This window comes from Hyla sarda, chromosome 7 (genome assembly GCF_029499605.1).
Source record: "Hyla sarda isolate aHylSar1 chromosome 7, aHylSar1.hap1, whole genome shotgun sequence".
NCBI classification, from domain to species: Eukaryota; Metazoa; Chordata; class Amphibia; order Anura; family Hylidae; genus Hyla; species Hyla sarda.
Genome location: NC_079195.1, coordinates 142,401,630 through 142,689,987, shown reverse-complemented (window position 1 = coordinate 142,689,987; position 288,358 = coordinate 142,401,630). Strand labels below are relative to the sequence as shown.

At 42.2% G+C, this 288,358-nt stretch overlaps 2 protein-coding genes and 4 non-coding genes across 8 annotated transcripts; 5 read left to right on the top strand and 1 right to left on the bottom strand.

Moving 5' to 3' along the window:
• Positions 1–59,473: 59,473 nt before the first annotated feature.
• Positions 59,474–233,359, bottom strand: PARG (poly(ADP-ribose) glycohydrolase). 3 transcript variants are annotated; one of them, XM_056530918.1, is made up of 19 exons: positions 233,065–233,359; positions 229,694–229,760; positions 221,825–221,969; positions 203,270–203,385; positions 198,744–198,852; positions 197,314–197,436; positions 197,156–197,236; positions 195,929–196,003; positions 160,225–160,317; positions 149,518–149,672; positions 133,135–133,214; positions 129,686–129,746; positions 123,298–123,373; positions 108,077–108,224; positions 107,196–107,274; positions 102,272–102,380; positions 84,062–84,167; positions 61,237–61,365; positions 59,474–60,285 (listed from the first exon to the last, which is right to left on the bottom strand). In XM_056530918.1, the coding sequence occupies exons 1-19, from the start codon at positions 233,210–233,212 to the stop codon at positions 60,173–60,175; spliced, it is 2,013 nt and encodes a 670-aa protein (XP_056386893.1). In that variant the 5' UTR covers positions 233,213–233,359; the 3' UTR covers positions 59,474–60,172. The 3 variants fall into 3 exon arrangements, with proteins under 3 accessions (XP_056386893.1, XP_056386892.1, XP_056386894.1); XM_056530917.1 differs by lacking the exons at positions 203,270–203,385; positions 221,825–221,969 and adding an exon at positions 216,141–216,773 and having other exon boundaries at positions 233,065–233,356; XM_056530919.1 differs by lacking the exons at positions 203,270–203,385; positions 221,825–221,969 and having other exon boundaries at positions 233,065–233,355.
• Positions 233,360–233,445: 86 nt separating this feature from the next.
• Positions 233,446–275,295, top strand: LOC130282558 (mitochondrial import inner membrane translocase subunit Tim23). Its single transcript, XM_056530920.1, has 7 exons — positions 233,446–233,686; positions 239,046–239,104; positions 245,566–245,659; positions 251,301–251,385; positions 253,678–253,736; positions 256,078–256,188; positions 274,755–275,295. Exons 1-7 carry the CDS (start codon positions 233,590–233,592, stop codon positions 274,868–274,870), a joined length of 621 nt encoding a protein of 206 aa, XP_056386895.1. The 5' UTR covers positions 233,446–233,589; the 3' UTR covers positions 274,871–275,295.
• On the top strand, positions 251,019–251,219 carry LOC130283671 (small nucleolar RNA SNORA74). The gene has a single exon (XR_008846785.1). It is a non-coding gene; the product is annotated as a small nucleolar RNA SNORA74 (small nucleolar RNA).
• LOC130283669 (small nucleolar RNA SNORA74) lies at positions 252,400–252,602 on the top strand. Its single transcript, XR_008846782.1, has one exon. It is a non-coding gene; the product is annotated as a small nucleolar RNA SNORA74 (small nucleolar RNA).
• On the top strand, positions 253,762–253,959 carry LOC130283668 (small nucleolar RNA SNORA74). Its single transcript, XR_008846781.1, has one exon. It is a non-coding gene; the product is annotated as a small nucleolar RNA SNORA74 (small nucleolar RNA).
• Positions 265,075–265,277, top strand: LOC130283670 (small nucleolar RNA SNORA74). The gene has a single exon (XR_008846784.1). It is a non-coding gene; the product is annotated as a small nucleolar RNA SNORA74 (small nucleolar RNA).
• Positions 275,296–288,358: the final 13,063 nt, after the last annotated feature.

Genomic DNA, 288,358 nt, shown 5'->3' with positions numbered 1-288,358 from the left:
TTTTCACTAAAATGCTGTTTTTTCCCCAAATTTTACATTTTTACAAGGGGTAATAGGAGAAAATTACCCCCAAAATGTGTAACCCCATTTCTTCTGAGTATGGAAATACCCCATGTGTGGACATCAAGTGCTCTGCTGGCGCACTACAATGCTCAGAAGAGAAGGAGCGCCATTGAGCTTTTGGAGAGAGAATTTGTTTGTAATGGAAGTCAGGGGCCATGTGCGTTTTGATTACAAAGCCCCCCGTGGTGCCAGAACAGTGGACCCCCCTACATTTGACTCCATTTTGGAAACTACACCCCTCACAGAATTTTAAAAGTAGTGCAGTGAGCAATTACACCCCACTGGCGTTTGACAGAGGGCTGTGCAAATGAAAATAATTTTTTTTTTATTTTCATGGCCACTGTTCCAAAAATCTGTTAGACACCTGTGGGGCGTAAATGCTCACTGTACCCCTTAGTACATTATGTGAGGGGTGTAGTTTCCAAAATGGGGTCACATGTGGGGGGGTGCATTGTTCTGGCACCATGGGGGCTTTGTAAACACACGTGGCCTTCAATTCCGTACAAATTTTCTCTCCAAAAGCCCAATGGCGCTCCTTCTCTTTTGAGCATTGTAGTTCGCCTGCAGAGCACTTTACATCCACATATGGGGTATGTTCTTGTTGTGCGTCCGCAGAGCATTTTACGCTCCACATATGGGGTATTTCCGTACTCAGGAGAAATTGCGTTACAAATTTTGGGGGTCTTTTTTTCCTTTTACCTTTTGTGAAAATAAAAAGTATGGGGCCACACCAGGATGTTAGTGTAAAAATGTTTGTGCAACAGGCTGGTGTAGACCCCAACTTTTCCTTTTCATAAAGGCTAAAAGGAGAAAAGGGCCCCTAAAATTTGTAAAGCAATTGCTCCCAAGTACGGAAATACCCCATATGTGGCCCTCAACTGTTTCCTTGAAATACGACAGCGCTCCGAAGTGAGAGAGTGCCATGCGCATTTGACGACTAAATTAGGGATTGCATAGGGGTGGACATTGGGGTTGTCTATGCCAGTGATTCCCATACAGGGTGCTTCCAGCTGTTGCTAAACTCCCAACATGCCTGGACAGTCAATGGCTGTCCAGAAATGCAGGGAGTTGTTGGTTTGCAACAGCTGGAGGCTCCATTTTGGAAACACTGCTTTACGATACCTTTTTCATTTTTATTGGGGGGGAAGGGGACACAGTGTAAGGGGGTGTATATGTAGTGTTTTACCCTTTATTATGTGTTAGTATAGTGTTTTTAGGGTACATTCGCATGGGGGGGGTGTACGGTGAGTTTCCCGCTAGGAGTTTGCGCTGCGGCGGAAAATTTGCCGCAGCTCAAGCTTGAAGCAGGAAACTCACGGTAAACCCACCCATGGGAGGGGGGGGAGCAAACCTCCAGCTGTTACAAGACTACAACTCCCAGCATGCACTGACAGACCGTGCATGCTGTGAGTTTAACTTTTGCAACAGCTGGAGGCACACTGGTTGGAAAACTTTCAGTTAGGTTCTGTTACTTAACTCAGCATTTTCCAACCATTGTCCTCCAGCTGTTGCAAAACTACAACTACCAGCCTATACTAACCGCCGTAGGGCATGCTGGGAGATGTAGTTATGCAACAACTGGAGGTACGCAACTACAACTCCCAGCATGGCGAGACAGCCGTTTGCTGTTCATGCATGCTGGGAGTTGTAGGTTTGCAAGATCTAAAGGGTCACAGTTAAGAGACCACTGCACAGTGATCTCCAAACTGTGGCGCTCCAGATGTTGCAAAACAACAATTCCCAGCTGCCCAGACAGCAAACTGTCTGGGCATGCTGGGAGTTGTAGTTTTGCAACATCTGGAGGGCTACAATTTAGAGACCACTGTATTGTGTATCGCTTCTGACCCCCTTATTTTCCGGGTCACCAGAGATCTGCCATGGGGGGGTTTGCTTGGGGTGCCTGCTGAATGATTTCAGCAGGCAATCCGGTCCGGTCCCCGCTCGGTAAGCGGCAGGGAACGAAATTCCCACAGGCATACAGGTACACCGTTGGTCCTAAAATGGGTACTCCGGTGGAAATGTGTTTTTTTTTTTTTAAATCAACTGGTGCCAGAAAGATAAACAGATTTGTAAATTACTTCTATTAAAAATGTTTAATCCTTCCAGTACTTATTAGCTGCTGAGTACTACAGAGGAAATTATTTTCTTTTTGGAACACAGTGCTCTCTGCTGACATCATGAGCACAGTGCTCTCTGCTGACATCTCTGTCCATTTTAGGAACTGTCCAGAGGAGCATATGTTTGCTATGGGGATTTTCTCCTGCTCTGAACAGTTCTCAAAATGGACAGAGATGTCAGCAGAGAGCACTGTGCTTGCGATGTCAGCAGAGAGCTCTGTGTTCCAAAAAGAAAAGAATTTCCTCTGTAGTATTCAGCAGCTAATAAGTACTGGAAGGATTAGAATTAATTTAAAAATCTGTTTACATTTCTGGCACCAGTTGAAAAATAAGTTTTCCACCGGAGTACCCCTTTAAGTACCAGGGCTTCAGGGCGTACATGTACGCTCTTGGTCCCTAAGTGGTTAACAGACATGAGCATAAGAGAAAAATTTGATTCCGTTTGTTTAGTTTCTCATAAATAAGCGCATTTTTTGTTCCACCACTTTCATTTTTTGACCTTGTTTATTGTAATAAAGTATTCGTTATTCTGGAGTAAAATTATTGTTTCGGTCCTATAAGGCATTGATGAAATTATTTTGGTAAAGTTAAAATGGGGGAGACTCATCAAAACTTGTACAGAGGAAAAGTAGAGCAGTTAACCATAGTAACCAATCAGATTGCTTCTATATGTTTTTTAAAAGGCCTCTGAAAAATAAAAGAAGTAATGTGATTGGTTGCTGTGGGCAACTGTACTACTATTTCTCTGCACAGGTTTTCATAAATCTCTCCCCCCCCCCCCCCCCCCCCCTTTTCTCTTAGTTACAAGATCTGCTCTGCCTCCTAATACAGCATAAACAACCTGTCTGCAGTCTGACTTAACTGGTAAGCGACCAGTTAACATGGTATGGCGCAGGCTTACGACTCAATGGCTCAATTGAGTGCAGAGCACACAGATCAATGTGGTTCTATGGAATGTGATGCTCCGCAGGCTCTCTTATGTCTGTGGCAGCTCTGGAGTACAATACAGGATATAATTTAAGATCAGTAAAAGATAAGTAATGTAATGTATGTACACAATGACCCCACCAGCAGAATAGTGAGTGCAGCTCTGGAGTACAATACAGAATATAACTCAGGATGAGTACAGGATAAGTAATGTAATGTAAGTACACAATGACCCCACCAGCAGAATAGTGAGTGCAGCTCTGGAGTACAATACAGGATATAACTCAGGATGAGTACAGGATAAGACATGTAATGTATGTACACAGTGACTGTCACGCACTGCGCTCCGGCCACAAGCTCCGGCCGTGAGCGCAGTGTCCTGGGGTCCCCATCTGTCGGTGGGGCTGGGATTTGCATCGCGGGGCGCGCCCGCATGGAATCCCAGACCATCACTTACCACGCTCTGCTGCCACTGTAACGCAGCTCTGCCACGCTCGTCCCTGTCTCCTAGGGCGCGCGCGCCTGGCTGAGCTCTGAAATTTAAAGGGCCATAATTAGTCTTGCACCTGAACACCACATTATAAGTTCCTGCACCTCCCACACCCCCCTGCCAGATCTTCAGTGCCTATTGCCTGAGAGAAAGTGTACCCTATTGCCTGTTTGCCATACCCGTGTACCCAGACCTTCCCGCTATGTTTTTGACTACGAACCTTTGCCGCCTGCCTTGACCTTCTGCTACGTTGAATACGCCTTCTCTAAAACCTTCTCACCTGTGGAGAGAAACTATACAATAGGAGATCGTGAGCTCTTGGCTATTAAGTTGGCTTTGGAAGAATGGCGCCATCTTCTGGAGGGCTCTATTCATCCACTTACCATTTATACTGACCACAAGAACTTGCTACATCTACAGACTGCTCATCGTCTCAACCCTCGACGGTTGAGTCACTGTTTTTCTCCAGATTTGACTTTTTTTATTCATTTCCGGCCAGCAGAGAAGAATCGTCGTGCTAGATCCTCTGAAATACTAGATCAAGAGTCACTTCCTCAGCATATTATACCTCCTGATCGTCTCATTACTGCAGCTCCAGCAACTCTTCAGCACCTGCTTCCTGGGAAGACCTACGTTACTCCCCGCCTAAGACTCCGAATCTTGAAATGGGGTCATTCCTCTCTTTTGGCCGGCTATGCCGGTATATGTAAGTCCTTGCAACTCATCTCCCAACACTATTGGTGGCCAACTCTGAGAAAAGATGTTGTTTACTTCGTCCGCTCTTGTTCGATCTGTGCCCGGGACAAGACCCCTCGTGCCAAGGCTGCTGGTCTACTACAACCTTTGCCAGTTCCTGAGTTGCCCTGGACCAACATAGCAATGGACTTCATCACTGACCTTCCATCTTCCAGCGGCAACACGGTCATCTGGGTTGTGGTTGACCGGTTTTCTAAAATGGTTCATTTTGTGCCCTTGCCAGGTTTGCCATCTGCACCGCAGCTTGCCAAGCTATTCTTCGCTCACATCTTCCGTCTCCATGGATTACCAACCCATATTGTCTCCGATCGGGGAGTCCAATTCATCTCCAAGTTCTGGAGGGCCCTCCGCTCCCGTCTCAAAGTAAAATTGGACTTCTCCTCGGCTTACCACCTTCAATCCAATGGTCAAGTCGAAAGGGTGAATCAGGTCCTGGGGGACTATCTTCACCATTTTATCTCCACCCGTCAAGACCACTGGACCGATTTACTACCCTGGGCCGAATTTTCTTATAACCATAGGAATTCTGAATCCACTGGAACTTCCCCCTTCTTTGTGGTCTTCGGCCTTCATCCTCGTCCACCTCTTCCCTTGTCTTCCTCCGGAGTACCTATGGCTGACAAACTGTTTCGGAATTTCACCTCCATTTGGCAGAAGACTTGTCACTCCCTGGATTCCCTGCCCTGTAAAGACGTCCTCCTCCCGAGTTCTCTCCTGGGAACAAGGTGTGGTTGTCCTCCAAGTACATCCATTTTAAGGTACCCTCTTATAAACTAGGTCCCCGTTTTCTGTGTCCCTATAAAGTCAAAAAACGATTTAATCCCATGGCTTATTCCCTCCATCTGCCCGCCTCTCTCCAGATTCCAAATTCATTCCATGTCTCCCTATTGAAACCTGTCATTCACAACAGTTTTTCTCAAAAAGACATCACACCTTCCTCCATCTCTAGTACCTCTGATGTCTTTGCTGTAAAGGAAATTCTTGGCTCCAAGCTGATCAGAGGGAAACGCTAATTCCTTGTGGATTGGGAAGGATTCGGTCCTGAGGAGAAGTCTTGGGAGCCTCAAGACAATATTCTGGACCAAGATCTTCTTAAAAGGTTTCTGAGCCCTAAGAAGAGGGGTAGACCAAAATGGAGGTGTACTGTCACGCGCTGCGCTCCGGCCATGAGTGCAGTGTCCTGGGGTCCCCGTCTGTCGGAGAGGCTGGGATTCGCATTGCAGGACGCACCCGCATACGAATCCCAGCCCGTCACTTACCCCGCTCTGCTGCCACTGTAACGCAGCTCCGCCGTGCTCGTCCCCATCTCCTAGGGCACGTGCGCGGCGGAGCTCTGTAATTTAAAGGGCCTCCCACACCCCCTGCCGGATCTTCAGTGCCTATTGCCTGAGAGAAAGGGTACCCTATTGCCTGTTTGCCATACCCGTGTACCCAGACCTTCCCGCTACATTTTTGACTACGAACCTTTGCCGCCTGCCTTGACCTTCTGCTACGTTATCTACGCCTCTGCCTCATCCTCCTGTAACTCGCCTTGCCCAGTTACCTGTGTGGTCGAGCCGTATTGGGGGTGGGTGTTGCCTGCCACAGCAAATCCATCCTGCTTTGCGACGGGCTCTGGTGAAGACCAGCGGCACCTTAGACTCCGCTCCCCGATACGGTCCGAATCATCAGCCACACAGGTAGAGGATCCACATCCTATTCCAGACCGCCTGCATCCAGGTGCGTGACAGTGACCCCACCAGCAGAATAGTGAGTGCAGCTCTGGAGTATAATACAGGATCTGTACAGGATTAGTAAAGTTATATATGTACACAGTGACCTCACCTGCAGAACAGTGAGTACAGCTCTAGAGCATAACTCAGGATCAGTACAGGATAATAAAGTAATGTATGTACAGGGTGACCCCACCAACAGAATAGTGAGTGCAGATCTGGAGCATAATACATGATATAACTCAGGATCAGCACAGGATAAGTAATGTAATGTATGCACACAGTGACCCCAGCAGTTACATTAATTACCCTGAACATGGATATATATTGTATATAGCAGAGCAGTGACTGCAGCCCTGGAAGTATTATATACAAAGCTCTCAACATGTTCTCTTCTCTCCCCATGGCTCCTCACAGGTCCTTCAGCCAGAATCATTCCTCTTCTGTTGAGCCCCGCCCACTCCTGACACATGATCCTCCTACCAGTCACCATACCCTCTCCCCTGTTGACCTCTGACACCCGCCCCCCCCCCACACACACACACACACACACTCACTGGTCACATGATTATGACATCACCCCAGGTCCTTCACCTTCAGCTTACCAGCTTACTGCAGATACAGAGCAGGTCCTGGTCGGGCAGTCACTGCCGTTGAAATGTGTGTGTCGGGATCTCTGCTCCTTAGTGACATGTCTGACCAGGACCAGCCTTAATCCTTTTTTTTATTTAACTTTTTTTTTTTTTTAATTACCACCACATATTACAAAAAAAAGAATAATACAATATTTTATACAAATTTTAATACTACCTTAAAACTACCTTTTACTATTTCTACTTTCTTCCCCTTATCTACCGTATCTTTTACTATACCTCAATCTCATATATTCAAACCATGTCCCAACCCTAACTTCTCTACCCTTTTTTAACTCTTCCCATGTTTTAATCTTCCCTTCCTTATATATATCCCCTATTTTATTCACCCCCCATTGTGCTAGTGTTCGAAATTCTGATCTATTTATTTCCTCTACTGTGTTTTTATTATTCCAAATGAGGGCTATATCCAATATCCCAGTTATTCCCATCACCCTTTTTACCATTTTCCACATTCTTTTCAAGGCAGCTATTGTTATACAGTTTTTCCATCCTTTCTCTTCTAATTGCCCTGACTCCAGTAACTGGTAAATATCATCATATGATCCTCTACATCGTTCCATCAAATACTCAATCATATGAGATCTCCTCCAGTCCCTAATAAAGTATAATTGGGCGGCTAAAAAATATTTTTTAACGTCCGGAAACGCCATTCCACCTTCTCTTCTGGGTAGACATAAATATTCTATCTTAATCCTCACCCTTCTTCGGCCCCATATCAAAGCATTGAAGATTGACAGCATTCTTTAAAAAAAAATTTCTTCACACCAAATGGGTGAAGCGCTAAATACGTATAATATTTTCGGCAACATAATCGTTTTAATTAATATCATTCTGTCTGCTTTAGAAATTTTGAAGTCGCTCCATATTTTAATTTTCTTTTCCATGTTCTTTATTAAGGGTTCTAGGTTTAATTTATAATGATCTTCTAATTTACCTGAGATTTGTTTACCTAAGTATTTAAAGTGCCCATCTTTTTTTTAATATTTTTATTTCGTTTTCTATGAATATATTATTATCCCCCAATGGAAGGAGTACTGATTTGGACCAGAGAAACTCCCATATTCCTTGATAATCTCCATCACTCTGGTCAGATCCAACTGTTTTTCCAAAAAAAGCAGGATATCGTCTGCATATAAGGATATTTTGTCTCTTGAGAGCGAAAATTGTCTCTTGAGAGCGAAAATTGCTCCGATAATTTCCCATTAATCGACACTCTTGCTTTAGGCTCGGAGTATAACAGTCGGATCATGTCTATATATGTTTTTCCAAAGCCGCATTTTTCTAATACTGCCCACAAGAACTCCCACTCCACCCTGTCGAAAGCCTTAGTGGCATCTAAAGACAGGATGGAGTGGGATTCCCCGCCCTGTAATTTTCCCATATCTATATTCATAAGGACTCTATATATATTGTGTCGGGCCATTCTTCCCGGGATAAACCCGCACTGATCTTCCTGAATTAACTCTGTGATATTACTTTGTAATCTAATGGCTAATGCTTTGGCGAAAATCTTGATATCCGTATTTATTAACGATATGGGTCTATACGACCCCATATCCTCTTTTCCATCTTTCAGGATCAATATTATAACCACTTCCCGCATTGAGTCCGGTAATTTCCCGGTCACCATGCTGGTCTCAATCACTCTATGTAATGTCGGGATCAAAATTCCGCCAAACCTTCTATATACCTCAAAGGGTAGTCCATCGCTTCCAGGTGTTGTATTACCCCTAATCTGATCTAGCGCTTTATTCAGTTTTATTCTAGTTAATGGAGCATCTAAGGTTTGTTTTTCCATTTCGGGGAGTCTAGGGAGTTCCATTTGGTCCAAATAATTTAGCGTTTCCTTTCTTTCCTTGTTATATTCAGATCTATATAATAACTCATAATATTCTCTAAATTCCCTTATTATTTCCTTTTTTTCTATACACCAATCTCCTTCTTTATTCCTTATCCCAGAAATTCTTTGCTTAGTGTGTTGATTTGAGACAATTGCCATTAAATACTTGTTAGGCTTCCCTGCCTGTACAAATCTTTGCTGGCCCTGAAAAATCTATTTATTTTTACTCTTTTCCAACATATATTCATTAAATTCATTTTGTAGCTTATTTAATTTTTCCTTACTCTCTTCTGATGAATTTTGTGTATATTCCTTCTCTGTATCCCTAAAATTACTTATTAAGCCCTCCTCTTTTGATTTAACCCGATAACGACCATGGACGTCTATACTCGTCCAATGGCCGTTACCGGGGTATGACGCGGGCTTCCGACTCGAGCCCGCGTCATACCGGCCAGCCCCCAGCTGATTCCTGTAGCTGGGGGCCGGCGTTAATAGCCGACATGCGGCGATCACCACGGCCGGCTATTAACCCTTTAGATCGCCGCTGTCAAAGTTGACAGCGGCGTCTAAAGGTGCCTGTATCCCGTCCCTGGTGGTCCAGTGGGGTGGATCGCCCCCCTGCAGCGCGATCGTGGGGGAGCGATCCACTACTGAGGTAGCCTGAGGGCTTACCTCTCCTGTTGCGGCGGATCCGGGGCTCTGAATGATAAAGCCTGGCAGGGCCAGGCTTTATCAATCGAGCGCAGAGCACACAGATCATTGTGGTTTTATGAAACCACAATGATCTGTATGAGGAATCTAATGATTCCTCCTAAAAGTCCCCTAAGGGGACTAAAAGTGTAAAAAAAAAAAAAGTTTAAAAAAAAGTTTAAAAACACACATTAACCCCTTCCTTATTAAAAGTTTAAATCACCCCCCTTTTCCCAAATTCCATATTAAAAATATGTAACCATAATAAAAATAAACATATGTGGTATCGCCGCGTGCGTAAATGTCTTAACTATAAAAATATATCATTAATTAAACCGCACGGTCAATGGCGTACACGAAAAAAAATTCCAAAGTCCAAAATAGCGTATTTTTGGTCACTTTTCATACCATAAAAAAAGGAATAAAAAGCGATCAAGAAGTCCAATCAAAATAAAAATGGTACCAATTAAAACTTCAGATCACGGCGCAAAAAAATAGCTCTCAAACCACCCTGTACGTGGAAAAATAAAAAAGTTATAGGGGTCAGAAAAGGACAATTTTAAATGTATAAATTTTCCTGCATGTAGTTATGATTTTTTCCAGAAGTACGATGAAATCAAACCTATATAAGTAGGGGATCATTTTAATCGTATGGACCTACAGAATAAAGATAAAGTGTAATTTTTACCGAAAAATGTACTGCCTAGAAACAGAAGCCCCCAAAATTTACAAAATGGTGTTTTTTCTTCAATTTTGTCGCACAATGATTTTTTTTTCTGTTTCGCCATAAATGTTTGTGTAAAATGACTGATGTCATTCCAAAGTAAAATTGGTGGCGCAAAAAATAAGCCCTCATATGGATTTTTAGGTGCAAAATTGAAAGGGTTATGATTTTTAAAAGGTAAGGAGGAAAAAACGAAAGTGTAAAAACAGAAAAAGGCTTGGTCCTTAAGGGGTTAAACTCTTTTTTTTCCCCCCCACTTTATTGCTCTTATTATTTCCCCTCTTAGGTAAGCTTTACAGGTCTCCCAGACAACCGGGTTTTTTTCTATTGTGGCATTCTCTATCAAATTTAACCAGTGAGGGTTAATTTTCTGGAACCCATCTCTTACCTCTTCCTCTGTTTTTATCAGTACTTCTAGAGCTGCGTGGTCCGACAGACATCTAACCCAATAATGTATTTTTATCACTTATTTAAACTAGAGTCATTTCCCAGACATATCTCTATTCTGGACATAGTCTGACAGGTCTTGTTCAAACAGGAATATTCTTTCTTTTGAGGGTTGTAAATCCTCCAAATATTCCCAGTTCATTACATACTTTCGCCAGGGGGGTCCAAGCCACCTCTCCTTTACTCCCGCTTGCCCTCCATCTATCTAACCTCTCATCTAGGACGCAGTTCATATCCCCCATGGCAAACACAGGGCATTCTCCGCAGCTCACACAAAAATCTAATAATTTAAAAAGGACTGCGGATGAGAAAGGCGGGGGTATATATACAAATGCTAATACACATTTTTAATTTTCCAGTCTCCTATATAAAAAAAACAAACCTCCCCTCATCATCTACCCTTTTTCTAATTAATTCCCAATTTAAGTTTCTACGGATTAACACCGAAACCCCCCGTGAACATGCTGTATGAAGAGAATGGTAATAATGTCCCCAAACATTACGTTTCAAAACCATTACTGTTTCTCCCGTTAAATGTGTCTCAACTAACCCGACTATACCTCGTGCGTGCTTCATAATAACTCCCATTACCGCTGATCTTTTAATTTTATCCCCAAGTCCTCGTACATTCCATACCACGCCATCCGCGGTATTCTCTTACAGTCCAGTTGAACACAATAAACACCATAGTGAGAAGGAAGAGAAAAGAAAAAAAATAATATAAATAAATAAAAATAAACAAATAAAATAAAAATTTTGAGAAAAGGAAAAAAATATATATATATAGAAAAATTTTTTTTTTGAAGAAAAACAACTTCCCAAGGGTTCCCCAAAACCCCCGCCCCCCCCCCCCCCACCCGGTGACCTGCCATCTCAGGCAAATCTCTAGCCTTACGTGATTTCCACATCTGACCACTGTCACTTTAAGCATTAATAACTCTTTGATGCTTTTACTTTTTATTCTGATTCCGAGATATTCTTCTTTATGTTAATGTCCAATTTTTCACAAAATTTTCAAAATCAGAATTTTTCATGGACCGGTTCAGTTTTGAAATGGATTTGAAGGGCCTTCATATTGGAAATCCCCCATAAATGACCCCATTATAAAAACAGCACCCCTCAAAGTATTCAAAATGACATTTAAAAAGTTTGTTAACCCTTTAGGTGTTTCACAGGAATAGCAGCAAAGTGAAGGAGAAAATTCAAAATCTTCATTTTTTCACTCGCATGTTCTTGTAGACCCAGTTTTTTAATTTTTACAAGAGGTAGAAGGAGAGAAATCACCCGAAAATTTGTAACCCAATTTCTTTCGAGTAAGGAAATACCTCATATGTGCCAAGTGCTCTGTGGGTGCACTACAAGGCTCAGAAGGGAAGGAGCGACAATGGGATTTTGGAGAGTGAGTTTTTCTGAAATGGTTTTTGGGGGGCATATGACAATTAGGAAGATCCTATGGTGCCAGAAAAGCAACAAAAAAAAACAACCCACATGGCATACCATTTTGGAAACTACACCCCTCAAGGAATGTAACAAGGGGTACAGTGAGCCTTAACACCCCACAGGTGCTGACGACTTTTCGTTAAAGTTGGATGTGTAAATTATTATTTTTTTTCACTAAAATGCTGGTTTTCCCCCAAATTTTACATTTTACAAGGGTTGATAGGAGAAAATGCCCCCCAAAAATTGTAACCCCATCTCTTCTGAGTATGGAAATACCCCATATGTAGACATCAAGTGCAGTGCGGGCACACTATAATGCTCAGAAGACAAGTAGTCACATTTGCAAATTTTGCTGAAATGGGGGGTTGGGGCATGTCGCATTTAGTGGTGCCAGAACAGCAAAAAAAAAAAAAAAAAACACATGGCATACTATTTTGGAAACTACACCCCTCAAGGAATGTAACAAGCAGTACAGTGAGCCTTAACACCCCAGAGGTGTTTGATAAATGTTCATTAAAGTGGGATGTGAAAAGGAAAAATTAGATTTTTTTACACTAAAATGCTGGTTACTCCAAATTTTTCATTTTCACAAGTGGTAACAGGAGAAAATGTCCCCGTAGATTTGTAAATACATTTCTTTGGAGTAAGGACATACCTCATATCTGGACGTAAACAGCTCTGCGGGTGCACACCAGGTCTCAGAAGAGCAGGAGCGCAGTCAGGGGCATTGAGCATTTACATAGCTGCCTATGGAGCCAGAACAGCGGGACCCCCCTCAAGGAGCATTACATGGGGTACACTAAGTTACTTAGTGTGGTACAGTGGGACGTAAAATGATAAAACAGGTTATGTTCCCAGAATGATGACCCAGAGCATAGCCCAAACTAAAAAATATGCCCACCCCAAACCCTATGCTCTGAATCATCATTCAAGAAATGTGATGTGTGTGGCTGTCCCTAACCTGTTGCTTCAAATGCGCACCCCGCTCAGGTGGGGAGAGAGCACTGCGCATTTGAGGCAACAGAAAAAAGCCCCCGATGATAGTGACTCAGTGACCCATGACCCATTTTTAGAAAAAATACCTCCAGAGGTCTTATCAGGTTTTTATTTTATTTTTTTATGAAAATTTTTTGGGCAATTTAGTGGTTTATGGGGTTTAAACTTGGAATGTACTCTGGACTTGGTACATTGGGGTAAAATTATCGGAAATTAAAATGAAAAGGGAAAATTTAGTACTTCATGAAAGTGTGATACTGCCTGAAGCAGTTTTTAATGCAGAGGCCCGGATGATCTGCATTTTTTCTGGGATCGTCCCTTCTTTCCAGTGGGGGGGGGGGGGGGTGGTCACACGATTGTGGCACCTATAACTTCAGTTCCTTGGGAACTCGGGCATGCTTTTTCCCGGTCGCCAAAGATCAGGGCCTTTAGGACTTCTTCTTGGAACTGGATGCCTGTCCCTGTGTTGCCAGCATGCTGGGACAGTACAAAAGAGTTGTACATGGCAACATGTACCAAGTAGACCGCAACTTTTTTGTACCATACCCGTGTTTTGCACATGGCGTTATATGGCTTGAGGATTTGATAAGAGAGATCAACTCCCCCCATATACTGATTGTAGTCCAGAATACAATCAGGACCATTGTTGTGGTACCTCACATAGGTGGCTGCTGTTACCATGAATTGTGGTCAGCATAAGGACATCCCTCTTATGCTTATACCTGACAGCAACAGGTTTTCATGGGTAAGGGCACAGGACTCACCCTTGGGCATAGATGTCTTAACAAAATTTAGAGGAAGGCCTCTCTGGTTCTTCCAAACAGTCCCACAAGCAGACATCGATCTGAACAGAGGGATGCTGGTATAAAAGTTATCCACATAAAGGTGGTAACCCTTATCCAGCAATGGGTGCACAAGGTCCTAAACGGTTTTCCTGCTAACACCCAGAGTGGGGGGATATTCTGGGGGTTCAATACGGGAATCTCGTCCCTCATATACTCTAAACTTGTAAGTGTACCCGGAGGTACTCTCACAAAGTTTGTAGAGTTTCAAGCCATACCGCGCCCGCTTCGAGGGAATATACTGGCAGAAGATGAGTCTCCCCTTAAAACTGATAAGAGACTCATCTACCGAGAGCTCCCTGAGCGGTATGTAGGCCTCCAAAATTTTTTTTTTTTTGGGGGGGGGGGGGGGGACATGCCGCATTATCAGTGTAATGGAGGCATTTCCGAAAAGCCTCGAACCGCTTCCGTTTAATGACCATACTATACTACACCGCCGATCACCATCTAACTCCTGTATGACCGAAATCGCCGGTGTGAATACACCTGCGATCTGTGGCGATTGCCGACATGGGGGGGGGGTGTCCAGTGGAGGGACCCCCTGGGCATTGTCACGGGATGCCTGCTGAATGATTTCAGCAGGCATCCCGGTCCCCGCCCAGCACGCGGCGGGGACAGAAATTCCCACGGGCGTACAGGTACGCCCTGGGTCCTTAAGTACCAGGGTGTCGGGGCATACCTGTACGCCCTGGGTCCCTAAGTGGTTAAGATTTCTATGACCTGTTTGTAGGCTCCCGGCCCTAGCTTAAAGGCAAGTAGCTGCCAAGATGCACCATTGCGGAACTACATAGAGGGAATTAGCACTTTTTATTGCATTTCTTAAAGCATAACCCCTGTGAGCCAACCAGGAACATTTATAAACCATCTCAGGGAAGCAACATACATCAACATCTCTTCTTAAACACATGTAGCTTGTTTCACAGCCAGCAGTTTTGGAAGTAAAAGAGCCAATTGTACCTCCTTGCTGTCTGGTATTTCTGTACTCTTACCATTTTGGATGCTCAACTTCCACCAGCCAGCAACAGTGCCAAGGTTTGCTCCAGGAGACCTGCTTCACACTAATACTGAATGCAGGCCCTTCATTAAGAATGAAGCAAAAATGAGGAAAATCTGGCTCCCAGGACTGGATAAAAAATATTGGCTTTAATGAATCATATTAAAATCCAAAATAGAAAAAAAGGGATAAGGTAAAAGCACAAACGAAACGCACCAACGCGTTTCGACTTGTTAACAAGTCTTAATCCTGACCATGATTAAGACTTGTTAACAAGTCGAAACGCGTTGGTGCGTTTCGTTTGTGCTTTTACCTTATCCCTTTTTTTCTATTTTGGATTTTAATATGATTCATTAAAGCCAATATTTTTTATCCAGTCCTGGGAGCCGGATTTTCCTCATTTTTGCTTCATCCTTACACCTGGGAACACGGCCCTTGCTCATTCCGTGGCTTCCGCTGGAAGGTGTGCTGAGTTCATTGCGATCTGGGTCTGCATGCTGCTTATGGTGAGCTGAACCTTTACCTATACTTTTTTGGACCTTCATTAAGAAACAATGTGAAAGTCTAGGGCGTACATTTGGGACTATACAGCCACTTAGAGCCATGTATGACATAACTGTGCCCTCTCTAGTGGCGAGAGGACAACCACAAGTACCCATAAACCCGGCACAACACTGCATTGCACCTTTCCAACTGACCACAACTGTTTAAATAATTTTGTTAAAATTATTGATTTTAGGATTATTTTTTACAGATTAAATACATTTCATTGAATGCCTGTTGTTAGAATACCATACACTTTTCATGACCTGTAGTACATATCTTAGGAGCATGCAATGCATAACATCAATTTAGAAATCCTAGAATATACAAATATGGATTTGTCTGTTGCTGTGATTATCTAAACGCCACATTTTTTAAAGTTACGAAGACTTTTTATAGAATCTAGTTCACTTCTCTTATCAGTTCTGGGTAAAATAAATGCTTAGCTGATGCCATAATAGGGTTAATTGGAAATCCTGTGCTCACTTTAACAATTTAGGGCCTCTCCTATCAATCAAATGTCTAGAAGAAGTAATTGTGCATCAACATCAAATCCATTAATTCATCAAGTTGATTGGATTAGAAAATCATTTATGGTGACATGCTCAATAAATCGCCTCCCATTTCCTTTACACTAGCAGTTTTCAGAAATGGCAGGATACACTACCTTACTCAGTAACTGTCTATCTTGGTACCAACAAGAAGGAAATCCAATAATTTATGAGCTTCTAATTATCTTAAGTAAATAGATCCTAGAAGAGTCATCTCCTTAGAGATCACCATGGACCCCTAATATAGAGATACAGTGGAACTTGCAACTCTCCCAAACAAATTCAGTAGGTCAGAATATTCTGGAGATGTTTTATAGTGGAGGTGTGCAGTAAGTCTTGGAAGGATTGACTCTAGATCTCCTATTATATTGTAGATCTTTTGTATGCAGTGAAAGAATCATCACATCCATTAGATGTTTTGCACATTTCTTAACCAGAACAGCTACAGGTTATAAAAGGCTTTACCCCTTAAGGACCCATCCAATTTTCACTGTAGGACCAAAGCATTTTTTGCACATCTGACCACTGTCACTTTAAGCATGAATAACTCTGGAATGCTTTTACTTTTCATTCTGATTCCAAGATTGTTTTTTGTGACACGTTCTACTTTATGTTAGTGGTAAAATTTTGTCGATACTTGCATCATTTCAAAATTTGATGAAAAAATTGAACATTTAGCATTTTTCTAACTTTGAAGCTCTCTGCTTGTAAGGAAAATAGTCATTCCAAATAAATTATATTTTGATTCACAAATACAATGGGGGAGATTTATCAAAATCAGTGCAAAGGAGAAGTTGCCCAGTTGCCAATAGCAACCAATCAGATCACTTCTTTCATTTTGCAGAGGCCTTGTTAAAAATGAAAGAAGTGATCTGACTGGTTGCTATGGGCGACTGGGCAACTTTTCCTCTGGACAGGTTTTGATAAATCTCCCCCAATATGTCTACTTTATGTTTGCATCATAAAGTTGACATGTTTTTACTTTTTGGAAGACATCAGAGGGCTTCAAAGTTCAGCTGCAATTTTCCAATTTTTCACAAAATTTTCTAAATCGGACTTTTTCATGGACCAGTTGAGGTTTGAAGTGGATTTGAAGGGCCTTCATATTAGAAACACACCATAAATGACCCCATTATAAAAACTGCACCCCTCAAAGTATTCAAAATGACATTCAGTAAGTATGTTAACCCTTTAGGTGTTCCGCAGCAAAGAGAAGGAGAAAATTCAAAATCTTCATTTTTACACTCGCATGTTCTTGTAGACCCAGTTTTTGAATTTTTACAAGGGGTAAAAGGAGAGAAATCACCCTAAAATGTGTAACCCAATTTCTTTTGAGTAAGGAAATACCTCATATGTGTATGTCAAGTGCTCTGTGGGTGCACTACAAGGCTCAGAAGGGAAGGAGCAACAATGGAATTTTGGAGAGTGAGTTTTTCTGAAATGGTTTTTGGTGGGCCTGTCACATTTAGGAAGCCCCTATTGTGCCAGAACAGCAGAAAAAAAACCATATGGCATACCATTTTGGAAACTACACCACTCAAGGCATGTAATAACAGGTATAGTGAGCCTTAACACCCCACAGGTGTTTGACGACTTTTCGTTAAATTCGGATGTGTAAATGAAAAAAAAATTTTTTTCCACTTGAGTGCAGTTTTTTACCCAAATTTACCATTTTTACAAAGGGTAATGGGAGAAAATGCCCCCCAAAATTTGTAACCCCATTTCTTCTAGTACCGAAATACCCCATGTTAGGATGGATGTAATGCTCTGCAGGTGAACTACATTGCTCAGAAGAGAAGGAGTCACATTTGGCTTTTGGAAAGCAAATTTTGCTGAAATGGTTTTTGGGGGGCATGTCGCATTTAGGAAGCCCCTATGGTGCCAGAACAGCAAAAAAAAAAAAAAAAAAAAAAAAACACATATGGCATACTATTTTGGAAACTACACCCCTCAAGGAACGTAACAAGGGGTACAGGGAGCCTTAACACCTCACAGGTGTTTGACGACTTTTTGTTAAAGTTGGATGTGTAAATAAAAAAAAAACACTATTTTTCACTAAAATGCTGTTTTTTTCCCTAATTTTACATTTTTACAAGGGGTAATAGGAGAAAATGACCCCCCAAATTTGTAACCTCATTTCTTCTGAGTATGGAAATGCCCCATGTGTGGACGTCAAGTGCTCTGCTGGGGCACTACAATGCTCAGAAGAGGAGGAGCGCCATTGAGCTTTTGGAGAGAGAATTTTTTTGGAATGGGGGCCAAGTCAGGGGCCATGTGCGTTTACAAAGCCCAACCCCCCCCCCACCCCCCGTGGTGCTAGCAGAGTGGACCCCCCCCCCCCATATGTGACCCCATTTTCTAAAGTACACCCCCTCACAGAATTTAATAAGGGGAGCAGTGAACATTTACACACCCCTGGCTTTTGACAGATCTTTGGAACAGTGGGCTGTGCAAATGAAAAATAAAATCTGTCAGACACCTGTGGGGTGTAAATGCTCACTGTACCCCTTATTACATTACATGAGAGGTATAGTTTCCAAAATGGGGTCACATGTGGGGGGGGTCCATTGTTTTGGCACTATGGGGGCTTTGTAAACACCTTCAATTCCGGACACATTTTCTCTCCAAAAGCCCAATGGCGCTCCTTCTCATCTGACCATTGTAGCACGCCATCAGAGCACTTTACATCCACATATGGGGTATGTTCTTACTCTTACTATTTTCCCTTGTGAAAATAAAAAATTTAGGGTAACATTTTCATTTTCCCATCCAACTTTAATGAAAATACTTCAAACACCTTTGGGATGTTAAGGCTCACTATACCCCTTGTTACATTCTGTGAGGGGTTTTAGTTTCCAAAATGGGGTCACATGTGGGTATTTATTTTTTTGCGTTTATGTCAGAACCGCTGTAAAATTAGCAACCCCTGTGCAAATCACCAATTTAGGCCTCAAATGTACATGGTGCGCTCTCACTCCTGGGCCTTGTTGTGCACCCGCAGAGCATTTTACGCAACATATGGGGTATTTCCGTACTAAGGAGAAATTGCATTACAAATTTTGGGGGACTTTTTTTCTTTTACCGCTTGTGAAAATAAAAAGTATGGGGCAAAACCAGCATGTTAGTGTAAACATTTTTTTTACACTAACAGGCTGGTGTAGCCTCCAACTTTTCCTTTTCAAAAGGGGTAAAAGGAGAAAAAGCCCCCCAAAATATGTAGTGCAATTTCTCTCGAGCATGGAAATACCTCATATGTGGCCCTAAACTGTTTCCTTGAAATACGACAGGGCTCCGAAGTGAGAGAGTGCCATGCGCATTTGAGGACTAAATTAGGGATTGCATAGGGGTGGACATAGGGGTATTCTATGCCAGTGATTCCCAAACAGGGTGCCTCCAGCTGTTGCTAAACTCCCTATTATGTGTTAGTGTAGTGTAGTGTTTTTAGGGTACAATCGTACTGGCAGAGGTTAACAGTGAGTTTCCCGCTAGGAGTTTGCGCTGCGGAAAAAAAATTGCCGCAGCTCTAACTTCAAGCAGGAAACTTACTGTAAACCCACCCGTGTGAATGTACCCTGTACATTCAAATGGGGGGGAAAACCTCCAGCTGTTTCAAAACTACAACTCCCAGCATGTACTGACAGACCGTGCATGATGGGAGTTGTACTTTTGCAACAGCTGGAGGCACACTGGTTTGGAAAACCTTCAGTTAGGTTCTGTTACGTAACTCAGTATTTTCCAACCAGTGTGCCTCCAGCTGTTGCAAAACTACAACTCCCAGCATGTATGGATCGCCGAAGGGCATGCTGGGAGATGTAATTATGCAACAGCTGGAGGTATGCAACTACAACTCCCAGCATGCCGAGACAGCTGTTTGCTGTTTGGGCATTCTGGGATTTGAAGTTTTGCAACATCTGGAGGGCTACAGTTTAGAGACCACTGCACAGTGATCTCCAAACTGTGGCCCTCCAGATGTTGCAAAACTACAAATCCCAGCATGCCCAGACAGCAAACTGCTGTGTGGGCATGCTAGGAGTTGTAGTTTTGCAAGATCTAGAGGGCCACAGTTTAGAGATCACTGCACAATGATCTCCAAACTGTGGCCCTCCAGCTGTTGCAAAACTGCAAATCCCAGCATGCCCAAACAGCTGTCTGGGCACGCTGGGAGTTGTAGTTTTGCAACATCTGGAGGGCTACAGTTTAGAGACCACTGTATAATGGTCTCAAACTGTAGCCCTCCAGATGTTGCTAGGCAACTCACTGGCTTCCGTAGGATCCAGGGAGCCGCATCACCATCCTCTTCTACCGCCGATCGCGGTCCTCGTCGGTTTCCCCATTCTGCCCGGCCTACTGTGGGTGGGCAGAACGGGGAAACCGAAAGTTAATCTTTCCGCCCCCGATCTGCTATTGGTCGTTGCTTCTTGATGACCGATAGCAGGGATAGGAGGGGTGGCACCCCTGCCACCTCACTCCTATTCCTTCAGGGGGATCGTGGGTGTCTTGCACAACCCCGATCCCCCTTATTTTCTGGGTTACCGGATCACCGCGTGACCCGGAGTCGCCGCAAATCGCCATTCTGATGACCCCCCTGGGCATTTGCATGGGGTGCCTGCTGATAGATATCAGCAGTCCCCCCGGTCCGGTCCTCGCCCATTGCGCAGCAGGGACTGAAATTCCCACGGACGTTCACGTACGTCCTTGGTCCTTAACTACCGGGTAGATAGGACGTACGCGTACGTCCTTGGTCCCTAAGGGGTTAAAGGGGTACTCCGTTGGAAAACATTATTATTATTTTTTTTTTTAAATCAACTGGTGCCAGAAAGTTAAACAGATTTGTAAATGACTTCTATAAAAAAATCTTTACCCTTCCAGTGCTTTTTAGCAGCTGTATGCTACAGAGGAAATTCTTTTCTTTTTGAATTTTTTTGTCCTGTCCACAGTGCTTTCTGCTGACACCTATGTCTGTGTCAGGAACTGTCCAGAGCAGCATAGGTTTGCAATGGGGATTTTCTCCTGCTCTGGACAGTTCCTGATGACGGGCATCATGTGTCTGCAGAGAGCACTGTGGACAAGACAAAAAAGAATTTCCTGTAGCATACAGCTGCTAAAAAGTACTTGAAGGGTAAAGATTTTTTAATAAAAGTCATTTGCAAATCTGCTAAACTTTCTAGCACCAGTTGATTTAAAAAAAATATTCCACCGGAGTACCCCTTTAAGCTATTTTCAAATGCCTATTAGTAAGGCTGTGGGTAAACAAATTAAATAAAAAAATATATAAGAACCTCTATGAATAACCAATGAAAACTGAAAATAAATTGTCTTGCATTCAAAGCCAAGTTAATTATTATTATCACAAAAAGGAGGATAAAGGAATAGTGGCACCGGTACCTGTATATGCAGCTACACGAGATGGACAGTATAAACACTCGAGCTTCTAACCAGATCAACTCAGCTGGCGGCGGTGCTAGGACAAGGGAAACCCAGTAAATACAAGAATGCAACAAAGAAAAACAGGCATCCTGCACTCACCGTCCAGATACTGAGATATCGGCTCCCATCTGGGGCTGCTCAATCCGGCAAGACAAGAGTGGCGTGGGGCGCTCAGAGGCGACTTCCGGCGGTTTCACGCATACAGGTGCACTTCTTCCAGCCTCGATAACGTCATTGCGCCGTGCAATTATATAGTGCAGGTGTGCGGTCATGTGATCAACAGTGCATTGCCACGAAGAACATAAGAAGGAGAAAAAATACAACAAAAATGAATTAAACCTATGCTCTAAGGTAAGCATATCTCTTACATAAATAGAACAGCAAGGGAAAAAAAGAAACTATAAGAAAACCACATGTCATAGAAAAGGGGATAGGTCTAACCTATCATTCAGACCTAACGGGCCCTGCGCCTCAGTGTGCAATATCCAATGGGCTTCAGCTTGTAGAAGAAGCTGCCGTCGGTCCCTTCCTTCTACATTTCTATTGACCTGTTCCAGACCTCCAAATTTCAGGCATGAACAATCACTTTTGTGAAACTCCTGCATATGGCTAACGAAGCGAGGGGCCCCACCTCCTTTCCTTACGGAGTACATATGCTCCCTTATTCTGATTCTGAGTTGTCTTTCCATCTTGCCAACATAGAAAAATTTACAACTGCAGCATATAAAATACACCACAAATGTACTGCGGCAGGTAATGAGGGTGTTAACTGTGAAGTGGTAACCTTCCAGGGTCTCTATGGATGAATTGATATTAAAGGGACATTGAGGGCAAAAACCACATTTCTTATTCCCCTTAGGGGCCGACGAGGCAATCCAACAGGTACTGAATGTATTATTCTTTGATTTTTTTGTGTCTTTTGATGTAATCACCAACAGTTCCATTTTTTCTGAAAGTCACAATTGGTGAGGTACTACATGGTACCTCAGTGAGGTACCATATAGTACTGGCCCTTTGGGATTCATTCCTGTGAAGGGATTTAGCACCAATGATATGGGTTTCACCAGATTGTTAGCCGATTTGGCCACTGGTGAAGTTTCCCAGGATGGAGATTTAGGTTGGAGTGCTAATCGATTCACAGGTGGGGTCCCCTCCACTTTCAATCCCCCACTGATACCGGGTAGCCCCATTGACTTATTCTTGAGGCTGTTAGAAATTACATGAAAGCTCTTGTGTATCCCCAGGTTGCTACTAATTTATCCAGTGAGGAGACTAAGGGCTTGGATTGGATAGCAAAAAGAGAGGACCTTGTTGTCTCCAGGGCTGATAAGGGAGGCAGTATTGTGGTGTGGCCCAAAGTCCAATATGATTTAGAGGCTGAACGACATCTTTCGGATGTGAACACATATGAAAAGCTAAGTTGCAACCCCACCTTGCGTATTATAGAGAAATTTAGGTCCTTTCTCAGACAATATGTGGAGTTGGGTGCAATAGACCTTAAGCTAGCGGGGCGTCTTTTACCTCCGTTTCCAAGGGACCCCAAGTGGTATCTACTTCCGAAGGTGCATAAGTCCCGCACTTAACCCCCCCCCCCCCCAGTAGACCTATTGTTGCGGGGGTGGGTTCGGTGACTGAGCACCTTTCAAAGTATGTGGATTGGTCCTTACGGCCACTGCTTTCAGCCATTCCTACATATATTAAAGACACTGGAGATGTACTTAGGCTAGTCGAGGACTTTCAATGGCAGGATACTTATGCTTTAGCATCCATTGATGTGGAGGCCTTGTACACCCGTATTCCACACGGGACAGGTGTACAGGCCATCCACAAGGTGTTAGACCGCACAGATATGTCTCCCATTTTTATTCAGTTCATATGTGATGCTCTTTGTTTTATCCTCCAGAATAACACGTTTCAGCACAATAAACAGTGATATCGGCAATGTGAGGGGACTGCCATGGGGAGTCCCACCTCATGCTCTTACGCAAACCTATATCTTTCAGTTTTGGAGCAGGAATATGTGTTTAGCGTTTCAAATCCTTTTATTGCCAACATCCGTGCTTTCTGGAGGTACATGGATGATGTACTGGTAATCTGGGATGGTACACAGTATAGCTTTCAGAAATTTGTCATCTATTTAAATACAGTTAATACTATGAATATGGCCTTTACAAGTGTGTTCGGGGGCTTAAGTCTAGAATTCTTGGATCTGCGTTTATATGTGGAGGGGAGCCAGTTAAAATCCCAAGGCTGTCGCAAAAGTATAGCAAGAAATGCATTGCTTCACTACAGGAGTTCTCATCCAACGCATATGAAAAACTCTATTCCCTATAGCCAATTCCTGCTCTTAAATAGGAACAATAGTAAGGATTCAGATTTTATGATCCAAGCAGAAGATCTTTTTCAAAGATTTAAACAGCGTCAGTACCCGGAAATCATCCTATCCCAGGCATATGAGAGAGCATGTAAAAGAGAAAGATCCAGCCTGTTGATAGAAAAAAAGAAGGTTGCTAAAGGGATGACAGCAACAAGAGACTTGTTTTTGCCTTCAAAAATAGCCCTTTAAATAATACTATTAGAGCGATTTCAAGAAACTGGCACTTACTTTCAGCTGATTCAGATATTGCCATTGCCGTTAGCAACCGACCGATTGTGACTTTCAGAAAAAATGGAACTGTTGCTGATTACATCAAAAGACACAAAGAAATCAAAGAATAATACATTCAGTACCTGTTGGATTGCCTCGTCGGCCCCTAAGGGGAATAAGAAATGTGGTTTTTGCCCTCAATGTCCCTTTAATATCAATTCATCCATAGAGACCCTGGGAGGTTACCACAGTTAATACCCTCATTACCTGCCACAGTACATTTGTGGTGTATTTTATATGCTGCAGTTTTTTCTATGTTGGCAAGACGGAAAGACAACTCAGAATCAGAATAAGGGAGCATATGTACTCCGTAAGGAAAGGAGGTGGGGCCCCTCGCTTCGTTAGCCATATGCAGGAGTTTCACAAAAGTGATTGTTCATGCCTGATATTTGGAGGTCTGGAACAGGTCAATAGAAATGTAGAAGGAAGGGACCGACGGCAGCTTCTTCTACAAGCTAAAGCCCGTTGGATATTTCACACTGAGGCGCAGGGCCCGTTAGGTCTGAATGATAGGTTAGACCTATCCCCTTTTCTATGACATGTGGTTTTCTTATAGTTTCTTTTTTTTCCCTTGCTGTTCTATTTATGTAAGAGATATGCTTACCTTAGAGCATAGGGTTAATTCATTTTTGTTGTATTTTTTCTCCTTCCTATGTTCTTCATGGCAATGCACTGTTGATCACATGACCGCACATCTGCACTATATCATTGCACGGCGCAAAGACGTTATCGAGGCCGGAAGAAGCTCACCTGTATGTGTGAAATCGCCGGCAGTTGCCTCTGAGCGCCCCACGCTACTCTTATCTTCCTTGCCGGATTTAGCAGCCCGAGATGGGAGCCGATATCTCAGTATCTGGACGGTGAGTGCAGGATGCCTGTTTTTCTTTGTTGCATTAATTATTATTATTATTTAATTTATATGGCTCATTACAGACCAGTAGAGGTCAGCTCCTACACACCTGCAAGGGTAGACAGTCCCTTTTCTGATCTCACACCCCTTTTAAACAGCTGATCATGTTGAGGGATAGTTATTGACAGCTATATGTTTCCCCTGTAGTGAATAGCTGTCAATATAATAGATCACCTTTTACACTGGACAATGGGTAACAAACAAGGAACCCAATCCTGCTGATCACTGCTTGTTTACTAAGCCTTTACAAGGCTCTTTCAATCATGTGGCCCATTAAATCTATCTCTTTTGGCCACACATTTCCTGATAATTGGCCCAAATAAATGGGCCATAAGACATATGTGAACATTGACTATATAGACTATTTTGGACTGCTTAATGGCTATATTTACTATACTGCACATATAAACATCAGTGTCATAGCACAAAGTAAAATTATTAAAATAGTGTAAGTTGTATAAACTTAGAAATCATCTCCCATATTAATGCAGAATATAACTGTGTTCAAATGGTAAAATAATACCAATACTCATTCTATTAAAATGTGAGTAAAATTTAGATAGTATAGTTGTTTCAATAGTGAACGAGGTGAAGCAATTATGGAAGAAAATGTCATTTTAGTTGTGTAACTCCTATTTTATGACTGAGATGAAGTTAAAAACATTCTGTTTCTGGCATCTTATTAATTCTACTCTTTTTGTAGGCCCCTGAGGCAACCACAAGAGAAATGGCACAAAACTTCAGCATAATTACTTTAGTGCATAAACAGTTAGCTGATAAACAAGCTCTGCTAATGGAATTTGTTGGTCGAGTTGTTTGCCTCTGCCAACAAGCTTATAAAACAAATTGATTCTCATGAGAGTCCACTTGTTTTCTTTTTGGCAAAAACTCCAAGAAAAATGCCAAATCTGCGTGCAGATGTTAGCTGAAAGTCAATAGAAAAATGCAAAATGCCTTTTCCACTTTGTGTTTTTGGTGTTTTGGTGTTTTTTTTTAACTCCTTAACAACAATGGACGTAAATGTATGTCATGGTGCCCCAGTACTTAACGCACCATGACCTACATTTACGCGCCACTATGACTTGTCATGCGCTGCAGGTCCCGGCTGCTATCAGCAGCCAGGGACCCGCCGATAATGGCTTACATCCGCGATCGCACGGATGTCTGCCATTAACGCCTCAGATGCCATGATCAATACAGATCACGGCATCTGCTGCAGTGCGGTACTTTGAATGGATGATCGGATCGCCCGCAGCGCTGCCTCGGGGATCCGATCATCCAGCATGGCAGCCGGAGGTCCCCTCACCTGGCTCCAGCTGTCTTCTGGGGTCTTCTGCTCTGGTCTGAGTTCAAGCAGACCAGAGCAGAAGATCACCGATAACACTGATCAGTGCTGTGTCCAATGCATAGCACTGAACAGTATTAACATTCAAATGATTGGTATAAATAGTCCACTATGGGGACTATTAAAGTGTAAAAAACAATTTAAAAAAATGTAAAATAAAAAAGTAAAAAAATTAGAAAAATCCCCTCCCTTAATAAAAAAGTAAAACATCAATTTTTCCCATTTTACCCCCCAAAAAGCGTAAAAAAAATAATTAATACGCATATTTGGTATCGCCGCGTGCGTAAAAGTCTGAACCATTAAAATATATTGTTAATTATCCCGTTTTGTGAACAGCGTAAACGTAAAAATAAAAGTCAAAATTTACTGCTTTTTTGTCACATTTTATTCAAAAAAATAATAATAAAAAATGTATAAAAAGTGGTACTGAAAAAAACTATAGATCATGGCGCAAAAAATTTGCCCCCATACCGCCCTATATAGGGAAAATTTAGAAAGTTATAGGTGGTCAAAATAGGGCCATCATTTCAAACATACTAATTTTGTTAAAATGGCTTGAGATTTTTTTTAAGTGGTAATTATAGAAAAGCATATATCATGGGTATAATTTTAATTGTATTGACCCACAGAATAAAGAAAACATGTAATTTTACTGGAAAGTTTACAGCGTGAAAACAAAACCTTCCAAAATTTGCTAAATTGCGGTTTTCTTTTCAATTTTCCCACATACATAATATTTGTTTGGTTGCGCCATACATTTTATGGTTAAATTAAGTGATGTAATTACAAAGCACAATTGGTGATGCAAAAAACAATCCCTCATATGGGTATGTGGATGGAAATATAAGAGAGTTATGATTTTTAGAAAGCGAGGTGGAAAAAACGAAAATGCTAAAATAAAATTGGTCTGGTCCTTAAGGCCAAATTGGGCTTGGTCCTTAAGGGGTTACTCCTTTTAACACTTTTAAGCTCCTTGGCAATTTTTCAAAATCGCAGCATGCCGAGTTTATGGCATGTTTTTCACTGAAATCGTGGCGTTTTTCTCCCATGGGAGTCTATGGGAGTGAAAAAACGCCAAGAAAAACGCCATGTGGGTTTCAACTTTGGCATTTTTGCAGGTTCTTATTATTTTTGGGACTTTAGTGATCCAAAGAAGGGATGGAAATACCTTTTTTAATAACATTTTGTAAGGTACAATAAAAAAAATACAAAAAAAGAGATACAGTAGGGATGGAAAAATTGTATTTATCGAAATGTATATGTTTTTTAATAACAACATTTTTATTACGAAATTTTAAACAGGGACCAATTTATGTGGGCGGACAGGGACCGACAAATGTAGCCGGCAATATTAAAAATGTAGAAAGGGGCCATTTAAATGTAAAAATAATATATTTTTTATAATTAATTTTGTTAAACTTTTTATTAGTAATGTATTTTAATTATGTTTTTAAGTAAAGTATATGTGTGTTTTTAGGCTCCTTTCACACTAGTGCGTGCAGTAATTTTTCTGCCACGATGTCCCGTCACTGTATCACGTCCGTAATGAATTACGGGCATATACGGGTGCAAACGGGCAGTTACAAAATCCCATAGGCTGCAATGCGATTTATACAATAAAAACAACCTTTAAATAATATTGTGCATAAAATGTGAATAACAAGAATTAACCCCTTAAGGACCCAGCCATTTTACACCTCAGGACCCGGGCATTTTTTGCAATTCTGACCACTGTCACTTTAAACATTAATAACTCTGGAATGCTTTTAGTTATCAATCTGATTCCGAGATTGTTTTTTCTTGACATATTCTACTTTAACATAGTGGTAAAATTTTGTGGTAACTTGCATCCTTCCTTGGTGAAAAATCCCCAAATTTGATGAAAAATTTGAAAATTTTGCATTTTTTTTAACTTTGAAGCTCTCTGCTTGTAAGGAAAATGGATATTCCAAATAATTTTTTTTTTTATTCACATATACAATATGTCTATTTTATGTTTGCATCATAAAATTTACGTGTTTTTACTTTTGGAAGACACCAGAGGGCTTCAAAGTTCAGCAGCAATTTTCCAATTTTTCACAAAATTTCCAAACTCACAATTTTTCATGGACCAGTTCAGGTTTGAAGTGGATTTGAAGGGCCTTCATATTAGAAATACCCCACAAATGACCCCATTATAAAAACTGCACCCCCCAAAGTATTCAAAATGACATTCAGTCCGCGTTTTAACCCTTTAGGTGTTTCACAGGAATAACAGCAAAGTGAAGGAGAAAATTCACAATCTTCATTTTTTACACTTGCATGTTCTTGTAGACCCAATTTTTGAATTTTTACAAGGGGAAAAAGGAGAAAATGTATACTTATATTTGTAGCCCAATTTCTCTCGAGTAAGCACATACCTTATATGTCTATGTAAAGTGTTCGGCGGGCGCAGTCGAGGGCTCAGAAGCGAAGGAGCGACAAGGGGATTTTGGAGAGTACGTTTTTTTTAAATGGTTTTTGGGGGGCATGCTGCATTTAGGAAGCCCCTATGGTGCCAGAACAGCAAAAATCCCCCACATGGCATACCATTTTGGAAACTAGACCCCTTGAGGTACGTAACAAGGAATAAAGTGAGCCTTAATACCCCACAGGGGTTTCACGACTTTTGCATATGTAAAAAAATAAAAATAAAATTTCACTAAAATGTGTGTTTCCCCCCAAATTTCAAATTTTTGCAAGGGTTAATAGCAGAAAATACCCCCCAAAATTTGTAACCACATCTCTTCTGAGTATGGAGGTACCCCATAAGTTGACCTGAGGTGTACTATGGGTGAACTACAATGCTCAGAAGAGAAGGAGTCATATTTGGCTTTTTGAGAGCAAATTTTGCTCGGGGGGCATGTCGCATTTAGGAAGCCCCTATCACTAGTGTGAAAGGGGCCTTAACTTTTTTCCCTTTTTTCCTTTATTTTTTAAAGTTTTTTAGATAGTACTACTACTGGGAGTAGTAGTACCTGCAATAACCCTTCTGACACCCATTGCGATCCTCCTATATAATCTATAGGAAGGGGGTGGCATGGCTGCTTCTGTACTCCCCTGCACTGTATTCTCTGTGATGTGAAGTTATCTTCACATCACAGATTCATATTTCCCGCTGAGAGCTGTGACTGGCCGGATGGTTCGAGCCAATCACAACTCTCAGCAGCATATACGAATCTCTGATGTGAAGAGATTTTCACAAAACAGATTACAGTGCCGAGCAGGGGACCAGAAAAGTGCGGCCGCTTCTATAGCTTATACAGGACAATTGCATATGGCCAATCACAGCTCTCAGCGGGAAATATAATTCTGTGATGTGAAGATAACTTCACATCAGACAGAATACAGTGCAGGGGAGTGGAGAAGCAGTCGTGCCGGGGCAATCTGTCTATTAGTACAGGTACTACTACTCCCAGCATGGAACAGTCTGTTCCATGCTGGGAGTGGTAGTACTACCTAAAAATAAAGAAAAAAAAGGGAAAAAAGTTAAAAAACACACATACATTTTATTAAACACATTATTAAAATACATTACTAATAAAAATGTTAACAAAATTTATTATAAAAATTATATTATTTTTACATTTAAATGGCCCCTTTCTACATTTTTTATATTGCTGGCTACATTTTTAGGTCCCTGCCCGCCTACGTAAATTGGTCCCTGTTAAAAAAAAATTTATAAAAATGTTGTTATAAAAAATATTCATTTCTTTAAATAATTTTTTTTCCATCCAGACTGCATCTTTTGGTACCCAACAAATTCTTTAAAAAAAATGCCAAAGGGGCCAAAAATGAATTTTCCACTCAAAGGCAAAAATTACAGAAAAAACATCAAACGCTCGAAAATGCTGTGGTGTTTTTTCTTGAGTTTTTTTTTTTTGGGTCAGAAAAAAAAAACAAGTGGAAACTTAGCCTTAGTGTTACTGATTTGTCTTCGAATGTTGAGGAAAACTTGTACTCACATGTATTACTACTAAACACATAGAGCTATTTATACCTTATAAAGTTATTCACAACATAAGCTTCAGAGGAGGTCCCTTGTTCTGTCTTTGTTCTTGCGTTTAAGCAGAAGGTCTCATCGAGATTTATTCCACCTGATTAGAGCTAGATACTGATAAGTAGATGGTTTTCTAATCTGTTCTTATTTTCTGATTTTAGTTTTTTCTAGTAGCAGTTTTTAACAGCAGTTAGAGATGCTTTACCGCAAGCCCCATGGACACAATAGACAGAAGTGGAGAGTTTTCTAGGCGTGCTCAGTCATCTGTATAGAGGTCATTGTGCAGGCAGGGGAAGGTCGAGCTCTATACATCTCCTATCGTGAATGGCATAGCTACATCTTATATATAACTGGTATCACCTTTCACTGTACTCCTGTATGTAATGATAAGGAGGAAACTGTTGAAAGGTAATCTTTACAGAACAGGAAGCATCAGCTTATTATAAGGCCTAGTAGTCAGAGAGGAAGCTGCATGATTTTTGAATAACTTAAATTATACCTGTCATTTAAAAAACTTTTGATATTTCATAGAGACATATCAAAAGAGGTCAGAGCTTGACGGATCAGGAGAACATACCGGTTAACACATTCTCTCCTAACTCACATGATCATGACTGATTGACAATGTGTGGGGCCATCACATTAAGCTCTCTCCCCACTTATTCTCATTATCATTGAGGGTTTGAACAATCAGACCCCGACCAATAAAAATTGTTGACATGTCCCTTGGATATGTCAAAAGTTGTTAATAATTGACAGGTATGCTTTAACCCCTTAAGGACTGAGCCCTTTTTCACCTTAAGGACAGAGCACTTTTTTGCAATTCTGACCACTGTCATTTTATGCATTAATAACTCTGGGACGCTTTTACCGTTTATACTGATTCCGATATAGTTTTTTAGTGACATATTATACTTTAACATAGTGGTATATTACTTGCATCCTTTCTTGTAGAAAAATCCCTATATTTCATGAAAATTTTTAAAAATTTACATTTTTCTAGCTTTGAAACTCTTTGCTTGTAAGGAAAATGGATATTCCAAATAAATGATATATTGATTCACTTATACAATATGTCAAATTTATGTTGGAATCATAAAAATGACATGTTTTTACTTTTGGAAGACATTAGAGGGCTTCAAAGTTCTGCAGCAATTTTCCAATTTTACAAGAAAATTTCAAAATCTGAATATTTCAAGGACCAGTTCAGTTTTGAAGTAGATTTGAGGGGCTTTCTTGTTAGAAATACCCCATAAATTATCCCATTATAAAAACTGCACCCCTCAAAGTATTCAAAATGACATTCAGAAAGTGTGTTAACCCTTTAGGTGTTTCACAGGAATAGCAGCAAAGTGAAGGAGAAAATTCAAAATCTTCATTTTTTTACACTAGCATGTTCTTGTAGACCCAGTTTTTGAATTTTTACAAGGGGTAAAAGGAGAGAAATCCCCCCAAAATGTGTAACCCAATTTCTCTCGAGCAAGGAAATACCTCATATGTGGATGTAAAGTGCTCCGTGGGTGCATTAGAGCGCTCAGAAGGGAAAGAGCGACAATAGGATTTTGGAGAGTGAATTTTGCTGAAATGGTTTTTGGGGGGCATGTCGCATTAAGGAAGCCCCTATGGTGCCAGGACAGAAAAATAAAAAACCCACATGGTACACTATTTTGGAAACTACACCCCTCGAGGAACGTAACAAGGGGTACAGTGAGCCTTAACACCCCACAGGTGTTTGACGACTTTTCGTTAAAGTCGGATGTGTAAATGAAAAAAAAATTTTTCACTAAAATGTTATTTTTCCCCCCCAAAATTTTACATTTTTACAAGGGGTAATAGGAGAAAATGCCCCCCAAATTTGTAACCCCACTTCTTCTGAGTATGGAAATACCCCATGTGTGGACTTCAAGTGCTCTGCTGCCGCACTACAATGCTCAGAGAAGGAGCACCATTGGACTTTTGGAGAGAGAATTTGTTTGGAATGCGGGCCATGAGCATTTACAAAGCCGCCCGTGGTGCCAAAACAGTGGAACCCCCCCACATGTGACCCCATTTTGGAAACTACACCCCTCACAGAATTTGATAAGGGCTGCAGTGAGCATTTACACCCCACTGGCGTTTGACAGATCTTTGGGACAGTGGGCTGTGCAAATGAAAAATTATATTTTTCATTTTCACAGACCACTGTTCCAAAATCTGTCAGATACCTGTGGGGCGTAAATGCTCACTGCACCACTTCTTACATTCTGTGAGGGGTGTAGTTTCCAAAATGGTTGTCATATGTGGGGGGGGGGGGGTGGGTCCATTACTCTGGGGGTTTTGCAAACACACATGGCCTTCAATTCCAGACAAATTTTCTCTCCAAAAGCCCAATGGCGATCTTTCTCTTCTGTGCATTGTAGTTCGCCCACAGAGCACTTTACATCCACACATGGGGTATGTTCTTACTCAGAAGAAATGGGGTTACAAATTTTGGGGGAAATTTTTTTTAAATTTTCTCATCCAACTTTAACGAAAATTTGTCAAACACCTGTGGGGTGTTAAGGCACACTAATATATATATATATATATATATATATATATATTATATGTGAGGGGTGTAGTTTCCAAAATGGGGTCACACGTGGGTATTTTTTTTTGCGTTTATGTCAGAACCACTGTAAAATCAGCCACCCCTGTGCAAATCACCAATTTAGGCCTCAAATGTGCATTGTGCGCTCTCACTCCAGAGCCTTGTTGTGCGTCCGCAGATCATTTTATGCCCACATATTGGGTATTTCCGTACTCAGAAGAAATTGCGTTACAAATTTTGGGGGCCTTTTTTTTCCTTTTACCTCTTGTGAAAATAAAAAGTATGGGGCAACACCAGCATGTTAGTATACATTTTTTTATTTTTTTACACTAACAGGCTGGTGTAGACCCACCATTTCCTTTTCATAAGGGGTAAAAGGGAGAAAAAGCCCCCCAAAATTTGTAACTCAATTGCTCCCGAGTACGGAAATACCCCATATGTGGCCCTAAACTGTTTCCTTGAAATACGACAGGGCTCCAAAGTGAGGGAGCGCCATGCGCATTTGAGGACTAAATTAGGGATTGCATAGGGGTGGACATAGGGGTATTCCTCATCAGTGATTCCCAAACAGGGTGCCTCCAGTGGCTGTCCAAAAATGCTGGGAGTTGTTGTTTTGCAACAGCTGGAGGCTCAGTTTTGGAAACACTGCCGTACGATACGTTTTTCATTTTCATTGGTGGGGACAGTGTAAGAGGGTGTATATGTAGTGTTTTACCCTTTATTTTGTGTTAGTGTAGTGTTGTTAGGGTACATTTGCACTAGCGGGGGTTTACAGTGAGTTTCCCGCCAGGAGTTTGAGCTGCGGCGGAAAATTTGCTGCAGCTCAAACTTGAAGCAGGAAACTCACTGTAAACCCCTGCCCGTGTGAATGTACCCTGTACAGTGGTCCCTCAACATACGATGGTAATCCGTTCCAAATGAACCATCGTTTGTTGAAACCACCGTATGTTGAGGGATCCGTGCAATGTAAAGTATAGGAAGTTGTACTCATCTGTCCCCTCTGCTCCGGACTGTCACCGCTGCCCTGGATGTCGCCCTCCATCGCTGTCGCCGCATCCCCGTGATGTCCCCGCCACTCCAGAAAGTCTCTGCTGCCCGGGATCATCGCTCTCACGTCGCCTTCATCACGTCACTACACACGCCGGGGCACACGGGGCACCGTAAACGGCTATCTGGCGGCAGCTGAAGCAGTCAGTGCTGCCGGATAGCCATTTATGCAATGGCCCCGACATACAAAAGCATTGTACTGACTGGCTTCCATAGGATTGCCGCACCAGGCAGCCACGTCATCGCCGCCCATCGGGATCGGCACTGGTAAGTGACTTCCGGCATCGGTCACCGCTGGCTCCCCCATTGTGCCCTGACTACAGTGGGTGGGCAGAATGGGGGAACCGAACTTTAACCCCCCCGCCCCAGATCTGCTATTGGTCAATCGCTTCTGACCGACCAATAGCAGGGATAAGAGGGGTGGCACCCCTGCCACCTCACTCCTATTCCTTCAGGGGGATCCTGGGTGTCTTGGACAGCCCCGATCCCCCTTATTTTCATGTCACCGTAGACCCGTAATCGTAACAGATCTCCGGTCTTAATTGACCGGCGATGTGCGGCGCCGACATGGGGGGGGGGGCTCAGCCATCTTCTCCCCAAGCACAGCTGCACCCTTCCCATTGAGGTGCAGCCGTCCCTACGGTAGAGCTGGTATCCGACAGAGGTCGGCCCAGTTCTGCATGAACCCAAACCCCTCCTTCTTACACTAGCTTCTGAGCCACTTGTTTACTTCCCTAATCTCCCACTGCCTCTCTGGTGTGGCTCGTGGTACAGGTAATATTTCTGAAAATATTACCTAGTAAGTCCTTGCCTTAAGCTTTCGCCCTAAGTCCCTGAAATCATTTTTAAGGACACTACACCTACCTCTTACTTTGTTATTGGTGCCAATATGTATCATGACTGCTAGGTCCTCTCCAGCCCCACCCAGCAACCTGTCAACCCAATCCGCAATGTGCCAAACTCGAGCACCAGGAAGATAACACACTGTTCAGCGATCCTGGTCTTTGTGACAGATCACCCTGTCTATCCCCCTAATAATTTAGTTCCCCACTACGAGTACCTGTCTGGCCTGCCCTGCACTCCTCTCTCCCTCCTTACTGGAGCAGACACTCCCTCGGCGGTCAGAGGCAGAGTCCTGCTGCAGTACTGCTAGCTCTGAAATGGCATCCCCCTCATCTGCTAACCGGGCAAACTTGTTGGGGTGTGCCAGTTCAGGACTAGCCTCCCTGACACTTTTCCCTCTACCCCGTTTTATAACTGTAACCCAGCTAACTGCCTGGCTGTCCTGCACCTCCGTCCCACTATCCTCCCCCACCTCTACCCCAGAGAGTACCTGCTCAGTGAGCAGGAGACTCCTCTCCAGGTTGTCAATGTGTCTCAGTGATGCCAGTTGCTCCTCTAGATCCAGAATCTTGGCTTCCAAATGAACAACTTGCACACACCCTGCACAACAATATGCACCCTGAAACTGCTGCACATTGTGCAAGATGTACACTGGACAGTAAAAAATAAAAAAAAACATGACACTCACTTTGTATGCTGTTATTAATCACAGAAGAATTGAAATACCACAATGAAACACAGGTACAGACACTATATTATATGAACTACACTAACTTTACAGCCCTTATAGCATAGTCAAAAAAAATGGAATACCCCTTTAACCCCTTAAGGACGCAGGACGTAAATGTACATCCTGGTGAGGTGGTACTTAACGCACCAGGACGTACATTTACGTCCTAAGCATAACCGCGGGCATCGGAGCGATGCCCGTGTCATGCGCGGCTGATCCCGGCTGCTGATCGCAGCCAGGGACCCGCCGGCAATGGCCGACGCCCGCGATCTCGCGGGCGTCCGCCATTAACCCCTCAGGTGCCGGGATCAATACAGATCCCGGCATCTGCGGCAGTTCGCGATTTAAATGAACGATTGGATCGCCCGCAGCGCTGCTGCGGGGATCCGATCATTCATAACGCCGCACGGAGGTCCCCTCACCTTCCTCCGTGCGGCTCCCGGCGTCTACTGCTCTGGTCTGTGATCGAGCAGACCAGAGCAGGAGATGACCGATAATACTGATCTGTTCTATGTCCTATACATAGAACAGATCAGTATTAGCAATCATGGTATTGCTATGAATAGTCCCCTATGGGGACTATTCAAGTGTAAAAAAAAATGTAAAAAAATGTAAAAGTAAAAGTAAAAAAAAAGGGAAAAATCCCCTCCCCCAATAAAAAAGTAAAACGTCCGTGTTTTCCTATTTTACCCCCAAAAAGCGTAAAAAACATTTTTTATAGACATATTTGGTATCGCCGCGTGCGTAAATGTCCGAACTATTAAAATAAAATGTTAATGATCGCGTACGGTGAACGGCGTGAACGAAAAAAAATAAAAAAAGTCCAAAATTCCTACTTTTTTAATACATTTTATTAAAAAAAAAATTATAAAAATTATATTAAAAGTTTTTTTATATGCAAATGTGGTATCAAAAAAAAGTACAGATCATGGCGCAAAAAATGAGCCCCCATACCGCCACTTATACGGACAAATAAAAAAGTTAGAGGACATCAAAATAAAGGGATTATAAACGTACTAATTTGGTTAAAAAGTTTGTGATTTTTTTTAAGCGCAACAAGAATATAAAAGTATGTAATAATGGGTATCATTTTAATCGTATTGACCCTCAGAATAAAGAACACATGTCATTTTTACCATAAATTGTACGGCGTGAAAACAAAACCTTCCAAAATTAGCAAAATTGCGTTTTTCGTTTTAATTTCCCCACAAAAATAGTGTTTTTTGGTTGCGCCATACATTTTATGATATAATGAGTGATGTCATTACAAAGGACAACTGGTCGCGCAAAAAACAAGCCCTCATACTAGTCTGTGGATGAAAATATAAAAGAGTTATGATTTTTAGAAGGCGAGGAGGAAAAAATGAAAACTTAAAAATTAAATTGTCTGAGTCCTTAAGGGGTTAAACACATATGTCTAACAAAAAAAAACTTAATTCTAGTAATATGTAGTTTTTTTTAAATAACACATTCCTTTTAAATCTAAATTTGTTCTCTACTTGACCTACCATTTAAGTATACAGGACTTGTGCACATCCAATTATTTATGGATAAATCTTTACAAATTAGACCCTATTGAGAAATGGATGACTTTCAAGTCACCTACAAATAGATACCTGGTATGAGTCACGTCATCAAGTATTTTTGTTTGTCTAGTTCTCAACTCTTTGTTTGTTCTAATTCCTCCTATGCATGTTCCTTTGTATTAGAAAATCTAATTAAAAAATTTGGCTTGTCTGACATGCACTTTATTTGTTTTACTTGTCATATTGTAGATTGTCTGTAACTTCATTTGCATTTGTGGTCAAGCAAACCTGCAACTTGCAAGCTAGCAAACAGGCAAGTCTTTTTTTTTTCCGTTTAGGGAATCAAGGTAAAAACAAGCTAGTACAAAGAATCTGTAAATTTGCAGAACCTACTTATATCACTATGTAATTTTTTTTTTTTACACAGTATGTAAAACGTGGAACACTCTTTTTTAATAAGTCTGTTTCTATTGAGCACAAAGTCAACGTAACAATCATGGAGAACACTTGATATGTGAAGTAAGAAATATGAAAATCTCTTAAGATAGGTCTGCCCCATCTATGAGGCAAAGTGAAAGCCCTGCCTCCGACGGCTTCTCGTGGCCTGCAAGGTGTGGTAGTTAGCGCTCCCTAAGCCAAAGAATGAGGTTGCCACCAACACTGATCTGATCAAGATCTTCAGCACTAACAGGTGAGAGGATTACTTTTTTACTGGTAGAGCAGAAGTGCAGGATAGCTGAACTAACTTCTTGTACTGCTGACCTAAAGTCCTGTTCTTCTGAGATCACAGATTATAATAAGGTTAACTCCCTCCCCTCTTCCCCTTTGTTGACCCATAACCCTGCTCTGGCCTCTGTAAACCTTATGTTATGTGGCAATCTGCAGGAGTCGAGTCAAGGGAAGAGAGGAAGGGGAAGAAGAACTTGTACAGTCTGCACAGTTTTTATATGTCGCGCCGCAGCCGGTCATGTTGGCCACGGTCGCACTCTTGCTGCACTCATGCAGTTCCGCGGCTCGCATGTCAGGCTGCAGGCGCACTGTTTCACCCTGCAGTTACTTACCTCTCCATGCTCCTAGCTCCTCTGCTTCCTCTGACAGCAGGTGTGCGCATAATTGTCTCCTAGGGCGCGGGTGCGTCGGCTCTCTGAAATTTAAATGGTAATTGGTCCTTGCCAGGTGCTGACCCTATATAGTGTCTGCACTTCCTCTTGACCTCTGCCCGATCGCTGTACCTTGTAGCCATTAAGAAAACGTTCCTTGCTGTGTCGTCTATACCGTGTACCAGTTCCATTCCCTATGTTTCCTGACCACGTACCTAGCCAACTGCCTTGAGCTTCCTGCCTGACCCTGACTCTTAGTTTCCTTATTAAATTGTATCACATCTCACCTCGGCCACCACTGTGGGTTAGTTGTACCAGGGGTAGCGACCTGGGAGTTCGCCTGCAGCAGCAAGTCCATCCTGCTTTGCGATGGGCTCTGGTGAAAACCAGCAGCTCCTTAGACTCCGCTCCCTGTTGCTGCTTTCTCCAGTGGTACAGCAGATCCACCACTCAGACCGTTACAGTAAGATCCGGCCATAGATCCCGCCAAGGTGCTTCTGCCGAGTATTGCTGATTTCACCACCATCTTTCTGCTATGATGCAGCAACTGCTCTCCGCCCAGCAGCAGCAGCCGCAACCTGCCTCTGTACCTTCTCTGATGTCTGCAGCTTCCGGGGCATCCATTGGTCCCAAGCTTTGATTGTCCCTGCCCTCGAAGTACGAAGGGGACCCAAAATTGTGCAGGAGGTTCGTGACCCAGTGCACCATGCATGTGGAACTGATGGCTGACCAATTTCCGACTGAGCGTGCCAAGGTGGCATTTCTGGTCAGTCTTCTCTCATGGAAGGCTCTAGCCTGGGCAACTCCACTCTGGGACAGAAGTGATCGAGAGACAACCAACTTGCAAGCTTTCCTCTTGGAGTTCCGCAGCATCTTCAAAGAGCCTGCACGGGCCTCCTCGCCAAAACCGCACTTCTGAACCTCCGCCAAGGGGATTCTTCAGTTGGTGATTACGCGGTCCAGTTCCGCACTTTAGCCACTGAGCTGAACTGGAATGATTCGGCCCTAGGTGCCACCTTTAAAAACTGTATTTTTAGCAGGGTCAAGGATGCACTGGCCGCACAGGGCCTCTGTTGGCCACCCGCATGTGCGATTCGCTGAGAGGCAGGAAGTACTCCGTCAGGAACGCGAACCAGCCCGGAAGCATCATCTTGCCCGACTGGCCCCGATGTTCCACCGGCCGCCTCAACCCCCTATGTTGCCAGTAGCCGAGGAACCAATGCAGGTGGATCAAGCCCACTTGACCCAGCAGGAGAGATCTCGCCGACGCGGAGAAAATCGGAGTCTTTTTTGTGCCAGTCCGGAGCATTTCCTCAGTAATTGCCTCATCGTCCGGGAAACGCACACACCTAGGGAACGTGGGAGAGGTGTCTCTAGATGTGAATACTCCCTCTCCTTGGTTGACCATACCGGTTCAACTCTCCACCTCTACTGACATCTCGTTCCGCACTTCGGCCTTTGTGGACTCGGGTTCTGCTAGGAATTTCATTAATGCCTCCCTGGTACATAAATACCATCTCCCAGTCACACAGCTCGCTAAGCCACTGTAAATTTCCTCTGTCAATGGGGAGTTCCTGAACATCGCAGAGCAATTTCTCAGTGAACCACTAATGTTGCAAGTGGGAGTCTTGCACAAGGAGAGCATCAAGTTCTATGTGCTTCCCCAGTGGTCCTCCTCAGTTATTCTCGGTCTTCCCTGGCTGCAACTTCACTCCCCGGTTCTTGACTGGCATTCATGCAAAGTCTCTTGCTGGGGACAAGACTGTCTTAGTCGCTGTCTGGCGACTCCTCAACCGAAGAGTTCCATGCTTCTTCCTTCTCTACTGGGTCTGCCTCTTCCATGCCAGGACTTTGCAGATGTATTCTGCGAAAAACAGGCTGAGAGTCTTCCTGCTCATCGCCCCTATGATTGCAAAGTCTCTTGCTGGGGACAAGACTGTCTTAGTCGCTGTCTGGCGACTCCTCAACCGAAGAGTTCCATGCTTCTTCCTTCTCTACTGGGTCTGCCTCTTCCATGCCAGGACTTTGCAGATGTATTCTGCGAAAAACAGGCTGAGAGTCTTCCTGCTCATCGCCCCTATGATTGTCTGATCAATCTTCTGCCTGGTCTTTTGCCTCTGCGCGGAAGAATCTACCCTTTGTCGGCTCCTGAAACTAAAGCCATGGCATAGTATATCAAAGAGAATCTCCAGAAGGGATTCACCCAGAAATCTTCCTCCCCTGTGGGTGCATGATTTTTCTTTGTGGAGAAGAAGGATGGGTCTCTTCGGCCATGTATTGATTACCAGGGGCTCAATAAAATCACGATCAAGAACCGATACTCTCTTCCGTTGATTTAAGAACTTTTTGATCGTCTGCGGGGTGCCAAGGTCTTCTCCAAACTGGATCTATGAGAACCATATCATTTGATCAGAATACGGGAAGGAGACGAATGGAAGACGACGTTTAATACCCGTAACGGGCATTTTGAGTACTTAGTGATGCCGTTGGGCTCTGTAACGCCCCGGCCATCTTCCATGAATTCGTCAATGACATGTCGTGGTCTATTTGGACGACATCCTAATCTTCTCCCCTAACTTGGAACTCCACAGAATTCATGTGTTCCAGGTCCTCCAAAGCCTACGGAGTAATAGATTCTATGCCAAACTCGAAAAATGCCTCTTTGAGAAGACTAGTCTGCTGTTTCTTGGCTATATTGTTTCCAACCAAGGCCTCCAGATGGACCCTGACAAGTAATCTTCTGTTCTTAATTGGCCACGACCTTCTGGCTTGGGGGCTATACAATGCTTCATTGGATTTGCCAAATATTATCGACAGTTTATACCACACTTCTCTATGTTGGTTGCGCCAATTGTGGCACTTACCAAGAAGAGTGGTAATCCCAATTCCTGGCCAGCTAAAGCTGAAGAAGCATTCTCCTGACTGAAGTCGGCTTTTGCTTCAGCTCCTATTCTGACAAGACCCAACCCAGAAAAAACATTCTCTCTCGAGGTTGATACTTCCTCTGTAGGTGCCGGTGCGGTCCTGACCCAGAAGACTTCCAGGGAAAAAACTGTGACTTGCGGGTTCTTTTCCAAGACGTTTTTGCCAGCCGAGAGGAATTACACCATAGGAGATCTGGAACTCTTGGCCATTAAGCTCGCCCTGGAAGAATGGTGTCACCTTCTGGAAGGATCTTCTCATCCTGTCAGTATTTACTTTGATCATAAAAATCTCCTTTTCGACCAGCGGATAAGAACGTTAAAGCTGATGCTCTTTCTCGGTCCTCTGATGTCGTGGGCCTAAATTCCTCCCCATGGCATATTGTGCCACCAGATCAATTGATTGAGGTTGCACCAGTCAACCTCCAGCACTTCCTCCCCGAGAAGTCTTTTGTGCCTCCCCGCCTTGTATTAAAGGTGTTGAATTGGGGATGTTATTCTTTGCTGGCCGGGCATCCTGGAGTACGGAAGTCCTTTCTGCTCATCTCCCGTCATTACTGGTGGCCAAACCTGGAGCATGATGTTTCTGATTTTGTTCGTTCCTGTACTGCTTGTGCCCATGACAAGACTCCTCGTCTTAAGCCTCGTCCTTTACAACCCTTGCCCATCCCGGAAAGGCCATGAACACATATTGCAATGGACTTCATCACGGATCTGCCGTCCTCCTGTAACAACTCGGTCATTTGGGTGGTCACGGATCGATTCTCCAAAATGGCCCATTTTTTACCACTGCCTGGACTTCCCACTGCCCCACAGCTGGCGGATCAATTCTTCCAGGATATTTTTCGCCTTCATGGCTCTCTGCTCTAGGCTCAAAGTCAAGTTGAACTTCTCTTCGACTTATCACCCTCAGACCAACAGCCAGGTAGAGAGGGTGAACTTAATTCTAGGGGATTATCTCCGCCATTTTGTTTCTGCACAGCAGGACGATTGGGCCAATCTGTTACCTTGGGCGGAATTTTCCTATAACCACCGGGACTCTGAGGCTACTAGAACATCTCCATTCTTCATTGTCTATGGTCGCAAACCTCATCCACCTCTTTCTTTGTCCACTGCTTCTGGGATACCTGCTGTTGATGATCAAGTTTGAGACTTCATGGCTATTTGGCAGGAAACCCAATGCTCTCTACTTCTTGCCTCCAACTGCATGAAGTCACAAGCTGATAAGAAGAGAAGGCCACCCCGGTCTTCTCTTCTGGAGACAGAGTCTGGCTGTCTGCCAAATATACTCCAAAAACCATCCTGTGGGGTAACAAAGCCTCAAAGGGAAAAGAAAGACTAGTAGTGCACTAGAAATATAAACACCAAAAGAAAATTACTAGAACCAATAATGTAATTAGGAAAAATGTACTATTATCTATCTCTTATTTATTATATTCTCACCTTACTTGACTGTTATTTATATATATATATATATATATATATATATATATCACAGCCTACCTGGTTGTTCTGTTATCCATGGTGTTATCTACTGTGCCATCTTTTTAATATATATGTCATATTCAGTTGGTTAATATGTTTTTAAATGTCCATTTTTTTCAATAAAGATTATCGTATTATTTCCTAATTACATTATTGGTACTAGTAATGTTCTTTTGGTGTTTATATGTCTGCCAAATATGTTTATCTGAAGATCCCCAGTTACAAACTGGGTCCTCTTAAGATCTTTCACCGTATTAACCCGGAGTCGTAGAAGCTCCACTTGCCACCATCTCTTCGCATCCTAAACTCCTTCCACATTTCCCTCCTTAAGCCGCTAGTCTTCAACCGTTTCTCCCAGGGGAATGTCTCTCCTACTCCTGTGTCCGGTGCTTCTGATGTTTTTTAGGTAAAAGAGATTCTGGCCATCAAAACTGTCAGGGGGAAACGATTCTTCTTGGTGGACTGAAAATGGTTCGGGCCTGAGGATAGGTCCTGGGAACCAGAGGAGAACATTCTGGATCGGGATCTGGTGCTGAGATTCCTGTGGCCAAAGAAGAGGGGGAGACCTAAGGTGGAGGTACTGTTATATGTCACGCCGCAGCTGGTCATGCTGGCCACAGGCGCACTCTCAGCCCGACTCCCTGTCCTGTTTCAGGGACGGGCAGCGCCGCGGCTCACATGTCAGGCTGTGGGTGCACTGTTTCACCCGGCAGTTTCTTACCTCTTCGAGCTCCTGGCTCCTCTGCTTTCATTGACAGCCGGCGTGCACATACCCATCTCCTAGGCCGCGCGCGCCGGCTCTCTGAAATTTAAAGGCCAGAACACCGGTAATTGGTCCTTGCCAGATGCTGACCCTATAGAGTGTCTGCACTTCCTCTTGACCTTTTCTGGATCTTTGTGCCTTGTAGCCATTAAAAAAGCGTTCCTTACCGTTTCCAGTCTATACCGTGTACCAGTTCCATTTTTCTGAGTTTCCTGACCATGTACCTAGCCGTCTGCCCTGACCTTTCTGCCTGACCCTGACTCTGAGTTTCCTTATTAAATTGTATCACGTCTCACCATGGTGGGTTAATTTACCAGGGGTTAATTTACCTGGGAGTTCGCCTGCCGCAGCAAGTCCATCCTGCTTTGCAGATGGCTCTGGTGAAAACCAGCGGCTCCTAAGACTGCGCTCCCTGGTGAGGCTTTCTCCAGTAGTACAGCGGAACCACTACTCAGACCTTTACAACAGTTCTGGCCAGGCAGCCTGTGCCCATCCCCAGGGCCGTCTTTACATACTGATGGGACCAATGCTAGGTTTTCATGTGTATCCCTCCCCCCCCCACAAAAAAAGGTAATATTTTAGAAACAGTACTGTGGTATTACACAATGTGTTTTAAGCCCAATATAACACATTTGGAAAGCTGCTAAGAAATGCATGGTCTTGAAAACGCATGTGTGTTACATTTAAATTATATTAATAATAATGATAAATAATAATGATTAGCTTTGTTCAAGAAAACTTTTTTGAAAATGCACACATTTTTACATGTACACTGCGAAAATGTTCTATTACATGTATTAGCACTCACATTGGGGAAGGTTTGGAGATTTATTCAAACCTGTGCAGAGGAAAAGTTGACTAGTTGGCCATAGCAACCAATCAGATTTCGTCTTTCATTTTTCAGAGGCATTTTTTTATTTTTTATTGGATTTTCTCTGATCGGAGTCGTTCCCTTTTCTTTTCCATATGGTTTAGACTGCTATGATCATAGTAACATACACTGCTCAAAAAAAATAATGGGAACACTAAGATAACACATCCTAGATCTGAATGAATGAACTAATCGTATGAAATACTTTCATCTTTACATCTTTGAATGTGCTGACAACAAAATCACACAAACATTTTCAATGAAAAATTATCAATGGAAATCAAATTTATCAACCCATGGAGGTCTGGATATGGAGTCACACTCAAAATGGAAAACAACACTACAGGCTGATCCAACTTTGATGTAATGTCCTTAAAACAAGTCAAAATGAGGCTCAGTATTGTGTGCCCTCCACGTGCCCGTATGACCTCCCTACAATGCCTGGGCATGCTCCTGATGAGGTGGCGGATGGTCTCCTGAGGGATGTCCTCCCAGATCTGGACTAAAGCATCTGCCAACTCCTGGACAATCTGTGGTGCAACGTGGCATTGGTGGATGGAGTGAGACATGATGTCCCAGATGTGCTCAATCGGATTCAGGTCTGGGGAACGGGCGGGCCAGTCCATAGCATCAATGTCTTCCTCTTGCAGGAACTACTGACACACTCCAGCCACATGAGGTCTAGCATTGTCTTGCATTAGGAGGAACCCAGGGCCACCCGCACCAGCATATGGTCTCACAAGGGGTCTGAGGATCTAATCTCGGTACCTAATGGCAATATGGCTACCTCTGGAAAGCACATGGAGGGCTGTGTGGCCCCCCAAAGAAATGCCACCCCACACCATTACTGACCCACCGCCAAACCGGTTATGCTGGAGGATGTTGCAGGCAGAAGAACATTCTCCACGGTGTTTCAAGACTCTGTCACGTCTGTCACATGTGCTTATGTGTGAACCTGCTTTAATCTGTGAAGAGCACAGGACGCCAGTGGTGAATTTGCCAATCTTGGTGTTCTCTGGCAAATGCCAAACATCCTGCACGGTGTTGGGCTGTAAGCACAACCCATACCTGTGGACGTCGGGCATTCATACCACCCTCATGGAGTCTGATTCTGATTCCATTTGAGTGGACAAATGAGTCCGTTTGAGTGGACACATGCACATTTGTGGCCTGCTGGAGGTAATTTTGCAGGTCTCTGGTAGTGCTCCTCCTTGCACAAAGGCCGTCTCCACATCTCCTGATGTACTGGCATGTCTCCTGGTAGCACCTCCATGCTCTGGACACTACGCTAACAGACACAGCAAACCTTCTTCCTGCCAGCATTCCAAAGTGACCAAAACTTCAGCCAGGAAGCATAGGAACTGAGAAGTTGTCTGTGGTCACCACCTTCACAACCACTCCATTATTGAGGGTGTCTTGCTAATTGCCTACGTTTTCCACCGGAGTACCCCTTTAACGATGTGGCCTTGCATCATAGCGGGTCGGGCCGGCTGTGACTATTGATTGCAGTGCCACATGCTATTAACCCTATCAACTTCGAACGCCGCATCTAAAGTGAAAGTAAAGCACTGCCGGTTGGCTCTGGATGCTGTTCGGGATGTTCACGGTGAAATCGCGGCATCTCGAACAGCTGTAAAGACAGCAGGAGGGTCCCTACCTGCCTCCATGCTGTCTGATCGCCGAATGACTGCTCAGTGCCTGAGATCCAGGCATGAGCAGTCAAGCGGCAGAATCATTGATCAATGGTTTCCCATGAGAAACCATTGATCAATGTAAAAGATCAGTGTGTGCAGTGTTATAGCGCCCCTATGGGAGCTATAACATTGCAAAAAAAAAAAAAGTGGAAAAAAAAAAGTGAATAAAGATCATTTAACCCCTTCTCTAATAAAAGTTTGAATCACCCCCCCTTTGCCCAATAAAAAAATGCTGTATAAATAAAAATATGTGGTATCGCCGTGTGCGTAAATGTCCGAATTAAAAATATATATCGTTAATTAAACTGCACGGTTTAATTAAACTCCAAAGTCTAAAATAGTGTATTTTTGGTCACTTTTTACATCATAAAAAATGAATAAAAAGTGATCAAGTGGTCCGATCAATACATTAATGGTACCACTAAAACTATAGATCACGGCGCCAAAAAATTGGCCCTCATACTGCCCCATATGCAGAAAAATAAAAAAGTTATAGGGTAAGAAGATGACAGTCAAAAGATGACAATTTTAAACGTATACATTTTCCTGCATGTAGTTATAATTTTTTCCAGAAGTACAACAAAATCAAACCTATATAAGTAGGGTATCATTTTAATCGTATGGACCTACAGAATAAAGCGGAGGTGTCATTTTTACCAAAAAATGTCCAGCGTAGAAATGGAAGCCCCAAAAGATACAAAATGGCATTTTTTCTTCAATTTTGTCGCACGATTTTTTTTTCCGTTTCGCCGTCAATTTTTGGGTAAAATTACTTTTGTCATAACAAAGTAGAATTGGTGGTGCAAAAAATAAGCCATCATATGGATTTTTAGCTGCAAAATTGAAAGGGTTATGATTTTTAAAAGATAAGGAGGAAAAAATTGCAAAAACTGGAAAACCCTCTGTCCCCAAGAGGTTAAGTGTCCAGCTACTGATAACAGTCATTCACCGCTATACGCTTGCTTCATAGTCATATAACGCTCTTGATCATACGATCTTGTGCCCTGGTGGATTAAGTCCCAGACAGAAAGGGCATACATGCATGTCCTGCATCACCTAGGTGCTTTAAACAAAACACAAAAGAAAGAAACAGGCCCAAATTCACTATGGCTGATCCTGTGCCACCACATGTTCCAAAACTGTGGGCCACTGGATGGCTGACACATATTATTATGTTTGCTAGAAGGAATAGTTAAAGTCACCGCACTTGGAACTTTACATTTTCTGACATCAAAATGGGTGTGGCTAAGGTTTGCCTATGTTTACACCACATTTACATAGCTCACTTTAGCGCATAAAAGTAACGACTTATAAGCCATGATAGAATGAATGTATTAACTTTTAGAAGCTTTAGAGTTAAATTTATTAAAACATGTGTAGAGGAAGAGTGGAGCAGGTTGCCCATAGCAACCAATCATATTGGTTTACCCCCCCCCCCTTTGGTTGCTATGGGCAACAGCCCTGCTATTCGTCTACACAGGTTTTAATAAATCTCCCTTTATGTTGTTTGAAAAAGTACATTGACACAAAATGGATCTGTGAATGAAAGATCAGCTCCTTCCATTTGCATCGAACTGTTCCTGGAGCATGGGGGGATATTTATCAAACTTGTGCAGAGAAAAACTTGCCCAGTTGCCCATAGCAACCAATCAGCGCGCTTCTTTCATTTTTAACCCCTTAAGGCCCGGGGTTTTTTCCGTTTTTTCATTTTCGTTTTTTGCTCCTTGCCTTTAAAAAATCATAACTCTTTCAATTTTGCACCTAAAAATCCATATGATGGCTTATTTTTTGCGCCACCAATTCTACTTTGTAATGACATCAGTCATTTTACCCAAAAATCTACGGTGAAATGGAAAAAAAATCATTGTGAGACAAAATTGAAAAAAAAAAACACGCAGTTTTGTGACTTTTGGGGGCTTCCGTTTCTACGTAGTACATTTTTCGGTAAAAATGACACTTTATCTTAATTCTGTAGGTTAATACGATTAAAATGATACCCTACTTATATAGGTTTGATTTTGTCATACTTCTGGAAATAATCATAACTTCATGCAGGAAAATTAATACGTTTAAAATTGTCATTTCTGACCCCTATAACTTTTTATTTTTCCGTGTATGGGGCGGTATGAGGGCTCATTTTTTGCGCCGTGATCTGAAGTTTTTAACTGTACCATTTTTGTATTGATGGGACTTATTGATCGCTTTTTATTAATTTTTTCATGATATAAAAAGTGAACAAAAATGCACTATTTTGGACTTAGAATTTTTTTTGCGCGCACGCCATTGACCGTGCGGTTTAATTAATGATATATTTTTATAGTTCGGACATTTCCGCACGCGGCGATACCATATATGTTTATTTTTATTTACACTGTTTTTTTTTATGGGAAAAGGGAGGTGATTCAAACTTTTAATAGGGAAGAGGTTAAATGATATTTATTCACTTTTTTTTTGCAGTGTTATAGCTCCCATAGGGACCTATAACACTGCACACACTGATCTTTTACATTGATCACTGGTTTCTCATAAGAAACCAGTGATCGATGATTCTGCTGCTTGACTGCTCATGCCTGGATCTCAGGCACTGAGCAGTCATTCTGCGATCGGACAGCGAGGAGGCAGGTAGGGACCCTCCCGCTGTCCTGTAAGCTGTTCGGGATGCTGCGATTTCGCCGCGGCTATCCCGAAAAGCCCACTGAGCTAACCGGCGTGGTTTCAGTTTCACTTTAGACGCGGCATTCAACTTTGAACGGCGCGTCTAAAGGGTTAATAGCGCGCGGCACAGCGATCAATGCCGCGCTATTAGCCACGGCCGGGCCCGACCCGCTATGACGATTATAGATCGGGAGCGGACACATGACGTTCCAGTACATCATGTGTCCGTAACGGGTTAAAAGGCCTGTAAAAAATGAAAAAAGCTATCTGATTGGTTGCTATGGGCAACTGGAGAAGTTTTTCCCTGCTCAGGTTTTGATAAATCTCCCCCAGTAGGGTGTGTAAATTTTGGCTAGAGACCATTCAATAAACAAGCTGCAATAAATTTGTGTAACAAATCTGCTGCATGTAAACACAGATATTAGACCAGTTCCAGACAGGAAGTAATATGGACACATTTCTGTATCAATATTATGGCCACAACTGAATGTAAGTCTAATGGTCCAAAACAACATCATCCTAGTGATCCGGTCAGACTGGTGCGTCTCTTCATCGTGTCATCACGTCGCTGCATACGCCGCTCCTATTGGATGACGGGACTGCTTGTGCGATGACGTGATGACGATGATGGAGAGCGCCGGCGATGCAGAGGATCCCAACGAGGATGGTCCGGAGCGGCGGGGACAGGTGAGTGACACCCACCGGACCACACGGGGCCCCTTAAACGGCTATCCGGCAGCAGCTGAAGCAGTCTGCACTGCCGGATAGCCATTCATGCGATGGCCCCGAAATAAAAAAGCATCGTATGTTGATGCTGCCTTAAACATGCGATGGCCATCGTATGTTGAAATGATCGTATGTCGGGGCCACCGTAGGTCGGGGGGGGGGGGGGTCACTGTAGTTCGGCCACATTACACCAGTTCAAAACTGGTTTTAATGTGTAAACCTCTGATTACGTGAATATATGAACAGTTTCTAGAACACATGCACATTTTCAGATGAATAGTGGAAGCTCTTTTATAGCCTAGGGACAGCCCCGGTTTACTGAGAATTGATGGCACAATAGTGAAATAATGGAGCCATCACGCAGAGTTGCCTCTGGTCTGTCTTTTAGGTCATACTCACTTAAGTCATGACATATAAATGGGCGAATAAATAAGAGAGTGAAGCATGAAGGCTGTAAGGTATTTTAAATTATGGGGGCCTATTCTCTCCATGACTGGGAATTGCATTGTATAGCACATGTATATATAGCCAGATAAGTGTTTAGATTTTTTAAGTCCCAACAATAATTAGTTCCATGTTTCCAAATATGAATATATTGTCCTTAGGAAAGATCCCAGGAGCCAGGCTGAGATTTACACTCGGTGTTCCTAGTGACAGGGTCGGAGATATTTTACCAGCAGTTATTGCAGAATGACATCAGCTATTGGAGTGAAATGACTTATTGCAGAACAGTCTATCTGCAAGTGGAACAGATTGATTGGAAGTGGTTGTGCTAAATGCTGCAATATCTGGACAGCAGCAATGTTATACTGGGACCTTGAACTATATCTGGGAGTTGATTAAATGTTGAAATGTATCTTGAATAGCCTAAGAATGTGGCAAATGAAAAGACTGTCAGAAAAGAAACAAATGGATTAAAGGTCCTTCCTTTAAGGTTATTTTAAAGCAACTCTCTTCAATACCATTACAATATATTGCTAGTGAACATGACTACAGGAAATCAATAGGGGGATGACCAGATAACTGGATGCGGCATTTAGTAATGAAATTATACTGCCACATTGTTAAATTAGGCTATGTCCTCGTGTGATTAATAGATGCTACTGCACCTGAGTCCTTGTAAGGAAGCAGCAGGTGCAAAGAGCAACATTACTGCACATAATGGGATGCATGTACACAGAACGGGCATAGGCAAAAACACAGCATGCCATTTTGTCATGGTAAAACCACAGATTAAATTTATTTAACCCCTTAAGGACTCAGCGTTTTTCCATTTTCCTTTTTTCCTCATCACCTTCTAAAAATCATAACGCTTTAAATTTTGCACATAAAATTCCATATTATGGCATATTTTTTGCACCACCAATTCTACTTTGCAGTGACATTAGTCATTTTACCAAAAAATCCATGGCGAAACAGAAAAAATAATTCATTGTGCAACAAAATTGAAGAAAAAATGCAATTTTATGGGCTTCCGTTTCTATGCAGTGCATTTTTCAGTAAAAATGACACCTTATCATTATTCTGTAGGTCCATAGGATTAAAATGATACCCTACTTATATAGGTTTGATTTTGTCGTACTTCTGAAAAAAATTCATAACTACATGCAGGAAAATTTAAATTTAAAATTGTCATCTTCTGACCACTATAAACGTTTACATTTTTCCGCGTACGGGCCGGTATGAGGAATCAAGTTTTTATCGGTACCATTTTTGTTTTGATCGGACTTTTTGATCGCATTTTATAAATTTTTTTATGATATAAAAAGTGACCAAAAATACGCTATTTTGGACTTTGGAATTTTTTTGGCGCGTACGCCATTGACCGTGCGGTTTAATTAACAATATATTTTTATAGTTCGGACATTTACGCACGCGGCAATACCACATATGTTTATTTACACAGTTTTTTTTATGGAAAAAGGGGGGTGATTCAAACTTTTATTAGGGAAGGGGTTAAATGACCTTTATTAACCTTTTTTTCCACTTTTTTTGCAGTGTTATAGCTCCCATAGGGACCTATAACACTGCACACACTGATCTTTTACACTGATCCTTGCAAAGCCATAGCTTTGCATGGATCAGCGTTCTAGGGGCTCGATTGCTCAATCCTGTAGCTCAGGCTTGGCGCAATCAAATGCCGATCAGACGCGATGGAGACAGGTGAGGGGACCTCCGGTAGCGTCCTAGCTGATCGGGACATCGCGATTTTATCACGATAGTCCCGATCAGCCCGATTGAGCTGCCGGGAAGCTTTTACTTTCGTTTTTGGACGCGGCAATCAACTTTGATCGCCGCATCTGAAGGGTAAATAGCATGCGTCACAACGATCTGTGCCGCACACTATTAGCCCAGGGTCCCGGCTATCATTAGCAGCCGGGACCGACCTGGTGTGATGTGGGTTCACGACGGGAACGGGTGCAGGGCGTACAGGTACGCCCTTGGTCCTTAAGAGGTTAATTTTAAATTTAGGCACAAAATAGTCCATCATTTAAAAGTTAGCAGGAATATTACATTTCAAAATTGTTTACAAATTAAAATCTGCATATGTATTAACCCCATTATTGTGAGACCCACAACAAAGATCTGGGGCAACTAATTGGCTTTTCAAGTGAAAAAGGGGACACCTGTATGCAATTTAATCTCAGTACCTGTTCTGTAAAGTCCTCAGAGCATTACTGAATAAAGAGCAGCATGAAAACCAAGGAGCTCTCCAAACAGGTCAGTGATAAAGTTGTGGAGAGGTCCAAACCATAACCACAAACCTACCAAGACTAAGCCGTCCACTCAGCACTTTCCACCTGTTCAACTGAACGCACTATTACCACAGTGAAAGATGATAGTGGTAGCATCATGACGGTGGGGTGTTTCTCTTCGGAAGGTACAGGGAAACTGGTCAGAATTAATGGAAAGATGGATGGAGCCAAATACAGGGCAAAAGACCTGAGACTGGGAGGTTCATCTTTCAGCAGGACAATGGGGGAGATTTATCAAAACCTGTCCAGAGGAAAAGTTGCTGAGTTGCCCATAGCAACCAATCAGATGGCTCCTTTCATTTTTCACAGGAATTTGAAAAAATGAAAGAAGCCATCTGATTTGTTGCTATGGGAAAATCTGCAACTTTTCCTCTGGACAGGTTTTGATACATCTCCCCCCAATGACCCTAAACATACAGCCAGTGATGCAATGTAATAGTTTAGATATAAGCATGTAAACATGCTAAATGGCCCAGTCAAAGCCCAGACCTGAATTTTACTGAAAATCTATGGCAAAACTTGAAAATTGCTGTTTACAGATGGTCTACAAAATTATTGTATTCAGGGCACAGTTTAAAACTATCACATAATGCAGCTAAGGATATCTGCCTGGCCCAGCCTGCACAGGTGGTTTTCAGCAGAGGACAGGGCTGCTCAGCAGGGAAATGGGAACAGGTGAGTTGTTTTTATAAGACTTCGACCCTAAGACTATGTCCACCTGGCAGAATTTTTGTGCGGAATTCCGCACAGAAATTCCACATGGAATGGAAGTCCCATTGATTTCAATAGGATTGTGCTGCACTGTACACTAGGCGGAATTTCTGCAGCAGAAATCCCGATTCCAGAGTCTGCATCAAAATGTATTGCCGTCTATGAGATGCTGCAATTCCGAGCGGTCGTAGCTGCGGCATGTTCTGCTAGCACTCCACTGTCAGGGGAATGTCTACACTGAAATCTTCCATGCAGAAATTCTCGCGTGTGAACATACCCTAAAGCGACAAAGCTCATATATGCTAAGAAATCACCCAGCAATTTACTATGTCTGGACTATTAGAGTGAATAACATTTTCACTTTCCTAAAAAAAAAAAAAAAAAATGGTTATTAATTCACATTAACAATATCAATATAAATAAATTAACAATATGTCTAGTTTATGACTGACATGATTTATTAAGCATTTCTGTTTTATTTTAGGAAGATAGAGAGGTAGTAAATTTGTAAAGAAAATTTCAGGAACCAGTACAAATCTGAAGTGTTGATAAAAGGCCAGTATGTTAGACCCCCCCCCCCCCCATAAATCACAGTATTTTAAATACTACCCTTCAAATTATTCAACATTACGTGAAATGGGCACTATCAGATAAAAAAAACTTTTTATATGTTGCTACTGATGAAAATGTTGTATTTGTTAAATGGTACTGTAATATGGTTATTTACATTTTTTTTTTATATTTATTAAAGAAAACGGCTCCTGAAAATCCTACCACTAGGGGTGCCCATATCTACTGGGACACTAACCAGTCCTGCAGCAGCATCAGGCTTGTCCATGAGTCATGGACAAGTGATGACTCATGGACAAGGCTGCACAAGCAGACACACCAATCACCTCCCACCACCACAAGGGAGGGACACACCCCTTTCCCTGAGAGCATTTCTAACACAGTGAGCTAATGGAGAGGTATTTTTATAATAAATATAGGTGATAGAAGAATAAAAATTTGATGTACATGGTCAGGATTAGGTACAGAGTAAAATGTTTTTGTGGACTCTGACAGGTATGCATTAAGGTAGTTTATTAACTTTTTAGGTGTTACATAAAAATTAAAACAAAGTAGAGGCAGATTGTCTAGATAAATGCAACTATATTTATTCTCCTAATTCTGAAGATTTTAGAAATATTTTGTATGGGGCCCTAGAGCGCTATTTGACTCAAGTACAGGCTTCAGACATGAAGAAAGACATAGGGAATTTTTGGGGCTTACTTTAACTTAAGATATTTTGTAGACATCACATCAAGTTGCCAAAATATTTTTGTATGACCAGTTGATATTTTCATATGCACCATTCTTGTGGCATGTGACACTTATCACTATTCATTAAAGGGGTACTCCAGTGGAAAACAAATGGTTTTCAAATCACCTGGTGCCAGAAAGTTAAACAGATTTTTAAATTACTTCTATTTAAAAATCTTAATCCCTCCAGGATTTATCATCTGCTGTATGCTCCACAGGAAGTTGTATTTCTTTCTGGAATTATTTTCAGTCTGACCACAGTGCTCTCTGCTGACACCTCTGTCTATGTCAGGAACTGTCCAGAGTACAAGCAAATCCCCATAGCAAACCTCTACTGCTCTGGACAGTTCCTGATACGGACAGAGGTGTCAGCAGAGAGCACTGTGGTCAGACAGAAAAAAAAACTCCAGAAAGAAATACAACTTCCTGTGGAAAATACAGCAGCTGATAAGTACTGGAAGGATTAAGATTTTTAAATAAAAGTAATTTACAAATCTATTTAACTTTGTAGCAGCAGTTGATTTAAAAAAAAAAAATTTGCTTTCCACCGGAGTACCCCTTTAAAGGGTTTATCCAGGATTACAAAATAGAGCTGGTTTCTTCCAAAAACAGCTCCACGTCTGTCCACAGGTTGTGTGTGGTATCACAACCTAGCTCCCTTCACTTTAATGGAACTGAGCTGCAATACCACACACAACCTGGGGACAAACATGGCATTATTTTTGGAAGAAATACGGTCTGTTTTTCTAATCCTGGATAAACCCTTTAATTTTTTTAATGGTAAAACTAATAAAAAAATTCTGCCATATTTATTAGTTTATTTTTAACACAATTCTTTATGTAGTATAAATCATATTTAAATCATATTTGTGTGTTGCCATATTTTGAGAGCCGTAACTTTTTTTTCCTATTCAACACTTTTTAAAATGGGCACTGTCACTTATCAAAACATTTACCAAGTATGTATATATTTTTTTTTATAAATACTAACCCTTCTGTCTCCGGCCGCAAGGGGGCATTGTTTCTTCAGGAGGCTTTCAGCTTGCATTGCAGTCTGTGTCTCAGCCGTGCAGTGCGCTGGGACCCAAAGCTAAAGGTACGGGCTCTCTGCACTCCAAGTTGTCAATGCTCAGAATGTGCAGCACAGATCCTTGCTTCTCCTGCACTGAGGAGGAAGGCGAAAATTCCTTGACAAAGGGCACACATCATTCTTCCAGAAGAAACTACATCTCCTTCTCAGTGAAATCCAAGTGAGCACCAGAATGGAGGGGATACCAGAAGAAAGGAGAAAATAGTTCAAGCATAGGGAGCAGACCTGGAGGCAAGATTAAGTAAGCATGCCAGTTTAGTTTTTTTCTAACAAGTATGCTTTAATCAAAGAAAAAAGTGTAAGGTTAAAGGGGTTATCCACCATAAGGTGATTTTAGTACGTACCTGCCAGACAGTAATGGACATGCTTAGGATCTGCGCTTGTCTTGAGGCTAAATGGCTTTGTCATGAGATTACCATAATACTGTGGCTAGCTTTTTGTGAACTAGTATTTCCTGTCTGACTTCTCTTTTTTTTTTTTACTACAAATCCCACAATTCCATTTTCCGCCCACCCACACATCAGCCATCCCACCCATTGAAACATAAATGAGCTACATCCATTCATAAGACCTGTGGTTTTCAATCAGGGTGCCTACAGCTGTTGCATTAGTTGCAGATTGATCTCTCTCCCACCAAGCGATCCCTCCAACCATTGAAGCAGACAAGCTCCCTGTCATCAGCTGACTAATGAGTCAGGTCTCGGCCGCAGTGCAACTTGGGAAAAATCTGAGACAACAGTAATTTTGCATGCTGGTAAAAATAAATATTGGAGTGAAAATCACAGAAGAATTGTGAGAAAACCGTCATACGTAGGTACAGACACTATATTATGAACTACACTAACTTTACAGCCCCTGTAGACTAGTCAAATAAAAAAAAAATCCTGGAATACCCCTTTAAGAAAGCAAACAGGAGTAAGAGGAGCCAAAATATCATAGAATCTTCAGCACAAATGAGAAATAGTTTACAGTCTAAATACAATCAACTTATAGAAAAATGATTTACCATATAAAAAGCTATAAAAGCCTAGTAGGACCACAAAAAATGCATTAATGAGCATAAGTTGTTAGAAAGCACTACTAAAAGAACAACAATGGGGAGAATCTGCCAGCACAGTCCAAAAGGGAAGAGAGAAGAAAAATCGAGTACTTGAGGAAGGAGTAGCAACTGTGGCAGGTTTGTTAAGAGAGAAAGTAATTTTGTGGTGACCCAGTACAGAATCATGTGTTCTTCTGTACTCTTGCCCATCCTGTGTGGGAGATGTTGCTTCAATGTCCGTCATGGGCCCACTCTCCTTAGAACTCTCCATAATGCACTAAATAATGTAATGTTACATTACAGGGTTACTGTATTGTATTTTCTATGAACTTGTTGCCTTAAATATCCCGTTGTTGAGGACCTTGTTGTTAAGGGGAGTATGCAGTGGTGAACATGTGACTTATCCGGCCAATGAGAAGGCTGTAAATTGTCCCCTTATAAACTGTAGCTAGAGTTTAGGGTTAGGTTGAAGCTGAGGTATAGTTTGGTGAGGAGTGAAGTCTGTCTGTGAGGTGGATCTGAAAGGAGGCCTGAGGACTAATCCAGCAACCACGCATCTACTACCAGTTAACCCCACTACCCAGGTGAAAGTCAAAGCCTTGCGGTAAGCCTACAGTTTTGGGGAATTTAATACAAGTAAAGTCCAGCAAGTTAGACAAGCTCAAGTCACTAAAGTCTAGCGTGGGCTGCAACACAAGTCAAGTCAGTCATATATAGCACAATCAACCATAAGTTCCAGCAAGCCAATAAGCTTCCCTAAATTCACCCTGCATCTCCTTCACGCTAATCTGAGCTGTAATGGATTGTGCCATCTTTCCAACCTCAGTAAAGCAAGCCAGTTAACCGTAACCTTGTGTCGGAGTGATTATTTGTCCCATGCCTGCCACAGATGAAGCTGGCCTACCTCGGGTGGTGTATAGGTCTACCACCTACAGACTCATATGAGGGTTTTTTTTTTTTTTGCACCACCAATTTTACTTTGTAATGAAATCAATAATTTCACCACAAAATCTACAGCAAAACCCCAAAAAAATATTTGTGGGGCCAAATTGGAAAAAAACAAATGCCATTTTGTAAGTTTTGGGGGCTCCCGCTTCTACGCAGTGCACTCTTAGGTAAAATGACACCTTATGTTAATTCTGTAGGTCCATACGGTTACAAGGATACTCAACTTATATAGGTTTGATTTTGTTTTACTTATTTTTAAAAATAACTTTTTGAATGAAAATTAGTATGTTTAAAATTGTCCTCTTCTGACCCCTATAACTTTTAAAATTTTTCCGAATACGAGAATGTGATTTTTTTTCTGTACCATTTTTGCTTTGATGGGAGTTTTTGATCTCTTTTTATAAATTTTTTTTAGGTTATGCAAAGTGACCGGAAATACGCAATTCTGGACTTTTGTATTCGTTTACGAATACACCATTGTCCGTGCGAATAAATTAACATTATATTTTTATAGTTCGGAAAATTTTGAATTTTTTTTTTTTTAATGGGTAAGGGGGGGGGGGGGGGGTGATTCACACTTTTATTAGGGAAGGGGTTAAGTCACATTTATTAGTCCCAAAGGGGACTATTACATGCAATCATTAAATTGCATACACTGAACAATGATATGCCATTGCATAGCATTAATTAGTGTTATCGATGCTCCATTGCTCCAGCCTTCCATGGATGACTGGAGCCTTGGAGAACCGAATGGATGGCAAAGAGGCAGGTAAGGGCCCTCCTGCCGTCTTCTCAGCTGAGCAGCTGGGAGTGTTTTTATTTGTATTTTTCTATTTTAGACGCCGCAATCAACTTTGATCGTGGTGTCTAAGGGGTTAATGTAGGGCGTCACCGCTGATAGGCGCCGGGACCACCCGCTATTACGCGAGAATTAAAGAGCTATTCCAATCACAATCTCACAAGGCCCCTAAATTTCCTTTGCTGACAGCTTGTTGCCTAGATAACAGATTTGCACTGATTGTGATAAACACAGTAACTTGTTGGTCTTGTACAGTAGCAAGTAGCACCAATTTTTAACTGAGACTTAAAATCTAAATTTTATTATTAGTATCATTTACAAATTACCAAAAAAGTGAGTACAAAAAATGTGCTTACAAAAACATATACACAACCCTACTCGGCTGCCATCACTCACTGAGGCCACTAGGAGTAAACTGCCACGTAATAGTACCATAGATCGGTCATATCGACTTTGGGGGTGATTTATCAAAACCTGTCAAGAGGAATAGTTGCCCATAGCAACCAATCAGATTGCTTCTTTCATTTTTCAGAGGCCTTTTCAAAAATGAAAGAAGCTATCTAATTGGTTGCTATCTGCAACTCAGTAACTTTTTCTCTAGACAGGTTTTGATAAATCTCTCTCTATGTCCATACAGTTGGGGAATAACTTACAGGTATCTTTGAAGCACGCACTTCCTATTGTCCCAGCGATTTGCCACATGTGTGCATGTAATATACAAATACTACAGTCCACTCCGTTGCCTCTTGATTTATGTTGTGATACTCAGTAATACTAGTGCTCCAACCTTGTCACAGTTGAAGCTTGGCGTGTAGCCTAGGTGGTGAACTTGGAGTAAAATGGGGCAGGTGTGGTGATCTAATCTTGGATTTCATCAATGTGGTGGGAAATAAGTATACCAAACAATTTCGTGTCAACTCAAAGAAGCCATTGTATCACTAAAATATGTATTTAATTCCTTTAGTTTTTGCAGGGTCACAGAAAGTACCAATCATAGTTTTAAGAGAGCCAGGCTGCTTTGCACTATGATCTGCTGTTGTGGAAAAAGCTACTGCTTCTAAAACCTTTTCCATAATTTCTTGTCCACTAATGGTCAACCTTCTATCCTCTGATCACATTAGGGCCCTTCTTTATAGGGCTATATTGACCACTAACATATGTATGTGCATGGTATCCAGATCACCTCAGTCTTTTCTTCAAATTAAATCACTACATTTTCCTTTTCATTCTTCACTTTGTGTGGAGAAACCCATAGGCCCCCATTAAAGTCAAAGAGTTTCCTTAGATGCAGTTCATGTCCAGCATGCATCTAGTCGCGCTATTTTCATTGTTCGGCTCATGACAGTCCAGAACTATGGAAATTATAACATAAGTGTGAAACTGACCAAGAAAAGTACCTCATTTGAAACGCTTTCAGTTATCATACACTGGGTCTCCAATTTTTACACCATATTCCTTGTGTGATCTGATTAGAGATTTATATAAGGGTAAAACTAGGTTTTCATGATGTAAATCTACACTCACAGCACCCTACTATCTCCGAAGCCTAGCATGGTTTACTACATTTCATCTTATTATCCACTAGAACGTCCCAAATCCTCTCCTGTGTCTAGGTTACTTAATAGTAATCTGTTGTCTGAATATTCAGTTTTATGCATGAAACAGTACACAAGCACCTTCTGGACATATTATTCAATAAGACCCCATTTGTATGCACTTTTCAGATCTTTCCAACCCAAATAAACACAGACTCTGTATTGTTCTTCTTATGTTTTATTAATTGTCAAGACTGATTACTTGGAATCAACTGCAATATTCTGTTTTCATTAAACTCAACAACATGTGCAGTTCCAACCGTAATTTGCTTCCCAGGTGAATGTTGTAAATTCTTGCACTTGAGAGGTTAGCCATGTGCACTGTAGTGCTGCACCGGTCTATCCAGAAGATTGTACAGAAAGGAAGAAGTCCTGAGGCACTACTGGTGAGGTACCACTCCCACGATATTAGCAGCCAACAAAGATTTGGGGAGTGGTTAAAACACACAGCTGCCATCCTTAAACCGTCCGTTCAGGACTAGAAAACCCAGATCTTAACCCACTGTAGCATTATCAAATGGATGAAGCAGTGTCAGTTTCTACAATCACACATATAATATGGACATCCAGTGGTTGGCATAGCACAATAATGTATTGTAAGAATCTAATAAAATAATTATGAAATTTCAAATAAGAAAAATCAATGGAATAAATCTTCCAATCAAGCATAACACGTCTTAAAAACTTAACAAATAGAAACACAGCCCTAAAAGGATTTTGTGTCAAAAAGCACAGAAGACTAAAATTGCGTTGTTATATACACTGGTTATACTAGTCCGTATATTACACCCAGCAGTTCAAACAGGTTATTGTAGTGGAAGAGAGCAAAGCAATGATTTTGCTGAAAGAGTCTTTTGCCACCATATCTCAGGATTGCAAGGTGTTGTAAATAAATGTATACAGCTTTGTCTCTGGTCTTGGCGTAAAGCAGTTCTTGCATACTTCTATGTAATAGTTATGCAGCAGCTTGTAAATGTCACCTGCAAAAGCAAATCATAACACCAGCATGGTTAAAACATAACCAAATAATACAGACACATCACCAAAAATCAGCTCAGTGCAGGTACCCATCAAATGTATTACTGTTGTGATACTTGGCTGTGATTCTATAGACAAGAGCTTAAAATGCAGCCCCTAAAATCTCTCAAGGTTCCTGCTAGTGAGGGGATGGACTGCTGTCTTCTAGATGCCACTTCTACACTCATAGTAAAGTCTGTACATGCAATGGGGCATTTCCTATTTGATTCCTTAGTAGGTCAACCACTGTACAGAACATTAGTATACAGGCCTGTTAAAAGAGTGGCCTGCAAAAAAACATGTCCGGGTGAAGCTCTGAGGCTGGGCGGTTGTATTCCTTGCTAATAGCTTTTTGTTAAATTTTCTTGAAGAATTACTTCAAACATGCCAGTTACTGCATCTACACACACGGAAACGAAGTTGGCATGATGCTCTTGTAGCACTGTAGCCCATATAGTGGGAGATTTTTCAAAACCTGTCCAGGAGAAAAGTTGCCCAGTTGCCCATAGCAACCAATCAGAACGCTTCTTTCATTTTGCAGAGGCTTTGTTAAAAGTAGAAGAAGCAAGCTGATTGGTTGCTATGGGCACTAGGCAACTTTTCCTCTGGACAGGTTTTGATAAATCTCCCCCATACTGTTTTTTTCTGCACAGTGGCACACCATAAAAGTTGCTGTGCAGGACAGTACAGCATTTGAAAGGGACCGACTACTGTTCCCTGCACAGCCAGGTTACCGGGAGCATCGCTGCACAGGGAAAAGAAGTGAAAGAAGCATCACACCAGCACTATATAGCTCCTTCATTCTCAGGATCGGTAAGAGTCCAACCATAAAGTGACAGAATATATCCAGCCATATGCCATCGCTTTATTAAATAAAAACACTCTTGTAAATGGTCAGTATAAGAAGTACTTACCAACGGTTTTATTGTTCTCAACAAGGAAGCTGTGCATTTTGTGAACCTCGTGCATTAACTCCTTGTCACCGAAAGTGAAGTAGACAACATCTCGTCCAGTCTCTGCAGCTGCCAGAAGCTGAATTAAGGCTGTTAAGTAAAAAACAAAACTTATCAATCTATACATTACAGTTAATAGATCTAGTTTGTTTCAGGGAGAAGCTTCAGAAAAAGGCCCTTCATTTTGGACTCTCTAATCATTGTAGTCCAATAGAATTTCTGAAAACAGAGCCTCTTTTGAATGGGACACAGCTGCAATACGCAGCACATCCACTAGTTGAGTGTACAGTATGCAGGAGTATCGATTCATTAAAAACAAAAAGGGGCCAAAGTGCTCACCCAAAGCACATGGCCACTTGAAATATAATCAGCGAGTGTGCTGAAAATCAGCTTATTTGAACAATCCCTACCCTTCTGCGACCCCTGTGTGCAGCTACAATCTATCAGGTAACCTGGCAGTAAATGTGCTGTACCACCAAGGAAAAATTAAGCATTACACAGTAACCACTTGGGTCTATAGGTTGTCTGTGTAATTTGGGAGAGCTTAGGTCCCCAGAATGAGACTGTCCTTAAAACTGATCTCCAATACGGCAAAATGATGAGGACCCTCAAAGGGGAACCTCCATCTTTCAACTCAATAATAGTGTAGTAAATCCACACCAATGCAATTAAAGGATGCACTACTGCATCCACTGTCCTGGATGTCATGTGATCACTGGGATGCCCACAGTAGGGGGAACCTGCTGAGTCTAAGTAGAACCAGCACTGCTCTAACAGTGATAACAGTCAAGGAAATAGGAATGTGCAGTCCCAGTAACAGAGGAAAAGTGTTGCGTTATTAAAAGGGGTACTCCACTCTGTTTTCGCGCTGCGGGGGTCAGCCACGCACCTCGTGACATCACGGCCATGCCCCTCAATTCAAGTCTATGGGAGGGGGCGTGACAGTCGTCACGCCCCCTCCCACTGACTTGCATTGAAGGGGCGTGACCATGACATTACAAGGGGCGAGGCCGACCCCCGCAGCCCGAAAACAATATTCAGAACATTTAGTTCCGAATGCTGGCCAGTGGAGTACCCCTTTAAGTACATACAGTATATAAAATAATAAAGTCCACCAATGGTCTTTGTTTACCTATAATGGACAGACCATAAAATAATCATCACCTGTCCAACATTAGAGTAAGGTTAGCGCCTGACCCCAAAAAAATGTAAAATAGCATTGCAATACAGGAGAAACTCCAAAAATTTGAATATCGTGCAAAAGTCCATAGTGTTTCATTAATGCAACTTTAAAAGGAAAGGAAGCATGAAGTGCTCCAAAATCTCCTGGTAGATGGATGCGTTGACCCTGAACTTAACTTCTTGGGGACTCCGGGCATACTGGTACGTCCTGGTCCCGCTCCCATGATCTAACACAGGGTCAAGCGGAGACCCCCTGTTTCATATCGGGTATGTCCCAGCATCTAACGGTAACAGGGACTAATAGTGCACATCACTGGTCGCGGTGATGGGTGCTATTAACCCTTTAGAAGTGGCATTCAAAGTTGATCACTGCGTCGAAACTGTAAAAAAAAAAAAAAAAACAGCATTCCCGGCAGCTCAGTCGGGCTGATCGGGACCACCACAGTGAAACCATGGTGTCCAGATCAGCTAGGACGAGAGCAGAGGGTCCGTTACCTGCCTCTGACGCGTCCGATCAGTGATTGATTGCTCCAAGCCTGAGATCCAGAATTGAGCAATTGACCGCCGATAACAATGATCAATGTAATGAACTTTGCTTTGCATTGAACAGTGCTGGCAATCAATGTACTGCATGTTATAGCCCCTATCGGGTTTTCATGAGCTGTAAGATATAATCATCACAATTATGACAAATCACGGCTTGAACAATCTTGCTTTTCATGTAATGAGTCTCTCTCACATATTAGTTTCACCTTTTAGGGTGCATTCACACGTACAGGATCCTGAGCAGAGTTGATGTGGAAGATTTGTAACTGCCGATTTGAAGCTGTGCTCAGTCATTTAAAACAGTAGATTTATCAAGCTCTGTAGTCGATTTTTTTGCATATAAAAGTCGCACGTATGACTTTTGTATACATGCTGCAACTTTTCGATTTTTGCTTATTCCAAAGCACATTTCTGAAATCTGCTCACGTAATTTTTTTTTTCTTACTTTGCAGTGGTCATGTATTTATCAAATGTGATAGTCGCTATTTATGAAGAAAAAAAGTCTCATCTCCATATAAAAGTCGCATATGTATTCCAGGTCCAACCTGGCTTACAGAAAGTGCATATGTCCGCATAAAAAGAAATTAACACCCACTATAACAACTGTTCTTGTTCTCCATTATGAAACAAAGCTACTACACTAATGTTAATTATAGATTTTTTTTTTATTATATATGTAATATGTATTAATTTTAAGGTTGAAAATACACACTGCACACCTTGTACATTTTAGGACACGTACATGCTGGCGTACCCACAAAATTTGTAAATGAATGCGGTGTTAAAATAGAATAAGGCACAAAATAATTGTGTAAGAATTTTTACAGACTACGTAAATAACCTATATGTGGCACTAAAAAAAAAATAAAAGAAAAAAATAAAAGAAACATCCATAGTAATACAGCTTCATGCACATTTTAGGGTGGGTAACGTACCGAGACGTTTTTTTTATTTTTTGTGGCGACACTATTGTTTACGTGCCTGTTGGTGCTGCGCTGTCTTTCTTCCTGGCATAAACTCTGGCCTCAGCGCAGCGATGCAAGACTCCGCCCACCAACATCACAAAATCCGGTCTCATAATTAAACAAAAAAGCCTCCAGAGTACGGATATATTAATGGTGCAGCATAGTATGTTTTTAATATTTTTTAATTTCTGAGGAGGGTGGATGGGTTGTTGTGGGATAGTTGGAGTGGAGCTATTTAGTGCCAGGCAGGCCAGTCAGGGTGTCACCTGATGTGGTACGCCCCCCCCTCCCTGTCACTCTCTAGCAACGCTACTGGTAATAAAGGGTAGATAAAGAACTTTGGCTATTAAAATAAGGGGAAACTTTTCTGCTTGAAAAAATGCTTTTGTAAGCAGGTTTGCCGGGTTTTGCTTACATGCGATTTATTTATCAAGGTTGTGCGACCATTTCATAAATAGGTTGCATGTAAGCAAAAGTAAGTTAAAAAAAATTGTTATATAAAAACCATACGTTTGAAAAGAATCATAAATCTCCTTCTTAGTTTACATTGAAATCTGCAGCAGCAAATCCGGTGCATCAAATCTACGTATGTGTGAACGAACCCTTAAGTTGCATTACTAAAATAAATTAACTTTGCAAAATATTCAAATTTTTCGAGTTTCACCTGTATATCACACTGAATGGTAGAAGATGCTAAATAAAAAAAAGTTATTATCACAATGGCCCCTCAGTTTCAATATTTTGAACATACAATGGTCTTTTCTGGACCATTGTAGCTTAAAACCATACGCAACATACATGGGCAGTCCAGATCTGCGAAACGTATCAATGGCTGGGAGAACTAACATTTTACATGTAAAACACCTGTATTACTTAAGTCTATGTACTGACTGGCTGTCTGATAGCACCACCCTACAGTACAGGGAGGTACTACTGTTCTGTACTACTCTTTACCTGTGCAAGGGTTAGCTGCTCCTTTGGATCTTCCTTTATTTTATATGTAAAAACTTGCTTTATCTGTATTCGTTATCTACTTAGTTTTTTATTTTATTTAAATGGTCTCTGTCAGATACAAACACTTTTGATATGTTGTAAAGCATGCAAAACCCATAGGTTTTGCAATTGCTTTCATTAGAAAATTTTCAGTATTTCATATTGAAAAAGCCAGTCAAACAACTGCCCCCTTGCCTGCTTGGACACATACTAGTCCTGCTGTGTCCATGCGTCATCACCTATGTCATGGACACACTTCCTTGATTGACAGCTGTGAGTGCAGGGCTGTGAGTCGAGGAAAAATCCTCCCACTGTCAGCTTGTGTCCCGCTACTGTCAGTGAGGACAAGCTGGGAGTTGTAGTTTTGCTAATGCTAGGGGAGATGTGAGCAGACAGCATACTGAGGGAGGGGGCGGAGACCTGCACAGTGAGGCCACGCCCGCTCCAATTGAGAGGAATTCAGACTAGTGAGCTAAATTAAAAGTGTAATAAAAAAATAAATAAAGGTGCTAGACACAAAAATTATATGTACATGGTCAGGATTAGGTACTGAGTGATACATTAAAAAAAAATGTTTTTGTTGGATCTGACGGGTATGCTTTAATCCTCACTTTTTCCTATTTTTAGATGGCATTTTGGTGACTTTAGGAACAATTACTAGATTTCCAAAGAGCAATGGTCTCAACATCCAATGATTATAACATGCAATGGTCTTCCTGGAACCAAATAATCTTGTAACTTGAGGGACCACTAGAGGGACCAATTTAGAGAGGTTGACAGGAGTCAATTCTATAACTGTAAATATCTTAAAGAAAAGAAGATTTTAAAATAAAAAACATTTTTCAAGTATTTCTTCCAAGTATTGCAAATACATTTTTTAAGATCAGATGAAATGGGCATGAAGTAAATCATTAAAAAAAAAAACTAAAATACTCAGATATAACAAGCCACTGTGTTGGCTCTTATAAAAGCAGAAACCCTGGATCAAGGCTGCAGTGAAATCACATCCCACAACTTGATTTGTTTTGTCTACACTTCGTTAGTTTGAGCCACGTTCTACAAGGTGTCACTGCATTCTATAATCATCTCGATACAACTTCCCCGGGACGGCTTGTTGAACAGCTTTTACCTGAAGGGCAAATCAATCATCGGTTTCCTTCCTCTGAGAAAGATGATTTACAGCCCGGAGTAGAAAATGTATTTGTAGGAAAACATTATTGTGCCCATCTTATTGTGTCAGAGCTTTTCATGTGTATTTTGTGTTCCTTTATATATGTTAAACATATTCAAAAAAGGTAGTTCTTGTTTTCCACATAACCTTAAAAAGGCAGAATGAGCCTAAAAAGGCCTTTCAGTATCATCTACATAGAGCATTATTGCAACATGAAGTGCCTTATGGCATTTCACCAATAGGCTGGACTGTTCACAGGGCCGGTTGGTCTGGGACGCATTTAAAGATGATGTCCAATGCTAACAAATGTATCCCCTATCTGCTGCATGCGCTCAAAACATGTCCGACTAGTCTGACGTTTGTGAAGCAATGTGGTGTGAGGTCTTACATGTACATTGATTTTATAGAATACAATAAAGACTAGTGTTTTAGCAGTGCCAACAGGACTTCCCCCTACTATCTAGATGTTGCGGTCGCTATTAATCCTGGCATCTAGTAAGTTTATTGACTGGCATCGTGGTGATCTCAAGTGACAGTCAATAACAGAAGGTAGCAACAGGCACCCACTTGATATCAAGCTGCTCCTCTCCTGAACATGCTTCATACATTCCCCACCCCACATATGCCATACATGTACATTGCATGTTGGAAAGGGTCTGAAGGGAGTCTGTTAATGGTATTTCATATTACTTATGGTTTGGGTAGCATAAATCTGACAGGCACCCCTCTTACAAACAGCTATGTTTTACTTTGAAACGCCTCATAAATGGCTTGAATAGCACCACTTATGGAATTAGGTCCATGTACTGTGCAGTTGTGCAAATGACATATCATTTATCACAGATATTGTTAGGACGACAAAGAATTTTTTCTATTTGTAACTGTTTAGGATTTAGATAAATGGCATCTCATCATCAGCGAGATTGATATGTCATGATCGCCATAAACACTGGGTGAAAGGCTCTATTTAAATCAGGTAATCATTTAGCCAAGCTTCATCACCTTCATTTTATTGCCAATTATAATGAACTCCATATGAATGGGCGGGAAAGGTTTGTCTACAATTTATCTTGATCAGATTAGACTATAACATTGTGAAATGCTAAAATAAAGACTTCATAAAACAGAATCTGCAATTACACTTAACATCTGTATGCTGAAAATTTTAGGAATAAATATCAAATAGTTTTTCCAACTTATTAAATATGACAGTATTATTATGAATAAAAATAACAATTAAAACTCAACTTATGTTTAAAGAATAAATACTTCTGCATTATACAATGCAGCCTATGTTTTTAACCCAGCAATATGGTTACCTAAGGATTCTACTCAACCAAACGAAGATCACCATAGAACCCTGCGGCGATACAAGACGTAATAAAAAAAAAACATAAATAGTAGGAGACAAATTTTACGATTGTCTCCAGGTGGTAGAGTCACCTAGCTTTTGCACAAGTTTTCCTTGCAGTTACAAATAAGTCCTGAAGGTGCTACTCGGACCGGCCAGACACCATTATTATGTATCATAATATACCATTTTTCATGTTTGGTTGGAGTGCCTGGTCTTGTGGTACTTCTGGTTGAAGGTCTTTGGACAGATTGAAGGATCTGAAAAAAGAGGATTGGTGTGTTCCCTGCTTGCTAGGTAATTCAGTAAATCTGTCGATCTGCCGATGTTAACAGACTGGTTTTGATTCACATAACATTTTATTTTTCTTGTGTATTTCCGTGATACTTTTTTTTCACGTACCGTAGTTTCATTTCTGCTGTTAGATATTATCAATGTGTCTGGACAAGACTACTTGGGGTAGTCCTCTGTGCTTACTTTCTTGACTCCCATTTCCAGTTTTTTGCATTCTGTACCCCTTTTGATTGTTTTGAAGTCTTAAATATGTAAAAAAAATGTTTATGTATAGTAAATGGAGTATGATAGGATTATGACCTATCAATAACTTAGTTTTCATGAGCCTGCCATGACAGCACCACTACAGAGATTGCCCTATGATCCTGCAAAGCAACAGGAACACTGAAAGGTTAAAACTGTTCCAGATTCACTTCTGTGGTTACAAATAACTGCACACACAAGACAAAATAAGGGAGGGAAATATAAGGGTGCTATCATGTGGGGGCTCATGAAAACGAAATTATCAGTAATTCTTTCTTTATATATCACCCTCCATGGCAGCACCCTTGGAGAAATACCAAATGAAGAACTAGGGTGGGACAATAGCCTGTAAAACTTTGTGTCTAAAAGCCAGTTTCTAACATGCTGCCACATTCAGTTTATAATGTCTGAAGGTGGTGTGTAACGTAAACCAGGTGGCTGCCCTGCTAAGGCAGATGATCTTTCAGTCCAGGAGGTAGCCATTGCACAGGCAGAGTAAGCCTTCGAGTGCAGGAATTGACCAAGATTTTATAGGCTTTACCAATCACCAACTTGAACCACCTTACAACGGAGCTTTTGACTGCTTTCCTTACTTTTGTTTGGCTTGTGAAACTGAAGAAGTAGGTTGGTGTCCTTTTACCATGGCTTGGTGACTTCAATGTAGAAGAGAAATGCTCTTCTGACATGCAATGAATGAAAGGATCTCTCATTGATATTGGAAGGATTAGAACAGAAAGCGATACAAATAATACCCAGAGATCTGTGAAAATCTGATACAACCTTTGGTGAAAAGGCTGGAATAAGTTTGAAAATGAATCTATCTTTAAGGATGGTAAAATACAGTTGTTGGATAGAAAGAGCATGCAGTTCACTTATTGTACGGGCAGATGGAGGTCTTATTTAAGGGATCAAAGGTTTCTGAGTAAGTCTTGTCAAGACCCAGTTGAGATCCCTTGCAAAGTCCTGAAAATAATCTTTTAAACAAATGATGCTGAGAATTATAGCTGCTACCTGGACCTTTAAATGGGTAATCTCAGATTCAAAAATGTTTTATATGTTGCTACAGATTAACATTAAATACCTTTTGTAATATGGATGGTTAAAATTCTCCTAAAAATCCCACCACTATGGGTCCCCATACCTTCTAGAACACCAACCAGTCTTGCAGCAGCATCAGTCTTGTCCATGAAACATGGACAAGAGATTACTCATGGACAAGGCTGCATGAGAAGATTCACCAATCACCTCCCACCACCACAAGGGAGGGACACGCCCCCTTCCTCTGAGAGGATTTCTAACACTGTGAGCCATTGAAAAGAGGTATTTTTTTTATAATAAATATAGGTGATAGTTGCATAGAAATTAGATGTACATGGCCAGAATCAGGTACTGAGTAATATTTATGTATGTTTTTTTTTTGTTTTGTTTTTCGGCATCTGACAGGAACGCTTTAAGGTACTGGCAGAGGCATAACTTGCAGCTTTGGGCCCCAATGCAAAATCTTTAACGGGGCCCCATAGCTATTGTGTGGCCTTGATAATACTGGTGTTTTCTTATGAGGCAGAGGTGCCTTTGGTCCTCCTTAGGCTCCCCTATAGTTAGGCTCCTGGGTACTGACAGAAAGTCTCTTTTCTAAACCATCCTGTAGAAAATCCATGATATAAGTAATGTGAGGAATATTTGGATCTGGATGTGAATATCCACATCATTGTATTTATTTAATATATTAAGATAAATGTGAGATATAGAGTGCTTTCTATTGAGAGAGAAGATCAGTCCCACCACTTAAAAATTTGAAGTTGAAGAGAGCGAAAGTGGAACTGGCTCCAGAAAACTGGGAGATACATGATGTCATTATTGCTAGGATGGATAAGTCTTTCCTAAAATAGTATGTTTTCCTGAAAAAGAAAATCCATCTGACTTGAATTTGACATTTCACCAAAGAATCTTTTTTCTTGAGATGTCACAAGGTCTGATGTTTCAAAAACCAAGTACTGAATAGTCTGGATGGAGTTATTGTTATCCCATATCTAATCTCAGAAATGCCACCACTTTCGCCATGATCTTTGTAAAAATCATGGCAGCAGAGGACAGATCAAATGGGAAAGCAACAAATTAGAAGCGAAGAACCTGTTCTCCCATCTGAATATCAAGGAATTTGTAATGGTCTGGGTGTACGGTGCGAAAGTACACTTTTTTTTAGATCCATACACATCCGGTGCAACTCTTGTGTTCCAGCACCTTACAATAGTGGCTGCGTATACTGGATGTTCCAGTATCATTATGGCCTATGGATCCACAGTCCTGGTGCCTGACTCTAGAGGATAACCATGCAGAGCCAACCACATTGCATAAAGCCAGAAGCCACAACAGATAGAGGGGAAAAGGCCAGGGGGCTGGTATAAGGACACCTGACATGGTCCAAAGAGGGGGGGGGGGAAAGGTGCCTGACCCCAGACTGGTGAGTTCACAACTATGCCCCCACCCCCGCAGGATCCCTCACCAGAACAAGATCCTTAGAGATCTCTCTGTGTCTTGTTCCTGCAAAGAAACACAGAGGTTAATCTGGAGAAGGGTTATTTAAAAGTTGCTATTGTAGGGTCATCAGGCAATCTCTCCAGTGGTGCCATCATGGTAGCAATATGTACAAGAAAGGGCCATTGCAAAACAGCTTTGGCTTCAGCTTATCTCCCTAAGAACCAAAGGGCAGGGCAGTTGAAATCCAACACGCCTGACCTTTGTCTTCCCCAACATCATTTGTCGGGGGAAAGTAGACAGGCCCCCATACAGTTTAGACAGCTGACATGTTCAGCTGACTATTTACTATCCCAAAAATGCCAACTTATCAGCTATTCACATGATAGACAAGTATCTGATTGGTGTGGATCTGACTACTGGCACCCAACTGGTCATGAGAATGCGGATCCAAAGTTCCCATATGAATGATGTGGCAGTGGAATATGCACACTGCAGCTTCATTTAAACATTATGGGACTCTAAGGAATAAAGATAGCAGAGCCCATTCCTTTACTTGGCCATCTTTGGCAGTCCTGTAGAGTTTGAATGGAACAGCAATGGGCATTTTGACAATCAGTCAATTTAAACAGTAATAATCACAAATCTGCTGGATGTTAATATGCCTAAGCTTTGTCTCAATGTCATACCTTACTTAGGTTCTGCTTATGAGCACATAATTTCCATCCCAAGCAGCACCCAGGCTATCAATCAAATGCAGAAAGAGAAGAAAAGAAGCAATAAGAGATGGAAATACTGGGCACCTGTGGGCACATGCATGCCTGTTAAGGGGATTTTAACCTCTACCTGGTGCTGTGATGAGTTAAAGTATGTGAAACTATCCAACAGATTCTCTATACATTCTCTATAATTATAAAGAATTTCCTTCTATGTATTTTCCAAGACAAAGCTGCAAAGAAAAAAATATGCAATATGTGAAGACATCCTGAGAGGCTTTATAGATATTTATTTTCCTGTAGGCCCCAATAAGACCCAATGGTCGACTTTTCCTCAGCACAGGCAAAATCAATAACAAACTGCCACACAGTGGAAAGTCAAGATTTGCTTGTGTAATGGTTCAATATTACAGAATTTTATTAAAAGACGGAGGTTCATATTATGCTTTTCTTTCTTTCAATATACCTCACAGCAGCGAGGGTTAACCCCTTAAGGACCGTGCGTTTTTCGTTTTTTTGCTCTTTCGTTTTTTCCTCCTTACCTTTAAAAAATCATAACTCTTAAAATTTTGCACCTAAAAATCTGTATTATGGCTTATTTTTTGCGCCACCAATTCTACTTTGTAATTATATCAGTCATTTTACCCAAAAATCTACGGCGAAACGGGGAAAAAAATCATTGTGCGACAAAATTGAAAACAATACAGCCATTTTGTAACTTTTGGGGGCTTCAGTTTCTACTTAGTAAATTTTTTTGGTAAAAATGACACCTTATCTCTATTCTCTAGGTCCATACGGTTAAAATGATACCCTACTTGTATAGGTTTGATTTCGTATTACTTCAGAAAAAAAGCATAACTACATGCAGGAAAATTTATACGTATAAAATTGTCATCTTCTGACCCCATTAACTTTTTTATTTTTCCGTGTTCAGGGCGCTAGGAGCGTTCATTTTTTGTGCCGCGATCTGAAGTTTTTGTCGGTACCATTTTTGCATTGATCTGACTTTTTGATAGCTTTTTATTCATCTTTTCATGATATAAAAAGTGACCAAAAATACGCTATTTTGGACTTTGGAATTTTTTTGCGCGTACGCCATTGACCGTGCGGTTTAATTAGTGGTATATTTTTTTAATTCGGACATTTCTGCACGCGGCGATACCACATGTTTATTTTTATTTACACTGTTTTTTTTTATTATTGGAAATGCCGGGGGATTCAAACTTTTATTAGGGGAAGGGATAATTCAAAGGGTTAATGATTTTTTTACACTTTTCTTTTGCAATATTATTGCCCCCATAGGGGGCTATAACATTTCATTTACTGATCTTTAACAGTGTTCAATGCATCTCCATAGGGATGCATTAATCAGGGTTTTCGGTGATGGATTGCTCAAGCCTGGATCTCAGGCTTGAAGCATTCAATCGGCGATCGGACTGCAGGAAGGAAGGTAAGAGACATTTCACCGCGGCGATCCCGAACAGCTCCCTGAGCTAACCGGCAATTTTTACTTTCACTTTTAGCCACGTGGCTCAGCTTTGAGCGCACGGCTAAAGGGTTAATAGCGCGTGGCACCGCGATCAGTGCCTCGCGCTATTAGCGGCGGGTCCCGGCTTGACTATGACGCCAGGCCCGCCGCGATATGATGCGGGGTCACCGTGGGACCCCGCGTTATATCACGGGAGCGGGACCAAGGACGTACTCATACGTCCTTGGTCCTTAAGGGGTTAAAATACAGAAAAAAAGTGAAGAAAACTTTAGGGTAACCAAACGTATGGCAGTCCAGTAAGGCTGCTTTCACACTATCAAAAGTACCCGTTATATAACAGCGGGCGATGGCGGGGTTAAACGGCCACAAAAAAGTCCCTAACGGACGTTAGAAAATCCCATTATAGTCTCTGGGATTTTTCTAATAGCCGTTTTAACTAGTTATCGCCCGTTATTAATAACGGACGTTATTTTGTAACGGAAGATAGTTACGGGAGAAATAGTGCATGCACTATTTCTTCCGTTCAATCGCCTGTCAGAAAATAGCGGGTTAAAACAGCTATTAGAAAAATCCCATAGACTATAATGGGATTTTCTAACGTCCGTTAGGGATTTTCTAATAGTTGTTTAACACCGCGATCGCTGGCTATTTTATAACGGCCGTTATATAACGAGTACTTTTCATGGTGTGAAAGCAGCCTAACAACCAATCAGTCTAGATCATAGGTCATAAAACCCGCAAAGTCCAACTGTCAATCCTCTTTCTTGCTGCTCACAGCTGAAGATAAGTATTCTCAATTTTTTCTCTGCATTATTTACATAAAAAAAATTCTATATATATATATATTCATTAATTTATATATTTCTATTTACATACCTATTGTTTATATTTCCATATATATATCTATAGCTATAGATTGATTTTATATATACCCCTTATGTCAATTCATATTTTTCTTTTTCTATTTCCGTTTTTCTTTCCCCCTTTTTACCGATAAAATCCCCCCTTTTTTCCTTGATATATTTTCCTTTTGTTATTTCCCCTTCTTTCCCAATTTTTTTCTTATTACTTCTTTATTTAAAGGGGTACTCCGGTGAAAACCTTTTTTCTTTTAAATCAACTGGTGGCAGAAAGTTAAACATATTTGTAAATTACTTCTATTAAAAAATCTTAATCCTTCCAGTACTTATTAGCTGCTGAATGCTACAGAGGAAACTCCTTTCTTTTTGGAACACTGATGACATCACAAACACAGTGCTCTCTGCTGACATCTCTGTCCATTTTAGCAACCATGCATAGCAGATGTATGCTAAGGGCAGCATGGTGGCTCAGTGGTTAGCACTGCTGCCTTGCGGTGCTGGGGACTTGGGTTCAAATCCCACTAAGGACAACAATAAATAAAGCATTATTATAATAACGTCAGCAGAGAGAACTGTGCTCGTGATGTCATCAGAGAGCATTGCAAAAAGAAAAGAATTTCCTCTGTAGAATTCAGCAGCTAATAAGTAAAGGAAGGATTAAGATTTTTTAAAGTGATTTACAAATATGTTTAACTTTCTGCCACCAGTTGATTTAAAAGAAAAAAGGTTTTCACCGGAGTACCCCCGATATTTCTGATATTCTCTTACCACTGTTGTTTGTACTGTTATACCTACCGATAATCGCATCCCTCTTGGTCTCCGCGGCTCTCACCGTCAGCTACCGGAGTCGCCGAGACCATCCATTAACACTCCGCGTCCTCTTCTTCCCTTTGGCGCACTTCTTTTTCACCCGTTAGCCATCTTTGATTCTCGCGCATGCGCATTACTGTCTTTTCTCCGTGTCTTCTCGTTCATCGCAAGATTTGCGGCGCAACTGGTTCTCAGTTGCTTTTTCACGCCCATTCTTCTCTTCACAGATCTACTCACCATCGGACATCATGCCTTTGACGCTCATTACAGTTATACCTACTATATTGGGTTTATTGATTTGATATTGGCATATCTCATATAAATTTATATAAATGAATTGATATTGGCATATCGTATATAAATAATTTATACAACATTTTCAGATTTACCTCACATTTATTCTCATATTACCCACATAATCTTTAATATGAATACTGAGGAAAATGTTATTCCCTCTTCAGAGGTTATATACCTTTATCAAGCACGTGTATTAAATATTGTTTCTGAATCCGTTAATAAAACTGTCCATTCGGCCAATAAAGGTGCTATATCCTCTCTGCATGAGTCCATCTCTAAGACAGTAACATTAGTCTCCCAGGCCATTCCCACTCGCCAGGGTCCTTCCACGCCTTCTGAACTTTTCTGGTCAGCTGAGGACTCATCCTCTCATTTGGCCAGAGGTTTTAAATCGGGTAAGGTATACAAGAAGAGGCATCATTGCCATGATGAGCCCACATCTTCTAAACCTAAAAAGGTTTTTTATTAAGGGTCAAGCTGACAAAAATTCTGACAGCCTGCAATATAAGTGCGGCAAAAAATTAGGTGGTAAATCATCCCACCCCAAACCCTCAGTTCGTGAGGAAGTTTCACAAAAAGGACATTGAAACCCTCCTTCAGAAGTAAACCTGATTCTCTTTATGAGGACATATCGGATTCTGATAATGTAGATGCCTTATTACATGACACCTCTGAGGACACATTTTTATCCGGGTCAAATTTCTCACCCACGATCAGGAGATTGGGTACCACATCCCAATGTAGCCAAATACATCCAATCCTGCTTTAATAAATCAATGGATAAAAAAGCCAGGAATAAGCTCAGGGCCGAATGCCCTAGACCTACCCTACCTGACATTACCACAACGACCCCCGATATTGACCTTACTCTAGTAAAGTTTTTATCTTAATCTGGGAATAATCCCAGAAAAGGCCTGGACCGCTCACTGAAGTCCTGCCAGGATAAACTAATTGATATTTTGGGCCCTTTAACTAAAATTATGGACCTCTCTGAGGAGGCCCTCGCCTCTAATACTCCAATTGATTCTCATATCCTTCACGGCTGGATTCAAAGGGCATTCTGCTTTTTTGGCAACTCCAATTCAGCTCTATTTTCGGAACGGAGACGTTCCATTTTACTTAAGCTAGATCCCCAACTCACCCACCTGGCTCCTAATGAACCTGCCCCCTCTAATGAGGGATTGTTATTTGGAGATTCCTTCATTAAGGAACTCAAATATGCGGGATTGTTTTCTAGCCTTGACAAGGCCCAGACCTCACTTAAGAAGGTCTCTCAATCAAAGGGTTTCTCCAAGGCTGGGATAGGTCAGGGCCACTTTCTCAGCCGCAACTACAAAGAACAACAACAGTTTTGAGGTCCCCCCTCAACCCAGGACATCTCAATCATCAGGTTCCTACACTTCAACACTGTTTCTCCCCTAACGTGGAAGGCCATAGCAATCCAGAGGTTCCAGAGGATTCCAAAAATCACAACATACTTCAGGTAAGATTGACTCTTGCTTCTTTTCCCCATATACCTCTAAGTGGCAGACTAACACATTTTTTCCAGATTTGGTCTACTATAACATGCGATTCCTGGGTCCTAAATACAATAAAAGGTTATCAAATAGAGTTAATGTCTCCTCCCTTGCAAACTCATCTCCCTCATCCTATGATTTTTTCAGATCAGGATTGAATCCTTATAGATTCCGAAATTCGAGAACTTCATTCAAAAAATGCCATCATTCCAGTAGATTACTCTCCTCAAGGTTTCCTCAGCAATCTATTTCTGGTCAAAAAGAAAGGCCTGTAATAAATCTCAAATCTCTCAATGCCTTCGTCGGATACCAACATTTCAAAATGGAGGGCATTCATCCCTTGAGAGATCTTCTTCACGGACATTGGCTTATCAAGATAGATCTCAAAGATGCCTACCTCACGGTTCCCGTTCATCCCTCTTTCCAACCTTACCTCCAGTTCTCATGGAAAGATCTAATTTGGCAATTTACTTGCCTTCCATTCGGCCTGGCATTCGCTCCCTGGTGTTTCACCAAATTGATGAAACCAGTAATTTCTATACTGAGAAGTCGAAGTGTTCGTTTAATCATATACCTAGACGATATTCTAATTATGGCTCAATCTCTTCATCTTATCAATCTTCATATGCAATGGACTGTCATTACTTATAGGCCTAAGGTTTATTATAAATTTCAAAAAGTCTGTATTGACCCCTTCAAGGGAAGTGGAATTTCTGAGATTCATGGTAAACACCAATCTAGACACCTTGAGTCTTCCATCAAGATGATTAAAAACAATTAGTCGGGAAATTCGCTCTGTTCTGAACAAGAATCTAATTTCTTTGAGGAATATTGCGCGCATCGTAGGCCATCTATCTGCCTCCATTCAGGCAATATTTCCTGCCCCTCTTCATTACAGAGCCTTACAACGCCTCAAAATCCAACATCTACAAAACAGTCTGAGTTATTCGGATTTGATATCTCTTACACCAGAGACGAAGGAAGAATTACTTTGGTGGCTTCATCACATAGAATCTTGGAATGGGAAAGCTATTTTTCAATAGAATCAGATGAGAGCCTTTTAGGTTGGGGCGCTCGCTGTGGACACCTTTCCACTGGAGGAAAATGGTCCTCAGACGAATCCCTCCTTCACATCAATTGTCTGGAACTCCTAGCTGTTTTTTTTTGCACTCAAGAGCTTTGCGAAGGACAAATCCGATTGTTGCATTCTTCTTCGGGTGGACAACATTTCGGCTGTTCAATATGTCAACCACCTAGCGTGTACGAAATCGAAACTTTTAGCAGATATCACCAAAGATTTCTGCCATTTTGTCTAGACAGGAACATTGGGAGAGATTTATCAAAACCTGTCCAGAGGAAAAGCTGCTGTGTTGCCCATAGCAACCAATCAGATCACTTCTTTCATTTTGTAGAGGCCTTGTCAAATATTAAAGAAGCGATCTGATTGGTTGCTATGGGCAACTCAGCAACTTTTCCTCTGGACAGGTTTTGATAAATCTCCCCTCTTATCCTCAAAGCGGAATATCTTCCTGGTCTTTCGAACAATATAGCAGATTGGAATTCTCGCTTCCTCGTGGATGCCAGCGATTGGCATTTAGACCCTTCCATATTTTCTCAGCTCAATTTTCTTTGGGGTCTTCTTTATCTAGATATTTTCGCTTCTTGTCTAAATCGTCAACTCCCTCTATTCTTCAGTTGGCGCCACAATTCAGAAGCATTAGGCGTAGATGCTCTACTTCAATCTTGGCCTTCGGGAACCCTGTACACTTCTCCTCCCTTCTCTTTGATCCCCAGAGTTCTCCTCCAAATTCTCTCTCAGAAATCGACGGTGGTTTTGATAACACCCTGGTGGCCATCACAGGCGTGGTTGCCTAAACTTCTGGGAATGACCGTGGATTTTCCTCAAATTATTCCCATGTCTCCTTCAATACTTCTAGATCCGTCAGGGAACCCCCATCCTCTGGTTCTTTCAGAAACTCTGTCTCTGGTAGCCTGACTTGTATCCGGGAACTTACCGTGCCATTAAAGGGAACCAATCATCAGATTTTACCCTATATAACGCTTGTTAAAGAGTTATATAGGGTAAAATCTTTATTTTCACCATTCCCGGGGGATGCTCCTGCCCCCAGAGATGGTGAAGATATGAAGTTATAAACCAGTCACCACCGCCGCCGCAAGTAGTCACCTGGGCGGGGAGCTGTTCTCATCTACTCCCGTTCTTCGGCCGGCAGCGTCGCCCCCTCTGCTTAATTGACGGGCCGCGTCATCACTCTGCTCCGTCTGTTCAGTGAGCGGAACGATGACGCGGCCCATCAATCAAGCGGAGGGGGCGTTGCTGCCGGCCGAAGAACGGGAGTAGATGAGAAGAGCTCCCTGCCCAGGTGACTACTTATGGCGGCGGCGGTGACTAGTTTATAACTTCATATCTTCACCATCCCTGGGGGCAGCAGCATCCCCCGGGAATGGCGAAAATAAAGATTTTACCCTATATAACGCTTTGCCAAGCGATATATAGGGCAAAATCTGATGATTGGTTGCTTTAAGGTTTATCGTTCTGCTATTTCCTCAAATCATTTACCTATTGATTCTATGCCCGTGGACAAACATCCTTTGGTTTGCAGACTTTTGAAAGGAATTTGTTTTCAGAGACGTCCTCTTCCCAAATATAACTCTATCTGGGATGTTAACTTATTCTTATCCTTCCTTGACTCTTTAGGTTCTAACAACTCTTTATGTTTAAAACTTCTTTCCCTTAAACTATCTATGCTTTTATGCTTGATTTCCTGTAAAAGAGTTTCTTATGTTAAAACTTTGGATATTTCTGATAGATCTTTTTCTCCTTAAGCAGTGCTATTTAATGTCTATAAACATACTAAAACCAATTTACATTCTGTGTTTTACCCTTTTCCTCACAACATCAATCTTTGTGTACGCTGTTTACAATCTTACGAACGTAAAACGAATCCTTTACTTAGACCTTCTTCTTTTCAATTATTAATTTCTTATTGTAGACCTCATCTTCCGGTCTCTTCTAGCACCATTGCCAGATGGATCAAACAAACTATGCATCTGGCAGGTGTTGACATCTCTGTTTTCGTTGCTCATTCCACCAGAGGCGCTATGTCCACTAAAGTCATTCAATCTGGAGGTTCACTTTCAGATCTTCTGAAAGCTGCAAATTGGTCTTCAGAATCTACCTTCAAAACTTTTTATTTCAGAACTTCCTCTCATGTTTCTATGTCATTATTTTAAGTATATTGTATTATAGCTTTAAACATGCATAATATGAGCCTCCGTCTTTCAATAAAATTGGAGATTTTCCTAGTCTTGATGACGGAAAATATGGATTTTTATTAAAGACAGGAGGCGAATATTATCCCTCCCTTTAACCCTCCCTATTAATTATTGTTTTTTCTTATTATAATTTTTCAGCCTAAATTGAAGATATGTGAGTCTCCACGTGGTCAAGCCTTCAATGCCATATTCTACGTTCTAACTTCTGAAATCCAGTTCTACGTTTAAAATTGTGTTGTTTTCTTCTTCTACTTCTCCTCCTCGCAACAAGAAAGAGGATTGACAGTTACGCTAAAGTTTTCTTCACTTTTTTCTGTATTTTAACCCTTGGTGCTGTGAGCTATATTAAAAGAAAGAATAGCATAATATTCGCCTCCTGTCTCTAATAAAATCCATATTTTCCGTCATCAAGACTAGGAAAATCTCCAATTACAACAGGTTTATTAAAAAACAAAACAAAAAAAAAAAACACAGACATCTTTCAGGCTCTAATATAAGAGAACTGCATGTGGATAACATTAGGGATGCTCTTTAACCTGGGATTCCAACAATGGTGACAACAGATAGTAGGGGAATGAATCACACATCCCCACTGAAGTTTATTTCTTGCATGTATCAATGCCATTAGGATCTGTCACCATCTCATATTACTTTACTGAGGGGCTCAAGTCCTGCAGGAATGGTGTTCCTGCACTTTTTTTCAAAACAGGAGCGCCGTTCCCATTACAGCAGTCCTGCAGGACAGGCTCTGTCATGCTTACTCTCCCTCCACACGCAGAGGGGAGCGCCTCCCCTGACCCAACCTGCTAGATGCTGGAGGTGTAGAACCTGTTATCGGAACCTGTCACCATTGCGTATCCAATAACTCACTAGAAGTTGTCACTGCTGTTGTGTTGTGTGTAGAGATCACTGCTCAACAGTGTTACCCCAGTAGAAAGGTAATGACATGAGGAGGAGGAGGTTTCTGTTACAGTGTATTATCAGGATGTTAGTTCCATGATGAGGGTTTATTACAGTGTGTTAACAGAAAGGTAATTCCATGAGGGGAGTTTGTTACAGTGTGTACTTTTGATTGACAGTCGTCCCCGCACTAAGAATGGAGCCGCTCTACCACTTTAACAGAGCAATGGCTGCTGGGAGCAGACGTGCCAGGTACAGGCAGAACAACTAGACACCGAGCAGTGATGTTGGCCAATCACAATGTCCCTCTCCTTGTCCACCAAAGAGCAGTACAGTCGACGCTGTGGTGTCAGACTGTGGTGGTAACTAACTTCGGTAGAGGGCTAATGCTATATAGGGGCAATACAGGGGGGCTTGTAATCCCTACAGAAGGCATTATTACTGCATCAGGGCACTATAGTTGTTGGAAAAGTGCAGATCCTAAAATGTTTGTGTTGCATGTTCTATGGTGAAGAGTTGTGGCTGGAAGAAGTCATCATGAGGATCTGAGCTGGATGATACCTCCCACTATATCAGGGTTCTCAAACTGGCGGCCCTCCATATGTTGCAAAACTTTAACTCCCATTATGCCCAGACAGCTGTTAGCTGCAGCCAACAGCTGCCCGGGCATGTCCAAGCCTGCTTGGAGTGAAAATTTTGCAACAACTGAAGGGCCACCAGTTTGAGACCCTTGCTGGCTATATGGTCACTGTATTTGGGGGTTGGGTGCAATTTGTAGTCATGAGGGTGAGGGGGGAGGTAGTCTGCTTTGTTTTCTCCTTCTCCGGCTACTACGGTCTCCATTTTAGAGATATGTATTGCAGCAGTCACTAGATTTAACCCTTACTTACACTGCCCACCTGCAGCTAGAAATGAGCCCTATATAAAGGGAGTGTTCACATCATGGTTTAATCTTCTGCCAAGGTATGAGGTAAACATTGAGATTCTCTCAAAAAGAGATGCCAACATATACTGCAGCATACTGGCAGTGGCCCCATTCACTTTAATGGCCCAAACATAATCAACCAGGGCCTACGTTTAGTCTATTTTCTACATGTATATTTTTACTTGGTGCAACTCAAAAGTGTAGTCTGCTGTGCTTTAGAGTTCTACAAAATATACATGTGAAGGAAATGGATCAAGGGCAGTCACCAATTGATTAAGTTTGGGCCATTGAAGTGAATTAGGCCACTGTCAGTACACCACAGTATGTGTTGACAACCCTTATTGTATACCCTGAGCGTAATGTGCAATCATGATGTGAAGAACCCCCCCAGTAGGATAGCACAGATCGTTAACCTGCCATAAAGATGTGTATATAGTTGAAATTTGTGAAGGAGCTATGAGTTATTCCCTATAAGTTAGCTACTTTAGACCGTAGGCAGCTGTATGCATGTGGCGTGTAAGAAGCCAGCAACCGTGCAAGATGTCAAGGGAAGCTTTAACGTGGGCTGTTTCCCTCACAAACAGGGGGAAGAGGGCTGTATTAGGAATCTTCCCACTTTTTTTCCCCCAGAACTTGATCCCTGATTTACTGTAATTAAAACATAACCAGATTGATACCGGTCAGCCTAAAAACCTTGTCAGCAATAGTCTGTGACCTGTTTATAATGCACCTTGTGTTCATATCTTGTGACCTTATTGACTCCTCTGATCAGTCTTCAAGTTAATGCCTCATAAATATAATCTCCATTTTAAATTTACTTCCATCTCTTAAAAGGCACAATTTCATTAGAAAAACACTGAACATTCAATACAGTTTTACATAATGTATTTACATGACTTATAACCCTTTATTTATTCACTCCCTCTCCCCCATCAGTCCTCAATCATAAAGAATGCAATTGGCATCTAAAAAAGTTTATAAAAAAAAAAAAAAACACCCAAACATATTTATATAATTTTAATTGTTCTAAATAGCAACGAGAAATGTTTTCCAGTTTCATGGGACAGAACTAATCCCATTAGAAAAAATATATATACAGCATTCGCAAAGAGTGTTGTGGGAGTGTATTAATCCTAGCTAGCAGACATCTGTACTTTACTCCATGTATAACAGTTCAGATTCTCTAACTTTAAATTGATAAGTACTGTTGGCAATCCCTCCTTGTATTACTACGCTATAGTAGTAGGCCTTGATTTGCATGACATGCAAATGAGCTGTTGACTGACACAGTTAATCTTGTGTTTGGAAGGACGTTCATATTTTATAAGGCATTTAAAAGGTCAGAGTCAACACTGGAAAACACCACGGGTCCTTCCTTAACTGCTACATTCTGGTCTGTCAATCAACAATCGTAAAGAAAAACAAGAAAATACTATGCAGATATTTTCTATATACAGGTAAATATCACATTAGATAACAAGCAGCAAATATCATTACAAATTAACAAAAAGACTTAGCCAGTTTTATAATACAGTTATGAGAAAAAGAAAGTGCAACCTCTTTGAATTGATAAAAGAAGTTGTCCAGTGAAAAACAACTTCTCTTTTTATTAAGAGCCAAGTAACGTGCTCTCAGGTCACCTAAGTGCATGCAAAAAGTGCGAAACATGTTCATACAAAAACCGTGCACGAGGATGCGGTCCATCACAAGCCCTTCTCTAAAAGGAGAGAGGCCCCCCAATAAACCAAACCATTCGCCTCCGGGACAAAAGGCACCTGCAGGGTTCCAGGTGCAATGTTTCCTTTTGCCGAAGCTACTCAGGGACTGAAAGTGCTCCTTACAAACAAACGGGCGAAAACCAAGTTGTCACCGTGGAGCCAGTAAAACCAGCTTGGCATCCCTGCTGAAGCAAGGATGTCGGGCAAAGCAGGGAGGTGAGGAACCTAATGGCCACACACCCCTTCCCCTGGATCAGCAGGTGGAACACCCAGAAGGGCTGACGATGTCAATTCCGGGCCTGAGGAAACGCCCAGAGGGCGTGAAATGGCACCGTCGCTCTGGATGGGGCTCCATAACATCTACTGCCCTGCCGATTCATCTGTACAGCCACTGTTATCTTTGAATAAAGTGCACAGCACTGAAGTTGTGGTGAGTGATCCGCTCTGTTCATTATTGCTATTTTGGGTGATCACAGCACCCTGACCAATCCTAGTGACGTATAATGAACCCAAAATGTGGACACAGTGACAAAAATGAATAAATAAATGAATGTGCGCCGTGTAATACTGCCCGGACTTATCCCCTATTTCAGGATGAAGTTCCAGAACGGTGCCCCGGCTCTCTGAAAGGAGCGCATGGCTGCAGACGTTCCAGAATGCACTCCATTAATTTGGGAGTGTCAAAGATGCCCAAAAGCTGTTTGCAGGACATGCCCTCTGAGAGCCGGCACCCAATTCTGGAGATCACAGGGTGTCCCAGCAGTCGGAGCCTCTACAACCATGCACTGTGGATCAGGGATAAGTTGTCTTTCACCGGACAACCCGTTTAATTTTATAAATCAGGACGAGCGACCTCCACTTCGTGCAAGGATTACTGATGACCACCGCGAAGAGCAGTGGCCGACACGCCCTCTCCATGTATCCCTATGGGAAAGCCAAAGATAGACGAATGCTTGACTCCCATCTAGTGTCCCTTTTGGAAGTAAAAAAATAAAATCATGACTTTACCTTATAATTATATTATTATTATATGATTATACCTTTTAATCTATTATCTCCACCAAAAGCTCCACAGCCCCAGTTTCCTGTCGCGACTGCCGAAATATTCTCTGGTGGGATTCCGTCTCTGAAAAAACCACAATAAGCCTGCCAAAAAAAAAAAAGATTTTTTTTTAACATTTTCATCATTACTATCTACAACAAATACTGCTGTATGTACTTATTTTCCACAGTGACTGTGGTTAACCCCTTAAGGACCCAGACCATTTTCACCTTAAGGACCCGGGCATTTTTTGCCCATCTGACCACTGTCACTTTAAGCATTAATAACTCTGGAATACTTTTAATTTTCATTCCGATTCCGATAAAGTTTTTTCGGGACATATTCTACTTTATCTCAGTGGTAAATTTTTGTCGATACTTGCATCATTTCAAAAATTCCAAAATTGAGCATTTTTTTTTTTTTTTTACTTTGAAACCCTCTGCTTATAAAGGAAAATGGATATCCCAAATAAAATTATATATTGATTCACATATACAATATGTCTACTTTATATTTTCATCATGAAGTTGACATGTTTTTACTTTTGGAAAACATCAGAGGACTTCAAAGTTCAGCAGCAATTTTCCAATTTTTCTCAAAATTTTCTAAATCGGAATTTTTTAGGGACCAGTTCAGTTTTGAATTGGATTTGAAGGGCCTTCATATTAGAAATACCCCATAAATTACCCAATTATAAAAAACTGCACCTCTCAAAGTATTCAATATGACATTCAGAAAGTGAATTTAGGGGTTTCACAGGAATAGCAGCAAAGTGAAGGAGAAAATTCATTTTTTAAACTCGCATGTTCTTGTAGACCCAGTTATTTAAATCTTACAAGGGGTAAATGGAGAAAAGGCCCCCCCCAAAATTTGTAACCCAATTTATCTCGAGTAAAGAAATACCTCATACGTGTATGTGAAGTGTTTGGTGGGCGCAGTAGAGGGCTCAGAAGGGAAGGAGCGACAATGGGATTTTGGAGAGGGAGTTTTTCTAAAATGGTTTTTGAGGGGCATATCACATTTAGGAAGCCCCTATGGTGCCAGAACAGCAAAAAACAACCCAACATGGCATACTATTTTGGAAACTACACCCCTCAAGGAACGTAAAAAAGGTTCAGTGAGCCTTAACACCCCACAGGTATTTGACGACTTTTCGTTAAAGTCAGATGTGTAAATAATTTATTTTTTTCACTAAAATGCTGTTTTTCCCCCCAAATTTTAAATTTTTTACATGGGGTAATAGGATAAAATGCCCCCCAAAATTTGTAACCCTATCTCTTCTGAGTATGGAAATACCCCATGTGTGGACATCAAGTGTACTACGGGCGCACTACAATGCTTAGAAGAGAAGGAGTCACATTTGGCTTTTGGAAAGCAAATTTTGCTGAAATGGTTTTTGGGGGGCATGTCGCATTTAGGCAATGGTGCCAGAACAGCAAAAAAAAAAAAAAAACACATGGCATACTATTTTGGAAACTACACCCCTCAAGGAACGTAACAAGGGGTACAGTGAGCCTTAACACCCCCACAGTTGTTTGACAAATTGAAAAGTTGGACGTGAAAATGAAAATTTTTATTTTTTTCACTAAAATGCTGGTGTTACCCCAAATTTTTAATTTTCACAAGGGGTAATAGGAGAAAAAGCCTCCCAAAATTTGTAACCCCATTTCTTCTGAGTATGGAAATATCCCATATGTGGATGTAAAGTGCTCTGTGGGCAGACTACAGGGTGGGCCATTTATATGGATACACCTTAATTAAATGGGAATGGTTGGTGATATTAACTTCCTGTTAGTGGCACATTAGTATATGTGAGGGGGAAACTTTTCAAGATGGGTGGTGACCATGGCGGCCATTTTGAATCCAACTTTTGTTTTTTTCAATAGGAAGAGGGTCATGTGACACATCAAACTTATTGGGAATTTCACAAGAAAAATCAATGATGTCCTTGGTTTTAACGTAACTATATTCTTTCATTAGTTATTTACAAGTTTCTCTTTGTTTACAGTCATTGACATGTCATCGAGGTTAAACATGTGAGGAGCGGATAGAAATTGTGTTGCTGTCTGGTGAACGCAGTAAGCGGGCCATTGCAGCAGATTTCAATGCAAGACACCCTACGAGACCACCCATCTCCCATGCTACAGTTAGCAAACTGCTTGCTAAGTTTTGTGAAACTGGTTCAGTGTTGGATTTGCCAAAATGTGGATGCATGAAATCTGTCACTAATGAAGAAACATTAGTGGCTGTCCTAGCTTCATTCAGCAAGAGTTCACAGCGTAGCACTCGCCGCATGTCACTGGAGAGTGGCATTAGACAAACATCCCTTCGGCGGATATTAGCTACTCACAAATGGCACCCTTACAAACTCCAGCTACTGCAGCATCTCAACGAGGATGACCCAGATCGGCGCACTGAATTTGCAGAACGGGCAAAACAAAAATTGGAACAGGACGCTCAGTTTACGCAGAAGATTTTGTTCAGTGATGAGGCAAACTTTTATGTGAATGGTGAAGTTAACAAACAAAACCACCACTATTGGTCTGACACTAACCCACATTGGATGGATCCCTCCAAGACTGTTGGAACACAAAAATTGATGGTATGGTATGGTATATGGGGTACAAAGATAGTGGGGCCATTCTTAATCAATGGAAACCTCAAGGCCACTGGATATGTGAAATTGCTACATGATAATGTGTTTCCCTCTTTATGCACTGAAACTGGCACGTTCCCTGAGTTTTTCCAGCAAGATGGTGCACCACCACATTATGGGTGTCAGGTCCGAGCATTCCTAGATGAACAGTTTCCTGGAAAGTGGATTGGTCGTCGTGGGCCAGATGAATGGCCCCCAAGGTCTCCCGATCTGACCCCCTTAGACTTTTATGTTTGGGGTCATCTGAAAGCAAATGTCTATGCTGTGAAGATACGAGATGTGCAGCACTTGAAACTACGGATACTGGAAGCCTGTGCTAGCATTTCTCCTGCGGTGTTGCTATCAGTGTGTGAAGAGTGGAATAAAAGGGTTGTATTGACAATCCAACACAATGGGCAGCACATTGAACACATTTTAAGTGGTCAGAAACTTGTAAATAACTCATGAAAGAATAAAGTTACATTAGAACCAAGCACGTCATTGTTTTTCTTGTGAAATTCACAATAAGTTTGATGTGTCACATGACCCTCTTCCTATTGATAAAACAAAAGTTGGATTCAAAATGTCCGACTTCAAAATGGCCACCATGGTCACCACCCATCTTGAAAGTTTCCCCCCTCACATATACTACTGTGCCACAAACAGGAAGTTAATATCACCAAACAATCCCATTTTATTAAGGTGTATCCATATAAATGGCCCACCCTGTACACAACATTTTTCACATCCAAATTTAACGAAAATTTGTCAAACACCTGTGGAGTGTTAAGGCTCACTATACCTTGTTACATTCCGTGAGGGGTGTAGTTTCCAAAATGGGGTCACACATGGGTATTTATTGTTTTGCGTTTATGTCCGAACCGCTGTAAAATCAGCCACCCGTGTGCAAATCACCAATTTAGACCTCAAATGTACATGGTGCGCTCTCACTCCTGAGCCTTGTTGTGCGTCCGCAGATCACTTTACACCCAAATATTTTGAGTCTTTTTTTCCCTTTTAACGCTTGTAAAAAACCCAAACAGGATCCCTCCAGCTGTTGCAAAACTCCCAGCATGCCTTGACAGTCAGTGGCTGTCCGGCAATACTGGGAGTTGTTGTTTTTCAACAGCTGGAGGCTCCGTTTTGGAAATTGGGGGGGGGGGGGGGGGGGATGACTGTGTAAGGGTGTGTATATGTAGTGTTTAACTTTTGTGTAGTGTTTTTAGGGTACATTTACATGGGCGGGGGTTTACAGCGAGTTTCTATTTGGGAATTTGAGCTGCGGTGGAAAATTTGCCACATCTTAAACTTGCAGCAGCAAACTCGTTACCGTTAAATACCGTGAAACCGCCATAACTTACAAAAATACTGCAATACACATTTTTGGTCATAACGCCCAGCTCTACTCCAAATACATCCGTAATGTCTCTGGCTTTAAAAAGGCAAAGGGGTGGAGTTTCATCACTGCCCATGCTGCAATCCAAGTGCAGCACATGATAGATAAGTGACATAGATAAGTGACATACAACTTCTGTCCCCTGAATCAAACTATAGAGTCTCAGTGTATTCTCCAATGAGATGCAGCTCAGTCTGTTTCCTCCTGATCGATTTCTCCTTGTTATTTACCCACAGTAGGCAGAAAGCTGCACTTCATAGGACATGCTAGAGAGTTAAAGGAGAACTCCGGAATATAAAAATTGTCCCCCATACTGCCGGCAGTAAAAAAATAAAGATGTACGGTACATACCTTCCTCCGCTCCCCCGGGGCCTCGGCAATGATCCTCTTCCTGGTTGCCGGTGGTCGGAGAGTCTTACTGCGCTCAGCCAATCACCAGCCGCAGTGAAGCCCCGACTCGGCCGGCGATAGGCTGAGCGGCAGTGTGAGGTTTTCGGCCCCGGCAGCAGGTGCCCGTGTAGTGAAGAATTTTGTGTCCTGAAGCCTTCTCACACTGCCGGTCAGCCTATCGACGGCCGAGTCGGACTTTGCTGCGGCTGGTGATTGGCTGAGCGCAGTATGATTCTCCGACCACCGGCAACCAGGAAGAGGATCACGGCGGAGACCGGAGCCGGTTACCGGAGGCCCCGGTGGGAGCTGAGGAAGGTATGTACATCTTTATTTTTTTACTGCCGGCAGTATGGGGGACAATTTTTATATTCCGGAGTTCTCCTTTAATGAACTAAAATAAAAAACTAACACACAACCATACATACAAACAGACAAAAGTTACATACACAGGAGTAACATGCATTTGAATAGAATAATAAGCACATATTATAGGATGAATCAGAGCTCATAACCCTGATAGTTAGATTTGCAATAATACAGCTGACAGCTATAAGGCTAGGTTTCCACAAATTTTTTTTTTCAGTTCATTTCTTCTTTTTACGTTTTTATTTTTTATTTTTTTAAGTGGAAATTGAATGTTTGGCCCCTTTGGTGTTTATTTCAAAATTTGTTTGGTACCAAAAAATAAATAAATAAATAAAAAATTGGATGAATAAGTATATAAAATAAAAAATAAAAGGATGCAGTAGAGATGGAAAAAATGTATTTAACGAAATATTTAGTTTTTTAACAACATTTTTATTAGTTTTTAAACAGGGACCAATTTATGTGGGTTGGCAGGGACCTAAAAATGTAGAAAGGGGCCATTTAAATGTAAAAATAATATATTTTTTATAATGATTTTTTTTATTAGTAATGTATTTTAATAATGTGTGATAAAGTTTGTGTGTGTGTGTGTTTTACTTTTTTCTCTATATTTTTTTTTAGGTAGTACCTGTACTAAGAGACAGATCGCCCCGGGTGTCACTCCTGACACCTGATGTGATTGTCCTATCTATTGCAGAGATGCGAGGACAGAAACCATCCCGTGGAGCAGAAGGGCCAAAGCTCTATACAGCTCTTGCATATCTGCTCTACACAACGGCCGGCCAATGATGTGAATAGAATTCGTAATTCCCTCTGAGAGTGGTGATTGGCTGGATGGTGGCAGCCAATCATCGCCAAAGTCTCAACAAGTGGTTGTTTTTGAAAAGACTACGTCGGCGTACCACGACCTTCGGGGCCAATCTGGAGCTACCAGAATGGCGGGGACGGCCTCTGCTTTGAGCTTCCTCAGAGCCCTGGGAAGGAGCGGAAGGGGAGGGAACAGATAGGGTAGGGCAACCTCGCCCAAGGAAACACTAGGGCGCCACGGCAGAGCCTGAGGGTCCCGGGACTTACTTTCCGCCCAGAGGAGAATCCTGGTCACCTCGGCAATGGCTGCCGAGCAGCGAGTGCCGCCTTGCCGATTTATGTACGTAGCGTTGTCCGACTGGATGCGGACAGGGCAGGACTGAAGCCGGGACTCCCAATGAAGAAGACGAAGAAGAATCGCCCGTAATTCCAATATGTTCATCGGAAAAAGGGTCTCTCGGGGAGACCAGAGTCCCTGAACTGTCCAATCCCTGACATGCTGCCCCAGCCCGACAGGCTGGCATCTGTTGTAACTACCTTCCAGTGAAGGGGAAGAAATGACCGCCCTGCCAGTGAAGGGAAATAAATGATCGCCCTTGGAGAAGAAGGGGGGGGGGGGGGCGGAGCCACCAGAGCAGAGACTGACGGACCCAGCGAGGGAGAACAATCTGACGATCGAGGGACAGAGGAGACCTGTCCCATCGAGAGAGAATAGCCAGTTGAAGGGGGCGGTAGAGAAACTGGCCAAGGGGTACGGCCTCCATAGTTGCCACCATCTGACCCAGGACTTCCATACAAGTGCAGATGGGGACTGACCTGGGTCCAAAAGGAGCGGACCCCGACAGAAGCGCCAGACGTTTGTCTGGCGGGAGGCAAATTCGGCAGAGGCCGTGTCGAGGCGAAGTCCCAAGAAGGTTATAGACTAGGTAGGACAGAGGACTGACTTGTCCCGATTGACCATCCACCCGTAGCGATCCAGAGTGTGGAGAGTGACATCCACATTCTCCAGAGTCTGGGCTGTGGTTGGAGCATTGATGAGAAAGTCGTCCAGATAAGGTATCACCGAGCCTCCCCTCGACCATAACAGGCCCATCACTGGCGCAAGGATCTTGGAAAATACCCGAGGAGCCGAGGCCAGACTGAAGGGGAGGGCCATGAAATGAAAATGCCCCTCCGGAACCGCAAAGCGGAGGTACCGATGATGGCCTGGAAATATTGGCACATGGAGGTAGGTATCCTTGAAGTCCACCGATGAAAGAAACTCCCCTTGTTCTAGGGACGCCACCACTGAACGGAGAGATTTCATTCAGAAGTGATGGAAGAGAAGATGACGGTTGAGACGCTTGAGGTCTAGGATTGGTCGCACAGAACCGTCCTTCTTGGGAACCACAAAAAGATTGGAATAGAAACCTCGGAACCGTTCCCCTGAAGGAATGGGAATGATAACCCCCTGGAGAAGCAGAGACTGGAGCGCTTCTCAAAATTGTTTCGCCAGAGAAGGCGACCGGGGGCCCCGGGATCGAAAAAAAGCGATCTCCCGGAAGGGAGGCAAATTCGATTCGGTAACCGTTGGACACCACATCCCTGATCCAAGGTCCAGATGTCTCGAAAAAGTAAGAGACGACCTCCCACCCGAGAAAAAATGACTATATGAAGACTCAATGGAAGAGTCAGACAAGGCACCCCTAATACGCTTGTGAGAGCGTGAAGTATGTGGAGACGAGGAGCGGGCCCTCTCAGAGGCCCTGCGCAGGGTAGACCCCTTCAAGGCAGACACCACTTCCCGGGAGGCCTCAGCCACCGAACGGGAAACTTGGGTCAAGTGAGCCATATACCGGGCCAGGGAAGAAACCCAGGCTGGTGGAGCGGCTGAATCCACCGGAACCGAAAGGGCACCAGGGGGTACTAGGGGATCTGGGAGAGCAGTGGAGCAGGCAGGGCAAGTGGGCTCAGCAGAGCCAGGCATCTAGGTATTACAGTGCCTACAGGCAAAATAAGTCACTGACATTCCAGGATGATGTTTAGAGGGAGGAAAAGCTCTGGGTACTGACATGATGAGAAAAAAAGACAGGGACTTTCTCACCCTAGTCTGTGACCCTAGGCAGCTGCAGAGAGGAGAGCTCGGCTCCGTGCAGCTAGTGTCAGCCAATAGGGAGAGAGGGGCGTGCCTGAAGCAGAGGCACTAACTAATAGGCCCCTGCTAACTGAAATTCGCACCCACGGCGCTGATTGGAGGCTGCTTCGCGCCTCTGAAGAGCTCCAACCGCGCTGTGGGCGGAGCTATGAACTGCCGAGAAGAAGCAGTAATGGCGCCTGCTCCTTGTCCCGAGCGCACATGTCAGCCGCATATGCGCTCGGGGGAACAGAGCGGGCGGCCTGTACGCTGGCAGAGACTGCCGGAGAAAATGAAAGTAAGCCGGCGGTGAAAGCGCCCGGCTCGTACCAGCGCCGCGGCTGTCAGCCACATATAAGGCACTGCATGAGAAGTGAAAATGAGCCGGCGCTGAGAGCGTCCGGCCCGAACCAGCGCCGCGGCTGTTAGGCCGCATATAAGGCGCTGGCGTAGAAGAGAGAGTAAGCTGGCGCTGAGAGAGCCCGGCCCATACCAGCGCCGCGGCTGACAGCCGCATATAAAGCGCTGCACACACACACACACATACAGTGAAAAGCACACACACATACATACAGAGAAGTGCCCCATAAAATTACAATCCCCCTGAAATGCCACTGCTCCACATGAACCCTGAAATGCCACTGCTCCTCAGAATAAAAATCCAGCCCCTGTATAAGCCATCCCCCTAACCTGAAAGGTGGGCCGAAAACAGGGGGTCTCCAGAGGTTGTAAGTCCGTACCTAAGGAGAAAAGGGGGAAAGTACTTACCTCAGTCAGAAGAACTTACCTAATGGAGTCTTCAGTGAAGTGTTCAGTCAGCTTTAGTTACCTGCATCACGCCTGGCTGCTATGCGCGAGCGAGGCGAGCAGGGAAATAGGGGGACCCAGACCCATGAGGTACCAACCCAGGCGCTGACCATTGGCGAGGGGGGGTGAACATTGCATATACGCAATGTCTGTGCCCCCTTACTCGCAATGGGGAAACAGGGAACCGGAGTCCCTGAGTCCCCACCTGAAAACAGAAAAGAAAAAGGAATAAAAAACTAACACGTCCCTATACTAGGAAAACAAAAAAATCTGAATACCTGGTCTGGAGAATTCCAGACCATGTCCACCTCCTTCAGACACTAAGCTTAAAACTGATTACCTCAGGGCCTGAAGGCGGGTATATCCTGCTGGGAGGAGCCGACTTTTTTTTTTATTAACATAGTGTCACACCTCCTAGAGACAGCAGCATACACCCACGGTCTGTGTCCCCCAATGGAGCCGATAGAGAAATCGTGGTCACAGGGGGTGAGACCGCTATCCTGCCTGCTGGTGAAGTAGGGCACATCCAGGGATTCGGGTTATAAGTCCCAGGTTCTTGTGCAAGCATGGCTTTCAACTGTGTGTGCGTCTTTAACCCCTTAAGGACCAAGGACGTACTGGTACATCCTTGGTCCTGCTCCCGTGATATAACGCGGGGTTATACGGTAACCCCGCATCATATCACGGCGGGCCCGGCGTCATAGTGAAGCCGGGACCCGCCGCTAATAGCGAGCAGCGCCGATCGCGGCGCCGCGCGCTATTAACCCTTTAGCCGCGCGCTCAGAGCTGAGCGGCTAAAACCGAAAGTGAAAGCTGCCGGTTAACTCAGCGGGCTGTTCGTGATAGCCGCGGCGAAATCGCGGCATCCCGAACAGCTTACAGGACAGCGGGAGGGCCCCTACCTGCCTCCACGCTGTCCGATCGCCGAATGACTGCTCAGTGCCTGATATCCAGGCATGAGCAGTCATGCGGCAGAATCGTCGATCACTGGTTTCCTATGAGAAACCAGTGATCAATGATGAAGATCAGTGTGTGCAGTGTTATAGGTCCCTATGGGAGCTATAACACTGCAAAAAAAAAAGTGAAAAAAAAAAAGTGAATAAAGATCATTTAACCCCTCCCCTATTAAAAGTTTGAATCACCCCCTTTTTCCCATAAAAAACCCCCCCAAAAATAAAAAAGTTATAGGGGTCAGAAGATGACAATTTTAAACATATTCATTTTCCTGCATGTAGTTATGATTTTTTCCAGAAGTACGACAAAATCAAACCTATATAAGTAGGGTATCATTTTAATCGTATGGACCTACAGAATAAAGATAAGGTGTCATTTTTACCAAAAAATGTACTACGTAGAAACGGAAGCCCCCTAAATTTACAAAATGGCAGTTTTTTTTCAATTTTGTCGCACAATGATTTTTTTTTCCGTTTCACCGTAGATTTTTGGGCAAAATGACTGACGTCATTACAAAGTAGAATGGGTGGCGCAAAAAATAAGCCATCATATGGATTTTAGGTGCAAAATTGAAAGAGTTATGATTTTTTAAAGGCAAGGAGCAAAAAACGAAAATGCAAAAACAGAAAACTCCCCGGTCCTTAAGGGGTTAAGATGCACACACTGCTGGAACATACAACTTCACAGAGAGGCAGCGACCCCCCTGTTCTGTTGCATGAGAAGAGGCAGCTGACACTTCTAGTGCAGGCAGCATTACTGTGCAATGCTGCCAGCACCAGGACTTGAGAGAGAAAAGGAGCTGTGACAGGTAAGTAATTGTTTTTAACATTGGACCTGACTGTTATAAAGGGGACAGAGTGCAGACATAGAGGGTCCGTCACTACTATATGGGGACCTCAACTTGTATATGTGGACACACAGAGGGGGCCAATAACTCTATGGGGACACAAAGGGGCCTTACTACTATATAGTGGCACAAAGTGTGCCTAACTTCTTTATGGCAGGTTCAAAAGGGTTTATTTTCATTATGGTGGCAATGATGGGGCATAACTAGTATATATGACACAGTGGACACCGTTACTGTGTGAGGCAAAACAGATAGGGAGTTACTATAGAGGTGAGGGGGTGCCGGAACGAGAAGCCGAAATAGTCGTCTTCATGATGACCTGGGCTGTATACAGAAGAAAAAGACAAGAAAGACTTTTAGTCACTGGATGTAACTGGACTTCAATCACTTATACAGCCCGCAGAGCCTGTTCAAAGGTGGTATCTACACTGCTCAATAAAAATTAAGGGAACACTTAAACAACACAATGTAACTCAGGTCAATCACACTTGTGCAAATGGAACAGACAACAGGTGGAAATTATAGGCAATGAACAAGACATACTCAATAAAGGAGTGGTTCTGCAGGTGGTGACCACAGACCACTTCTCAGTTCCTATGCTTCCTGGCTGATGTTTTGATCACTTTTGAATGCTGGCGGCACTTTCACTCTAGTGGTAGCATGAGACGGAGTCTACAACTCACACAAGTGGCTCTGGTAGTGCAGCTCATCCAGGATGGCATATCAATGCGAGCTGTGGCAATAAGGTTTGCTGTGTCTGTCAGCATAGTGTCCAGAGCATGGAGGCACTACCAGAAGACAGGCCAGTACATCAGGAGACATGGAGGAGGCCAACAACCCAACAGCAGGACCTCTTCCTCTGCCTTTGTGCAAGGAGGAGGAGGAGCACTGCCAGAGTCCTGTAAAATAACCTCCAGCAGGCCACAAATGTGAATGTGCCCACTCAAATAGTCAGAAACAGACTGCATGAGAGTGGTATGAGAACCCAACGTCCACAGGTGGGGGTTGTGCTTACAGCCCAATACCAAGCAGGACGTTTGGCATTTGCCAGAGAATACAAAGATTGGCAAATTCGCCACTGGCGCACTGTGCTCTTCACAGATGAAAGCAGGTTCACATTAAGCGCATGTGACAGTCGTGACAGAGTCTGGAGATGACATGGAGAACATTCTGCTGCCTGCATCTTCCTCCAGCATGACCTGTTTGGCGGTGGGTCAGTAATGTTGTGGGGTGGCATTCTTTGGGGGGGGGGGGGGGCACACAGCCCTCCATGTGCTTGCCAGAGGTAGCCTGACTGCAATTAGGTACTGAGATGAGATCCTCAGACCCCTTGTGAGACTATATGCTGGTGCGGTTGGCCCTGGGTTCCTCCTAATGCAAGACAATGCTAGACCTTGTGTGGCTGGAGTGTGTCATCAGTTCTTGCAAGAGGAAGGCTTTGATGCTATGGACTGGCCCGCCCGTTCCCCAGACCAGAATCCGATTGAGCACATTTGGGACATCATGTCTCGCTCCATCCACCAACGCCACATTGCACCACAGACTGTCCAGGAGTTGGCAGATGCTTTAGTCCAGGTCTGGGAGGACATCCCTCAGGAGACCATCCGTCACCTCATCAGGAGCATGCCCAGGCATTGTAGGGAGGTCATACGAGCAAGTGGAGGCCACACACACTACTGAGCCTCATTTTGACTTGTTTTAAGGACATTACATCAAAGTTGGATCAGCCTGTAGTGTGGTTTTACATTTTGATTTTGAGTGTGACTCCATATCCAGACCTCCATGGGTTGATAAATTAGATTTTCATTGATAATTATTGTGTGATTTTGTTGTCAGCACATTCAACTATGTAAAGACGAAAGTATTTCAAACGATTAGTTCATTCATTCAGATCTAGGTTGTGTTATCTTAGTGTTCCCTAAGGAACCAGTTTACTGAAGGTGGGGAGGTTGTTATTGGTCTGAATAGTTTCTATTCATTAACAGTATGGTGGTATTGGTGTTTAAAGCTCTGGTCATGTCTTGTAAAATAATGTTTAACTGTTCAACCTGAGATCAATGTTCAATAGCTGTGGACACTTACAACCATCACATAGTCACTAAAAGACAAGAAAGCCTCCACAGAGATTTACATCAGCATGTTTCTAATGAAGCTACAGGACTCACTTAGTTAAAGTCTCTATTACAGAAATGTGGAGTCAGCCCTGACAACTAACCTGCACTCATCATCTTAAAAAGACTCTTGATACAAAAAGAGTAAACTCTAGTACAATATGTACAAAGATGTCATGGACAGTTGTCTATGTATGATTGTTAATGATAGGCAGTGATGGTAGTACTATCTATTCAGTAGCATCAGGCACAGGAGTCTTGAATTTCCTCAGTAATCCATGCCCGATTCATTTTAACAAACATGAGTTTTTCCATGTTGCTGGCAGACAATCGTGTTCGCTTAGGGGTGACTAATCTTGTAACGCAGAACACGCTCTCCGATTTTACACTGGAGGGTGGACATCTAGTGACCCAGAAGTTTATGGTGTCCGCCAGAGAAAGGCCACAGCTTAGATATGCATTAACCTGGTTGTTCAGGCAGTGATGTACATCTCTTTGGTGATAATTCATGTCAAGTTGGAATACTGGATGTAAACATTTAGTCATAATATACTCCAATGTGAAGATACTGATGCTTTTGCCACTTGGAGGGGTAGCGCTGCACTTGAAAAAGGGAGTACTAGCTCCCGAAATGCGTCTTGCCAGATTTGCACCTTTAATTTTTTTTTTTTTTATATGATGTGTCAATAAAATTTGTTGATACTCTAAATCTTCAAGTCTGATCCATGATGGTTGCACCACCACAGTGCTTTTTTCTTTTGAGAACCATTGCTACTATACTAGCAACCTAGGATCCCCACTGTACCAGATATATAGGGGTGATACACACAAACCAAGTCCTACTCAACGTGAGAGACGTTACTTAAGGGAGTCTCTAAGAGACACCTTCTCAAACGGAATTACACAGTCTTCCCCTTTTTTCTTCCTTGCAGAGGTTATCTGGTGTTCTTCACTGCTGATAATACCACTACCCTCCTGCTCTGAACAATTCACCTCCTCACCACCTGGTTCCCACATCCAGACCACAGCTACATCGTCATCATCAAACTTCCCCGATCATCCCCGCCACTCCTCTCAGCTTGAACTTCTGATATCTGTTCATAAGCTTCTTACTATCCCTTAGCATATCCACAAGAGTTATGTCAGTTTTCTTATGTACTGCTACTGCATTGCTGTGAACAATGGAGGCAGAGAAATGGCTTGCTGAGCTCCCCTGCCTCCTCAATATTTAGCACCAACCCTGGTGATAAATATTCAAATGTCTTCACTCTTCCATTACTAGGACTTGAGAGCCTGACAGCGCATGAGCCCTCTGCTCAGGTGGTGCTACCCCGCTACACATGCTGATAGGCTCACACGTCCAAGTAACAAGAGAGTGAAGACATTTTAAATATTCATCATGGAGGCAGACTGGGTGTTGAATATTGAGAAGGCAGAGGAGCTCAACAAGCAGGCTCCCTGCCTCTATAGAGCACAGCAGTGCAATAGCAATAGATGAGGAAACGGACATAACTCTGCAACTACTCCAACAATTGACCGCACTTTTTTAATGCTGTTCACCTGCACCCAGAATACTGGGTTTAGTGCAGGTGAACAGGCTGTCAGTTTCTCTTTAATAAAGACCATTTAAATAGTTACTTCATTTAGTGTTCAGAAAACAAATCAACAATAAAAAAATAAGTGCAAAGGTCAGGCCAGCCCAAAGCAACAGGCTTTAACTACTTCCATAACAGCAAAGCAGCTATTAGTTCTTATAAGGAGTAATGGTTCTTTGCCCCAAATAATTAGTGTGAACCTGAAGTATTCTGGCTTTGTCAATGTATAAACCAAGGGAAAATAATTTATCCTCCAAACAACATGGAACTTAATGATTGACTATATTGGGATGGTTTCTTCATGCTCACACTACAATTTACACTTTGTTTAAACAAAGGCTTCGTGTTCCTTCTGGCATCCATTCTCTGACCAGTCTTGAATAATGCCCACTTGGTGCAGAAATTTTTCAGATGTTATCATTTTCCTGGTCTCACTAGAAAAGTAAGCACTATTTGTGCCTCTATTCTGCCAATTAAGCTGTCAGCAGCACTCTTAAAATGGATAAGTTGCCCAAGTACAGCCTGTCTCTTCCAGTTTCTTTTTAGGGCCATTTTTTGGATGATCGATGTGTTGTTATTAAAAGCATGCAGGATCTGAAAACAAAATTTATCTTAACCAAAGCAGCAGCAAGAAAATGGAAATGTACTCCTCATTTAGAATTGCTGACTGATTACAAGGGGGTTTCTACATTTTACACAGGCTAATATTTTACCTGCGGAAAGAAGTAATGAAAATCAATGTTTCAGTGTGCCACGCACCAAAGCTAGATGACTGATTAAAAGGAGTCTTCAATGCCGACATAAAAGTAGAGGGGGAAGGATGCCCTGGAGTGCAGCAATGAGATTTCTCGTCTTGAAGTTATTTAAAATAGTAATTAAGGCCCATAAGTTGGAGAGAAAACCATTTAGTTTCTTGTGCTGATCCACTGGCACAATAACACATTCAGAGGAGATATTATGTTGCTGTATGCCAACGCCATCATTTTTATTAAAGTACCATAAGTCCTCTGGATGCAAAATAAATTTAATACATGAGCCTTATATAGAGGAATTTCTCAAACTCCTTTTTGACCTGGGCAGAATCATGAATCCAGATTTCTATTTTAATTCTAATGGAAGAGCAAGAATTTTGCGAAAGCAGCATGAATCAATCAATTTTTCTCTCTGGGAGACATCTTCTATATAGCTACTGAGGAAGGGACAAGAAAGTCCGGAAAAGCATCTAGAAAAGTGAATTCTTAAAAGTATAAAACATCACAATACTGCTATTCAGTGACTGTATAAAACAGATTTTAATATTGATTTCTATAATTTTTTTGAGTACCGCATATTACATCTGTGTAGAATTCCATCTGAAAAAGTTGTGATATCACTGCTCTAATATTTACTCTTATTATTTATATTTTATTATTGACATTGTTTTACAGTGAAGCATTTGATCTATGCATGCGTGAGGATCTTGAGGTCTGATACTATTGCTTCTGTCAGTAACATAGTTCATTATATTGAGCAATTTATGACAAGCTGTAAACCATAAGGCCCTGACTATTCATGCTTCTATTTAAGTTTCATATATATATTTAGTGTTTTAGCCTAGGAGAATATTTTCTACAGAACTTTTATTATCCTAATAAACTCTCTTACTTTTAATGCTTTCAATTTCCCCCTTAAGTCCCCTTCTTATATTCACTGAATTTCCATCCCCAGTTATATAAAGCACATCTATCTGGATAAATACTATTGGTTGTAAACTGCACTAACTCACTGCAAACTTATATAGTATATAGATTTTTTAAGTTACTGTCTAGTCATCAGTTTCTTTGCCCTCATATATTGTTATGAGAGCGAAACTATAAGCCTAGTGAACTAATAAAATTTACTTACTTTGTATTTACTGGCTAAATTATCATTCATCTATGGGTATAGGTGATAGTGGGGAAGAAAAATCCAATAAAAGTATTTATTCCAAAGAGCTGCACAACAATTATAAGTGGGAAGACATTGCCTGGGCACATAAACCCAGCTATCTGTTTATTCACACTACGGGGAGAGTCAGATTTTTACCAGTTTTTTTCATTTTTTGCACTTTCGTATTTTCCACCTCACCTTCTAAAAATCAGAACGCTTTCAATCTTGCACTTACAGACCCATATGAGTACTTCTTTATTGCGCCACCAAATGTACTTTGTAATGACAATCATTTCACCCCAAAAGTTACGGCAAAACAAGAAAAAAAAATATTTGTGGGGCAAAATTAGAAAAAAAAACCCGCCAAGTAAATTTTGGGAGCTTCAAATTCTAAGCAGTGCACTTATCAGTAAAAATTACACCATATAGTTATTATGTAGGTCCATATGGTTACAAGGATACCTAATTTATATAGGTTTTATTTTATTTTACTACATACACCAAAATTAGTATGTTTAAAATTGTCATCTTCTGACCCCAATAACTTTTTTATTTTTCCATATAGAGGGATGTTTGAGGGCTAATTTTTTGTGCAGTGATCTGAAGTTTTTGTCGGTACCATATTTTTTTTTGCTGGGACTTGATCGCTTTTTATACATTTTTTGGGGGTATACAAAGTGACCAAAAATATGCAATTTTGGACTTTGGAATATTTTTTTTAAGTGTATGCCATTGACCGTGCAGTTTAAATAACATATTTTTATAGTTTGGACATTTATGCACACGGCGATACCACATGTATATTTTTATTTCTGTTTACATATATAATTTTTTTTTTTATGGGAAAAGGGGGGGGGGGGGGTTTCAAACTTTTATTACTGAAGGGGTTAAATCACATTTACTAACTTTGAATTTTTTTACCTTTTTTTTGTCCCCATAGGGGACTATTACATACACTGATCAATGCTATGCCATAGCATAGCACCGATCAGTGCTCTGCTGCTCCAGCCTGCATGACAGGATTGGAGCAATAGAACACCGATCGGACGGCGATGAGGAAGGCAAGCGCCCTCGTGCTGTCCTTTCAGCTGTTCGGGATGCCGCGATTTCACAGTGGCAGTCCCTAACAGCCTGCTGAGCTACCCGACAAGTGTTTTCTCCCATTTTAGAAGCTGCAATCAACTTTGATCATGGCGTCTAAAGGGTTAATACTGGACATCAGCCCGATCGGCGATGTCCGGTGTTAGCTGCAGTTCCTGGTTGCTGATAGCAACCGGGACCTACCAGGTATGAAGAGTGCTTCACATAATGGGAGCCGGCCATGGACGTAAACATTAGTCCGCAGTCATTAAGGGGTTAATGAACCCCTTGTGGAGGTGGGGTAATGGGAAGCTCTGGGTACACCCTGGGTCCTTTGATACCTATAGATGCACATTTGGACAGTAGGGATTTTCTATGCATTGTAACAAGTTTATCCCTTCATGGCAGTTGTTTTCCCTTTGGTAGGAGGACACTTTCTTGCAGCACAACGCCTCTTGACAAAAGAGTTGTATTGTCACAGATAATTCCAGGAAAACTATAGGGAGTTTTCCTTGCTTCCCTGGCCTTCACAGTTCCCACATCTCAAAGACCAAAGGAGGTCCAAGGTGCTACTTCATGGGTGCCACCAATAACATGACCAATAAATACAGAATGACATTCTTTAGTGAAGGCAATATAACATGACATGAATATAGCATTTACACTGGCAACTTAATGTTCAGATGCATAAAGAGCAGGTCTATCTTTGAAGACTATTTTATGCAGAAAAATCACAATTCTCAAAGCATTCCTTGTTCGCTGAATGTCTGCACAGCTTATGATTTAGTGACATGTATAATGAAAAGCACAGAAAACATCAGCCACTTCACAATAGTCTAAAGTGGAAAAAAGGTTACAGTCTACCGGTCATAATAAAGATCTGCTCATTGGCCCAGAGAAACAACCAGATGAAGTGATTCCTACATGGGAATATACTTGCTGATGTTTTCCTTGCCATAAGGGGGCAGTGGATATCCCGGGAGAGAATGAACTTAAGCCTCTGAACTTAATAGATGTCCATTGGTTTCATGGACCTCAGCAGTTCTTAAAGGCTGAGAGCTTAGCTAACTTTGGTTTTTTGCTTTAGCTAAATCCATTTTTAACAAAAATGACAAATGTTCTGTATAATTCTATGTGACACATTTTGTTTGTACAATACTTTAAAAAACAGAAGATATACAAGAAGAGTAAACACAGACCTTGTTTAACTCTCTTTTGATCTTGTCTGGGGTAAACTGATCAATATAACTTCGGAAGTGGAAAGCATCAATTGCCACGATTTCTGTTGTGCGTCTCTGCCAATTGTCTCTGTGTAAGAGAAAGGCGCATTCAATATGGACTGGACACAAGTGCAAACAACAGGTAACATTTCCCACAAATGCATAAAGTGCGCACGCACATACACACACACACATATATATATATATATATATATATATATACACACAGACACACCGTTTATATCTAATATTCCTTTTAAAAAGCTGAACATCTTTGAAACATTATTTAATCTTTGAAACAGTATTTAAAGAAATGAATCCATCTTAGTGACTTCAAAATACCTGGAGCCCCTGTCCCCAATCCCAGGAAGAATCCATACACTTCTAAAGACTCACATGAGCATTCAGTAAAACACCCATGAATGCCGGACCGGACAAACCAAAAGTTGGAGAGGAAGAGAATTCCATGGGAAAAACAACATTTATTGACTTGAGTATTGTTGAAATGTTTTTTTGTTAAAGTCTAAAAATGGATTTAAAACCATACTAAAAATGGTATATTTTTTATCTATTTATTTCTATACGTGTTGATTGATCTTGAGAGACAATATCATACATATGTTTCTTATTAATTTAATTGTAATATATAATATTAATTGTAATATTTACGGTCTGTTTTTGTCGGTCAATCTGTGAAATCCCCATAACTAGATGGCCTCCATGTTGGAAAAGGCAGTCCAGTGTGCATCTTGCACAATGTATGCAATCCTTGAACAGCAGTTTGAGGGTGCATATTGTTGTGCGAGATGTGTGCGATTTGTTCATTTGGAAGCGCAGATCCTGGATCTAGAGGAGCAACTGGCAACACTGAGACGCATTGACAACCTGAAGAGGAGTCTCCTGCTCACTGAGCAGATACTCTCTGGGGTAGAGGTGGGGGAGGATAGTGGGACAGAGGTGCAGGACAGTCAGGCAGTTAGCTGGGTTACAGTTAGAAAATGGGGTAGAGGGAAAAGTGTCAGGGAGGCTAGTCCTGAACTGGCACACCAGAACAAGTTTGCCCGGTTGGCAGATGAGGGGGATGCCATTTCAGAGCTAGCAGTACTGCAGCAAGATACTGCCTCTGACCACAAGGCGGGTGACTGCTCTAGTAAGGAGGGAGGAGTGCAGGGCAGGCCAGACAAGTACTGGTAGTGGGGGACTCTATTATTAGGGGGACAGACAGGGCGATCAGTCACAAAGACCGAGATCGTCGAACAGTGTGTTGTCTTCCTGGCGCTCGAGTTCGGCACATCGCGGATCGGGTTGACAGGTTGCTGGTTGGGCTGGAGAGGATCCAGCAGTCATGGTACATATTGGCACCAATGACAAAGTAAGAGGTAGGTGGAGTGTCCTTAAAAATGATTTCAAGGACTTAGGCCGCAAGCTTAAAGCAGGGACCACCAAGGTAATATTTTCTGAAAAATTACCTGTACCAAGAGCCACACCAGAGAGGCAGCGGGAGATCAGGCAGGTAAACAAGTGGCTCCGAAGCTGGTGTAGGAAGGAGGAGTTTGGGTTCATGGAGAACTGGGCTGATTTCTCTGTCGGATACCGGCTCTACCATAGGGATGGGCTGTGCTCAATGGGGAGGGTGCAGCTGTGCTTGGGGAGAAGATGGCTAGAAGGGTGGAGGAGTGTTTAAACTAGGGACTGGGGGGGGGGGGGGGAAAGGAACCTACAACATAGAGGGGGAAGGTAGTGTAGATAGAGAGGTGGGACTTATTAATGTACCTGGTGGTGGAGCGGAGGGAGAGGTTAGAATAGTTAATAGGGATAGGCTTCATAGGAAAAAAAAAAAAATACATACACCATTGAATTGCATGTTGACTAATGCCAGAAGTCTGACCAATAAAACTGAAGAACTGGAGTTGATAATGTCTGAGGAGAATTATGTCATAATGAGTATAACAGACTTGGTTGGACGATAGCTAAGACTGGGCTGTCAACATACAGGGTTATAGTCTATTCAGGAAGGACCGGACAAAACGAAAATGGGGAGGAGTTTGTCTTTATGTAAAGTCCAGTCTGAAGGCTGCACTGCGGGAGGATATACAGAAAGGAACCGATAATGTGGAGTCATTGAGTAGAAATATATGGAGATAAATATAAAAATAAATTGATAGTGGTTTGCTATAAGCCACCAAACATAATGGAAGAGCCAGAAGATCAGTTACTGAGGCAAATAAACAAGGCAGCAAATCAGAATGAGGTGATAATAATGGAAGACTTTAACTATCCTGATATAAACTGGGAGACTGAGATCTGTGAAACAAAATAGACAAATCACCTGGTCCAGATGGCATTCACCCCCGTGAATTAAGTAATGTAATAGACAGATCCCTATTTTTAATATTCAAGGACTCTATAGTGACAGGGAAGGTTCCCCAGGACTGGCGCATGGCAAATGCGGTGCCAATATTTAAAAAGGTAGGATTAGCGTAGGTCCCGCGCCATTTTGAGACACCTTTGCGTTGGTGTGCGGGCTCTGGTGTGTCCTTCATATAAGGATACACTGGCGAATGTCTCAATTTTAACATCAGTGTTGAGGGATAGCCAATGTCACTGTATACATCTACCACAGTAGTGCACCCATATTCCTGTATTGTATTATTCTAATTGTTACACATCCACACCATCTATCTGGTGTAGGATTCAATTGTGGCACTTGTAGTCCGCTGCAGGCATCCTCCATTGTATGCATTTTTATGCTGGGGATCACCCTTAGCAATGGACTACAAGGGCAGGATCTGCTCCCCCAGTATAAATGCACAACCGCATTTGGGGTTGAGCACCTCCAGCCATCTGAGACCACGTTTTTTGTTGTTTGTTTAAATTTTATACTTGGAGGTGTGTAAACTCCATAATTAATGCGCCCTGAATATCTTCAAGGCAGCATTAAGGTAGCACCTGTGAGGCCATGCACCCACATTAGCCAACTCAGGTGGGGCTTGCAACTTGCCTCCCTCCTCCCATTGCATGTGTGCTCAGTCACGCTGGTGGGTATCTGGGAGGAGGTTGTGAGTCGACCGAATGCTGCCGTAATTGCCCACTGGCCCCTGTTTTGCTCATCACGCACAGGTAGGATTAGCGTAGGTCCCGTGCCATTTTGAGAAACCTTGGCGTTGGTGTGCGGGCTCTGGTGTGTCCTTCATATAAGGGTACACTCTCGAATGTCTCAATTTTAACATCAGTGTTGAGGGATAGCCAATGTCACTGCATACATCCACCACAGAAGTGCACCCATATTCCTGTATTGCAATATTTAAAAAGGGGTCAAAAAAATGACCCCGGGAATTACAGACCTGTTAGTTTACCCTCCATTGTATGTAAATGGTTTGAGGGTTTTCTAAGGGATGCTATTTTGGAGTATCTTTATAAAAATAAATATATGACCCCATATCAGCATGGCTGTATGAGGGATCGGTCCTGTCAAACTAACCTGATCAGCTATTATGAGGAGGTGAGCTCCAGACTGGACCAGGGGGAAACGCTGGATGTCATATATCTAGATTTTTCCAAAGCATTTGATATGGTACATAAACTTAGAAGGATTGGGCTAGGGGAGAATGTGTGTAAGTGGGTAAGTAACTGGCTCAGTGATAGGAACAGAGGGTGATTATTAATGGTAATTATTCTGATTGGGTGACTGTTACTAGTGGGGTACCACAGGGGTTAGTCTTGGGTCCTGTTCTATTTAATATATTTATTAATGATCTTGTAGAGGGGATGATAGTAAAGTAGCAATCTTTGCAGACGATACTAAACTCTATAAAGTAGTAAACGCAATAGAGGACTATGCGTTACAAATGGATCTGGATAGGTTGGAGGTTTGGGCTGGGAAGGGGCAGATGAGGTTCAACACTGATAAATGTAAGGTAATGCACATGGGGAAGAAAAATCCGGGCTGGGGTTATGTATTAAATGGGAGCACACTTAGGACGACTGACATGGAAAGTTGCTGCCAAGGCAAATAAAATCATAGGGTGCATCAATAGGGGCATAGATGCCCACGACAAGGAAATAATTCTACCGCTGTACAAATCACTAGTCAGACCACACATAGAATACTGGGCACAGTACTGGGCACCAGTGTACAAGAAAGATATAGTGGATCTGGAGAGGGTTCAAAGATGGGCAACCAGAGTAATACGGGGAATGGGAGGACTACAGTACCCAGAAAGATTATCAGAATTAGGGTTATTTAGTTTAGAAAAAAGAAGGCTTAGGGGAGACCTAATAACTATGTATAAATATATCAGGGGACCTTACAGAGATCTCTCCCATAATCTATTTATACCCAGGACTATATCTATACACGGGGGCATCCTCCAAGTCTTGAGGAAAGAAGGTTTCTACACCAGCACAGACAGGGGTTCTTTACTGTAAGAACAGTGAGACTATGGAACTCTTTGCCAGAGGAGGTGGTCATGGTGAATTCTGTAAAAGAGTTTAAAGGGGTCTGGATGCCTAACTAGTAATAACATTTCTGGTTATGTATACTAGATTTATAGGGACAGAACGTTGATCCAGGGATTTATTCTGACTGCCAAATTTGGAGTCTGGAAGGAATTTTTACCTCTAGTATGAGTTTTTTTTTGCCTTCCTCTGGATCAACTCAGTAGGGACTGATTAGGGTTATAGTTTGGACTTGATGGACTCTGGTCTTTTTTCAACTTTATGAACTATGTTACTATGTTGTTGTTGCAACTAACGGTTCGCAAACTATCAGAGCTCGGACACAAATTTATAGATGAGCCCCTCATTTTCCCCGTTCTACAGAGATGTTTATCATAATGTTGTCGGTCATGAGACAAAATACAGTCCAAATATTAGGATGATCAATGAACTATTAAAAACCTACCGTGGAGCTTCATCTTCATGAGCACGATCCCATTTGTAAGTTTCAGCATAACCTTTGTACTCACTGTACTGCTCTGCACCTATAGTGAGAAAGAAAAAAAATATGGTGAAAATATGGTGGAATAACAGACACAATAAAGAAATATTAACACATAGTAATAAAAGTATAAGCTTTAGTTGCATAAGCCAAAATATATAATCTGATCGGTATTCAAGTTAGGAGACTAAACAGGGCACTTCCTCAGTCATCCTATGACTGAATAACGTTAAGAGACTGACACAGCTAATAACCATTACTAAGCTGATGCTGAGCAGATGCAGTAAAGAAATCACAGTAAATTTAATTTCTTTCCAATTTCTCAAGCTCTTGTACAAATTAAAGCTGCATAGTTACATCCATTAAACTTGAGTCACGAAGCCTCAGTCGCAAGGAATGTAATTTATCGGGAAGAGAAAGTGTGGCAGAAGGAGAGGACTGGCCAGAGAAAAGAGATGGAAGGCAGCCAGCCACATAACAAGAATGATGAAATGGCCATTTCCATTAATAGGATGGAACATTGTATCACTGTAATACATTAACAGACACTGTAATAAACTAAAGTGGATTGGAAAAAAGTACTTTAAAGCAAGTACATAGATCCATCCAAAATAGAAAATTAAAATGTAACCAAGGCAGCAATGTCCCCTATGACAAGGTAATACTGAATGCAAGGAATTCTCAGAAGTATACACTAACAATGATGTGGTGGTGCATTTGTTGAGGGTAAGTCTATTGCAGCTCTGATACTAATAAGAAGATACGTCTGTCATCCAAATGGATTTCAGGGATATTGGACAATAACTATTCATATTTCTTTTTAGAAAGGAATTCAATAAACAGACCTGTTACAATAAGGCACTCATTGGGATCCAATTCCTCTGTAAAGAGGCGTGATGCTATCAGTTCGGGATTAATAATAAACCGGATCTCTTCCTGTACAAGACCTGAGCTAGTCACACCTCCACCAACATAACGATTAGCAAAGTCCACCTATCCATAGGGAAGAAAAAAGGAAAGTTTTTTTTTTCTTTATTAGTCAAAATACTTTGAACTATTAGAAGCCATTAAAGAAAGAAGCATTACCTCTATATAGAGTTCAAAGTCAGGGCTACACAATAATGTCACCAGCATCACTGCCAGTCTATTTGGTTCATGTGATAAAACACAATAAATACGTGTAATTTACAAATCAAGTGGTTGAGGACTGATTTAGTTTCTAAAGGAAAAAATATTAAACCAGAAAAGTAGGCATTACTGTAGAATACAATTCAAGAAAAGGTGTGTAAAACAATACAGATGGGGAGGGGGAAGGAAAAGAGGAGATGAGGAGAAAAACAAATAAATGGGGCCAGGGTAGGGTCACTTTAGCAATACAAGTAGTCCATAAACAGTGTACCAACAGCCTACCAGGAGAATACAAAATCAAACGGTACAATACAAAAATGAATACCCAGAGAAATCAAACACAAACATTTACAAGGTAAGATAATACAATATATCAGGAGAGTGGAACGAGGATATTCATGGTTGCCAAACCTTAGCAAACAACTTCATAGTCAATTAGACAACAGGATTTTAGAGAGGGAGGTATGAGAAGATCTCCATTTGCATGAAATGGGGATCCTGGCTAACAGTAGTATACAGTGGGAGAGCTTAAAGGAGTACTCCGCTGCCCTGTGTCAGAAGCTCCGCTCCCCAGCGTCCGGAAGTTTATTGTTCCGAACGCTGTGTGCGGGCTTCCGTGTTCAGGGCCGCCCCTCGCGACGTCACGCCCGCCCCCTCAGCGAAAGTCTATGCGAAGGGGGCGCGATGGCCGTCACACCCCCTTCCCATAGACTTTCGTTGAGGGGGCGGGCGTGACGTCATGAAGGGGGCGGGCGTGACGTTACAAGGGGCAGCCCTGAACACGGAAGCCCGCACACAGCGTCCGGAACAATAAACTTCCGGACGCTGGGGAGCGGAGCTTCCGATACAGGGCAGCGGAGTACCCCTTTAAATGGGCACTGTCAGATACAAAAACTTTTGATATGTTGTAAAGCATGCAAAACCAATAGGTTTTGCAATTGCTTTAATTAGAAAATGTTCAGTACAGTGGTGCCTCAACATACGATGGTAATCCGTTCCAAATGAACCATCGTTTGTTGAAACCATCGTATGTTGAGGGATCAGTGATATGGAAAGAATAGGAAGTTATACTCACCTGTCCCCGCCGCTCCGGACCGTCACCGCTGCCCTGGATGTCGCCCTCCATCGCGGTCACCGTGTCCCCAATGCTCCGGACGCCTCTGCTTCCCCGGGATCCGCGCTCTCCGTCGCCGCCATCACGTCACTACGCACACCGCTCCTATTGAATGACGGAACAGCGTGCGCGGCGAAGTGATGACGATGAAGGAGAGAGCCGGCGATGCAGGGGATCCCGAAGAGGATGCTCCGGAGCCCCGAGGACAGGTGAGTGATCATCACCGCAGCACATGGGGCATCGTAAACTGCTATCCAGCCGCAGCTGAAGCAGTCTGTGCTGCCGGATAGCCGTTTATGCGATGGCCCCGACATACAAAAGCATCATATGTTGATGCTGCCTTCAACATGCGATGGCCTCTGAGAGGCCATCGCATGTTGAAATTATCGTATGTCGGTATCGTATGTATTTCATACTGAAAAATCCAGTCAAACAACTGCCCCCCTAGCCTGCTTAGACACATAGTAGTCTGGCTGTGTCCATGCTTCATCACCTACGTCATGGACCCACTTTTGATTGACAGATGTGAGCGAAGGCTCACAGCTGGAGGACAAATCCTCCCACTGTCAGCTTGTGTCCCACTACTGTCAGTGAGGACAAGCTGGGAGTTGTAGTTTTGCTAATGCTAGGGGAGATGTGAGCAGACAGCATACTGAGGGAGGGGGCGGAGACCTGCACAGTAAGGTCACGCCCCCTCCCTTTGAGAGGAATTCAGACTAGTGAGCAAAATTAAAAGTATAATTAAAAAAAAAATAAAAGGTGCTAGACACAAAAATTAGATGTACATGGTCAGGATTAGGTACTGAGTGATATATTTAAAAAAAAAATGTTTTTTGTTGGATCTGACGGGTATGCTTTAAAGTTTACCTGACGTTTTAAAAAAATAAAAATAAAACTTTTTTCATGTCCTAGAGACATGTTTATTAAAGTTTTGATCAGTTGGGGTCTGAGTGTTTAGACTCCACCAATTTTTAGAACAAGTGAGGAGAAAACGGCTGACCGATGATTATTCAATTCTCCTCTGTCACTAGGATGCAAGAGTCAAGAAAATTGAATATTGATATGATGGGCAGGTATTGCGCAAAGAGCTAGTGATATTTGAATGGTATCAGGGACTCGTTTAATGTTCCCGATACCATGTCCAATACCTGGTGCTGCCCCGTTCTCCCATCCTCCCGTCCGCATCGTAGTATTCCATGGAGGAGCATGTGACACACACGTCACTCCTCCTTCTCCCCTATGTCACATGCTTCTCCATAGGATGCCATGATGCGGACGGGAGAACAGGGCAGTGGAGCAGCAGCTCCAGACAGAGGACATCCGCAGGTGAGCTGTCTGCAAGGAGGGGGACTGCTGCTGTCTAAAGGGGGCCCTGCTGTCTAAATGGGGGGCCCTGCTGCTGTCTAAATGTGGGGGGGAGGGGCTGCTGCTGTCTAAATGTGGGGGGGGGGGCTGCTGCTGCTGTCTAAAGGGGGGCCTGCTGCTGCTGTCTAAAATGGGGGTCTGCTGCTGTTTAAATGGGGGCCCACGGCCTAAATGGGGCTGTGGCCTACAGGGGGGCTTCTACTAATGTCTATCAGACAAGACACACATTAGTAGAAGTCCTATCAGACCTGAGAGAGCACATAGGAGTCCTATCAGACAGGAGAGAGCACACAGGAGTCCTATCAGACAGGAGAGAGCACACAGGAGTCCTATCAGACAGGAGAGAGCACACAGGAGTCCTATCAGACAGGATAGAGCACAGAGGAGTCCTATCAGACAGGAGAGAGCACCGAGGAGTGCTATCAGACAGGAGAGAGCACCGAGGAGTGCTATCAGACAGGAGAGAGCACAGAGGAGTCCTATGAGAAAGGAGTGAGCACAGAGGAGTACTATCAGACAGAAGACAGCACTGAGGAGTCCTATCAGACAGGAGAGAGCACCAAGGATTCCTATCAGACAGGAGAGAGCACAGAGGAGTGCTATCAGACAGGAGAGTGCACAGAGGATTCCTATCTGGCAGGAGAGAGCACAGAGGAGTCCTATCAGACAGGAGAGTGCACAGAGGAGTCCTATCAGACAGGAGAGTGCACAGAGGAATGCTGACAGGAGAGAGCACTGAGGAGTGCTATCAGACAGGAGAGAGCACTGAGGAGTGCTATCAGACAGGAGAGAGCACTGAGGAGTGCTATCAGACAGGAGAGAGCACTGAGGAGTGCTATCAGACAGGAGAGAGCACAGAGGAGTCGTATCAGACAGGAGAGAGCACAGAGGAGTGCTATCAGGCAGAAGAGAGCACAGAGGAGTGCTATCAGACAGGAGAGAGCACTGAGGAGTGCTATCAGACAGGAGAGAGCACTGAGGAGTGCTATCAGACAGGAGAGAGCACAGAGGAGTCCTATCAGACAGGAGAGAGCACAGAGGAGTGATATCAGACAGGAGAGAGCATAGAGGAGTGATATCAGACAGGAGAGAGCACTGAGGAGTGCTATCAGACAGGAGAGAGCACAGAGGAGTCCTATCAGACAGGAGAGAGCATAGAGGAGTGCTAACAGACAGGAGAGAGCACAGAGGAGTGCTATCAGACAGGAGAGAGCACAGAGGAGTGCTATCAGACAGGAGAGAGCACAGAGGAGTGCTATCAGACAGGAGAGAGCACAGAGGAGTGCTATCAGACAGGAGAGAGCATAGAGGAGTGCTATCAGACAGGAGAGAGCATTTAAGTAAATGGGGTCAGTTGTTCATGACTGGTGTTTGGCACATAAGACCTTGTTCACACAGCAAATTAAACAGAAGGAAAAAAGCGGTCTCAAAATCTGCATGTGAAATCTGTAAGGATTTTGATAAGGATATACATGTTATTTTTTAAACAAGTTCCTATAGATTTTAATGGTACAATCGTGTTACTTTTTTCTTGTTCTAAAAAAAAACAGCGATGTGGTTATTGAAAACCATGCTTATTTTTCCGTGTGGTGTGGAAACAAGCCCTTTATGTTTCAGCACAGTCATTATTTTTGCTGCTCTGCTCCTATGGCAAAACAGAACATGATGATCCAGACGTAACAGAACATAACAAATACTGTTTAAGAGTCTATTCACGTGTACAGTATTCTGCGCAGATTGGATCAGCAGGATTTGAAACTGTGTTCAGTCATTTAGTTTACGTCGAAATCTGCAACAGAAAATCATGTGCATCAAATCTGGCAGAATACTGTACGTGTGAATAAACCCAAAGGGTACGTTCACATGTAATCAGATTTGATGCGCAGGATTTCATGCACAGGATTTTCTGTTGCAGATTTCAATGTAAATTAAATGACTGAGCACAGCTTCTTATCTTCAGTTACAAATCCTGCACAGGATCCTGTACGTGTGAACATACCCTAAGAGTCTATTCACACATACAGTATTTTGCACAGATTTGATGCGCAGGATTTTAAACTGTGTTTAGTCATTTAGTTTACATTGAAATCTGCAGCAGAAAATCCTGCACATTAAATCTGCACAGAATTCTGTACGTGTGAATAGACCATAAAGGAGAACTGTGGCGCAACCCTTCCCTTGTGCCTGGGCTGCAAAACAGAAACTTTAACTCACCTTCCTACGTTCCCCCGTTGCGCCAATATCGGTGTCTGGTTCCTCCGGTGCTGCGGGATTCATGCTTCTTCGGCTTGGAATGTCACACTGCAGGCAGCGTATCGCCGGCCGCAGCGGTGTCCAAACTTGGCCGGTGGTAGGCTGAGCGCACTGTCACGTTAAGAGTCTGGGCTACGCCTTCTCCCTGCTGCTGGGCTCCTTACATGACAGTGCCCTCAACCTATAACCGGCAGAGGCGGGACCCACGCTGCGGCCGGCGATATACGCTGACTGCAGTGTGACTTCCGAGCCCAAGAAACATGAAGCAGAGCAGCATCGGAGGAATGGGACGCCAATATCGGCGCAACGGGGGAACGTAAGAAGGGGAGTTAAAGTTTGCTTTTTAAGTTTTTGCAGCCCGGGCACAAAGAAAGGGAAAAGTGTTGTGCCACAGTTCTACTTTAAGGGAATATATTAGCTCTATTTGCTGCTAAAAGCTGCAGGCAGCTGTTTGGGTGTAAAAGCAAACTGTACTTTTCCTGCAGCTGATGGGGGTTGCAATACTTATCAAATTGCCTTTTTATTCCTCAGCCAGCGATGTCCAAACTTGGTCGGTGATAGGCTGAGCGCACTGTCATGTTAAGAGCCTGGGCCACGCCTTCTCCCTACTGCCGGGCTCCTATCACTGGTCGAGGCGGGACATCGCTGCGGCCGGCGATACACTGCAGTGTTACGTTCCGAGCCCAAGAAGCATGAAGCAGAGCAGCATTGGGACACCAATAACGGCGCAACGGGGGAATGTAGGAAGGGGAGGTAAAGTTTTTTTGTTTGTTTTTGCGGCTTGGGCACAAGGGAAAGTGTTGTGCCGGAGTTCTCCTTTAAGGGAATATATTAGCTCTATTAGAGCTGCTTAGAGCTGCAGGAAGCTGTTTGGGTGGTTGCAATACTTATCACATTGCCTTTTTATTCCTCAGCCAAGTTTTAAGAAGGCTGCATCAATCTGCACAAGTGCCACCGCCTGGAACAGCTCCATGCTCACCCTCACCTTCTACAGATCCTCCTTGACAGAGTCCCAGTGCACTTGGCTGAGAAATAAAAAGGCAGTTTTATAGGTTTGGAAACCACTATCAGATACAAAATAAGGAACAATTTTTCTTTATACCCCAAAAGTGTCTTAGCTCTTACTGATTAAGTCTGGAAACACCTGATGAAACTGGTTGGATACTGTGACTGTGGTAGTTGATATCCAATAGATTTTCCCTGTGAGTGCAATAAAAATAAATCCTGTGGGTTTTACCACACAAGTTTTTTTTTCTTTCATTCTCTATTTTTATTCATGATATCGCAAGTGCTTCAGGTATACCCCTGCAGATCGAAGTAGTTCTCGACAGAAGGCGGAATATTGGTTTGAGAGCACTGTGAATGATTGCATCACAGGGAGAACATCAAACATCAAGTGAAGTCAATGTGAGCATTTTTGGGCAAAAACAGTAAGGAGCTTTACAAGGGGGAGAGGGGATGATGCTCCTTAAAGGTGTTATCCAGGAATAGAAAAACAGAGCTAATTTTTTACAAAAACAGCACACCCCTATCCTCAGGTTGTGTGTGATATTTATAACTGGGCTCCATTCACTTCAATGAAACAGCTGCAATATGACATACAATCCGAGGACAGGGGTGATGCTGTTTTTGGAAGAAATTAGCTACATTTTTCTAATCCCAGATAACCTCTTTATCACCTATTTTGCACACTGCTCAAAAAAATTAAAGGGAACACTAAGATAACACATCCTAGATCTGAATGACTGAAGTAATCATATTAAATATTTTCATCTTTACATAGTTGAATGTGCTGACAACAAAATCACACAAAAATTATCAATGGAAATCAAATTTATCAACCCATGGATGTCTGGATATCACACTCAAAATCAAAGTGGAAAACCACACTATAGGCTGATCCAACTTTGATGTAATGTCTTGAAAACAGGTCAAAATGAGGCTCAGTAATATGTGTAGCCTCCACGTGCCCGTGTGAGCTACAACGTCTGGGAATGCTCCTCATGAGGTGGCGGATGGTCTCCTAAGGGATGTCCTCCCAGACCTGGACTAAAGCATCCGCCAACTCCTGGAAAGTCTATGGTAGATGGAGCGAGACATTATGTCCCAGATGTGCTTAAACGAATTCAGGTCTGGGGAACGGGCGGGCCAGTCCATAGCATCAATGCCTTCCTCTTGAAGGAACTGCTGACACACTCCAGCCACACGAGGTCTAGCATTGTCTTGCATTAGGAGGAACCCAGGGCCAACCGCACCAGCATATGGTCTCACAAGGGGTCTGAGGATCTCATCTTGGTACCTAATGGCAGTCAGGCTACCTCTGGCAAGCACATGGAGGGCTGTGCGGCCCCCCAAAGAAATGCCACCCCACACAATTACTACCCACCGCCAAACCGGTCATGCTGGAGGATGGTGCAGGCAGCAGAATGTTCTCCACTGCAACTCCAGACTCTCACATCTGTCACGTGCTCTGTGTGAACCTGCTTTAATCTGTGAAGAGCACAGGATGCCAGTGGCGAATTTGCCAATCTTGGTGTTCTCTGGCAAATGCCAAATGTCCTGCATGGTATTGGGCTGTAAGTACAAGCCCCACCTGTGGACATTGGGCCATCATACCACCCTCATGGAGTCTGTTTCTGACCGTTTGAGTGGACACATGCCCATTTGTGGCCTACTGGAGGTCATTTTTGCAGGGCTCTGGCAGTGCTCCTCCTGCTCCTCCTTGCACAAAGGCAGAGGTAGCGGTCCTAATGCCAAGTTGTTGCCCTCCTACGGCCTCCTTTACATCTCCTGATGTACTGGCCTGTCTCCTGGTAGAGCCTCTGGACACAGCAAACCTTCTTGCCACAGCTCGCATTGATGTGCCATCCTGGATGAGCTGCACTACCTGAGCCACTTATGTGGGTTGTAGACTCTGTCTCAAGCTACCACTAGAGTGAAAGCACTGCCAGCATTCAAAAGGGACCAAAACATCAGCCAGGAAGCATAGGAACTGAGAAGTGGTCTGTGGTCACACCTAAAGAACCACTCCTTTATTGGGGGTGTCTTGCTAATTGCCTATAATTTCCACCTGTTGTCTGTTCCATTTGCACAACAGCATGTGAAATTGATTGTCAATCAGTGTTGCTTCCTGAGTGGACAGTGTGATGTCACAGAAGTGTGATTGACTTGGAGTTACATTGTGTTGTTTAAGTGTTCCCTTCATTTTTTTTGAGCAGTGTATGCTGAACTTTCGTGGGAGCACTCCATAACTTTGACTGTTCTGCAACACAGAGTTTATATTGTAAGAGAGATTTTTCTTCAACGAGAAACTATCACTGCAGCACTTCAGGGATACACCATGTTTTGAATTTCCTGACCCCTTTCTGACCCAGGACATACTTTCAAGCAGAGTGCTGATAACATAGATCAATGCAATATATTGACCTATGTAAGCAATTGAATATTTGGTCATAAAAATGCCCCAAGAGGGATAAAGGACTTAAAGAATATACATATACACATATATATATATATATATATATATATATATATATATATATATATATATATATATATAGTAAATTTAAGTAGCCGTATTAGTCCAATGATGCAGATGCAAATCAAAAAATGTTGCAGTATCTTGTAATACCTTTTTTATTGGACTAACAGAATTTTGGAGAGACAAGCTTTCGGGATTCCTCCCTTTTTCAAGTCCAAAGCAAATCTAAGCTCACAAGCAGAAGACACAGGTTACATCTCACAAATATGCAGGGGTTAACCTGTGTCTTCTGCTTGTGAGCTTAGATTTGCTTTGGACTTGAAAAAGGGAGGAATCCCGAAAGCTTGTCTCTCCAAAATTCTGTTAGTCCAATAAAAAAGGTATTACAAGATACTGCAACATTTTTTGACTTGCATATATATATATATATATATATATATATATATATATATATATATAAAAATATACTCCCACCCCCCATAAAAAATGTAAATCACCAACCATTTTCCTATTTTCCAGGTAAAAAAAAAATGTAAAAACAAAAAGTTCACATATTTGTTATCGCAGCTTGTGGAATTGTGTGAACTATCATATCACATTCCTATTCCTATCATATTATCACATTCACAGTGAATGGCATAAATGCTAAATTCCAAATGCCAAAATTGCAGATATTTGATCACATCGCATTCCAGAATAATTGAATAAAAAGTATTCAGAAAGTCAATACTACACAAAAACTGCTGCCTCCTGGATTGAAAACAAATGCATTAAGCCCTGGCTTGTTCCAGATAAAATGCATCAGCATATGTAATCATCACTAACTTAGATACAACAGAACCCTCTCCTGTTATCAATTCATAGAGGGAGATTTATCAAAACCTGCCAAGAGGAAAAGTTGCTGAGTTGCCCATAGCAACCAATCAGATCGCTTCTTTCATTTTTCAGAGGCCTTTCAAAAATGAAAGAAGCTATCTGATTGGTTGCTATGGGCAACTCAGCAGCTTTTCCTCTGGACAGGTTTTGATAATAAAGCTTATCTAAGCTGATGCCACACACTAAAAAATTACAGCTGAGGGAGAATATATATATTTAACAGGGATAGCTGGGATACATGGCTAAAACACTAGAACACTATGAGGAAGATTTATCAAAACCTGTGTAGAGCAAAAGTAGTGCAGCTAAGAATGGCAACCAATCAGATTGCTTCTTTTATTTTCACAGGTCTCTCTAAAAATGAAAGCAGCAATCTGATTGGTTGCCATGGGCAACTGCATCACTCTTCCTCTACACATGTTTTGATAAATATCCCCCTATATCTAAAATACAATTACATTTTAATGGGCTGATCCATGTCAAAACCTATCCACACCTAATATTAACCCCTTAAGGACGCAGGACGTAAATGTACGTCCTGGTGAGGTGGTACTTAACGCACCAGGACGTACATTTACGTCCTAAGCATAACCGCGGGCATCGGAGCGATGCCCGTGTCATGCGCGGCTGATCCCGGCTGCTGATCGCAGCCAGGGACCCGCCGGCAATGGCCGACGCCCGCGATCTCGCGGGCGTCCGCCATTAACCCCTCAGGTGCCGGGATCAATACAGATCCCGGCATCTGCGGGAGTTCGCTATTAAAATGAACGATCGGATCGCCCGCAGCGCTGCTGCGGGGATCCGATCATTCATAACGCCGCACGGAGGTCCCCTCACCTTCCTCCGTGCGGCTCCCGGCGTCTCCTGCTCTGGTCTGTGATCGAGCAGACCAGAGCAGGAGATGACCGATAATACTGATCTGTTCTATGTCCTATACATAGAACAGATCAGTATTAGCAATCATGGTATTGCTATGAATAGTCCCCTATGGGGACTATTCAAGTGTAAAAAAAAATGTAAAAAAATGTAAAAGTAAAAGTAAAAAAAAAGTGAAAAATCCCCTCCCCCAATAAAAAAGTAAAACGTCCGTTTTTTCCTATTTTACCCCCAAAAAGCGTAAAAAACATTTTTTATAGACATATTTGGTATCGCCGCGTGCGTAAATGTCCGAACTATTAAAATAAAATGTTAATGATCCCGTACGGTGAACGGCGTGAACGAAAAAAAATTAAAAAAGTCCAAAATTCCTACTTTTTTAATACATTTTATTTAAAAAAAAATTATAAAAAATGTATTAAAAGTTTTTTATATACAAATGTGGTATCAAAAAAAAGTACAGATCATGGCGCAAAAAATGAGCCCCCATACCGCCGCTTATACGGAAAAATAAAAAAGTTATAGGTCATCAAAATAAAGGGATTATAAACGTACTAATTTGGTTAAAAAGTTTGTGATTTTTTTTAAGCGCAACAATAATATAAAAGTATATAATAATGGGTATCATTTTTATCGTATTGACCCTCAGAATAAAGAACACATGTCATTTTTACCAGAAATTGTACGGCGTGAAAACAAAACCTTCCAAAATTAGCAAAATTGCGTTTTTCGTTTTAATTTCCCCACAAAAATAGTGTTTTTTGGTTGCGCCATACATTTTATGATATAATGAGTGATGTCATTACAAAGGACAACTGGTCGCGCAAAAAACAAGCCCTCATACTACTCTGTGGATGAAAATATAAAAGAGTTATGATTTTTAGAAGGCGAGGAGGAAAAAATGAAAACGTAAAAATTAAATTGTCTGAGTCCTTAAGGCCAAAATGGGCTGAGTCCTTAAGGGGTTAATGTAATGCCAAGGTGCCCTATCAAACAAAGGGTTCTGCACTGTTCCATGCAAATACCCTTCAAATTAAAGGGTTTATCCAGTATCAGAAGAACAGTCTTCCAAAAACAGTGCTACAACTATTGAAGGGTTGTGTCTGGAATCCAGTCAATCCAATTTACTTAAATTTGTCTGGTCTGCAAAACTAGACAAACCCGTGGATATAAGCAATGCTGTATTTGGAAGAAAGCATCCATGTTTTTCGAACTATGGAAATCCTTTTAAAAGGGAACCTGTTATTTTGCCCATTGGGGCAGTCCCTGCCAGCTTCTCACAGGTTCCCTTTTATTAGTAGTAAAGTTTCACTCGGTTGATTGAACAGTTCAGAAACAATCGCTACATCCTGAAAGAACATCCAGGACTACAGTTACACTCCTGGTACCAAATATACCTCTATATTAGAGCATTTAGGTTATATACATTGCCATTGATAAAACATTTTGAAGTAGATGTTCAAACTGGATTAACACGTCGCTTCTACGGTTAAAAATGTCCCTTTTATAAATCTACTTAATTCATGAGGGAGCATCACAGCTAAACATTTAAGATGGAACGATAAGTAAAGTGAATGAAAAGGAAGCGGGGAAGAGAAAGCGCTTTATCTAAGCGACAGCCTAGTCTTTAAATTTCATATCACATATCTATGCCCGGATAAACACAGTTTGGCAAGACAGATCCATCAATCTCACATCAGCAACCAAACCTCTTGACCTTTAGCTGTCCATGGCATATAATTCCATGTCATTTATCAGCAAAGGATCACTGGCCTACAACACACGGTGGGAAAACAGGTCCTAGGGACCATTCTGCTTCTGTCAAAGCACTGCAAATGGGAATGCATTATCCGCTGTTGATAGAATTTAGTAATGCTTTTCTCAGAAGAAGCTTCCAAAGTAAAGCCTGCTGCCAACTCAGACACTTAAGATGTTGTGGGTATGGATACATCAAAAACAAGTAAACTCATTGCTGTAAAAAGGCAGTAGTCCAGAATGTATTTAGTTCACGTTGTTCTACAGATATTGTCATTGTGGACAATCTAATCCTTATCTGAATCACAATATACATTTTCTTTCTTTTTTTTTTTTTTTTTTTAGAAAGCTATGTTTTTGCAGGATGGAAAGATGCAGTACCAGAGATGATTCAAGTACATATAAATATCATCCAGCTGTTATACTTGGTAAGATCATCTCATATACTGCCACATATATGACAGGAGGCTGTTTAATGTTTTCTGGGTCGACTGTTGAAGGGAAAACAATCTAACGGCCAGTGAGTTTCGTACCCCAGCTATCAAGAAAATAGTCCCTAAGCCTGGGTTTACACTGCATTTCAACCACATGTCTGAGGTAACATTGGCATCCTGTCAAATATGTATGCCAATGTAAAATGTCTCATATTGGCAGGGTGCCTTCTAATGGACCAAATATAGAAAACTAGTGACTACATTCACTTTATATACCTAACACATACTTTTATTTTGTAGGGCTCAAAAGCCTGCTCTGCTGCATTTTGAAGTCCTGCAAAATAAATGTATATGTTTAGGAAATGGACTGAACGCAGTCATTAGTTGACTAGGTTTGGTCCATAAACTCATTGGGCCCACTGCCAATATGCTGCAGTATAAGATGGCATACCTTTTTGACAGGATACCGGCATATTGCGCCAACACAGTGTGAACCCAGCCTAATGTTTACCAGTGACTACAATGTTAAGATGGCAGAGCTGTGCAGAGAACGTTTCATCCATTTAGCAAGACTGTTAACATGAGATGTAGTTGTAAGAGAAGTGAGATAGTAAATAGTAGTTGTAATAACAGTATTATAGTAAATAGTAGTTGTAATAGTATTAGTTGTAGAGTGACAAAATTAGCAAAAATAAATGTTGGTCATGCATGGGATTGTAAGGGTGGCTGAATAAGGGCCCTATTACACAAGTGGTTATTGGTATCGAGGACAATTTTGCTTTGTGTCATAGGGCCAGTGACTGCCCTGCCTAAAAATCATCTTTTGTTGGCCACACATCTCCCTGTGTGATGGAAATGAAAACAAAAGGGCGCTTGTTCATGCGTCCCTCCCACCATTATAGTCAAGCCTTGTGCGTCCCTCCCACCATTATAGTCAAGCCTTGTGCATCCCTCCCACCATTATAGTCATGCCTTGTGCGCCCCTCCCACCATTATAGTCAAGCCTTGTAATAATCTTAGTAAATGAGCATCAATATACATGATCAGGGTTTGTTTACGGAGAAGGGCCCTTAAAAGAAACTGCATCTTTGTAGAGAATTGCATTGCTTCTACTTCCTCTTGTATTTCCCAGACTGACGGCCATCAAAGAGAGTCAAGTGCATAATACATCATAGCAAACTAAAGAAACTTAGTCATCATAGTATAATCACAAGAGGAAGCCAGAAGTCTCAGCTCCGTACTTAGTTTGTAGTGGCGGCACTGGGTTACTACTAAAAACAAGGTACATAGCTGAGGCTTCTGGCTCTTGTACATTGTTTATTTCTGGCTCTAAGGCAATCAACTGATTGGCGGGGGTGCCAGGTCAGCACCCTACTGGTCAACTATTGATTGTATATAATTTTTGCCTGGGAAACCACTTTACCTACAGTGACCCCTCAACTTACAATGGCCTAAACATACAATAGTTTCAAATATTCGTAGACAGAAAGAATACAGGGAGGGAGCACACCTACTCGGATATTCAAATACCACTACTGGGAGGGACACCGGCCGTCATACTCAGGGATTAAACTGAACAAAAGATGACACCTGCGGGGTGCACGCAATCAAGGTATAGAATCAATAAATCACAACAAAGAAATGATAGCATGCACTCACCGCTCAAACAGTGTCTAGATGCCCGAAGGTCCGGAGTCAGGGGACAGCATACTGGGATATATAGAAGCACTCAAGAGGCAATGCCGGTCGTTTCACGCGACTATGCGCGCTTCTTCCGGCCGGAATGAGTGCATGCTATAGTTTCTTTGTTGTGATACAATAGTTTCAACATACAATGGTCTTTTCTGGACCATTGTAACTTGAAACCATACAACATACAATGCTACGGACAGTCCAGATCTGCGAAACATATCAATGGCTGGAAGAAATGACCAATTAGAATGGGCATTCACTGGTAAAACACCTGTATTACTGAAGTGCATGCACTTTCTGGCTGTCTGATAGCGCCTCCCTACAGTACAGGGAGGTATTACATGTTCTGTACTCTTAACCTATACCACAGTTAGCTGCTCCTTTGGACACCAGGTAAGGGCGGCTCCATTTTACTTTTTTAGGACATTGCGTGTACTGTACAGGACCCTGAAGATGCTCCTGTCCTCTACATAGATAGTGATTTACAGCTCGGAGCAGCTCTTTCTTAATTTTCTATGTAAGGAATTGCTTTATCTATATTAGTTATCTACTGTCTATTGTCCATTTATAAATCTAGTGCATGTTACACACAGGTGCCAGTTTTCTTTGGTGCTTTTTGCATATGCAAAAAATGTAAATAGAACCTGTCATCAGTATCCCATAATGCCTTATCCCCTGTGCTGAGCCTCTGCAAAGTGGAGCTCCATTTTGCAGCAGAGGAGGCATTACCATGAAGATGCTGTCTGCGCACCACTGTGCACCAGGGGCTTGGGAATGCACCTCTGTGCACCAAGCTCCATATACCAAACACTACAAGCCTGTACCAACATATTAGTGCAGGTGATACTGATGACAGATTCCCTTCAAGTACATTTAGCTCATGCACCAAAAAAAAGTGTTTGAAAGTTTTTACACCTATTCTTATTATGAGCCAAAGTGTCTAGTCTGGCTGTGTAAACTTGGCTTAAACAAAGACATTTTCTTTCCCCCCTCAAACTTCATTCTAAATGTATCAGGCAGTTAATGTACCACACTCACACTGGTTGAGAAATGCTAAACCATTATTATCATGAGATCTGAGGCAGTCCTTACCTGCAGCATTCCATGTCCATTACCCTCAATTGTACCCTCGCATGTTATATGGAGCTTTCTCAGCTTTTTTGTTGATCTAAATAAAACAAGGTAAAAACGATATGTTAAATAGGAGAGAGTGATTGCCTAGCTTTTCAACAAACCAGTCTTTACTTCAAGACCTCAAAATATAGCAACATTATGAAGTTGACGCTCTCAATTTCTTACCAGGTACCAGCCAACAGGAAAAAGAACTGATCATTTTAGCAACCCAGCCAAAAAAACTGGGAGGCAAAGGATTAGTGTTAACAATCAAAGTGATTGCCAACAAGTAGGCTGTACATGACAAATTGGTTTCTTGTCTACTTGTCACATCCAGCCTATGAAAAACTACAGTCTGCAAGGTGTTAGGGTGCAGCTATGAAACACCTCAGTGGCATTTAAGCCATTAAAGGGGTATTACCATCCCTTAATTATCTGTAGAGCAGTTTAGAATAAACATGTTTGCAATTGACGTTATTTAGAAAACTAGTCTGATTCTGTAGATATCGGGAGAGATTCATCAAAACTTGTGCGGGGGAAAATTCGACCAGTTATTTTTATTAATATTAATTAATAATTAATTGTTTTACAATATTACAATACTATATTAATTTTCAACCAATTAGATTGCATCTTTTATTTTTTTTAAAGGCCTCTAAAAAATAAATGATCTGATTGGTTGCTATAGGCATCTGGTCAACATTTCCGCAGCACAGGTCTTGATTACTCTCCCCTTTTGGTGACAGCTGGTAGTCATGGCTCCTATCCAAAGAGAGAGAAACAGAAAAAGAGAGAGAAGAGAGAGGAGAGAAGAAGAGAGAGAGAGAGAGAGAGAGAAAGAGAGCAAAAGAGAGAAATAGAAAGGGAGAGAAATAGAAAGAAATAGAGAGAGAAATAGAAAGAGATAGAGAAATAGAGAGAGAGCGAAAAATAGAGAGCGAGAGAGAGAGCGCGAAAGAGAGAGAGAGCGCGAAAGAGAGAGAGAAAGAGAGAGAGAGCGCGCGAAAGAGAGAGAAAGAGAGAGAAAGAGAAAGAGAGAGAAAGAGAGAGATAGCTAGATAGAAATAGAGAGAGAGGAGAGAGAAAGAGACAGAGGAGTATTCAGCCAGATTAGGAAACCCCTTTAAGTTGGAAAAACTACATGTATTTGCAACTAGCTTTACCAAGTCATTAAACACCTACCTATTATTTTAAGGCATGTTAACAAACATGTAGATGTAAAATACACATTGGTTGTCTCTTGTTTAAGGGATACTCCACAAGTATTTTTTTCTAGCTGAAAAGTTGAAAGTCCCCAGTGTGTATTTGTGTGATATATTACTTTGGTATTTAAAGAATGTGCCGTTTGTTCTTTATATAGGTATAGAGGAGTGTTGGTTTACTGCAGTTTTAAAGGAATTATCCAACATTAGTTAACAACAGAGCTAAGTCTTCAAAAAACTGCACCACATTAGACTTCCGGTTGGGTAAGATTTTGCAGCTCCGTTACATAAAAGGAAACGAAGCCAAGTTGTAATACTACAGACAACCTGCAGACATGCTTAGCACTGTTTTTGGAAGAAATTAGCTTTGGTTTTCTAATGCTGGATAACCCCTTTAGGGTCTATTCACACGTACAGTATTCTGCGCAGATTCGATGCGCAGATTTGATGTGCAGGATTTTCTGCTGCAGATTTCAGTATAAACTGAATGACAGAAAACTGTACGTGTGAATAGACCCTTAAAGGGTATATTTTTGCATATCTGCAGACATGGGCTAACAAATAATTAGGCAATAAACTAAACTGTCCAACAAAGAAAAAAAAAGAGAGATGCACTATGGAGCACCACGCTCAAGTCACACTCTGAACAACAAACGGATCGGATAGGGAAAGCACAAGGAAATCGGTCCTTATACAACAGCTTACAGGTGCTCAACTTTTTTTTAACAACAGTCATATAGATAGAATCTTCTCAAAGACAATGTAAGATGGAACACTCACTGTAATGTTCAATCTTCTTTTATTGTGTAAAAAACTTACATATGGACACAGTGGGGAGACATTGAAGAGGTTCGGGGATCGTGGTCTGGCAACAGTTTCGCACCAGCAGGAGCTTCGTCTGGCCTCCACCGACATTAAAGGGGTATTACAAGAATTTTTTTTTAATTTGACAATGCTAGAGGGGTTGTAAAGTCTCACAATTCTTCTGTGATTTTCATCCCAATATTTTTTTTTTTACCAGCATACAAAATTACTGTTGTCTCAGATTTTTCCCAGGTTGCAATGCGACCGAGACCTGACTCACTAGTCAGCTGATGACAGGGAGCCTGTCTGCTTCAATGGGTGGATGGATCACTTGGTAGGAGAGAGATCAATCTTTAACTAATGCAACAGCTGTAGGCACCCTGATTGAAAACCACAGGTCTTTTGAATGGATGCAGCTCATTTATGTTTCAATGGGTGGGGTGGCTGATGTGTGGGAGGGAGGAAAATGGAATTGTGGGATTTTTAGTAAAAAAAAAAAAAAAGAGTCAAACAGGAAATACCAGTTCACAAAAAGCTAGCCACAGTGTTATGGTAATCTCATGACATAGCCATTTAGCCCCAAGACATGTGCAGATCCTTCCTAAGCATGTCAATTACTGTCTGCCAGGTACGTACTAAAATCACCTTATGGTGGATAACCCCTTTAACTACGTCTTCAGGTGCAATACAATATGTAACCAAATCAAGTTTATTGTGGCAAGATGATAGCAAAACAGTGTGACAAAAGTACTGGGACGCAGACCAGAGCAAAATATGGATTAGAAGTATACAATAAAATGAAACAACAACAGGTCAGGCATACAACATATGTCACCAAAACCCCAAAAAACTAAAACTGTGAGGTGTGGTCAATATGGGGAAAGTGAGTAACGAATATCAGGACAGTGGGACGATGTCAGTCAGGGATCCCAGACCACAGTAAATCACTCCATAGAGTCATCTCTCATCGCATTAAGCTTTTCAGACTGCATGATCAGGTTAACCCTAGCTATCACTGTCTACGTTTAGTGAATTCTGCTTCCAGTTAGTAGCAATATGAATTCGGGCAGCCAATAACACAAAATGAACCAGATTGAAAACCCTGTTGGACATTTTAGGGGGACAAGCAAGGAGGAGGCAGAAAGTAGGTTTGAGAGGACAAGCATGGGATGAGATGTCCCTCAATACAGTCAAGACAAGAGGCCCAGAAAGTGCAAACTTTGGGGCAGTCCACCAAATATAATGCATGGTGCCCAGGTGGCCACAACCTCTAAAGCAGTACAGAAAAGTGGAGGGAAAACTGTGTGGAGCCGCGTGGGAAACTTGAGAGCTGCCCTTACTAAGAGTTTCGCAACACTCTTGCCACTGTATGGGGGAAAGCGTGGTGCTGAAATCAGATTCCCACAGTAACGCAAAAGGTAATTTACAATCAGGTGGTTGGGAATTAAGGTAGCAATAAAGAATGGAGAGGAGGCCCTGGCGCTCCGGGGAATATAGAGCCAAGGACTCAAAGGGACAGGGAAATTTCCCGGGTAGGGGAGGTTAAGGAGGACAAGAAGGAAAATACCTGGCATGTTCTCAGACGTTCCTACCCCGGAGGAGCGAAACGTTGTGAAAAAGTCTCCACTGTAAACAACCGCTTGTTAGAAACAAAATCATAAATTCTATACAATTTGTGCGACTGCCACCAAGAGAAAAGGCGGTGGTTCAGTCCAGGGAGAAATAAAGGATTACAGTACAGTGGGGTGAGAGGTGAGGCTCTTGACTGGAGGGAATTTTGAACCGGATCATTCGCCATTAAGGAAGAGAATAGAGAGTGAGTAAGGCAGAGGAGGGAACGAGATGAGTAACGGGTGGAAGGGACCAGAAAAGAGCAGAAAGAGAATGAGGGAACAGCAGACCAGATTAAAGTCAAAACCAGAGAGGGGTGCAAGAAGAAGCATGAAATAAGGTAAATTGAGAAAGCCAAGCAGCATAATAATATTTAGAGAAGTTGGCGACTGAGATGCCTAGGCGTTTGTGTAAATGCATGATTCTACGGGGAACGCGGGTAGGTTTAGGTCTCCAGATAAATTGGAAGACATCAGGCTGTAGGGACTTAAGGTCCGAGGAAGGGACCGGGATGGGAAGGGTATGAAAGAGATATAAAAGATGTGGCAGCACCACCATCTTGACTGCATGGACCCGACCCTCCCAGGAGAGATGAGGGAAATCCCATTTGCAAAGATCAGCACAGATAGACCGGAAGAGTTTGGTGTAATTATCAGCATAGAGAGAGGGAATAGAGGGGGTAAGAGTGATCCCTAAATATGAAAGCATAGAGCTAGAGGCCAGAAAACCAAACTTGAGGTTGATTAATTTCTGAGTGTGGGCAGGAAGCCCACAATAAATGGTTTCAGACTTCGAGTTGTTAACCCTCAGCGCAGACATAGATGAAACATCCGACATAATGCGGAACAAATTTGGCAGGGAACCCAGTGGTTTCGTCAAGGTTAACAGCAGGTCGTCGGCAAATAGGGTAAGCTTATATTCAGTCTGACCGATTAGAGGACCTGTAACATACGGACAGTTCCGGAGGAGAGACGCCAGGGGCTCCATTGCTAAAGCAAAGAGAGCTGGTGAAAGGGGACATCCCTGTTGAGTCCCCAGGGATATATGGATTGGTACTGTATTATCAGTAGGGAGCTTCAAGTATGCCGAGGGCTGAGAGTACAACAAGCGAAGCAGATGGACAAAGGGGCAGGAAAAACCCATGCTAGATAGGACACCAAAGAGATAAGACCAAGAAATGCTGTTGAAAGCCTTTTCTATATCAAGGGCGAGGCCATAAGGGGGGTGGAGGAGATGGTACACCATTGCATAACATTTAGCACTTTCCGGACATTGTCGGGTGCTTGAGGACCAGGAATAAACCCCACCTGGTCGGCGTGGATGAGGCGGGGGAGAAGATAATTAAGTCTACGTGCTAGGATAGAGGTAAGAATCTTGGTGTCCAGATTAATCAGAGAGATGGGTCTATAGTTAGCGACTAGTTGGGGGTCCTTGTTAGGTTTAGGTATAACTGTAATAAGGGCATCTAAATATTCTGTAGGTAGAGAAGGGGCTTAAAAGAGACGATTACATAATGTCGTGAGGTGAGGCAGATTAAGGTGGGAGAAATTTTTATAGTATTGTGCTGACAGCCCACCCGGGCCCGGGCCTTACCAAACTTGAGGTGGTAGAGACATCATCGGTAGTAACGGGTGCCTTAAGAACATCACAGTCAGAAGGAGAGAGGGGAGGGAAGAGAGATAGACCGAAGGACGGAAGAGAGACTAGCAGAAAAATCAGGTGAATGAGCCGGTTCAGCATAAAGGCGGGAGTAGGTCCCAGGTGCAATTTAACAGGAAATTGTGAATAAGGGGCAGGGACATCAACACATATGCATAATAAACATATACTACCAGTAAAACATGTATTAAAAACAAGTTACAGAAATTAGCTATAGTCTACCCTACCCTAAAGCATTTAGTTTCAGTATCAACCTCGCTTCATGTTGCAGTAGAAGGTTATCACAGCCACTCTAGATATTTAGAAATGTTTTCCAATTTTTTTTTATTTTTTTAAATATCTAGAATAGTTGCTGCGTCCCTTGCTTCCCGAAATATGATTTGTGCATATGTGTTATTGTCCCTCCCCCTTCTTCACATCTCCCTGTTAAATTGCACCTGAGATGTAGTTAACGTCAGTGGAGGCCGGACAAAGCTCCTGCTGGTGTGAATCTGTTGCCGGACCACAATCCCCGCTGTGTCCATATGTAAGTTTTTTACACAATAAAAGAAGATTGAACATTACGGTGGGTGCTCCATCTTAGATTGTCTTTGAGAAGAATAAATCAAACTGTACCTTTTAGAAATCTATTGGCCTTTGCAAAATTGATACTTTTTTTTATTCCAAGCTAAAGAGTGAGAGAGTCGGGGCTAAGCTGCTGAAGTGTCACAGCATCACCCGTCCTCTCTTATTGTTCTGCCCATGAATGGCAGAAGAGGTGATGCAGGGGGACAGGCAGCGAAGGCAGGCACCTGGTTTGTATTCAGGGCTTGGTGGTGCTATGAGCCAAGTCCGGTATGTCAGTCATTCTCAGGGCAATGAATGAGGTGAAGCCAGGAGATGGTCCTGGATACTTGGCCTCGCCTCTCTGATTTTACAGCTGGGAATAAAAACCTTATTTTATCCCTTACGATAATGCAAACAAATTTATAAAAAGATACAAAAAGTTTGCTTTATTTTCCGCACATTCTGTCAGCACATGTCTGCGAAGCATAGCATAGCATAAGTCAACAGATTCCCTTAAAGCATGACAAAATAGGAATTAAACATACTTCTCCCATTCTGGAAACCGCTCAATGCACTGCCGTGTAAAAGTTACCAAACCGGTGGGCCCTAAAAGAAAAAAAAAAAATCAGGCTAATCTTTAAACATTCAGTTAAGGAAGAAAAATAAAAAAATCTATTATACAGTAAAATCTCCCTTAGCGGACACCTCCCAATAGGGGACAAAACACTCCCATTAGGGGACAACCGGGCTTATGTGCAGGCCCTACCTTGTACATCAGGGGGTACAGCCAATACCCCAGTAAGGGGCCCAGGCTCCCAAGCCACCGCTGCACCCCCCTGCAGAAGCCCGAGCACAGTGGTCTCCTGCTTCTGTACATCCGGCGACCACATCATTCACCCCCCTGCTTCCCTGATCCCCACGTGCCAAATTATCCCTCCATTTTATTCTCCCCTGTGCCATATCATTTCCTCTTGATCCCCCCTGTGCTATTTCATTCCCCCTTTATTACCCTCTGTGCAAATTCATCACCCCTTTTTACCACCCTTGTGCCATTTCATTCCCCCTTCATTCCACTGTGCTACCTTATAAAGAGGGGGGTGATGAATTTACACAGAGAATAATAAAGGGGGAATGTAATGGCACAAGGGTAGGGGGGGGGGGGGGTAATTTGGCACAAAGCACTGGGGAATAAGGTGGCACAGAGTATAAAGGGGGATGAACTGATACAGGGGAGGGATAAGGGGTGATTAAACGTCACTGGGAGATTCTACTGTAATATTGCTCTTTATCATGTTTTACAGGTAATTACACTCTGGAGTGAGTACAGAACAGTATTCGGTTATTTAGAAATAATTTTGATCCTGATAGGGGACATCTCTCAATAGCAGACACTTTTTTATTCCCCGAGAGTGTCCCCTATTGGGAGATTCTAATGTAATACATGAATATATTTTATATATATATATATATATATATATATATATATATATATATATTTTTTTTTTTATATATATATATTAGAGGTGCACCGAAATGGAAATTTCAGAACCGAAACGAAACCGAAATTAAAAAAAATGTCCGTCTGAAACCGAAAATGACTTTTCCCCGTCTTTTGGTAAAATGCAGCGCTCCGCTCATTAGATTCCCCCACATTACGTAGGGAGTTCCCCCACATTAATAGGCAGCTCCCCCACAATAGGTCAGCATTTCCCCCACATTAGGTCAGCAGTTCCCCCACAATAGTAGGCAGTTCCCCCACAATAGTAGGCAGTTCCCCCACAATAGTAGGCAGTTCCCCCACAACAATATTAGGCAGCTCCCCTCAACAATATTAGGCAGCTCCCCCCACATTTGTAGGCAGCTCCCCCCCCCCCCACAATATTAGGCAGCTCCCCTCCCAACAATATTAGGCAGCTCCCCCCCAACAATATTAGGCAGCTCCCCCCAACAATATTAGGCAGCTCCCCCCCAACAATATTAGGCAGCTCCCCCCCACATTAGGTCAGCAGTTCCCCCACAATAGTAGGCAGTTCCCCCACAATATTAGGCAGCTCCCCCCCCACAATATTAGGCAGCTCCCCCCCACAATATTAGACAGCTCCCCCCACAACAATATTAGGCAGCTCCCCCCCAACAATATTAGGCAGCTCCCCCCCAACAATATTAGGCAGCTTCCCCCCAACAATATTAGGCAGCTCCCCCCCAACAATATTAGGCAGTTCCCCTACAATATCAGGCAGCTCCCCCCACATTTGTAGGCAGCTCCCCCATCAATATTAGGCAGTTCCCCCACAATATTAGGCAGCTCCCCCACAATAGTAGGCAGCTCCCCCACAATAGTAGGCAGCTCCCCCCCCACATTAGGTCAGCAGTTCCCCCACAATAGTAGGCAGTTCCCCCACAATATTAGGCAGCTCCCCACAACAATATTAGGCAGCTCCCTACAACAATATTAGGCAGCCCCCCCCCCACATTTGTAGGCAGCTTCCCCCCCCCACAATATTAGGCAGCTCCCCCCCCCCACAATATTAGGCAGCTCCCCCCACAATATTAGGCAGCTCCCCCCACAATATTAGGCAGCTCCTCCCCCACAATATTAGGCAGCTCCCCCCCAACAATATTAGGCAGCTCCCCCCCCCAACAATATTAGGCAGCTCCCCCCCCCACAATATTAGGCAGCTCCCCCCCCCCAACAATATTAGGCAGCTCCCCCCCCCCAACAATATTAGGCAGCTCCCCCCCCCCAACAATATTAGGCAGCTCCCCCCCCAACAATATTAGGCAGCTCCCCCCCCCCCCACATTTGTAGGCAGCTGCCCCCCAACAATATTAGGCAGCTCCCCCACAATAGTAGGCAGCTTCCCCCCACCCCACAGACATACAGCTTCCAGCCATATACAGTGTGTGGCTGGAGGCTGTATGTCTGTACTGCTGCCCCCACAGTGTTCCGGTCACCGCTCCTCAGGCCCGGGGTCACCATCTACTGCTATGGCCTATGGACCATAGCAGTAGGTGCCGGGACCGGGGGAGCGGTGACCGGAACTCTGAAGAAGATGACGCGGTCACTTACCAGGCCCCGGCCGGCGTGCGTTCTCCTGCGACGATCCTGCGGTCCTCCTGCGTCTCTATAGTTGTACGCACGGGACGTCAGTGACGTCCCGTGCGTACGACCATAGAGGCGGAGAAGCGAAGGACCGAAGGAGGATCGCAGGAGGACGCTGGGGAATGGTGAGTTACCGGCAGACATCCTTATGTCCCGAAAAGATTTTTCTGGACACAGGGATGTCCGGGATAGGAATACTTCTTTTTATGTGCCCGGGCCGGCTCCCGTGCGTGGCTGCAGGCGGGGGCCGACCAGAGCATATAAAACCTAATACTGTATACTAAAAACCAGGGGGCATCCAGCTGTTGTGAAACTACAACTCCCAGCATGCCCGGACAGACTTTGCCGGTCCGGGCATGCTGGGAGTTGTAGTTTCACAACAGCTGGAGGCCCCCTGGTTTTTAGTATACAGTATTAGGTTTTATATGCTCTGGCCGGCCCCCGCCTGCAGCCACACACGGGAGCCGGCCCGGGCACATAAAAAGAAGTATTCCTATCCCGGAGAGCGCGACACCCCCCCCCACCCCAGATGTTGCGGCCGGCCCCCCCTGCACCGCCCACGAGTGCCTCTGCCACTGGCAGTGTTTGCAACTTGTGCTGTGGGCGGACAGGGGAGGTGGGTCATTATCGGCACATTTTTTGTTGTTTCGGCATTTCCCCGAAACAGCTATTTTCGGCCGATATGTATCGGCCATCGATATATTGGTGCATCCCTTTTATATTATATATATATATATATATATATATATATATATATATATATATATATATATATATATATATATATACACACACACACACACACACACACACATATATATACACACACACACACACACACACGCACATACAAACAAACACACACATACAAGATGATTATTCCAAACTTACGTTTTTCTGTAACTCTTCTGAAATAGCAGAACAATGTTTTCAGCTTTTCAGCTTTCCTCGGATTTTTGCCTTCAAATAATCTGAAACAACATTTGATCAATTACTACATTTCTCAAAGAAACTAAGGAAGCAACAACTAAAAAATGCCTAAAAATAAAACAAAGCAGTTTTTTTTAATAGCAAATTGTTGAGAATTCTGGCATAATTTGTGCCAAAAAGCACACAACTTGTGCCACATTTATCATGAGTTTTAGAAACTTTTGCACAGTTTTGTATGCAACACTGTATGCCAAAAATGTGCCAGCGTTCTGGTGCAAGATTCTGGCACAGCTTAAAGACCTGCAGTCAGTCCAAAAGAGTTAGAGTGTCTTTATCATACTGTTTTTTTTTTTTATCATCTTGTAGCCAGTCTTGAGTACCCCAATTCAAACAGTGGTACTACTTTCTTGTTACATGCCCCTGTTTCTGAGATTATATGGGTTTTATCTGGTTGACTATACTGTACTTTTTACTGAATAGTCAAATTGGTGGGAACTTTATTGACAAATGGTGCGTGTATGCTAGGCTGGTACAGAAGCTAAAAAATTTAAACCCTTCTTGAGTATGATTCACACCTCCTCAGGCTCCTAATCAAACCCACAGAGTCAAGCAGTTTTTATAAGATTTACCCCTTTGTGGACCATGGTGGTTCTAATCCATCATGATGCCTCTAAGAGTTTGAGGAGCGGGCTGCTGACTCCAGCCTGCTCCATAACAAGCAAACCCCAGCCAGTTATTAACATTGTAAATGCCCCTGTCAAAGCTGACAGCTGCATTTTAATGCACGTTAAAGTAATTATTGGTGGTGCAGTGGGTCGGATCTCATGGCTGTGGTTCTTGTGGAAACCCCCATTAAAAATTTATATTTAAATCACTCCCTTTTCATGTTTTAAATAAAATGTAAACGAAAACATATTTGGAATCGACTCGTGCAAAAATGTCCAAACTACTTAAAGGGGTACTCCGCCCCTAGACATCTTATCCCCTATTCAACGGCGGGACCTATCCTATCCAGCAGCAGGACCCAGGATCGCTGGGGTCCTGCCGCTGGGAACCCCCACGATCTCTCCTGCTGCACGAAGCAAACTTTGCTCCCTGCCTGATGTCGAGCAATACAGGGGCCGGAGTATCGTGACGTCACAGCCCCGTCTCCTTATAAAAAAAATTCTGGCTTTGTTATACATTACCCACAAAATTGTGCAATTCCAAATTTGTTTTCAATCTTGCCCTACATATTTTTTTTCTGGCTTTTATTATACATTGTATGATAAAATAAAGTGGACCAATGAAAAGTACAACTTGTCATGCAAAAAAATAAGCCCTAATACAACTTTGTCAGTGGAAAAATAAAAGTCATGGGTCTTAGAAGGTAAAGAGGAAAAAAAAACGTGATCCATAAATCAAAATTTGCTGCGTCATGAAGGGGTTAAACAAAATATGCATACGTCCTAAAGAATCAGGATAACATGTCGGTTTGACTACACAGTGAACAACAGAATTAATTTGCAAAGTTGATTTTTTTCTTCTCTCTTTTTTCCAGTTTAACCTCACAAATATTTTTTCCCAGTTATGTAATAGGGGGATGTGCAGCTGACAAGTGATTGCAGCAAAGAGCAGCAAGCACTCTAGCGTTCACTTGTGCGGCCCTCTCTGCGTGATAGTCGAGCTTTGTAGACTGTTAACAAGCACCGATTTGCGAGATCTTCGTTCATTTACTGCACTTTTTGGCCCGTGATATTGGGCACTAGATTTACACTGTGAAAAAATGACAGTTTTAGTACACTGAGCCAATGAGCGTACTGACCATGTATTGATAAGGCTAAATTCTGTGGCAAACATTTGGTAAATATTAGGGATGTCCCGATACCGATACTAGTATCGGTGTCGGGGCCGATACTGGCCATTTCCATGGTATCGGGGACTCGTTCAATGTCCCCTGCCCCGTTTCCCCGTCTGCGTCATGGCATGGCATTCTATGGAGGAGCATGTGACATACACGTCACTCCTCCTCCCCTGCGCAACGCTACGGAGGAAGCAGAGTGGCGTGTATGTCACAAGCTCCTCCATAGAACGCAATGATGCGGACGGGGAGCGGAGCGGCAGCACCCGACAGAGGACAGCCGCAGGTGAGCTGTCTACAAGGGTGGTAGCTGCGGTCTACAGGGGGCCTGCTGTCTAAAGGGGGCCCTGCTGTCTAAAGAAGGGTCCTGCTAATGTCTAAAGGGGGGGGGCTGCTAATGTCTAAAGGGGGGCCCTACTAATGTCTAAAGGGGGGGCCTGCAAATGTCTAAAGGGGGCCCCTGCTAATGTCTAAAGGGGGGGCCCTGCGAATGTCTAAAGGGGGGGCCCTGCGAATGTCTAAAGGGGGGGCCCTGTGAATGTCTCAAGGGGGGGCCCTGTGAATGTCTCAAGGGGGGGCCCTGCGAATGTCTAAAGGGGGGGCCCTGCGAATGTCTAAAGGGGGGGGCTCTGCGAATGTCTAAAGGGGGGGCCATGCTAATGTCTAAAGGGGGATACTCCCTACTATTATAGGCAATCTTACAGCAGAGTCACCTGCACTAACTTGAATTTATATGTAGCTAGTGCAGGTGACCCAGATTCTACCGCTGCTCACCATGTGAACATCAGCGCAATCGCTCCAGAGACTTCGGTTTTGCCGCCAATGCAAATTCCCTGTTCTGTCCAATGGAGAAGAGAGAAATCTTTGCTCATACTACAGCAGCCACCTCCATTGTACACAACAAGGACCAACATATCAGCACGGTAGGCAGCGCCAGAAATCGGGTCACCCTGGTGTCAGATTCCCTTTAAAAGTGCTCGTACTTGGTATCGGCGAGTACTAGAATTAAAGTATCGGTACTCAAACACTGTCTTAAAAAATGGTATCGGGACATCCCTAGTAAATATGGCAGGAAAATCTAACATATATTCTGACGTGACCACAGACTTGTTTACCCTAATGTATTCAAATATAAAGTCCTTTGGTCAAACAATGGGTTCCCACAACCCCAACAGCATTGCAACACTTAGTCCCCTATGACAAAGGGATTTCTAGGTGTATTGGTTCCATCCTATTATCACAACTACTGTCACTTTCTTAGTTCTGAGAACCTCAAGTAAGAATCATATTGATTTTTTGTAAATAGTTATATAAGTCTGCACAAAAGCTATGGCAATAAAAAACTATGCGGTTGTGTCAATGTACATTGATGATGGAATGTGAATGAAAGGATACTAACACAACACTGCACAATCTGAAAAGATGAGCACAGTAAAATAAAAAAAATAGTACTTTATGACCTGCAGCCATTTCAAAGTACAATCTGGAGCACTCTTGGTAAAAAAAAACATGTAGAGTCCATTATTTTTTGTATGCCTACAGCAAGACTGAACTACTACATATGAAATGTCCTACCATTAGGAAATGTTTGCCCCAGGAAACTAGAGGGAAACAAAAGAAACTCAGCAAGCACAAATACAATACAGAAGAAAAGCAAAGATGCATGTTTACTAGCTTTAAATAATCGCAGATCCTTAAAGTCAAAATGCCCGAGGTGTAGTAATAACCCTGCATACTTTATCTGGATATTTAATTTTTCATGGAAACATATCTGAATGATAGAATTGTGATTTAAAAAAAATACTATTCAATTCAGTTGTTTTCCCTTCTCTTAGAGGGGTCATCACCGATCCAACAGGAATATTCACTGAGGATTCCCAGAAACTTGAAAGGCAAGCCTGACGCAATCTGAAGCAATGACTGTACTCACATGTTTGGTTACCATTTGATGCAAAAATAAAATCTACTAAAAGCAAAAGCCAGACCAATGTAAACTTACCCTAAAGGGCAGGGTCACACATGCCGTATTTTGCTGCTGCGTATTTTGACTTCAATGGGTAGGAAAATATGCAGCAGTATATACGCAGCTAAATACGGCATGTGTGACCCTACCCTTCCAGTACACTCACACTGCGACTCACTCAAGGGCCAAATTTATTCACAAAGATTTGATACGGAGTGGGATTCTTACTTGTGCCCCTATCCGGAGGGAGTGCCATACTGATTTGTTTTCATGCAACTCTAAAAAGCCACATTGCAGGTCAATTTGCATGCATGTTGAAACTCATCTCTTTTTTTTTTACTATACTTTTTCTGGTGCACAGGTTCTAAAATTAGCATTTTTATTCCTTTTTAACATAATTACTGCATTATAAAAAATTAAAAAAAAACACAAATGCACCATGTATTAAAGAGTGCCTGTCATCAATCCAAACCAGATTATATTCCCTAACTACTCCTAACACTCCTCCTGCCAAACTACCAAACTAATTGTTTGACTTGCGCAGGGAACAGAACTGAGCCACCTAGTGGCCATTTTTTCAATCACATTAAAAACATTTAAAGGTTGAGAATTTTAACAGCAGGTAAATAGAAAAGTGTCTAATTACATAAGGAACAATTAATTAAAAGTTTAGTTTGGTGACAGGTATACTCTTTAAAGACAACAGTCCAAAGAGAAGAAACATTGGCACCGCTATCAATACAGTAACATCCACAACAAGTTGTAAGCCATCAAAAAATGTCTCCCATAGTTGCTGTGTGTAAAAAGGTGGTGCTCACTTCAAAAGAATCAATCCTGCCTTGGAACATCTGCCACCCGTCCGTGTTGTCCCAGAGTCCTCCAGGTCATTGCAACCAAAGTTCTGCTAATTAAGCTGCATGTTCTTCTCAAGGTGGGTGTTCTGTTTTTGTTCTTTAATAGCTACTCTTTAAATACAGTATGTGCGCTAGGTCTTGTATCAAATTGGCAGATTGGGTAATAATAGTACTCCTGTTTTCAAGTACGTTTCAGTTTAAAAACAAGCAAAAAAAAACAAAAAACAAAACTTTTGATATATCAAAAGTTTTGATCAGCTGGGGTCTAGGTGTTCAGACCCCTACTGATCACTAGAATAGGCTGGGAGAATCACACATCTTCACATTCTGTCTGGCTTGCCGCCTCTTCTGTGTTGCAGTAGGAGACCTGCTACGTCGAGCATCTCCTGCAGCGAGCTAAAGATTACAGCAAGATGGGGAGAGAAGCGCTCGGTTGAACACTTCTTCCGGCTCTATATAATGATCAGTGGGGGGTCTAAACACCCAGACCCCAACCGATCAAAACATCTGACACGTCTGTGTGACAAGAAAAAATTATTATTTTGTACAGAACCACATATAACTAACTCACTGAAGTATTTCTTGTAAGCTTAAATATAGAAGAACCTATTCATTGAGTAGGAGTATTTTTCAGCCCAGTTTCCTGGTGATGTGCGACTTGTGTGGAAACTGAGAAATTGCTTTTATTGCAACTAAAGCATATAGGGTCTTCAGTGGCTGTACACATTTCTATAGATTTTTCTTAAATAACCTTTATGGAACATTATTAGATCTCAAAGGAGTTGGAGAAGACACTTGATGGGTACAGGGGGCAACCAATTACTTAAATGGGCACTATTGTTTCAAACAACTTTCCTCCTTATTTCCAGTCTGTGATTTATATCCTGTCATTTACCAAAAATGATTCCTTTAAAGGGGTGTTCCCATCTTGTAAAGTTATCCACTATCCACAGACATAACTATTTGATTGCAGGGAGTCCCCCGCAATCTTGATAACAGGGATCCATGCCTCCCATGACACACAGTCCACCCCATTCATTCTCTATGGGAGGTGCAGAGATGGCTGAATGATGTATTCAGCTATCTCAAGCAGCTCCTATATAGAATCAATGGCGCGTGCGCGTGCCCAACCCACAGCTCCATACTTATGACATGGGTCCTTGTTCTTGAGATCACTGGGGACCCCATGATAGGGGATAACTTTACAAGATAGGAAAACACCTTTAACCCAGAAAAATGCCCTAAAGTAGTAGCCATTAGGTGTCGCCCCCTCTGCCATCAGCTGTTCACTGTCTGTAGTAAAAGAAAATCTCTTTAGTAACAGACATAGCAAGACAAAACACAGGAAGTGGGGTGGGGCTTAACATGTGCACCTACAAGCCTGTCTCCATTCTCCAGAAGATCTATACTGCTCAAAAGGTAAAAACTTTCCTCACATCTCAGACTTGCCATTAAGCTTAGGGGAGTTGTCTCTTGTGTAAATACCAGTGTACCTACTGCTGTATGTCCACAGTAGCTTCTCCTATATCCTACCTTTTGTCTGCAGGCTTATCATCATTAGCAGCATCAGCAGCTCAGCGCTTAGAGTAACTCCTTCATTGCCATACTGCTTCTTTCCTTTCTACTCACATAGCATATTGCAAAGCTACTGAATCTCCCTCCACATGCTATCCAGAGTAGTGTACTGTGTAAACCAACAGCTAAGCACAATGGCAGAGGTGGTGAAAGTGCACTGGACTTAATCATCTGGGTCATGGCATAACAGAGAGAACTGCTGCCTGAAATGGGGAGAATGAGAAATACCTGTGCACTATGAAGGGGGACTTTCAAGGACTCAAGTTACCACTCTCAAGGGTTAATGTAACCAAACCAGGCAGTTTTTTTTAAACTCTTTTAAAACAACAGTATCACTTTAAAGAATCTGTTAGACGAAATAAGCTAAAGGAGGATGTCTTACCTAGAGACAGAATCCCTAAAAACAAAGTAAACACATTACAGGAGAAAAAAACTGAAAGCAGAAATGTATAAAAAAAAATAAAGTACAAAAAAGTTAGCCATAAAGTTAGTTCAGACAGTTGTACCAAACTGCAGACCTAAAAGTGTTATTTGACAATTCCACAGTCCCAATTAGCCATAGACATCTTATAGATGTGTATTATAACAGAGGCACTTAAAAGGTATATAACATGTAAATGCCCACAACTTTGTTTGACTGTACAAAATTGTAGGCTCCACTGGGTGACATACATGTGCATGACAATTTCTGCTGCCTATCAATTTGGGCTAGAGGTAAGAAGGGAAGAATAAGCCAGAATGAACACAGCTATAAAACCATAGCATTTATCTTTGTGCTTGGGTTACTGCTACGGCACTTGAGATAGTCAAAAATTAATAAATTTCCTATCGCAAACTACAAGGTGAACGGGTAAACTGCTGCCTCTACGCCCATTACATATGAGAGACGAGTCAAAGGCAGCCTGCAAAGTCTATTAGCAATTAGGTCATTGCTGTACTGCACGCCTCCCAACATCCATCTCTACAAACTGGAAAGCATCTGTAATATAGAGTTGATTCAACCTCATTACACCAATTTAAAGCTATCACTGGAGAATGTGTTTTTTCTCCTGGGTAATTGGTATCAATGTCCTTATCTGAATACTGGTAAGAGCAGTCTTTAGACTACAGAAACAAGAAGCCAATGTTCTGAATGTATATATGATCGGCCCATCCCTGGACAACTAAAGGGAAACTCCAGCAGAGGACCTTCCCACAGCAAATAATCATTAAGAAATCCTTTAGACTATATAATAATTATTTGAATCTCTACTTTGCTTATATAGATGTAGTATAAAGGTGAATTTTGCAGCACAACCTGAAGCAAAAGTATACAATGCAGCAAAATTGTAACATTCACATTTCAGAAGACAGGAACTCCGGTAGATGTGGATCCGCTGGACCTGTGTGGCAGATGACTCGGACTGTACCAGGGAGCCGAGTCTAAGGTGCCGCTGGTTTTCACCAGAGCCCGCCGCAAAGTGGCATGGACTTGCTGCGGCAGGCGGCACCCAGGTCGCTACCCCTGGCACGGCTCGACCACACAGGCGGCTGAGGAGATGCGAGGCAAAGGAGGGATAAGGCAGCTCATAGTCAGGATAGCAGAAGGTCAAGGCAGGCGGCAAAGTAGCGTAGTCAGGACGTAGCAGGAGGTCAGTAGGCAGGCTGCAGAGGAGCAAGGTCAAGTCACAGAGCAAAGGATCAGATGCACGGTAAGGCAACTCTCAGGAATGCTTTTTCTCAGGCACAAGGCAACAAAGATCTGGCAGGGAAGTGAGGAGGGTGGAGGAATTTATCAATGAGCCACAGGTGAATTACACTAATGAGCACACTGGCCCTTTAAATCTTAAAGCTCCTGCGTGCGCACCTTAGGTGACGGGGACACGTGCGCTGGAGCAAAGAGGCAGAGGCTGGGGCAGGAGAAGCACCAGGTGAGTGACTGCCTGGGGCTCGCATGCGGGCGCGTCCTGCAATGCGAGTCCCAGCCCTGCCGGCAGCAGCAGGTAATGGGACAATGCACTCACGGCCAGCGTTTGCGGCCAGAGTGCATAACGTCACAAAAATTCTCAAGAGGCATAACATTTTAAGTGGCTTCAGGTTAAAAACAACTGGGGACCAGTAGTTCCATGGACTTGTCTCTGTTCCTTAATGGAAGGAAACTAAAAAAAGCAAGAGAGAGCGCTCCATAGCGTTATACCACCTGGGTGAGTATATTAAGAGAAAAGGTTGTACGAGTCTCTTACCCCAGGTGGTTGTGCGAACTCACACACAACAATGGTAAGCGTGAATGAGCGGATAGGTCCGGTCTGCAGCCTCCCAACCAGGTTTGCAACAACTGGGGATAGATTTCCAAGGAATGGCGGGTATCCACTGCGCTGACCAGGATCGGACACGTCAGGTAAGTAAAAGGTAGCTTTATTTGGATAATGCAACGCGTTTCACCGCGCTTGCGCGGCTTCATCAGGCTTTATTTGGATAACGCGTTGCATTATCCAAATAAAGCTACCTTTTACTTACCTGACGTGTCCGATCCTGGTCAGCGCCGTGGATACCCGCCATTCCTTGGAAGCTTAACGGAAGGAAGATAGCTACAGAAAGTATGAACTTACAGGGAGATGGACTTCTCAAAATGCTAGATAAATGAGGAGTAGCAGGAATTGCCTGCTCAGCCAATCATGGCAGGACACCATCTCATAAACAGGAACAAGAGAGAGTTTGAGCGGGGACCAGAGGGTGTTGGAATTTAAGATGCATGGGAACAAGGTAGGTGTGCGCATCACTTATTTTTTTATGTTTGCTGCGGTTAGTGCAAAAATTAAACAAATGTTGCTATACCAGAATGCCCCTTTAACAATCTTTTGATTGATGGTCATGCTACATAACCAAAGGAAGATTTTATCCTAGTCGACTGCAATCACAAGTGCCACGTGGGCAGTTCCTACCTGTGCAGTGTAAAAACATCTTTAAATCTGTCATCAAGTAGCATGACCAGACACTACTTTATCCCTTGCCTATATTGCTCTGTCAACAGTCTGCTGTCAGCTATTTAAAGGGATTCTCTTATTTTAGATCCTTCTAAATTTTAAGCGGACCCGTCAACAGGAAAACAGGGGTACCCCCCTACAATAATTGGTGACTCTGGAAGCCCCAACACAATATTAAAGGAAATCTGTCATCAGTCACCTGCACTAACCTGCCAGTACAAACAGGTAGTGCAGGTGACACTGCTGACAACCATACATCCTGTTCTGTGCTCCGGTTCTCCTGCTATCTTCCGTTCCAGTGCCGACGGGATCAGGTAAGTATGGTTGTCATCAGTGTCACCTGAACTACTTATCTGTACCGACAGGTTAGTGTAGTTGAAACTGATGGTAGATTTCCTTTAAATAACCTTCAAAACACGCCTTATCATGTCATGAATGTAAACTTTATTACACATATATAAAAAAATAAAAAAGAGAGAAATTAAACTAATAAAAAGGAGTAGGTATAGAGAATATAAAAATAAAACTAAATCACAAGGTCCTGTATACATCAATAAATAGTCTATTCCAAAGCATATAAATTCACTAACCACTTAATTAACCCCTTAGAGACCACAGTTTTTTTTTCCAGTTTTGTTTTTTTCCTCCTCACCGTCTAAAAATCATAACTTTCAATTTTCCACCTACAGACCCAGATGAGGGCTTGTTTTTTGCGCCACCAATTTTACCTTGTAATGAGATCAATAATTTTACCACAAAATCTACGGCAAAACCAGAAAAAAACGTTTGTGGGGCAAAACGATTAAAATGATACCCAACTTATATAGGTTTTATTTAGTTATACTTCTGTTAAAAAATGTCCTCTTCTGACCCCTATAACTTTATTTTTCTGTATATGAGGATGTGTGATGGCTCATTTTTGCGCTGTGATCTGCCGCTTTTTTATTGGTACCATTTTTGTTTTGATGGGAATTTTTTTATCACTTTTTAGACATTTTCAAGGGTATACAAAGTGACCAAAAATACATAATTTTGGGCTTTGATATCTTTAAATGTATATACCATTGACCTGCAGTTTAATTAACGTCATATTTTTATAGTTCGCGGTGATACCACATATATTTTTATTATGTTTACATATTTTTTAATATGGCATTTGGGAAAAGGGGGTGATTTGAACTTTTAATATGGAATAATAATGGGTGTTTTTTCACATTTATTACACTTTATTAGTCCTCTTTTAGGAGGAATCATTAGATTCCTCATACAGATCACTTAAGTTCCATAGAACTACATTGATCTGTGTGCTCTGTGCTCTATTGATAAAGCCTGGTCCAGCCAGGCTCTATCAATTACAGAGCTGCAGCATCAACAGGATAATCCCTCTGTCTACCTTAGCAGTGGATGTCTCCCCCCATGATCACCACACTGGACCACCAGGGACTGTGTAAAGGTCCCTTTAGATGCCGCTGTCAGCTTTGACAGCGGCAATCTAAAGGGTTAATAGCAGTCCGCGGCGATTGCCGCATGTCAGCTATCAGCGGTGTCCCTCAGCTACAGGAATCAGGTGTTGGACACCCAGTATGCAGCGGGATCAAGTCAGGAGCCCATGCCATTCTTTTTTAACGGCACAAGGATGTGTATACACGTCCTTGGTCGTTAACAGGTTAAGTACACCTGTTTAATTGCTTGTTAGCACAAATAGCCTATCAGCCAATCACATGGCAGCAACTCATGCATTTAGTCATGTAGACATGGTCAAGACAACTTGCTAAAGTTCAAACCTAAAATGGATTTAGGTTACTTTCAACTTTGACCAGACGGGCTGGTCAGAGTATTTTACAAACTGCTGTTTGGGATTTCATGCACAGCTATCTCCATGGTTTACAGAGAATGGTCTAAAACACAGAAAATATTCAGTGAGCAGCATTTGTGTGGACAAAAATGCCTTGTTGATGTCATAGGAGAATGGGCAGATTGGTTCAAGATGACAGAACCTAAATTACCACTAGTTACAACCAAGGTATGCAGAATGCCATCTCTAAAGGCACAACATGTTGAACCTTGAAGCAGATGAGTTACAGCAGCAGAATACCGCACCGGGTGCCACTTCTGTCAGCTAAGAACAGGAAACTGAAGCTACAATTTTCACAGGCACACCAAAACTGGACGATGGAAGACAAGAAGAATGGTGCCTGGTCTGGTTATTCCAGCCGTTCATATGGCAAGGTCAGAATTTAGTGTAAACAACATAAAAGTATGGATCCATCCTGCCTCAATGGTTCAGGCTGGCAGCTTTGGTTTCATGGTGTGGGGGACATTTTCTTAGCACACTTTGGGCATCTTAGTACCAAACGGAGCTTTGTTTAAACTTGACAGCCTGAGTATTTTTGCGGACCATGCCCATTCAGTTCTGCCCACAGTGTACCTTTGTCCTGATGGCTAATTCCAGCAGGATAATTGCCCATGTCATAAAGCTCACATTACCTCTCATTGGTTTCTTGAACTTGACAATATGTTTACTGTACTCCAATGGCCTTCACAGTCACCATATCTCAATCCAATAGAGCACTTTTGGGATGTGGTGGAACGGGAGAATCATGTTATGAATGTGCATCAATTGAGAGATACCATAATTTCCATATGAGCCAGTGAACCAATGAACAGACATCACAGAAAGAAAAGTGACAGTATAACATTTCTGAGGGGAATACTTGCTACGGTGGGTTGTTTTATGGCTTTTCACCCCTCTTCACCCATACCACTACAATACCTAGTACTTGTATAAACACCCACAGAATAAAGGCAGAAGAAGCAGCTGCCTTGATGGAATTATAATTGAAAAAATTCACAATGTCTGAATTTCTTCATTTATGGGATGCTGCTGAATAAATGGAGCCGCATGGCAATGCTTCTTTCCAAATTAAGTCATTGACAAATTACTTGCAGGAAAGATTTTTCCTCCAGCGAGTCAGATCTCTTTTATATTTATTTCTCTCTTCTTGTAAGAGGTTCTGTCAAGCTGCCACGTAACCTTGCTACAATTAAACAGGGAGACAGATGCAGGCATCCCGACTGCCAGCCAAGGGAGGGACTGTTTATCTTCTGCCTTCCATCTTCCCGGCAAATCGATGTTAATCAAATCAGAGATCTTTTAATAGATATTTAGCCATGCAGAATACAGGAGTGCAGACAGAACAAAAGGTCACAGATCCCCAACCTTAGAAGCTGTAACATTTAACTCAATGAAGGAAGATGTCGAAACAAGACTGTTTGGATTCTGATAGTAGCCCAACCCTTCACCCGGCAGAGGCTCAGCATCGAATGGGGAAAAGAAATGTGGTAAGCTATGGGAAATGGTCATTAGTAGAATATCCTTTGGCACAGTACTTTATGGCTGGTGTTGAAATAGGGAAGCAATAGGACCCATCAGACAACCTATAAAAGCGTCAAGTAGATGGTGGAAAGTGATTTGCTATAAGTCAGAAAAACCTATAAAAAGGTGACATTGCTTACCATCTAAATGGCTAACTGATAATCATGGAGCATACAGACTTGAGATGGCATTGTACAGAGAGAGAGTTTACTGGTTCCCTTATCAAAAGGTTCAAGATAACAATACACATGAAAGAAATACCCAAGGATAGACACAACAAAAGAAAATGTTACGGTCTACTCCCAGTTCCTCTAAATAAATATGGATTTTCAACTTTTTTGCTTGAGCAATGCCCTTCTACATAAGATGGGCCCCACAGACTTACATTGAAGGCCATCATTTCCTGCATGTGTGTGTGTATTTATAGGGACTTGAAAGTGCAGCACACCACATTTTTGGGTCAATAAAAGTATACTTGGAAATGGTCCAAACATAGTCACTGATCCTGAATACAGGCGTTTCCAAACCCTGTGGATAGGAGTTCATAAACATCACTCGTCTGCGCTAAAAGTCTAAGTAAGAGACCCTATGCCATCTAGAGAACCTTATAAAATGGCATGAGATGTCACTTAAAAGCTTCCACCCATCATACATATTAACTCTGTCCATTTAAGGGTTAGTCTTCTTTAAAACGCCACTGATTCATCTCTCCAGATAGGTGGTGAAAAGCTCAGCCGTTCCACTCATCCAGGCCACCTGTTTGCTCAGTCTTCCCCAGCGAACCTCAGATTGTGCTTGCTTCTTATTGCGTACAGTTTTTTATTAAAAAAAAACTTCCCTCCTGAACCTCATTTAACCCTTTAACATATTAAAAGGTTTCGATTATGTAGCCTCCCTTCTTTCATCCAGACTATATAGATTTAATTCTTTAATTTTTTTTTGATACATTTAAAGCTTAAGACCTTCCACAATTTTTGTTGCCTATCTATTAATATCCTTTTGTAGATGAGGTCTCCAGAACTACATTTCCCTCATTATTATCTGGGTCCCAGGGACTTCCAGCATTATTTTAAGGCATATTCCACTGCTGCTTGAGCCACGCCTCCTATAAATCACTCTGACATTTTATTACTAGGTAAAGCATTGAAGCGGCTCCAGTATTGTAGGCGTGGTGCAGTAAAATCTATAAGTTCATTACATTTCTAATGCCCTAAATCAACACAATGACATTAATTCCTATTGCTGGTCTGAACAAAAGTCGAAGAAACAGCATATTAATAAATGTTCATATGTTGTTACCAATGCAACGTTTACTGTGACAACAGACACAGTTCTATTCATTGCACAGAGGGAAGTTGCCTTTTGTAAGAAATCATGATGTAGTATCTTGAGTCTTGATGTGTTCTCTGAGGTTATTTATTTATTTATTTTCCTTAAAGGGGTACTCCGGTGGAAAAAGATTTTTTCTTCATCAACTGGTGTCAGAAAGTTAAACAGATTTGTAAATTACTTCTATTAAAAAATCTTAATCCTTCCAGTACTTATTAGCTGCTGAATACTACAGAGGAAATTATTTTCTTTTTGGAACACAGTGCTCTCTGCTTAAATCACGAGCACAGTGCTCTCTGCTGACATCTCTGTCCATTTTAGGAACTGTCCAGAGCAGCATATGTTTGCTATGGGGATTTTCTCCTACTTTTCTCCTACTCTGGACAGTTCTTAAAATGGACAGAGATGTGAGCAGAGAGCACTGTACTCGTGATTCAGCAGAGAGCTCTGTGTTCAAAGAGAAAATAATTTCCTCTGTAGTATTCAGCATGTAATAAGTACTGGAAGGATTAAGATTATTTTATAGAAGTAATTTACAAATCTGTTTAACTTTCTGGCACCAGTTGATTTAAAAATAAAAAAGTTTTCCACCGGAGTACCCATTTAAGGGTAAGGTCACATGTGCCATATTGTGCTGCATGTTTGCTGCTGCGTAATTTTCCTACCCATTGAAGACAATGGATAGCAAAACCAGCTGCATATTTAGCTACCCATTGACTTCAATGGGTAGGTAAATACACAGGTGCAAATATGCAGCAAAATACGGCACTTGTGACCCTACTACTAAATGTGGCTGATGGTAAGCCCACAGTGTTAACATGCCAAACTTCATTGAAGGTCTTAAAAACCTCAACAGAAGGACAGACACACACATTCCGATTGGTAAAAGGTGTAGCTCACACAACCATTATTATATACAGATTGGGGAGCAATGTCACAATGATTCGTCCAGATCAAGTTGAACAAAATGCAATCAGGAGCATCTTCTTTAAATGCTTATCCCATCTATACCTGGCTGTCCCCTAGGAATATCAAGAACCAACATTTAGGCTGTGTTCACACCGTGAATTTTTGTTGCATTTTTAAATATGCTTATCTCTGCTTTGATTGGGGAACACCCATGTCTCTCAATAGATTAACAGTCAAAACAAAAAAGCATGTTGAAAATGTAACAAAAATGTAAAGTCTGAATAGAACCTAAAAGTTTTATACCTATAATTCCATATCCCATTAACACCTGGCCTAGTTGAGTAGTGCAGGGAACAGCACAGTATGATCAAGTAACCCAATAAAAAAAAAAAAAATATGTGTACTAACGTCAACATTCCTATTTTTCGGGAAAACACGGGTCAGGTCTAGTGTTAAAGGTGTCATGTATGATTTTAATACTCTATTTAGCACTGGATTCCCTATACTTTGTACAGAGTTTGGCTGAAGCCGCTACACTAACTATTTTATTTGTTGAATAAATGGAGCATGTAAGGATCCACTGCTTTATTCAGCATGGAGAGTCAGGTTCCATGTTTTGAGAATGTGGGGGGGACCAGAGATCGGGTCAGATACTAATCACCTATCTTGTGGATAAGGCATATATTTTTAGGGGCTGAAATGTCTCTTTTGCTGCAGCTGATTTTGCTATCAACAGGAAGCAGCAAATATTCAGCAAAAGACGGCACGTGTGACCCTAGCACTAAGGCCTCCATAGACATTACAGAGAAATTTGACAAGACAGGTTGACTGCCTAGTGTGTATAGGAATGTTGCGACCTGGCACACTGAATTTTAATGCCTAATCCTTTTATTTTTCCAAGCATTAACCTTCCATTAGGTGTCTGTCGGTGGCTCGCTTCTTCCTATTGAAATTGCATGTAGGGTTTTAGGTTGAACTTGATATGACCTTCAGGCGCTTTTGGGTTTATTGTGAATGTACTTTGGTCAAGCATACAAAGACTTGTTCTATCCATACTTAACATCTGTCAATGATGTGCATGTTACTCCCCATAGTCATACCATACCTATTTAGATTAGAACACAAAGGGCGTATATCTACACTGAGGTAGGAACACTCGGTAACATATACATAAATATATATATATATATATATATATATATATATATATATATACATACATACATACATATATATATATACATACACACACACACACACACACTATATATATATATTTTACACACTGCTATTTATTTCTATGGTGACCCTGCCTGCAGAATAATCCAAAAATGTGGATTTTCAAAACCCATCCACATATATTGTATTGTACTATAAATTGCTAGAATATACACCGAAAGTCCACTGAAATTTTGCAGCAGTAAAATCCACCCACATACAGTGTATCCAGAAGCACATCTATGCAATAAGCTATGTAAACAATAACTGGATATGCATTGGTACATATTTACGGCACTTCGTAAGGACAGATCTACCTGTTGAAGTTGATGTCTGGGTAAGTTGAGTACTCTGACTTTTTGGCATTTCTGCGTGGGAAGGTGCAGAAGAAAGCATTGGCTAGCAGACAAGATATCTGTTCCTGTGACATAGTGATTGAGTGATTCATTCTTTTCTTCAGCAGTGGAATGGGCTGCAGCAAAAACAAGAGGCAATAATGAATTTAACAATGTGGAATAACATAAGCAGGTTATTGAATTGAACAAATTAAAGCAAGAGTAATTTGATATTTTTAGCTGGTCCTTAAATCAACAGCACCATTACACTGAAGTCATTTATCCTCGCTGACCGGTTAAAGGGGCTCGGCCTGACACACTGCAGATACACAATCAATAAAAATAATAGAAGGCCTTGGAGTTATTGATCAGATTGGAAAATCAAGACCCGAGCTATAAACCTCAAATCATATCAGAAGAAACCAATCACAATTACTTCCTATTCCTCTTTAGAACACAGTAAATATTTTTTCATATTTATTAAGGCAAAATTTACACCCACACAGTATTGAGCCAGAAACAGCTGAATAAAACCAGACCAAAAAGCAAATGGCTGGAAAAACTGTGGAGACATCGCCTAATGCCAAAAAAAACTGCTCAAGACACAAATTTGTGCTTTAGACAAAATACTGAAGATGCCCTGGTGCTAAGTAAAGTGCTTTAAGTGAACCAGTCAGGTAATTATTGTTGCCCTAAGAAAAGCATACATGGGAGCTACAGAAGCTAAAATGCAAGTTTATATCATTTAAAGAAGGATTTCTCCGTAAAAAAGCAGGACTCCTAGAAGAGACAGTAAGGCTAGGTTCACACTGTGGAATTTCTGGGCAGAATTTCTGGCGGAGAGCGAGACGGTGGCACTAGGACCGTGCGGTCTGCATTGCCGTCCCCATAGATGGCAATACATTTCTGAGCAGATCTCCCAAAAGATCCACCCAGAAATGCATTGCAGTCTATGGGGGCAGGAATGCAATCTGCTCGGTCCTAGTGCCGCCGGCTCAATCTCCGGCAGAAATTCTGCCCAGAAATTCCGTAGTCTGAACCTAGCCTAAGGCCTGGTTCACACTGCGAATCTCCCCATACATTTAGACGGCAATGTTTGTGGACAGGATTCGGACAGAAGAATGAACAATTTCATTCTTTTTGCGGCAGAATTTTAGCAGTGGAACGTCCGCCCCTGAAATCCAGTAGTGTGCGCTGTGCAGCGGAATCCCATTGACAGCAATATGATTCTGCTACACCGGAAGCAGAATTCCGGTCAGAAATTACGTAGTATGAACCTGGCCAAAGAGTCCTGTTAATCCCAGTGACACAGGATGATTGACAACTGTCTCCATACACAACAACAAAAGGAAAAACAGTCAATTATCCTGTGTAGGGCTAATAAGCAGGACTCTTAGGATTTACTCATGCTCCAAATCACATTAACCTATATATGAGAGTTCAGCTTGTTTCTCTATACCATGCTCTCAGGTTGGCTGCAGAAACCACCCCACAGATTCCCTTTAAACTTTTGGAGCTAGTCGTGCATTTCAGATGGTGGATACACAAGCTTCATGTCAGAAATATCCAATTGAGGAAGTCAGCAACTCTGATGGCAACTCAGAAGTGGATCCCGTAGAGAAGACAAGTAGAGGTCCCTCTTTTATTTCTCCCATTCCTTTTAAATATACTTCTGGCTTTGGTTTAAAAACTGCGGTGGCAAAAAAAAGCCAGAAAAAAAGCCTGTGTAGAAACCTAGCCTAATAGGTAGAGTTATATAAAAAAGAAAAAGTGCATTATAGAATCAGGACACAATATTATAACATGCGGATATATTTAAGGATCTGTAAGTAAAAACTCAACATCTAAATATATAAAGTTTAGAGTTCAAATAACAAATAAGCAGTTTATCTGTAGCACTGATGTTTCTGCTCATCTTTCAGTATCAAAGTGAAGGGGATAAAATGGGGCAGATCAATAGTGTTTAGAATTCACTATCATTGCACGTTATCTGCTCTCATTACACCTAATTGACCCACCCATTTGTCTCCATTTACTAGCACACAGATAAGGCTAAATAGTAATTGCTTCTTGTGTAGTCTACTCCATCTGCTTGAGATGTAGGCCTCACGTAGTACTATGATGCACTGACATATGTACAGTAAGCTACGCCTGGGGACAGTAGCTCTTCTACACAATGTTGATTGCAATTGCACCTTTTTTTTTTATTACAAATTTACACAGTGCTCTTCATGTGTGTCAGTCTCCAGTGTGTAATGTAGAAAAATATTATGCCCAAGCCATGCAGGGCACACAGCACCAGTATCCCATTCACCCTCAGATCTCATTCACGAAGGTCTAGTCATACAGAGTAATATCAAACCCGCCGTGCCACTATTTTGTCATCCAGAAGTGAACAGTGGCCGCCAGGCCGAGCACACAGACACTGGACTTCCATAAGTGTAACATGATGAGATAGCTGTCGTCTGGTAAGCCTGTAACCCAGTATAGTTATGTGCTACACATTTCTAACTAATTGTTGTGCTGAAAATATTACAGTAATTTCTCCAGCCAACAAGTTTTGTTTGAAATCCCCCACCTTCAACTCCAGTGTGACTTCATAGGGAAATGAAGGAATGAAACTAGCAAGCAATACTGAAGGCAAGGGCGCCACCATGAGGAGGCAAGTGGTAATCCAGAGAGATAAAAGGTAAAACAGTGGCAGCAATTCAAAGCCACTCATGTTTAAAAAGGCTACATCGTCCACACAGCTGTAATTAAAAACTAAAAAAAAACACACACACAGTCACAGTGATACAGTTCAATACGCAGAAAGCATATCATAGACCAGGGGCTAGTGAGAAGAATAATTGATATGTTTGTGAGAATAGTGCCAAGATAACTGGTCAATTCCTTATGTAAATCTGTTCATTCTAGGCTAAGTAGTCAAGTAGGCAGTCCTGTCAACTATTAACAAGGACCGCCCAGATAAACATACTTTACTTATACTGTTAAAACAGGTCTAACCTAAGGAGGAGTTACGACTACTGAAGGTGTCCATTGGTATCTGGCACCAAGATGTTAACAGAAGTTCTGTTCAATAACTTGTGAGGTGGCGCTGGGGCAGACATTCCACAGATGACAGATGGATTGGATATGCTCCTGACCAAGTCATCAAGCAATCCAAATTTGGCTCTAGTCAAAGTAATTCAATTCCTTTTACTCTCCCATTTTTCCTGCTTCCAGCACATCTACATCTTAGACTAACAGTTTACTTAGTGTCTAATTATACCCAACCACGGACAGGCACCATTGGATGCAGATAACTAAACGGATATTCAAGAACCTAACCATTCATTTTAATATGCTCACAGTACTGATGTTAACATGGTTTTCCAGGTTGACAATGATGAGTGTTCAATACATGTAAAGATCTTCATTTTACTGCACCGTCCACGCGAGCGTGGAATTGTATTGCATATAGTTCAACTCAAAGAAGTATAAATACAAGTGTATAGACCATCATAAGACTATAGGTTGGCACAAACAGTATTGTCTAGTTTGTTGGCTTATATGCTATGCAAGAACAAGGAAAATGGCTTCTTCCAACCCGTGTGTAATTTTACTGACTGTGTACATAAAAGTGACAAGAGAGTGTTGTGAAATTGTCTTTTATGCAGTTCCCTAAAGAGTCTGTGTGGTTTAGAGTAAAACATGGATAGTTGTAATGAGAGAGCCCTTCGGTGCATGGTTCGGGGGCAGGGCAACATGACTATAGACGGAACCACTTTCATATGATATTTCAACTGGTTAAGACTCCATTCAATGATCCATACAAGTCCCACTAAAGTACCTAAACTTACTTCTGTTTCCCTATAAGCTTTTATACAGACTCCTGAAAGCATCTAGTATTCTGGATGTTTATTGCATTTTCCCGTGTTACTAAAGTCCCTATTTTAACACACGATTCCTAAGGGATGGATATTTTCTTTGTGTCAGAATGAAATCCACAACAAACTGAGAAACCAGCAGACGGTTCTATTGACAAGACAGTAACTCCAGCAATAACTGGAGTCTTATGCTTCATTAGCTTGTGTCAGCCATGAGAACCGGACGGCGATCTCGGAATTCATCGCTGCCAAGTGGTTTTCAAACTTTTCATTGGTATGTTCTCCCCTTATTAAGACAGAATTGATTTACATAATACAATATGTATATGAACAGAAGTGGAGGCGATAGTGAAGAATGGAAATGAAGTGATGACTACCTAGGGCTATCACAGCAGGGGGATGAAACAGTTTACTTACTATGAAGCCGGAATTCAGCATCATAACACTGTATGGAACGCAGACACATGTATACAAGGAAAACGTACACTTGGACTAGGATCGGGTCTTCAACCTGCGGACCTCCAGATGTTTCAAAACTACAACTCCCAGCATGCCCGGACAGCCATCGGCTGTCCGGGCATGCTGGGAGTTGTAGTTTTGAAACATCCGGAGGTCCGCAGGTTGAAGACCACTGGTCTAGGAAGTAGTATTAAGCTGGGTTCACGCCACATTTTTGCAATACAGTTCCCATATACGTTTTCAATGTGAAAACTGTACGGGACCATATCGAAAACCGTATTCATTGACTCTCCATTGTGCCAAATGATGCATCCGGTTGTGTCCGTTTTGCATCTTGTACGGTTTTGTCAGTTTTTTTCCCCGTATCCAAAACCATAGCCTACCACTGTTTTTGGTCCGGGTGAAAAACCGTATGGAAATGGTAATTTTTTTTCTTAACATGGGAGTCAACGGTTCCATCCAGTTTTCACCATCTTTTTTTCCTTCAAAACAAGTGAAACTTTATTCATAATGGAGTGAAAAGTTAACGACATGTACTTTTTTTCCTTAAAAACAAATGCAACCGGACATTTTATCAAACTGTATACGGTTTTTAACCTTAAACGGGTTAAAATTTGTACACACGTTTTGATACAGTTTAGTGCGGCTTTGAGGAATCAGTTTTTCATCAAAAACCTGATGCGGGAACTGCATTGCAAAAATGTGGTGTGAACCCAGCCTTAGACATTTTAGCAGTGTTCTCATGTTCATATGTACAAGCATTAACCCCTTAAGTACCAGGCCATTTTACACCTTAAGGACTGGAGCGTTTTTTGCAATTCTGACCACTGTCACTTTAAACATTAATAACTCTGGAATGGTTTTAGTTATCATTCTGATTCCGAGACAGTTTTTTCGTGACATATTCTACTTTAACTTAGTGGTAAAATTTTATGGTAACTTGCATCCTTTCTTGGTGAAAAATCCCCAAATTTGATGAAAAAAATGAAAATTTTGCATTTTTCTAACTTTGAAGCTCTCTGCTTGTAAGGAAAATGGATATTCCAAATATATATTTTTTGGGTTCACATATACAATATGTCTACTTTATGTTTGCATCATAAAATTGATGAGTTTTTACTTTTGGAAGACACCAGAGGGCTTCAAAGTTCAGCAGCAATTTTTAAATTTTTCACAAAATTTTCAAACTCACTATTTTTCAGGGACCAGTTCAGTTTTGAAGTGGATTTGAAGGGTCTTCATATTAGAAATACCCCATAAAAGACCCCATTATAAAAATTACACCCCCCAAAGTATTCAAAATGACATTCAGTATGTGTATTAACCCTTTAGGTGTTTCACAGGAATAGCAGCAAAGTGAAGGAGAAAATTCAAAATCTTCATTTTTTACACTCGCATGTTCTTGTAGACCCAATTTTTGCAAGGGGTAAAAAGGAGAACATTTTTACTTGTATTTGAAACCCAATTTCTCTCGAGTAAGCACATACCTCATATGTCTATGTTAATTGTTCAGCGGGCGCAGTAGAGGGCTCAGAAGGGAAGGAGCGACAAATGGTTTTTGGGGGGGCATGCCGCATTTAGGAAGCCCCTATGGTGCCAGGACAGCAAAAAAAAAAAAAACACATGGCATACCATTTTGGAAACTAGACCACTCAGGGAACGTAACAAGGGGTAAAGTGAACCTTAATACCCCACAGGTGATTCACGACTTTTGCATATGTAAAAAAAATATATATATTTTTTACCTAAAATGCTTGGTTTCCCAAAAATTTTACATTTTTAAAAAGGGTAATAGCAGAAAATACCCCCCAAAATTTGAAGCCCAATTTCTCCCGATTCAGAAAACACCCTATATGGGGGTGAAAAGTGCTCTGCTGGCGCACTACAGGTCTCAGAAGAGAAGGAGTCACATTTGGCTTTTTGAAAGCAAATTTTGCTCTGGGGGCATGCCGCATTTAGGAAGCCCCTATGGTGCCAGGACAGCAACAAAAAACCACATGGCATACCATTTTGGAAACTAGACCCCTCGGGGAACGTAACAAGGGGTAATTTGAACCTTAATACCCTACAGGTGTTTCACGACTTTTGCATATGTAAAAAAATATATATTTTTTTTACCTAAAATGCTTGGTTTCCCAAAAATTTTACATTTTTAAAAAGGGTAATAGCAGAAAATACCCCCCAAAATTTGTTAGGCAATTTCTCCCGAGTACGGCGATACCCCATATGTGGTCCTAAACTGTTGCCTTGAAATACGACAGGGCTCCGAAGTGGGAGCGCCATGCGCATTTGAGGCCTAAATTAGGGACTTGCATAGGGGTGGACATAGGGGTATTCTACACCAGTGATTCCCAAACAGGGTGCCTCCAGCTGTTGTAAAACTCCCAGCATGCCTAGACAGTCAACGGCTATCTGGCAATACTGGGAGTAGTTGTTTTGCAACAGCTGGAGGATCCGTTTTGGAAACAGTGGCATACCAGAGGTTTTTCATTTTTATTGGGGAGGGGGGTTGTATAGGGGTATGTGTATATGTAGTGTTTTTTACTTTTTATTTTATTTTGTGTTAGTGTAGTGTAGTGTTTTTAGGGTACAGTCACACGGGCGGGGGTTCACAGTAGTTTCTCGCTGGCAGTTTGAGCTGCGGCAGAAAATTTGACGCAGCTCAAACTTGCAGCCGGATACTTACTGTAATCCTCCACCCATGTGAGTGTACCCTGTACGTTCACATTGGGGGGGCATCCAGCTGTTGCAAAACTACAACTCCCAGCATGTACGGTCTATCAGTTTGAGCTGCGGCAGAAATTTTGCCGCAGCTCAAACTTGCAGCCGGATACTTACTGTAATCCTCCGCCCATGTGAGTGTACCCTGTACATTCACATTGGGGGGGAGAAACATCCAGCTGTTGCAAAACTACAACTCCCAGTATGTACGGTCTATCAGTGCATGCTGGGAGTTGTAGTTTTGCAACAGCTGGAGGCACACTGGTTGTGAAACACCGAGTTTGGTAACAAACTCAGTGTTTTGCAACCAGTGTGCCTTCAGCTGTTGCAAAAGCTACAACCCCCAGCATGTACGGACAGTGGAAGGGCATGCTGGGTCTTGTAGTTATGCAACAGCTGGAGGCATAATATAAATACAATCAGCAGCATGCAAACAAAAGTGCCTGTGCTATATAATTAGGATATCATAGATCTCTAAAAAGTAATGGCACTAAAGTGACTGCGGCTTCATATATGATCTCCATATAGTTAACTACACTGGAGGCATACTACTTTGGCTGGGGATGCTGGGGATTGTAGTTATGCAACAGCTGGAGACACACTGGTTTGCTACTTAACTCAGTGTGCCTTCAGCTGTTGCAAAACTACAACTCTCAGCAGTCACCGACAGCCAACGGGCATGCTGGGAGTTGTAGTTATGCAACCACCAGATGCACCACTACAACTCCCAGCATGCACTTTAACTGATTGTGCAAGCTGGGAGTTGTAGTTATACAACAGCTGAAGGTACACTTTTCCATAGAAAGAATGTGCCTCCAGCTGTTGCAAAACTACAAGTCCCAGCATGCCCATAAGGGAATGCTGGGAGTTGTGGTGGTCTGCCTCCTGCTGTTGCATAACTACAGCTCCCAGCATGCCCTTTTTGCATGCTGGGAGCTGTTGCTAAGCAACAGCAGGAGGCAGTCACTCACCTCCAACGATCGAGCCGCATCAGGTCAGTCCCTCGTCGTCGTCGTCGCCGCCGCCGCTCCTGGGGCCCCGATCCCAACACCCGCTCACGTCCTCCGGAAGAGGGGCGGAGCAGGTTGCGGGAGTGACACCCGCAGCAGGCGCCCTGATTGGTCGGCCGGTATTCCGGCCGGCGAATCAGAGCGATCGTGAGGTGGCACCAGTGCCACCTCACCCCTGCTGGCTATGGCTGTTCGGGGCCGTCTCTGACGGCCCCGATCAGCCAATAATTCCGGGTCACCGGGTCACTGGAGACCCGATTGACCCAGAATCGCTGCAGATCGCTGGACTGAATTGTCCAGCGATCTGCAGCCATCGCCGACATGAGGGGTCATGCCCCTGGGCGATATGCCCCGATGCCTGCTGAACGATTTCAGCAGGCATCAGGCACCGGCTCCGCTCCAGATGGTTGCGGGGGGCCGGGCCGGTAAAACACATGACGTTCTCATACGTCATGTGTCCTTAAGGACTCGGAAATGGAGACGTATGAGAACGTCATGTGTCGTTAAAGGGGTACACCGGTGAAAAACTTTTTCTTTTTCTTTTTTTTTTTTTAAATCAATTGGTGCCAGAAAGTTAAACAGATTTGCAAATTACTTCTATTAAAAAATCGGAATCCTTCCTGTACTTATTAGCTGCTGAATACTACAGCGGAAATTCTTTTCTTTTTGAAACACAGAGCTGTCTGCTGACATCATGACCACAGTGCTCTCTGCTGACATCTCTGTCCATTTTAGGAACTGTCCAGAACAGCATATGTTAGCAATAGGGATTTCCTTTTACTTTGGACAGTTCCTAAAATGGACAGAGATGTCAGCAGACAGCTCTGTGTTTCAAACGGAAAAGAATTTCCACTGTAGTATTCAGAAACTAATAAGTACAGGAAGGATTAAGATTTTTTAATAGAAGTGATTTACAAATCTGTTTAACTTTCTGGCACCAGTTGATTAAAAAAAAAAAAAAAAAAAAAAAAAAAAAAAAAATGTTTTTCACCGGAGTACCCCTTTAATGTCACTTTAAAAGCAAGACACATTTTGGTGGAGTAAGTCATTCAATGAAAAGTCTATTTAGTAAATGTGTTTTCTGTCGTTTTTTTATCTATCCAAAGAATAGCCAAAAAATATTAGAACATGGGAAGACCACTACTGATCACTAGAATAAGGATCTAGATTCTTTCTTCCCTCTGACCAGTGTCATCTCAGTGAAGAATTTGTATAGACTGGCAGACCGGGCTGCATAACATGACTCTATACAATTCTATAGGAATTATGGAAACAGTCATAATATAATAACGGAAGAGATTGTCCAAAGCAGACTACCGTATGTAGTCTTCAGTAGTTTATTGATTAAAAATGGACATCAGGACAAAGAAAGTCATGTGACACGTTTTAGGTGTCAGCATACACCCTTAGTCATACATGTATCCATGTATGAGTAAGAGTGTATGTTGTTTGAAACGCACCACATGACTTTCTTTGTCCTGATGTCGGTTTTTAAACAATAAACTACTAAAGACTACACGGTCTGCACTGGACAAACTCTTCCTTTATTGTGCTTTGCCATTGGTGCTGCCCTGCACTAGATCACGCCAAAGTGGGTAGCTGAGGGAAAGCTGGCTAGGGGATTCACACAGTCATGATTTCGATTTAAAATGTTTAACAGCGCATCTGGATACAAAACTTCATGTCAGTGACAAAAAACACATATTTGCCTACCTTGTCCTCAGGGGCTCCTGCTGTGACATTACATGGTCCCCCAAAACTACTACTGAGACAAGCTCTTCACTGCAGTGACAGCTGGGGGCTGCTGCAGTGATTAGCTGAGCGGGCAGTCACTGAAGTGAAGAGCTTGTCTTGGAAGTAGGAAATAGCTGGAGTTGTGGGGGACTGCATGTCATCACAATGGGTGCCCCAGGGGACAGAGGTAGGTCTTCTTTTATTTTTTCTCATGGCACGCCTAACAGTCTTTTTAATCTCCACATAACCCCTTTAAACAGGGAGTCTGTGAACTCAATTTGCTGCTATGAGCTGCAGAAACCATTAGGCTTCTTTCACACTGCTGTTAGTACAAGGCAGTGTGACGGATGTTGGGGGAGCCCAAGTGTCAAGGAGGCAAGTTGAGCTGCTCAAGTGCCAAAGACTGACATGCCTCCTCACTAGCCCTCACCTCCCAGCCTCTCCTTGACTGACTTACAGAGCTCATTATATTAATTAAGGAGAAGCTGGGAGGAGAAGGCGAGCAAGGAGGTATGCTAGGCTGTGGCACTTAAGCATCTTTTCCCCACCTTCTTGACACCTAGTTAAGAAAGTTTCATAGCCACCATAAGCTTCTGGAAAGGTACAGTTTGCTTTTATATCATAACCCTTCCCTTCAATTCCTTGGTTGAACTTGATGGACGTATGTCTTTTTTCACCCATACTAACTATGTAAAAGCTATCTGACGGTGTCCGCAGCTCTTGCAGGAAATAGAGCAGACAGCTTTTAGGGGAAATCTGTCAACTGTACTCGCTGCTAAGAATTTGTATAGGTTTACCTAACAACTCCTAGTCAGAGGTACAAAAACATTGATGGAGAAAACACTTCACAGCATAGCTACTACACAAATCTCTGCTTGGGAGCTTTAATGTCTTACCTGTGTACAGAGTTTAGGAAGCTTAAGAGCCAATGAAACCATATCAGGAAGAATCGATCTGAAAAGATGCGTACGCTCCTCATCATCAAGAGCCTGCAGAGAGATAAGGCAGAAATGAAGCGTAGGGCATTTTTACAATAACAATATTCCTTAATTTAGTACACAAAACCTTTGCCTAATTCTCCAAAAATAAAATTAAAACTCAGTATTTGTAGACGCTCCACAGTTGGAACGCACGTCTGGATATCCGTGTACTGAGAGGAAGTGGTAATCATTGGAATGCATATGTCATTAGATGCGACAGCGAACAGAAAGGACGTTACCCTAGCCCAGTGTGGGACGCTAATGATAAGCATAGACAGGAGAGAGCATTAAAGGGGTACTGGTGCCAGTGCTCTCTGCTGACAACTCTGTCCATTTTAGGAACTGTCCAGAGCAGCATTTGTTTGCTTTGGGGATTTTCTTCTGCTCTGGACAGTTCCTGCCATGGATAGAGGTGGTGTCAGCAGAGCACTGTGGACAGAAAAAAAAAGAAATCCAAAAGAAAATTATTTCCTCTGTAGTATACAGCCACTAAGTACTGGAAGGATTAAGATTGATTAATAGGAGTAATTTACAAATCTGTTTAACTCTCTAGCACCAGTTGATTAAAAAAAATTAAAAAAAATTAAAAACTTTTCCACCAGAGTACCCCTTTAACGATAACTATTTTATGGATATGTACAAAGGTTATTATCTTGCAAGATATGCCTGAGGAAGAAGGTGCTTAATAACCGCAGAAACACGTCGCTGTATTTTCAATAAAATTTTAACAAGAGCCTGGCGAGTTCCCTTCTTTGATAACCAAGTTATATCGGAGTGACCAGCATAATACGGGCGAACCCGGAGGGGGGAATTGGACTTCATTCTTTTCCCCCAAATCTAAGTAAGTCTGCCACAAATTAATTGGTCTCTTTCTTTGTAGTTTAGCATTGCAGAGCTAAATGACAACTGTAACCTGAAGGTAAGATTCATATAGCCTGCCCTTAACTTTCTTCTGCTAGGAAGACTATTTAGCCCCAATGCAGTCATCAAAACAGCCTAGCACAAAACTAGCATTTTGCAGCTCTCCTCTCCCTGTACAAACTAAGTGCCTGGATTTTCAAAGGCTGTATATGTGGGCTATGGGGTCCAAGTTTTAAGCAAATCATCTGGGATGCCTTGTGGCAGGGATGTGGAATTCCTATCGCCCGACACACGGGACATGTAGTTCCGGGCGCCGGGCAGGTGAATTTTTCATAGATTTAGCCCTGTATCGGGCAAGCAGGGGCAGACCAACTTTCCCATTTATTTTTATAATGCCGGTGTGAGGTGCAGGAGAGGATGCAGACTTGCATGGGAAGCAAGTCTGCACCTCACACCGGCACTCAGTGTGTATGGAGCGAGCTCCTGACTTGAGCCCGCTCCATACCCGGCGGCCCCCAGCTGATTTCAGTACCCAGGGGCTGCCGCTAATAGCCCGGCATGCGGGTGGCTATTAACCTTTTAGATTGCTGCTGTCAAAGTTGACCGTGGCACCTAAAGGGATCTTATAACCATCACTGTTGGTCTAGTGGCCTCTGCATCCATGTCTGCCCCCTTGGATCTGCATTTGATTGAGCCTGCCTTGAGAAGACTCAACCAAATGAACACAGATCAATAAAGTGTATTTAAAAGAAAATTAAAGTTTAATAAAAGTTTTAAAAAACACCCATTAACCCCTTCCATATTTTCCATATAAAAAAAATGTAAACATAAAAATAAACATATTTGGTATTGGCGCGTGCGTAATAGTCTGAACTATTGAAAAATTAAATTTTATGTCCCATACGGTCAATATATTCCAAATCACAGAATTGCATTTCTATGTTTATAACATCATATCCCAGAAAAAAAATGAAGTAAAAAATTTTCAAAAAGTCCGAACAATACCAAAATGGTACCGATACAAACAGCAGATTATGGCCCAAAAATGAGCCCTCATACAGCCCAGTTTTCAGAAAAATAAAAAGGTTATAGGGGTCATGAATGAAAAAAAAATAAATTTCAAAAGTAAAAAAAAAAAATTTATTAGTAAAACATGACGGAAACTAAATAAATTTGGTATTGGTGTAATTAGGCTGACCTTAAGTATCAAAATAATATGTAAGTTTGATCACAAGGTGAACGGCGAAAAAAAAGAAAACCCCAAAATTTGCAGTTTTTTTTCTATTTCACCTCACAAATTGTATATATATATATATATATATATATATATATATATATATATATATATATATACGGTATATATATATATAAAATATATATATGCCCCCTCATCAGCTCTGGCTTCAAAGTCTCAGAAGCTGATTGGGATTTATGCCAAGTCAGAGTTCTCCCCAAAAGGGAAGAGGACCCATACTTACCCAAAAATCCCACTGAGTGCTAATTGCCTTTTTGAATCTCCGTTTTACACCGTAAGTGGTGCCTCTCCCTGAGGAAAATACTCGTCCCTTATATATTTGTTTCAGAACATAAGTGTCAGAACCTGTGAGGTTAAACGGTTCTGACAGCTCTCTCTGTTTTGGGCTATGCCCAGCTCTCTGGACTGCTCAGCTTCCCTTGATTGGAGCACCTGTTCTGGCTCCATATAAGCTGGCAGTCTACTCCCAATCCTTATCTGCTATAGAGCTGTGTACTCCTAGCTAGCATTGATATTGTATCTGTTACATCTGGCATTTTGACCCTTTGGCTCTGCTCTCTGACTCTTCTCCTGGCTTTGCGAATTGGCTTATCTGTAACCTCTTGGTATCGACCCGGACAGTGGACAGCGACTTATTGTATGTTCAATTATTTTTCTGTTAGTCTGACTGATTCCATCCTGTGTACCAACCTCTGTCTGCATTATAGTTTATTATTATTTTGACTGGACTGCCCTCACTTATTGTAAGTAGGGACCATCACCGTGGTTAATGGCCAACTACTTAGGGCGGGTAAGTAAGTAGGCAGGGATAGGGGGAGTGGACGAGAATAGTGGCCACTCTTTCCCTGCCGAGATGTGACAATAAGTTATGGAAAAATGAAAGGTGTCCTTACAAAGTACAATTGGTGTCACAAAAAAACAAGCCTCATATGAGTCTAGATGGAAAAATAAGAGTTATTGCTATTATAGGGCGAGGAGGAAAAAACAAAAGTGCAGAAAACAATAAAGACCTTATGTACATACTATTTTGGTTGAAATTATTTTGTCTGCTATGACAAGTGGATTTTCACGAGGGACAAGTAGATTGTGTTTTTTATTTTATTTTTTATTTCTACACTCCTGCTTGTGGAGTCATGTTGAGCATATATGAAACAAAAGTTTATATTTTTATGATTTACATAATATGCATGTGTTAATATGTAAAATACCTTATGATCTATGTATATCTGTGATCAGTCTTCTGAATTTCTCTCAGAGGCTGGGGCGTTTCCCCTGGAGCATGATGAGCTCCTCTCCTCCCCCTCCTCTCTCTCTTGTCATGAGGTCTGCACAAACATATTAACATTTGCAAAGCATATTGCCTAAATGCTTCTCAACTGAAGAGGCTGCAAGCTGTCTGACTCTTGTCTGGATCTCACAGGTGTTCTCCTCACACAGTTGAAAGCTGGATTATACACTGTACTGAGTGAACAGAGCAGAGAGAAAACCACACCCCGCTCCCATCAGAATTTTGGTCCCTTATCCAGGGTTCGTTTTCAAAATTAATGAGACAGAGACCCCTTAGTGGTCATGTTTTTATTTCACATCTTTATCAATAACATTTTTTAATGAAGTATATTAGAAAAATGCTTCATTTTTAAGGAAGTATTAAATGGAAAAAAGATGTTTCTATCGACTGTAACGCTTTTAGCTACTGATAGAAAACATGGCTTCAACAACAGAGTTGTACATTCAAACTGTCAAAAATAAAATTCAACTGAAGGCAAGAGTCATACAGCCATGATATTAACTATTCACCTGCCCTTAACTTTCTTCCGCTAGTAAGACCATGGTAGTAAGACCATGGAGATTTAGCCTCAATGCAGTCATCAAAACAGCCTAGCACAAAACTTGAGTTGGAGGAGCCTTCATTTGCAAAGCTCAAAAACATTTGGTAGAAATTGTGCCTGGCATTGTAGCCAGGTCCCTTTTACATCTATATGCATTTCCTGAGATCTCCTTTATAGTATACCTATTGTTTCAGGTAAATTTCCAGGATAAGGTGTCCTGTGTGTGCACACATCAAGGGTAGCGTTATTTACGGCCATTATACAATTTGTATATGGCACTTAACAGATTTCTACCATGCAGACTTTCTCTGTAATTTTCAGTTGGATTGATCCTAGCCTTCAAGATGGAGTCCATACACTGGAGACACACAGCATTGGGAATCCTTCCTATTTCTGTCGGATGGATGATAATATAGTGCACTACTAACCACTCAAGACTGGCTTGAAATGTTAAGATGAATGAGGAGTTTAGGAGGTTGGGGAGGGGGAGAGGAGGAGACTCATTTTTCCCTGCCAGTATGAGCAATGTCTTAAAGGGGTTGTGCGCTGCCCTGCCTTTCGGAGCTCCGCACGCAGCGTCCGGAAGTTCATTACTCCGAATGCTGTGTGCGGGCTTCCGTGTTCGCGGCCGCCGGGCGTGACGTCACGCCCGGCCCCCTCATGACGTCACGCCCGCCCCCTCAAGGAAAGTCTATGGGAAGGGGGCGCGACCGCTGTCACGCCCCCATCCCATAGACTTTGGTAGAGGGGGCAGGCGTGACGTCACGAGGGGGCCGGGCGTGATGTTACGCCTGGCGGCCACGAACACGGAAGCCCGCACACAGCGTTTGGAGCAATTAACTTCCGGACGCTGCGTGCAGAGCTCCGAAAGGCAGGGCAGCGCACAACCCCTTTAAATGGTCACTCTCATTATGAAACACTTGACATGTCAAAAAGTTTTGATTGACGGGGGTTTGAGTGTTCAAACCTCCGTCAATCAGGAAAATGTGGCGGGAGAAGTTCACCCTCAGCAATTTCTTTCCTGGATCTTTGTCACATGATCAAGACAAACTTGCCATGTAAGTCTAAGAGTGCCTCCATCACATGACACAGGCAGGGAGAGAAGCACGCGGCAGCACAGTTCTCCTGATTGGCAGAGCTCTGAACACTCAGACTTCTGCCGATCAAAAAGTTTAACAAGTAAACTTTCAGTTTTCAAACCAACCTCTCTGCCTTGCTCAAACCCTCCTATAGTTTAATGCATACTTTAAGTGTTGTACAGGCCTGTGAGCAAAATAGGTTTTGTCAATGATAAACCTGAAAATTATCATATTAAAAAATAAAAAATAAAAATAAAAAAAGAGTAAGATCTCCTACTTGGGAAACCAAGTATCAAAAAAAGTAATTCTTTCAAGATGTGTTTATATAAATTCTATGAAAATAAATATATTCAATCAAAGGGCGCTGCCTGCTGTCAAGATGTCTGATATAACTGGACTCAAGCCCTTTATAAATGACATATGAATAGAAGGCTGTCATGCTTTATTGCTGCTGTATAGCAGTTGTCAAAACATATACAGTGACCCTGGACTTAGAATTGTCATCTTGTCCTCATTTTCACCAGTAAAAATGCTAATAAAGCAATGAAACTTCCAAGGGAAGAATATCAAACTGAAGCCTTTATATGGTTTAATTTGCAATGTAAATTGTTATAACCCTCGGTCTATGAAATATAAAAGACACAATGAAGACAACTACAGTATGACTTAAGTTTCCTGTGTAAGTAGTATAGACCTGTCTATGTCAAACACATTACACAATACCAGTGCATTGTGTAATTACGATACAATTAAAAAAAAAAAAAAAAAAAAAAAAAACACATTTAATTCTTTAAAGGGGTATTCCAGGCAAAACTTTTTTTTATATATATCAACTGGCTCCGGAAAGTTAAACAGATTTGTAAATTACTTCTATTTAAAAAATCCTAATCCTTCCAATAGTTATTAGCTTCTGAAGTTTTCTGTCTAACTGCTCAATGATGATGTCACGTCCCGAGAGCTGTGCATGATGGGAGAATATCCCCATAGGAACTGCACAGCTCCCGGGGAGCAGTTAGACAGAAAACAACAACTCAACTTCAGAAGCTAATAACTATTGGAAGGATTAAGATTTTTTAATAGAAGTAATTTACAAATCTAGAAAAAAGAAGTTTTTTTTTGTCCAGACCTCCAGGAGAATAGATACTATAATTAATGCAGTAATAAAAGACCGTGCTTCAATTATAATTAACTAAAATGTATTTTATTAAAAATTCTGATATATATATATATGTATAGATAATTGTATGTTCCCCCACAGAGGGCCCTTGTGGAGGAGATAAACAGTATATATCTTACAATAAAATAGAAAAATTATGAGTATTAAGAGTTAAAAAATGAATGAAATTCATCACTGATGCATAAACTGTATTGAATGGGTTAAGTCCTTTTGTGCAATCCTGCTTAAAACAAAAGTTCTGGGCAGAACTGCTTTAACACAGTGGTAAATTTTCGTCGTTATTTGCATCCTTTCTTGGTGAAAAATCCCCTTAGAAACTCTGCTTGTAAGGAAAATGGATATTCCAAATCAAATTATATATTGATTCACATATACAATATGTCTACTTTATGTTTGCATCATAAAGTTGACATGTCTTTACTTTTGGAAGACATCAGAGGGCTTCAAAGTTGAGCAGCAATTTAGCAATTTTTCAAAATCGGAATTTTTCAGGGACCAGTTCAGTTTTGAAGTGGATTTGAGGGGTCTTCATATTAGAAATACCCCATAAATGACCCAATTATAAAAACTGCACACCCCAAAGTGTTCAAAATGGACATTCAAAAAGTGTGTTAACCTTTTAGGTGTTTCATACGAATAGCAGCAAAATTAAGGAGAAAATTCAAAATCTTCATTTTTTACACTCGCATGTTCTTGTAGACCCAGTTTTTGAAATTTTACAAGGGGTAAAAGGAGAAAAAGCCACCCAAAATGTGTAACCTAATTTCTCTCGAGTAAGGAAATACCTAATAGGTGGATGTCAAGTGCTCTGTGGGTGCACTACAAGGCTCAGAAGGGTAGGAGCGACAATGGGATTTTGGAGAGTAAGTTTTTCTGAAATGGTTTTTGGGGGGCATGTCACATTTAGGAAGCCTCTATGGTGCTAGAACAGCAAAAAAAACAACATGGCATACTATTTTGGAAACTTTACCCCTCAAGGAACATAACAAGGGGTCCAGTGAGCCTTAACACCCCACAGGTGTTTGATTACTTTTGGTTAAAGTTAGATGTGTAAATAAATAAAAATTTTTCACTAAAATGCTGGTTTTCCCCCAAATTTTACATTTTTGCAAGGGGTTATAGGAGAAAATGCCAACCAAAATTTGTAACCCCATCTCTTCTGAGTATGGAAATACCCCATGTGTGGACATCAAGTGCACTGCTGGTGAACTAAAATGCTCAGAAGAGAAGAAGTCACATTTTGCAAATTTTGCTGAAATGGTTTTTGGGGGGCATGTTGCAATTAGGAAGCCCCTATGGTGCCAGAACAGCAAAAAAAAAAAAAAAAAAACACATGGCATACTATTTTGGAAACTACACCCCTCAAGGAACGTAGCAAGGGGTACAATGAGCCTTAACACCCCACAGGTGTTTAACAAATTTCCGCTAAATTTGGACGTGAAAATTAAAAATTTGATTGTTACCCCAAATTTTTCATTTTCACAAGGGGTAATTGGAGAAAAGCCTCCCAAAATGTGTAACCCCATTTCTTCTGAATATGGAAATACCCCATATGTGGATGTAAAGTGCTCTGCGGGCGAACTACAATGCTCAGAAGAGAAGGAGCGACATTGGGCGTTTGGTGAGAGAATTTGGTTGGAATAGAAGTCCGGTCCATGTGCGTTTACAATGCCTGAACAGTGGATCCCCCCCACATGTGACCCCATTTTGGAAACTACACCCCTCACAGAATTTAATAAGGGGTGCAATGAACATTTACACCCCACTGACGTTTGACAGATCTTTGGAACAGTGGCCTGTGCAAATGAAAAATAAAAATTTTCATCTTCACGGACCCCTGCTCCAAAAATCTTTTAGACACCAGTGGGGCATAAATGCTCACTGTACCCCTTATTATATTACGTGAGGGGTTTAGTTTCCAAAATGGGGTCACATGTGGGGGGGGGGGGGGGTGGAGGGTCCACTGTTCTGGCACTATCGGGGCTTTGTAAACACACATGGCCTTCAAATTTCAGACACATTCTCTCTCCAGAAGCCCAATGGCATTCCTTCTCTTCTGAGCATTGTAGTGCGCCCGCAGTGCACTTTACATCCACATATGGGGTATGGTCTTACTCAGAAGAAATGAGGCTACAAATTTTGGGGGGCTTTTTTCCTATTATCCCTTGTGAAAATGAAAAATGTAGGGTAACACCAGCATTTTAGTGAAGAAAAAAAAAAAAAGCGTTTCTTCATTTTCACATCCAACTTCAACAAAAATTTCTCAAACATCTGTGGGGTGTTAAGGCTCACTATACCCCTTGTTACATTCCGTGAGGGGTGTAGTTTCCAAAATGTTGTCACATCTGGGTATTGTTTTGCTTTTATGTCAGAACCGCTGTAAAATCAGCCACCCCCGTGCAAATCACCAATTTAGACCTCAAATGTACATAGTGCGCTCTCACTCCTGAGCCTTGTTGTGCGTCCGCAGAACATTTTACGCCCACATATGGGGTATTTTCGTGTTCAGGAGAAATTGCGTTACAAATTTTGGGGGTCTTTTTTCCTTTTACTGCTTGTGAAAATTATAAGTATGGGGCAACACCAGCATGTTAGTGTAAAAATTAACATTTTTTACACCAATATGCTGGTGTAGACCCCAAATTTACCTTTTCATAAGGGGTAAAAGAAGAAAAAGCCCCCCCAAAATTTGTAATACAATTTCTCCCGAGTACAGAGATACCCCATATGTGGCCCTGAACTGTTTCCTTGAAATACGATAGGGCTCCGAAGTGAGAGAGCGCCATGCGCATTTGAGGCCTAAGTTGGGGATTTGAATCCGCAACAAAAATACCCCATGGCAGTGTTTCCCAAACAGGGTGTCTCCAGCTGTTGCAAAACTTCCAGCATGCCTGTCTGTGGCTGTCCGGCAATACTGGAAGTTGTTGTTTTTCAACAGCTGTTTTGGAAACACTGCCATACAAGACTTTTTTTTTTATTGGGGGGGGGGGGGGGGGGGACGGGACTGTGTATATGTAGTGTTTTACTTTTTATTTTGTGTAGGTGTATGTAGTGAGTGTTTTTAGGGTACATTCACATGGTTGCGTTTACAGTGAGTTTCTCGCTGGGAGTTGAGCTGTGGCGGAAAATTTGCTGCATCTCAATCTTGCAGCAGAAAACTTGCTGTAAACCCGCCCATGTGAATGTACCCTGTACATTCACATTCGGCAAACCCTCAGCTGTTGCAAAACTACAACTCCCAGCATGCACAGACAGACCATACATGCTGGGAGTTGTAGTTATGCAACAGCTGTAGGCACCTTGGTTGCGAAACACTGAACGTTTGTTACTTAGTGTTTCGCAACCAGTGTGCCTCCAGCTGTTGCAAAACTAGAACTCCCAGCATGTGCAGTCTCTCAGTGCATGCTGGGAGTTGTATTTTTGCAACAGCTGGAGTCACACTGATTGCGAAACACTGAGTTCGGTAACAAACTGGGTTTCACAACCAATGTGTCTCCAGCTGTTGCAAAACTGCAACAATCAGCATGCATTGACAGTCGAAGGGCATGCTGAGAGTTGTAGTTTTGCAACAGCTGGAGGCACACTGCTACAACTCCCAGCATGCCCTTTGGCAGTCTGTGCATGCTGGGAGTTGTAGTTATGCAACAGTTTCATAGAAAAAATGTGCCTCCAGCTGTTGCAAAACTACAACCCCCAGCATGCACAGATGACCAAAGGGCATGCTGGGAGTTGTAGTTGGAACGCCAGCTGTTGCAAAACTACTACTCCCAGCATGCCCTTTGGCTTTGCATGCTGTGAGTTGTTGCTAAGCAACAGTAGGAGGTGAAAAGGACTCACCTCCTGCTGTATCCTGCCGCAGGGATCGATCCTGCTGCTCCTGTCGCCGCCACCGATCCTGAGGGGACCCCTGCCGGACCAGGGCAAGGTAGGAGACCCCCGCCGGTGCCGATCTCCGCTCCGATCGCCGTCCCCAGCAGGTCCGTGATTGTGAGGTAATTTCGATCGATCAATCACGTGATCGTGAGGTGGCACCCTTGCCACCTCACTCTTGCTGAGTAAGGGTGAATGGGGCTGTCTCGGACAGCCCCATTCACCCATTTTTTTCCGGGTCACCAGAGACCCGATCGACTTGGAATAACCACAAATCGCAGGTCTGAATTGCCGCGATCGCCGACATGGGGGGGTCTCAGGACCCCCCTGGGCGATATGCCGTTCACCGTGTCCGGAGACGCGGTGATCCAGGAAAGCTGCGCTGTGCGCTAAGTACTTCTTAGCAGCGCCGTACATTTATGGCGCATGTCCTTAAGGGGTTAAACTAATTGACTTTCACGTGTATGAGATATGTTTCACTAAGCCAAACATGGGTCATACTTGTGACTTTTACATTTAATTAGCAGTTAATAATTCTGGCTCACCAACCTCTAAGTGTGGAGACTATTTTTGCTAGGTTTTATAGGACATCCACCCGGGGAGAGGGGGGAAAGAAAAAAAAAATAAAAGATATAAAACCACACATAAAGGGTAAACCTTTTTCAATGATATACTATGCATATAGCACAGCACAATGCATTACAGTTCTCAGTGTATACTCAAGTGTTGGATTAATAAACAGATTAACCTTGAACCTACTTTTCCGAATATATTACGGGATTGCTTGAGCACCCCTTCCCCTATAAAGCAGAGTGTATTATTCTGTCAACTGTGCTGTTCTGTTAGAGGCACACCCATGTTTGTTATGCAATTGTTAACGTGTGTAAAAATGATAAATAAATGATAAATTAATACCTAACTTAAATATAAGACACATTTTTCCTATATATCTAACTATACATGGTCATAAGGAATAAAACCTTATTACAGAGAACAGTTTCCTTGAATCTGGATAAATAACAGTCTAAACAAGCAGAATGATACAGTACAACTCATGATTTTTTTTCCCAGTAAAAAAAAAAAAAAAAAAAAGCCTCAGTGTGACAGCTCATCAAATCCTACATAACAAGCACATGACACATGATCCCAGACAGGCCAATCCATCACGGAGCAGGAAAGAATAATCAAGCCTTAAAAAATGCAGACTGCATGCAAACAGGTCCGACTTCAACATTTCTCTCTTCATTCTGCTTTGTCTGGGGTTTTTCTGCTTAACCCTGTCAAATCCAGTCAAATAAATTGTTATTGGTAAGAAATATTACCGTCAAATGTCAACATTAAATCTAGGGATTTGCTGTTATTTAAGATGGCTTCTGAATTCTTGGCCTAGGGATTATATAAGGAAGATGCTACACAAGAAAGTAACTGTCTAAAAAAGTTTATTACAAAGAAGACTCCAGACATCCCTTAAGATCCTACACTAGTCAAACTGGTCATTTAAGACGAAAAAAGGGTTAAATTTAGGAAAAACATAAAAGATTATCCCCAAAAACTCTGGGCCACAATTCTTCAGCAGAAGAGCAGGTAATCTTGCTTGCTTCAATATTTGTTTCAGATGGCTATGAGAAATAAAAAGCAACAAAAAGACATGCACTTTAAATTTGCCATGCCTTGTTTTGAGAGTTAGCAGACCAGGCAACGTTCATCCAGTTTTCCATTGTCCATTTTGTGGAGCCTACGTGAATAGTAGCCTCAATTTCCTGTTCTTAGCGGACATGAGTGGCACCTGGTTTGGTCTTCGGCTACTGTAGCCCATCTACTTCAACGTTCACTGTGTTGTGTGTTCAAAGTTGTTTAATCTTGTAACGAAGCTGGATGTGGATCCTCTAACCTGTGTGGCTGATGACTCTGACTGTATCAGGGAGCGGAGTCTAAGGTGCCACTGGTCTTCACCAGAGCCCGCCGCAAGGCAGGATGGGCTTGCTGCGGCAGGCGACATCCAGGTCGCTACCACCAACACGGCACGACCACACAGGTAGCTGGGCTAGGCACTGAAGGATAAGGCTGTGTTGTAGTCAAATATAGCAGAAGGTCAAGGCAGGTGGCCAAGGTGCGGAGTATAATAATGTAGCAGAAGGTCTGGAAGCACAGGTAAGGCTAGCAGGCAATTTGGGTCGCTTAATCTCAGGCTAGGGGCACTTAAGATCTGGAAGGGAAGTGTGGGAGGTGAGGGGACTTTATAATGTAGTGTCAGGTGCAACAAATAATTTAGCCCTAATGGCCTTTTTAATTTCAGAGCTCCAGCACGCGCGTGCCCTAGGAGACGGGGATGCACGCGCCGGGGCTGAAAAACAGAAAAAAAGGCAGCAGCGGAGTGACGGGCTGGGATTCACGGCCCCGCCGGGATTCAGGGACCATGCACTCACGGCCGGTGCTTGCGGTTGGAGCACAGTGTGTGACAGTACCCCCCCTTTTGAGGACAAGAACTTGTGGATAAGGTCTAGAATGTTGTCCCGCAGCTCCCAAGACTTTTCCTCTGGGCCAAATCCTTCCCAATCCACAAGGAAAAAACTTTTTCTCTTAAAAACTTGGCATCCAGAATTTCTTTGACGACATAGACATCGGAGGTACCAGAGATAGGAGTAGGAGTGATATCTTTTTTTTAAAAACGGTTATGGATAACAGGTTTTAAAAGAGATACATGAAAAGAATTCTGGATCCGGAGAGAGGAAGGCAGAGGGAGAGAATAAGCCACAGGTTTTAAATGTTTTTTGATCTTGTAAGGACCCAAATAGCGAGGGCTCAGCTTATAACATGGTACCTTAAAGCAGATGAACTTGGAAGACAACCACACTTTGTCCCGGGAGAAAATTCGGGAGGAGGGCGTCTTTTCTTGTCCGCTTGCAATTTCAAACGAGTGGCGGCATGCAGAAGAGAGTAAAGAGTCTTGCCAGATGGAGACAAAATTCCGCACTTGTTTATCAGCTATGGGAACTCAGGAGGAAGTGGATAAGGGTAAAAGGAGGACGACAAAACTTAGAGACAAACTGAACTCCTCGGTCGGAGACAATATGGGAGGGCAAGCCATGCAGGCAGAAGATGTGGCAGAGGAACACCTTGGCAAGCTGTGGTGCAGAGGGTAATCCGGGTAGAGGCACAAAATTTGCCATTTTAGAGAATCTGTCCACAACAACCCAAATTACCGTATTTCCACCAGAAGAGGGAAGGTCAGTAATAAAGTCCATTGCAATATCGGTCCATGGCTGCTCTGGCACTGGTAAAGCATGTAGTAGACCAGCAGGCTTGGAACAGGGGTTGTTGTCCCGGGCACAAACTAAACAAGATCGGACAAAATCAATGACATCCTGTTTTAGAGTGGATCACCAATACTATCGGGCGATGAGCTGTATGGACTTACGAATTCCAGCATGACTGGCCAGTAGAGAGGAAAGACCCCATTTCAGGACTCAGTCTTAAACGGGGAGGTACATACGTCTTCCCTGGTGGCAAGTGCTGAAGACACGCTGGTGCTGCTGAGATGAGATGGTCAGGGGAAATAATATGTTGAGAATGGGATTCTAGGCCTTGAACATCGGAAGATCTAGACAGAGCGTCAGCACAAAGATTCTTCTCTGCAGGATGGAAGTGGATCAAGAAGTTAAAACTGGAGAAGAACAGAGACCAACAAGCCTGTCGAGGGTTGAGACGATAGGCAGACTGGAGATAGAGCAAGTTCTTGTGGTCGGAATAGATAGTAAGCGGGTGTACAGAGCCTTCCAAGAGGTGAAGCCATTCTTCTAAAGCCAACTTAAGGCCAAGAGCTCGTGATCTCCGACTGTATAATTTCTCTCCGCAGGGGAGAAGGTTTTAGAGAAAAAGTCTTAGAAGACTTTTGCATTTACATTGCACCTGCTCCAACTGACGAAGCATCCACCTACAAGATGAATGGCTTGCTAGGATCAGGTCTAGATAGAACAGGAGCCGTTTGAAAGCTTCTTTAGCCTCAGGAGTCCAAACTGTTGGGTTAGGAGTCTTCTTGGTCAGCGAGACGATGGGGCTACCAGAGTGGAGTAATGAGGAATAAATTGCCCATAGTATTTGGCAAAGCCAAGGAAGCACTGAATTGCTTTCAAGCCCGAAGGTTGAGGCCAGTCCAGTACTGCGGACAGCATGTTGGGATCCATTTGTAGACCTTGACTGGTAATAATATACCCCAGAAATGGAAGGCTGTTTTTTTCATAAGAACATTTCTCTAGTTTAGCGTAGAAATGATTTTCACGGAGATGCTGTAACACTTGGCGGAGGTGAGAGCGATGAGACTCAATATTGGGCGAGTAGATTAGTATGTCATCCAAATAAACAACAACACAGGAGTATAGGAGGGCACGAAAAATATAATTGACAATCTCCTGGAAGACTGCTGGAGCACTGCAGAGTCCGAATGGAATCACTAGATACTCGAAATGTCCATCACAAGTATTAAATGTGGTCTTCCATTCATCCCCTTCTCGTATACAAATCAAATTATAGGCCCCACGAAGATCCAATTTAGAGAAGATTTTGGCACCTAGCAGACTATCAAACCACTCCGAGATTAAAAGGAAGTGGGTAGCGTTTTTTTACTGTAATTTTATTCAGGCCTCGGTAGTCGATGCAAGGTCGCAAAGACCCGTCATTTTCTACACAAAGATGAAATCGGCTCCAGCAGGGGAAGAGGACTTCCTGATAAATCTCTTCTGAAGGTTCTCCTGGACGTAATGAGACATAGCCAGAGTTTCAGGAACAACCAAAGGGTATATTCTGCCCCTGGGAAGTGTGGTGCCGGGTAGCAAGTCAATGGGACAATCGTAGGGATGATGCGGTGGTAACACTTCGGCTTGCTTTTCACTGAAGACATCAGCATAGTCCTGAAGAAACAAAGGCAAACCAGGCAGTGGACAAGATGATGGTTCCAATTTAAATGGGCACTGTCACCAACTTTATTTTTTGATATGTTGTAGTACTTATGTACAACAACATATCACTAATATACTTTTATTATTATTTTTTTCATTAAAAAGGTTTAATTTACATTTAAAAAACAGCTACTGAAAAAGGACTGATTTTGGAGTGGCAATCAGTCCTTTTTCAGTTAGGCTGCACTCGCTCCCTGCCTGTCAATCAGACAGGCGGGAGCGAGCGCATTTGGCCACTGGCTGGGAGGCCACTCCTCCCGCACATCACCGCCGCCGTCTCGTTGCCGCCGCTGTCCCTGCCCACCCGCTGCCGGACTCTGCAGTAACTGCAAGTGTAATGAGGGAACGGGGTATGCGGGGCAAGGGGGGGGGGAGGAGGGAACGGGCTAGTGTCGTAGCGGGGGGGGGGGGGGGGGGGGGAGAACGGGCTAGCAAAAAAAAAAAAAAATAGGATGGTGGGAGCTACCCTTTAAGGGTTTGCTTAATCTCAGGCTAGGGGCACTGAAGATCCGTCAGGGAAGTGTGGGAGGTGCAGGGACTTTATACTGTAGTGTCAGGTGCAACAACTAATTATGGGCATTCTGGTGCTTTACATTTCAGAGCTCCAGCGCACGCGCCCTAGGAGACGGGGACATGTGCGTCGGAGACACAGAGTAGGAGGCGGCATCGGAGTATGGTGAGTGACTGGCTGGGATTCACATGCGGGCACGTCCCGCGATGCGAATCCCAGCCCCGCCAGCAGTCTGGGATTCAGGGACCATGCGCTCACGAACGAAGTCTGCGGCCGGAGCGCAGTGTGTGACAAATCTCCATACCTTGGTTGTAACGAGTGATTATTCAAGTTACTGTTGCCCATTATCTAAAAACCAGTCAACCCATTCTTCTCCAAGCTCAACAAGGCATTTTTGTCAACACAACTGCCACTCAGTAGATATTTTCTCTTCTTCAGAGTATTCTCTGTAAACTCTAGAGATGGTTGTGTGTGAAAATCCCAGTAATCAACAGTTTTTGAAATACTCAGACAGCAACCATGCCCTGTTTAAAGTTACTTGTGTAAAAATTGTGTATATTTTTAGGTGAAAAAATGCTGTCCCTGCAGCTATTGTCTGTGTGTCTCTATGACGAGTCCAAAAACAGGAAGTGAGGGTAGGAAAAGCAGGGATCTGTGCAGACTCCTGGCTTGTCAATCATCCTGATGTATGAGCCAGGAGCATGTTATAGAGCCTCAGTGCACACTGTCCTGCTTTTTCTTACTGCACAGACCCCTACTTGTCCACCCTCACTTCCTGTATTTGGACTTCTAGAGACAGTTGTAATAGCTGCAGGGACAAACATATACACATTTTTTAACCAATGTATATTACAAATATACATATAATGGTATTATCTACGTTATATCAAAAGTTTTTGTTGAGGACAGGTACACTTTAAATCCCCCTTCTGATGCTCAGTTTGAACTTCATCAAGTTGTCTTGACCATATCTACATGCTTAAATGCATCGAGTTGCTGCAATACGAGTGGCTGATTTTCCATTGATTTTCCAATTAATAAAGTGGCATCTGAGTGTAAGTAACCTCCAAAACTATGTGGTTTGAGAAAAAGGATAAATGCAGCCTAAGCATAAGCTTTAGTCATACCCCAGATTCCTACACTCCTTAACTCATGGTACAGTCTTCCATTATGTCAGGTGCATTAGCTAAATCACTGGGCTTATTTATGTTACACATTTATATGGGACAGGCTAGATAAGAAAAGACAGAATTATCTTGAGGTCTAGACTAGAGAACTACGAGATGTGCTGTCGGCTGCAGCTTTGTATTATTGGGGAGTATAAAACATGTTACAATCCCTAGCTAATCAGAACTGAGGTGTAGAAGATCTGTCATACGAGAAGACTCCTGTATTGCAGCGAGGATCCATTTTTCAACTATATGTAATGAAGAAGGAGGTGTGCTCTCAAATCAATCAGGTATATGTCTACCATTCACAAACTGACAGCGTAGGCATTCTGAGTACATAGTAGTGTCAGGATCTGTCTTTAGTTACAGGGGAGTGTGTGTAATGGAATATAAATTATTATGCGTCTAAACATTTTTGTTATAAAATATATATTAAAAAACAATCAACAAATCCTTCTACATTTAGGTCCTATAGAGTGGTTAGAAGTCTATTTAGCAGTTTCTAGTACGGGCATGTGACCTGCCCTGAGAAATAGGAACAGGGGCCCAAAAGAAGGTCTGCGTGAACAAACATGAACTAGGAGACCACCAAGAAGGGAATGCCAGGACCAGCAAGCAGGGAACGGTGGGAAAAAAAACCTCCATGGAAAAAATTCCTCTTTAGATTTTCTTGACAATACTTAACCCCTTAAGGACCAGGCCAATTTTCACTGTAGGACCAGAGCGTTTTTTGCACATCTGACCACTTTCACTTTAAACATTAATAACTCTGGGATGCTTTTACCTATCATTCTGATTCAGAGATTGTTTTTTCGTGACATTCTACTTTATGTTATTGGTAGTAAAATTTTGTCGATACTTGCACCATTTCTTAGTGAAAAATTCAAAAATTTGATGAAAAAATTGAAAAGTTTGCATTTTTCTAACTTTAAAGCTCTCTGCTTGTAAGGAAAATAGACATTCTAAATAAATTATATTTTGATTCACATATACAATATGTCTACTTTATGTTTGCATCATAAAGTTGACATGTTTTTACTTTTGGACGACATCAGAGGGCTTCAAAGTTCAGCAGCAATTTTCCAATCGTTCACCAAATTTTCAAAATCAGAATTTTTCATGGACCAGTTCAGGTTTCAAGTGGATTTGAAGGGTCTTCCTATTAGAAATACCCCATAAATGACCCCATTATAAAAACGGTACCCCTCAAAGTATTCAAAATTACATTCAGTAAGTGTGTTAACCCTTTAGGTGTTTCACAGGAATAGCAGCAAAGTGAAAGAGAAAATTCAAAATCTTCATTTTTTACACTTGTGTGTTCTTGTAGACCCAGTTTTTGAATTTTTACAAGAGGTAAAAGGAAAAAAAATCCTCTCAAAATTTGTAACCCAATTTCTCTCGAGTAAGAAAATACCTCATATGTGTATGTCAAGTGTTCGACAGGCGCTGAAGAGTGTTGAGAAGGGAGGGAGCGACAATGGGATTTTGGAGAGTGAGTTTTTTCTGAAATGGTTTTTGGGGGACATGTCGCATTTAGGAAGCCCCTATGGTGTCAGGACAGCAAAAAAAAAAACACATGGCATACTATTTTGGAAACTACACCCCTCAAGGAATGTAACAAGGGGTACAGGGATCCTTAACACCTCACAGGTATTTCACAACTTTTTGTTAAAGTCAGATGTGTAAATGAAAAGAAAAAAAATTGCAGTTTTTTCCCCAAATTTTACATTTTTACAAGGGGTAATAGGAGAAAATTTGTAACCCCATTTCTTCTGAGTGGACGCCAAGTGCTCTGCTGGTGCACTACAATGCTCAGAAGAGAAGGAGCGCCATTAAGCTTTTGAAAAAGGAATTTGTTTGGAATGGAAGTCAGGGGCCATGTGTGTTTACAAAGCAACCCGTGGTGCCAGAACAGTGGACCCCCCCACATGTCACAGAATATAATAAGGGGTGCAGTGAGCATTTACACCCCACTGGCGTTTTATTTTATTTTTTATTTTCACGGATCACTGTTCCAAAAATCTGTCAGACCCCTGTGGGGTGTAAATGCTCACTGTACCCCTAATTATATTACATGAGGGGTGTAGATTCCAAAATGGGGTCACATGTGGGTATTTATTTTTTATTTACAGAACCGCTGTAAAATCAGCCACCCCTGTGCAAATCACCAATTTAGGCCTCAAATGTACATAGTACACTCTCACTCCTGAGCCTTGTTGTGCCCCCGCATATGGGGTATTTCCGTACTCAGGAGAAATTGCGTTACAAATTTTGGGGGTCTTTTTTTCCTTTTACCTCTTGAGAAAAAAAAAATTAAAAGTAATTTTTTTTTACACTAACAGGCTGGTGTAGACCCCAACCTTTCTTTTTCATAAGGGATAAAAGGAGAAAAAGCCACCCGAAATTTGTAACGCAATTTCTTCCAAGTACGGGAATACCCCATATGTGGCCCTAAACTGTTTCCTTGAAATACGACAGGGCTCCGAAGTGAGAGAGCACCATGCGCATTTGAGGACTAAATTAGGGATTGCATAGGGGTGGACATAGGGGTATTCTACGCCAGCGATTCCCAAACAGGGTGCCTCCAGCTGCTGCTAAACTTCCAGCATGCCTGGACAATCAGTGGCTGTCCGTAAATGCTGGGAGTGGTTGTTTTGCAACAGCTGGAAGCTCCATTTTGGAAACACTGCCGTACAAGACTCTTTGAATTTTTATTGGGGGGGGGGGGGGGGACAGTGTAAGGGGGTGTATATGTTGTGTTTTACCCTTTATTATGTGTTAGTGTATTGTAGTGATTTTAGGGTACATTCACACTGGCTGCGGTTTACAGTGAGCTTACCGCTAGGAGTATGCGCTGTGCAAAAAATTTGCCGCAGCTCATACTTGAAGCAGGAAACTTACTGTAAACCCGCCTGTGTGAATGTACCCTGTACATTCACATTGGGGGGGGGGGGGGGGGGGGCAAACCTCCAGCTGTTTCAAAACTACAACTCCCAGGATGCACTGACAGACAGTGCATGCTGGGAGTTGTACTTTTGCAACAGCTGGAGGCACACTGGTTGGAAAACCTTCAGTTAGGTTCCGTTACCTAACTCAGTATTTACCAGCCAGTGTGCCTCCAGCTGTTGCAAAACTACAACTCCCAGCATGTAGTTATGCAACAGCTGGAGGTACACAACTACAACTCCCAGCATGCCGAGACAGCCGTTTGCAGTTTGGGCATGTTGGGATTTGCAGTTTTGCAACATCTGTAGGGCTACAATTTAGAGATCTCCAAACTGTGGACCTACAGCTGTTGCAAAACTACAGATCCCAGCATGCCCAGACAGCAAACTGCTGTTTGGGCATGCTAGGAGTTGCAGTTTTGCAACATCTGGAGGGCCACAGAGATCACTGCCAGTGACCTCCAAACTGGGGCCCTCTAGCTGTTGCAAAACTACAAATCCCTGCATGCAGCTGTCTGGGCATGCTGGGAGTTGTAGTTTTGCAACATCTGAAGGGTTACAGTTTAGAGACCACCGTATAGTGGTCTCAAACTGTACCCTCCAGATGTTGCTAGGCAACTTACCGGCTTCCATCGGATCCAGGGAGCCTGCCGCACGACATCGCCGGACTCCGATCTCCTCCACCGATGGTCGCCCACAGCCTCGCCTGCGGGGTAAGTGGACGTCGGCGCCCGGTCCTCTGTCGGTTCCCCGTTCAGCCCCGCCTATTGTGGGTGGGCAGTACGGGGAAACCGAAAGTTAAGCCCCCCCGCCTCCGATCTACTATTGGTGGTCACACCTAGACCACCAATAGCAGGGATAGGAGGGGTGGCACCCCTGCCACCTCACTCCTATCAGTTCAGGGGGATCGTGGGTGTCTTAGACAACCGCGATCCCAGTTATATTCCGGGTCACCGGGTCACCATAGACCCGTATGACTCGGAATAGCCGCAAATCGCAAGTGTGAATTCACTTGTGATTTGCGGCGATCACCGACATGGGGGGGGATCTGATGACCCCCCTGGGCATTTGCGCGGGGTGCCTGCTGATAGATATCAGCAGTCACCCCCGTCCGGTCCCCGCCCGGTGCGCGGCAGGGACCGAATTTCCCATGGGCGTACAGGTACGCCCTTGGTCTAAGTACCAGGGAGCAAAGGCGTACCTGTACGCCCTTGGTCCTTAAGGGGTTAAAGGGGTACTCTGGTAGAAAAAAAATGTTTTAAATTTTTTAAATCAACTGGTGCCAGAAAGTTAAACAGATTTGTAAATTACTTCTATTAAAAAATCTTAATCCTTCCAGTACTTATTAGCAGCTGTATGCTACAGAGGAGATTCTATTCTTTTTTAATTTCTTTTTTGTCTTGTCCACAGTGCTCTCTGCTGACACCTGATGCCCATATTAGGTACTGTACAGAGTAGGAGAAAATCCCCATAGCAAACCTATGCTGCTCTGGACAGTTCCTGACACGTACAGAGGTGTCAGCAGAGAGCACTGTGGACAAGACAAAAAAGAAATTTAAAAAGTATAGAATTTCCTCCGTAGCATACAGCTGCTAATAAAGTACTGAAAGGATTATGATTTATAAATAGAAGTAACTTACAAATCTGTTTAACTTTCTGGCAACAGTTCATTTAAAAAAAAAAGAAGAAGTTTTCCACCGGAGTACCCATTTATATAGGCACTGTCAAAGTACAAGGTAAATATAAGAAACTTTTAATATCTAATGTAACATCTTTGTATCATCAAATGAGACTGAAATGCTTCTTTCTCTTGTTATCAAGCTTCTTCACTCCCCCACCCCTCTCCTGTGAGACTATATTCCACTCTGAAAATCAGCTCAGCGTTGTCCTGTGTCTGCAAGACAAGTCAATGCAAGTCTATGGAGGGGAAGCTTTGTCCACTGCTGTGGAAGAACTACAAATTAAAGGGGTTATCCAGAAATAGAAAAACACCGCTAATTTCTTTGAAAAACAGCTCCACGTCTGTCTCCAGGTTGGGTGTGGTTTTACAACTTGGCTCCATTCACTTCAATGGAATTGAGCTGAAGAACCACACCCAACCTGGAGACAGACTGGGAGCAGTTGTTAATAGAAAGTAGCTATGTTTTTCTTTTCCTGGATAACACCTTTAAAGAAAGACAATATACAAGTTATACAATGTCCAGAAATAGTGCTGCTTCTTATGTATGCACAGGCAGCTTATCCTGAAAAGTCACCTGATATGACAGAAGTATAGGATACTTTATATTTCTAGATAGTAGTCCTGTTTAGGAACTGTATATCAGAGGTCAAACCTTATCAGAGGTCAAATCAGATGTCAAAAGTAGGAGAAGAGTGCCATCTTCTGCATTGAATAAATTAGCACTAGCCCTAGATTTAAGAGTAGGGCTGGAGGGAAGTTAGCAGAACATTTTATAGCTAAAAATTCTAAGAATAGGTGGAAAGAAGAGGGACAAGTGAATTATTGTCCACCATGATCATACAGGTTTAAATTCTGCATGGATTCTGATACAGATTCCACATTGAAATATCCCCAAAAACTGGGAAAACTGTGTCCCATTGTCTTCCAACGTGGAACTTTAAATCCCTGTGTAGATTAAAAAAATAAAAAATAAAAGAGTGCAACACTCAGGTAACAAATTTTTCAGCATTTAAAGTTAAGACCTCTGGCAGGAATCAGTAGGTATAACATTCGATATCTGCTGCAGAACTGCCACCGATTTTTCCAACAGAAACCTGAACATGCCCTTAGGCAGCCATCTTAAACCCCCCAAACTAACCAGCAAAAATACCTTTTCCAGTCTTTGACGTATCATGTACGGTAGATTCCAAGCAGCACAAACAAAATAATTAATAAAGTGCTAAAAAAAAAACTTGTATGTATTTTTATTGAACCACTGTATGGAAATACCGGAATAATCTCAGCTATACTATTACCAGCTGCAGTTAATAACTTCATACACCAACATGGCGGTAGCATCTACAACACAACTAAAAAGTTAAACTTACAGCACTGGCGGCTATATTTAGACCTAATACGGTCATTACCAGTAATTCTATATACAGGACTCTGCAGCATGCAGCACACTGCACAAACACAATATATGCAATGTCTAAATGCAATCATTATTGACCCCAAAGCTTTCACAATGATTGCTTTCCATTGATCTGCAGGAACTGCATTACGCCTGTGTGTGCATGGGGTACACATTTTGTTTGACATTGCCAAGAAGCATTAGCATAATGCTGAATGAATTCCTGATAGATATAGGATAACCACATGAAATACCCTTCAGAAAAAAGACGTCATCACTATTACTTCAAAGTACAAAGAAAGACCTACTTACATATTCATTCTAGGCAAAGGCAGTATATATCACTTCCAACAAATCCGCAGCTCACCCATTACAGTAATGCACCAAGGTTAAGGCCAGTGCTGTAAGCCAGGACTTTTATACCACCACAGATTGTCTGTCACCTAATACAGGGATGTGGAAATCCTATCGCCCGACGCCCTGGACAAGTAGCTCTGGGCGCCGGGCAGGTGAATTGTTTATAGATTTAGCCCTGTATCGGGCTAGCAGGGACAGACCGACTTCCCCCTTATTTTCTTTACTGCCGGTGTGAGGCGCAGGAGCGGATGTAAGTCTGCAACTCACACTGGCGCTCAGAGTGTATGGGGGGGGGGGGGCAGCTGACCGCAGAGCCCGACGTCGCACGTTCGCATTACATAATAGAGCCACGCCCCCTTATCTAATCCTCCCGGAGGATGGAGGACGCAGCTACACATAACACAAGAAGACAGGGGGAGAGAAAGGATGTCCACAGCTCGGCACACAGCTCTATCCCTCCCCCTCCCCCTGCTCTTTCTTCACAGGACCTAAACCACCACGGGGAGGTTGCATGTTTGCACGGGGAAAACACAGAGTGGGGGAGGGGAGGAGAGGACGTCCGGTGTGAGGGGAGATTTATAACCTATGCAACCTCACACCGGCTGGGACTACAGCTCTGATGTCCACTCATGGCGGCTCAGGTGAGGAGACAGAGAAGGCAGGCGGCGGCAGGAAGGGTGGTTGTATATGTATGGTGTGAGTGTATGTGTGATGTGTGTATAATGTCTGTGTGTGATGTGTGTGTGTAATGTATGTTGTGTATAATGTCTGTGTGTGATGTGTATGTAATGTATGATGTCTGTCTATGTGTGATGTGTGTGTAATGTATGATGTGTGTATGATGTCTGTGTGATGTGTATGTAATGATAGTGTGTATGATGTCTGTATGTGTGATGTGTGTGTAATGTATGATGTGTGTATGATGTCTGTGTGATGTGTATGTAATGATAATGTGTGTATGATGTCTGTATGTGTGATGTGTGTATGATGTCTGTATGTGTGATGTGTGTATGATGTATGATGTGTGTATGATGTCTGTCTGTGTGATGTGTATGTAATGTGTGATGTGTGTATGATGTCTGTGTGATGTGTATGTAATGGATAATGTGTGTATGATGTCTGTCTATGTGTGATGTGTATGTAATGTATGATGTGTGTATGATGTCTGTCTGTGTGATGTGTATGTAATGATAATGTGTGTATGATGTCTGTCTATGTGTGATGTGTATGTAATGATAATGTGTGTATGATGTCTGTCTGTGTGATGTTTATGTAATGTATGATGTGTGTATGATGTCTGTCTATGTGTGATGTGTATGTAATGGATAATGTGTGTATGATGTCTGTCAATGTGTGATGTGTATGTAATGGATAATGTGTGTATGATGTCTGTCTGTGTGTGATGTTTATGTAATGTATACTGTGTGTATGATGTCTGTCTGTGTGATTTGTATGTAATGGATAATGTGTGATGTGTATGTATTGTATACTGTGTGTATGATGTCTGTGTGATGTGTATGTAATGGATAATGTGTGTATGATGTCTGTCTATGTGTGATGTGTATGTAATGTATAATGTGTGTATGATGTCTGTGTGTGATGTGTATGTAATGATAATGTGTGTGTATGATGTCTGTCTGTGTGATGTGCATGTAATGGATAATGTGTGTGTATGATGTTGATGTGTATGTAATGGATAATGTGTGTATGATGTCTGTCTGTGTGATGTGTATGTAATGATAATGTGTGTGTATGATGTCGATGTGTATGTAATGGATAATGTGTGTATGATCTCAGTCTAAGTGTGATGTTTATGTAATGTATGATGTGTGTATGATGGCTGTCTGTGTGATGTGTGTATGTATGTGATGTATGATGTGGGGTGGGCAGCGGTGTATGTATGATGTGTGTGTGTATATGTAATGTGTGAATTATGTCTGTCTATGTGTGATGTGTGTGTAATGTATGATGTGTGTATGATGTCTGTGTGATGTGTATGTAATGATAATGTGTATGATGTCTGTATGTGTGATGTGTGTATGATGTCTGTCTGTGTGATGTGTATATAATGTATGATGTGTGTATGATGTCTGTCTGTGTGATGTGTATGTAATGTGTGATGTGTGTATGATGTCTGTGTGATGTGTATGTAATGGATAATGTGTGTATGATGTCTGTCTATGTGTGATGTGTATGTAATGTATGATGTGTGTATGATGTCTGTCTGTGTGATGTGTATGTAATGATAATGTGTGTATGATGTCTGTCTATGTGTGATGTGTATGTAATGATAATGTGTGTATGATGTCTGTCTGTGTGATGTTTATGTAATGTATGATGTGTGTATGATGTCTGTCTATGTGTGATGTGTATGTAATGGATAATGTGTGTATGATGTCTGTCTATGTGTGATGTGTATGTAATGGATAATGTGTGTATGATGTCTGTCTGTGTGTGATGTTTATGTAATGTATACTGTGTGTATGATGTCTGTCTGTGTGATTTGTATGTAATGGATAATGTGTGATGTGTATGTATTGTATACTGTGTGTATGATGTCTGTGTGATGTGTATGTAATGGATAATGTGTGTATGATGTCTGTCTATGTGTGATGTGTATGTAATGTATAATGTGTGTATGATGTCTGTGTGTGATGTGTATGTAATGATAATGTGTGTGTATGATGTCTGTCTGTGTGATGTGCATGTAATGGATAGTGTGTATGATGTCTGTCTGTGTGATGTGTATGTAATGTATAATGTGTGTGTATGATGTCGATGTGTATGTAATGGATAATGTGTGTATGATGTCTGTCTGTGTGATGTGTATGTAATGTTAATGTGTGTGTATGATGTCGATGTGTATGTAATGGATAATGTGTGTATGATCTCAGTCTAAGTGTGATGTTTATGTAATGTATGATGTGTGTATGATGGCTGTCTGTGTGATGTGTGTATGTATGTGATGTATGATGTGGGGTGGGCAGCGGTGTATGTATGATGTGTGTGTGTATATGTATAGTGTGAGTGTATGTGTGATGTGTGAATGATGTCTGTCTATGTGTGATGTGTGTGTAATGTATGATGTGTGTATGATGTCTGTGTGATGTGTATGTAATGATAATGTGTGTATGATGTCTGTATGTGTGATGTGTGTATGATGTCTGTCTGTGTGATGTGTATATAATGTATGATGTGTGTATGATGTCTGTCTGTGTGATGTGTATGTAATGTGTGATGTGTGTATGATGTCTGTGTGATGTGTATGTAATGGATAATGTGTGTATAGTGTCTGTCTATGTGTGATGTGTATGTAATGTATGATGTGTGTATGATGTCTGTCTATGTGTGATGTGTATGTAATGATAATGTGTGTATGATGTCGATGTGTATGTAATGGATAATGTGTGTATGATCTCAGTCTAAGTGTGATATTTATGTAATGTATGATGTGTGTATGATGGCTGTCTGTGTGATGTGTGTATGTATGTGATGTATGATGTGGGGTGGGCAGCGGTGTATGTATGATGTGTGTGTATATGTATAGTGTGAGTGTATGTGTGATGTGTGAATGATGTCTGTGTGATGTTTGTATGTATGTGATGTATGATGTTGGGGGGCCAGTGGCGGGTGTATGTATAATGTGTGCATATGTATGGTGTATATGTATGGTGTGAGTGTATATGTGTATGATGTATCTGTGATGTGTGTATGTATGTGATGTATGATGTATGATGTTGGGGGGCCAGTGGCGGGTGTATGTATAATGTGTGCATATGTATGCTGTATATGTATGGTGTATATGTATGGTGTGAGTGTATATGTGTATGATGTATCTGTGATGTGTGTATGTAATGTATGATGTGGGGGGGGGGGGGGGGCACTACTGCCGCTGCCGCCGCCAGTTGTGCTATCTAATTTTATTTATTTTTAGTGGCTTCTGGTCACCCGCACTGAATTGCACCCCCAGAATCCCGCCCCTTCATGCCCGCCAACCAAGAGCTCCACGGATGCAGACAAACACGCCCCAACCAAAACTACAACTCCCAGCATGTTGCACCATAACCTAAACTGTAGAACTATAAAGTGCAACATGCTGGGAGTTGTAGTTTTGGTTCGGGTCAGCTGCAGAGCCATAGGCTGCATCAGGGCATGCTGGGTGTTGTAGTTACTAACTGCAATTCCCAGTATTCCTTGACACAGCCTATGGCTCTGCAGCTGACACAAACCAAAACTACAACTCCCAGCATGTTGCACCATAACCTAAACTGTAGAACTATAAAGTGTAACATACTGGGAGTTGTAGTTTTGGTTCGGGTCAGCTGCAGAGCCATAGGCTGCATCAGGGCATGCTGGGTGTTGTAGTTACTAACTGCAATTCCCAGTATTCCTTGACACAGCCTATGGCTCTGCAGCTGACACAAACCAAAACTACAACTCCCAGCATGTTACACAATAACCTTAACTGTACTACTACACAGTGCAACATGCTGCAACACCCACAGAACCATAGGCTGTATCAGGGCATGCTGAGAGTTGTAGTTGTCTAGTAACTAAATGCAACTTCCAGCATTTTCTGACACAAAATGCAGCACATAAACTGGAGAAGCAGAACCCCCCCCCCCCCTGCCCCCCAGTAACACATAAGTCCCTATGAAGACTGAAAAATAGTGATTAAAATATTTTAAAAAGTGCGTATATATGTGAATAAGCCCCTTTCCTAATAAAAGTTTCCAATTTTCTTTAAAAGAAAATGTACAAAAATAAACATAAGTGGTATCGCTACATGTGGAAATGTCCAGGCTATTAAAATATGATGTTAATTAAACCGTACGGTGAACGGTGTAAATGTAAAAGAATAGTCCAGAATTGTTCATTTTTGGTCACTTCATATTAGAAATTTTTTATGGTGATCAAAAAGTTACATCTAAACTTTTCTGTGGATGCCTCGCGTGTAAAAGAAGCTACAACTCTCCCTCCGCTAATATCCTGGCATACTGCGATCGCCTATTAACCCATTAGATCACCGCTGTCTAAGCTATCAGCAGTGTCTAAAGGATCTTCTATCCATCCCTGGTGGTCTAGTGGGGGGGGGGGGATCAGACTATTTTGATCGAAATTATTTTTATCTACCAGGACAAGTGGATTTTCTTGAGGGACAAGTAGATTGTGTTCCGCTTTAGTCCCTTGGACAAGTAGTTTTTTTTTTAATTTTCACACCCCTGTAATATACATGATGCCCAGCTAAAGGGAAGATAGTGGGGTGCTTTAAAAGTCCTTGTGCCATATACAAATAAGGGCACACAGGTCTTCTCAAAGCTATTCATGTGAGCACCTACAGGCACTTAGGAGCTTAGAGAAGACTCAAGTTTTCTCATTTGTACAAGGAACAAGTAATCTTATAGGTCAGTGCTTTTAAAAGGGGTACTCCCCTGGAAAAGTTTTTTTTTTTTTTTTTTTTATCAACTGGTGCCAGTAACCAGATTTGTAAATTACTTCTAATAAAAAAAATCTTAATCCTTACTGTATCTATAAACTGTTGTATGCTCCACAGGAAGTTCTTTTCTTTTTGAATGTCCTTTCTGTCTGACCACAGTGCTCTCTGAACACCTCTGTCCATTTTAGGAACTGTCCGGAGCAGAAGAGGTTTGCTATGGGGATTTGCTTCTACTTTGGACAGTTCCTTAACCCCTTAAGGACGCAGGGCGTATGCATATGCCCCCGTTTCTGAGTCCTTAAGGACTAAGGGCGTAAGGATACGCCCTGCGTTCTTCCGGCCCCTGCTGCTCGCCAGGCAGGGAACGGACCGGGATGCCTGCTGATATCGTTCAGCAGGCATCCCGGCATATCACCCAGGGGGGCCCTGAGGTCCCCCCATATCAGAGATCACCGCAAATCGTGCGTCCATTCAGACGTGCGATTTGGGGTTATTCTGGGTCAATCTGGTCTCTAGTGACCCGCAAAAAAAGGGTGAATGGGGCTGAAACCTCCACAAAAACACTACACTACCCAAAATAAAGAAAATAAATTAAAAAAAGTCTGGTACGGCACGGTTTCCAAAACGGAGCCTACAGCGGTTGAAAAACAACAACTCACAATATTGAAGGACAGCCACTGACTGTCCAGGCATGCTGGGAGTTTTGCAACAGCTGGAGACACCCTGTTTGGGAAACACTGCCGTAGGTTTTTTTTTGTGGCGGATTCAAATCCCCAATTTAGGCCTCAAACGCGCATGGTGCTCTCTTGCTTCGGAGCCCTGTCGTATTTCAAGGAAACAGTTTAGGGCCACATATGGGGTATCTCCGTACTCGGGAGAAATTGCGTTACAAACTTATGAAAAGGTAAAGTTGGGGTCTACAACAGCATGTTAGTGTAAAGACAAAAAAAAATTTTTACACTAACATGCTGGTGTTGCCCCAGACTTTAAATTTTCACAAGCGGTAAAAGGAAAAAAAGAATCCTAAAATTTGTAACACAATTTCTCCTGAGTACGGAAATACCCCATATGTGGGCATAAAGTGCTCTGTGGGCGCACAACAAGGCTCAGAAGTGAGAGCGCACCATGAACATTTGAGGCCTAAATTGGTGATTTGCACAGGGGTGGCTGATTTTACAGCGGTTGTGACAAAAAAAAAAAAATACCCACATGTGACCCCATTTTGGAAACTACACCCCTCACGGAATTTAACAAGGGGAATAGTGAGCCTTAACCCCACAGGTGTTTGAAAATTTTTCGTTAAAGTTGGATGTGAAAATTAAAAAAAATAAAAATAAAAAATTTCACTAAAATGCTGGTGCTACCCTACATTTTTCATTTTCACAAGGGGTAATAGGAAAAAATGCCCCACCCCCTCCCCAAATTTGTATCCCCATTTCTTCTGAGTAAGAACATACCCCATATGTGGATGTAAAGTGCTCTGCGGGCGAACTACAATGCTCAGAAGAGAAGGAGCGCCATTGGGATTTTGGCAAGAGAAGGTGTCTGAAATTGAAGGACATGTGTGTTTACAAGCCCCCATAGTGCCAGAACAGTGGACCCCCCACATGTGACCCCATTTTGGAAACTACAACCCTCACTTAATGTAATAAAGGGTACAGTGAGCATTTACACCCCACAGGTGTCTGACAGATTTTTGGAACAGTGGTCCGTGAAAATGAAAAATTTTATTTTTCATTTGCACAGCCCACTGTTCCAAAGATCTGTCAAACACCAGTGGAGTCCACTGTTCTGGCACCACGGGGGGCTTTGTAAACACACATGGCCTCCCACTTCTATTCCAACCAAATTCTCTCACCAAACGCTCAAGCGCTCCTTCTCTTCTGAGCATTGTAGTGCACCCACCGAGTACTTTACATCCACATATGGGGTATTTCCATACTCAGAAGAAATGGGGTTACAAATTTTGGGAGGCTTTTTCTCCAATTACCCCTTGTGAAAATGAAAAATTTGGGGTGACACCAGCATTCTAGTGAAAAAAAAATCAAATTTTTCATTTTCACGTCCAACTTTAGCCAAAATATGTCAAGCAACTGTGGGGTGTTTAGGCTCACTGTATGCCTTGTTACGTTCCTTGAGGGGTGTAGTTTCCAAAATAGTATGCCATGTGGGTTTTTTGCTGTTCTTTTACCATAGGGGCTTCCTAAATGAGACATGCCCCCCAAAAACAATTTCAGCAAAATTTGATTTCCAAAAGCCAAATGTGACTTCTTCTCTTCTGAGCATTGTAGTGCGCCAGCAGAGCACTTGACGTCCACACATGGGGTATTTCCATACTCAGAAGAGATGGAGTTACAAATTTTGGGGGGCTTTTTTTCCTTTTACCCCTTGTAAAATTTCTAAAACTGGGTCTACAAGAACATGCGAGTGTAAAAAATTAAAATTTTGAATGTTCTCCATTTTGAATGTTCTCCATTACCTTGCTGCTATTCCGGTGAAACACCTAAAGGGTTAACACACTTTCTGAATGTCATTTTTAATACTTTGGGGGTGCAGTTTTTATAATGGGGTCATTTATGGGGCATATCTAATAAGAAGACCCCTCAAATCCACTTCAAAACTGAACTGGTCCCTGAAAAATTCAGGTTTTGAAAATTTTGTGGAAAATTGCTGCTTAACTTTGAAGCCCTCTGATGTCTTCCAAAAGTAAAAACATGTCAACTTCATGATGCAGATATAAAGTAGACATATTGTATATGTGAATCAATATATAATTTATTTGCAATATCCATTTTCCTTACAAGCAGAGAGTTTCAAAGTTAGAAAAATGCCAAATTTTCTAAATTTCCATGAAATTTGGGGATTTTTCACCAAGAAAGGATGCAAGTAACGATGAAAATTTACCACTATCATAAAGTAGAATATGTCACGAAAAAATCTAAATCTCGGAATCAGAATAAATCTGTAAAAGCATCCCAGAGTTATTAATGCATAAAGTGACAGTGGTCAGAATTGCAAAAAAGGGCTGAGTGCAAAGGGCTCAGTCCTTAAGGGGTTAAATGGACAGAAAAGAAATTCAAAAAGATAAAAGAACTTCATGTACCTTATAGGTACAGGAAGGATACATTTTTTTTTTAATAGAAGTAATTTACAAATCTGTTTAAATTTCTGGCACAAGTTTATTTAAAAACAAAAAATGTTTTCCAGGGTACCCCTTTAAAGCATGTGTTATAGCAAGAGGCCCTCAGGGCCTATAGAAGCCCCCAAAAAGGAATCTCATGCTGTAATTTGGGGATCAGGTGCCTCCATTATTTCGGTCAGTCATCAAATACTCTACATAAAGACAACCACTAGTACCAATGCTATTTAAAAGTAACAAGTCACCTGTTTTACACTTTCCATAGTAACCATAGGCAGTATTAAACACTGACACTTCTTTATCACAGTGATCTCGTAGATATCGAGTGATATCGTAGCTGTCCGGGCATGCTGGGAGTTGTAGTTTTTCAACAGCTGGAGGCACCCCGGTTGGGAAACACTGGCTTATAGTCATTAGGGCGGTCTGCTATTTCTGATTAATAGATCTATCCCTATACGCAAACAGAGAGAGATCTATGAATCAAGCCACCAGAGACCACTCCAAAAACCGAAGCCCTGATGCCATCCAAAGTTACTACTAGGATTTCTCCGAAACAGCACAGCGGGTAATGTGAATCCTATTTCATTGTGATGAGGGAGCCTGTCTGTCAGAGTTCTATGCTGCTCCTGCTTCAGGCAGCATTAGACTAGTCACAGGTTCCCTTTAACATTCTGGAAAGTCAAGATTCAAGTCAAATATGACAAAAAGTCAACATGATCCATTCATTTAACACATAATCTTTACGTATTCAAGAATTGCTGTTACACCCTGGGTTTTTTTCCTGCCTTTTTGGAAAACTGTGGAAAAGAAAAGCGTTATGACCATATGTCAATACACTATTTATTTACATCACCCAAAGCATAAGATCAGCAGCAACAGATTGACAGCATATACAGTGGTCCTAAGAGTGTCGGGTTTTTACCAGTGTGAAATGTTGTTTCAGACTTGCAGGATTCCTCTCTATTTACTATGGGGATTCACAGATTTACGTGTGGAAAATTTTCTAACCAGCTTTTTCCAGGTGGAAATTTCCAGCAATTTATTCATGATTTTCTGTGAATTCAATAGTAAATAGGTCGGGTTTTGAAACCATGCCCCATTTCAGCTTTTTACAATGCAATGTCGGGTTTGTTGGATTTTCCTTGTGCACATTGGCACAGGCATGTCGCAGACACTGGCCCTGATTTACTATTGGAAACCTGACCCATTTTGTTGGGTTGTGCAACAAAATTTGGAGCAATGTAAAATGTAAAAACCTGACTCTCCATTTTACTCAGAAAACCTGAAAAGGGGACATGACCGCCAGGGAAAAACAGTGTGTCCCCGACATTTTCAAAAAATCACAACATATTTACTAAGTTTTCCACAGAAAATGTGGTGGATCTGAGCTCTGGAAAACCCCACAGCTTTAGAGCATGTGTAAAAAAAAAGAAAATGTAGGGAAAAGTGCAAAACGTAGGGAAACATTAGTAAATACAATGGAAAAATACTTGTAGGGAATCACAGCCCACAAAGAGAACTACACTCTTAGTAAATCAGGGCCACTATGCACCAAAATAACCCAACAAAACTAGTTGGTTTTAACTTAATAAATGAGGGCCAGTATGTGTGAAAATATCCTTACAACGCAGATATATCTCCTTTTGCAAATGGTATATATGTTTTAATCACGGAAAGGGTTATTTCCCCCAATTTCTGCCTATTTGATTCTAAAACCAAAATGGAAAAGTAAATTAATGATGTTGAACATTCTCAGGATGGGTACGTAGCACAGAGGCTGGCACTGTAACTATTATGGGGGTCCTGAAGAGAAAGAATCCAGTGTTGGGTGGCACCAGGGAAGGAAAGAGGGGCATGATTTGAATTTTGTTGGGGTGTCTTCACTATGTACACTGCTTGGTATCAAACAGAAAAAAAGAATGTTTGTTAAGACTACATGGATTTTGGACCTACTCATAAATGTATACAGTTGAGTTTTAGCAGTCAGCCCTTTGGCAAACATTGTAGGGTGGTTATATATGGTACTTATTCTGATTGGGTGACTGTTACTAGTGGGGTACCACAGGGGTCCGTCTTGGGTCCTGTCCTATTTAATATATTCATTAATGACCTTGCAGAGGGGTTGAATAGTAAAGTAGCAATCTTTGCAGATGATACTAAACTCTGTAAAGCGGTAAACACAATAAAGGACAGTGAACTGTTACAAATGGATCTGGATAGGTTGGAGGTTTGGGCTGAGAAGTGGCAGATGAGGTTCAACACTGATAAATGTAAGGTAATGCACATGGGGAGGAAAAATCCGGGTTGGGATTATGTATTAAATGGGAAAACACTTGGGACGCCTGAAGTGGAAAAGGACTTAGGGATCTTATTTAACAGTAAATTTAGCTGTAGTGACCAGTGTCAGGCAGCTGCTACCAAGGCAAATAAAATCATGGGGTGCATCAATAGGGGCATAGATGCCCACGACAAGGAAATCATTCTACCACTGTACAAATCACTAGTCAGACTGGAATACTGTGTACAGCACTGGGCACCAGTGTACAAGAAAGATATAGTGGAGCTGGAGAGGGTTCAAAGACGGGCAACCAGGGTAATATGGGGGATGGGAGGACTACAGTACCCAGAAGATTATTAGTAGGGTAATTTATTTAAGAAAAAAGCGACCACGGAAGCGACCACGAGCTGTAAAGAGCTTTGACAGAGGGAGGGGGCTCCCTCTGTCTCTCTCTTGTAGCACCCCGCAACGATCGTGGGGTGCTGCTGGTTACCTGGGCAGCTGGGGGTCTTCACAAGGACCCCCAGGTCTGCCCTGGTTATTGTCTGTCAGGACGTTTCCGCAGTGTTAGAGGTATCCGTCAGCATCATGTCAAAAAGTGTGATGCTGACGTATACTGTAGCAGCTCCATTTATTTCAGTATAGCATACATTATTTCATTTATTTCAGTACAGTATACATTGGCATCCCTTTTTTGACATGACAACTGACACCTGTACTGCAGCAGAAATGCAGTATGAATGGGGACTATTCATATAATGATGCCCTGAAAGCCAAAGGGGGCTCCTCTCCTTCTTGGTCCTACCAGGCGGTCAGGCAACCAGATATGGCCTAAGTAGGGGTACTGCCCAGCCCGGGACAAACAGGGTGATAAAATATGGGCGCATTTCCTCCATTTCAAAAGCAACTTACACAAATGATGTCCCACAAATAAAGAATTTGTGGGGGGAAAAAAGCTAATTGCTATTTTTCCACTGACTTTGAAATAATTCTAGCCACACAATAAGGGCTCAACGTATTCACTTTTGCCCTAGGTGAATACTTTAGGGGGTGTAGTTTCGAAAATGGGGTCACATCTGGGGGTGCAGTATTGTTCTGACAGCTAGAATGCTTTGCAAGATGAAGTGCGGCCTATAATTTATATAATGATATCCTGAAAGCAAAATGGTGACCCCTTTTGGGGGTCAGACGGGGGTTCTTTACTGTAAGAGCAGTGAGACTGTGGAATTCTCTCCCGGAGGAGGTGGTCATGGTGAACTTTGTAGAGATCAAAAGGGGTCTGGATGCATTTTAGGAGAATAACAACATAACTTATAGGGACAGAACGTTGATCCAGGGATTTATTCTGATGCCATATTTGGAGTCGGGAAGGAATTTTCTACTTCTAGTATGAGTTTTTTTTTGCCTTCCTCTGGATCAACTCAGTAGGGACTCACTAGGGTTATAGATTGAACTTGATGGACTGTTTCTTTTTCAACCTTATGAACTATGTAAATTATCTCAAAAAGGATATTTTCTAGTTTCTCCAATCAAAAATATTACAAGTGGCTGTGGAGGATAACACCTAGCTAGACGGAGCTAATTTCAGGTTTATACAAAATGTTAACTTTTAAACGTTTTTATAATATTTATAATAAAGAAACATATTTTAATAATTCTGGAACTAGTAGAGTTAAATAAATACCTTTATGCAAAAGTTAATTAACGCTGTGAAGTCCCATTTCTTGGCATATGACAGATTGTATGACAGAATTGCCTCCTGGAAAGAACAAAATACATGTTTGCTGAGAATAGCAGGTAAGAATATGTGGGAGTATATCGCCCCCTGCAGGCCATTAAAAAGACAAGCAGTACAAAAAAAAACCACACACACACTAGAAAGTAATAATGCCAAGTAACATTTAACATATAAATCTATTTTTTTCAATACTGTATACAGTTTCTGTGAACTATAGATAATGATAATTCCAACAATAAATCAGGCTATACAAGGGATTCTAAAAAGGAATGCAAGAAAAACAAATGGTGACTGGTGTTTAATAAATAAACCGGACAGCAGCAAATATTACATAATTATAAAATCACAGTAACTATTTATTTAATTTCCTTCCACGCCAATTCTATTTACCCCTCCCCCCCATTTGTTTTATTTTAACGTGTGAATAGTACCAAACTCAACTTATATTTGGAGTTCACAATGTATCTTCAAGACCTTCATGTAGTTGGCTATACACAAGGCAATTATTTCTTATGTCATGTCATGAATGTTTACAATTATTTTCTTTATTTCCGACAACAGATTGTTTGTATCATATGTAACAAGATTAAGTGTGATCCCTACTAGTCACAAATGAAAAAATATGACATTTTGTAATACCAGTTTTGCATATGTCGAACCTTTTGAAGTTCTCACATCTATGGTCAGGAGAACCATCCAATGGATTTAGAGGGGTTTTCCAGCTTTGTTTAATCAATCTTACAAAGCTAGAAAACCCCTCTATATTCATTAGATGGTTCTTGCAATTTGAAGGGGCTGCAGCCATTTTAGTGTTTACCAATGCTCACTGGTATCACCATACTTTTAATCGCTAAGGTGCAAGGTACTGCAGTGTTGCCACATAAACATGAATAGGGGAAACACTGCCGTACCCTCGTAGTACTGCTACTACCGATGCAGGTATGATCAATTATAAACACTAATGAGCCAACAGTGCAAGCGTCACAGCCACTTTATTCAGCTGATGGGCACGGGTGCCTAGAGTCAGATCCCCCCATATCTAATATTGGTTGACTTTCCTGGGAATATGCCATCAATTTAACAAAGCTGGATCATTTCTTCAAAAAAAATTAACTAATAAAAAAGGTCACTATGAAGAACTCCCTATATAAATGGGCACAATATAGCACGCACCTTAAGTTCATGTGGGTTTCTTGTCCTACTCAGAGAGCTCTTTATCAACTGCCATCGACTCCCAGACATCTTCCCTCCATTCTGTAAAGGATATAGATCTTCTGTAAACATTTAAACAGATTCAACGTTTAAAGTTTCTTAAGCTGCCCATTTCTTACCTCATCGTCTACCGGATAAAGATTCATATGTGAGCAGGGCATTTTCACATACGTGTTGTCCCATTTGTCAACAAAATTAGAGGGATGGGGTAAGGGCACCACTTTCTCTTGTAACTTATCAAACTGTAAAAAGAACAAAACCATCAAATTAAAAAAAAAAGTGTTCGGTCTACACTGCCATTTTGCTTTACATTATTCTGTCATCTGTACAGAAAACTGTTCAGAAAAGTTCAATTTAAATAAAAATCTGTGCAGAGGATGGTTGCCCATAGCAACCAGATTGCTTCTTTTAAATAAAAAAAAAAAAACGCCTCTGCAAAATGAAAGCAGCAATCTAATAGGCTGCTATGGTCAACTGCACCATTATCTGCCTACACAGGTTTTGATAACTGCCCCATTGTCTTTTCATGTCCAACTGCTAAGGCTCTCCAGCAAACAGCTGAATTTGTCAGTGGAACATGTTGTATTACATTTCTCTCTTTAAAAGGGGTTATTTGGCTACAAAAATATTTTATATACTCTATTTTATATACTATAGCGTAGAATGAAAATTAAAAGCTATACTTACCTACCCTGAGCCTTCTTGCTGCAGGTCTCCGCTACTTCCTAGTAATGTGCTTTCCCTGTAAGGAGCGCTCATTCAGGGGAGGCGGTACACAACAGCAGCTAGTAATTGGCTGAGAAGAGCAGTTTCTATAGCAATAACACACTCCCAGGAAGTAGTGGGGACCAGGAACAGCAGCTCAGGGTAGCAAAGTACAACTTTTTATTGATTGCATCCTGAACAATGATTTTTTTCTGCATACAAAACCTTTAAGATGCTTTTTAGCAGCTCTCCACTCTAGGTCATAGAAAGGGTCCCGAGCAGGTGACCCTTCTCCCTGCCATAGCAGTCCATATGGACATGGGTTGTCTGGATGGGACCATATAGCCCGCTGCCTCTTGACAAAGCCGCTCTGTGATGTAAACATTTTACTAGTGTGTATTCGCTCTACTAATCGCTCATAAACTGCAGATACATTCTGAATCATCTCCATTCAGGTGTATGCTGCCGTGTGGCACATTCTGCAGCAATCTCCTTAAGTTCTTACAAGAATAGAAGTGACACAATGAAGTTTTTATTTTTAGGTATAGTATATTTTGTTAAGTAAAGTTTGTGGATTTTAGAATACAGTAAATGGGATTTATTAGGAACTTATGACCATGAAAGTTGTATTTTGGTACTGCAGTCTTAATGGACAACCCCTTTAATGTTCCCACTTAGATAGATTGTGTGTGACATCAGTTGCCTTCAGATAGTTTTTTTTAACGTTACAACATGTGGTTTTTTTTTTGGGGGGGGGGGGGGGTTGTCTTTAATGAGCAAAATAGTACAGCATAAACATAAAAGAGAAACCTCATGTAAGCCAGTACAATTTCTATTAGCTTACCTTTACAGTAACTGTGTGATGTGGAAAAGGCTTCAGTGGCTGCTCTCGCATTTGACACACTGGCATCCGGTTTAGTTCTGCCAGTGGTGTCCCCAGCCAGGTTGTCTTGCTGTATATGCAACAAATCACAGTTATGCATCACAGTAGACTGAATGACATGGGAGTATATACACAGTGACGTAAGAAGACATTCATACTCTCACACACTGAATACACAATATCTAACAAGATAAGTTGAGGGAGTTAGGCAAACTAGGGAATAAATCTCCTCTTTGTGCACTTTTAAAAAGCGGCCCCTAAAAGTATTCAACTAACACTAAGGATGGATTTTTGTAATCTCTGGACTGGATACCTATACTTTTAGAATGCTTAAATAAATCACTGACAATAATCAGTTAATAAAGGTAACAGATCTCCTACATGGAACGGTTTTGTAATGTAGTGTGAACAATCATATGTAAATTCCAAAGAAAGTCAGCAGATTTTATTCTCAGAAACAAACAGTAACCTTACTGAAGCTCAGGCAGCATTGATAATATACTGTCTGTATTAAGAAGAGTCAGTGCAGAGCTGTGATTGGTGGTCCAAGAGAAAAGAAAAAAGGCCTAACTATGAGGTCCCATGTCCATAGTAACTCAATCTGAATGTGTGTGTGTGAGAGATTATATATAATGTACACATACATACATATCCACACAGTAGCTAGAAAAAGTAAGCAAACCCTTTAGAATTACCTACGGTACATTTCTAAACTGTTCCCCAATAAAAAGTAACCTGGCTGTGCTAGATACTAGTCTAACTAAACAACCAGCTTTACTATTCACATCTAAATTGCATGGAGAAAAGTCTAAATCTAGCAACCTGTATAAACATTTCTAGGATGTCCTGCATGCACAGCCCTCTTGCGGTCGTGCCACTACATCTCGGCCACAATTGACTTGTCAATTAAAAAATACAAAATCACCTTTTTTTTTTTTTCAACCATGCTAGTCGATTTACTTGTGTGCATTGGGTTATAGTCTTGTTGGATTACCCAGTGTCTCTTCAGTGTCTAACATTCTCCTAGAAAATGTTTTGATACAACTTTGAATTTATTGTTATATGAATGATCACAAGGTATTTCGAACATGAGGTAGGATAGCAGCCCCAAGCCATGATGCTCCTCAATTGAGAGGAGTTTCAGTAATAATGTGAAGGGTTCTTTTTGCTCCATACATGGTATCATGCAAGTGTGCAAAAAAGTTCCACTTTTGTCTCATTTTCCTAACATTGATTGGGTACTTCGAGGGAACCCCCTTTTTTTTTTTTTTTAAGCATGCCCAGGCTAACATCCTGTCACTGTGTTGGCCTCTGGTGTGATCCACTCTCTAGTGCCGGGGGTTGACACATCAGATTACAGCTCAGTCAATCAGTGTCCAGCCTCGACATGCATGACATATTGGGCCCTGGCGCCAAGAAGAAGATTGGAGAATTGAAAAATATAAAATAAATAAATAAATAAATAAATAAAAGTTTTCTGCCGGAGTAGCCCTTTAAGGAACATCTTGGGCAGACTTGAGAAGGATGTTATTTTGGAGAGCAGCAGCTCCACTCACGTTACCTTCCATGGACACAGTATAGAAACCCAGGCAATTCTAAAGAGTTCACTTACTTTTGCAACTGTACGTAAGATATGGAATTATTCAAATAAATCTTATGAGGTGCTGATATTGCACAACTGACATTCAGATCCTTCAGTGAAATCAGGTGACCCCTCCTAAATTGTAAGTCCCATGTTCACGGTCATTCTGATCTCACAGTAAATTAAAGGTCAAAGGTATTGGCTATTTGCAGCTTCTGGGCTGTGATGTACTGTAGAAAAGTTCTACCTCTGACAGGACATAAACAGTTGAATTGAATTACAAACCTATTAAATACCTTACAAAGATGTTGTCCTTTAATTTTAAATAGGCAGGGAAACAAATAATTAAAATATTATGCACCTACACACTCATTTGAAAAATAAATAAAGCACTGCTGAGGAGTTGTTCAAATCAAATAACATCATATAGGTGAAGGCCATGATGATATATGGAAACGAGTACAATATTAGAGGAAGGATAGGTTTCTTCAGGATAACTGTATAGTGAAAGGAGGCTCTACTGCTCTAGTGGGTGACAATTAGCCTGGATACAAGATAAGATAGAGTTGGACATGGAGGCACACAGGTTCCACAACACGTCCTGTAGCACATTTGCCCACAGATGTTGCAAATGGTCCTGTAGAACTTGCACCCTCATAGGGTGTTGTAGTTCTATAAATGCTTGACTGGTGATAAATCTGGTGACCGACAGGCCACGGAAGTGTTGCAATCTGGTGGATATATTCCTGGAAAGCATTTGCTGTGTGTGGGTGAGCATTGTCATGCTGAAAAATGTTAGTTGGAAGCCCTTCAATGTGGCTTCAGGATGTCCTGCACATATCACTGAGCTGTTAGTTGTCCTCATATTACTACTAAGCGTGACCGGCTATTGTATGCAATGGCTTCCCAGATCATCACACCAGCAGTTAGGGTTGTGTGCTGCTCCACAGCAAAGGCAGGACTGAAGCGCTCATCACAAGGTCTCCACACTCCGACCAGACCCTCCTGCTGATCCCAAACAGTGTGGAGGCCTTGTGATGAGCGCTTCTGTCCTGCCATTGCTGTGGAGCAGCACCCAACCCTAACTGCATGGGAACGTCATTAGAAGCTGTAACAATTTACATATTTCCCCAAGACATAACAGATATGGGGGGAAAAAGTCGGTGCTTCTTATTCGGCGAATACACCCCTATCGCGGCGGTCCCTGCAACCATCAACGGCCGGGACCCGCGGCTAATACAGGACATCACCAATCGCGGTGATGCCCTGTATTAACCCTTCAGATGAGGCGATCAAAGCTGACCGCCGCGTCTGAAGGGAAAGTGACACATTCCGGCTGTTCAGTCGGGCTGTTCGGGACCGCCGCGGTGAAATGTCCCGAACAGCCCGACTGAATAGCCGAGTTAGTGCTTACAGGACACCGGGAGGGACCTTACCTGCCTCCTCTGTGTCTTCTCTGTTCAGGGATCCCCTGTATGGCCGGCGCTCTCCTTCCTCGTCATCACGTCGTCGCGTATGTGCGTCGGCGTGCGTAACGACGTGATGGCGGCGACGAAGAGTGAGGATACCCGGCCGGCAGCAGAGACGTTCCTGAGCGACGGGGACACAGCGACAGCTATGGAGCGACATCCAGGGCAGCAGGGACGGGTCCAGAGCGGCGGGGACACGTGAGTATTACCTCCTATGCAGTGGTCTTCAATCTGCGGACCTCCAGATGTTGCAAAACTACAACTCCCAGCATGCCCGGACAGCCAACGGCTGTCCGGGCATGCTGGGCGTTGTAGTTTTGCAACATCTGGAGGTCCGCAGGTTGGAGACCACTATTGGGTTCAAAATCTTTATTTTTTTAGATTTTGCACCTATAAATTGGGTGCGTCTTATACGCCGGTGCGTCCTATAGGACGAAAAATACGGTACTACTTGGGCAGTGTTATAAGTGCTTTATGCTTAAGAGTGACAACCAAAAAAATTTTACAATTCAGTGTATCAGACCAAAAAAAAAATATATATGAAATGAAATCAGGATTATATCTCTGGCCTTAATATTATTTTTGGAAATGGCTAAGGGGATAGGGGGTACACTTGGCAAGCAGGGTCTGGATTGCCGAGACTACCAGTAGAGAGGATCGATTCATCTGCAGACAAACAAGAAGAGAGGCCAGGTTTCCTTGTTCACCATTACACCCTGCCCCTACTGCTGGTGTGATGACCTGAGGAGTATCGGCATATGATGTTGTAGTGGTATGAGTAACACTAACAGCTCAGCGCTACGTGCGGGACTTCTGCAGCCTTGAGTTGCCTCTCGTGGTAGAGCTTCAAACTGACATTATTCAGCAGGACAAAGCTCGAACACCAAAAGTCTTTTCCAGGAAGGTCTCTGCCAGATTGCAACACTTCCTTGGCCTGTCCTGTAAGCGAGATTTATTGGCTGATCGATCATTTATGCGGAGCCAGCTTCAGCAACCTACAATGTGCAGGATCTACAGATGGCCCAATATGCTGAAGATGCTACAGGAAAACCTGCATGTCTCCATGCCATATATCATCTTATACCAACGCTTGAGGCGGCCCAACAGGGTACTAGAGCTTTCTTCCAATTGTCCAGTTTCCCCAATAAACGTATCCTTTCACTCTAATACTGTAATCACTTACACAACTGCTCCTTGGTGCATTATTATTCTTTTTTGACAAGTATATTTCACATGCCCTGGAGGAGGGGAGACTAAATGGAAAGGAATGCTTTAGAGATTTAAACCAAGCGCATGACTTTCCCTAAAGAATAACCTGAAGATGCAAAACTCAAATAAAGAAAAGAGTTTGAAGACTACAAATAAGGGAAACTTATTGAGTGAACGTTCAGCATTTGCAGAGGACAAATAAATTAACCTCTCCAGCTGTAACTTACTCGTCTTTGAAGGAGCATTCGACTGTGTGAAAAACATAACGTCTCTTCCAAATCCAACGTTTTACTTCAAGGGCGGCAAAGAATGCTAATCCACAGGGTGCAGTGTACCTCATCATCTGGCGAGGACACAATGCATACAAGTCACTGGGGTGAACGCTTGCTAAGAAAAACCTCCAGAAATCATTGGATTGTTTTCATCTAAAAAGTGTGCACAGCAAATATGATATTGTACATCAATAGTGAAACTGCATCTGCCATGTGGCTTATACGCTTGAAACACACATCTTACATGTATGCACAAAGGGTTAAACTAGTGGGCGTCAAATGGTTTAAAGGAGACGTCCCATGCCCGATCATTATTCCTATGGGAGAGCTGAAGATAGCCAAAAGGTTCTCCCAGAGAGATACGGAGGGGCCGTGGAAGCCCCCACTTCAGGCGGGGGTCATGACGCGCCATTCTGTGGGAGAGCCGGGGCTCCGTAAAGATGTTCGGGGGGGGCGCAGCTCTCAGACCCCCCATGAGCTAAAACTTATCACAAAAAAACTTTTCTGTAAAGATCGGGCATGGGATCTCAAAAAATTAAGCACAATTAAAGGGGTTATCCTGAACTTTGAGAACAAATGGATGAGAATGGGAGCTGTGGGGGCCCAGGACTAGGTAAGGTTTTTTTTTCTATTTCCCCCACACCCAAGCATCATATTGTTTTTTCTAAAACAGTGAATAGACCCTATAAAATAGCTGAAACCTTCTGAATCAGCAAAGTATAATTATTAACCCCTGAAGGACTAAGCGTTTTTCCGTTTTTGCATTTTCAGTTTTTCCTTATCACCTTCTAAAAATCATAACCCTTTCAATTTTGCACATAAAATTCCATATTATGGCTTATTTTTTGCACCACCAATTCTACTTTGCAGTGACATTAGTCATTTTACCCAAAAATCCATGTTGAAACAAAAAAAATTCATTGTGCAACAAAATTGAAGAAAAAAAATGTCATTTTGTAACTTTTGGGGGCTTCCGTTTCTACGCAGTGCATTTTTCGGTAAAAATAACACCTTATCTTTATTTTGTAAGTCCATACGGTTAAGATGACACCCTACTTATTATATAGGTTGGATATTGTCGTACTTCGGAAAAAATATAACTACATGAAGGAAAATTTCTATGTTAAAAATTCTCATCTTCTAACCCCTATAACTTTTTTATTTTTCCGTATACGGGCCGATATGAGGACTAATTTTTTGCGTCGTGTTGTGAAGTTTTTATCGGTACCATTTTTGTATTGATCGGTCTTTGTGATCGCTTTTTATTCATTTTTTCATGATATAAAGTGTGACCAAAAATACTTGGAATTTTATTGCGCGTACGCCATTGACCGTGCGATTTAATTAATGATATATTTTTATAGTTCGGACATTTCCGTACGCGGCGATACAAAATATGTTTATTTACACAGTTTTTTTTTTATGGGAATAGGGGGGTGATTCAAACTTTTATTAGGGAAGGGGTTAAATGACCTTTGTTAACTTTTTGTTTTTTCACTTTTTTTTGCAGTGTTATAGCTGCTATAGGGAGCTATAACACTGCACACACTGATCTCTTATGCTGATCCCTGCAAAGCCATAGCTTTGCACGGATCAGTGAGATAGGGGCTAGATTGCTCAAGCCTGTAGCTCAGGCTTGGAGCAATCAAACCCCAATCGGACGCCACAGAGACAGGTAAGGAGACCTCCGCCTGCGTCCCAGCTGATCGGAACATCGCGATTTTATTGCGATGTTCCGATCAGCTCGACTGAGCTGCCGGGAAGCGCTTACTTTCACTTTCAGACGCGGCGGACAACTTTGACCGCCGCGTCTGAAGGGTTAATAGCGTGCGGCACAACGATCGGTGCCGCGTGCTGTTAGCCCAGGGTCCCGGCTATGAATAGCAGCTGGGACCGACCTGGTGTGATGCGGGGTCATGGCGTGAGTCCTTACGCCCTGAGTCCTTAAGCGGTTAATTTACTGCATATCAGTTTTTGGGTTGTTCACACACACACACACACACACACACACTACCTTTACAGTGTTAATGTCATTAAAAACACATTTTGACATGTCTATCAGAAATCTCAAAAAGTTGTTGAGCGCACTAGGTCTCACTGCTAAGACCAAATGTGATGGAGATTTATTGGCCGGGGAAGCAAGTGGCATTGCGCTCCGCTCCCTGGCCGGCCAAGAGATCCGTACGTTTCTCTGCATAGACTTCTGTGCAAAGAAATGGATAAAACTGTCTGCGGCCAAGGAGTGGAACGCAATGCCGCCTGTTTTCACAGATAACTCACAATCGCAGTGGGTCTCAGGAGTGAGACCCAGTGTGCTCAACAACTTCTGAGATGTCTGATCGACATGTAAAAAAGTTATTTTTAATTACAGTGATACATTAAAGAGTACTTGTCATTTCAGGTGACTTGTCCATAAAAGCCGTCACGTGTATACATGAGAAGCAGCACCATTCCTGGCCATTATATAACTTGTATATGGTATTTTTCAGCAGATTTCTGCTTTGCATGCTTCATCTATACTTTGCAGTGCTCCTAATAGTTGATGGGCAGATGTCCCCCCAACATATAGAAGACAAAGCTGAGATGATTTTCAGAGAAGATTTAAGCAGTTGGAGAGGGGGAGAGAGAGAAAAATTTGATAACAAGAGAAAGAAGCATTTTTTGTCAATAAGATATAATACAATGTTTGTTACATTGGCTTGTATTATTGATTTTTGCAAATTTTGTGCAAATGACAGTGTTCTGTTTAACATGAAAAAAAAAACATTTTCATCATAAAATGGCTAAAATCAAATGTAATTTTAAGTTCTTTTTTGCGTTTGGGTTGAATTTTTTTTTGGCTGTTATTTTACACAAAAAAATTTGACATACAACACTTTATTTTACAGCTGTAAAACGAATCTGTTTAACCCCTTAACCCCTTAAGGACTGAGCCCTTTTTCACCTTAAGGACTCAGCCATTTTTTGCAATTCTGACCACTGTCACTTTAAACATTAATAACTCTGGAATGCTTTTAGTTATCAATCCGATTACGAGATTGTTTTTCCGTGACATATTCTACTTTAACATAGTGGTAAAATTTGTTGGTAACTTGCATCCTTTCTTGGTGAAAAATCCCAAAATTTGATGAAAAATTAACCAGCATGTTAGTGTAAAAAATAAAATAAAAAATTACACCAACATTCTGGTGTAGACCCCAACATTTCCTTTTCCTAAAGGGTTAAAGGAGAAATAGCCCCCCCCCCAAACCTTGTAACGCAATTTCTTCCGGGTACGGCGATACCCCATATGTGGCCCTAAACTGTTGACTTGAAATACGACAGGGCTCCAAAGTGAGAGAGCGCCATGCGCATTCGAGGCCTAAATTAGGGACTTGCATAGGGGTGGACATAGGGGTATTCTACGCCAGTGATTTCCAAACAGGGTGCCTCCAGCTGTTGCAAAACTCCCAGCATGCTTGGACAGTCAATGGCTGTCCGGCAATACTGGGAGTTGCTGTTTTGCAACAGCTGAAGGCTCTGCTTTGGAAACAGTGGCGTCCGGACGATCTTATTGGGGGGGGGGGGGGGGGGGGTACTGTGTAGGGGTATGTGTAGTGTATGTGGTAGTGTAGTGTAGTGTTTTTAGGGTACAGTCACATGGGCAGGGGATTACAGCGAGTTTTCCAGCACAAATGTTGCTGCATCTCAAACTTGCAGCAAGAAACCCACTGTAAAACCCTCGCCCATGTGAATGTACCCTGTACATTCACAGGGGGGGGGGGGGTGCACCAGCTGTTGCAAAACCACAACTCCCAGCATGCATGCTGGGATTTATAGTTTTGCAAAAGCTGGAGGCACACAGGTTAGGAAACACTGAGTTAGAAACAGACAATGTTTCCCAACCAGTGTGTCTCCAGTTGTTGCAAAACTACAACTCTCAACATGCACTGACTGTCCAGGCATGCTGGAAGTTGTAGTTCGGCAACATCTGAAGGGCCAGATGTTGCTGAACTAAAACTCCCAGCATGCCTGGACAGTCAGTGCATGCTGGGAGTTGTAGTTTTGCAACAGCTGGAAGAGCACAGATTGGAGACCATTATACAATGGTCTCCAAACTGGGGCCCTCCAAAAGTTGCAAAACTACAACTCCCAGCATGCCCAGACAGCCAAAGGCTGTCTGGGCATGCTGGGAGTTGTAGTTTTCAGACTCCAAGAAGCAGCAGTGAAGATCTTCACTGCTGCCTCTGAGGACCATGTACTTACCTGCCGGTCCCGTCGCTGCTCCTCCATGTGGCCGGTCCCGCCGCTGCTCCAGGTAAGGCCGCCGGTCCCCGCGTGTTTCCCCCCCCCCCCTATACCGCAGGTCCCTGCGAGCCATCTTCCCCCGTTCTGCCCGATTTCCAGGGGCGGGCAAGGTGGGGGATCTGAACTTTCACCCCAGGTCACTGTGATTGGTCCACAGGGACCAATCACCGTGATCGCTGACCAGGACCATCAATGGATGGTCCTGCGGGGTGAAGCAGAAGTTGTCTCCTGCTGGAAACAGCGGGACTTCTGCTGGTTAACCCGTGCGATGCTGCGCAGCGCCGGGTTAACTGTATGCCTTTTATAAACGGCGGGGTGCGCGAACGCACTGCACAACCCGCCGTTTGTAAACGGCAGTCTGCGGGAAAGGGTTAAACAAAGGGCCAGAGAATTTAACAGTAAATAATTAACTTAACAGTGAATGTCCATTTACTGGACTATTTTTTGAGCTTTAAAACAGTCAAGAAAGACTCCAAAATACTGTGTGGGAATATGGTCTTACTCAAAAAACTGAGCGACCATTTACAGTCATATTACTGGCCATGTAGTTTCAAGGGAAAACTTGTGGTATTACTGGAAAATTGACATGTTATTTGGAAATTCCACCTATCACATGTGAACATGGTGCCATATGCATGCATGCAAAAAAAAAAAACTACGGGACCGTGTACACGTGCATATTTTTGCTGCAGATCTGCTGAAGATTTTGCTGCTGCAGAATTTGCTGCGCATTGACTTCAAATGATAGGAAAATCAGATACAGGAACCTGCAGCAGAAAATACGCACATGTGAACAGGCCCTAAGGGTATATTCACATGTGCCGTATTTTGCTGCACATTTTCTGAAGCTGAATTTTCTATCCACTGACTTCAAAAGGGTAGGAAAATACGCAACAGAAAATACGCAGCAAAATACAGCACATATGACCGTACCATAATAATAAATAGATACTCTCACATACTATACTACCTAGCTGATGAATTCTGCAGTTAGGCTGAAGTAGTATGTTGCACCAAACTCTACTGCAGGGTGCTGGCAAGTACAAAGTGCCCACCATGCTACACATGGAAAGGAAACCTTTCATTGCCTATCTCGCAGCAAACCATCACTACACACACACACATATTCTGTGTAGGAAAAGGTCTGCAGCATATAGAGGAGATTTGAAAAATCTCCAACACTTACATTCTACTATAATCCACAAGTAGAATCTGTAGCAGTTTCATCACTGTGTGAATACACTTAAAGGGGTACTCTGGTGGAAAACTAATTTTTTCATATCAATGGGCTCCAGAAAGCTAAACAAATTTGTAAATTGCTTCTATTAAAACATCTTAATCCTTTCAGTTCTTATCAGCTGCTGTATACTACAGAGGACGTTGAGGTGTTTTGACCACAGTGCTCTCTGCTGACATCTCTGTTTGTGTCAGGAACTGTCCAGAGAAGGAGCAAATCCCCATAGCAAACCTCTCCTGCTCCAGACAGTTCCTGACATGGGCAGAGGTGTCAGCAGAGGTCAGACTGAAAAGAACTACTCAACTTCCTCTGTAGTATACAGCAGCTGATAAGTACTGGAAGGATTAAGATTTTTTTTATAGAAGTCATTTTTTTTTTTTTTTAAACTGTAAATTTTTATTAAAGTTTTGAAATACCAAAAAAAAAAAAGACACAGAAGGAGTGCAAATGATAACAGGAATCCAAACCAGCCCCAGACATCGGCAGGCAACCAGAACAGTAAAAGTAAAAACAGTGTAAATGTTAATAGAAGTAATTTACTAATCTTTCTAACTTTCTGGAGTCAGTCGATACGTAAAAAAAAAAATATATAGTTTTCCATCGGATAACCCCTTTAATGTAATCTTTCATGCGTCATTGTTTAGGACTGTGCTCTACAGAGATATTTGGCAGTGACCAATATGTGGTAAAGAAACATTACTGGATTGCCACAACTTCAGGTGTCAAATGGAAATAAAGTAGCAAGTCACTTTGTACTCATAACATTTTGTGCGTGATGCACTGTTGGGCTAAGGGCTTTAAAGGGGTACTCCGGTAGAAAACTATTTTTTTCATATTAACTGGTTCCAGAACGTTAAACAGATTTGCAAATTTAAAAAATCATAATCCTTCCAGTACTTATCAGCTGCTGTATGCTGCAGAGGAAGTTGAGTTGTTCTGTCTGACCACAGTACTCTCTGCTGCCACCTCTGTCCATGTCAGGAACTGTCCAGAGCAGGAGAAGTTTTCTATGGGGATTTGCTCCTTCTCTGGACAGTTCCTGACACAGACGTGTCAGCAGAGAGCATTGTGGTCAGACTAAAATGAACAACTCAACTTCCTCTGTAGTATACAGCAGTTGATAAGTACTGAAAGGTCAAGATCTTTTATAGAAGTAAATTTACAAATCTGTTTAACTTTCTGGAGCCAGTTGACATGAAAAAAAAAAAAAAAAAAAAAGATTATGGCCCACATTTATCATTGTAGTGTAAGTGAAGCATTTTTATACACCTTTTTTTTGTGTGCAGGAAATGTGTAGGAGCACCAAATTTATTAAATGGTCGCAGAGCATGTGATAAATTTTGTGCAGGTACACATTTTCGGAAATTTCTCTCTATACATACACCAAAAAGCTACACTAGGTCTGGGCTGGTGTAGATTTGCACCTTTTTGGCTGAGTTGCGCCTTTTTTTGCGCCTTTTTACAAAAAGGCGCACTTCATAAAATCACGTCTACAGACTACTCAAAATATAAAAGAGTGTACAGATAGTCAAAAACATCTGGAAGAAGCAAAAACGTCTAGCTACAAAAGGCGCAAATTCTTGAAAGATGCGCCAAAATTGTGCCAAATGTACAGGAAAAAAGGGTGTAAACACTATAGTAAATGTGGATATATATATATATATATATATATATATATATATATATATATATATATAGTGACATTCCATCTCGGGGATTAGCTCTGGGATCATCCTGGTCACTTGCCACAGGACACGTTTCCTCGCAATAACTCGCCAGACAACCGTTCTGCATACAAGTCTGGCACCTCGCCAGCTTTATTTACACAGGTTGCAGGTAAAACAAAACATAACTCAGGAACAAACCAAAGTCCCAGACCGTCTGGTCACTGACTACACATGTAAGCATGCCCTGACTACTAACTGGTGAGCTACCCTCAACAAGCATAAAACATGTGTCCCTGCAACCTGTTTTACTCACAGTTCACACTGTCACTTGGGGCCACTCACAGATTCCAGCTGTGTGCTTCCTCAACAGGGCCCGAGTGTCTCCCCCTACAGTGACATGCTGTTTCCCAGGGAGAGCACAAACTATTCTGTTTCCTTTCCTTTTAAACACACTTTCCCTTCCTGATACCTCATTAATCAGGCCACAGGTGGAGGATTCTCCAGAGTTAGCAAGGGAAATACACCCTTTTCTTGCCCCACTGTCACAATATATATTAGTTTTCCACCGGAGTACCCCTTTAAGGTGCACATTAGAGATGAGCGAAGTTACAGTGATTCGATTCGTCATGAACCTCGCGGCTCGGCAGTTGATGACTTTTCCTGCATAAATTAGTTCAGCTTTCAGGTGCTCCGGTGGGCTGGAAAAGGTGGATACAGTCCTAGGAGGCTCTCTCACCTGAAAGCGGAACTAATTTATGCAGGCTAAAGTCAGCAACTGCCAAGACGTTAGTGACGAATCAAATCACTGTAACTTTGCTCATCTCTAGTGCACATCTAAGGCTAAATTCACATTCTCAACATGCATGCTACACAAAGGGTCATGTAAAGCTCCAAATGTACATGCTAAATGTCTCCAAAAATTATGCATCATGGGCATCTATTTAACAGAAGCTCCAATGACAGTCCATTTATGCATGTACGTCCCCCATCCCTGTACTCCAGACCTCCTGATACAAATCTTCCAATAAATATGTGCTGAGGGGCTATGATGAGTACAGCTGCTGTGCAGGGAACTCGGGAGGAGAAGACGACTGAATGGACCATTCATGGGCAGTTACATCATTCTAGTTTTCCAAGGACTTCCTTCTGGGATCAGGCAACTCATCCTTGTATTGGAGGTATATTTTGTGAGTCCTCCAAATTTATCCCTTCCATGAGATCAAACGTGATGTGAACAAGGCATAAAGGGAGGTCTAGTAATAAAAATAACCAACTAACCCAGATAATGACACCAAGAAATGTAGTGTTTAAGTGAGAAACATTTTAAAAAGGTAAGATAAGCTTTGGGTGACTTTTCATAGTCACAAAGAAGGTATAAATTTGTACTCTCAAAATGTGGTGTAAACAACAGATTAACTGGATCAGGTTATTATCTATTGCTTATGGGATCTCATGACCGTTCCCTGATGGCAGATATCAGGGTAACGAAGGATCAGGCATGTTAAAAAGTTCACCACGTCTGATTTTTTGTTTTCATTGAGATTCATCTGGCAGCAACTAAAGCACCTTTTGATAAAGGGGTATTCCGGCTTTAGACATTTTATCCCCCGTTACGCCCACTCCCATAGACATGAATGAAGGTGCTGTGACGTGATGTCACGAGGGGGGGGGGGGGGAGGGGGAGTGGCGTTACATCATGTCTCCAGTCTAGGGGATAAAATGTCTAAAGCCGGAATACCCCTTTAAAGGGGTTCTCCACCATAAGGTGATTTTAGTACGTACCTGCCAGACAGTAATAGCCATGCTTAGGAAGGATACGTACTTGACTTGGGTCTAAATGGTCATGTTGTGAGATTACCATAACACTGTGGCTAGCTTTTTTGAACTGGTATTTCCTGTTTGAGTTTCCTTATTTGCCTAAAGATTCCATAATTCCATTTTCCACCCTCCCACACATCAGCCACCCCACCAACTGAAACAGAAATGAGCTGCATCCATTCAAAAGACCTGTGTTTTTTCAATCAGTGTACCAACAGCTGTTTCAAAAAGACAATTAGTTGCAGATTGATCTTTCTCCCACCAAGCGATTGCTCCACCCATTAAAGCAGACAGGCAACCTGTCATCAGCTGAATACTGATGTCAGGTCTCTGCCGCATTGCAACCTGGGAAATATCTGAGACAACAGTCATTTTGTATGCTGTTAAAAATAAATATTGGGGTGAAAATCAAATAAGAATCGTGAGAAAACACAGACACTATATCATGAACTACACTAACTTTACAGCCCCTGCAGCATAGTCAAATAAAAAAAAGTGTGCATTTCTATGATGGAGTTGGGTGAAAAATAATTCCCTTTTGGATCTCAAAAATCGCAAATGTTGCCACCAACAAACTCTTTCAGTTTAATGTAGCTGTCATTCATAATCAAATGATTGAACAGGCTTTAGACACACTTTATCTATACGCCCTATTAGTGCATAAGGATGGCACAGAGTAGTGACCCCTTATCGGTATCCCATGCTATCTGCATTGGGCAGCTGACCCTGTGTGATACGGTTGTTGATTCATTAGACTGCACTCCACATAATACTACATTTATCAGCAGCTTTCTCTGGTAAGAATTCAGAAGCAGGAGCCACAGCGATCATCTGTAAGGTTTTCATCTGAAAACAGGTTGTCCAGATGAGTGACTTTTACCCTCTGAGGAGCTACAGTGGGACAGTGGTTAGCACTGTGGTTTTGTTGTGCCAAGGACCACATCTGTAATGAGTGTAATGTGTTTGTATATTCTTCTAATGTTTGCATGGGGTTCTCATGTTTGCCAGTTTCTTCTGACATACTGAGGAGTTCATTTCTAAGGAAGTCAGCTAAACTTAGTGAGAGTTTGAAATAGAAAATGAAATTTAAAGTGTTACAATAAAAACAGCATCTGAGGTGAACGTCGAAAAGCAATAAATTAAAAGCAAAGTAAATAACCTTTATACAGTACATACTGAGCAATAATTGACAGCCAAACACCAGAAGGTAGGTTTACACCATAGGAAAGTTTCATAAACTATATGACATTCCAACCTTTGAGCCCATGATGCCCTGATACAATACAGATTAATATGCTTCTATTCCCTCCGTGCGTCACTTTGTCCAGTTTTCGTGCACAGGACCCACACCCGAAAGTGTATCTTTATTTTACTGTTGTCTGACCTTTCCCAGAATTTCATTACGACAGTAAATCCCTTCTATCCCACTACAGCACAGCCACGCCTCATGTGACTGCTTCTGACCGCATGGAATGCTGGGAAAGGTCAGAGACAACAGTAAAATAAAAAGACTTGCACTAAAGTACTTCCAGGTGTGGGTCCCCTGAATAAAAACCGGACAAAACAGAGAACAGAGGTAATAGCAGCATATTACACAACATTTTAACTTAGCATTATGGGCTGAAGAAAACAAATTCTGGAATATCTGAACTACAAGAACACAAAACACAGAGCACTCCTTTGTGTCCATCATTTTTCCAACTCACAAATCTTTGATCGGAATTAGATCTGCACATGTAGTTCTTCAATGGGAGATAATTGGTTATTCAAAGACTAAAATTTACCTCACATAATTGGGGGTGTAACTGCTGGAACCCCATCGATCATGAGATCTTAGGTAAACAGCCATTTAAGCGGCATCACGCATGCTCGACCCTCCACTAGATTTACTACTTATGGGACTTTCAAACATTGCCGAGTGGTAAACTTAGCAATATATAGAAGTCCCACTTATTCGGGGGATGAGAGGGGGCATTCTTATAAATATAGGGGTCCTGGCTGTCATAATAACTTTTAATCTTGGGATAACCCCTTTTTAGGCTACCATTCCCATACAAAGTAGAGGAGAATCATGAGACTTCTCTTATGTGTATGAGAGTATTCTGACTGCCAAAACGGCAGAGGTCAGGAAAGAGATGATTTCTACAAGACTATAACTGTTTAAGGAGCTTGGGTAATTAAAAAAAAAAACTTACAGAATGGCACACGGTGGAGTTTTCTATACTCTGTACTTTTCTATACACTGCTAGGTTTACTCCATAAAGGAGCAATGTTATATTCCAGGAAGACTCAGAAAAATGACATTCATCTATAAAATAAGTTGCCAATTCCCTCCTCCAGGCAAGTCAAAGTATACTGCTCAGCAATGGGAGCAGATTACCACAGATATACCTATAGTATAAAAGAACACTAAAATAAACCAAATAAATGAAATGTGCAGTCCACTGGGAGAGGAAAGTGTCAACCTATGAGCCAAAGTGAAGAGCTGTTGCTCTGCTGGTCCCAACACTAGCATGCATTAAATGGCTGCCCATCTACTGGACTCCATAAAGTACCATAATGAATGGTCAAACACAGCCTTCACCAGCAACCATAGTGGATTACCTGGGCCTAAAGAAGAATGATCTGTGACTGTATCTAGAAACACAAAAAAGGAAACATAACGTTATAGCCTAGGTTCTCCGTCACTGAGTGTTTCATGTTTCTAAGGGGTGCACCCGTGTATGATACTGTTATGGAAACTAAACAGTTAATATTCTCAAAGTACAGAATGTTAGAAAATAAGCTGAATTTGAGAATGGTTAAAGGGGTTATCCAGGAAAAAACTTTTTTTTTATATATCAACTGGCTCCAGAAAGTTAAACAGATTTGTAAATTACTTCTATTCAAAAATCTTAATCCTTTCAGTACTTATGAGCTGCTGAAGTTCAGTTGTTCTTTTCTGTCTAAGTGCTCTCTGATGACACCTGTCTCGGGAACCGCCCAGTTTAGAAGCAAAACCCCATAGCAAACCTCTTCTACTTTGTGCAGTTCCCGAGACAAGCAGAGATGTCAGCAGAGAGCACTGTTGCCAGACAGAAAAGAACAACTCAACTTCAGCAGCTGATAATTATTGAAAGGATTAAGATTTTTTAATAGAAGTAATTTACAAATCTGTTTAACTTTCTGGAGCCAGTTGATATAAAAAATAAATAAATAAATAAAGTTTTTTTCTGGAATACCCCTTTAAGAAGTTGGTTCTACTTTGTATCAGTGTATGAGTTCTCGGGAAGGAATGGATAGCTGATAATAGTAAGCTAAGGAGTTTCTGGAAGAATGGCCAAGGGCTGAGATAGCAAGCAGGGGTCCTCTGGTCAATTGCTATGTATAATTGTATAAATTATGATGTACACTTAGTATATACACAGGGTATAAGAAGTGGGTAGCTTTGCCTAAAAAACGGATCATTACATTACTGACTGTACCAGCCTGTCTGTGTATTCATTAATGTAGCTTCTCTCATTTGGCCAAATTATACTTTTCATCCTAATTTGGACTCAGGTGATCTGTAAGTGGATGTTTATCCAGATCAATACTATAATCCTATCCTTGGCAATATTATTTGAGGGGGTAGAGGGGGTTGTGGCCCAGGAACAATGACAAAACACTGTACTAGAGGGCCTGCTAAGGAAACACTACATACTTGGTAAGGCCATTTTGTAGAAAACCTCCAGAAATGTGAATAATACCTCTAAAAATACTAAGTTTTATACACAATCTTAACACCACACGTGCACACACATTCAGACAGGTATTTATGTAGCACAGTAAAGTTTACCTTCCATCGTCAGCCTTATTTACACGGGTAAGATGGGTGGCCATCGTAGCTAATCTTTGTTTAGCGTTACTTTTTACTTTAGGTTCATGGGACACTGAGGGATCATAGCCGGCAGCACTCGGTGGCTCAGCGGAAGGGTATTCATTGCTCGCTCTGCAGCTCCCTTGTTCTTTTTCTCCCAACACAAGGCTCATATCGGGCTTTGCGATATCCTTCTTTGACTCCATTTCAGCCAAGTTGTCCTCATCCACTTCCATCTGTGTCTCCGGTTCACTCTCCCTTTCTCCTAGACCTGACACCGGCTCATTTAGAAATAATTTTTGGTCTTCCAAGTCATTTTCTTCCTCTTCACCTGGACTTCTACAGATAGGAGGTGTGGGGCTGTTAGTCAGATCAATTGGAGACATATTTGTCATAGTTGTGTTATTTTCTTCACAGGTGATCAAATCATTGTCATTGGATGAAGACTTATTTATATTATCCTCTTGGGGATGGTTTAAGTTGTGATCTTTATCCTGAGTTCCCGAAGAGGCAACTACCTCCAATTGATTCTTGTCTTCTTCACATACACTGGTCTTTCCTTCTGAGCTCATCTTGCTGGTTATATGGCCGTGACTGTGTTTACTATGAAACCTGCATAACAATAAAAATGTTGATAAGCCTATCGGCACGGCGATCCATGGGAGTTTTTGTCTATAATAGAATTCTCCTATTATACAGTTATGCAACAGAGCAGAGTTCCCAATTATACCTACCTGCTGATGAAAGTCTACACACAAGTTTATGAGAGGTCTGCACGATAATAGCATCAAAAGAAAGAAGCCTGCCAATGGCTTCTATGCATGGATTGCCCAAGATAAAATATCACAGTAATGAGATGATGAGTAAGCATAAAGCCAAAATAAATGTTTAACCCCTTAAGGACGCAGCCCTTTTTCACCTTAAGGACTGAGCCCTATTTCGCAATTCTGACCACCGTCACTTTAAGCATTAATAACTCTAAGATGCTTTTACCGAATATTCTGATTCTGAGACTGTTTTTTCGTGACATATTCTACTTTATTTTAGTGGCAAATTTTCGTTGTTACTTGCATCCTTTCTTGGTGAAAAATCCCCAAATTTCATGAAAATTTAGAATTTTTTCTAACTTTGAAGCTCTCTACTTGTAAGGAAAATGGATATTCCAAATAAATGTTATATTGATTCACAAATACAATATGTCTACTTCATGTTGGCATCATAAAATGGACATCATTTTACTTTTTGAAAAAATTAGAGAGCTTCAAAGTAGAGCAGCAATTTTTCATGATTTTCAAAATTTTCATGAAAATTGCTAAATCTGAAGGGACAGATGTTACAGAACTACAACTCCCAGCATGCCTGGGCAGTTTAGGCATGCTGAGAGTTGTAGTTTGGCAACATCTGGAGGGCTACCGTTTGGGCACCACTGTAACAGTGGTCTCCAAACTGTGACCCTCCAGATGTTGCAAAGCTATAACTCCCAGCATGCCCAGACAGCCTTTGGCTGTCTGAACATGCAGGGAGTTGTAGTTTGGCAACCACTAGGAATGCAGCAGTAAAGATCGCTTAACTGCCACCTAACTTTCCCCCCTACCTGCGCCGTGATCTCCGCTGGATGTCTCCGATGATCGCCGGTCCCCACGCCATCTTCTTTTCAGGTACCGGCCTACATCTACTCCCCCCCGTTCTGCCCGACATCCAGGGGTGGGCAGAGCGGTGGGTTTCCATGGCAATCCCCTGTCATGCACTGCCATTGGTCAGGTGCGATTTTCTGCGATCGCCGACATGGGGCGATGTGCTGGGATGCCTGCTGAATGATTCCAGCAGGCATCCCGGTCTGGTCCCCAACTGGCTAGCGGCGGGGACCAGAATTCCCACGGGCGTATCCATACGCCCCACGTCCTGAAGAGGTTAAGACTTAATGTTTAACCCCTTAAGGACGCAGACCATTTTGACCTGGACACAGACTTTTTTTTTGCAAATCTGACCACTGTCACTTTAAGCATTAATAACTATGCTTTAACTTACGGATTTGATTCCGAGAATGTTTTTTTCCTGACATATTCTACTTTATGTTAGTAGTAAATTTTTGGCGATACTTGCATCATTTCTTGGTGAAAAAATGAAAAATTTCATGAAATATTTTAACATTTAGCATTTTTCAAACTTTGAAGCTCTCTGCTTGTAAGGAAAGTGGTCATTCCAAATAAATGATATGTTGATTTGTGTTTGCATCATAAAATTGACATGTTTTTACTTTTTGAGGACATTATTGAGCTTTCAATTTAGCAGCAATTTTCAAATTTTTCATGAAAATTTCTAAATCAGAATTTTTCAGGGACCAGTTCAGTTTCAAAGTGAATTTGAGGGTCTTTATGTTAGAAATACCCTATAATGGACCTCATTATGAAAACTGCACCCCTTAAAGTATTCAAAATGACATTCAGAAAGTTTGTTAACCCTTTAGGTGTTTCACAGGAATAGCAGCAAAGTGGAGGAGAAAAAGTCAAAATCTTTATTTTTTACACCAACATGTTCTTATAAACCCATATTTTTCATTTTACAAGGGGTAATAGGTAAAAATGTCCCCCAAAATTTGTAACCCCATTTCTCTCGAGTAAGGGAATACCTCATATGTGGATGTAAAGTGCTCTGTGGGTGCACTAGAGGGCTCAGAAGGGAAGGAGCGACAATAGGATTTTGGAGAGCGAATTTTGCTGAAATGGTTGTTGGGGGGAATGTCTCATTTAGGAAGCCCCCATGGTGCCATAACAGAAAAAAAAAAACACATGGCACACTATTTTGGAAACTACTCCCCTCAAGGAACGTAACAAGGGGTATAGTGAGTCTTAACACCCCACAGGTGATTGACGAATTTTCGCTAAAGTTGGACGTGAGAATTAAAAATTTAATTTTTTTTCACTAAAATGCTGGTGTTATCCCAAATTTTTCATTTTTACAAGGGATAATAGGAGAAAAATCCCCCCAAAATTTGTAACACAATTTCCTCTGAGTATGGAAATATCCCATATGTGGATGTAAAGTGCTCTGCGGGCGAACTACAATGCTCAGAAGAGAAGGAGCGCCATTGGGCTTTTGGAAAGAGAATTTGGTTAGAATACAAAGCCCCCGTGCTACCAGAACAGTGGACCCCCCCTCGCCATGTGACCCCATTTTGGAAACTACACCCCTCATAGAATTTAACCCCTTAAGGACTCAGCCCATTTTGGCCTTAAGGACAATTTAATTTTTACGTTTTCATTTTTTCCTCCTCGCCTTCTAAAAATCATAACTCTTTTATATTTTCATCCACAGACTAGTATGAGGGCTTGTTTTTTGCGCGACCAGTTGTCCTTTGTAATGACATAACTCATTATATCATAAAATGTATGGCGCAACCAAAAAACACTATTTTTGTGGGGAAATTATAACGAAAAACGCAATTTTGCTAATTTTGGAAGGTTTCGTTTTCACGCCGTACAATTTATGGTAAAAATTATGTGTGTTCTTTATTCTGAGGGTCAATACGATTAAAATGATACCCATTATTACATACTTTTCTATTATTGTTGCGCTTAAAAAAAATCACAAACTTTTTAACCAAATTAGTACGTTTATAATCCCTTTATTTTGATGACCTATAACTTTTTTATTTTTACATATAAGCGGCGGTATGGGGGCTAATTTTTTGCGCCATGATCTGTACTTTTTTTTGATACCACATTTGCATATAAAAAACTTTTAATACATTTTTTATAATTTTTTTTTATAAAATGTATTAAAAAAGTAGGAATTTTGGACTTTTTTTTTTTTTTTCGTTCACGCCGTTCACCGTACGGGATCATTAACATTTTATTTTAATAGTTCGGACATTTACGCACGCGGCGATACCGAATATGTCTATAAAAAAAAAATTACGCTTTTTGGGGGTAAAATAGGAAAAAACGGACGTTTTACTTTTTTATTGGGGGAGGGGATTTTTCACTTTTACTTTTACATTTTTTTTTTTTTTTACACTTGAATAGTCCCCATAGGGGACTATTCATAGCAATACCATGATTGCTAATACTGATCTGTTCTATGTATAGGACATAGAACAGATCAGTGTTTTCGGTCATCTTCTGCTCTGGTCTGCTCGATCACAGACCAGAGAAGGACACGCCGGGAGCCGGACGGAGGAAGGAGAGGGGACCTCCGTGCGGCGTTCTGAATGATCGGATCCCCGCAGCAGCACTGCGGGCGATCCGATCATTCATTCAAATCGCGCACTGCCGCAGATGCCGGGATCTGTATTGATCCCGGCACCTGAGGGGTTAATGGCGGACACCCGCGAGATCGCGGGCGTCGGCCATTGCCGGTGGGTCCCTGGCTGCGATCAGCAACCGGGATCAGCCGCACATGACACGGGCATCGCTCCGATGCCCGCGGTTATGCTTAGGACGTAAATGTACGTCCTGGTGCGTTAAGTACCACCGCACCAGGACGTACATTTACGTCCTGCGTCCTTAAGGGGTTAATAAGGGGTGCAGTGAGAATTTACACCCCAGATTTTTTTGAACAGTGGGCTGTGCAAGTGAAAAATTACATTTTTCATTTTCACGGATCACTGTTCCAAAAATCTGTCAGACACCTGTGGGGTGTAAATGCTCACTGTACCCCTTATTACATTCCGTGAGGCGTGTAGTTTCCAAAATGGGGTCGTTTGGGGAGGGGGGGGGGTTCCTCTGTTCTGGCACCATGGGGGCTTTGTAAACACACATGGCATACAATTCTAGCCAAATTCTCTCTCAAAAAGCCCAATGGCGCTCCTTCTCTTCTGAGCCCTGTAGTGCACCTGCAGAGCACTTTACATCCACTTATGGGGTATTTCCATACTCAAAAAAAATGGTGTTCCAAATTTTGGGGGGCTTTTCCTCCTATTACCCCTTGTGAAAAAAAATTGGGGTAACAACAGCATTTTTGTGAAAAAACAAAACAGATTTTTCATTTTCACGTCCAACTTTAACGAAAATTTGTCAAACACCCTTGTTACGTTCCGTGAGGGGTGAAGTTTCCAAAATGGGGTCACATGTGGGTGATTTTTTTTTTTTTGCATTTAAGTCAGAACCGTTGCAACTATCAGCCACCCCTTTGCAAATCACCAATTTAGACCTCAAATGTACATAGTGCGCTCTCACTTCTGAGCCATGTTGTACGCCGGAAGAGCACTTTACTTTGCACATGTTTCGATAAATCTCCCCCTATAAGTGTAATTATGCTAAAATTCTGTAGGCATACACGATAAATAAATCAAATGGCTATGTTTATGGTATAGTGGCCGTACTGGATTACTGCAGTAATACAGCATGGTCAACAAATATACAGAACTGCCTGCTTTCTATTCTTTTCCCTGTATATGCTGGCACCACAGTTCTGGCATGCAGAAGGTCGGCTAGGTGCCAATTGCTGAATCCCACATTGGTCTGATACTGATGGCCTACCCTAAGGGTAAGCTGTCATTGAAAAGTTCCTAGAAGAAAAAAAAAAAAAATAGAAAAGCAAAAATTCGAAATCTGTAAGGAGTTTTTTGCTTTCATCATTAATCTTTCTAATATACTTTATTTAAAAAATAAAAAATAAATAAAAATATATATATAATAATAATAATGGTATGGTCCACATACCATCCAGCATATTATCCTATATCTATCTGGCTGCAGCAGCATCTTTCTCCCCATGATTGGATGAAGAGACCGAGCACAGAACAACAGAAGGGAAGTGAATCCATGGTGAAAGACGGTGGGCTCAGTGCTTGTCTTGGACATGCCCCTTCCCGACCAGTAGATGTAAGAATGAGTGAGCAAAAGAACAGAGGAATTTGTGAGCCAAATACAGAAGCTAGACACATAAAAAATACATGTAAAGAGTCTGCATAACCTAGTAAGTAACATTTATTTATTTATTCTGTGATTTGACAGGTACACTTCAGAAAAAAATCCTAATTACATATTAAATTTCATGAACAAACTGAACAAAATGTTATTTGAAACTGATAAATTTTTAAAATGAGATGTTACAATCTTTTTAGTTTCTTGATATGCTTTCCTGATACTGAGACATGTGGGTTTATAGCATGTCAGACAATTCAAAATTCACATATACACTCCCATTATTAAAATCATGTACACCTAATACACACCCAGGGATGTGGAAATCCTATCGCCCGACGTCCGGGACATGTAGTTGGTGAATTTTTAATACATTTAGCCCTGTATCGGGCTAGCAGGGCCGGACCGACTTTATTTTTATATTGGTGTGATGTGCAGACTTACGTGAGGAGCGGGCGTAGACTTACATGGGACGCAAGTCTGCACCTCACACCGGTGCTCAGGGTTTATGGAATGGGCTCATGACTTGAGCCCGCTCCATACCCGGCTAATTTCAGATGCCGGGGGCCTGCTGCTAATAGCCCGGCATGCGGCGATCCCCGCAGCCGGCTATTAACCCTTTAGATCACTGCTGTCAAAGTTGACAGCGGAGTCTAAAGGTTTCTTATAACCATCCCTGGTGGTCTAGTGGGGTGGATCGCCCCCCCGCAGCGCGATCGCGGGGGGGGGGGGGTCTATCCCCCCCTCAACCAAATGAACACAGAACAATGGAGTTCAATAGAACTGCATTGATGTGTATGAGGAATCTAATGATTCCTCCTAATAAAGTGTAAAAAATAAAAAAATAAAGTTTAAAAGAGGTACTCCGGTGGTTAAGATTTTTGCCTATATTGCATCTTCTTTTAATGTTCATGTTTTTTGCAATTAACATGTATTATATGTTTGTGTAGCATGTGTCTTTTTCTGTAGTACTGTGTACTGTCATCCACAGCGTTGGTCATGTTAGGATTAGGCTGTGGACAACGCGTCAGAGCTTTTTTTTTCTGTTCTTTCAGAGCCCGGAGGTCTGCAAGAGAGAAAGAAGCCACACACCCTCATCACCCCTCCCGGAGGATGCAGGTCTGCATGAGAGAAAGAAGCTAGAGCAGGGGGGGGGGGGGGGGGGAGAGGACGTACACAGCTCCTCATCTTCCCTCCCTCCTGCTCTGTCTTCTGAGGACACAGGTCTGCCCTGAGAGAAGACAGAGACGATAAGAGTGTTACCTGAAGGGTAGGATAACAAACTGCACGGGCTGGGGATGTATAGACTGCAGGGGAATACATCTCGGACTGGGGATGATTTCTATGTGGGAAGGGGGGGGGGGGGACTCCTGAATGATACATGCTGCTGGGAGTTGTAGTCCCTGATATGTGTGTGCATGCTAGTATTTACAAGCCAGCGTGCCTCCAGCTGTTGTAAGAAACTACAACTCCCAGCATGCCCTGACAGCCTTTGGGCTGTTGTAGTTTTGCAACAGCTGGAGGCACACCAGTTGGGAAACACTGTTCTAGCCAATTCAGTATATAAACAAAGTGTATTGTTTCCCAACCAGGGTGTCTTCAGCTGTATCAAAACTACAACTCCCAGCAAGCCCAGACAGCTTTTTGCTGTCCAGGCATGCTGGTAGTAGTAGTTTTGCAACACCTGGAGGCACCGTGGTTGGGAAACACTGGTGTATGCCCTATAGAGGTGTGGTGAACTGCAACCCCCAGGAGACTACAGAGGCAGCATGCTGGTGTTATACCACAGACTGAAGACTTCTGAATGACACATGCTGGGAGTTGTAGTTTGTGTGTGTATGCCAGTTTATCTCAACCAAGGCTGATTATATTAGTGTGCTGTGTATAAGGGGGCTGACACGGGAAAATAGTAGGGTGGGTAAAAGGCGAAAAAAAAAAAAAAAAAAAAAAAAAAGGAGCCGCCCCAAACCAGCAAGGCATGTGGCATGCTGGGATTTGTAGTTTTCAGCACAGCAAGAAACAGGAAATAGAAGCAAAGATAGAAAAACAAAGTGGGGGATAAAGACAACAAAGTACGGAAATAGAGTAGGCTAAACAACAAGAATAGAAATTAAACCAAACAAATAGGGTAAGTAAAAAACGGAACAACAACATGTTGACCACCGGAGTACCCCTTTAAGTTTAAAAAAATAAATAAATAAATTTAAAAAAAAAAAAAAAAAAACACCCATTAACCCACCCTTCCATATTAAAAGTTCATATCATCCCCCCCCCCCCTTTTCCCATATAAGAAAATATGTAAACATAATATAAACATTTGGTATTGGCACGTGTGTAATTGTCCAAATTATTAAAAAATAAAATGTTACATTCCGTACGGTCAATGGTATTAATGTAAAAAAAGTTTTTTTTATGTTTAGAACATCATATCCCAGAAAAAAATGAAGTAAAAAGTGTTCAAAAAATCCGATCAATACCGAAATGCTACCGATACATACAGCAGATTACGGCCCAAAAATTTAGCCCTTATACAGCCAGGTATACGGAAAAACATTGGCCCTCATTTACTAAGAAAATCGGGTTGTAAGTCTATGTTGTTTTCTTACCCGACTGCTTTTTCCCCCTGGTATTTATTATTATGTCGCATCCTGTTTGTCGCATGTGGGTTTTGTTGGTTTTGGTTTCAAACTCCTCTGAGCTGTCGGGAAAAAATACACAACAATTCAACAAATTCGGGTTGGAAACCTTTATAAATACGTGGGAAAGCTCAGAAAGGTCGGGTTACGCCCCTTTTTCGGGTTTGGGAGAATCCAAATCGGGTCCGTCAGGAAAAAATGTCGCATGGTGTCGCAGACTGGCGCACGATGTCTGCGACATGGTGCAGACAAAGATGCGACAAAAAAACCCGAAAAGAGGTCGGGTTTAGAATAGTAAATGAGGGCCATTGTGTGTAGTCTGTGCACCTGCAAACTAAGCCAGCCTACATGCTGAAGATGATCCAATGTGTTCCTTAACCCCATTTTGGCCTTAAGGACTCAGACAATAACATTTTTACGTTTTCATTTTTTCCTCCTCGCCTTCTAAAAATCATAACTCTTATATTTTCATCCACAGACTAGTATGAGGGCTTGTTTTTTGCGTGACCAGTTGTCCTTTGTAATGACATCACTTATTATATCATAAAATGTATGGCGCAACCAAAAAACACAATTTTTGTGGGGAAATTAAAACGAAAAACGCAATTTTGCTAATTTTGGAAGGTTTCGCTTTCACGCCGTACAATTTATGGTAAAAATTATGTGTGTTCTTTATTCTGAGGGTCAATACGATTAAAATGATACCCATTATTACATACTTTTCTATTATTGTTGCGCTTAAAAAAAATCACAAACTTTTTAACCAAATCAGTACGTTTATAATCCCTTTATTTTGATGACCTATAACTTTTTTATTTTTCCGTATAAGCGGCGGTATGGGGGCTCATTTTTTGCGCCATGATCTGTACTTTTTTTTGATACCACATTTGCATATAAAAAACTTTTAATACATTTTTTATAATTTGTTTTTTTTTTTATAAAATGTATTAAAAAAGTAGCAATTTTGTACTTTTTTTTTTCGTTCACGCCGTTCACTGTACGGGATCATTAACATTTTATTTTAATAGTTTGGACATTTACGCACACGGCGATACCAAATATGTCTATAAAACATTTTTTTACGCTTTTTGGGGGTAAAAATAGGAAAAAACAGACGTTTTACTTTTTTATTGGGGGAGGGGATTTTTCCCTTTTTTTTTTTACTTTTAAATTTTTTTTACATTTTTTTTTTACACTTGAATAGTCCCCATAGGGGACTATTCATAGCAATACCATGATTGCTAATACTGATCTGTTCTATGTATAGGACATAGAACAGATCAGTGTTTTCGGTGATCTTCTGCTATGGTCTGCTCGATCTCAGACCAGAGCAGGAGACGCCGGGAGCCGGACGGAGGCAGGAGAGGGGACCTCCGTGCGGCGTTCTGAATGATCGGATCCCCGCAGCAGCGCTGCGGGCGATCCGATCATTCATTCAAATCGCGCACTGCCGCAGATGCCGGGATCTGTATTGATCCCGGCACCTGAGGGGTTAATGGCGGACGCCCGCGAGATCGCAGGCGTCAGCCATTGCCGGCGGGTCCCTGGCTGCGATCAGCAGCCGGGATCAGCCGCGCATGACACGGGCATCACTCCGATGCCCGCGGTTATGCACAGGACGTAAATGTACGTCCTGGTGCGTTAAGTACCACTGCACCAGGACGTACATTTACGTCCTGCGTCCTTAAGGGGTTAAATGTAAATCACCCGAAAAATGGGACTCACGTTGTTAAATAAAATGTAGAATTTTATTGGGGAGTGTGCAACGCTACTAAAGGAGAGCGTTTCCAGCCCGAATCAGGCTCTTCGTCAAGCAATGAAAAATGCAGCAAAAGACACATGATATAAAACAAAATTTAGGAAGGCTTCCGGGTGGAACAACGGGATTGTACACTGGAAACAGAAAGAACACTTTTACATAATCACAATTAAAACAAGGTTAAGAAAACTCCATTAAAAGAATTCATTATAATAAAAGCGCATTTTAAAATACACAAGGTGAGCATAGAATGAAACATATGTAGAAATCACAGAGTTTGCACGTTTGTTAAGATCTAGTGCGTGTGGGAACGGGACTTGACAGTGATGGGATTTATGAATGAAGGAGTTACTCGAATGTAGTGATGCGAATGATGCGTGATGGTGTGTAGTCACGATGTCTCGGAAGGACTCGATCTAACCAAGTGTAGCGTGTTGTAACAAGTGGATTTGGTCCCAACAAGTGAATTGTGTCCCAACATTGGCACGTCCTATTAACAGACCCTTATTTGTCCAAAATCATTCCAAGTCGACCACGTCTCCCATACAGAAGATCTGCATACCTGAAGTGCATCTTGGCACCTAGCCAAATCAGAAGACAGAAGAACCATTCATCTCACACTCATTATTCCAGCATTTCCTCCACCAAAAAAGGATCCTTTAAATGCCAAAAAATACGGTGCCTCTGTTGCCGGCAGATCACGCATGGACACAGAATTTATATAAACCTTTCTTATTAAGTTTAACCTTACCTGTCAGATAGATCATGTTATTTACATGATACAATGTCCTAACTGTCCACTGCAATACATAGGACGCACTACCCATCCCCTGCACTTACAATTCAACCAGCACAGACAAAACATTAAAAAGAAATATCTACTCTATGGAGTCTCCAAACATCTCGCTTTAATACATCCGGACAGTGATCACTCCAGACTTTGTCCCATCTACAGTGAACAATAGATTTGAGCAATTAAAAAGGTTGGAGATGTTTTTGATATACAAAATGCATACCTTGGCCCCCCATGGACTCAATGAAGTGCGAGAAATTAATTCCTAAAATTCTTGGACATCTTCATCGACCTCTCTCCCTCTTTGCTCCTTGTTACAACACGCTTCACTTGGTTAGATCGAGTCCTTCCGATACATCGTGACTACACACCATCACGCATGCGCTATCAGACTACATTCGAGGGTAACTCCTTCATTCATAAATCCCATCACTGTCAAGTCCCGTTCCCACACGCACTAGATTTTAACAAACGTGCAAACTCTGTGATTTCTACATATGTTTCATTCTATGCTCACCTTGTGTATTTTAAAATGCGCTTTTATTATAATGAATTCTTTTAACTGAGTTGTCTTAACCTTGTTTTAATTGTGATTATGTAACAGTGTTCTTTCTGCTTCCGGTGTACAATCCCGGTGTTCCACCCGGAAGCATTCCCAAATTTTGTTTTATATCATGTGTCTTTTGCTGCATTTTTCATGCCTGACGAAGAGCTCCGTTTGGGCTGGAAACACTCTCCTTTACTAGCCTTGCACACTCCCAATAAAATTGAGTCCTGCGCCCTGCTTCATGTCCCATTTTTTGGAAGTTTCTTTCACTCCATTGCAAATTGCTGTCACAGCGGTCTCCCAGCCCAGCATTACCGGAGGGATCCAGAGGCGGCGTTCTCCATTCGACGCTCAGCATAACACCAAGAGGTAAGGGGCCACTCACACGGCTCTCTCCTTATCTGTTCCACCTTACCTACCTGGTAATCCGCACGAGGTGCGCACATTCTTTTCATTTTATTAAATGTAAATCAAGGCTTTCCTCTCATCTCTGACCACCCATAAAGCTTTGGAAAGCTGTCCATTGTGTAAATACCAGACATGCCAGAAGTTTTTAATGTACGGTATTCAGCTCCCAACCAATGAAGAGCGAGCAGGGAGATAAGCGCTAAGGTGCAATCTTTTCTCCCCTCTGTTTAAGAGACCTGGATGGCCCCATAGACTTACAATACGGGTCCGTCTAGGTCATGTGAAAGAAAGCAAGGAGAGAATGCCCAAATCCTTCATTTCTCCCAGCTTCTTCTTGCGATCGGTCAGGGTCTGAACACTCTGACCCCGACTATTTAAACCTTTTGATAGGTTTCTATTACATATCAAGTTTTTTCATGATCGTGACCATTTCAGCTTTTCAGCAGCAGAAATTAGTGTAACCCTGTCCTTGCTGTGCTGCTGTTTCTTTCATTTTTGCATCTTGCAAAGCCAGCACATCAGTAACCCCTTCTCCACACATACCATCTATTAAAGTTTGCTGTAAATCATCCCCCAGCACAGTGCCAGCCTGGTGAATCTAGTACATTTTCACCAGCACCATGGCATAACATAGCAAAGAGGAGTATGTGTATGTTGTGCTCTGTCGTGACTAGCTGAAGAAGTATGGCAGAAGAAAAACCTTTGTGTCCTTCTTGCTGAAATGGAGAGAGGAGAAATAACTGCGCTATGTGGGGGGGGGGGGGGGGGAGCAGCTCAATAACAGCAGTGAGAGCACTAGAGTCACCTTGCGACCACTCTAAAGGGTTAGTCTAATAAAGCCATACAGGTTTTAAAAAATCATTTTAAAAAGGTAGTAATGCTTTAAAAGGCTTTTCCTTATGATCATGAACTTCTGATGACATTCAAAAGATTTTAAAGGTCATTTATCCCTAGGTAGTCACAAATACTGGGGCATCAACAAATACAATTTCCACAACAGCCTCTGCTCCTATCATCGAGAAGCGAGTCTTCACAAGTTTTGGAATGGGGATTTGCTTCTGCTGTGGACAGTTCCTGACATGGGCAGAGGTGTCAGCAGAGAGCACTGTGGTCAGACTGGAAAAAACTACACAACCTCCTCAGGAGCATACAGCAGCTAGAAAGTACAGGAAGACTTAGCTTTTAAAATAAAAGTAATTTACAAATCTGTTTTAGTTTCTGGCACCAGTTGATTTGAAAACATCTGTTTTCCATTAGAGTACCCCTTTAATATTGCATGAGAGGAGGGGCTTTGGTTTCCAGCACTGTAAAAATAGAGTGATGCAGAACAGCAGCTGTCAGAGACAATGCTCAGGAGAGGCAGGAAAGTTTCTACTTTTGCAATCTGTAGATACACAACATTTAATGAGGGTGGGTAAAGAAGAGAGGAAAGAGCAGGACAACTATAATGTCACAGCGCACGGACCTAACTGCAACAGTGAAAAAAGGAAATTGTGGGCAATAGAGCATAGTCGGGACTCACCTTTTAATCTCGTCCGTTCTTCTTCCTTTATGTCCCAACCAAGAATGGAGGGTCCTCTGTTTAAAAACTGTAACATAAGAAAATATAAAGTCACTTCTATCAGAAAAGTTTTAAAAAGAAAAGAGGTCTACTAAAAAAAAAAAAAATTTAAGCTTAACCCCTTCGGGACTCAGCCCATTTGGACCTTAAAGGGGTACCCCCACCCTAGACATCTTATCCCCTATCCAAAGGATAGGGGATAAGATGTCTGATCACAGGGGTCCCGCCGCTGGGGACCCCCACATTATTGCATGCGGCACCCACCTCTTTTTACACCAGATCCGCTGGAGGCTCTGAGTCGCGACTGCGGGACGGAAGTCCGTGACGTCAGGACTCTGCCCCCGTGTGACGCCCCCGCAATTTTGCTCATTTTGGAAGGTTTCGTTTTCACGCCGTACAATTTACAGTAAAAATGACATGCATGTGTTCTTTATTCTTTGGGTCAATACAATTAAAATGATACCCGTGATAACATACTTTTCTATTACTGTTGCGCTTAAAAAAAAAAACGCAAATTTTTTAACCAAATTAGTATGTTTTAAATCCCCCTATGTTGTAGGCCTATAACTTTTTCATTTTTCTGTATAAGCGGCGGTATGAGGAATCATTTTTTGTGCCGTGATCTGTACTTTTTATTGATACCATATTTGCTTATAGAAAACTTTTAATCCATTTTTTATTAATTTATATTGGAATAAAATGTTGTAAAAAAAAAATGCTATTTTGGACTTTTTTTTAACATTCACGCCGTTCACCGTACGGTATCATTAACATTTTATTTTAATAGTTCAGATATTTACACATGCGGCAATACCAAATATGTACATAAAAAAAAATGTAACACTTTTTGGGGGTGAAATAGGGAAAATGGGACAATTTACGTTTTTATTGGGGGAAAGGGCTTTTCACATTTTTTTTTTTTTTTTTTTACACTTTAATAGTCCCCATTAGAGATGAGCGAACTTACAGTAAATTCGATTCGTCACAAACTTCTCGGCTCGGCAGTTGATGATTTATCCTGCATAAATTTGTTCAGCTTTCAGGTGCTCCCGTGGGTTGGAAAAAGTGGATACAGTCCTAGGAGACTCTTTCCTAGGAATGTATCCACCGTTTCCAGCCCACCGGAGCACCTGAAGGCTGAACTAATTTACGCAGGAAAAGTCATCAACTGCCGAGCCGAGAAGTTTGTGACGAATCGAATTTACTGTAAGTTCGCTCATCTCTAGTCCCCATAGGGGAATATTTATAGCAATCATTCGATTGCTAATACGGTTCAGTGCTATGCATAGGACATAGCACTGATCACTATCATCAGTATCATCAGTCATCTTCTGCTCTGGTCTGCTCGATCGCAGACCAGAGCAGAAGACCCGTGGAAGGCAGCGGAGCCAGGTGAGGGGGACCTCCAGCTGCCATGCTAAAAGATCGGATCGCCGCGGCAGCGCTGCGGGCGATCCGATCATCCACTTTAGTGACCGCGATGCTGCAGATGCAGTGATCACGGCATCTAAAGGGTTAATGGCGGACATCCGCTGGATCGCGTATGTCCGCCATTACTGGCGGGTCCCTGGCTGCCGGGAACTGCCGCGCATGATCCGGGCATCGCTCCGATGCTCGCGATTATGCTTAGGACGTAAATGTATGTCCTGGTGCATTAAGTACCAGCACACCAGGCCGTACATTTACGTCCTGCGTCGTTAAGGGGGTTAAAGCTTGTTTTGAGTTTGGTGATAAATATATGTTTGGTCAAGCATCAATGGAGAGTGAATCATTTTTGTCCATTATTTATACAGATGCTGTATTTAAACAGTGCACAGGACATCATTCACACAGCGCCATGCTCAGAAATATTCAATAGCCCCCCTGAGGATGAATGGAGTGGTCGCTACTGTTCATTTGGTAACAATTTTTCTGCATTCTCTTATCGGTCCCAGCTGTTGGACTCTCAACAATATACTAGTTATCCCTGTCATGTGAATACTCCATTAAACAAGTTATCTAGGGGGGAGGAAAAGTAATACTTTCCAAGCTCCTGGTGCTATAATTCAGATTCTCTGCCATTGTGGAAGTACACCTTCAGAGGGGGTGGATTGTACATCACAATTGGCGCAGGTGCACACCCACACATGGTGACCAGTAGCCATAGAATGTGGCCACTATTTTGGAAGGGAGGAGGAAGTAGAGCACTGGGAGTAATGAAAATTACTACTTTTACTCCTCCTAAATTACCCCTTTATAGTGAGGCACCCCCAAGGAGAGAAGCGTACAGCCATGTGCTTCACCTTGCTTGTTCTAATTACTGGTTGGGATCTCAGCACTAATGTATATTTTTGTCCCTGCAGCTATTGCCTGTGTGTCTCTATGAGGAGTCCAAATAGAGGAAGTGAGGGTGGACAGGACAGGCAGGGCCCTGTGCGCCGGGGACAGGCAGGACCCTGTGCGCCGGGGACAGGCAGGGCCCTGTGCGCCGGGGACAGGCAGGGCCCTGTGCGCCGGGGACAGGCAGGGCCCTGTGCGCCGGGGACAGGCAGGGCCCTGTGCGCCGGGGACAGGCAGGGCCCTGTGCGCCGGGGACAGGCAGGGCCCTGTGCGCCGGGGACAGGCAGGGCCCTGTGCGCCGAGGACAGGCAGGGCCCTGTACCACGAGGACAGGGAGGGCCCTGTACCACGAGGACAGGCAGGGCCCTGTACCACGAGGACAGGCAGGGCTCTGTGCTGTGAGGCTCTATGACATGCCCCTGGCTCACACAGCAGGATGATTGACAAGCCAGGAGCCTGCACAGATCCCTGTTTGTCCTGTCTTCACTTCCTCTATTTGACTCCTCACAGGCAATAGCACTTTTTCACCCATAAATATACACATTTTTTAACCAATGTATAGTACATATATACATATAATGGTAGGTACACTTTAATGTTTCTGATGGAACTAATAAATGCAGCTAGAGCCATACCAGGTGGAGAGGGGCACATGTGGTGGAACATACAGGGGACCACATTGCTGGGGGCTGCTACATGGGACCCTAATAAACTCCTAAACCTAAGGGACAGGGGCACAGGATAATACGTGCAGCCATGGTGAGTTATATCAGTGGTGGCAGGAGCCACTGGGATAGTCTGGACCTACTTCTATGGGCACAATGGGGTCACATGTCACAGATTCTCTCTCCTGACCAGAGAACTGGACTGCTGCTGGGAAATCTCCATCCTCTACAACATAAGAGCCAATACAATGCTACATACTTCTCTATAGTGTCCCTGTGCCAGCGATGGGTGGCATGACTTAGGGTGGGCGCATGTATAGCGTAACAGGGAATAGTGAGCGGCTTCACCTCTGTTCCCCACGGTGCTGCTGGGGCCCCGGCTTCCCGGGGAGCCCCTCTCTCTCTCAGACTCTTTGGTAACTCCCAGTGATTCTTCTCTCCGGATCCTCTTTCTGAACGGTTCATCCACTGTGTCCACTCCAGGACCCGCACTCATTGCTCTGCACACGGCGCCGGTGAGTGTCCGCTCATCGTGAGGCACCACTTACTCCCCTGAACAAAAACAATCAGAAGCCTCTCTTTCTGCGCTTCCTGACAATCCCGAACTTTAGCGATGCCCCCTTAACCGCCTGCGCAGACTCTGTACATCCACTGCGCCTGCGCTCTCTGTGCTATCGAGCTGTCACTGGCGATACCCGGAAGAAGCAAGCGAGAAGTGAAACAGCTAGCAATGAAGGTGTAAAGCACGGCAACTGTCGTAAAACAGGAACTGTGAAAAGGGGAGGTCGGGGAACCGGAAACGTTCTTTTTTTACGGCCGCTGTGAAGAGGTCACAGAGGGGATTGGGAGGCACGAGGTCGAGCTCACCGAGCGATGGATACCAACAACCACCCCGGCGGCCGGGGCGGACTTGGCAGTATCTTCGGAGGATCCCCCGGGTATTCTCAGTCAGATCTGGCCGGTGTGCCGTGTAAGTATGAGAGGAGGCACCGATCTCTGGATCCAGGAGCTCGTCACGTGCTGCTGCTCGGCTGTGTAAGGCCGGGGACTGCACTGAGCATCTACAGGGAACTATAGTTGTATCCAACTGGAAAAGATGTGCAGCTGAAATAAACTTCAGGCCTAGTGTTCCCTTAGTCTGATCCAGTGTTTCCCAACCAGTGTGCCTCCAGCTGTTGCAAAACTACAACTCCCAGCATGCCCAGACAGCCGAAGGCTGTCTGGGCATGCTGGGAGTTGTAGTTTTGCAACAGCTGGAGGCACACTGGTTGGGAAACACTGGTCTGATCAGCAAAGCCCCGCTGCTCTAGGGCCCTGTTCACATCATGCCCCATGTAAGCAATTACATGCACAACAAGAAAGCGCTAAACGTGTCCATAGGCAGATGGCGGCCAGAAGAGGATCTGCGCCTTATACAGAATGGCGCTTGTGCACTAACCCATAGGAAAAAGCTCCTAATTTATACGGTATACCTGCTAAGCCTCCATTTATGTTCTATTCACACGTACAGTATTCTGCACAGATTTGATTTGCAGGATTTTCTGCTGCAGATTTCAATGTAAACTGAACACAGCTTGAAATTCTGCGCAGAATACTGTACGTGTGAATAGACCCTTAAAGGGGGTCTTAGGTGTTCTCTGATGTTGCTGCAGGTCAGGTGTAAAAAATAAAATGGAAGGGGAGGGGGGGAGGGGAAAGCTATGGTTCCCTACCCTGGTCCCCCCTGCAGGCCCATTTGGCTTCTTCTTTCAATTTTTGTTTTATTGAAAGACTTTATGAAAAACATAAAGTAAATAAAAGTACCATGAATAACTTTATATGTTAGGGATGCACCGAGATTTTGGCTGCCGAAAATTCCCTTTTCGGCTGATGCATTTTCGTGCTCAAAATTTCAGGGGGCGTGGCCTAAATGACCCGTGGCGTACAGGTATGCCGCGGGCACCAGGGACTTAGTGCACCCGAATGCGCCTGTATGCCCTGAGTCCCGCCGTGGCTATGACGTGAGGGCAGGAGCTGCCCTCGCATCATAGCCTGTGGGTCCCGGCTGCTTTCAGTGCTGATGTCCACCATTAACCCCTCAGGTGCCGTGATCATTATTGATCACGGCATCTGTGGCAGTTACGGTGGCTGATCTGATCCTACCTACCTCTTGCTGCCATCATGGGGGTCTTCTCTTGTCTGCAATAGAGCAGACCAGAGAAGTAGATCACAGATCGGTGCTATGCCTATGCATAGCACTGATCTGTATCTGCAATCTAAAGATTGCACTATATAGCCCCCTGTGGTGACTATAAAAGTGTGGGGGGAAAAACACTAACAAAACGCTACGTAACCGGTAGCACAATCTACTTATCCCTCATGATGATCCTCTTGTCCGTGCCAATTTCCGTTTTTGCCCTCTAATTTTTTCCACCTTGCCTTATAATAGTCATAGCTCTTTTATTTTTCCATCTACGGACCAAAAGGAGGGCTTGTTTTTTGCGGCACCCATTGTATTTTGTGATCCTCCTGTATAACCCCTTAACGACCAAGGACGTAAATGTACGTCCTGGTATGGCGGGACTTCCCGCACTGGGACGTACATTTACGGCAGGTTCCCACTGGTAATGTCCGACATACGCGATCGCGCGGATGTCCGACATTAACCCCTCAGATGCCGTGATCAATACAGATCACGGCATCTGCGGCAGTGCGGCACTTTGAATGGAGGATCGGATCGCCCGCAGCGCTGCCACGGCGATCAGATCATCCAGCATGGCGGGCGGAGGTCCCCTCATCTGGCTCCGGCCATCTCCCGGGGTCTTCTGCTCTGGTCTGAGATCGAGCAGACCAGAGAAGAAGGTGACCGATAAAACTGATTAGTGCTATGTCCTATACATAGCACTGAACAGTATTAGCAATCAAAGGATTGCTATAGATAGTCCCCTGTGGGGACATAACAAATGTAAAATAAGTTGAAAAATGTAAAAATAAAAAGTAAAAAAAAGTGAAAAATCCCCTCCCCCAATAAAAATGAAAATTGTCAGTTTTTCCCATTTTACCCCCAAAAAGCGTAAAAATTTTTTTATAAACATATTTGGTATTGCCGCATGCGTAAATGTCCGTACTATGAAAATATAATGTTAATTATCCCGTACGGTGAATGGCGTAAACGTAAAAAAAAGTCCAAAAATGCAGCTTTTTTTGTCACATTTTATAAAAAAAAAATTGATCTAACAAATGATCTAAAAGTTTTATATATGCAAATGTGGTATCAAGAAAAAGTACAGATGACGACGCAAAAAATTATACCTCATACCGCCCTATATATGGGAAAAAATGAAAAAGTTATAGGTGGTCAAAATAGGGCGATTTTTAAATTACTGCTTTTGTACAAAAAGTTTGATTTTTTTTTTAAGCTGTACAAAAATATTAAAGTATCTAGCCATGGGTATCATTTTAATCATATTGACCCACAGAATAAAGAACACATGTCATTTTTACCATAAATTGTACAGTGTGAAAACAAAAACCTCCAAAATGTGCAAAATTGTGGTTTTCATTCAAATTTCCTCCCTAAAAATTTTTTTGGGGGGGGGGTTCGCCGTACATTTTATGGTTAAAATGAGAGCTTTCACTACAAAGTACAATTGGTCACGCAAAAAACAAGCCCTTTTATGGGTCTGTAGATGGAAATATAAAGGAGTTATGGATTTTAGAAGGCGAGGAGGAAAAAACAAAAACGCAAAAATAAAATTGGCACGGTCCTTAAGGTTAAAATGGGATTGGTCCTTAAGGGGATAAAGTATAGATGCGGCCGGCCGCTCTTCTATGGTCCCCTGCACTGACGTATATATGCCTATTCTTATTTCCCACAGAGAGCTGTGATTGGCTGGAACATCTGACCAATCACAGCTCTCTGCGGGAAATATGAATGTGTGTGCGCAGGGGACCATAGAATAGCGTCCGGCCGCATCTATACGTTATACAGGAAGATCGCCACGGGTGTCAGAAGTGACACGGGCGATCTGTCAATTAGTACAACAGGGGTGTGGAAATTAAAAAAAAAAAAAAAACTACTTGTCCAAGGGACTAAAGCGAAGCACAATCTACTTGTCCCTCAAGAATATCCACTTGTCCTGGTAGATCAAATAATATCAACCAAAATAGTCTGTAAATAAGGTCTTCATTAGTTTCTGTACTTTCGTTTTTTCCTCCTCGTCCTATAATAGCCATAACTCCTATTTCTCCATCTATTGACCCATGTGAGGCTTGTTATTTGCGGGGCGGTGTATACTTTGCAATGACACCTTTCATTTTTCCATAGCTTATGCTCTGAAACCAAAAAAAAATTTGTGAGGTAAAATTGAAAAAAATGCAAATTTGGGGGTTCTCTTTTTTTCGCCATTCACCTTGTGGTCAAACTTAGATTATTTGTATACTTTAGGTTGGCCTGATTACACAAATGTCAAATTTGTTTTGTTTCCTTCATGTTTTAATAATGAATTCTTAATTTTATCTTATTTTTACTTTTTAATAAAAATAAAAATTTCCTGACCCCTATAAACTTTTTATTTTTCTGAGTACTGGGCTGTATGAGGGCTCATTTTTTGGGCCGTAATATACTGTTTGTATCAGTACCAATTTGGTATTGATCAGACTTTTTGAACACTTATTTACTACTTTTTTTCTCTGGGATATGATGTTATAAACATAAAAAACGCAAATTCTGTGGTTTGTTTTTTTACGTTAACTCCATTTACCGTACAGATATAAAATGTTATTTTTTAATAGTTTGGACAATTACGCATGCGCCAATACCAGATGTCTATTTTTATTATGTTTACATATTTTTATATGGAAGGGGGGGGGGATGAAATAAACTTTCAATATGGAAGGGGTTAATGGATGTTTTTAAACTTTTATTAAACTTTTATTTTTAAATACACTTTTTAGGAGGAATCAATTTGATTCCTCATACAGATCAATGCATTTCTATTGGACTCCATTGATCTGTGTTCATTTGGTTGAGCCTGCTCAAGGCTGGCTCAATCAAATGCAGCTCCCTGGGGGCAGCCATGAATGGTAAGCCCTCCACTTTTCCAAAAAGTGGAAACTTAGCCTTAGGGGACTTTTAGGAGGATACTGTAAATACACAATGCAACAGTTGAGTCCCAAATTAGAAAGTTTCATTTATATGAAATGCCCATAAATTCAGAGCTCCATACAACTCCTCTTTTCAGCTTCAATATAACACACGTGTAGGGCAATACAATGCTAGCAGCATGCCAACTATATATTTTATATAAAGTGAGCGACTTTACAAGACATGACTCCCGTTTCTTGAAATGGAGAATTCTTCCGACTTTATTTTCTTAATCCATATAGCACAAAGATTAGTCTCACAGGACTCATCTTAAATTAATGGAAAACAGCTGCATTTTCAGTAAGTTCAGTCATAGCACAACGTATCAGGGCCGGACCCCCTTATTCATGTGTGAAATAAGGGGGTCCGCCCCTGAAATGTTGTGCCATGACTGGTGAACATACTGAAAATGCTGCTTTTTTCCATTAATTTAAGATGAAGGTCCTGTGAGACTAATCTTTGTGCAATATGGATTAAGAAAATAAAGTCGGAAGAATTTTCCATTTCAAGAAACGGGAGTCATGTCTTGTAAAGTCGCTCACTTTATGTAAAATATATAGTTTGGGTGCTGCTAGCATTGTATTGCCCTACATGTGTGTTATATTGACTTTAAGGAGGAATCATTAGATTCTTTATACAGATCAATGCAGTTCTATTCAGCTCCATTGATCTGTGTTCTCTGCACTCCATAGATAAAGCCTAGTCCAGCCAGGCTCTATCAATGACAGAGCCATGGTCCCTAGGTAAGCAGAGGTAAGCCCTCAGGATCCCTCTACACCAGGCCCGAATAGGACTTGCAGCTGAGCCGACGAATAATCCACCATGCCTGGGCTGTCAATCACACCAATGTAGGCGTGTTTAGGACAGAAGGGGGTGGGTTTACAGTCTTAGGTGCGGTGAGTTCTTGCAAACCAGAGGACTACTTGCGGTGGATTTGCATACGACAAGTAGGGGTCGACCGGTTATTTTTTTTTTTTTTTTTTTAGGGCCGATACCGATAATCTGTGGAGGTTAGGGCAGATAACCAATAACACATACCGATATTCCGTTCCATTTAAAGGGGGTGCCCAGTATTAGAAAAATGTTGCTGCTTTTGATTCTGGTATTACAGCCCAGCTCCATTGAAGTGAATGGGACTGAGCTGCAGTACTACTAACAACCTGTGGACAGGAATGGTGCTGATACATTTTTTGTCTTCTTTCAGTAACAGGGATGAGCCCTCTTTCTCCATACCTAAATGTTGATCCAAGATATTTAGTACAGGTGAGTTCACTACCATATCTTATCATCCTACTCATAATACTGTTACCAAAACCTGACCAGCAGGCTAAGGGTGTGTCCACACTGCAGTGTAAAGAGGTTTTCCAGGAAAACTTATTGGTGACCTATCATTGGGATAGGTCATGAATATATTATCGGGGGGGGTCTCTGACAGTTCCGGATTCTGTGTAGTTGTGTGCTGGGTTACTACAGCTCAACTCTTAGTCACTCCAAAGAAGCCGAGCTGCACTAACACAGCAGGGCCACGACACAATGTGTGGAGCTGTTTGCTTTTGGCACTTTCTGCACTTTGTGTGCAGTGTAAAAACAAATCAGGGGACAGTGGACTTACTGTAAACCTCACTTGATCCTCCCTCATCCTGGAAAAAAATGTGTAATATATTTGTGGTCTGAAGGTTGTTTTCATGACCTTGACAATTTTGTGCTTCCTCTCTTAAGGATCACACATGGAATCTCTGTGGAAAATCCAGAGCGTTCAATTTTGTGTTGTAAATGCTTTAAAGTGTACCTGTCAGATCCCACAGAAAAGAATGAATGTTATTCAGTACCTAATCCTGACCATGTACATCTAATTCTTATGCCTCTATCCCCTATATTATATTGTTACTTAGTAGGTATGGGGACCCCTAGTGGTGGGATTTTCAGATATTGTTTTCTTTATTAAATCTTAAAAAAAAATTAAATATCCTTATTACAAAAGGTCTTTAAAGATATCTGGTGTAATTTTATTGTATTCATTGTGCCAGGGCTGCAAAAACTAAAAGAACAAAACTGTAACTCCCCTTCTGTTGCTCCCCCGATGTGCCGATATCGGTCTTCTTTCTACTTGGCCCGGTCTTTGTGCATTTTGATGCCTGACCCATTACATTGCAGTGTGATGAGTCCGGCTCCAAGATTCGGAAAGACCGGGCTCAGAAGACCAATATCAGCATGTCAATGGAGTGACGGAAGGTGAGTTTTATTTTATTTATTTTTTTTGTAAACCAGGCACAATGAATACAACAAAATTCAGCCAGATATCTCACTTAATTTTCATTAGTAACAACTTAAGTTTTTGGATCTGACAGTGCCCATTTAAATTACATTTAAATTTTTTTTATTTGACTCTCTACTGGGGATTCCTCTGAATGTGGCTGTAACCAAAGGCCACTTTTGCACTTGTATTGCTCTGCCTTTTTAAATTGAGTTGTGGCACAGGACAAGTGTCCAGGAGGTGGCGTTCCCTTAGATCTGCAGCAGCATTTTATAGTAAAATTTAATGGATGCTGTCAAGGAAAGCATGTTGGGATTTCATGCTGCCTGCGGTTAAGGAAGCATAAATGTGCTGTCAGGCTCCCTAGGGGAGATTTATCGAAAAATTGCCCAGTTGCCCATAGCAACCAATCGGATTGCTGCTTTCATTTTTTCATAGGTCTTTTTAAAAATAATAGAAGCAAGTTGGTTGGTTGCTATGGGCAACTTTTCTCTGCACATGTTTTGATAAATTAGAAAATGTGTATTGCTGTCCTATAGTAAGGCCTGGGCTTTGATATACACTGCCCGAAAAATAAAGGGAACGCTAAGATAACAAATCCTAGATCTGAATGAACTAATTGTATGAAATACTTCCGTCTTTACATAGTTGAATGTGCGGACAACAAAATCACACAAGCATTATCAATGGAAATCGAATTTATCAACCCATGGAGGTCTGGATATGGAGTCACATTCAAAATCAAAGTGGGAAAACCACACTACAGGCTGATCCAACTTTAAGTCAAAATGAGGCTCAGTAGTGTGTGTGGCCTCCATGTGCCCGTATGACCTCCCTACAACACCTGGGCATGCTCCTGATGAGGTGGCAGATGGTCTCCTGAGGGATGTCCTCCCAGACCTGGACTAAAGCATCCGCCAACTCCTGGACAGTCTGTGGTGAAACGTGGCCTTGGTGGATGTAGCGAGACATGATGTCCCAGGTGTGCTCAATCGGATTCAGGTCTGGGGTACGGGCAGGCTAGTCCATAGCATCAATGCCATCCTCTTGCAGGAACTGCTGACACACTCCATTCCACATGAGGTCTAGCATTGTCTTGCATTAGGAGGAACCCAGGGCAAACCGCACCAGCATATGGTCTCACAAGGGGTCTGAGGATCTCATCTCAGTACCTAATGGCAGTCAGGCTACCTCTGGCAAGCACATGGAGGACTGTGCACCCCCCCCAAAATAAATGCCACCCCACACCATTACTGACCCACTGCCAAACCGGTCATGCTGGTGGATGTTGCAGGCAGCAGAACATTCTTCATGGCGTCTCCAGACTCTGCCACGTCTGTCACATGTGCATAATATGAATCTGCTTTCATCTGGCACCCTGTGCTCTTCAGTGGCGAATTTGCCAATCTTTGTGTCCCTTGCAAATGCCAAACGTCCTGCACGGTGGGATGTAAGCACAACCCGCACCTGTGGACATCGGGCCCTCATGGAGTCTGTTTCTGACCGTTTGAGTGGACACATGCACATTTGTGGCCTGCTGGAGGTCATTTTGCAGTGCTCCTCCTGCTCCTCCTTGCACAAAGGCAGAGGTAGCGGTCCTGCTACTGGGTTGTAGCCCACCTACAGCATCCTCCACGTCTCCTGATGTACTGGACTGTCTACTGGTAGCGCCTCCATGCTCTGGACACTGCGTTGACAGACACAGCAAACCTTCTTGCCACAGCTCACATTGATGTGCCATCCTGTATGAGCTGCACTACCTGAGCCAGTTGTGTGGGTTGTAGACTCCATCTCATGCTACCACAAGAGGGAAAGCACCGCCAGCATTCAAAAGTGACCAAAACACCAGCCAGGAAGCATAAGAACTGGGAAGTGGTCTGTGGTCACCACCTTCAGAACCAATCCTTTATTGGGGGGTGTCTTGCTAATTGCCTATAAGTTACACCTGTTGTCTGTTCCATCTGCACAACAGCATGTGAAATTGATTGTCAATCAGTGTTGCTTCCTGAGTGGACAGTGTGATTTCTCAGAAGTGTGATTGACTTGGAGTTACATTGTGTTGTTTAAGAGTTTTTGAGCCATGTAGGTGCTTTGTAGTTGAGCCCTTAATAAGAATATGATAGGGTAGATACCTGTATGATTTAATCAAAATAGTTTTACTGTGTGTGTGTGTGTGTGTATATATATATATATATATATATATATATATATATATAATGAGATATTGTTTATACAATTGTGCATTTAGAGGTGGATGCAGAGCCCTTGCAGCCTTTCCCTACCACGCAATGATCTTGTTTGGTCACAGGTACTAAGGTATGTACAGTGTAAAATACAATAAAAGGTTTTAAAAATCTTATAAAATGACCAAAATTAGGTATTAAAACTGTAACCGTAACCAGTAGCATTGGGCGAGTGAGTAGTAGCTTGTAATGGTGAGCGCGCCGAGGGATTAGGGCTGGGCGGTATGAACAATGTGTATCACTGTATTTTTGTAACTTATGGCGGTTCCACGGTATATAACGGTATTCCCCAAAAGATGAACAAGATAAACATTAACTCACCTTTCCCGTCGGTCCGGACCAGCTTCCTAGGGACAGGAACATTGGAGAGTAATCAGCCTATCACCGGCCGCAGCGAAGTTCCGCCTCGGCCGATGATAGGCTGAGCCCACTGTCATGTAGGAAGCCAGCCTGCTTCTTACATGACAGTGGGCTCAACCCATCACCGGCCGAGGTGGAATATCGCTGCGGCCGGTGATAGGCTGACGACTCTCCGATGTTCCCGTCCCTTGGAAGCTGGTCCGGACCGACAGGAAAGGTGAGTTAAAGTTTATTTTGTTTGCAGCCCGGGCATAGGGATACAGCATACAGTCTAAAGTGTAAGCGCCGGTGGCCCGCAACAAACAGGACGAAGAGGAAGGCAGCGCTTGTGGGTGATATGTGAGTATTTACCCTGATAGGGACAGCGCAGCGCTGGGCTTATAATTCATTCATTCCCGAGGGGGAGGGGCCCAACCGGTAATGCCGTATGGGGAAAAATTAATATCGTGCAGCACAAAAATTACGGTATGCCCTACGAGGGACCCGCACGAGATGCCGGTGAGAGGATAACCTACCTATTGCCATCTGTCACAGATGAGACAGTGTCTTTATGATATGGACAGAGCTCTTTTTACAGATGTAAAATAGTTTTCCCCACAGGAATATATCATGATATAAACTGAGCATATACTGGATTGGATCATTTGCTTTAGTTTATCTCTAACAATTACAGTTGGGATCAAAGTTTGGGCACCCCAGGTAAAAAATGTGTATTAATATGCATAAAGAAGCCAAGGAAAGATGGAAAAATCTCCAAAAGGCATCAAATTACAGATTAGACATTCTTATGTCAACAAAAGTTAGATTTTATTTCCATCATTTACACTTTCAAAATAACAAAACAGAAAAAATGGCGTCTGCAAAAGTTTGGGCACCCTGCAGAATTTATACCATGCACTGCCGCCTTTGCAAAGCTGAGACCTGCCAGTGTCATGGATTGTTCTCTTTTAAGCAAATATGGGTATGGTGTATGCACGGCTTTACTTCATTCAATGCAAATGGATTGTTCTCAATCATCATCTGGGAAGGACCAGGTGATGTCAATCTCAAAGGTTTTAAATGCCCAGACTCATCTGACCCTGCCCCAACAATCAGCACCATGGGTTCTTCTAAGCTGTTGTCTAGAAATCTGAAACTGAAAATAGTTGACTCACAAAGCTGGCAAAGGCTATAAGAAGATAGCAAAATGTTTTCAGATGTCAATATCCTCTGTTCGGAATGTAATTAAGAAATGGCAGTCATCAGGAACAGTGGAAGATAAAGCAAGATCTGGAAGACCAAGAAAAATATCAGACCAGCTCGCAGGATTGTGAGAAAAACAATTCAAAACCCACGTTTGAGTGCACAATCCCTCCAGAAAGATCTGGCAGACACTGGAGTTGTGGTACACTATTCCACTATAGAGAGATACTTGTACAAATATGGTCTTCATGGAAGAGTCCTCAGAAGAAAACCTAGTCTACGTCCTCACCCCAAAAATCAGCGTTTGAACTTTGCACATGAACATATAGACAAGCCTGATGCATTTTGGAGACAAGTTCTGTGGACTGATGAGGTTAGAAATTGAACTTTTTGGCCGGCATGAGCAAAAGTACATTTGGAGAAGGGGAACAGAATTTAATGAAAAGAACCTCTGTCCAACTGTTAAGCATGGAAGTGGATCAATCATGCTTTGGGGTTGTATTGCAGCCAGTGGCACAGGGAACATATCACGAGTAGAAGGAAAAGTGGATTCAATTAAATTTCAGCAAATTTTGGATGCTAACTTGATGCCATCTGTGAAAAAGCTGAAGTTAAAGAGAGGAAGGCTTCCACAAATGGATAATGATCCTAAACACACCTCGAAATCCAAGGGGGATTACATCAAGATGCGTAAACTGAAGGTTTTGCCATGGCCTTCACAATCTCCTGGCCTCAACATAATTGAAAATCTATGGATAGACCTTAAAAGAGCAGTGCGTGACAGAGAGCCCAGAAATCTCATAGAACTGGAAGACTTTTGTAAGGAAGTCCAGGCAAAGATACCTCAAACAAGAATAGAATGACTCTTGGCTGGCTACAAAAAGCATTTACAAGCTGTGATACTTGCCAAAGGGGCAGTACAAGATATCAGCTCTGCAGGGTACCCAAACTTTTGCAGAGGCCATTTTTTTAGTTTTCTGTTATTTTGAAAGTGTAAATGATGGAAATAAAATCTAACTTTTCTTGACATATTATAAGAATGTGTAATCTGTAATTTGATGCCTTTTTGGAGATTTTTTCATCTTTCCTTGGCTTCTTTATGCACATTAATACAAATTTTTACCTGGGGTGCCCAAACTTTTGATCCCCACTGTATATCCAAATACAAGCTACTACTCACTCTGGTTACTGTTACAGTTTTAATACCTAATTTTGGCCATTTTATGCAATTTTTTAGCATCTTTTATTGTATTTTATATTGTACATACCTTAGTAAGATCATTGTGTGGTAGGGGTAGGCTGCAAGGGCCCTGCAGCCACCTCTAAATACACAACACTTGTATAAACTATAACTTTATATATATATATATATATATATATATATATATATATATATATAGAATTTGTATATTTAAATAAATCTATTTTGATGAAATCATACAGGTATCTACCCTATAGTATTCTTATAAGGGACTCTACTTCACAGCACCTACACATCTATATCACAGCCCAGGCCTTACTTAGAGGACAGCAATACCCAGTATCTAAACTTTCAAACATGTTGTATTGGGTACACAACTTTACTTTTGCCAGTCCTCGTTTGGCCCAGTCTGCTCAGTGTTGAGCGTCCTATTTCTTTTGTATCTAAAGGTTTTGATGAATCTCCCCCTCTGTTTCTCTTTTAGGATACAGAAGAATTTATTTTACCAACTGGAGCCAATAAAACCCGTGGCAGATTTGAGCTGGCATTTTTCACAATTGGAGGCTGCTGTATGACAGGTTTGTATTGTGAAACCTTCCAAGATTTTACTTCACTCTTATTATAAAACATCTATATAAATTCTGAAGAAAACAAGGTAGATATGATAAAGGGGTTATCGGGCACAGAAATGTTTGATATATATAGGAGCACAATACAAATAATTAATTAAATGTACTGCAAGACATATGTGAGTGCTGGGATCTAATCCTTACATGTCTCAGCAGGACATCCCTTCTCAGCCAATCGCTAGCAGAGACTAGACACCACGTGTCAGAGACATCAAAAGTTTTGATTGGTCAAGGTCTCAGTACTGAGACTCCCAACTAATCATTAGAATAGGGAGAAAGGCGCAGTAGTGCACTTCACTCCCCATCTTGCATTGATGTCCATTGTGCTTCATAGGTCTGCATTATTGTAAGTCTATGGGGCCATTCCGTCAAGCTGTTAGTTTGCTTGCTTCTTTTGAAATGATAGTTCAGTTCTAGAATGGAGAGCATGTTCCCCCTTGACCACAAATTACACTATAGGGGTCTTTAAAAAAAAAAAAAAAACCTTCCTGTGTGAAACTGTTTATGGTCAGGAAGGCTGTTGCCATTTGATGGTATGTACCTGGAGATGTCCACAACATTTTAGAAGGTGTGGTCCTCCTGGTGTGCGTCTTGTGATTCAGTTTCTCTACTTTTACCATGGGTTATTTCGGAACTAACCATATCTACTATATAAAATTAAAGGGGTACTCCACTGCTAGACTTGTTATCCCCTATCAAAAGGATAAAGGATATCATGTCTGATCGCAGGGGTCTCCAGCTGCAGCACCACAGTCATCTGGTGCATGGAGCAAACTCCGTGCAGTGCCGGATGACTGGCGAACACAGCCGCCACTCCCCCTCCATGTCTATGGGAGGAGGCTTGACTGCTGTGTATTAGCCATCCCGCCTCCTCCTATGGACATGATTGAAGAGGGTGTGATGGTTGTGGTCTCCTATCAACCGGTATGGAGTGGAGACCGCTCTGTGCACCAGAAGACTGGAGTGCAGGGCTGGAGATGCTTTGGATAGGGTATAAGATGTTAACGGGCGGAGTACCCTTTTAAAGGGGGTACTCCGGGTGGGGAAAAACTTTTTTTTTTTTATCGAACTGGTGCCAGAAAGTTAATCAGATTTGTAAATTAAATTAATAAAAACCTGTAGCTTATGCCTCTAGGACCTCACCAATGGTGCATAATGGTGTGGACAAAGATAGATGTAACAGCGTTTATTCAAAAGTTGCTTTTAATTCAGATATAAAATGTATTATATATATAAATAAAATAGTAGCAAAATATCAAAATAGTAGCAAAATATCACATTACACTGGCATTGATCTATTGAAAATCTCACTGGGCCCTAGTGAGGTATCAAAAATTGTGTAAGTTAATATTTAAATAAGTCCATGAATCTGCAGATAAAAAAATATAAAAATAAAAATACCAATATAAAAATAAGTCCGTAAGAAACGTGTGGATATTGTAACATAAAGTCAATGAAGAAATTAAATAAAAAAGGTTGATGAATGAATGAAACGAAGTATCTCTCACCACTGCTTCTGGCTTGGTCTGTTGTGATGGATGGAACACAGCCTCATAAACCTCATGTGCCCCAATGGGTGGAAGGGGGGCACAGATTGGTAGATCTACCTTAGCAGCCCAGTTGGCAAGGGGGCGCAGATGTTGCGTATCGTAGGCTCCGATGGCAGGGGAGCAGGCGGCAGTTGCAGCGCTCGGGGTCTCGTTTCGCTTGTCGGCTTAGCACAAACGGCACTAGTCTGGCACTCCGGCAGGAGTGCCAGTCGGCTCGGGTGCGACAACGGGTCTGCTGGTGATGGTATTCCGGGAGCAATGGAAGGTCTGGGATTGGCATCCCACGTGGAGGCAGAAGATGAGGCTATGAGATGCAATGGATGGTAAAGTTACAGCCAGGCAGGGCGGAGTAGAACAAGTTTAACTCCTCTGTTGCCGAGGTATTTGCAGATGGACGCTGATGGTAACTGTGTGAATAGTGCCAGATTTCTAAACGCGTTTCGGGGTACTGGGAAACAAAGACCTCCGACCCCTTCCTCAGTAGAAATGTGTATATGATACAATTTAATGATGACGCTGTTTTATAGTGAATTCACACCTGATAGTGATTAATAGCATTCAAAAACAATACACGGTCATGGAATAATAGTGGATTGACTCTTAAGACTAGTAATACACGGAGTGGAGCAGCTCTTAGACAATAACTCATGAAAAACCGGATGATGAGATAGGACGTTATTCACACCCTATTAATTCTGATAGTAAAATCGGTCATGTTACTTGTAGTTAGACAATGTGCATTGATAAAAATGTACTATAACTAATAAGTATAGCAATAAAAGAGTGTTATAATGAATCAACCTATATACAGAAAAATAAAACAAAAATGAAAATGTCATAAGGAATAATATATATATATAAGTATAGAGATGGTAGATGTGGAAAAGGAAAATAAGTAAATTACGAAATATGAAGATAAGGATAGAAAAAATGGAGTAAAAATGAAAATAAAAATAAAATTAAAAATGAAATGAATATAAAGGTGAATTATTAATGAAAATTAAAATTAAGATGAAAGTTAAAAATAAAATGAAATAAAATTAAGATAAAAAGATGAATGAAAGATAAAAAAGAATAGAAATAAAAATAAATGGATAAAGAACAGAAACAGAAAAAAACAAAAACAGAAAAAAATAAAAAATAATAATAATGGAAAATAAAATTTACAATAGATGATAATAAGAAGGATGGAGATAAAAAAATAAATAAAAAATAAAAATATGAATGGGCCGGGGGTCGCGTAACTAAAAATAATAAGGAACAAAGTTAAAACAGAAGAAAATAAAAAATAAATAAATAGAGATAATAAAAGCAAATAAAAGAGATTAACAGTGAACACGGAATATCTGAAACCTGGAAGATGGTTGTTGAGAGGTTCGTGGTTTGATGGGAACCTCTCAACAACCATCTTCCAGGTTTCAGATATTCCGTGTTCACTGTTAATCTCTTTTATTTGCTTTTATTATCTCTATTTATTTATTTTTTATTTTCTTCTGTTTTAACTTTGTTCCTTATTATTTTTAGTTACACGACCCCCGGCCCATTCATATTTTTATTTTTTATTTATTTTTAATCTCCATCCTTCTTATTATCATCTATTATCTACTGTAAATTTTATTTTTATTTTCCATTATTATTTTTTATTCTGTTTTTGTTTTTTCTTTCTGTTGTTCTTTATCCATTTATTTTTATTTCTATTTCTATTCTTTTTTATCTTTCATTCATCTTTTTATCTTAATTTTATTTCATTTTATTTTTAACTTTCATTTTAATTTTCATTAATCATTCACCTTTATATTCATTTCATTTTTAATTTTTATTTTCATTTTTACTCCATTTTTTCTATCCTTATCTTCATATTTCGTAATTTACTTATTTTCCTTTTCCACATCTACCATCTCTATACTTATATATTATTCCTTATGACATTTTCATTTTTGTTTTATTTTTCTGTATATAGGTTGATTCATTATAACACTCTTTTATTGCTATACTTATTAGTTATAGTAAATTTTTATCAATGCACATTGTCTAACTATAAGTAACATGACCGATTTTACTATCAGAATTAATAGGGTGTGAATAACGTCCTATCTCATCATCCGTTTTTTCATGAGTTATTGTCGAAGAGCTGCTCCACTCAGTGTATTACTAGTCTTAAGAGTCAATCCACTATTATTCCATGACCGTGTATTGTTTTTGAATGCTATTAATCACTATCAGGTGTGAATTCACTATAAAACAGCGTCATCATTAAATTGTATCATATACACATTTCTACTGAGGAAGGAGTCGGAGGTCTTTGTTTCCCAGTACCCCGAAACGCGTTTAGAAATCTGGCACTATTCACACAGTTACCATCAGCGTCCATCTGCAAATACCTCGGCAACAGAGGAGTTAAACTTGTTCTACTCCGCCCTGCCTGGCTGTAACTTTACCATCCATTGCATCTCATAGCCTCATCTTCTGCCTCCACGTGGGATGCCAATCCCAGACCTTCCATTGCTCCCGGAATACCATCACCAGCAGACCCGTTGTCGCACCCGAGCCGACTGGCACTCCTGCCGGAGTGCCAGACTAGTGCCGTTTGTGCTAAGCCGACAAGCGAACGAGGTCCCGAGCGCTGCAACTGCCGCCTGCTCCCCTGCCATCGGAGCCTACGATACGCAACATCTGCGCCCCCTTGCCAACGGGGCTGCTAAGGGAGATCTACCAATCTGTGCCCCCCTTCCACCCATTGGGGCACATGAGGATTATGAGGCTGTGATCCATCCATCACAACAGACCAAGCCAGAAGCAGTGGTGAGAGATACTTCGTTTCATTCATTCATCAACCTTTTTTATTTAATTTCTTCATTGACTTTATGTTACAATATCCACACGTTTCTTACGGACTTATTTTTATATTGTTATTTTTATTTTTATATTTTTTTATCTGCAGATTCATGGACTTATTTAAATATTAACTTACACAATTTTTGATACCTCACTAGGGCCCAGTGAGATTTTCAATAGATCAATGCCAGTGTAATGTGATATTTTGCTACTATTTTGATATTTTGCTACTATTTTATTTATATATATATAATACATTTTATATCTGAATTAAAAGCAACTTTTGAATAAACGCTGTTACATCTATCTTTGTCCACACCATTATGCACCATTGGTGAGGTCCTAGAGGCATAAGCTATAGGTTTTTATTAATTTACATTATTGTTGCCGGTGGGGTCCGGCTTTAGCTTTAACTGCCTCGGTCCTTCTGTTCTGAGCTGCACCCTATTTTTTAGATTTGTAAATTACTTCTAATTAAAAAATCTTAATCCTTTCATTCCAGTACTTTTTAGCAGCTGTATGCTACAGAGGAAATTCTTTACTTTTTGAATTTCTTTTTTGTGTTGTCCACAGTGCTCTCTGCTGACACCTCTGTCCGTGTCAGGAACTGTCCAGAGCAGCATATGTTTGCTATGGGGAATTTCTCCTGCTCTGGACAGTTCCTGACACGGACAGAGGTGTCAGCAGAGAGCACTGTGGACAACACAAAAAAGAAATTCAAAAAGTAAAGAATTTCCTCTGTAGCATACAGCTGCTAAAAAGTACTAAATAAAAGGATTAAGATTTTTTAATAGAAGTAAATTACAAATCTGTTTACCCCTTTAAGTTGATTGCTGCATTCTTACCAGTGGGGTGAAAGCTGTACAAGTCGTATATATAGATATGGGAAGGTTTTCTGTGTGCATGTTAAATACTTGTATCTATCCAGTGGTAGTCAGCTGTCCAGTGCTTCCCATGCCTGTGACTGTGTTACACTGCTGGCAGATAAAGGCACTACTGTCTCATGTTGGTGGGCACGTCGCTGTTCTGGTGACATGTCACTGCTAGCATTTAGTAGTGTTGGGATTTCTTGAGAGTGTGCCACACAGGATCGTCTGTTTGGTGCTAGTCTGCAATCCCACAGATGTCCTGAGCTATAAAGCAGGGTGTTTGTACAGTCAGGAAATGGTGGCCATCTTCTGAGAAGGAACATTTGTGTTTTCCAGGAGCAGCATTTGGTGCAGTTAATGGCCTTCGTCTTGGTCTAAAGGAAACCCAGAGCATGGTGTGGTCTAAACCGAAGAATGTTCAGTAAGTAAAGCCTTTATCATTGGCCTTGCTGCATGTGATTGTGTGAGACTGGGGAGTAATTCACAACTTAACAGAACTACAAATTGGTTCATACTCACTTTACTTTTACTTCGTATGATTGGGTGATTTCCAGTTCTTGCAGCTAGTGCTTGTGGACACAATGGAGCCTATACAGTTTTGCCTAAAGTGTCATAGACTGTCACACGCTGTCAGACTGTATAATTCAAATTGAGCTGAGTAATTTTGCAAATGCACTGACTGCCAGCAGGTGGCAGTGTAAGCACTTAGCTTTAGATGATTTGTCCTGCAATAAAGTCCAGGGATACTTAAAAGGCTCACATGTAGATACCCTATATCAGTGGTCTTCAACCTGCGGACCTCCAGATGTTGCAAAACTACAACTCCTAGCATGCACGGACAACCGTTGGCAGTCCGTGCATGCTGGGAGTTGTAGTTTTGCAACATCTGGAGGTCCGCAGGTTGAAGACCACTGCCCTATGTGATACATAACTATAGACTTCTCTGCAGAGGAAAGGTCAGGCCAGCCGACCGGGGAGTAGAGCGCAATGCCTCCCACTTTCCCGATATAAATCTCTCAATCGCAGTGGGTTTTAGGAGTAAAACCTGCTACGATCAACATCTTTTGAGCATGTTTTTAATGACCATAACACTTTTTAAGTATAAATTGAGTGCAATTTTATGAAAGGATAACCTAACTTATGTGTGACTGGTTATTGCTTTCAATGCAAAGTCTGGTAAAACTGAAGCATGCTACTGTCTAACTACACATTTTAAGTTTTTCAGTCTGGTGGTAAACCACACTTTGCTGATGTCCCTAATGTCATCCTGCACAATAGGGATTTATCGGGATATCCCTAGTTCATCTTGGCCACCATAAATGTGCCCTAGTGGGATTATTGGCAATGTAGTGTAGTCCACCTCTTACCATACTTGATATAACAAGGAATTTTATTATGTGAGTGTTTTTCATTAAGGTTAACATGAACATTGGTTCCCAGTGGTAGTCAGCTGTCTAGTGCCAATCTTTGTCTATGACAGTGTTACACTGCTGGGAGAAGAAGACACTGCCAGTTTATACTGCTGCCCCAGTCACTGTTCTGGTGGCCCGGGGTATAGGTATGGGGCAGTGTTGTGTTTCCTTGAGAGTGCGACAGACTCTACTCCATGAGTTTGCTGCTAGTCTGGAAACATACATTTTTGTCTTGCTTTAAGTGTAAGTTTGTCAAACCCAAGAATCTGTCACCTAAAACGTAGCGAGTGATGAACAGACTTGTGAACCAGTATGAAGCCTGTTGGAAGAGTTACAGGAAAGCCAAGAACAATTTGACTTACCCACAATGTGTATCTGCTTAAAGCAGTGATAGTTTGGTTAGCAATTTATTTTTATTTTTAAAGGTGATCCAGGAATAGAAACACAAAGTAAATTTCTTCCCAAAACGGCGCCACACCTGTCAATCAGGTTTTGTATGGTATTACAACTGGGCTTCATTAAAGGGGTAGTCCAGTGCTGAAAAACTTATCCCCTATCCTAAGGATAGGGGAGAGGTTTCAGATCGTGGGGGGTCTGACCGCTGGGGCCCCTCTGCGATCTCCTGTACGGGGCCCCGGCTCACTGGCCAGATAGCGGGTGTCGACCACCGCAAGAAGCGGCGGCCGACACCCCCCCTCAATACATTTCTATGGCAGAGCTGGAGATTGCCGAAGGCAGCGCTCCAGCTCTGCCATAGTTTTATTTATTGAGGGGGTGTGTCAGCTGCCGCTTCGTGCGGTGGTCGACACCCGCTATCTGGCCAGTGAGCCGGGGCCCCGTACAGGAGATCGCAGAGGGGCCCCAGTGTTCAGACACCCCCACGATCTGAAACCTCTCCCCTATCCTTAGAAATGGGGATAAGTTTTTCAGCACTGGATATCGCATTTAATGGAACTAGGCTGCAATGCTACGCACAACCTGAGGACAGCTGTGATGTTGCTGTATAAAGAAATCAACTATATTTTTTTTTCTAATCCTATTTAACCCCTTTTAAGGATTCATATAATTGGGAACACCAGTCTCCCAAAAATCCAGTGACTTGTCTGATCAGGCACTCTACTATGCTCCATGCATTGCAGCCACGCAGAATGTAAATGGGGACTTACTGACATTGTATGTAGTTTGTCATTTTCAATAAACTGTTCCATTCTGATGAAATGACTGCCTTTACAGTGATCTAGTTAGCTATTTTTTGCTCTCCTATTTCTGACTATAGTAACGTGTGCTTGTATTTTGCCTAGGATTTTGAACATAGTTACAAGGCAGGGTGCAATGTGGGCCAACACACTGGGATCTTTAGGTAAGTGAACTGAACCTGTCTTATACCCAGCAGTAGTCAGCTGTCCAGTTGTTATATAACTGTGACTGTGTTACACTGCTGGGAGATGAAGGCACTGCCACCCCATGCTGCAAGCTGTGCCCACCGTTTTGGTGATACATGGCCCTAGCATAAGGCAGTGCTGTGCTTCCTTGAGAGTGCACCTGTCACTTGTCTGATAGGAGCTAGTCTGGAAGCATACAAAATGTAATGTCCTGTCCACTCTTATCAGGATAACACAGTGTAATGTTTGATATCGTCATATGTTATGCAATGCAAATATTCAGGTCATATCGTAACTGTGCTATGTCCTTGTGACTTCCCACCAGCTGTGTTTGTTTTAAAGTTGAAAAAAACACATACATACTAAGTTGCTTGTTCTAGTTTTGGTGCCAGAGGTCTCTCTTCCTAGCAAAACCAAACTCGGAGTCTCTAATTTTAATTCATACCCTTCATGTGTTGGGCTATGTGCACAATAGATTTTTGAGACCTCTTTTAAGACTTTAAAATCCCTCAAAAAATCCTTTTGTGGAAAAAAAAAAATTCTTGCGATTTTGCTAAAATAAAGTTTGAATAAAGAGCTTAAAAAGAAAATATTTAAACATTTCAAGTTTTTGTAAAATTTTTTTTTCTTTTTTTACACCATAAAAAATGGCTAATAAAATGTAATGAGAATATAGCCTTAAAGTGCACTTCTACGCTAGGGGCACATAGGCTAGCGCAGTGGTGTCCAACCTGCGGACCTCCAGGTGTTGCAAAACTACAACTCCCAGCATGCCCGGACAGCCTTTGGCTGTCCGGGCATGCTGGGAGTTGTAGTTTTGCAACACCTGGAGGTCCGCAGGTTGGACACCACTGGGCTAGAGTATTAAATAATATCTTGCCCTGCTCCCTTGCAATCACTGTTTTTACTGCAAGGAAATGCAGACAATAGGAACAATTGAATCTTTAGGAAGGAAATGGCCTATGATGCAATACACTAATAGTTTAGTAGGACTAGCCCCAAAGCTTATTATTTTTTTTTTTTTTAACCCCTTAACAATGCAAGACGTAAACGTACGTCCTGGTGATCTGGTACTTAATGCACCAGTACGTACTTTTACATCCTATAGTTAACCCCGAGCATCGGAGTGATGCTCGGGTCATGCGCGGCAGGTCCTGGCTGCTTATAGCAGCCAGGGACCCGCCGGTAATGGCAGACATCTTCGATAGCGCGGATGTCCGCCATTAACCCCTCAGATGCCGTGATTAATACAGATCACGGCATCTGCAGCATTGCGGACACTAAAATGGATGATCGGATCACCCGCAGCGCTGCTGCGACGATCCAATCATCCAGAACGGCAGACGGAGGTCCCCTCACCTGTCTCCGCTGCCTTCCATGGGTCTGCTCGGGTCTGAAATCGAGCAGATGATGACCAATAATACTGTTCAGGGCTATGCGTAGCACTGAACAGTATTAGCAATCGAATGATTGCTATAAATAGTCCCCTATGGGGACTATTAAAGTGTAAAAATAAAAGTGAAAAAATTTGAAAAACCTCCTCCCCTAATAAAAACGTAAATTGTCCCATTTTCCCTATTTCACCCCCAAAAAGTGTAAAAAAAATAAATAAAAAATAAAAATTAAAATATTAATATTCATATTTGGTATCGTCACGTGCGTAAATATCCGAACTATTAAAATATAATGTTAATGATACCGTACGGTGAACGGCGTAAACGTTAAAAAGTCCTAAATTGCTGCTTTTTTATAAAATTTTATTCTAAAAAAAATTATTAAAAAATGTATTGTTTTTTATATAAGCAAATATGGTATTAATAAAAAGTACAGATCATGGCACAAAAATGAGCCCTGATACCGCCGTTTATACGGAAAAATGAAAGTTGTAAGTCTTCAAAATAGGGGGGTTTTAAACATACTAATTTGGTAAAAAAGTTTGCGTTTTTTTTTTTTTAGCGCAACTGTAATAGAAAAGTATATTATCATTTTAATCGTATTTACCCAAAGAATAAAGAACACACGTCATTTTTACTGTAAATTGTACGCCGTGAAAACGAAACCTTGCAAAATTGCGGTTTTCTTTTTAATTTCTCCACACAAATAGTATTTTTTTGGTTGCGCCATACATTTTATGATATAATGAGTGATGGCATTACAACGGACAACTGGTCATGCAAAAAACAAGCCCTCATACTAGACTGTGGACGAAAATATAAATGTTATGATTTTTTGAAGACGAGGAGGAAAAAACGAAAACGTAAAAATAAAATTGTCTGAGTCCTTAAGGGTTAATAAAGATATATTGTTTCTATCTTCCAGCTTTACTCTACAGTGCCTTTGGTGTGATCATAGAAAAGTCCAGAGGAGCAGAAGATGACCTCAATACTGTAGCTGCTGGTACAATGACCGGAATGTTGTACAAATCTACAGGTGCCATTCTCTTTGTGTTTTTAATAGGGAAACTCGATTTACATCAGGGAATCCTTAGTTAGTACAGGGTCCCCCATTCAATACTGTTATCTATTGGCAATAGGAGCAGCTAGCAACAGATTTCTTAAGTCCTGTAAGTTGTGGCCTCCTTTGATCACTCTTATTTTTCTAGCACAATCCAAAGATTATTTACTGGATTGGAAGAGAATTTAGCGGCAAGTCAACACCTTGAACTTTCTCATGTTTCTCAAACTGTTCCTAAACCATTGTGACAGGGTCCATTATCCTGCTAAAAGCCAGCCATAGCTATTTGGAGGTACCATTGCCATCAAGAGGTATACTGCAACAATGTTTAGGCAGATGGTATGTTTCAAAGTAACATTGAGATGAATGCCAGAACCCAAGGTTCCCAGTAGAATAGCACCCAACTCAATAAGCTCTTTAGAACTTTGGGAACTGCAATGTTTTAAGGAGAACCAAGCATTAGATTTTAACATATATAATGCTTGGCAACGTGTTTATATATGGTAAAATCTTTATCTTCACAATGTCTGGGGATGGTGAGGATATAAGTTTGTAAGTCTCCCCCACTTCCTTGTAAGTAGTCTCCTAGGTGGGGATGCTGGCTATGCTTACCTAGTCCCGCCGCTCCGGGCATAGTAATTCCCCTTTGGCATGATTGACAGCCTGTGTCTCCACTCTGCTCAGTCTGCTTAGGGAGCAGAGTGATGACACGGGCCGTCAATCACTCTAAGGGAGCGTCACTATGGTTGGAGTGGTGGGACAAGGTAAGCATAGCCCATAGTCCCCCAGGGGACTACTTACAAGGCAGCTGTGGAGACTTTATATCCTCACCATCCCTGTGAGCAGAAATGTACACCGGGGATTGTGAGGGTGAAGATTTTATGTTTTTGCCAAGCGTTACATATGGTAAAATGTAATGCTTGGTTTCCCTTAGAGAACTGCAGTGCACAATAGCTTTCCATATACTTTAAAACCTTAAAATATATAAATTTCCTATATACTTGCGTTACTTTGCATACAGCGTTTGTCTGGATTAGGTTATGCAGGGGTTGCCCGAAGCTCAGTAGTTCTCTCTGATAGTGTGACTCCCAAGCCCATAGAGCTGCATTAAGCAGCCATCTTAGGCTCGGAGCGTCATCGCGTACCATCATGCAACGGGAGGTTTTTCTCCCTCCAGTACTCTTCAGAGCAACCGCCCCTCCATGAATATGTATGTGTATTACATAGTTACATAGTTAGTACGGTCGAAAAAAGACATATGTCCATCAAGTTCAACCAGGGAATTAAGGGGTAGGGGTGTGGCGCGATATTGGGGAAGGGATGGGATTTTATATTTCTTCATAAGCATTAATGTTATTTTGTTCCAGGAATGTATCTAATCCTGTTTTGAACCTGATAGGCTCAGCTGCAAACCTGCAGTATTGCTGCCCACTTCATTCTATTAGCCAATGGGCAAATCCCGATCCCTGCCCTAGCATAGCATGTTTAGTGGTCTCCAGCAGTGGCAAAACTACAACTCTCATTATGCCTGCATGCAGGGAGATGTAGTTTTCCCACTGCTGGAGACCACTGTTGTAATATGACCCCCGTAAGTGAGTTCTGCCTGACATAGCAGGCAGAGCTCATTACACCGTTGCCCCATGCACTATGGACCCCACTCCCTGGCCAGTGCGACCCCAGTAAGTGAGCTCTGCCCGACACGGCCGGTGATTTGCAATATTTTGTGTTTTGCCATGGCACATCACTGGTGTGTAAGTGAGCTCTGCCCTGCATAGTTTGCCTCCTGTGCTGTGGACCCCAATCCCTCTCATCAAGCAGGGAATTGAGCGCATCAGCGTTTTTTATTTTTTAGTAGTGGAAGCGGTCTTATAGATGGAATCCATTACTAAGCTGGGGCCCCAAAACCAGCTAGCTCTAAACCCCAATTATTACCCTGGTACCCAGAGCCACAGGGTTGCTGGGAAGAGCCGGTACCAACAGGCCCGAAACGTCAAATATGGCACTCCTGGGCCTAGGTGGTAACAGGCTGGCATTATTTAGGCTAGGGACGGCCAGTAACAATGGTCCTCACCCACCCTGGTAATGTCAGGCCGTTGCTGCTTCATTGGTATTTGGCTGATACTGAAAATACGGGGAACTGCCTGATGTTACCAGGGTTGGAGAGGACCATTGTTACTGGCCCTCCCCAGCCTAAATAACGCCAGCCTGTTACCACCTAGGCCCAGGAGCACCATATTTGATGCTCCAAGCCTGTTGGTACCGTGGTGGTGGGTACCGGGGTAATAATTGGGGGTTAGCGCTAGCTGATTTGAGGCTAACTCTAAGCCCGGCTTAGTAATGGATTCCGTCTATAAGATTGCTTACACTACTAAGCTTGTAAAGTTACGTTTACGCCATTGTTTCATTAAAGTTATATATTTTAATAGTTCGGACATTTTATGCACGTGGCGATACCACTTGTGTTTAGGTTTATTTTTGTTTTATTTGAAAAATCGCAGGGATTTAAACTTTATTTGGAGGAGAGGCTTATTCTCATTTATCGTCTATTTTTTTTTTGCATTTTTTTTCCACAATCTTTTTAGGCCCCATGTGGCATTGTTTTCACACAGCGTGCCTCCAGTTGTTGCAAAACTACAACTCTCAGCATGCCCAGACAGCCAAAAGCTGTCTGGGCATGCTGGTAGTTGTAGTTTTGCAAAAGCTGGAGACACAGATGTAATCTCTTGCCACTTGACACTGATCAATGCTATGTCATAGGAGCCTATAAGCACATCATTGATCAGTGTTATCGGCGCTCCATTATTACAGGCTGCTGAGGCCTGCATTATTGGAGCGCCAATCGAACGAGCCGGAGGCAGGTAGGGAACCTGCGCTCGTCCTCTCAGCTGATCTGGACCCCGCGGCATTTTGCCATCAGTGTCTTTATCAGCTCCACTGAGCTAGGGGCAATTGTTTTCAGCATTTTAGATGCCGCGATCAACGTTGACATCCCCAGGATCGGCAGTGTCCGGCGTTAGTAAGTATGAAGCGAGCTCAGCTACTGAGCTTGCTTCGTAGACCCCCGGCTGCACTGTATGTAAACGGCGGCCATCCGTGGTGGGGTTAAGGCACCTCCTCCCAGCACTGAGCACTGCACCACGGACTGTCCAGGAGTTGGCGGATGCTTTAGTCCAGGTCTGGGAGGACATCCCTCAGGAGACTATCTGCCACCTCATCAGGAGCATGCCCAGGCGTTGTAGGGAGGTTATACAGGCACGTGGAGGCCACACACACTACTGAGCCTCATTTTGACTTGTTTTAAAGGAAAACTGTCAGCTTTCTCGCCCCGCACTAACCAGCGGTACTGGCTGGTAGTGCGAGGGATGCTGATCAGTTTGGTCCTTACCGTACCCGGATCCGGCGCGCTGTTCCGCCGTAATCTTTTAGTTTTGGAATATGCAAATGAGGTGCTAACTTGTACCAACTAACTGACTAACTGGCACTCTGTCGTCAGTGCCGCTGGTCGCAGCGCCGCACTGCTCATCAATTTTCCTCCCCTCCCTCTGCCTCTCCCTCTTCTCCCCACTCTATAATGAAGAGAGAGGGGAGGAATATTGATGAGCTGGGTGGCCAGACACTGAGGTCAGAGTGCCAGTTAGCACCTCATTTGAATATACCGAAAATAGAAGATTACGGCGGAACGGTGCGGCGGATCTGGGCACGGTAAGGACCAAACTGATCCGTTTCCCCCTGCACTACCAGCCAGTACCGCTGCTTAGTGCTGGGGGGAGAAAGTTGGATCAGCCTGTAGTGTGGTTTTCCACTTTCATTTTGAGTGTGACTCCATATCCAGACCTCCGTGGGTTGATTAAAACTAGAACTTCCAGCATGTCTGGACAGCCAATGTCTGACGTTCTTTATGGTACTATAACTTGTAATAGAGCCTTTGGCTGTCCAGGCATGCTGGGAGTTGTAGTTTTGCCACTGTTGGACACACAGTTTGAAAACACTGCTGTAATATGATATTGCACAGCACACAGCTTGCATTTCTATTGGACCAGGGGAGGGTGGGGAGAGGGGCCTCATTAGGATGGGATGGGATATGCATATGGGAGGGAGTGGGGTGTTACTTTTATTTCCTCAGTGTGGAGAGCAGGGGGAGGCCAGTAGCTTATAGGAAGTAGGAGAGGAGGATTGTGGGAATCGTAGTCTTTTATTACTTTGCTTCTCCCTCCATGCTACAAACAGGGATCTTTGGATGGCAATTACAGGAAAACGGCTGAACCGATTTTGACCAAATGCGTTTTGCTGGATTGGTCTATCTATCAGTTATTTAAGTTTCAGTGCTGCATATCTCCTTTAACCCCTTCCCGCAGAATGTCATATATAAACGCCGGGTTGTGCAGTGCGTTCGCGCATCCCGGCGTTTATAAATGACATTCAGTTAACCCGGCGATGCGCAGCATCGCACGGGTTAACTGGCAGAAGTCCCGCTGTTTCCAGCAGGGGACAACTTCTGCTTCACCCCCAGGACCATCAATTGATGGTCCTGGTCAGCGATCACTGTGATTGGTCCCTGTGGACCAATCACAGTGATCTGGGGTGAAAGTTCAGATCCCCCGCACTGCCCGCCCCTGGAAGTCGGGCAGAACGGGGGACGAAGGCTGCGGGGGCTCGCGGGGACCTGCGGCACACGGGGGGAACAGGAGGGGACCGGCGGACTTACCTGATCCAGCGGCGGGACCGAGGAGCAGCGCGGGACCGGCCACGTGGACGAGCAGCGACGGGTAAGTATGTAGTCCTCAGAGGCAGCAGTGAAGATCTTCACTGCTGCTTCTAGGAGTCTGAAAACTACAACTCCCAGCATGCCTAGACAGCCTTTGGCTGTCTGGGCATGCTGGGAGTTGTAGTTTTGCAACATCTGGAGGGCCTCAGTTTGGAGACCATTGTATAATGGTCTCCAATCTGTGCTCTTCCAGCTGTTGCAAAACTACAACTCCCAGCATGCACTGACTGTCCAGGCATGCTGAGTTTTAGTTCAGCAACATCTGGCCCTTCAGATGTTGCCGAACTACAACTCCCAGCATGCCCTTCAGCTGTCTGGGCATGCTGGGAGTTGTAGTTTTGCAACAGCTGGAGACACACTGGTTGGGAAACATTGTTTCTAACTCAGTGTTTCCTAACCTGTGTGCCTCCAGCTGTTGCAAAACTATAACTCCCAGCATGCACTAAAAGACCATGCATGCTGGGAGTTGTAGTTTTGCAACATCTGGAGGGCCCCAGTTTGGAGACCATTGTATAATGGTCTCCAATCTGTGCTCTTCCAGCTGTTGCAAAACTACAACTCCCAGTATGCACTGACTGTCCAGGCATGCTGGGAGTTTTAGTTCAGCAACATCTGGCCCTTCAGATGTTGCCGAACTACAACTCCCAGCATGCCCTTCAGCTGTCTGGGCATGCTGGGAGTTGTAGTTTTGCAACAACTGGAGACACACTGGTTGGGAAACATTGTCTGTTTCTAACTCAGTGTTCCCTAACCTGTGTGCCTCCAGCTGTTGCAAAACTATGACTCCCAGCATGCACTAACAGACCATGCATGCTGGGAGTTGTGGTTTTGCAACAGCTGATGCACCCCCCCCCCCCCTGTGAATGTACAGGGTACATTCACATGGGCGAGGCTTTTACAGTGGGTTTCTCGCATCTTGAGATGCAGCAAATTTTGCGCTGGGAAACTCGCTGTAATCCCCCGCCCATGTGACTGTACCCTAAAAACACTACACTACACTAACACAAAATAAAATAAAAAGTTAAAAACACTACATATACACATACCCTTACACAGCCCCCCTCCCCCAATAAGAACGTCCGGTACACCACTGTTTCCAAAGCAGAGCCTCCAGCTGTTGAAAAACAACTCCCAGTATTGTCGGACAGCCGTTGACTGTCTAGGCATGCTGGGAGTTTTGCAACAGCTGGAGGCACCCTGTTTGGGAATCACTGGCGTAGAATACCCCTATGTCCACCCCTATGCAAATCCCTAATTTAGGCCTCAAATGCACATGGCGCTCTCACTTTGGAGCCCTGTCGTATTTCAAGGCAACAGTTTAGGGCGACATATGGGGTATCGCCGTATTGCGTTACAAGGTTTGGGGGGCTTTTTCTTCTTTAACCCTTCATGAAAAGGAAATGTTGGGGTCTGCACCAGAATGTTAGTGTAAACATTTTTTATTTTTTACACTAACATGCTGATGTTGCCCTATACTTTACATTTTCACAAGAGGTAAAAGGGAAAAAAGCCCCCCCAAAATTTGTAACGTAATTTCTCCCGACTACAGAGATACCCCATATGTGAGCGCAAAGTGCTCTGGGGGCGCACAACAAGGCCCAGAAGGGAGAGCGCACCATGTACATTTGAGGTGATTTGCACAGGGGTGGCTGATTGTTACAGCGGTTTTGACAAACGCAAAAAAAACAAAACCCCACATGTGACCCCATTTCGGAAACGACACCCCTCACGGAATGTAATGAGGGGTGCAGTGTGAATTTACCCCCCACAGGTGTCTGACGGATCTTTGGAACAGTGGTCCATGAAAATGAAAACTTGTACAGCCCACTGTTCCAAAGATCTGTCAGACACCAGTGGGGGGCAAATGCTCACTGTACCCCTTGTTACGTTCCTCAAGGGGTCTAGTTTCCAAAATGGTATGCCATGTGGGTTTTTTTTTGCTGTTCTGGCACCTTAGGGTCTTCCTAAATGCGACATGCCCCCCGAGCAAAATTTGCTCTCAAAAAGCCAAATATGACTCCTTCTCTTCTGAGCATTGTAGTTCGCCCATAGTGCACTTCAGGTCAACTTATGGGGTACCTCTATACTCAGAAGAGATGGGGTTACAAATTTTGGGGGGTATTTTCTGCTATTAACCCTTGCAAAAAGGTGAAATTAGGGGAGAAACACACATTTTAGTGGAATTTTTTTTTTTTTTTTAACATATGCAAAAGTCATGAAACACCTGTGGGGTAATAAGGCTCACTTTATTCCTTATTACATTCCTCAAGGGGTCTAGTTTCCAAAATGGTATGCCATGTGGGTATTTTTTGCTGTTCTGGCACCATAGGGGCTTCCTAAATGCGACATGCCCCCCGAGCAAAATTTGCTCTCAAAAAGCCAAATATGACTCCTTCTCTTCTGAGCATTGTAGTTCACCCATAGTGCACTTCAGGTCAACTTATGGGGTACCTCCATACTCAGAAGAGAAGGGGTTACAAATATTGGGGGGTATTTCCTGCTATTGACCCTTGGAAAAATGTGAAATTTGGGGGGAAACACACATTTTAGTGAAAAAAAAAAAATATTTTTTTACATATGCAAAAGTCGTGAAACACCTGTGGGGTATTAAGGCTCACTTTATTCCTTGTTACGTACCTCAAGGGGTCTAGTTTCCAAAATGGTATGCCATGTGAGGGTTTTTTGCTGTTCTGGCACCATAAGGGCTTCCTAAATGCAACATGCCCCCAAAAACCATTTCAGAAAAACGTACTCTCCAAAATCCCCTTATCGCTCTTTCCCTTCTGAGCCCTCTACTGCGCCCGCCGAACACTTTACATAGACATATGAGGTATGTGCTTACTCGAGAGAAATTGGGCTACAAATATAAGTATACATTTTCTCCTTTTACCCCTTGTAAAAATTTAAAAATTGGGTCTACAAGAACAATGAAGATTGTGAATTTTCTCCTTCACTTTGCTTCTATTCCTGTGAAACACCTAAAGGGTTAAAATGATGACTGAATGTCATTTTGAATACTTTGGGGGGTGCAGTTTTTATAATGGGGTCTTTTGTGGGGTATTTCTAATAAGAAGACCCTTCAAATCCACTTCAAACCTGAACTGGTCCCTGAAAAATAGTGAGTTTGAAAATTTTGTGAAAAATTGGAAAATTGCTGCTGAACTTTGAAGCCCTCTGGTGTCTTCCAAAAGTAAAAACTCGTCAATTTTATGATGCAGACATAAAGTAGACATATTGTATATGTGAATAAAAATTTTTTTTATTTGTAATATACATTTTCCTTACAAACAGAGAGCTTCAAAGTTAGAAAAATGCAAAATTTTCAAATTTTTCATCAAATTTTAGGATTTTTCACAAGGAAAGGATGCAAGTTACCACAAAAATTTACCACCATGTTAAAGTAGAATATGTCACGAAAAAACAATCTCAGAATCAGAATGATAACTAAAAGCATTCCAGAGTTATTAATGTTTAAAGTGACAGTGGTCAGATGTGCAAAAAACGCTCTGGTCCTTAAGGCCAAAATGGGCTTGGTCCTGAAGGGGTTAAAGGGATTAAATTACATTTAAAGGGGTTATCCATGTACATAAACCCCACCTTTGGAGGTGTGATGACACGCCACTCAGTCAATAATCCTGTGGATAGGGGATAAGTTTTAGTTAAGTGGATAGCATGATTCAGGACTTCTTTTGCTGGTAGACGGGTGTCTGAATGGGGACTAGATGCTGTGATATACTGTGTGTAGCACAGATTGCTTGATGTGGCTATGAGCTATGAGAAGACCAGGCTACCCTTTACTTCCCATGAATATTGGGTGGCCATTACCCTAGTGCCAGTTCATCAGTTGTATTTTTTTGGACCAACTTTGATTTGTACTAACCAATGCTTACTGTGGGAGCATCCTATGCGACCTGAGATTTTGGATATGCTTTGAAACATTCCTTGCCCAGATGCTTACTTTTACCCATTCTTCCTGCTCCCAGTGCATCAACTTTAAATTGATATTGTCATTAAAAAATACAACCTTTTGACATGTCAGAGACATAATTTGCTAGAACAAAATGTATTTTACCTACAGAGTATTGTTTACATTGGTTCCCAGTGGTAGTCAGCTGTCTAGTGCCAATCTTTGTCTATGACAGTGTTACACTGCTGGAAGAAGAAGACACTGCCAATTTATACTGCTGCCCCAGTCACTGTTCTGGTGGCCCGGGGTATAGGTATGGGGCAGTGTCGTGTTTCCTTGAGAGTGCGACAAACTTTAATCCGTGAGTTTGCTGCTAGTCTGGAAACATACAATCCATTCAAGAAATGATTATAATTTTATTTTTTTTAAGAAAGGACGTATGAAATAAAGATTGAACTTTCTGGCCTTAATTATAAGGCACCATCCACATCTACATTCCGGGCGGACATTCTGCAGGCACTGGAACAATAAGCTCACACTAGAACCGCTCGGAAATGCGCTGGCTTGAAAGACAGCAATCCTTTTCCAGGCAGATTTTGCAGAAAGAATTGTCAATTCTTTTTGGGGAGTCCGGAATTGGAATTTCCACAGCAGATGTTTCCACTGTGCAGCAGAATCCTATTGAAAAGAATGGGAGTCTGCTGCAACGTAATTTGAGTGGGCATTTTCTGCTGCATTCAGCTTGGAAATTCCACTGTGTGAATGGGGCTTAAGAGTCATATCTAGAGGAAACAAGGCACTGCTCACAATCTGCCCAATACCATCCCTACAGTGAATTATGGTGGTGGCAGAATCATGTTGTGGGGCTGTTTTTAGGGGCTGGGACAGAAAGACTCGTCAGGGTCCAGGAAAAGCTGAATGGAGCAAAGTACAGCAATATCCTTAACCCGATAACGACCATGGACGAGTATAGACGTCCAGGTTGGCGGGCGTTCCCGCACCTGGACGTCTATACTCGTCCAGTCTTCTCGTGGGTGCTGCTCAGTGCACCCACAAGATCGCAGCAGGGACTCGGCTGTATCACACAGCCGGGACCCTGCTGCACTGCCAGGACCGAAGTAAACTTCGGTCCCGGCAGTTTTAACCCTTACAGCCGCGGTCGGAAGTGACCGCGGGCTGTAAGTGTTATGACAGAGGGAGGGAGCTCCCTCTGTCTCCTCTGCAGCACCCCGCATCGCGATCGCGGGGTGCTGCGTGTAATACGCGGCTGGCCGGGGCCTGCCGCACTGCCGGGAGTGAAGTTCACTTCACTCCCGGCAGTTTAACCCTTACAGCCGCGGTCAGAAGTGACCGCGCGCTGTAAGGAGTTCTGACAGAGGGAGGGGGCTCCCTCTGTCTCCTCTGCAGCACCCCGCAGCGCGATCGCGGGGTGCTGTGTATGGCCGCACTGCCGGGAGTGAAGTTCACTTCACTCCCGACAGTTTAACCCCTACAGCCGCGGTCAGAAGTGACCGCGTGCTGTAAGGAGTTCTGACAGAGGGAGGGGGCTCCCTCTGTCTCTCCTGCAGCACCCCGGAGCATCGCGGGGTGCTGCTGCATACCTGGGCAGCCGGAGGTCCTACAAAGACCCCCAGGTCTGCCCTGGGTATTGCCTGTCCCTGATATGCTGCCTGCTAGTGAAAACTGGCAGACAGCATATAACTGCAATGCTTTGGAATACTAAGTATTCCAAAGCATTAAAAAGTGTAAAAATAAATAAATAAAATAAAAGTGTAAAAATAAATAAAAATGTAATAATTGTAAAAAAAAATATATATAAAAAATACATTTATTAAATGAATCTAATAAAAAAAAGCATAATGTTTAGGATCGCATTGGCGGACATCCGCAGCATGTAATATGCTGCGGATGTCCGCCACGTGATCCTACACATTATGCAGCAGTCACGGTAATGAGCTCGCTGCTGCGGCTGGGTAGCTTTGTGTGTCCACTCATAGCGGCGGATTTCCCGCCAGCAGTCATGAGCGGACACACTAAGCTACCCAGCCGCAGCAGTAATGGATATATTCGCCATGAGCGGGTGCTTATTCCCACAACATGGCGGATATATCCATCAGAAGCCTTAACTGTCACAGACAGACGCGTTATACTGCCAGCCGACCAAGGACCAATCAGAGAGGTCCCTGGTCCAGCCAATAACTTGTAGGGGTGCGGTATATAAATGGGGTCACTTGTGGGGGTACTGCCCTGAAAGCCAAATGGCGCTCCTCTCCTTCTGAGTCCTACCACGCGGCCAAGGAACCATATATGGCCAAAGCTGGGGTATTCCCGAACATGGGACAAGCAGCTAAATAAAATATAGGGTGCATTTCTTTCAATATCAGAAGTGATGTACAAAAAATATGCCCCCCAAATGATGCATTTGTGAAAAGTTACAATTTTCGAATTTTTAACACTGACTTTGTAATAATTCCTGCCAAAAAACTATGGTGTTAAAATACTCACTGTACCCCCTAGCGAATACCTTGAGGGGTCTAGTTTTTAAAATGGGGTCATTTGGGGGGGGGGTGTTCCTATGTTCTACTACCTTTAAATTTCTGCAAACCTTGCATAGCACATAAAAAAAGATGTACTTTTCAAAATTTCAAGTTAAATTGTTAGGGTTCTAACTAATTTAAAATGTTAATTAAAAACTAAAAAATGACGTCAAAATAAAGTAGACATCTGAAAGTATAAGTTTCATAAACTATTTGGTCAGTAAGTATAAATATTTGCAACCAATTAGTGTTAAAATAGCAAAAAATCGTAATTTTTTGTAAAAATTTCATGATTTTTTGCATTGTAAAAAAAAAACTACAAATTATATCGGCTTACTTTTACTATGTACATGAAGGACAACTTGTGACAAAAAAACAATGTCAGAATTATCGTGATTGGCAAAACGTTACCAGAGTTATTCTCTAATAAAGACAGACATCCCCGATTTGAAAAAACAGGCCTGGTCTTTCAGGGGCGTACAGGTTTATTTGCATTGGTCCTTAAGGGGTTAAAGAGAATCTAACAGCTGGTTCACCTGCACTAAACCCAATATTCTGTAAAATGAAGGGTGGCTTCGGTGCATAGTTCGGGCTGGGCTAAATGTTCACCTTTCAACAAGACAATGACCCTAAGCACACAGCCAATAACTCTCAGGAGTGGCTTAGGGACAACTTGAATATTCTTGAGTGGCCCAGACAAAGGACCTGAAAGGAGACCTGAAAATTGCTTCCACCGACAGTCCACATCTAACCTGGCAGAGATTGAGAAGATCTACTCCATCCAGGGAAAATCCAGGGATAAACCTTTTGTCATCATCCCCAAAAAGACTGGCTGTAATTGCTGCCGATGGTGCTTTAACTGTCCCGAGTAATGGTTCTGAATTTTTGGTAACAATGCAGTATTTTAGTTCTTTCCGTTCAATAAATTGGCCAGAGACAGGGATAACAAGTGCTCGGCTGACCACTTCTCCCTGTCCAATCTAGCAATTATTAAGGGGGGGGGGTCTCAGCTCCCAGACCCCAGCAGATCAAAAGTTTTTATATTTTTTTTTTTTACTCTGATCAAAATCATAGTACAGCTTTTAAAAAAAACAGATTGCTGCATAGTACATCCCACCCATTGAGAAGTACCATTGTCACAAGGGTTAGCAGTTTTATTGTACTACTATATATGCAAGGAGAGTTATGTCAGGCACAACTGTAGTGAATACTAGTGGCATGTCTGATGATTTTCTGCTCGAGTATAGGACAAGGTCTGCTGTGTTGCGGCTGGGCGGTTCTCTACGTCTCAAGAAGGTATAGCTTAATATTCACAAACTTGTAGACAGAACAGACTGATCACTCACCAACTGTGCCGATACAAAATATTTCTTTATTCTTCCATCTTTAAAAACCTCTCTTGCTGAGTAAACATACGCAGACAGGTGGGGGAGGTGAAGAGGTCACAGAGACAACGGCTCTGTTTCGTTCCCAGGGGAACTTTTTCCGGTCTCCGGAAGAAGGAGACCGTAAGAAGTTCCCCCGGGAACGAAACGGAGCCGTCATCTCTGTACCCGCGCATCCCTACCCTTCGCCTCCCCCACCTGTCTTGTGTATGTTTCCTCCGCAAGAGAGGATTTTAAAGATGGAAGAATAAAGAAAACTTTTGTTTCGGCACAGTTGGTGAGTGATCCGTCTGTTCTGTCTACAAGTTTGTGTTTATTGTAATACTACTACTACCCAGCTTGCTGTGAGTCCAGATAAACACAGGGTTCATCAGCTACTGAGGTACTTTCTGTTCTTGGTGGAGACTTGCGCTGAAGCCATAACTATCACTCTTCCGTGAAGCTGATGGCTGCTCTTGGCTGTCCAGCATTTGCCTTTTAAGTACTGGGATATGTAATCTCGTTACTACAAAACATTAAGTTCAGCTTTTAAATCAACTGGCCCTGCTTCTTCGTGTGAGGTTTTTAGGAACATGGTTCAATGGGACTCACCTATTAGGTTGTAATGTTTGAGTATTCATAAATGTCCCATTTAGTAGGAATTTGTTGAAATGAAAGAGGAAAGAAGACTTCATGAATGTGGGTTACATAATGTCACTAGGTGGAAAATTTACTTACTGTGAATTTATAGCGAAACTCTGGGGAAACTTCTGTAGAACAAGGTCATAAACAAGTAGTGGTCAGCTAGAGGTACTAATACACACAGACACTCACACTTTCCCTTTGCACTAGTTTTAACGGTCTTCCCAAATTCCCTTTAAAAAAACATTTAATAACACAAGGTGATACTGTAATACCAGTCCAGGGGCAAAAGTGCCATTGTTTTTTAGACTTTATATATCTGTTACCTTTTCCTGCTACCTACAAGTGTATAGCAGCTACCTGTTATTAATATACTCTGGCCTAAAGTAGGTTGTGTTAATGACATTATTATGTGTTAAATGTAACATAGTTCATAGCAATGGAAAACCCATCAATCTTTCTTATCAACCAATACAAATCTTTAACTTGGCTTTTATAGATGTTTAGTGAAAGCTTAGGCCACAGTATGGAATTACCTTTCTGTGCAGGTGAGAGGTTTTATGTGTCATGGAAAGAAAATAGGTTGCAACATAAGCAGACAGAATCAGGCTCAAGAACTGTAATGTTCCCAAAAAAATTGCATGTGGAATGGCTGGGCCTTAAAGGGGTATTCCGCCCCTAGACATCTTATCCCCTATCCAAAGGATAGGGGATAAGATGTCAGATCGACACGGTCCCGCTGCTGGGGATCCCCGCTGCGGCACCGCGCTATCATTACAGCACAGAGCGAGTTCGCTCTGCACGTAATGATGGGCGGTACAGGGGCCGGAGCATTGTTACGTCACAGCTCCGCCCCTCGTGATGTCACGGCCAGCCCCTTTCAATACAAGTCTATGGGAGGGGGCGTGGCGGTCGTCCCGCCCCTCCCATAGACTTGCATTAAGGGGACGGGCCGTGATGTCACGAGGGGCGGAGCCATGACGTCACGCTGCTCCGTCCCCCGTATCGCCCGTCATTACGCACAGAGCGAACTCGCTCTGTGCTGTAATGATAGCGCGGTGCCGCAGCGGGGGTCCCGGGGGTCCCCAGCAGCGGGACCACGGCAATCTGACATCTTATCCCCTATCCTTTGGATAGGGGATAAGATGTCTAGGGGCGGAATACCCCTTTAAGGAAGTTGTGCTACAGTAACATTTACAGGGCATGTCTGTATTCACTAGTCACCTGCCACAAAGGGAAAAGAATGATGTGGGAAAAGTGAAAAAAGTAAGCTTTATCACAATTGGTGCAAGAAGAAAGCAAAGGTACTTACAATATCGGAGGCATTGCCTATAGCAACTTGCCACATTTAAAGGGGTACTCTGGTTTTATAAAATGTATCCCCTAGCAAAAGCATAGTGGATAAATGTCTGACCACGGTGGATCCAACCGCTGGGACTCCCCACAATCTCATTAATTGGGCCCTGGCTCTTACCAATTCTTTCACCAGTCTGCTGATTCCCCCTTAAAGGGGGTACTCCAGTGGAAAACACTTTTTTTCAACTGGTGCCAGAAAGTTAAACAGATTTTGTAAATGACTTCTATTTAAAAAATCTTAATCCTTCCAGAACTTATCAGCTGCTATATGCTCCACAGGAAGTTCTTTTCTTTTTGAATTTCTTTTCAGTCTGACCACAATACTCTCTGCTGACTCCTCTGTCCTTGTCAGGAACTGTCCAGAGCAGGAGCAAATCCTCATAGCAAACCTATACTGCTCTGGACAGTTCCTAAAATGGACAGAGGTGTCAGCAGAGAGCACTGTGGCCAGACAGAAAAGAAATTCAAAAAGAAAAGAACTTTCTCTGTAGTATACAGCAGCCGATAAGTACTGGAAAGATTAAGATTTATAAATAAAAGTAATTTACAAATCTGTTTAACGTTCTGGCACCAGAAACTTGTACTGTCATTAAACATGATTTTTTATATTTGATTCCTTATGCCAAATAACTAAGTTTTGTAATTGGCTTCCATTAAAAAAAAAAAAAATGTGTTTTTCTGCTGTATACTTCTGGCCACCAGGGGTCTCCCTTCTTGGCTAGAACACATTGTCTGGTCAAAATCTCAGATTTTGGTCTCCTGCTTGTAATGGCAGGAGACCAAACTCAGGAAGTGTTTCTATGCATTGAGCTTGATTCAGCCTCACTGAAAGATAAACGGGCTGAAAGCTGCTGCACAGACCTTGAAGTCTTCTATTCATCACAGCACTGCAACCATGTGAGGGCAGAAGTGGTCCCCCAGCAGGCTATAGTGATGTCATGCCTGCTGGGAAACGCCCACTTTCTCCTGCTGGGAGATTGCATTGTGTGAGCAAGAATAAAGGTACAGTGGTCCCTCAACATACGATGGTAATCCGTTCCAAATGAACCATTGTTTGTTGAAACCATCGTATGTTGAGGGATCCGTGCAATGTAAAGTATAGGACAGTGGTCTACAACCTGCGGACCTCCAGATGTCCGCAGGTTGAGGACCACTGGTATTGGAGGTTATACTCACGTGTCCCCGCCGCTCCGGACTATCACTGCTACCCTGGATGTCGCCGTCCATCGCTGTCGCCGAGTCCCTGGGGTGTCCCCGACGCTCCGGCAAAGCCTCTGCTTCCCCGGCATCCTCGCTCTCCGTCACCGCCATCACGTCGCTACGCACGCCGCTCCTATTGGATGACTGGACGGCGTGCGCAGCGACGTGATGACAACGGTGGAGAGCGCCAACGATGCAGGGGATCCCGAAGAGGACGCGCCGGAGCCCCGAGGACAGGTAAGCGATCGTCAGCGGACCACATAGGGCACCGTAAACAGCTATCCGGTGGCAGCTGAAGCAGTCTGTGCTGCCGGATAGCCATTTATGTGATGGCCCCGACATACAAAAGCATCGTATGTTGATGCTGCCTTCAACATGCGATGGCCTCTGTGGGGCCATCGTATGTTGAAATGATCGTATGTCGGGGCCATGGTAGGTCGGGGGGTCACTGTATTATTACGAGCTTTTTAAAACACTAAAAAAAAAAAGGGTAGATAGGGAACATAGCCTGAGTTAGTTTAGAAAATTTTATTCAGTGACAGGTACTCTTTAATGGAAAACTGTCAGCCTGTTCACCCACACTAGACCCAAAACACTGGGTTATAGTGTGGGTGAACAGGAGTCCGATGAGGGGTCACTGACTAATACACATACCTTAGGTCCTGAGATTTGCCCCACCGAATATCCGTTGCTATATTCTCTGAATTGCACGCTGGAGGTGGGCCCCATCAGCTTAATTTGCATATTCATGGTCTGTGACTCCACATCCTAGTGACTTGGAGTTACGTGAGTGCATGCGCCGACTAAGCGCTCACATCACTAGGACCTGGAGTCAAACAATGGTATGTGAATTGAGCAGATGTGGCTCACCTCCAGTATGCAATTGAGAGTATATAGCAGCGGATCTTCGGTGGGACATATCCCAGGAGCTATTACGGGGTGTATATTTTAGTCAGTGACCCCCTCATTGAACTCCGGTTCACCCAGACTATAAACCAGTGTATTGTGTTTAGTGTGGGTGTACAGCCTGACAGTTTTCCTTTTTAAGCTTACTTATCCATTTTAATAAACTTGTTTGAATCATACAGTCGATATATTGATGACAATGAGTTAATCCCAGAGATTGACAAGTAACTCATCCTATAAACTTATTTGTCCTATACAAGTAACTACAAAAGCATGACATAGAGGAGACGTGGAAAACCAGGGTCTTTATCATTGTCCGTAAGCCTCAAGATGGAATTGCTTGCAAAGCTAAGATCTCATTACCAGTTCCGGGGATGTATTGGTTTGGTCACGTAGCATTGGGATGTTTGCTTCCCTGCCTTGTAATAAATGTTCGTTCAGCAGAATGTAGGGTGAACTATATGCACCTAGGGCTGTATACTGCAGACACTGCTTCTTGTAACCAAGATAAGAAAACTGGGCTGGAAGTAGAAAGAGCTGCTATCTCTAAGAAGCAAAGCACAGGACTGTTACTTTGCGATAATCTTGCATGTAGGGAGTTTACATGCCTGACATCTCTTAAAAATATTGGAACACAACATATTTTTTTATATGGCACTATCTTCATTATGAATACATTTCTTAATGTTTGTTTTTATATTTTTTACTGTTCATTCCAATTTTTATTTTTTTTCATCTTTTCCTTTTTTTAATCCATAATTCCAATTTTCCATCTGTTAAGCTTGTTGTTTTGTGGGACTATTTTATACTTTATGACCTCACTGATTTTACCACAGAATGGATGGTGAAGCCCAAAAAATGATTTGTGGGGCAAAACTGAAAGGGCCATTATGCAGTTTTTAGGGGATTTAGGGTCAATGCAGTGTACTTTTTGGTAAAACACATTTATTCTGTAGGTCCATACGATTACTATACCCAATTTATATAGGTTTTGTTTTTATTTTACTGGTTAAAAATAACTTTTTGTAGCCAAATTAGTTAGCTTGAAATTGTCACTTTTGTTGTGCCCTGATCTCTAGTTTTTATCCGTACAGTGTTTGTTTTGATGGTACTTTTTATAACTTTTTAGGGACTTGCATATTTTACTAGTACGGACATTTATGCACCTGCCGATATTTATTTATGAAATGTTTGTTTACATTCTTTTATTGAAAAATGGGAAAGGGGGTGATTTAAGAGGGGGAAATTTACAGCTGCACAATACGGAGCTGGATGAGGTCACAACCCCACTCAGATACCAGTCACCCGTTCCCAGAACAAACTCCTACGTCCTATAGCGGGAAGGGGTGAGTTTTTAGTCTGGGAAGCTGCATTGTGCTCCTCTCTGATAGACAAGTTGTTTTAAATGACAAAACCTACTTAAAGCGTTAACCATATGTTTATGGCTGTTCTGCAACTAAACTTACTGCCTATTTCTCTCTGTAAATTGTATTTTGCATCTAAGTACTGCCTTTTAATTTACGCAAGCGACTTTAAAGTGTTGCTGTCAAAGTGTTTCTGGTAGCCTGGGCCCGTTACTGGGGTATTGGCTGTATCCCCCTAACAGCAGCCCTGTGTACAAAGTAGGGCCGGCATATAAGCCTTGTTGTCCCCTATTGGGAGTGGGTTTTCCCCCCCCCCTATTGGGTGTGTCTGTTTCCACTATTGGAAATGTCCCCTATACGGAGGGTGCAATTACATGGGACTCTGCCAGGGAATAAAAAATACTGTTCGCTATTATGAGGTGACCCCTATTGGGATGTGTCCGCTAAGGGAGATTTTACTGTACTAATTTTTTATTTGTATTTTTTTTTTTTTTTCGACAGCCGGATTACGTGGCATCGCTCGAGGTGGACTTGCTGGTCTAGCACTTACAAGTATCTATGCTTTATATAACAACTGGGAGCATATTAGGGGGTCTTCAACGAGGATTTCATTATAAATGCCATTTTGGACAGCACTTTACCCATCTACAGTCTTTAAAACGAACTGTACATTGAGTCCTTCTGGATGTCTAGTTTTGTGATGGAACCCCGAACTATATCAAAGTCCTGATTTTAGGATTTTGTCAATGGTTGAGAAGTCCTAGTGTCCCATATAGGGGGCGTAAACGTTGTGTGCACCTCATCGAAATGTGACCTGTGCATAACTAAACAGGATACATAGATTTAAGTTACCGTCAAATTGTATTTAATGATTCACTATATTGCAATGCTTTGAATCCTGTACTTTTAAATTAAAACACATGTAAAGTGAAAAGTATGTATTTTTATTTTTCCAATCTGAAGTATTTATTGTGCTATAGCTGTGATTTATATAGTCATATTAAAGCTCTGTCCTTTATTGGTCATAACTGCTTTGAGTAAAGTTAAGTAGCAGCGTATTTTTTTTTTTTTTTTAATGCCTGTAACTTAATGCAAATGTTGACATGTTTTATGTTTGTGTCCATCTAAGACATTCAGCAAAGTGTCCAGTGACAGTTAGTCAAAATTCATTGGTAGGAATTTATCAAGGTTTGTGTAGGTGTATTTTTTATTTTTTTTAATTTTTTTAATACACCTTAAAATTTGGTGGAGGGCATATGATAAATATGGTGCTGGTGCAAAGTTTTTGTTTTTTTTACTTCGGTACACTAGTTTGTATGGTGCCTTCTCTGCGACTTTTTAACCAGTTTGCGCCTTTAAGGTGACTTTTATTTATTTTTATTTTTTTTAACACTGGCGCTAGGTAAAGCATAAATGGTTATTACTATGATGCCCACACTGCAGCGGTGTGTTTTTGGAGTGGGGCCCTGCTTACCATGTACATAGCAAACTAGTATAGCATAACAATAACAATGTAACAATAACAATTGTATAACAATGCTGTGCGGGACTTAAAAAGAACATGGTGCAATGCTCTGCATGTAGCACTATTGTTTATACTTACACACACAAAAAAGAGTAATACTGTGTGTATGTGTGTGTGTGTATATGTATGTATATATATATGTATGTATGTATATATATATATATATATATATATATATATATATATATTATAGTATATGTGAGATTTTATATTATGACTGATGCATATGCACGTAATAAACTATTGCCAATATATTTACCTTTTTAAAGAGTTACTGTGTAGCTTTGTAAAATGCTTTTATAGCTCAATGATCTGCTATACCGGACTGCGGAGTGGAATGAAGCAATCTATTAAGTCTCCCCGCAATCTCATTTTTGTACTATCCTTTATATAAAAGAATGTTGTGCTATGAAAACATGATTTACACGGTAACTCTAAGGTCATAATTTGGCAATAGTTTCATAATACACTTATATAAAGCATTCATAATATAAAATCTACACCGTAATACTGTACAGTATAAGCATAAACAATAGTGCATGTAAAGCATTGCACTGTGTTCATTTTAAGTCCCACTCATCACTGTTAAACTTTGTAGTGGTGTGTTTTTTGTTTTGTTTTGTTTTTAACCAATGCTGTCCACAGACAGTTTTGTAATACCAGTCTGAGCTTGTGTAGATTTGGGACAAATCGAGGGCACTGTGACAAATCGCTAATGATGAATCCATGACCACTGCATTAAATTTACCGGTTACCATGCCAGCACCACCTGAGAGAGGGACTGCGCCCCAAGGGACTGGAAACCTGCAGGATAAAAGGAAGAGCCCTCCTCTCCTGCCCAGTGGTTTCCTGTCCCATGGAAGCCAATTGAGGCAGGAGTCCCTCTCAGGGGGATTTTGGCTGGAGGCATGTCGTTTTATATGGCCTCATAGACCTTCCTAGTTGGGACGGTGTCTAAAGTCTCTCTACTATTCCACCCCCCCCCCCCCCCCCCCCCCCGGAAGTGACTTCAGATGCCAGGGCATCGGTACAGAGGGGAGCCTGATGGTGTATATCTACACAGGATGGTCTCCATTGTGTCCTAAAGGAAGAGCAAGCTGAAGACATGAGTTCATCAAAAGACCCCCGATTCGGCTAAAGGTTCGGAAAAGACCCCAGCCTCAGTCCCAGCATCTACCTGAGTACCTATTTCATATGGGGTATAAACGTCTAGTCTGACTTTTTTGTTTACCCCTAAAAATAAAAAGTGTAACTTTTAAACTTGGAGTGTAATACATGTAAGTCAAAATTACCTCCCAACTATAAGTTAACCTGTGCCTCCTGTATGATTAAAATTATTTCTGTTGAGACGCCATCATTGTTGACATCTGTGCAGGAAATGATCAGGAGAGAAATTCAGAATTCCCTCAGGGCAGCTAATTTGTCTATTCCTGCTACTCCATTACCAGTGGCACCTGTTTCTATAACTCCTGTATGTACTGTGACTCCTACAGCAGGTTCAGACTAAGCCTAGGTTCACACTACGGAATCTCCGGGCAGAAAATTTCTGGCCGGAGATTCCGAGTGCAGCCAGCACCGACTGAATCAGTCGGCACCAGGACCGTGCGGACACTGCAGTCTCCAATAGACTGCAATGTGTACCACTAGTATTTCCGCCTGAAGAATGAGCAACGCCATTCTTCAGGCGGAAATTTCCAAGCGGATTTTCCGTTCACAAATTCCGAAGTGTGAATTTGTGAACGGAAACCCATTCACTACACTATACATTTTAGCAAGCGGAATTTCTGCATGCAATTTCAAAGCGGGATTGCAGGTGGAAATTCCGTAGTGTGAACCTAGGCTAAGAGGGAGTTATTCCTACTTCTGATGAATCGGGAAGAATCCTCTTTTTTCGGATGATACAGCAAGGAAGCCCTTTTTTTTTTCCCCCCCTCAGAAGATACTAATGGTTAAGAGTGTATGCTTGCCTTCAAATTTTGAAGACCCTAAAGAAGTAAAGTATTCAGGATATAATGTTTGGGGGCTTAGAGCTAAGTAAGGCACAGTCTTCCCTGTGTACAGGTGTATTTCTTTAATTAAGAAGGAATGTTATAACCCAGATAAAAACTTTTATGCCTAGGGCCCTAAAAAGGAAGTGCACATTCGAAAATACAGAGTTGGCGGATTGGGAAGTTCCTAAAATTGATGTAGCGATCTCTAAGGGTATGTTCACACTGAGGAATTGGGGTGGAAATCAAGCAGAAATTTTCTGCCTCAAAATATTGTTACTTTTCCACAAGAACTCAGAGATTTCGCGCGGAAATTAAAATTTCAAGCGGAGGAGAAGAGTATAATATATATATTATCCTCTTTTTTTTCATGCGGAAATTCCGTGCCAATTCTGCGTGGAAAAGATTGACTGAAAAATTTTTTTTACATTGATCTGTATAGGAGTAAGACGCTGATTCCGCCTGAAAGAAAACATGTTCTTTCTTCAAGCGGAACAGACTTCCTCGTTAGAATTCTGCTTGAGGAAATTCCTCAGTGTGAACGGAGGGGCAGAAATTCTGCACAGCTCTATGGGGATTTTCACTGCTGAATGAAATGAGGAAAAAGCAAGCAGAATTACTCGTGGAAATTCCTCTCCAATTCCTCAGTGTGAACATACCCTAAAGGTGTTTAGGAAGGGTCTCCTTCCCTTTAGAAGATCTGACAAATTTAAAAGATCATATAGAAAGAAAAAAAAAATCTTGGGAGGCCTCTACGGCTTCATTCAAGCCTAACGTAGCAGCTACATTAGTTTTCAGGTCTTTAATTTTATGGATTGATCAACTAGCTTCATATATCCAGAATAAAGTCACTCATGAGCATCTCTTGAATTCATTATCATTGATTAAAAAAATCTGCTGCTTTTTTTTGTTAATGCATCTTTGGATGCTTTAAGGCCATCAGCCAGATCAGCTGCTCTATCTAATTTAGCCCGTAGATGGCTGAAGAATTGGACTGGAGATGTTAGCTCCAAGAATAAGCTGTGTTCAATTCCTTGTGAGGGTAAACTACTTTTTGAGCCAGTGCTCTCTGAGAAAGATAGTGACAAGAGAGAATTTTCCAGCTTCCCTAGCGTATAAACCTAATAGATCTTTTTTTTTTTTTTTTTTACTCTAACAAAAAAAAAATCTTGAGTCCAGGTCAGGGGAGTCTTCCAGATAGCACTTTCCCAAAAATACAAAAGGATTTTTGTTTAATCAGTCAGCCACATATACAAAAAAAAAAAATCTAGTCAGCAATAAATGTCTGGGATGAGTTGCGGGCAGCCTGAGAAATTTCTTTCCAGCATGGGAGCTGATATCAAACAGCTCTTGAATATTAAGTACCATCAAAGACTGGTTATGTCTGGAATACGTTGGGCCCTTAGGTCAGTTGGCGTTAGAACAAGAGGTTTTGTCCCTTTTATCAAAAAGAGATCTTAGTTCAGGTTCCCCAAAATGAGGTTGGTCTAGGTTTCTATTCCACTCTATTTTTGGTTAAAAAAAAATAAAAAAAAAAGCCAGATGGTTCATACCCCGCACAATCATAAACCAAAAATCCCTAAATTGTTAACTGACCTATCAAAAGTTCAAAATAGAGACCATAAAGTCCAACAGTAAATCTGCTTACATAAAATTGTTACATGGTTTCTTTAGACCTAAAGGTTGCTTACTTACATGTGCCGATCCACCAAGACTTTCAAAAGTACCTAAGGATTGCAGTCTACATAAAGTCGGAACTTATGCATCTGCAGTTATCAGAGTTTATACAAAGATAATCTGAGATGGCAGCACATATAAGAGGAGTAGGTGCCTTCATACCCTACGTAGACGACTTTCTTCTGGTAGGCCGCTCAGAAGAAGTAGTAAATGTTTTCTCTCCCATACTTTAAACATCCTAGGAAAATTACGTTGAATATTTAATTGGGAAAAGTTGTCCATAGTTCCCTCAAAGAAGAAACCATTTTTGGGAGTTCTCCTGGACTCAGAACTCCAAAAGACTTTTCTACCTCAGGGAAAGAAAAAACAAATTGCATAAGAGAGGTTCTTCATCGTTGATCTGTCACTATCAGAAAAGCCATGTCTCCTTTGGGTCTTTTCACTGCCGCAAATCAGTTTGTCCCTTGGGCACATTTTTATTCATGAGTTCTTCAGGCAAATATTCTTCAGGTTTGGGACGGCACCCAGGAAGCCTTAGGATGCGTTCACACGTCGGAATTCAAGAGGAATTTGAGCAGAAAAAATTAAGTCCGAAAAATCTAAATTTCATTTTGCGTGGAAATGCGTGCGGAAAGGGGGAAGAAGGAAGGGGAGGGTTTGTGGGAGGGCAAAATTGGCCATTTTATGATTGTGCTAGTCAGAAATTAGAGCTGCAAGTGTTATATAAGCCCCAAAATGTCTCGAAAAAAATCTACCAATGGCTGACGAGTAAAAAAAAAAAAAAGGGTGGAGAATGGGTGTCATCCTTTTTCCATGGGCTGTCTCTTCTACATTTTTCCGCGCGAATTCCGCGTGGAAACTATCTCGGGCGTAACATTTTTTTCCCATTGACTTCAATTGATTTCTGCTAGCGGATTCCGCTTGAAGAATGAACATGCTCTTTCTTCAAGCGGAACGGAATTCCGCTAGCGGAATTTACGCTGTGTGAACAGGACAGCGGAAATAACATTGAAGTCAATGGCAGAGGAGATGGCAATTCTTTTGGAGCGGATAATTCAAGAGGAATTACTCGAGTAAATTCTGACGTGTGAATGGGCCCTAAGAAGTAAAGCTGTGTCTAGCAGTAGAATCTTGAGAGTCCCTACTCTGGTGGCTAGAGGACAGAAATTTAACAAAAGGACGGAGTTGGGTAGTAGAAGACGCTGTTATTCTTATCACAGATGCCAGCCCTGGCCTCAGGACAAATCCCTCTCATCAAATTGCAATGAGCTCCTTGCAGTACATCTGTCTCCTCCAAGCCTGCCCTCTACATCATCAAAAAAATGTAAAGGTTTACTCGGACAGCTCCACCACAGTTTTGGTAAACAGGCAAGGAACAACAAGAAGTGAGTCTTTTATGTGTATTTTTTTTTTATTAGTCCTTTCCATAACTGCAGTACATTTAAAGAAGTCTCTAAATATAAGAGCAGATTACCTAAGCCGTCTCCAGTTGCTACAAGGGGAGTTGCACTAAATCCTTTAAAGGAGTACTCCGGAGCGCTGGTACTTAAAAAAAAAAATAGTTTACCTCATCTGATAGCTCTTTCAAAGACCTTTCCAATGATATTTGTCAAATTTGGCCCAGCCATTCTCTTGTAATTGCCACCTGTAGCAGTAAACAGCCATGTCATAAAGACTACATTTCCCATGACTCCCTGCGCCAGCTTCCTGTTAGCTGCTGCTCTCTCCCCCCCTTCCCCCCCCCCCCCCCAGGAAATTATAATAAAGTGACGCCCCCAGCTCCTTCCCTTGTGGTTATCTCCCTTGTGGTTATCTCCTCCCATCCTCATCAGCCCTCTCCATGTGCCCAGTGATCCACCCATCCATGTGCCCACTATCGCAGTGTTTCCCAACCAGGGTGCCTCCAGCTGTTGCAAAACTACAACTCCCAGCATGCCCGGACAGCCGAAGGCTCCCTGGTGTTTCCCAACCAGCTGGAGGCACCCTGGTTGGGAAGCACTGCACTAGCGGTGTCACAAGAATGCCGCAGCACTAAGCAAATAGCGTAGGGCTAACGTAGGCAGCGATAGGAGCCTAGCGTTAGCCCTACGCTATTTGCGTAGTACTGCGCATGCGCAGAATAAATTAACTTTAGGGGAGTAGCCGACTCCGGGCTGGGAGGCCGGCACAGCCCGCAGTGACTCATGGGAGCGATGAGTCACCGGGCGAAGATGGCGCCGGATCGTAAAGAAGACGCGGTCGAGCGTCATCAAAGGACCCAGCTTCCGGCCAGATGGAAAAGCGAGGAGAAGTCCGGGAAGAAGCCGACATGGACAACGTGAGTATATTACAATGTGATATAACTTTTATTAATGCTTCATTTCCCCCATAAACAGGTTGCGTCGGAGTACTCCTTTAATCTTCAGGAAGATCTGTCGTGTGGGGAACACCTCAGATAGATTTAGTCACCACAAGGCAAAATACCGTATTTATCGGCATATAACACGCATTTCTTAGGCTAAAATTTTTAGCCTAAAGTCTATCTGCGTGTTATACACCGATAAGCCGCTGCAGTTCAATGATTTAAAGAGGGCGCTTTAAATCAATGAACTGCAGCGGCTTTTGCAAGTCCAGAGACCTGCCATCGCTGCCCGCTTCTCTCCCCCTGCCTTTCCTGGGATCTAGAGCCCTGCTGCTGCCACTTCTCTCCCCTTGGCTATCGGCGCCGCTGCCCCGTTGCCTCCCCCATCCCCGTTTCTATAATTACCTTTTGCCGGGGTTGGGTCCGCGCTGCTTCTGGCTCCGGTGTGACGTCTCCTGTGTCGTTGCTAAGCGCTGCGCAATAACGTATCTATTCAAGGATCTGTGTATTCTGTTCCTAAGAATATATGATATATCTTGAATACAATGTTTTAATCTCTGGTGACTGTATTCCAGATACGTTGAATCTCTTTTCAATTTGAATGTGTGGATCCAATCTGAGAGATTTTCTGAGCCAAGATCCTTTTATTGGTAAGGATGAATCCTGGAGTATCTTGTAGCATAATCCCAGATGATGGTCCTGGAATCACAATAGACTCGGTCCGGAATTCCTTACACAGGATCAGGATGATGTACATAATTGCAATGCTTTTAGAAATTGCATAAAATAAATAAAATTATATAGTTACAGTGCAAAATACAGCAAGTAGTACAAAGTGCCAGTACATTTCGGGAGCAATCATTAATGCTCAATAATTGCAAATATATGAGCAAATATGATAAAATAAAGTGCTACAGGTGCATAAGATTAAAAGATTACAAGCAGGGCGGGACATGGAACACACTCACCAATGAAAATCAACTTGCTCGGTAACCTGTTTGGGGACCGGCGCCAAACCCGGAAGTCAGTGCTTACAAACAGAGCCAATCATACAAGGAAACGTCATCCACAGACGTCACAAGTTCGCGCATGCGCGCTTCGTTAGAGAAAGATGGTGGCAGCTGTCTTAGGTGAGGGAACCCGTTCATATAATGTATAGGAGAACTAAGGGCAAGTAGTGCGCGGCCTGACCAGCACATATCGCTAGGTCACCACAGCAGTCCTGATGCCCACAGTGTCTCCTGGTCACCACGGGAAACCCGCGGGGGGGGGGGGGGCAGGATCCATGTCACCAACACCCAGGTGGGGGCCACATAGCAGTCACTGCCCAAGGATCAGGAATGCAGGGCTGTGTCGATCGGCCTTAAAGGGAAAGTGGCTGTCAGCACCACACAATAGAGTGTGAACGGTACCCTAACATAGAAAAGAACATGAGGAATTGGATTGGCCCTGTTGTAAGCAAATAACCGGAATACAATAAAAAACTGCACCACCAAATCTGTACTGCTATAACTTTTATAGTATTCGGGTTATTTGTTTACAACAGGGCCAATCCAATTCCTCGTGTTTTCTATCTTAGGGTACCGTTCACACTGTATTGTGTGATGCACTGCGTTTTTGTGTCTTCTGACAGCCACTATTCCTTTAACCCCTTAAGGACGCAGCCCTTTTTCGCAATTCTGACCACCGTCGCTTTACGCATTGATAACTCTAAAATGCTTTTACCGAATATTCTGATTCTGAGATAGTTTTTTCGTGACATATTCTACTTTATTTTGGTGGTAAATTTTCGTCGTTACTTGCATCCTTTTTTGGTGAAAAATCCCAAAATGTCATATTTTTCTAACTTTGAAGCTCTCTGCTTGTAAGGAAAATGGATATTCCAAATAAATTTTATTTTTATTCACAAATACAATGGGGGAGATTTATCAAAATCTGTGCAGAGGAAAACTTGCCCAGTTGCCCATAGCAACCAATCAGCTTGCTGCTTTCATTTTTATGAAGGCCTGTGAAAAATGAAAGAAGCAATCTGATTGGTTGCTATGGGCAACTGGGCAACTTTTCCTCTGCACAGGTTTTGATAAATCTCCCCCAGTATGTCCACTTTATGTTGGCATCATAAAATGAACATATTGTTACTTTTTGGAAAAATTAGAGGGCTTCAAAGTAGAGCAACAATTTTCAAAAATGTCATGAAAATTGCAAAATCTGAAGGGACAGATGTTACAGAACTACAACTCCCAGCATGCCTGGGCAGTCTAGGCATGCTGAGAGTTGTAGTTTGGCAACATCTGGAGGGCTACCGTTTGGGCACCACTGTAACAGCCTTTGGCTGTGTGGGCATGCTGGGAGTTGCAGTTTGGCACCCACTAGGAAGGGCAGTAGTAAATATCGCTTTTATGATTGCTCCCGAAATGTACATGCACTGGCATGTAACTATATACTTTTATTTATTTTTATGCAATTTCTTGTACATTGAAGTAATTAATGCACATGATTGTTACCCGTATATATATGATGCACTTCCTGCCACTCTATGCTTGATAATGGCTGAGGGAGTCAGCTGAAACGTCACTTTCTTTGGATGGAATAAAGCTACACTTTCTTTCACTATAACCTTGCTTGAGTGCTGCAACATTTTTTCTTCTGTGTCTTGAAGAGTCCTGGACCACCTGCCACCTACATCTATGCATCTTGGTGGTGCTGTTTCTCAACATTGGAGATATATATATATATATATATATATATATATATATATATATAAAACCATCCAATGTGCATGCATACATACTGTATATACATACACACAGATGCGCAACAATGGCTTAACAATTTGGTGAGGCCTCTAAACAAAGCAAGCATCCGTGATTCAGCGAGGTGACATTGGTCCTATACGTTTTGCTAAAAGAGTAAGACAAGGAATTTCACAGTGAAAGCTGAAAAAGTATTGTTTCCTCGCAGCTGGAGAATCTGACATGCTAGTCTCCTAGCTCTAGGAAGGCCCCCCCCCCCCCTCCTCCTTGAGAGGTATAACAAAAGCTAGACACAACTAAATGCACTACAGTCAGTGATCATTACAGGAACATAGGATAACACCAATTTTGGATATTAAATTAGTAGATTAGTAAAATTATAAGGATAAATTAGCATCATGTTTTGTTTACGATACCAATCCTTGATTCCTTATCCTCAGCTGAATGCAGGGATCCTTCTACCTTCCACAGTTATCTTTCTGATTCGGTCTATTTGGATTGTGATGGTATGTACATTACCAGCCCGAGATGCAAATGAATCGTCATTATGCAGGATTGGGGTCTGGGGTCTGGCTGTTCCTGAAATGAATCTCAACAGTTAGGCCTTTCTTCCACAACATGACAACTATGTCTAGGATGAGCATTGCAAGATTTGTTGTAGGCAATGGGTGCATTTACCTGAGCCCATATGGCCTCATTGATGAAGTCCACTATGGTGCTCAACCTTTTCAGGAGATCAATCCCTATGATCAACTGATCATAGGGCAAATCCACAATGATTGTGGGATGGACCATCTTCATCTGGCCTATTCTGAATTTCAACCAGGCAGTTCCCTGAACCCACAAGGCGTCTCCACCCACACTTATCAATTTCCCATCAAATGGTTTTAACCTCAATGGGGATTTAGTTATACCGATTTGCTGGAAATGACTGAATGATATTAGGGTGGCTTTTGAACCTGTATCAATTAAACCCTTTACTGGACCTTTGAGTTCATTTTGAAAATAAGCATTTTCCAAAAAAAACGAGCATCATTCTTAAAGGACATAGGAAGTTCGGGTGAGCTTTGTATCGTAGTTCAGTTTCCGTGGCCTTGTCGTACGCAGCTGCCCCCTCACTTGGGAGAGTCGGAGATGCTGAAAAGTCATGCATTAACTCTGACATGTCCAGAAGACTCAGGCACAGAGGTATGAAAACAGGAATACACTTTAGTTGGCTGAAAGAGAACAGTTATGTGAAAGAAAAAAACTGAAATAGACCAATGCGCATCCCTGCGGGACCCCCTCTTCGTCAGGTTTTCTGATTGGAGGTTGAACATGACGTTTCTTTTATATGTGGCAAGCCTGCGAAAATCACATAAAAATATGACATGAAATACATACAATAAAAGGTCGATAAAAAATCAATATAGTTATAAGAATGCTTTCTTATATGCCTTGTTGTGTTTTAAAATCTATTTTGTTGTATTGAAAACCGTGTTTATAAAAATCAGTTGTAATGAATCACTGCAGCAGTTCATTCAGTGAAGTATCTTGTATGCGCACCCTGTTGGAGGCCCGCATTAGCCACACACATTGGTTCCACCCGAACAGGTGGAAGTCCGGCAATGAAGACGATGGGAGACAATTTTGAAACTTAAAGTTAGTGCAGTTTTTTTTTATATTGATGCCAATTGCCTTATGAAATGGTGGGCAGAAAGAGTGTTCCTGCAGCGCTTCATAAAGGGGATGAACCGAAAGTAAGAACGGCCCAAGGAAATAATTACTGTATGGTAAAAATAATAAATTATTCTTGAGATTATATAAAGGGTTATTTGAGGATGCTGACTGCTTAGATAAGGTGTTTCTGCAGCACTTATTTGAAAAGTTTCCAGCCGCGGATGCAGCACTCCATTAGAAAAGGTGCCCAGCCGCGGATCTAAACAGCCAGAGGAATGCGAGTTATTATGGTATGAATGAATGATAATTATTTATTAGAAAAATTCTAGTGTAGGCAAATAAACTTTTGCTTATTGGAATTCTCAGGCCGCAGGGAGAACGGCTTCTGAGATGGTGGGCAGGGTAAGCGTGCCTGCAGCGCTTCTGCAGATGAACACAGACATAAATGAAGCCGGCTGCAAAAGTGGGTTTGTTTGCAAATTGGTGTAAATTACTAGGGGAAGGGATAAATGTTCGTTAGTATTAAGTGAGCAAACATAGAAAAAAACCACACCTGCACTCACCGCAAGGGTACCGTAATTGCGGTACCCTTGCGGTGAGTGCAGGCGTGGTTTTTTTTCTATGTTTGCTCTTTTACTGATATCGTTCTGTTTCACCTAGCACCTCCGATGGGACCCCATGTGCAAGTTCCTATCTGTTGTATACCTCCAAAGTGTATCCTTTGTTTTTAGACCCTGTGGTTACTAGCAGTGCCACTTGTTCTTCTTCTACATTGGTTAGTATTAAGTGGTTCGGCAGAGAGAAATATTTTGACTTGTTAGATATGGCACTGTATTTATAAGTACCCATTGTTTCGGATGATGATGATAAAGGGAATGGCATAGTGGGGGTGGGTGGAATTTAAAAGTGACGCTATTCTGCACCTTATTAATAGGTAGCAATGATTGCCCACTATTTTTTGGGAACTCAGATAGTTATTAGGATTATTGATTATTTCTATTATTATTTATTCTAACCAGGTGGTGGTTATGGAATGGGTGACTCTATGCCTGGGGATAAAGGAAAGGGGGGGGGGGTTGGAAGACTAGTGGTAGTGGAAATGGGAAGGGAGAAAAGGAGAAGGGGGGGAGGACATTTCCACGGGGGAATGGGAAGGAGGGATGGAAGTCTGTCATATTAAGTTTAATTCAGTGTTAACGTATGAGTCCCACAGCTTCATTCATCCCAAAAGGCTGCAAAGTCTGGAGGCTGTAAATCCAGAACATTTCTTTACGAGTCAGGGTTTCAAATCTACTCCTATTCTCTGGTGGAATATGTTCCAAAGGTGTGATTGAAAATGTTGTAGCTTCTCCATCGTGAGCCATGCTAAAATGTCTGGATAATCCGTGCTCCATGAATTTCCTTTTGATGTTTGACCGGTGTTGATTTAAACAAAGATGTAGGGGCTGGATAGTGCGTCCAATATATTGTTTTTTGCAGTGACATTCTATGAGATAAATGACAAGTGAGATGCTGTTTAATAGGAAAGGATTCGCCCGTATGTCTGCTGGAGAAAGTTTTCTTTCCGTGATGTATTGATTTGCAGCACAGGCACCTTGATTTTTTACATCTGAAGACTCCAGGATTCCCCTTTTCCGAAGGGCCCTTGGGGGGTGGTTGGTGACGTTTTAAATAGCTTAAGGCAATCATCCCTTTAATAGTGGGGGCCCGTCTGTAAGTAAGGCCAGGGTCTTTCGGTAGAATTTTTTCCAAATAAGGGTCAGATAAAAGTATCTGCCAGTGTTTTTTCAGGATTTTCCTGATATTTTGCTGCCCTGCTGAATACGTAATAATAAATTACATTTGTATCTATCTTCATTGACTTTTTTTCCTTTTTTATTCCCCAAGCTGAGTGACTCTAAATCCAATTTATCTAGGCAGTCATCCTGGGTAAGTGTGCATGTATTTTCATAAGCACTGTTTATTAAATCTTTCGGATATCCCTTTGCTATAAAGCGACCTCCCAGCAAAAGAACAGTCACAGCAGCCCGCAAACCCCCCCTCCCCCGGCAAAAGAACAGTCACGACGGCCTAAGCAGCGCATAATATTTTACCTGTCCCCAGGAGCCGGGGCCGGCGTGCGAGGCCAGGGGGCCTGCGCGCATCCTGTTCCTTCAAAGCGC

What these genes read in the sequence shown, in the direction of transcription:
- PARG (XM_056530917.1), bottom strand. Translation starts at nt 233,212, where the DNA reads ATGAGTGCGGGTCCTGGAGTGGACACAGTGGATGAACCGTTCAGAAAG. An exon ending in CAGCACCGTGGGGAACAGAG is followed by an intron (nt 229,761 to 233,064) that starts GTGAAGCCGCTC and finishes CTTATGTTACAG; the next exon opens with TTTTTAAACAGAGGACCCTC. An exon ending in ATGGACATGGAATGCTGCAG is followed by an intron (nt 108,225 to 123,297) that starts GTAAGGACTGCC and finishes CCCTATGGATAG; the next exon opens with GTGGACTTTGCTAATCGTTA.
- LOC130282558 (XM_056530920.1), top strand. Translation starts at nt 233,590, where the DNA reads ATGGATACCAACAACCACCCCGGCGGCCGGGGCGGACTTGGCAGTATC. An exon ending in TGGAGGCTGCTGTATGACAG is followed by an intron (nt 245,660 to 251,300) that starts GTTTGTATTGTG and finishes TGTGTTTTCCAG; the next exon opens with GAGCAGCATTTGGTGCAGTT. An exon ending in CAACACACTGGGATCTTTAG is followed by an intron (nt 253,737 to 256,077) that starts GTAAGTGAACTG and finishes TCTATCTTCCAG; the next exon opens with CTTTACTCTACAGTGCCTTT.